The following is a 250,082-nucleotide window of genomic DNA, read 5'->3' on the forward strand; positions in this document are numbered from 1 at the left end:
ACAGGAACAAAATTTGAACTTGATCTGTAATTTGAAATGATAAAACAATATCATAAATATCAAATCAACATCTCTAGCATGAAGAGAAAAAAGGTGTGAAAAACTCATTTGCTTGGCTGACGGATGGACAGACAGACAGATCGAGTGCAAACCTGAAGTCCCCTTCAACTTCGTTGGTTGGGAACTAATAATGAATTCACAGTAATATAATGTGTAGTAGTAAAAGGCAATCAGGCAAATAAACTCTACTGTTTCTGCAAATTTATTGTTCATTTTATGAAAGAAAATATATCATTACAAGTTCAAAGTAAACATACATCATTTTCAATATTTCTTTGGTTAATATAAATAATAATCTCAGAATAATTCATAAATAAATTGAAAAAAACAGTATTTTAAGAAACAATCCAATAAATATGACTAGAAATTGATACTCTGGCAGGTTTTTTTTAAAATTCTGTTATGTAATCAATTTAATACATACTATTACAATGTATTACTTATCTGTTATGTAATCAATTTAATACATACTATTACAATGTATTACTTATCTGTTATGTAATCAATTTAATACATACTATTACAATGTATTACTTATCTGTTATGTAATCAATTTAATACATACTATTACAATGTATTACTTATCTGTTATGTAATCAATTCAATACATACTATTACAATGTATTACTTATCTGTTATGTAATCAATTTAATACATACTATTACAATGTATTACTTATCTGTTATGTAATCAATTTAATAATACTATTACAATGTATTACTTATCTGTTATGTAATCAATTTAATACGTACTATTACAATGTATTACTTATCTGTTATGTAATCAATTTAATACATACTATTACAATGTATTACTTATCTGTAAACAAAACAAAAAAACTTTGAGCCTGAAAAATCTTAACTGAATAAAAATACAATTTTTTAAACAGAATTTAGGAAGAGCTAGGTATGATCATCAATGTGGCCTCAAGACCTGCTGCCAATTATGTATTGAATTTATATACAAAATCAATTCCTTTTTAAAAAATATGGAATGTGGTTAGCTCAGAATATATATAAATTCATCACTATGAAGCAAAAATCATTGTAAGCTCTTAACAATAGAGAGTACATGTACCATTGACATGTACCGTGTCAGCATATCTGAGGGTAGTAATGCCCTTTAACATCAGGGGTCAAACAGTCATTTTCAGCTACTATTAGCCTCAAATTGATTAAAATTTTACCCTGATTCGTCAAATGTCCTTATTGGCGATTTGTCAGAGGTCTCAAAAAATTACCATCATTTTTGGAAAAAATAACATTATTCGTCAAAATCAGTCTGTTGTTACCGTCTAAAAGAAAGTGTACATTTTAGTGTCAAACACCAAAAATTACTGTTTATGTCATTTGAAAAGAAATTTTACTGTTATCGTCATGATGGTACCCTTATTACAACCCTCAAATCTAAGTGATTTTTTCTTTTTTTTTTCCTTAACTTTTAATTTGTTTTTATGCTTAATGAATATTTCTGATTTCATATGAAATAATTTACAGAATTGTTATGGATTGAAAAAGTTATATGTCCAGTTGCATTATTTAATGATTATTTTATTTTAGAACAAATTGAAATAAATAAAATAACAGTTTTTGTTCTATAAAAATAGATTTGAACCAGTTATCCACAAAATAAACAACAAATAAAACGAAACCAAGAAATAAAATCATTAAATTATATATAAAATTAAAATAAAAAGAATATGTATATTGCACTTTTTATAAACAAAAAACATTTACATTTAAGCACTTTTAAATTAAAAATATAATCAAGGGCTGTTCCAACAATACAAACAAGGCTTTGCACCAAAGAAGATTAAAGTTTCTTGTGTAGCAGTCAATTTATGATTTTTTTGTATCAAACTAGTTTTCTGTGTAGGGTTTTGTACTCTGGTATTTGTCATTTTTTACTGCTGCTAGCCTTCCCTCACGTCTAACGTTTTTTCTTTAATGAAATAACATTCACAGCATAATTACATTTTTGAGGTTGGGTTTCCCTCTTCAAAAAGGTATGAATTGTTGGAACAGCCATAAGAAAGTGTATAATATCAAAATATGGCACAAAAAACAGGTTATAAATATAAAACAAAAAGCAAAACTTTACAATACAGTTGTACTAGTGACTTAACATAGAAATGATTTTATAATGAGCAAATCAATAAGTCTTTAAATTTTTTGTGTAAATAAAAACATAATATTCACAGATCAGTACAGATTTTATAATCTTTTGAAATTGTAGTTTATATCATCCTATACTTCATTTTTTTTATAACCTCTAACTAGATATACCAGTGTTTACTACCTACAGTTAATTAGCTAGGGAACCATCGCTTTTAGATCCTGAGGTTATTTTTTACTATTTGCGTTGGTCTGCAAATAGTCAAAAATAACATAAGGACCTTAGAGCTGTGGTTCCCCAGCTATCAGCCGATATGGCCAACCACCTTGATATCATGTCTTCAGTTATAAAAATATTAGGATTTAACTGCACGCTTCTTGTGGTTGTGTGATTATTATATAACTCTTTGCATTCTTATCTTGCAAAACGAAAACAAAGCAAGAATAGCCATCTAACATTAGCTCGTAGCAATATTTTCACCATTGCAACCTAATTTACAAGCACTGAATTACTTTAATACCAAGCAAAGAAGCAAATGAAAAGCCACAACTGATTACCATGCTGACAGATGCTTTACAAATAGCAACTTTAGTAAAAATAATAACTACAAATGAATAAATTAATCAATTGAAACTATTTTTTTTATCAACTTTCCACTTTAATGACTCAATTTAACAACCTTATTTTTAAGTATTTTTTATTATCATGTCTTATGATGAATATGTAAAATGAATCAAACTTGTGATCAAATTTTTTTTTACACAAATTCATGATTCAATACAAAATATCATTTATACCATTTTCACCAATTTAAGAATCTGAGATCATATTGTCATATAGTTTGTAAATGTACAGGACAACCCTTAATACATATATACATGTAAATCACAAATTAAAGTTAAGAAACAGTTTATACTGTTATACTTTAGAAGTGTCACATTTTCTACAACAACAAACAACAATTGTATAAAAAAATCACAAATTTTATAGTGAGTACAATCCACTTAAAGCAAGGCAAAGATTCTATAACAAAGCGGTCAAACCACTGAAAAATCAACAAATCTTGTTAATGTCACTTCAAAACCATTTTTACAGAGTTATGTCCCCTTTCATACCAATTGTAAGCATGTTTAAACTTAATTTTCAAATTGCATTTTTGTACTCAAACTGGACTTCATTTCAGCAGTTAAAAATGTTAACAGTTTTACAATCTTTTCTTCAATTTAATTATTGTAACTCAGAAAATTTTGAGAAGTTTTGCTTACCCAAATAATATTTTGGGTCTTTTGAAAAATAGTTTAAAATGAATTCTTGGTTAATATTTTGAGCATACACATACTATGTAAGATTTATTATTCAGTTTATCACATTATAAAGAATGACTTTCTCTGTAAAAATGGTCTTTATAGTTCTAAACAAAAGTGACATACTCCGTGATATATTATGTAAAGATATATTTTTTATATAAATTTTCACATATATTGCCATTTTTTTTCAATATTATTCTCCTAAACATGCTGCTCTATTGTTTCAAAAGTCTCCAACCAGAATCTGTCATACAAATAGAACATTATCACAAGAGTAAATCTGAATATTAAGTTTTGAGGTAAATTGGATAACTACACGGTTCCTATCAAGTTAGCAATACCCTTTATATTTTACGACAGAGTTGAGTACTATAAATACAGAAATTATTTTATTACATGTTTTTAATAATTTCTTTTAAATACAAACATTGTTTTTAACTTGTAAAACGGTTTCTTTAAAAAAAATGTCTCACTCAGGACATCAACAGATAAATAAACTTGTGAAATATGTCCATTTGTATGACAGACCTATGAAAAATTCTAACGTTCAATTTCTTACAACATAATCAGACCAAAGTTGGAATGTCAAATGTAAAATTTGCATACAAAGTTTCAAAACATAACTTATTTAATATTCATTTATAACAGCATTGTATAACAAGTTTTAACTTCATTTAAAATAATGTACAATTGTAATTCATTAATGAGAACATAGATTTTTAAATGCAAAGTTACAAGTTTTACTACTAACTTGATCTTTTGGAATGTTTAAAAATGCCTACAGAACTATACTATAAACCGGGTACTATAGAAATCCTTCAAAACAAAGATGGTCCATCTTTAAACCAATTTTCTACTGTAGTAAAATCTAATCAGAATATAAGAAATAGCATTTACTATAAATCATAAATTATTGAAATGAGAATCACTTTGTGAAAGTTCTTGATTTCTACTAAAGTAGAGTTTTGTCTCAATAGCTCATTTCACAATTTAAACAAAAAAGGCCAATTAAAAGAGAATTGGTTTGAAGAAATGCAGTCTAAGTTTTATAAGAAAACATAAGTGAGCCTCTTTACTATAATTAAATAATATATCAAATATAACTAGATACTATAATATAAGCTGCTATATTCAAGATATGGTTTCTAAAATCTTTCAAATAAAATCACTTACTTTGACCTAAATTAAGTGACCTTGACAAGGTTATGCAATCTAGATCATCCAATTGTTTTATTATATAGGTATAAATAACTGTATCACAGTACTTCAATTAACTCTCTGTATCTCCAACTCTGTTAAAATTTGATATGAAGTGAAAAAAGAAATCAAAAGTAACAAGAAGCTTTACTTTCCAGGGGTCTAATTGACCTTTATGACCTTTCCCAAGAGCCCATGAAATGCACTTTCAGAAACTAGTGATGATAAATGTCTAATATTTTTTTATTTTGTTTTTACTACTCCAAACAAGATATGTTTACTCTTTAAACCTTATGACTGTCAAATCAAAACAAAATTTACATACATGTACCTTCACAAAAGTTCTTTCAGAAGTTGGAGATATAAAGAGTGAACTTGTGCTCTAATTGGTGTAGTTCTGGTGGTTTTCATCTTGGATATGTAATGAGATTGAGTGACATATTGGAGTATGCATAAAAACTGCAGTACAGACATACAAATCAAGCATTACATAAAACTAAGGTTCAGGCTTTCATACATAAAATAAAACATCAGTTATATATACACAGATATCTGTGAAAAACAGAATTTTAAGAAAAAAATGACATTTACAGAAGATACAATTACAAACACAAGACCTAGATCAACTAGAGAGTAAATATAAAAGAGGCAATAAGTAATACTGATAAATATACACTGAAAAAATACAAAATAAAAAACAACAAGTACTGAAGGTCATACAACTCAAGGACAAACTATCTGTAGAAACTTGGGAACAGAACTATGCATATTGCTAAATTAAATGTTATCAGGTGATTTTGTATAACGTAAAAATTTACAAACTGTTTTTTTTTTAACTGGACATGACTTCAGACTATTAATGACATAATTTCTATAGACTTGTTTTGAGAATGCACATAATGAAAAAATTCTAAACAAATATATGTTGTTTAACAAGTGCCATGATATTGTTTGATAACTACATATTATCATTATTTTGGCAGAAATGAGTTGTGATTGTTCAAGATTGTAGAAATGAAGGATAAATTTGCCATTTTTTTATGTTTAAACACCTGAGAACAATAGTATATCTATTTTTTGTTTAACAATAGAAAAAGTGATTTTAGTACGTTTGTTCCATGAATTTGAGATCTAACATTTATTACACTGTACTGAACCGACTAGATGAGTTACAAAATGTCAATACACTTTTTTTACATAATAAGCTGACATTGTAAAAATTATCTGTCCAAAATCAACTGAATCAGCTGTTTTTAAAGCACCTTCTACATTTGTTTTAGGATTAAAGGATCCTAAGGTTTATTCTTCATTATACACATGCTATGGTTTATGGACACATTCACTAAATGGAAATTGGTCTATGAACTATGGCAATAATAGCAACATGCATATATATGTAAATGTAAAGCATGGCAGATGACACTCACAATATGTACATGGCAAGTTGGCACTGTTCATATGATGTTTTACTGCTCAGGAATTAATGGGCTTATCATATCATTTTTTTAAAGACAAATTATAAGTTGTTGTGAATTTTTACCAAATTTAAAAAAAAATATATGACAGGAGAGGTTTTATCTATTTGGAATAATGGGAGTTAAAAAAGTTTCAAAAAATTACTGAACAGATTTTTTTTTTTAACTATCTGTTTTGTTTAAGTGCATGAACTGGAATGTAAAATATGTAAAAATGCATTATCATAATCAATAATTTGTACAATTATTTGCATAAAATTTTCACATAAATCAAATGATGTTTTACACAACTCCACAAGGTTAAAATCCATTATGAAATAAAAAAGGGTTCGGGAAAATTTCTCCTCTTATATCAATCCTTTCTAAAACAATTAGTCTTGCAACATATTCATGTAAGGGATATGAACATATGAGCAATTTGTAAATTATTCCACCAACAAAATATATTTGCTGGTACAAAAAAAATTACACAAATTGTCAAAAAATGGTTAAAGGACCCAAACTTTTTCAGTTCAATATGGAAAGACATATGATGTTCCGATATGTAGAAGGTTCGTGAAATGAACAAGGTTTCCGTTAACACACGACTGATATGCACATAAATAATTAGCACGACAACAAACATCTGGATGTGTTTCTATGACAACAATTAGGACACCACATACATATTTATATCTTACGATGCTGCCTTGTGAGCCATTGTTAATTATAAATAGGACTGAAGGACGGATGGAAACAAATAAAAATGCTTGCCAAGATGGTCTTGCATTGTTTAAAAGGCATATAATGTCAAATGAATTTTTAATTAAATCTTTTCTAGAAATAAATACATGAGACAATGATGAAATATTTATCTGATTTTTGTTTTTCTTAAAGCCACTTTGGATGATTTGTGGCATTCATATATAGAATAAACTTTCAATGAAAGCTGATAAACATGATCATATTTACATGTTTTTTGTGTTATTCAAATATTTCCATATTTATTTTTTAAATATGGAAGAAAACTTTATACAAATTCACCATCAGCATAATTACATATTTGTAAGAATATTTTTTTACTTATTTGCATTTTGAGTGTTTTCTTTTTTATTATCATGATTATCAAAAATATTGTTTTCTGGAATGAAAAAAGAAAAACAATTTTAATGGAAATGAAGGAGTTTTTATAAAATTTTTCATAAAATCCCAAAATAGTGATATTGTCGTTGAATGTAGTACAAATGTACAGTGCTGCCCTCATCAATATGAAAAATACACATCAAAATTATTTTTACTCTTTTGTATGTAATTTTTCTAGAGAAGATCAATTTTTTTATTTTTACCTTGTATTTGACCTTGAACCTTTCCAAACTTCAGTCCAAAACAATTCCTTAACATTCTATTTACCACTTCATTCAACTTTCTTACATGATTCAACAATCTTAACATCCCATAATGTCATATCATTACTAATTATATTTATGTGACCTAAATTGCTATAAAAAACATATTGAAACCAAAATTCATTTCAGACTGAATAGTTGATTTTGAGAACCCCTTGATTTCCTTAAAATTTTCTGATCTAAAAAAAATTGATCAGGTTTTATGGAAAGCATACAGGTAACTGTTTTTTTTTTTCTTTCTTTAAAATTACATCTTTTGTTACCCCTCCTGGTTATGCAGCCCATCTTTGTATGAAAAATGAGGAAATGAAGAGTTTAAAAACTCAGTCATTCAGTCAAAATCATGAATATTTTAGTAAAGTAAAACATTTCAGAGTACCCTTTTATGTAGTCTAAAAGATCCTAATTCTATAAGTGAGCAATTTAAAATTCACTTTCTACAAGTACATACATAAACAAAAACTATATCTACTAAAAGTTTGACACATTAGCATATATTATTATGATAAATATTGATTCAAAATCTCTGTACATGTAAAAAAAGGTCTATGTACATTCAAAATCCTTCATGGAGGTTTACAAATCACTGAAAAAATTATTCAAAACCAAACTAAATCATTTCTTCATAAATAAAATTAATGAATAAAATTTAAAAAAAAAAATATTAAAAATATGTCGGGTAATTGAATAATAAATGGGAATGAAACTCAAATCAATTTTTTATATTGAAATCTAACGCATGAAAATTAGATGCGTTCGTCATTTTATAAATTTTTAAAGGCACAGAAGTGACACAAAAACCCATTAATGTAAAAAAAAATTTTTTTTAAAAAGTGACAAAAACGCACAGATTCAATAACAAAATTTTAAAACAATTATTAATTAATTTCCTCAGTGAAATATAAACTCCAGTAAAAAGAGGTTAATTTATTTTAAATGCTTTTTTACAATTTGTAAAATATACACAAATCAGCTCGTTGATTTCACATTTGTATTATCATCATCTATTTCTGAGTCTTGTGAAGAACATCGTGAAAACAACAAGTTTGTTGACGGTGGTAAACTTGGATATAAATGTTCTACATTGTGTAATAAAGGCTGTGATGCCGCAATGTCAGGTGACCCATCAATAGGTTGCTGTCTCCGTATTGATTGGTATAAATGACACGGTGAAAGGTCCACATAATTTAATGGCTGTTCAGTATCAGGTGACGGCCATGTGCCGGGATTGTTTGGTACTGACGGTGATGCTTCTGTTTCTACATGACTGTTTGCTAGAGATGTGACCAGACTAGCTGGTGCTGTTAGATAATGATTTACATTGACTGGCTGAGCACTTATTGTCACTGTTGCTGTCACTTTGTTTTCTGAAAACAGGAAAAAATATAGATTATTACCTAAGTTATTATTATCAATTATTTTTATGTCCTTTTTCATTTTTATGACTGATATGTCAACAGATATACAGGATGTGGGTGTAAAAACCAACAAATACATTTTATATGTTTCTGTATGAAACAAGAGAAAACAATCAATCAAGAGTTTATAGTATTATGTTAGGGTGGGCAGGTAACATTCACAGGTAAACTAATCATGGAATTCTCTCAATATCAGATATTTTATTTTCTTAAAAACTTGAAATGTTTAATTATTAAAATCAATGTTATGAAGACAGTGCGAAGGTCTGATTCCTAACCCTGTTTTGGCTATACTTTTTTGGTCCTTTTTTGTTTATAGCTTTTCATTTTTTTTAATAAGCTTTGGATTTTTAAATATTTTTGCTCGAGCATCACTGAAGATTTTTGATATACCGATTTGGTGTAGAAAAATTGGTTCTATTTATGTTATCACCATTTAATGAAAATAAATAAGTATATAAAGAACCTGTGATGTGCTCCAGTGGTTTCATTATTATTTGTGGTGTACCAATTTCATGGGTAGAGGATTGCTGGAAATTTTCGTTTTCAAATTAGTACACATTATTTTCAGACTTGTAAACAAACTTTGGCAAAACAATGACATCTTATATCCACAAAAATATATTTTTTCTGAAATCCAAGAAAATTGGTACCCACAGTTAATGTCAGGATTAAGAAAACTGACCATTTCTTGCATGAGGATGGACATTAGCCACTGGTCTGTTGACGGCTGGTAAAATTACTCTTTCAGTACCATGAGTATTGTCTGAAAAGATAAATAACAACAAAGCTTGAGTCATATATAATTCTCAACCATTGACACAAGGATCCCTAGGTCCTATTTCCTAAAATTTCATTAATTTTGGAGAACATTAAAATTATTTATAATAGGCATAATTTTCAAATTTGCAGTAAAATCAAAATAGTGTGGACTGATGTAGCCAAAGCATAAAACAGGGCATCCACTTTCAACACTCTAGGCTATTTCATGATGGCAGGTTGTTATTTTATCTATTGTTTTGTACACTAAATCATGCCAGTATTTTTCTGGTTTTACATGCTTCATTTAAGGGTCTATTATAGCTTTCTTTTCTATATGAGTTGCTCAATGTTGAAGTCTGTACAGTAATTTATATGTGCTTACTTCTGCATCATTTGTTGTCTGATGAAAAGTTATCTCATGTTCAATGCCATCCAGGATCCTATCAAGTATAAGAGATAACCTCTCTCTCTAAACCAGGCCCCTATCAAGTATAAGAGATAACCACTCTCTTTTAAACCAGGCCCCTATCAAGTATAAGAGATAACCACTCTCTTTTATTCCAGGCCCTATCAAGTATAAGAGATAACCACTCTCTTTTAAACCAGGCCCAATCAAGTATAACAGATAACCACTCTCTTTTAAACTAGGCCCCTTTCAAGTATAAGAGATAACCACTCTTTTTAAACCAGGCCCCTATCAAGTTTAAGAGATAACCACTCTCTTTTAAACCGGCCCCTATCAAGTATAAGATATAACCACTCTCTTTTAAACCAGGCCCCTTTCAAGTATAAGAGATAACCACTCTTTTTAAACCAGGCCCCTATCAAGTTTAAGAGATAACCACTCTCTTTTAAACCGGCCCCTATCAAGTATAAGATATAACCACTCTCTTTTAAACCAGGCCCCTTTCAAGTATAAGAGATAACCACTCTTTTTAAACCAGGCCCCTATCAAGTATAAGAGATAACCACTCTCTTTTAAAACAGGTCCCTATCAAGTATAAGAGATTACCACTCTATTTAAACCAGATAGTAATTCAAACATTATATATATAGTCTCCAACAAAACTAGTATCTGGATAAATGTTCAAAAGTTCTGGACAAATATTGTATTATAGGCCAAAAAAAATCAAAGGATATTTTTTTTCTTTGCTATAAATTTTTAAACTATATGAAAACTTACGATTTTTCTGTCTATAAAATCTGAGATACAAAAATGCTATTAATGCAATAAATGCTGCCACTAACACTATGGATATTAAAACGCTAAAATGAAAGAAATAAACAATATTTTTAAACAATGAAATCATTATTATGTCAATGCTAAAACTCTATTCAATAGTTTTATACAAAAGCCTTTTTTGAATAGATTAGACCATAGACTTTCCTGTTTGAATGGTTTTACACTAGTCATTTTTGAGAATCTATAGTGCTGTTTGATGTGAAGTCCCTTAACAATCTTTTCATCAAAGGTACCACTTACCTCTGTCAGTAAAAAGGAGCCAATATCAATGTAATAGCCACTGTCAGTAAAACTGAGCCCATATCAATGTAATAGCCACTGTCAGTAAAACTGAGCCCATATCAATGTAATAGCCACTGTCAGTAAAACTGAGCCCATATCAATGTAATAGCCACTGTCAGTAAAAAGGAGCCCATATCAATGTAATAGCCACTGTCAGTAAAACTGAGCCAATATCAATGTAATAGCCACTGTCAGTAAAACTGAGCCCATATCAATGTAAAAGCCACTGTCAGAACAACTGAGCCCATATCAATGTAATAGCCACTGTCAGTAAAAAGGAGCCCATATCAATGTAATGACCACTGTCAGTAAAACTGAGCCCATATCAATGTAATAGCCAATGTCAGTAAAAAGGAGCCCATATCAATGGACTGAGCCCAATATATCAATGTAATAGCCACTGTCAGTAAAACTGAGCCCAATATATCAATGTAATAGCCACTGTCAGTAAAACTGAGCCCAATATATCAATGTAATAGCCAGTCAGCAAAACTGAGCCCAATATATCAATGTAATAGCCACTGTCAGTAAAACTGAGCCCATATCAATGTAATTGCCACTGTCAGTAAAACTAAGCCCATATCAATGTAAGTCACTGTCAGTAAAACTGAGCTCAATATATCAATGTAATAGCCACTGTCAGTAAATAAATGCCACCAAAATAGGACCTGTCCTATTCAGATGTAACTGATTGCTGATTTTTTGCTGTATATCATATTTGAATTTTGTTTTTCTTTTGTACATAAATCAGGCCATTACTTTTTCTTTTGTTTGAATTGTTTAACATTTGTTATTTCTGGGTATTTTATAGGCTTCTGTTCATAATGGTTTTGATTCATTGTTGAATGCTGTACAGTTACTGTGACTTATACTTGTAAGCCTCAATGTCATACAGTGTGGTATGCTATTCTCTATATAGAAAATGTTTGTGTATGTAATAACATGTAAATATTTCTGTATCTTACCAACTAGTAGTCGACAAACTACTCTTAGAATCTGTATTTTTACTTTTACTATTTTCTGAAGAAAAAAAAAGAGTTTAATTAATGTCAAAATTCAAGCTGGAACAAATATTATGCATTCTTAACCTGCATTATTTTGTTAGATACAAATGTTATGGTATGCCCTCCCTGATGCAGTGTAATGCAATCACCAGTCAGTCAAGCAATATGATTTGCCTTCCAGTTGAAATACTTTTACAGAATATTTCATCAAGTTGGAACTAATATTCTAAAGCAACTTTCCTATCGCAGTACAAACCAGATGCTCCGCAGGGCGCAGCTTTATGCGACCGCAGAGGTTGAACCCTGAACGGTTGGGGCAAGTATGGACACAACATTCAAGCTGGATTCAGCTATAAATTTGGATTGTGATTAAATAGTTGACACAGCATAGGTTTCTGACACAGAATGAATGTGGTCTAATGAACTTAAAAAATTTTTTTGCCTTTGAGCAATTCCCTATGCTGTTGAATATTAATCCTCTCAAAAAATGTTTGAAGAAATTTTCTTTTTATTTATGAAATCTGAAATAAAAAAAATGACCCCCCCCCCACCCCAATTTTTTTTTCACATCCCCCTTTCCCTTATTACAAAACTGATCTCAATTCAAATTTCTAATGAAGTTTGTAACAATAACTACTCATTTAAATACATCATTAAATATTAAAATGTAAAAAAAGTGCTTGTTATCACTGACAATGACTGAATGGTAAAGATTGTTTTAATCTATCAGTTGGTAGTAAAAGTGAATATACATTGTATATTGTATAAAACAATGATTTAAGTTGATTCAACTACTATTCTGGACAAAGAAAGATAACTCCAATTGAAATCCAATTGGAATTTCTTGCTATTGTGCAATACTGAGCAATTGAAAATATTTGCTATTGCACAATACTGTGCAATTGAAGATTTCTTGCTATTGCACAATACTGTGCAATTGAAGATTTCTTACTATTGCTGAATTTATAACTGTGCAATTGAAAGTTTCTTGCTATTGCACAATACTTAATATAATAATTTTGGATCCTGATTTGGACCAACTTGAAAACTGGGCCCATAATCAAAAATCTAAGTACATGTTTAGATTCAGCATATCAAAGATGCCCAAGAATTCAATTTTTGTTAAAATCAAACTTAGTTAATTTTGGACCCTTTGGACCTTAATGTAGACCAATTTGAAAACGGGACCAAAAGTTAAGAATCTACATACACAGTTAGATTCGGCATATCATAGAACCCCAATTATTCAATTTTGATGAAATCAAACAAAGTTTAATTTTGGACCCTGATTTTGGCCAACTTGAAAACTGGGCCAATAATAAAAAATCTAAGTACATTTTTAGATTCAGCATATCAAAGAACCACAAGGATTCAATTTTTGTTAAAATCAAACTAAGTTTAATTTTGGACCCTTTGGACCTTAATGTAGACCAATTTGAAAACGGGACAGAAATTAAGAATCTACATACACAGTTAGATTTGGCATATCAAAGAACCCCAATTATTCAATTTTTGATGAAATCAAACAAAGTTTAATTTTGGACCCTTTGGGCCCTTTATTCCTAAACTGTTGGGACCAAAACTCCCAAAATCAATACAAACCTACCTTTTATGGTCATAAACCTTATGTTTAAATTTCATAGATTTCTATTTATAAATACTAAAGTTAAGGTGCGAAAACCAAGAAAAATGCTTATTTGGGTTCCTTTTTGGCCCCTTATTCCTAAACTGTTGGGACCTAAACTCCCAAAATCAATACCAACCTTCCTTTTGTGGTCATAAACATTGTATTTAAATTTCATTGATTTCTATTTACTTAAACTGAAGTTATTGTGCGAAAACCAAGAATAATGCTTATTTGGGCCCTTCTTTGGCCCCTAATTCCTAAACTGTTGGAACCAAAACCCCCAAAAATCAATCCCAACTTTTCTTTTGTGGTCATTAACCTTGTGTCAACATTTCATAGATTTCTATTAACTTAAACTAAAGTTATAGTGCGAAAACCAAGAAAATGCTTATTTGGGCCCTTTTTGGCCCCTAATTCCTAAAACATTGGGACCAAAACTCCCAAAATCAATACCAACCTTCCTTTTGTGGTCATAAACCTTGTGTTAAAATTTCATAGATTTCTATTCACTTTTACTCAAGTTAGAGTGCGAAAACTAAAAGTATTCAGACGACGACGACGACGACAACGCCAACGTGATAGCAATACATGTATACGACGAAAATTTTTTCAAATTGTGCGATCGTATAATGATTTGATGATTATCAAAGAACTATCTTTTTTGGTATGTAGTATGAATACAAATGGTGTATGTAAATGAGTGATGTAAGAAATTAAATTGAAGAGAGATAATTGAATTATCTGAATCACTTTTCACAAAATGTCTGATAACAAAAATACTACTAAATGACTAGTCAGTTATAAACATTTCAGCATAACTTTCCATTAATTTTAGCATATTACAGGAAGTGTAATTCAAAGGTTTGTCTTACATAGCTCTCTGTCACATGTGTGTCAGGAAGTGTAATTCAAAGGTTTGTCTTACATAGCTCTCTGTCACATGTGTGTCAGGAAGTGTAATTCAAAGGTTTGTCTTACATAGATCTTTGTCACATGTGTGTCAGGAAGTGTAATTCAAAGGTTTGTCTTACATAGCTCTCTGTCACATGTGTGTCAGGAAGTGTAATTCAAAGGTTTGTCCTACATAGCTCTCTGTCACATGTCATGTGTGTCAGGAAGTGTAATTCAAAGGTTTGTCTTACATAGCTCTCTGTCACATGTGTGTCAGGAAGTGAAATTCAAAGGTTTGTCTTTCGTAGCTCTCTGTCACATGTGTGTCAGGAAGTGTAATTCAAAGGTTTGTCTTACATAGCTCTCTGTCACATGTGTGTCAGGAAGTGTAATTCAAAGGTTTGTCTTACATAGCTCTCTGTCACATGTGTGTCAGGAAGTGTAATTCAAAGGTTTGTCTTACATAGCTCTCTGTCACATGTGTGTCAGGAAGTGTAATTCAAAGGTTTGTCTTACATAGCTCTCTGTCACATGTGTGTCAGGAAGTGTAATTCAAAGGTTTGTCTTACATAGCTCTCTGTCACATGTGTGTCAGGAAGTGTAATTCAAAGGTTTGTCTTACATAGCTCTCTGTCACATGTGTGTCAGGAAGTGTTATTCAAAGGTTTGTCTTTCATAGCTCTTTGTCACATTTGTTTCTGTTTAATGCTTCATATAGATATCAGGCAATTTGGTTATGTTACATTTTTCAAGACCAGGCCCTTAAGGGGGCTCCTGGGTATAAATGATTTTGTTTCCCTAATATAGGATTTCGATATATTTTTTCATAAATGAACTTTATCATATACTTAAAAGAAAAATGAAATAAAAAAATGGGGTCACCGTTCATTTAAGCTAAAATCTGCCTCTGGAAGAAGCATACATTTTTGTTAATGTCCTTTTTTTCTGTTGAACTAATAGGAGAAAAAGAGGAAATATCGAAATAAAAAAATAACCTAATATAAGAAATTGTTTAAATTTTACAATTATTTAGTTTATGTACAGCTTATTTGAAAACAATAATAAAAAATATAGGTCACCGATGAGTTAAAAAAAAAATTTCAAATTTAAGGCAAAAAAATGGCATTTTTGCACCAAAGGGAGATAATTTGGAGCTTTTTCAATTTTTAAAGTCATCTGGGGCCAAACCAAATCAATTTAGTGGGTTGTTTTTTGTACCATATCATAAAGTAACAACTAATAGTGTCATAAATAAAATTTGTAATGAAAATATAAAGGTTTAATTTTTTGCTAAAATTTTTGTACCCACGAGCCACCTTAATAGCTAACAATATGAAATGTTTTTTTATCATTGTTGAAAGAACTATGGTGCTGTTTTGTGGCTTTCATCCTGTGGTGGATCAAGGAGGAGGGTTCCATGGGTTTCTCCTCTATATTCTATGTTGGAACTTCTTTTAAAAATGGATCTGACCAAAAATCTATTTCATTTGATCTCTGCTTATATTTATAATGACAAGTACCTGCTGCCCCTGGATTGACAAAAGATGGAGGAAATGTCACTGGATTCTTAGGTTTAGTTTTCTCTTCTATTAACTCTGCATCCCTGAAAAAAAAAGAAAAAAAAAAGAATTAAATTAAGTTACCAGTGCAATCTTTTTGACCAAATTAAAAAATCACTTTAAATTTGTTTGCTCAATTTGCATCTTAAATTAAGTTAATTAATATCACTTTCTTGCCATTTTTGAACAATCCCAATATGTATGCACAAAAAAGAATGCACAGTATCCATATACAGTCCAAAAGATGCAATTCAAGTTGATTCCTTTGACTTTTGAATAATAACATTTAAACATGTATGTTTCATTATAAAACATTATTTTGATTGGCTAACAGCAATCTCTCATCATTCTTAAATTAACCTCCATTTCTAAGTGAGGTGTAAAGTTGATGATAACATGAGCTTCCACAACGAAGCGATCATGTAAATAACAGAAAACTTGATAAAAATTGTGTTTTCACGATCCTGGCAAAAAATGCAATTATAAGTTTGAATGCTTCTTTAAATAATTTTATAGGGTTTTAGAATGAAGAGTTCACCTTCTGGGCTTGATACAAATCTAACTTCAATCAAGGATATTACACCTCAATAAATTTACCAAAAGAAGCATTAAATTCTTCAATAAATTCAATTTTATCATAAAAACGTAGTTTTATATGTCAGCCTTACCTTGGTGAAACACATTTTCCGAGAAGTGATAGAACTTGCCAAGCTGGACAAGATCCTTCATACAGTAAACAATTGCAATGGTCTCGCTGATCATTCTTTAAGTAATACATTTTAGATGTGTCACATAAACATGGCTGATGACAGCTACCCAGAGGAAAATAATTAACTTGTCTCATGTGAGCTGAAAAAAAAATACACAAATGTTTAAAATTAAAATCAGATATACCGGTACAGTTAAAACTATCTTATAAAGTGCCTGTCTTCAACGATCTCAGTAGCCTGTTTTTTCGATAGTTGTCTTTGGATGTTGTTTGTCAAATATGTTTCTCATTTGTTGTTGTATCAAAAATCAGTCCGTTTGTTATCTGTATTGAATTGTTTAATATTTTGTCTTTTCAGGGCCCTTTGCGCCTTTTATAGTTAATGATACAGACCCAATCATATCTATCATTTGGTCTCTGGTGGATAAGTTCTATAACATATATAGGACACTCTCCTGGGTTGATATTTGAGTTAGTAGCAGTCTAGCTGAATACAGTTAAAACATTAATCAAAATATTTCACTAGTTTTGATTGATAAACATTTTCCAACTGAGATATCCAATTCTGTTTTACCTGAACTTTTTTTTTTACGACTATCTGTTTTTGAGTGTATAAGAACATGTGTTTTATTGTCTAATTTATGTTTGATTCACACATGGTGATGCTCACATTTTGTATGAATTCAATACTTTAGATAACGTACATGCAATTTGTCAATTAAAAGAGCCAAATCACCCATGCTAATTTTAAAAACTAAAGAACTGAAGCTTTATATACATTTTGAAGGTATTGTGATTGGATACTCGTTTGTGTGAAATACTATCTTTTCTGTCATGTCTATGATGGACACTTTTTCAGGTGAAATATTCTCCTTTCTTTTGAGGACACTTTTTCACATCAGTGGACATTATTTCATAGGTAAATCTCGTCCTGACAATATTTCATTACATTATATCTGTGGACACAATTTACTGTGATAAAGTGTACGGTGGACACAATTTCAAGGCGGACAATATTTAATCCTACAATAGGTTCCCTTATTAGATATAAATGTGCCTTTTCCCTTTTTAAAGGAATTTTATAAAAAGAAGCAATCAGTACCCACTATGTATTTAGTAACAGTTAATAATTCTTTCTGTTTATCTGGTTGATCAGTAATTCCATCAACAGGACGGTTTGACATTTTATAAATGATGATTGTTGGAGGAGATTTTAATTTTTATCTCCACAACTATGTAAAGTTCATGATTTAACATTTCATTAATGATATTAAGAATTCTTTGTAGCTAGAAGACATCTTATTACATTTTCCTTTTGCCTTCATTCAGCCATGGCATTGTAACCCCTAGAGGGAACAATAAAAATCCCTAAAATTGTAATATCCGGAATCAAACTTGGTGTTCGGTGAATGATTTTGATCAGTTATTCCATTTACCAATGTTTACAGGACATTCTGACATTTTATTAATGATTCAAAGCCATGTAAAGTAGTAATATAACATTGTATTAATGATATACATTTTTTTTGTAGCTAGAGGATATTTAATTTCTATCTTCACAGCAATGATATAATCAATGTCATATATCGACACGGGGATCAGGTCTCTCGGAACCTCCCACTACAATTGAACTATATATACCGAGCAAACACATTCACTCTCTATTATTCAAATTATAACCAATATAGAAATTCAATAAACCAGATAAAGAAAAAATATCCTATACTTTAAACATTGAGTCATACATGTGTCTAATTAATAATAGTAACTGTCTGTATTGTATGATTAGTAAAAATGGTCAATACTATATTGAAGTGTCTTTTTTGAGTGGGTGCACAACTCTCTCCTTTACATTAGGTGTTGCGTCATAGATGTGGCCTATTTAATACAAGTAACTCTCTGTATTGAATGATTATATTTGACTGTTCTGTAAAATTATCAATACTATATTGACATGCTTCTTTTGAAGAGCGGGTGCATCACAACTCTTTCCTATACATTAGATATTGAGTCAGACATGTGTCCTTTTTAATACTAGTAACTGTCCATATTGAATGATAATATTTGACTGGTCTGTTAAAATGATCAATACTTTATATTGAAATGTCTCTTTTGAAGAGTATATGCACAACTTTTTCCTATATTACATTAGGCATTGAGTCCTACATGTGGCCTATTTAATACAAGTAACTGTCTATATTGAATGATTATATTTGACTGTTCAGTAAAATTATCAATACTATATAGAAGTGCTTCTTTTGAAGAGCGGGTGCATCACAACTCTTTCCTATACATTAGATATTGAGTCAGACATGTGTCCTTTTTAATACTAGTAACTGTCCATATTGAATGATCATACTTGACTGTTCAGTTAAAATTATCAAAACTTTATCGAAGTGTCCCTTTTGAAGTGTAGGTACACAATTCTTAATATAAAAAAGAAGATGTGTTATGACTGTCAATGAGATAACTCTCCACAAATAGACCAAAATAACACAGAAATTAACAACTATAGCACACTGTACGGCCTTCAACAATGAGCAAAGCCCATATAGCATAGTCAGCTATAAAAGGCCCTGAAATGACAAATGTAAAACAACTCAAACGAGAAAACTAATGGCCTTAACAATTCTTTCCTATACATCGTGTATTGAGTCATAAATGTGGCCTATTTTATAATAGTAACGGTCTGTAAATTATAATAATGAATGAACCATTTATGGCTGTTAATTTAAATGATCAATACTATATTGAAGTTACTCTTTTCAAGCGTGGGTGCATAACTCTTGCGTATATATGTTCCATTATCAATTAAACCACATGATTTTTTAAAATTCATCAATCAAGAGAACTGTTGCATTAACAGAGTTACGTTCATAATCATATTATGACTAATGGGAATATCAATTTCATAAACTTTGGAATAATTTTAACGCCATTAATATCTATATTTGTTAGAATTCATCTATTTTTAATGAACAAGACAATAAACTTCTCTGCATTCATCAAAATATGAAACATTATAGATGACTCAATTTGTCTTGTTTTACAATTATGTAATTATTTCAAGTGTCTAGTAAGATAAGGTCATACAATATCAAATAGTATTGTTAGGAAAGGGTCTTATACTGTTTTACAAAGTAACAATGCAGTTTACTTTGTTAAATAAAAAAAAAAAGATGTGATATAATTGCCAATGAGACAATTCTCCACAAGAAACCAAAAGACATAAAGTTTGATTGTTCCCCATTCAGTCTTCAAAAATGAGCAAAACCTAAACTGCAAAATGTCAGCTATCGTGGTACTGACAAATGTTAAACAAATTCAAACAAAAAAAACCCAGCGACCTCATTTATGTACAAAACAATGAATGAAGAACAAATATGATATACAGCAACAATTTGACAACCACTCACAATATAAAGTAAGACCAAATGTCAATGTTCCACCTTCATCTGGAAACTGTTACATAGTTCATGTAAAGTTTGACATTAAGAAGAAATGTTGTAAGATTTTGACCAGTGAAAAAAGAATTCTAGAATATTTCTTCTATTTAGTACTTACTAGATGATAAATTGAGAATGGAAATAGGGAATGTGTCAAAGAGACACCAACCCGACCATAGGAAAGACAACAGCAGAAGGTCACCACCAGGTCTTCAATGTAGTGAGAAATTCCTGCACCTGGGGCATCCTTCAGAACACACCCATTTTTTGTAAAAGCTTTTATGTCTGGAGAATTTCAGAAAAGGTATCTAAATTCATAGGTACTTGGAGACAGGACAATTTTATTAAGCCCTCTCCCTTTTTTCCAAAGTCAGTTTTTTTTTAATATGTTAAATTCCAATTTTCACGTTTCTGTATACTATGAACATATGTATATTATAAATAAAGTGTATTTGCTATTAGCTATCAATTCCAAGCATCTTCTCCAAGGCGATCACTGCTATACTATATAGAGAGTCTCAATCAACCGAAAACTATATCCTGTCCCCGAGTACTCTTGTGAAAATTATGTGCAAGTTTAAAACTGGAAGTCTTATATGACTTAAAATTTGGTCTGATGACTGAAACAATATCTGGACGCCTTTATTTTCGTTTTTCTCCCAAAATAAACCAAACTGAATAATAGAAGACAAGAGTTTCTATGCATAGTACTTATAGAGCACAGAGGCATGATGATAAATTTATTTTGGAAGGACGAGAAGCGACAAATAAAATTAGGTCTTCTCGTTTAATAGTATAGATAATGATTATTAAGGAACTTCTATTCCACAAAGATTGGTCAGCTGGGAGTCAGAATAATTTGTCAAAGTAAGGTGACATGTTTTGTTACTTTGTCTAGCATGATAAAAATTCAGCTCAGTGTGCTAGTTAATAATACTTTTATCATAAATATGCATGTAATATTTGCCAATGCATGATAAATAGTAATCAATCTATCCATCAATTGATTTAAGTTTTAGTAACATTAAAAATTTATTAAGACATTGTCATTGTAATCATCTAAACTATGTCACATGTAATATTTGCCACTGCATGATAAATAGTAATCAATCTATCCATCAATTGATTTAAGTTTTAGTAACATTAAAAATTTATTAAGACATTGTCATTGTAATCATCTAAACTATGTCATATGGCATGTCTGGTATAAGTTATAAATTGCAGACAAACATGCAATTAAAATATTCAATTACAAAAATTCTTACCATATTACTTGAAACTAGAATCATTTCATTAATTCTTCTTACTGATTTTGTTTGGCCTAATGATGATTATCAAAAAACAACCAAAATCACTGAGCTTGACATGAAGAATATCCAAGTCTTCATTAAAACATGTCCCTTGGGAGAAACATAAAACATATCTCATTCAATGTTATCAAACTCCCTGCATTTATAGTGAAATGAATACTTACGTGGGCATTCAAACTTAGGACACGGGTGTGCATTTGTAGAATTGGTTTTATCAAAGATAAATGTTTTATCAGGACATTTCTCACACCTGTCCCAGCCATAGTCCTCATCACAAGTCCTCACATAATAACCTTAAAAAAACACCAATTTACTTATATTATATATATAAATAAAGATGCTCTATTTTCATCGACTACTGAGGATTCATTATTATTCGTTGGATACCAATTTTCTTTTATTTCATGGAACCTTGAATATAAATGTTCATTGAATTACAAATTTTCTAAAGGAATGTATGCAGACTTTGTCAAAACCACGAAATCAAATATCCAGAAATATGCAAGTTTTCTTGCATGATAAAAATCCATGAATATGCAAGTTTTCCTCGAACAATGAAAATTAGTACCTACGAAAATAAATGAATTCACAGTATATCATATATATTAAAAATGCTCAATTTTCATAGACTAATTTTCTTTGAACAATTAACTCTCAGTATGATAATGGCTTTTATATTCTTTTTTGGGTCTAAGTTGTTAAGGAAAAGGCCGTACATTTTTTACCTATAATGGTTTACTTTCATAAATTGTTATTTGGATGGAGAGTTGTCTCATTGGCACTCACACCACATCTTCCTAAATCTAAGTAGTTCATTTCAGTAATCACTAGTCTTTTAACACAAATTGTGAGTTCAATCCTGGCTTACAGCAGGTGAGTTAGATCCCTATCTTAATTTTCTTGGATTGACAGTTTTTTTTTCTGAGGAAGATCTGTGGTTCTCTATGGGCAGTTTAGCTCCCTCTACCAATACAAACTTTTTGACATTAAAGTGACATTTAACAGTTATCAGCATTTTTTCTCCTAATAGCATAGTTGCATAATTGAAAAATATTGAATAACAGAAATAATAGCTAAAATATAAGGCAGTGACCCAACAATACAACATCAGGTAATTGACTGATTATAAATTCATTGTACTTCTACTGCGTCAAAATTTATAACCACACTCCAAGTTCATATTTGTTTACTTTATAGTACATGTGTTTTATTTGTAAATTGAAATGCAGATAATTGGAATATATACATGTGCAGCTTATAATATTTAAAGAAATATAAGGAAAAAAGGAGATACCTGGATTACATTCTACAAATCTACAGCACACTTCTCGAGCCTGTTTCCCTCTTATCCATAATATACGACGTTTATATCCGTCAGGACATCTATTTGTTGCTATGGCTGCTGCAGAGAACTGTGTGAACATCAATTGTAATGATAACAACTGTAGTAACCAGTTCACTGTAGCTAAAGTCTGAAATCAAATACAAAAAACAACTATAATGCTCAATTAACATACTATAGCAAATTTAAACAAAAATGTATCCTGTCATATTTCTTATGATGCCAGTCTGAGTCTTCACACTCAACAACAAGACCACCACTCCTGGCATGAATTTTTGCTACAAGCCAACAAAAATTGAACTTCCAGCATGTCAATTCAAAAGTTAATTGTGAAAACTGTGATGCACACAACACAATAGGGTATACTATTTTCACATATACTGTACATTTTGTACACTATTTTGAGACAATATTGAAATATATCTCAGAATAAGGGAGCTACCATTTGATTTTTATGGGGGGGCTAGGATGAAAAATTTTGTCCTGCCTTTTTTTTTAGCTGAAATCTCTGTCCTGCCTTTTTATTTTTCACTCTGTTCGGTCCTGCCTTTTTTTTAAAAGTTTATCCTGACTTTTTTTACCTAAATTGTCGTCCTGACTTTTTTTTTTGCAAGTGTCTCATCCCGCCTTTTTTTTTTACTCAAAACTCCTGTCCTGCCTATTTTTTTCAAATTTCATCCTAGCCCCCCCATAAAAATCAAATGGTAGCTCCCTAATGTACAAAATTTATTTTAATCATATATAATGAAAATAGGAATAGAAAGGGATATAGGCAAAACATCACCAGCAAACCAACATCACAGAAAAAACTCAAAAGACATTTCAAGGTCAAAACACAGATGAGCATGCTGCATCTACAATGTATACTGTTAACATGGTTAACGTCTATCATTTGTTTAATTGTCTCCAGCTGAGCAGATTACAATCATGATCAATCATGATTCAATTTATAAGAATGACTGACATCAAAGCATAACTGTGATTTTAGAAATAACACAAATACAGGTTTCAGCTGTGACCTTTAGCTATTTGTATCTTTGCTTCAAGTGTATGCATATCAGAATGTGACTGTACATGCTGTACACGATTATAACAGTAATATCATGGTAAACATAATGCACAGTAGGTACCACAGTCACCCAGGGTAGAAGACTATCTGGTCAGTTGTCAGGGTTGTCAATCGGATATCAAAGTGTATATAAATATAATTGTGTCCTGAATTTATATATATATAATTTAGTAAATTGTCATGATTGTAAATGTAACTTATATTACTATTAGCATGATTAGCAAGAATGTAATACCATGAATACACAAGACTCTAACACACAATGTCATAGTCTAATTAAAAGTAAAAAAATAAATAAAGAACATATGGCATTAAATTCTATTGAAATAAGGTGTTTTCATTATTTAAACAAGACATTGCAATATTTCTATTGAACAAATATTAAACATAAATTTTCTAAAATTCACAAAACATACCATGACAATAACAGATATCCTTTCATTTCATATTTTCATCAATGATTGTATTGATTTTAACACTTCTAACTCCTTTGTTTGGGTGGACATGATAGGAGTATTGATTTGCCTGTGTGTAAATTTATGAATGAAAACATCTAACTCAGCATCCCATCACTACAGTAACAAAATTATGTCTGTTATCTAATTAACTTTAATATATATCAATTAAATTAGAAATAGTATTTACCTTTATATACATTGGTTTCTAAACTTCAACTAATAAATCTAAGGCAATGAGGTGAAAAAAATCCTAAAAATTAACTCCAAAAATGAGATTGCAAATGAGTCATGGTCTGCAGCAGCCGGAAATGCACAAGGGGGAGCAACCTTTTCAGCATCCTGAAGCAGTTGCCCACCTTTGTTCACAGGCGGCAATGAAAAAGTTAACAAGAGAAAAGTAAATTCAGATAATGTTTGCATATATTTTGTCACTTTGTAAAATTATAAATTGCAACAAGAAATTGTTTAGGGTACAAAGTATCATATAGTTCCTACAAAAAACACAAAAACACATGAACATGATGGGTCATCAAACATTTGAACTTTTCTATTTCAAGTATTTGTTTACTTTGGCAGGTATTTGCACATTATATATACATTATATATAACATGTCAGATGCAGATCTAGAGCAGTTTATGATATTGTGTCATATAATAAGATAGATGAGCCATGACAATTAATCCCATTGAGATTGTAGCTGTAAGTTATCAATAACAGTGGTGGATCCAGGGAGAGGGTTCTGGGGGTTGGAACCCCCCTTTTTTTTTTAACAATCAATGCATTTGAATGGGGACATATAGTTGGAACCCCCTGTTTGTCCTGGGTTGGGACCCCCCCTTTTTTAAAATGTCTGGATCAGCCCCTGAATAGATCAACCTGGCAATTAATGCAAATGTAATGGGAGGTTTGTTACCATCTTTCCTCTGAATTCAGATGAAAAATATTTCATAGTTTCGGGATAAGGTTGTACTTTCCATTTCACTTATTATTGTAATGCTTAATTATAACACGCAAATCCAATTATTATTATTACAGTGCTAGGGCCATGGAAAAATAATTGATGGTTTCCCCTAACCCGACTGGGTCATTGTTTTACCGCCGGGTCATTTAATTTTTCTGTTAAAAAAAATATTAAAAGATAAAAAACAGAAAAACAAAAAAAAGCAGAAACAACTTAAAGTGTTGGAAATATGCAAGATAATAGTTCCCCTATAGAAACAAAACATATATATATACAAATAACGCATGGTTACAAAAAAAAACAAAAAAAACAAAAAAATTAAAGCCTGCCTGCTGGGTCTTTAAAATTATCCCAAGTTAGGGGAAACCAACAATAAATTTTCCATGGCCTAAGTATGAAAAAATGGAAGGGCTTAACTTTTGCTGTTTTGGGGTCCAAGTCAATATACAATTTTTGTATAGTGGAAAATATTGTGGAATTTCATGCACTATATTCATACTAAAGTAAATTGTACATGTTTAGTTATTTAAAATTATTGATAGTTTTAAAGTGTTAAATAAATGTGGTCATTTTAATGTTTTATCTTTACATGTATAACCTACAATGACCTATAAATTTTAGGTGCAGGGAGTCCGGCACCTCTAAAGAAGAATACTTCTTTATTTTATTATAGGGGTTGTGAATATTATTAACATTCCTTTATTTTTTTGGAAGTAGAGTTTTACTTCACGAGTCACAACTTTTTGGATGTAATGCCCATTAGAAATTGAGCAGAAAAAAAAATCAATTGGTCTTTATCATAGATTTTTTTTATATGGACTATGCTTATCTCCCTTGGTTCAAGTTAAAGTGTTAAATAATAAATTTTTATTGATCACAATCTTTGAAAAAAAAATGAAATAAAATGGTGTAGAATTAATGTAATTTTTACATAGCAGAGAATTAACAACTAAATGCCTATTCCATCAGATCCTATGGTATAATTTTCAAAGGATTGTCAATAGTAAAATACATTTAACTGATATTGTTTTACTGCTGCTGAGGAAGTGCTTTATGAATATTATATAACTTTATCATATGTATGTTATATATAAAAAGTTGAGATAAAAGACAAAACTATCATTGAAGTATTCTAAAAATAGAATTTGCTTTCATTATTTTGTGAAAACTAATGTTGATAATGCTGTGCTTGGCTTGTTGCTTAATATTAACTTCCTCCTCGTTGATTTTATCTCAGAAATATAAGTTACATTAATTTGATTGTTTAAATCCTATCTTGATGGTCCATCAAGGGATTAAAACTATAGCTGCAGGGTTAATTTTATCTTTGTCAATATGCATTGTACTATTACATCAAATAATCCTGAATATTCATGAAATATTTGCCACTGGATGTTAATTAATCATCAATCAATCACAAAATGAAAAATCAGTTTGTTTTTAGGCACTAGTACCGAGCATTCTGATAATTTATGGAAACAAAACAAAAAAACAATCTTTCCTGTCTGACATAGGATTTTTTTTTTTCTTTTAAAGCTTTGAATTTAGATTTTGTTTTTTTATTTCATATACCATTTTCCAAATTGTACAAACTCAATTTAATCACAAGATATTTGAGTCAAAAGTGGAGACTTTAGAATAAGGGTGATACAAGGTAAGCCAGCAAAAATATCTCTGTCTAACATGCTGAAAAGATTAAGAGAAGCCTATATGTAAATATATATTTACATTTTTTTTTGGATAATTTTTGTCATCTCTAAAAGAGAGACCAGATGAATTAAAACTGGTTTTCAAAGAGTGCACTGTATGAGTGTTTATTGTCTCTTTTGCTTTTTGATCACTTTTTTTTTAAATTGCCTTTTACATTTATATGTTTTAATCTTTACAGACTTTTTATGTGTGATATTATTAAGGAATTGTCTTTTTCCCAAACTTTCAATTATTTATACAGCCAGGTGAGTTAAAAATATAATCAATCCTGCAATGACAGTCTGACACGCACAGAAAATAAAGAATCACATTTAACCAGAACAAACTTGAAACAACGAAACTTTCATTTTTTGAAATAATTCAATTTTTTCCACCCACTATTTACCTTATGAGCATACTTGCATATTATGGAAATGACTTTTGTTATCTGATACTGTGCAATGAAACAGTGTTGAAAAACAAATCCTTAGGGAAACTGAATTTTATTTTGATGCACACAAGTGAATAGTTAATATGTACAATGTAAATTGAAAAGAATGTTATTTGTAAGCTCTGATGCATTGGTTTAATTAAGACATGTTTCCATAATATTCAGGTCTCAGGATAAACTGGCTCTATGTGTAATATTATTGTGGAGGCGATTGTTATATATTCCCTAAAAACAGCTTTGTAACTGTGTTTTTCAAAGCTAAGCTATTTAAAACAAAGAGATTGCTGCTCATCACAGAACATTTGCTTGTCAATATTAGAAAATCGTCTCTTGATGAACAAGCGTTAATCTTGTGGTTTTTCCAAACTTTTAACCAAAGGGATGACACAAAAAAAAAATCAATTCTTGTGTTTTGTAAATATTTTATATTAAAGTGTGGTTTGAAGTTTCTCATATATACATTTTTTTAAAAACTTTTGACAAATTTTGTATAATTTTACTTTTTTTGTCAGCCTGTACTGTTTAACTAATTATGTGTTTTTTTTACATCAAAGTGAGAAAAATGAAAGAAGTAAAAAAATTACTTGGTAATCCAACACTTTTTTGGTTAACAAAATTTATTTATAGATGGATAAAAACTGTACAATTAAAGGGGAACTAGCTACGAGATATATAAAAAACTAAAGTAAGATTTTTTTTGATTCAATCAATAATGAAAGTGTAATAGTGAAATAATAATTTGCTTTTAGCAGCCATAATGGTTAAATTTTGTCAAATTAAGCAAAAAAACATTGATAATTACTCATTCACTTGCAAGTGAATCATTCGACCTCATTAAATTCGTATTCATGTGAACTTCAATTTAACCCTGGCTAGAGATTGACAACGCATGCATTGTGCGTGTACTGGACATTTAAAGAAAAAGAATGTCAACAATGAAAGTGAAACTACGGTAAATCATTTGATCACTGATTCAAGCCATATAAAATCATTCTTAAACGGTTAAAAACGGTTAAAAACAATGAGAAACATATATTTTTAATCTATAAAATAAACTCAAACAGACCTAAAAAAAATCCAATTGCACATGTTGGTTTAATCTATTCATATCTTTATTCATGTTTACATCGCTTATACGGTCATCTGAGGTCAAATCAATAGTTACAAAATGTAATTAGATGGCGTCTGGAATAAAATACACATGAAACGAACCTACATATTATCTACCCCATGCTCTGTAAACTGTTTATTTTAGACTTTTGTTAGTTTGGATAAATGTTTTACATTAATATAAATCAAATATGAGAATTTGAGTCAAATCAGTGACCACGAATTTGACAGCTTGTGCCCCTTTAACTGTTGAAATTATATGTAAAGAGAGGTTCATAAACTTAACTTGAATCTTCAAGGTTAAAAATAATTATAAAAGTTAAAGTTTGGAAGCTAAATGGCTATAATTAAGTATTATTTTTTGTTTCACTATTTTCTTTCATATGTTTAAAATTTTCTTCTTTTTTGCATTTTGCTTTGTTTGTTTGTTTATTAATGACTCTTTGCCATCTGTTTCAATGCATTATCCTTTTTTGGATGCAAATTAGTAATTTACTATATATATCTAAATATGAAGGTATAGGTTAAAGTGTGTACTGTCCAAGCAATTTAGAATGAACATTAATGTTTCTTTGAAAAATTGCTGGAATATGCCTTATATTTTTTGCAATCAGAAACTAATGTATTCACATTCATGGATATTTAAGTAATACAAGTGCATTTGATTTTGTTGTATTCATTTTCACTACTAAGTGTTTTCTACCAATTGGTCCAAGGACACAGTTATCGTCCTTTGGTTTTCACTGTCTACAAATATTGTCCCTGGTGTGAACAGTGTATAACTTACATTTTTTATTTAGCTCACCTGGCCTAAAAGGCCATGTGAGCTTTTCTCATCACTTGGCGTCCGTCGTCGTCGTCTGTCGTCGTTAACAATTTTTCAAACATCTTCTCTTCTGAAACTACTGAATGGATTTGAATGAAACTTAGCATGATTGTTCCTTAGTATATCCTGCACAAAATTTGCTCTTCGCTTTTTGATCCGTCAAAAAACATGGCCGCCGTTACTTAAAATAGAACATAGGGGTCAAATGCAGTTTTTGGCTTATATCTCAAAAACGAAAGCATTTAGAGCAAATCTGACATGGGGTAAAAATGTTCATTAGGTCTAGATCTATCAGCCCTGAAATTTTCAGATGAATCAAACAAACCATTGTTGGGTTGCTGCCACTTAATTGGAAATTTTTAGGAAATTTTGCTGTTTTTGGTCATTATCTTGAAAATTATTATAGATAAAGATAAACTGTAAACAGCAAAAATGATCAGCAAAGTAAGATCTACAAATAAGTTAATATGACCAAAATTGTCAATTGACCCCTTAAGGGGTTATTGTCCTTTAATGACAATTTTTCACAATTTGTTCATCATATTTGCTAACTTTAAAAAATCTTCTCCTCTGAAACTACTGAATGGATTTGGTTAAAACTTAGCATGATTGTTCCTTAGATTATCCTGCACAAAGTGTGTGCTTTGATTTATGATCCGTCAAAAAACATGGCCGCCGTTACTTAAAATAGAACATAGGGGTCAAATGCAGTTTTTGGCTTATATCTCAAAAACAAAAGCATTTAGAGCAAATCTGACATGTGGTAAAAATGTTCATTAGGTCAATATCTATCAGCCCTGAAATTTTCAGATGAATCAAACAACCAATTGTTGGGTTGCTGCCACTTAATTGGTAATTTTAAGGAAATTTTGCAGTTTTTGGTCATTATCTTGAATATTATTATAGATAAAGATAAACTGTAAACAGCAAAAATGATCAGCAAAGTAAGATCTACAAATAAGTTAATATGACCAAAATTGTCAATTGACCCCTTAAGGGGTTATTGTCCTTTAATGACAATTTTTCACAATTTGTTCATCATATTTGCTAACTTTAAAAAATCTTCTCCTCTAAAACTACTCAACTAAATTCAACCAAACTTCAACTGAATGATCAGTAGGGTGTATAAAATAAAGTTTGTGCTTTATTTTCTATTTCGTCAAAAAACATGGCCGTCATGGCTAAAAATAGATCACAGGGTAAAATGCAGTTTTTGGCTTTTATCTCAAAAACTCCAGCATTTAGAGCAAATAAGACAATATGTTAAAGTATTTATTAGCTCAAGTCTACCTGTCCTGTAATTTTCAGACGAATTGGGTAACTGGTTTTTCAGGTATAATGCCCCTGAATTGATGATTTTAAAGAAATTTTGCAGTTTTTGGTTATTATCTTGAATACTATTATAGATACAGATCAACTGAACATTTAAATAAATTGAAAAGCCAAAATAATCATTGATGAGAGATTTAACCAAAAAAATTAAGGTGAGCGATTCAGGCTCTTGAGAGCCTCTTGTTTGATACACTTTCCAAATTTATTTCTTGATATTTAATGCATGAAATATTAAGAAGGGAAATGAAATTATATGTTAAAAAAAATTGGGTGCTGAATCTTTATGTTAAGTAGTGATTTGGTCCAGTTGAAAAAGGTCAAATTGTATTTCATCTGAAGCTGTCAAACTGAATTTACACCCCCTAAACACAGAATTGTCAATATTTTGAGTTAAAGCTGGTAGAAGTTTCTATAATTTTGATAGTATTTGTTCCACTAGTAGTATACTACAATGTAAAAATCTTTTTGAGATAGAGCAGGTGAATTTTTTTAAATTTGAATGTACATGTACCGGTATTGTCTAAAAGAAATGCACTAGGAAATAACTGTGTACTCAGGCCAATTAACGTTTTTTTAAGGGCACAACTTGAGAAAACTTAGTTTTTATTTGAGTTCATTGATTAAAGGGTCTAATTTAGAAACTGTAGATAAAATAAGAGACAAATGCCTATTGAGCTCTTGGTATCTTTTTATCAAATCAACTCTTATCCCTTGTGTTGCCTTTACCTTTAACTGTTAATTGAAATGACCTTGAGTTCCATTGCAAAATAATTTCTGGAAAAGGTACTTGATCTAATACTCGGATGATGTCCATTTCAAATTGATGAAGTTAATGGCAGTTATTGACAGTTTAATTAATAGAAATTTATTTCTATTGGAATTATGATATGGCATTACTAGTCGTTTGATTTTGATGGCTCTAGGACACATAGATCTCATCAATATTTATCACAGCCATGTTGACAATGTTGATAAGGTGCATTAATGTAGATTACGATCGTAACGGTCCATCAGTCAAAGGCATTGGGATTATGACACAGATTAAATGTAATTAACAGAGATCTTCTATGTTGAAATTATAGATTTTTTTTAAAAGTGATGATGACAGAATTTTTTTAACGACCTTGACTTAGCTATACAGCCCTGGCATGGCCGTTTTTTTAAGTGGCAGTAAACTTTTTTTGTGATTTTTATATGCAACTTTTAGCAGCTTGCGTGAAAAAGACATTAGTATTTTTATGATTTCTTTGTTTGAGAAGTAATGAGGCAATATTTTTCTAGCTTTTCATACTGAGAATTTGTCAGACATGAATAATTGTAATCTATCAAAAAAAATAAATTCTAAGGTGAAAAAAAACCAGGAAGCGATCAATTTTTTCATTTCAAGTTATCAGCGTTAATTCAGCATGGTATCTTATACTAATGAATAATGGATTTATAACTGTAAAATATAAACTTTATTTCATGGCATATTTTTTATTTTTATTGAAAGTTACTGGAATATCTTGAAAAGTTTCTGATAGAAAGAGATTTAAAATATCTGACTTTAAGAGAGTTACACCTGATTGAAATATAATACTCATATTCTATGTCAGTATCCTACATTTTAGGATCAAAGCTGCATCTGCATTTTGTACTTTTAAAACTTTAACTTTCAGTAACGTAACTGGTAGTTCTTTTAGTTAAGTACTTTATAGCCTTTGTCATAGTGTCCATCAGTTCAATAGTTGTTGTTTTATTTTTTTAAACTTTGTGCTAATCAAATGAGTTAAATCATTTTCAACTTATTTTTGTACACTTTGTCATGTCAGGGCCTTTACTGACTTACCTATACAGTATGTTTTCTCATTGTTGAAGGGAATACAGTTACCAAGTTTTGCTTGTAACATCTTATTCATTCTAATGGATCTATTGGATAATTACTAATTAGCAATCGCATGTCATCTCCTTATTTTTGAATGGAGAAGATGGACCTTTAATCTTCGCTAAATGGATGTTTTGACTATGAAACATGCATATAAACTGCAAATTTCTGTTAGGGATTTATTTTCAGCATATGTGCTAGATTTTTGTATCTAATGTACCGTAGCTGTTTTAGGCTGCCTGATGCAACAACAAATCAATCAAATATTTATAACCAGTGTTTAGGACCTCCCAGATTAGATCCCAATATTAAAAAAATACATAACATTTAAAATTATTACCAAAATCTTCAAAGTGAGTGAATAAGTACTTAAAGTAATTGATGTAGAATACCAGAAAAGTATAAAGTGACTCACATTTGGACTATTTCTTCAAAACACAGGTTGCTGATGACGTTTATTGATTGAATACATTACGTCCATATGTTGCATAAGAACATACATTTCCTGTGATAAGAATGGTCCATATTTAAATGCGTCGTTTATTGCATCCATTTTATATGCATCTATTTTTAGTAACTTATGTAAGTCATACTTTATTTTAGCTTTAAAAATGGTAATTTTTGAAATCTCAAGAAGAGATTTTATATGAATTTATAGGGTTAAATATACTTACCATGAAATTACATTTATATTATATAGAATATGTTTGCTTTCACAACATGTTCTCATCGCAATTACCTAGGTGATTAAAAATTACATCCATGAGATGTACTCACCTACGTCATAGTTCACCTGTGTAACATACACTAGCTTTAGTTTTAATTTGTCGTTTAATTGAATAATTTCAATTAAGTGAACAAAAAACTGAATTTATTCCAGGGGTGGTGGTGGATTGTGGTAAGTATATTTAACCCTATAAATTCATATAAAATCTCTTCTTGAGATTTCAAAAATTACCATTTTATATGAATTTGGTTAAATATACTTACCATGAAATTACATTTATATTATATAGAATATTTACTGATTAACAAGCAGTATTTCATTTGGTGGAGGATAAATTCTCTCACACACATACAATTTCAACATATAAAAAATTATGTGATTTTTTTATTTTTTTTTTTAAAGTAACTCCATTAAATTTTGTAAAATACGGATATTAGTAAAAACCGAAATTACTGAATTTATTATACAATGAAGCTATGCTGCATAACTATATGTATATCTATATGTATAAATACAAGTATGCAAAATTAATAGACTTGATGTAGAGTTGTCTCAATGGCACTCACATGTATATATATACCCCATCTTTCTATATCTGATAAATAAATAATCTGCAGGTCAGTATAGAAATAATTATATTAAAGCTCCTTCATTATGAGCTAAATGTGTTGTAATATTGATGCAACAGTAAATAAGCATTTATTTCTGAATAGGTTGTTCTTGTTGCTTGTACAAATCGACAAGAACTTAAATCCAACCTTAATTTCATTAATTCCACTCTGAAACTTAAGTTTATTTGGAAACATTATTACCTTTCCATTGTTTTCTCTATATTAATATAATAACAGATAATATATGATTGCTGTCGTCTTTTGATAACCTGATCAATATCACATCTTTCGAAATAAATTCTTTTCTACTTAATTAAAGAATTATAATCAATTAAAATATACTTTGTAAATAGGTGTCCTTAATACAATCAAAGTTTATTAAAGACTCAAACCAAAGTTGTTTCATGATTATGCTAAATCTGGATTAATCTTTAAACTTTTTTTTTAAAAGTTATAGTCCCTGAGAATTTGCTTCTCTGCTAAATATACTACTTTTAATATTTATAGATTTAGAATAAAATATTTTCATCAAGAGAAGTCTTGTACTATTGTATAATGACAATTCTCTAAACTGACTAAATTTTAAAAAACTGATAAAATTTCTATGAGTGATAGAACCTTTGAATACAATGTCTACCATTTCAACCATGAACAATATTTTTGTTTTGCATTGGACTACTCAAGTGTGAAAATACAGAAATGGACAAATCAGTGGAAAAGTTTCAGTATACATGTTTCCATTGATATACTGCTTCCACAGAATATTTGGATGTTGAGCTGAATTAAAGCCATGATTGTTGTCCTTATAAATCCAAAAAGAATGCTAACAGATGATTTTCTCCAGCTATGAAAAATCTGTCTAAAATAAAATGTTTTGATATATTTTTAATTAACATTTCACAACGGTTAACTTTCTAGAATATCTTGCCATGTACAGTTCCAAATTTAAGGAAACAAAAATTTGACATAATGAACAACTCTTGTATGTTGCTCTTGACAATTGTTTATATTTATTTGAGAAATTAATTCGCTATCAGAAATACTAAAATGCAACTTGTCAAATATAGTTCTATAGTTGTATTTAAAGAAAAACACTTGTTTGGCAATATGGAAAACACTTGTACTAACTTGCAGTATCCTTAAGTGTTCTTAGTTATTTCAGAAATGGTTTCACTATCAAAATGCTCATTTTATTTCTGTCTTGGTTCACCTCATCTGAATCCTATACATTCTGATATGATTCAATATATATCAACCAAACAGCTTTTGGTATATCATTTGGTTAACTTAGTCACTCAGAAGAATTTTGCATTTGTCCCCAGATTTGGCAAAAACAAAATTAATGTGATTTAAATAATCACATCTTTCAAAACAATATTGAATCAAAATTCAAAGTAATTGTTTAAAATAAACACATTTCAATTTTGTGTAGTATATTCTTGCATAAGATACTAACTCTATGCTATATATCTACAATGTATATTATTCTGGCTGGTAATATGGAAATTGAAAAGTGAATAATTACCATCAATTCCGAGATTAAAATCACATGCAATCGGAAAACCTTCCTGCATGTAGATAATACACAACTTGACTTTGACCAGACTAGATTTTTGTAACTTTATGCTTATAATGAGCAAAAATAAAAATAAACAGTGACATTTTAATATTTAGGTATAATATTAAGAAAATGTCTCGCATTTGATTTGATATAATCATGGAATTATCATACTATATTTTACTTCCATGTACTATTCTTAGACTATTGAAAGCTATTTGCTAACTATTAATCAGTCTTTTGAATAAATTGCTTTTCCTACATTTTGCTGTTAGATTAACTGCTTCTACACTGGTGCTAAAATTTGAGAACCAATTGAAAAGTATATATATTATATGTTTATATTGGTACATCATGTGTTACTCCAAAAAAAACTCTTCTTTTTTTTTTTTCTGCATCTCGTAAAGACTGACTAAATAAAGGTTTATATAAAGAGCTGTATAATAGATAGTTTCAAATCTTGAGAACTACTTCAATTTCCTAGACCTGATGATGTCTACCATTTTAAATAAATCAATGCTTTAAATCTTATTTATTTATTTACCAATATTTTACTAATTTTTGTACAAGATCTAAATTAATGATAATCTTGTTTCTGTAAATCAGCATATTTGAGTCCTCTATACTTCAGAATTCTGAATCAATATTTAACACTAGGAAAAACAATGTGTAGCCGTTGCATAAACTGTTGGGTTCTACCAATCTCACATTAAGAATAAAACAGACCCAATGAATGAATCCTTATAGCAGAAATTTGCCCATCTGTTGGCATTGCTTAGAAAACTTAAGATGTAAATTAAGGCATAATTTTCTATCTTTAAAAGAGCATCCAAACTCCTTTTGCTTTCATGATTGGAAGATATATGTATAATTTGACAGTGATTCCCATATAGTGAGGGTAAGATAGTCTCTTAAGTCTTACGTTATCACTTCTTTTTTGTGTACTCAAAACAAAACAGAATTAGTTCATATTATATTATATGCATTGGCAATGTACACTCTGAATTATGTAATCTATATACAAGCCATTACCTTGAATGAGTCTTTGTGAAATAACTCTTTATTCAATAGACATTCTAATGTTTACATAAAAACATATAAAAGCCTTTGTTTCCTTACTGCCGACAAAAACAAACAATTGGTTATAGCAGTTTATACTTTTAATATTCATGTTCTTCTTGTCATAAGTAAACTGACCATGAAATTTAATATTGTAAAAAGAGTTGTCACAAGCTATCAACTGTATTTAGAACAGTGCTCCATTCTTACTGTCTCCATGTCTGTTAGAGCATTGGAGAATTATTTATCAGTAAAAAAATAATTAATATTTACAGCAATTTGCTGTTCTGGAAAAATATTTCAGGCTTCTAAGAATTACTGTCCTGATTTAAACTGGACATATTTAAAAGAAGTATGTATTGGTATGCTTAAACTGCAATCACATTTGTATTGTACTAGATAACAATGTATTATTTTAGTGTCTTTAATATCTGTCTTGACTATTTCCAGACACTTGTTCAATATATTATCAATATGAACAAATATGTTAATTGACTAAACTGTTGGTTCATCACAAAAAACAATGTGCAACCAAAAAATAAGCTATGCTTGTGTTGTTTTAAAATATAATAAAAGTAGACATAATGTTCCCTGGTTGGAAGGATGTCTAGAAAAGTCAGATAGACCTGGACTTAAATTCATTAGTCTGATTCTAATTTATTTTATTTGCAACAATCATCCACGTGCAATTCTATGCTCCATAAATATCAATGTGCAATCAATAAATATAGTTATGATTTAATTTTATGTAAGATATCAAATCTGTATTTTATTTGAATGAATGCAACTTACAGATTCTAAATCATGCATGTTGTTCTAGTTCCTATGTTTCCTGTATGAAACATGTCAACATTAATCAAATAGACTTGGATAAAATCCCCATTCTATTTTTTAAAATTCTATAGTGATCCATTGAGCACGTTTTATTTTCAATAAATATGGTTCATGTTCCCTGAATGGAAAGTTAACCAAATAAACATCATCAGTTGTGGGCAAAATCCCTATTCTGATTGTGAAGTATTTATCAACTGTTAAAAACAGTATCACTGTTGGTCTACGCTCCCTGTATGGAACGTTTTCCAAATAAAACAATCAGAAATGGACAGATTTCCTTTCCTGATTGAAATTTATTGAACCAATTGAGGTTCTAGTCACAATAGTGGTATACGCTCCCATACGGACGTTTTCCACATTAAAATAATCAGATCTGGTCAAAATACCTATTCTGATTTTAATATAGTTATGTGTTTATACAGTCTCGTGTACCAGGTGTACACGTAACAGACTGCAAATTGTAAACAATCGACTGAACCAATTGAGGTTCTAGTGACAATAGTGGTATACGCTCCCATACGGACGTTTTCCACATGAAAAAACAATCAGATCTGGTCAAAATACCTATTCTAATTTTAATATATTGATGTGTTTACACAGTCTCGTGTACAGACTGCAAATTGTAAACAATCGACTTTATCCAAACTTTACACTCGACCCGTTTCGTAGCATTGCTCTAATGCAGTGAAAATCCGGTCACCTGAGCGTGAAAAAAGAAATAAACATCCGTTTAAATATATATCTTTTTAAAAAACGTAGCACTCACGTAACATGTCCGATTTTGACAGCTAAATTCTGCCTTTCCTCGGACCAGATTTAATGTTTGAAAATGGCGGCCAGTGGCGGATCCAGAGGGGGGGTTCCGGGGGTCCGCACCCCCCCTTTATTTTGGCCGATCAATGCATTTGAATCGGGATAATTTTGCACCCCCCCTTTGCCCTGGGCTAGCACCCCCCCTTTCGAAAATTCCTGCATCCGCCACTGGCGGCTAAACAAAGGTCATTTTCTATGTCGTCGTATTTCCAGACTCGTAAGCTGTAAAAATGACGAAAACGTGCATATCAGAAACTTGGCAGAAGCGCTGTATTCTGATTCACATTAAATTAATCGTATACCGATATTCCGAAAACAAATAATGTCTTTAAAGAACATAAGGATTTTCAACAGTAAACTGTTAAAAATCCTTGCCGACGAGAAACATGCGTTCTCTTGAACGCAAAAATTAAAACTAAAGCTAGTGTATGTTACACAGGTGAACTATGACGTAGGTGAGTACATCTCATGGATGTAATTTTTAATCACCTAGGTAATTGCGATGAGAACATGTTGTGAAAGCAAACATATTCTATATAATATAAATGTAATTTCATGGTAAGTATATTTAACCAAATTCATATAAAATATTGGATTTTAGATTATTTAAAACCTGCTGTTAAATTGACACAGAAAACAAAGTTATAATAAATTGCATCAAATCTTGATCTTCATACTGTAATAAGCATAAGAAAAGTTTAAGTCACCAGGCTCAGTTCTATTTTAATCGTTAGATTTCTTAAAAGGAAAGGGGGCGCATGGTCAGTGGCCAAGTGGTCTAAGTAGTTCTACAACTGTAATCATAAGCCAGTCAACATTGAGGTTGAGTTCAAATTCCTACACATACAGGTGTTTTCAACACCAAACTTCATTGTCTAGGATTGTCAGTTTTCCTATCAAAAGTCTGTGGTTATCTCAGGTTACTTTGGCTTTCTCCACCCATTATAACTGACAGCCACGAAATAGCAAAAAAATGGTGCTTAAAAGTGGCGTTAAAACACCAATAATTAATCAATTTCAAAAGGTATCCTATTTTACAAACATACATAAAGTATTTTTAACAGCCTAAATTATGACAAAATATAAATGAAAAAAAATTGATAGCTGACATCCAACTACATGTACAACCACTGAATGGCAGGCTCCTGAAACACCAATAAACTGTTGTTAGATTTAATAGAGAATAAAATATCATAAGTTAGTGATGATATTTAAGTGCATTAAAAATGATGCCCCATCATATCCATCTTCGCTAGCCAAGGGTAACAATCCAATCCCGCTCTCTTCACCCTTGGCGGACTGAGATAATATTTCGGAGACACAAGGTAAGGATTTTTATTGGTTGCAGTAGTAACTCGCTGCATCCAATCCAAAAGCACCTATAACATGATCACGTGTAAATGTAGAAAGTGTTTGTAAACAATTGCCACGTGTTTATTGCGCAACAAGTTTTTATATCACTAAACATACGACTATATTTAGTGACAACTGGAATGTTTTAAATCAACTAATAGAAATTTCTGCGTATGTTTCATGCACAAATGCATGAATGTTGACGTATATTTTCGTTTCCGGCTTTTCCAAGAGGGTAGAATCTAGACGCTACCGTGTTTTTACCTCCAAATTAAAGAGTTCAAATGCTACCATTGGTCAAGAATAGTGTATTTGGAATGGGTGTGAATTTAATCTTCCAATAGATGGCGCAACATTGATATCACAAATGTTGGCTCAATCTGCAAAGGGTGAAGAGAGGGGGATTGGAATGTAACCCTTGGCTAGCGAAGATGCATCATATCTTATTAACAAGTTTTATTATGTCTCAGACAGAAATCCATACCCCTTGAGAAATGTTGTTCAAGGAAACCTCATACTCCCTAAACCAAAAACAGAATTGTTCAAAATATCTTTTATGTATTTTGGACCATTCTTGTGGAATAATTTGCCACTACTGTTAAGAAATATTACAAATATTAATTCTTTCAAATACAAAATAACAGATCATTTATTGAAATCAACCTAGCTGTATAAATAATATTAAAAACTGATCATGTCATCATGTTTATTTTTTCATCCCATTTTACAAAGTTGTACATGTATTGAACATTTTTATCATACTTGACTTTTTATACTAATGTATGCAATGCACATGTTTGCATTTTGTTTGATTTTTATACACCCGTCAAAATTATACGCCTGTCAAAATTTTGACGGGAGGTATTATGTTATACAAATGTCCTGTGTCAATCCCTCCGTCCGTCCGTCTGTCCAGCGTAAACATGTGGCGTCGTAGCTTAAGAATGACTTATCCAAATTTCATGAAATTTATTATAGTTGTTTCTTATGATGGTCAAATGATCTGTATACTTTTTGGTGAAAATAAGATTAAAACTTTTTGAGTTACAGCACTTTGTAACTAAAACAGGGGTGTGTAATTTTTCACATGTCGCACAATATTTTTGATTATTGCTTAAAACTTTACACACTTCTTAGTTATATTAATTTTAAGATCTGTATACTTTTTGGTGTTGATTCAAAATTTCATTTTTGAGTTATTGAGTATTTTGTAAAAAAGGGGGAGGGGGTTTTTACATGTCGCGCCGTATCTCAAAAATGATTTATGATTATTGCTTAAAACTTTACACACTTCTTTGTTATATTAATCTTAAGATCTGTATACTGTTTAATGATGATTTAAAATTTCATTTTTCAGTTATCTAGTATTTTGTAAAAAAAGGGGGAGGGTATTTTTACATGTCGCGCTGTATCTCAAAAACGATTTATGATTATTGCTTAAAACTTTACACACTTCTTTGTTATATTAATCTTAAGATCTGTATACTCTTTGGTGATGATTTAAAATTTCATTTTTCAGTTATTTAGTATTTTGTATAAAAGAGGGAGGGTACTTTTACATGTCCCTCCGTATCTCAAAATCAATTTATCAGTATGGCTTAAAACTTTACACACTTCTTTTTACATTAATATTAAGATCTGTATACTTTTTGGTTTTGATTCAAAATTTTATTTTAGTGATATTTATTTTTTTGGAAAAAAAAGAGGGGGGGGGGGGTATATGTCCCTCCGTATCTCAAAAACAATATATGGTTATTGCTTAAAACTTTCTCAGAAATTATTTATGATTATTGCATTAAGTTTTCTCACAAGACGAGGGGCGTATCATGCGCTCATGGTGCAGCTGTTTATTCATGATGAGTTCTTCAGGGAAGATTAGTTATATAGCTAACTGCGTAACCCTCTTAAAATAAAGTATTGTTGTTGTTGTTGTTGTTGTTGACCTTTTGGAAAGCATATACAGAATGAGGTGTGGTTAAAAATGTTGACGAATTGGTCAACCATACTCCTCATCAGGGACAATTGTGTAACTCAACATAAGAGCAAACTGGACTCATATAGCTTCCTTGAGAAGTATTTTACTTTATCTTTCAAGCAAGGTTTTCCGGTTTGAATGTTTTTACACCAGTAATTTTTGGGGCCCTTTATAGCTTGCTGTTAGGTGTGAGCCTAGGCTATGTGCTGAAGACTGTTCCTTGACCTAATGGTTTAATTTTATAAATTGTTACTTGGATGGAGAGTTGTATCATTGGCATTCATACCACATCTTCCTATATCTTTTTAAGGGAATAGGCATTGATAAACTCCAATAGAATCAAATGGGATTATGATAAGTTAACAAATCCAATAATTTGTGTCGTGCTTATAATTTGTTGTGTATTTTTCAAAGCTTAATTTAGTTCTACTTTACTTAATGAGGATAGTGGATATAAAAAGATTGCCAATGAAAAAACTCTTCACAAGAGACCGAATGTCAGACACAGAAAATATAACTAAAGGTCACCCTACGGCTGTCAAAAATGAGCAAAGCCCATACTGCCTAGTTGGCTATAAAAGGCCAAGAAATGACAAATGTAAAAAAATTCAAACAAGAAAACTAAGGGCCAAATTAATGTACACAAAAATGTAACACAGAAACAAAAACCAAGCACTAAATTTCTGCAGGAATTTCTCGCTACATTGAAGACCTGTTAGTGACCTTCTGCTGTTGTCATTTCTATGGTCGGGTTGTTGTCTCTTTGACGCATTCCCCATTTCCATTCTGAATTTTATCTTGACTTGGGACAGGCACAATGTTGCTTTGTTTGTTCATTTGTCCTACATTCCGACCCACTTTTGTATCTGCAATTGATTATGAGCTGTCCAACTAGTTGACAATAATAGTTGGTGAAACTTAACAGTCAAAATTCCTATCTGGTGCAGCAAAATTGGTACATTAGTGTCAATCACTTACATAATCTTACTTATTAAAAACACTTTTATCTTGTCTATTTCTTCATGTGAATGATTTTTGGGGTTTACATTATTTTGGCATAACATACATGGAGTTTGTCATTCATAATATTTGCACACTATAGTACACATATGTATCTGCTTCCCCTTAATCTCTAATCTAAACTATATAAAGCCTTTGTGTAGCAACTATTTTGTATTTTTAACAAAAATCTTTTCAAAATTTTTCTTAGAAAGCCTTGGATTTCACTAGGGTGCTGAAGATATCATGCTGCGAACTTTGCTTTTAGTACCTTTAATTTCGTTTTGTTGTTTATATTTTGGTAAATTAAAAAAAAGTGGAAAAGTGAAATACCAGTTTCTTAAAGTTTTTAGCACAAATTTTAAGAAACTTTTAATATTTATATATTGAAACCTTTTATTGATAAATGAATTTACAAACTTTAGATTATTCATGGAGATAAAACGTGAAAAATTAATATATTGATTAATAAATTACATCAAATCAAAAGCATCGCAACTTATCCGTTTAAAAAAGATGTATATAAAAATTATTGCAATTATAGTCAATACCATCAAAGGAAAAACTACAAAATTTACATAATAAAGTAATTTAGAGGATTGTCCAGAAAATCTCATTCCTGTGGGGTATTCTAAATACTTCCCAAAATAATACAATTCCTACACACTATTGTCAATGATAATTAAACCAGTTCAAAAACAGATTCATTTGTATGATAATACCATTTTATATACAACTTTCTTTTCAATAAAGAATGCAGTTAAAAAAATCATGAAAGTGACAAGAATCATTCAATAATGAGAAGCCATTTTATTTAAGGTCTAAGGACTGAAAACATTTTGTTTTATGACCAGAGGTTAATGTTATAATCAAAGCAATGTTCATGGCTTACACTTTAGAGATTTTATTTTTTATGTGCTATAATTTACTTTTATCTTTTCTTTGTATGCTTACTGACATCTGTTTTGGGGCTATTGTATATATATTTTTTTAATTTATGTATTTCTCTTTTTAGTTATTTTGTATATGTCTCCCTCCATCATGTCCATGTACAGTAAATGTAAATGCATAAACATGTCTCTTATTCCTTAACATGTATGCCATCATAAATTTGTACTTCATTTTGCAATATCATACTGCTTTGTTTACACCAACTTGTATTTATATTGTATCTTACTCTGTAAACTTGTATTTATATTGTATCTTACTCTGTAAACTTGTGTTTATATTGTATCTTACTCTGTAAACTTGTATTTATATTGTATCTTACTCTGTAAACTTGTATTAAGTTTTTAGAGAGTAAAATATCTACTATACTTTACAGATAAATTCATCTATTTTTTTTTTTATCATTTTTACCAATGTTTATAATTACATTTTAAATATTTACTAAATTTGAGTAACTTTGACCTACATTTTTAGCATGGTTGTCAAACTTTCATTTGTTATAAGGTCAAGTTTAAAAAAAAATCTCTATATCAATTCAGTGCTAATAAACCCTTTCAATCATTGTAACACCATAATATGCATTATTAATATCAATTGAGGCACTGTGACCTACATACCCCAATAAAGCACAAACATTTTCTATGACCTACATTCCTTTACAGTAACTTCAGGCCAAACTGTAATTAATACATGCAATTTGAATTGTCCAGATCTTCAATACATATTTTCTCAACTTTATTCTTTAATTTAAGTTTTAGTTTTTAATTGAGTAATTGATTGATCAAAGCAAGTAAATGCATTAAATTTCCTTCAAATTTGCATATATAGGGAATCACTGAAGCATGACTGGATGAAAAGTTCTGTATCCACCACTGAAAAAGCATATATTGTTTATCTGGAATAGTTGTGTTTAATATTTTTACTATAGCAGATTTGATAAAATATTTTTCAGTATTGTTCTTGAAAGCAGTTTGTACAATATTTCGATTTTAATTAATGATTTCTTACCCAAGGGTCATGTTAACTATGCTTTACATAAATATTTTAGACAGTTTTTCTAGACATCATATTTAAACAATGAGAAAAATACAATATTTTATCCATAAAATGAATGGACTCAGCATGGACATTTTAAACCTAGTATTATATTGAATGAATTTAAAATTTATTTCTCTGTAGTAGTATTGACATATAAATCAATGGAAACATATTTCAGTGCAATGAATTCATATATCGTATCAATGAATGAAGTATTAGATGTACAATATAACTCAAATTTCAAACTAGTGACTGAAAAAAAAGTATAAATTGTTGTATGTATTTGTGAATGTATCAAGATCAATGGACCGATATTTCAAATATTTATTTTATTTAAATGCTTGCATGGTTTACTCTATTAAACATGTTAAACGATAATTATGTTGCGTAATTTCATGATAGATTTTACTGAAGTGAACCATTTGTACAGAGTGATACTGAAGTAATAAGTTTGTTTTATTAATGTACTGTTAGATCTTTGTCTGTCATTAAAAATTAATGTTTTCAAAAATAAATAAAGAATGCATTTGCAATTGCAATTTATGTTAAAGGAATATTTATACAGTACATAGCATGATGAGCATTATGTATCTTTTTTATTTTTAATTTTAATGTATCATTACTAAAGCATATTTTTATAAGTTTTGTGTTATATTTAGTTTTTAAGTATTATGTTAATTCATTTGTATATATGTCTCTATACAATTGTACTTTGGTATATACACCTATCAAGACTTCTATTAAGATGCTGTTTTATTATGGAGCATGGTGACAATTATGTAGACACCCTGATTTACATTTCATACATTATTAAGTTTTGGTATTAATGTTTTCAATCATATTCTCAAGAAGACAAATACTAATAATGTTTCATAATAGAAATTACTTCAGTGGGATAAAAAAAAAATGATCTTGATCATTATACAAATTTCATAAATGCAAGTGAGCAAATTTTTGAAGTTTTTGGTTCAGTGACTTTAAATTCTGCCACTGCCAATCTGTATATTTATTCTTCAAAAGTTGCTTCCCTTTTGTTAGGTTTTTGTGAGAGTTGTCTTTATTGCCAGCTAACCACATCATTTGGAAAAACTTAGATAATTTCTCATTTTAGGTAAACATCTAATTTCAATGGCAAAGATAATACATATCATTGTAACCATTATATTTTGTAATACTACAGGAAAAGAAAATGTCCAAAAGAAAGTACTCTAATTATAAAAAAATAACATAACTTTTAAAAGAAATCTAACATATACACTGTATTGCAATATAGGAAAATTATAATATCATTTATCTTGGATTATGGAACTGCAAAATTGTATAAAGTTTTAACTGACATTATCTCAAAATTTAAATATATTAAAAAACAACTTTTACCGCTTTACAGAAGAAAAGTTCTGAGAAATTTTCTGTGTCTAAAAATTTTAATATATATATAATAGTAGAAAATTAAAATATTTCACTTTACTTCTATATATTTTACTAAATATAAAATCAAGAAAACTTAATGATGTCTACGTCTTTGTGATGAATTTTCTAGTAAAAGATTTCTTTGCATATAATTAGCAGTTACCAATAATTTGCATAAAATAAAATTGCAACAAAATTTTGAAGTTATAATAAATTTTCCTTTGTATCAATAGGAATATAATTTTATCTGACAAATATCAAATCTTAACTCTAGTTTTCTCCAAGTACAACAAAAGAACTATAAACCTTTTTATGATGTCACTATAGGCCATTTATGTCCTGTATTTTTGTCAAGAATCATTATATAGATATACATGTATATATATATATGTGTTTACATCAAAGAGACAGCAAGCTACTACACAATTAAACCAGATAAGCCATTCTGGTACACAATAAAACCTGAACACACTTCTCATAGTCAAGATATAACAATATGTATATTAAATCATAAAATTTTATTCATCATTTTTTTAATCTTTAAATTTTTCAAACCATTTTTAAATGAAGAATTTTGGTTGCATCTAAAATTTTGGAAAATTCGGTACACAAATCTCACTTTTATCTGATTAATTTTCAGTTTAACAAAATGATAAAAAAGGTAAATTAATTTTCACTTAGTAATATGGATTTATTGTATTTGTTGTCAGTTATTGCCACTGTATTGTAATTATTAGCTTTTTCCACATGATTGTTATATGTCATTGTAACGATTAGCGGTCTTTTAACAATGTAGCAGATACTGAGGTTGATGACCTCCCTCTTTTTTGTTGCAACTTCTTTGTCAGAAAGAACAAAGATAGAAACGTTGAATCTAGCTAGTAAGGGTATGTTACACCCTTAAAAGTTTTGTATTGTCACACTTTTGTATGCTTGTGTTTAATGAAGCACTCATAGAAGATTATTTAAAAAAATTATATAGAATTATTTAAAAAAAGAATATAAAATTATTTAAATATGAATATAAGACTATTGTTTAAAAAATAGTGATACCCTACTGTTCCCATTATATATTCCTCAGGGTTGGTAGTACCATAAAAGTATAGTACAGTTAAACATAGTTATTTAGCATTACTTATAGTTAATATTATAAGACAAAACAAGAATAACGAAATATTTTAGATTTTTATAGTTTTGCCAAGAAAATTACTTCTTGATAAATTCTTGTCTGTTTTCAGTATCCATAGTTTGAGGTTTATTATTCTTCTTGTGTAGAAAATTATTCTGGAGATGTCAATGTATAGATATCATATATATAAAAAAATAATTATAATTTCAAAAAGTTAAATTGCCTTTATTTTGTGTGTGTGACAATATAACTTCTATAACATAGTTCTGTATTATTACCCAACCTCATAAAAAATTAAAACAAGTTACAGTTAATAAAAAAAACTCACAAACAAAAATTAAATAAGATGACAATTTTCCAATATATATGTACAATAAATAAACATTGTACATTTAAAAAAAAATGCCAATAAAATTATTTCTTGCAAATTATTGTTTGCTTTCAGCACCTTTATCCAAAGACTTAAATAATTTCCTTTGTTTGTTTTTTGAAAAATTCTTATAGAGAAAATCAATCTTCAACATTTAAGATACATTCAGAATTTTTTTTATTTGATATAAGTTTAAATTACCTTCATTTGTTCATGACTATATCACTCCCATAAAGTAATACTGCATTATTTCACAACTTCATGTATTAATGAATTATAATGCACCTAACATGCATAATATAAAATCATAACAAACCATTTTTTTTATTTTCAGATAAAACCACTAATGTCACAGTGCTGAAAAAAAATCTATTTAAAGTAAACTAAAGGTAAGTCTCTACTTTCATTTTTTAACCACATGTACTTTCATTTTATCCTTTTAATCATAATAATACATCTTTTTTTGCCACCTACCTTCTTTTGATGCATGGTTATACTCCTTGATTATTCAGTTTAACTTGGGAATCCCCATTCTAATGGTTTTCCCAATAGTCAATGCTATAGCTCTTTACAATTAAAACCAGAAGCTTATGTCATCGTTTGCATTGACGGAGTGATCTCCCCTAACTCAGCTGCCCCAATATTTGTACTGAGTGATTGATTTTTATAGTATCGTGTAAAAACCAGCACAATCACAATAGTAACAACAATATCATCATCGCTATTAATAGAATAATGAACTCTTGTCGTGGTTTCCAATGTTGAACCTCACTTTTTTTATTCAAATCAATTCATAAGTTGAGTCATATGTCGTGGACCAGAAATCGGTGCATTAAATATCCAATAAAAGGATAAATCCAAGTGAACTGGTAATGAGCTGCAATTATATAAAGATCATTATCTTTTTATTCAGCGACAAAATCATCTGGTAAAATTGTTTGCAAATGGATAATCATATGAATTAATTGTTGTAAAATCTGAATTTGTTTATTTGGTTTCATAAAATGCGGAAATGATTAACTTTTGGGCCATGTAGAACTAAAAAGGAGAAGAACAAAGAAGATTTTGATGAATAAATTACAAAAGATTCCGCTGATAATTTTCTGATACAGAAAGCATTCAAGCGTGAATTAAAAAAAGATGTTGTGAAAATTTCCAGATAATGTTTTTGTTATTAGTCACATAGTAAACAGTAACATAAATATAAAGGAATCAATAAAATTATCGACCTTGAACTTTTTATATCCTAATTGTAGGTCAGTAGAACTTAAGGCTGCTGCATGGTCTTTGGTACATGACCTTGGCAAACAATAGAACTTATAAAATGACTACATGAGAGTTGAGATGTTAATAATGATAATATTGGATAACCATGATAAGATCATGTTCTCCATCTATCAATAATTCTATTCAGAATAGACAATGTCATGTTCATTCTTAGAAAGAAAAAAACTGTAATAAAAAAAGCCGGAAAAAAGATTAAGAAAGACAAAAAAAGTACCAAAGGAAAATTCAAACACATAAGATGAAAATAAACCGACAACACAATGGCAAAAGAAAGAAAAAGACCAAAAGACAAACAATAGTATACCAAACACATCATAGAAAACTAAAGACTGATCAACAAACCTAGGGTGATTGGAGGTTCCTCTTGAAGGGTAAGCAGATCCTGCTTCACATGTTGCACCTGCCGTGTCGGTCAAGTAAGAACAAACCTCACGAGAAGTTGAATTCCAGGAAAAAGGACCCCTGGGATTATGGTTACATTGATTGGAACAAAATACAAATGTAGTGAATTTTATTTTTGAACACAAAATTTTACTTGATTTTGAATAGTCACAAATAAATATATGTTTAATGAACCTTTACACCATAAGACTTGTAATACAATTTACTTATCCTTTTTTATTGCAAAAGTATTTATCAAATTTTGTTTTATTTTGATTTTAGGTTCTCAACTAGCATTTTGTTTACAAAAAAAAAGTTGTTTTTTTAAAGAATTTCTATATTAATTCATGTACTTTGTGTAATAGTTGATACAAATGTATTTGGTTTATAGTAATCAATTCAAGTAGATAAATAGATTGAAAATTTTCACTGAATGTTAGCCAATCAAATCCAATGACGCAAGGAAAACACAGTGTTAGTTGATCAAATCTATCGACACAAAGAAAACACATTCAATTACCATCAACAGATTCTATGACCCAAGTTTCACCGTCCACTGGACATAGAAAATGATAGTGCGAGTGGCCATCCATTTACTATGGACACAGTTTTGTTTCAAGTTAACAGTGAATAACTGCACTCCACTCCTTTTTAAAGACAGTGTTCAGCATAGTCATTTGAGATGGTTATTTAAGGAAAAAATGAGAACTTATTAATCCAATGAATTTGTAAACTAATCATTTATTTTGAGGTCAAAAGGTCAAGGTTACTCAATACTGTAGGAATTGATATATATTGAAACATTTATGCAGTTATTAGCTTTGGTTGTTCAGCTATTGGCCATATTTTTCAGCTTCCACCAACTTGTATGAAGAATGCAATTTTGGGAAGAATAAATCAAAGGTCACAGTACCATTAAATAAGGTTTGAACAAAAAAATGTTTTGGTTTATACTTTCAGGACAATCAGTTTTTAGCCTTAAATCAAATTGCTGGCAATAATGTCAAGGTCACAGCAGCAATTTATAGACTGACATCTAGAAAAATGATTTGTTTTCCAACAATTGAATGGACTGTCCTTGAAAATAAACCTGTTTTTCTAATACAAACCCACAAAGACCATAACCATACATATGCACCCATGGTGCTTTTCTAATTTTTAAAAATTTGTGAACAACTTATGCATTTTGTACAAAGGAGCATTGCTCATTGAGAATACTATTGATTTTTTTTAACAAAGATTTTTTCTTTTGTCTTTGTGTTTCCTCCAGTAAAAAGAAAGAATTATAATTAGATCTCACTACAGTGTGCAAATGGATAACGGAAAACAGTTAATTATCTTTTACATCATATCTGTCTTAATTGAGGCCCAAGGAATATTGTATTGTTCTGGAACTAGTCAGTATGTCTGACATTTAGTCAGGAAGTCTATGAGAATAGTTGTCTCTAAGACAATCATTTTATTAAATGGGATAATTATTTGAAGTTTGTTTTGTGATAGTTCTCATAACACATTTGATCAGACATCTTTCAAACTTGGTGAAGCCCAAATTTGCCTGAAATGTGAGGCATCAGAAACATTTCAAGACCTCTGGACATATAAGATAACAACAAATGGATAGGGAATGAAGAGATACCAGATTGCATTGTTCATGAAAGCAAAGTATGTGCCTTCAAAAATCAACATTGAAATTCCAGACATTTAATGTCTTTTAAACAGATATATCATGTTAAGGAGGGCTATTTGCGAAAAATACCAGTCGAGAGAATGATAAATTAGGCGAGCCGTAAGGCGAGGGAAATTCATTCTCAAGGCTGGTCTTTTTTGCAAATACCCATCAAGAACATGCTATATCTGTTTAATTACACCGAAAGTTAATGTCCAAAAAGCATTGATGATCGTGACGTTATAAGCTAATCAGATAGAATATTTTTTGGCAAATACCACGGCAGAGCTCAGGTAAAAAATCCAGGATTCTTCCATAAGGTGTAATTATTACATTATAATTATCATTATTCATTGTGAACTTGGTAATTCTTGTATTTTAGCTATAAACATCAGAAAAAGAGTGGAATCAAACATAGAAAAAAAGTTGTTAAGAAAAAAAAATTATTCAAAGGTAATTTAAAACAAGAGGAAGTCCATAAAACTTTTTAAAAAAGGTCAAATGCCTGACTCGATGAAACAACAGAACAACAGTCTAAAAAAACAAAGGTCAAATGCCTGACTCTATGAAACAACAGAACAACAGTCTAAAACAAAGGTCAAATGCCTGACTCTATGAAACAACAGAACAACAGTCTAAAACAAAGGTCAAATGCCTGACTCTATACAACAACAGAACAACAGTCTAAAACAAAGGTCAAATGCCTGACTCTATGAAAAAACAGAACAACAGCCTAAAACAAAGGTCAAATGCCTGACTCTGAAACAACAGAACAACAGAATAAAAAACAAGGGTCAAATGCCTGACTCTATGAAACAACAGAAAAACAGTCTAAAACAAAGGTCAAATGCCTGACTCTGAAACAACAGAACAACAGTGTAAAACAAAGGTCAAATGCCTGACTCTATGAAACAACAGAACAACAGTCTAAAACAAAGGTCAAATGCCGGACTCTATGAAACAACAGAACAAAAGTCTAAAACAAAGGTCAAATGCCTGACTCTATGAAACAACAGAACAACAGTCTAAAACAAAGGTCAAATGCCTGACTCTGAAACAACAAAACAAAAGTCTAAAACAAAGGTCAAATGTCTGACTCTATGAAACAACAAAACAAAAGTCTAAAACAAAGGTCAAATGCCTGACTCTGAAACAACAAAACAAAAGTCTAAAATAAAGGTCAAATGTCTGACTCTATGAAACAACAAAACAAAAGTCTAAAACAAAGGTCAAATGCCTGACTCTGAAACAACAGAACAACAGTGTAAAACAAAGGTCAAATGCCTGACTCTATGAAACAACAGAACAACAGTCTAAAACAAAGGTCAAATGCCTGACTCTATGAAACAACAGAAAAACAGTCTAAAACAAAGGTCAAATGTCTGACTCTATGAAACAACAAAACGAAAGTCTAAAACAAAGGTCAAATGCCTGACTCTATGAAACAACAGAACAAAAGTCTAAAACAAAGGTCAAATGTCTGACTCGATGAAACAACAGAACAACAGTCTAAAACAAAGGTCAAATGCCTGACTCTATGAAACAACAAAACAAAAGTCTAAAACAAAGGTCAAATGTCTGACTCTATGAAACAACAAAACAACAGTCTATAACAAAGGTCAAATGTCTGACTCTATGAAACAACAAAACAAAAGTCTAAAACAAAGGTCAAATGTCTGACTCTATGAAACAACAAAACAACAGTCTGTCTGAATGATGTTAATATGAGAACAGATTTTAGTTTTTGTAGAGTTTTCACTACTTTTTAATTTCTCAACAGTAAATTTCAAATTTTATGGGAAAAATTAAATATTGAAATTATTTCTGTCTCCTTGGGGGTCTAGTTTAAATAAAAGTAAATGTTGTTTATACTTTTTTTGTTTTCCTATTTTATTACTGGAAACTTCAAATCGTTGCATGTCTCATTTGTCTATTTTGCATTTCTAAATTTTCCATCAAGTATGACTTTAAAAGCACCTTTATTAAATATGGTGACATTATCACATTCAATTCAATCTTAAACTAAAAATTAAACAATTGTCTGTGAATTACAAGGTTTCAAGATATGATTTAAGGTTTAATTTAAGAATATAATAGTCCTACTAAGATCAATTTAAATCAATTATTATGAAGTGATAGATAATATTTCTTGATCCATAAATGCCGATATTTTGTTGTTAAACAAAAAACAAGAGTAGATCGGATCTCCTTTGCCCATCGTTTAGATAAGGCACAATTGATCTACGATATCTAATGCTTCCGAGGACTTAGTCATATATTGATTATTGTTAAGTTTAGAAAGAACCGTAACCTCGTCTGAGTCCATCTTTGTCTGTTTAAACAGGACTTTTATGGGATTTTATAATTTGACTGAATTATTGGATATTTTTGTTGTATGGATAACTTTGATTGACTTATGTTTATCTGTTTCTGAGGTAAGTTAACACCTTTTAAGATCTATGATAGAGTAGCTAACAGTCTACCAGACATCAAGGGTTGGTATCAAAACATAAGATGTAGCAGACATATATCAAGGAATAGACATCTTTTTTTTAGTCACACATGAGAATTGCTGAGTCAGAATCTTCTTTGAAATTATTTTTTTATAACGATAATTAAGAATTGTTTTGTACTTAGATATTACGAAACTTACAATGATCATGAAAATATATCTTTTGGTTATGTTTCTTTAATTTAATCATTTTATCAGCCAGGAAGAAATTTATATCGGTGAATAAGATTATTTTTTGTTTGTTTTATTTTGGATTTAGAGGCCTAGTTTGTCTTTTTGTAACAGATGAGGGGGTAACTTAAACTGTTAAGTTTTTTGAGGGGCAGATTGGAGTATGATGAAAGAGGAAGAAAGATAAGTTTGCAATTAGATTGATTAGAGGGAAGGGAACTGTCCCTCCTTAGGCATCTACATCTATGGTTAATGCATAGACTTTGCTATAGCCTAACTTTGTATATAGAGGTTTAGGGGGGGGGGGGGCTTTTAAACAAATCTTTGATATGCATCTGTAAACATATTAATGGTGAATTCAAGTAAAAGCATGGAGGTAATAAGCCCTGACCTCCTTCTTTTTAAACAGAAAAAAATGATTTAAAACAAATTTGCTTTGCTAGATGTTTCCGTGATATTTGTACCTTTACTAACATTTATGACCACTTTAATTGAACCCTGGATCTGATCCTGTATACATACGAATATAAGGGTCAATCAATGGTTCCCTTTATAAATGTTAAGTTACAAGATGTATTTTCCAGTGGCATACTTGATAAAATACATGTGTAGTATGGAAATCAGTAATACCTTTATATTATACCCCAGATTGACATACCTTTATTTAACCCCCAGACTGATATACTTTTATATTACACCCCAGACTGAAATACCCTTATATACTGCAGCTGTGCTATTTGAGCAGTCAAAATGCATTGACTGTATATTTATATGTGATATACAGTCACTGACAGTATATTACCTTGTTTATTATCGGTGTTTCCGTAGAGTTTTATTTATGACGTCAATAAAACATACAGGTTCGCTGCAATTTTACGTTGTCCTCTCACAATTAAAAAATGACTGGTTTTAGTCTTTTTACCCTAAATACTTCATTTTGAACAGTTATAAGAGTTGCAGTATATAAAGAATAACCATACATTGTCTCGAAATATCAAACTGTTATTTGAGCTCGGCTCGAAACAGGTAGAAATGCTCTGCACAGCCTCGCTTTCTACCTGTTTCTAAGCCTTGTACAAATAATAGTGATATTTCGAGACAATGTATGGTTATTCTATATATATGAAGGTAGTAATGACCTTTACCTTCAGGCGTCAAATGACCATTTTTGGCTACCGTTAGCGTTAAATTGATTAAAATATTACTGATATTCATCAAAATATCCCTATCGTGATTCTTCAGAGCTCTCAAATCGTGATTCGTCAGAGCTCTCAAATGATTATGGTAACCATTATTTTTGGGAGAAAAAAAAATGTAATTTGTCAAAATCAATCGATTTTTTTTATTGTCTAAAAGAAAGTGCACAGTTTATTGTCATGCGCCAAAAATTACAGTTTTAAAATGTCAATTGCCAAGAATTTTTACCATTATTCGTCATGAAGGTACCCTCAATACCACCCTCTTATATTTATCCAAGTCTAATGTACCTTTATAGTACACCCTAGACAGATGTAGTAACTAGATAAACCACAGTGTCTGGTTCATTATACTCTGGAATGTAGTCAATGTTAGTATAAATTATTGAGTACTGATATAGTAAATAGCTCCCAGCCCCAAAACATAATGTAATAGATGTGCTTTGATGTGCCTGATTAATTCCCCTTAATTTGGACAGATTAATTATTTAGTATTTAAATGTTTATTTTAAGTTAAATTTGATTTAAATATAGTAGGATAAAAGTAATGAATGTTAATTTAACTGTTTTAGTATTTAACTTTTGATGTTTTTATAATGTTTTAAGAATATTCATTTATTTAACTTTTCTTCAGTACCTTTTATGTTAAAGTTCTCCTGATTAATGACAAGTTTAGGATATCTTTTGATATTCAGTCGGAGTCGGCCTTGCACAGGCCTCCAAATACTCGCCAGAACTAATATTAGTACTAATCGAGTCTAGAGTTAGCCACCACTTCGGTGCAGTTCGCCAGAGTTAGTCACCCCTTTTTGGTGCAATTTTACCACTTTAAAACACAACGCGAAGCAAATTTACTTTATTTTATTTAAAAGACTAACTCTGGGAACACTCTATTTTTCATTTTACATTTGAAATTACTTTATTTTTGAACTCCATTTTAGAAAGTTTTCTGACTCCTGTTTATTTCCGACTTTGTTTAATATTCATGCAATTACTGTACATTTGTGAATAAAATTATAGTTTCATTTGATTCATTGTCTGTTGCTCAGCCATAATCTGATATCAGGTATCCCAATGGTCGAATAGGGGCGAAGTACTGGCCACTACACGTCCCGGGAGGTGTCGTCACCGACCCCCTCCGTTACAAATGGTGCCGTGACCAGGATACCTGATCCCTCAGTTTTGGTTTGAATATTTTTATTACATTTATTTTGATTTTGTTCAATTTTTGATTTTAAAAATGATAAAGTTTGAACAGAAACCTTGTACTTTTGACGGTGTTAGTGCCGATGTACAAGATTATTTTATTCAATTTGAAGCAGTTAGTCTTTGGAATAACTGGAATTTATCTGAAATGGCTCTTCAGTTAGTAATAAACTTAAGAGAAGAAGCACGAACTATTTTACGTCTTCTTAATGCAACTCAGTTGCAAAGCTATGATTTTTTGAAAAGTTTACTTTTTCAACGCTTTAATCCTAAGGAAAGGATAACATTTTATAAATTTCAACTGAATAGTTGTTTAATTTTGTCAGATGAATCTGTGTTCGATTTTGGACATAGATTCAAACTTTTATGTCATCGTGCATATCCAGATAATTTTCAAAGTATGCAAACTTATTTTATTGATCTTTTTATTGGAAAGTTAGAGAAGGAAATTGGAAAGTTTGTCCATTTTAAGCATCCTGCAACTTTTGACGATGCTATATTTTTGGCTACAGAGTTTGAGTCTTTTAATTTGACAGTTGAACCTGTTGAATGTGAAATTGAGGAAAGTGAAGAAAGTTTAGATTTTAGTTGTTTGAAGTCTGGTTTTGATCAAATTGTCAAAGTTTTTAAGAAGCTTGTTTATAGGAAGTTTAAAGTTAAAAAATGTTTTAATTGTTTGGTAGTTGGACATATCAGAGCTAATTGTCCCAATAAAGTTTGTAAAAGTGTCAATTCTGTTCATATTGTTGAACCAGAAAAACAAGTTTCTTCTTCAGTTCATAAGAATGTGAAAAAATCATGCAAAGTTGTCAAAAGAGTTCAAAGTTTATTTCCATCTGATTTGCATAGCTGTTTATCTGATTATTTGACTTCTAGCATGGATGAGTTTTCTTGTTTGAAGGATAAGCCAGTTAAAGTTTTCATATAGTATGTTTTATTAATTTTAATTTGTATATATTTAGTATTTTACTTATTTTGTCAGTTTATATTATTGTTTATTAGGTATGGTTTCAAAGTTTTCATTGAATTTGTTGTTTTTCTTGGTCACGTTAATGAGCCGGTTTTGTTATCGAAACACCCTCAAAAACGTTGTTTGATTAGATTGGGTTTTCTTTAGATTTTGGTTTGTTTAGATTGTAGCTTAGTTTCTTGTTGGAATAGTTTTATTTATGAGTTTGCTCATTTATTTGGATTTTTAACCTCTCTGAACAAGTTTTATTGTTTTAAATTTGTTTCATTGGGTTATGGTATTCCTTTTGTGACTTTTTAAAGTCATGGCAGAAATCTATTGAGTGGCAGTTAGTTTATGTGCGAAGACAACCAGCTGATATAGTAAGCCGTTCTTGTATCGAGAACACCTTTCTTACTTTTGGTACAACGTTTGATCATCTTGAACCCGGAATAACATGTTATACGTGATTCTGTGAGATCTACAATGGTGGACTAAACCTGGTACAACGATGGACTTTAAGAACCCGAAAACACATGTTAAAAGTGTTTTTTGTGAGATCAACAATTGGTGGACTATACCTGGTACAACTTGGACGATGCAGATTATCCGTATTAACATTCCGTTTCCGTTTGAATCTAGAACTGTGTTTTATTGACTGCTGTATAACTGTGTCCGTTTACATTTATATTCTATGGACCGTACTTTATAATTTGTGTTTACCGCCTATTCCTGGACATTTATACCGTGTGGAACTTTTCCGATGGTTGGACCGTGTGTTTATATGACATTTTTGTGACATTTATTGACATTTTATGTGCATTGATTTATATTGTTAATTGTTTTCAAAACATCTATTTTAAATAGTTCTTTTCCCAAATATTAATTTCTTTAATATTTGTCCTAAGGGGGGAGGATTGTAATAGATGTGCTTTGATGTGCCTGATTAATTCCCCTTAATTTGGACAGATTAATTATTTAGTATTTAAATGTTTATTTTAAGTTAAATTTGATTTAAATATAGTAGGATAAAAGTAATGAATGTTAATTTAACTGTTTTAGTATTTAACTTTTGATGTTTTTATAATGTTTTAAGAATATTCATTTATTTAACTTTTCTTCAGTACCTTTTATGTTAAAGTTCTCCTGATTAATGACAAGTTTAGGATATCTTTTGATATTCAGTCGGAGTCGGCCTTGCACAGGCCTCCAAATACTCGCCAGAACTAATATTAGTACTAATCGAGTCTAGAGTTAGCCACCACTTCGGTGCAGTTCGCCAGAGTTAGTCACCCCTTTTTGGTGCAATTTTACCACTTTAAAACACAACGCGAAGCAAATTTACTTTATTTTATTTAAAAGACTAACTCTGGGAACACTCTATTTTTCATTTTACATTTGAAATTACTTTATTTTTGAACTCCATTTTAGAAAGTTTTCTGACTCCTGTTTATTTCCGACTTTGTTTAATATTCATGCAATTACTGTACATTTGTGAATAAAATTATAGTTTCATTTGATTCATTGTCTGTTGCTCAGCCATAATCTGATATCAGGTATCCCAATGGTCGAATAGGGGCGAAGTACTGGCCACTACACGTCCCGGGAGGTGTCGTCACCGACCCCCTCCGTTACAATAAGGTAAAAAAATGATAAATCATAAACATCCTTGTCCTTGTATGGATTATAGGTGGTTAAACTGTTTTTGGTTCCATGAGGTGTAAAGGTGACCTGAAAAAGATAAATGACATGTAGGAAAGGTGTATTGGAAAATTATAGCTCCACATGGTGTTTGATGGGATATATGTCACTGATGTAAAGAATAACAATATAATAAATCTATCACAGAATATGTGATGATAGTTTAATTATTCTATACTTGGATTTCCTACCCATGAATAAACAGTTTAACACAGTTGGAGATAAAGTAAAGATATTCTGAGATTATCAGGGTAAGAGAAATTCACAAAATGAAAAAGTGTTTACTTTTCTAATGTTTTACCAGTTTAGTTTATTAAACATTGTTAAAGCACTTGATTCATTCCACTTTATAAAACAAGGACAAGAGAAAGGGGAATATTTGGTTTAAACTTTGTGGAACAAGACTACAACACAAATTAAACATAAGACTACTACAGTCTGCATGATAACTACTTACAGCATTCAATTTTCAGATAATTTTTTATATGACGGCAAAAATTAAAAATTGGTATCACGTCGTTGTCGGGAATGTCGGCATCAGCATCATCCCCATCTGAAGACAGATGGTTTCCGGATGATTTCCAGATAAAAACTTTAGTACAAAATGTATAAGTAAATAGAAATCAATAAGATTTTAACGCAATGTTTGTAACCTCAAAAGGAAGGTTGGGATTGATTTAAGGGGTTATGGTCCCAATGGTTTAGAAATTAGGGTCTCAAAACAAGTATTTTTCTAGTTTCAGGACAATAAGCTGTGTATGAGTATTTCAATTGCTCTGATATTGTACAACAATGTTCATACCATATAGTAGCAGGTTGAGATTTATTTTAAGGGCTATGGGGCAAACAGTCTGGGAATTAAGGGCCAAAAAGGGACCAAAAACAAGCATTTTTGTAGATTCGGGACAATAACTTATGTATTACTGTATGGATCTCTCTCATTGTAATGGATGAAGCAAAATTTAGTTCCAAAAAAGACTGCTCTTCAAAGATATTTCTTAAGGCAGTATGGTGTTTTGAGTGTAGGAGTCTGTAGCAGGATTTGAAAGAAATATTATTGTACAGTAGATGAACTTTACCCATTGATTAGAACATTCTGGAGTTGGTCATGGAGGCATCCACAAAACATATAAGGGGTTAAAAAACAAAATTGCAAATGTCAGCAGAGAAATAATCACTTTTTATTCAGATGTGTGAACAGTGTATTTTGAAACAAATTGCTTTTAGACCACAAAACAAGTTGTTTGTCCTTTCACATCTACAGACTTTAATTCCTGTTGTCAAGTAGACCTTGTTGACTACCAGTCATGCTCAGATTGAGAATATAAGTGGACCATGCACTACAAGGACCACTTAACTAAATTCAGTGTATTGCGTCCTTTAAAGTCAAAAAGAGCAGCTGAAGTGGCTTTCCAAACAGAATCTGATGGACAGCATTATTGCTTATTAATTCAATGTTGTTAGACCATAATTTAACTTATTGTGTAATTCAAGATGCCATGCTTCCTTGTCTTGTGCAAAGAAATAGGTTATTTAATCTATGGCTTGACTTTTGTTTTCAATATAATATATTATGTATTCGACTTTTGTTTCCAATATATGATATTATGTTTTTGAATTTTTGTAATGATGTATGTTTGAAAATAAATGGTTGAAGGGTTTAACAACTATGTCACATTGCACCAGAAGTCTGTATTTATGTGGCGTCAAGCTGGTTAGCTAAATTGTACAAGGTGTCATGTAAACTGATGTTATTATTTTGCGTCCTTCGGTTCGTCTTTTAACTTCTAACATTTCAAAATTAATACGAATCAGTGGCGGATCCAGAAATTTTCATAAGTGGGGCCCACTGACTGACCTAAGTGGGGGCCCGCTCCAGTCACGCTTCAGTGATTCCCTATATAAGCAACCAAATTTTTTCCCAAAAAGGAGGGGGCGGGCCCCCTGCCCCCCCCCCTAAATCCGCCTCTGCGAATAAACACTTGAAAATAAGAAAAGAAAAACAAACACAATATAAATTTCAAAAACACGACAAAATGCCCAAAAAAATCCAGACACAAACCCAAAACAGAAGAATTTTTAAATCTGAACATTAAGATAATGAGTTGTACAAGTTATTATCTTTTTCTCCTAAAAAGATGTACAGGTAATTACTTGTACAATTATATTTGTGCAAGTAATAATCTGTATGATGGCATCAAACAAGTAATTACTTTTATAAAGTTTTTGTACAAGTAATAACCTGTACAAAATAATAAAATGTACACAACATCAAAGAAAATTTCATTGGAGTGGAATTTGATACTGAAAGGTTTTAAATAGGAAGTCATGTTTTAGATATTTTGAAGTGGGAAATTATCATTTCCTGATAGTAAAGGACAGCAAGTTATAATTCAGGAAGATGAACTAATTTTACACATTTTTTCTTTTTCTTTAATGAATCTAGGTAAGGAATTCTCAATATTTTTTTTACAATTTGATCCTTTTGTAGATTTAATAACCAAAAGCACATTCTGCATAAACTAAAAGGTGGAAACTTAAATAAAAAAGTATGGTGTATTCTGTTTTTGTGTTCAGAAAATCAGTTCAAACATTATTTTTTTTTATTCCAAACGAAGGGATCTGACCTAACAACAACGATCTCAAACTGTACGAAAGACGGAACCCACATGGTAAGGGTTAAGAGTTTTAAACAAATGATTAAGCTTAAACCATTTTTTGAACTTCAAGTATTATAAGAAAAACCAGTTGATTCTTTAAATAGCAAAAGAATATTTACAGTTACGTAATCTTTTCAATAAATTCTTGTCTTATCGATTGATTTTTGTGAACTGAAAGAATATCGCAGGTAGGTTTGAAGGCAGTTGATTTTCAAGGACATATCTTTGATGAAGAGAAGCCTTTTTTATTACACAAAAATCTGTATGGTTATTTCTAAATTCAATTCTATTTATGTGCCATTTTGTAGTTCAGATCTATTATAGTTTGAATGTCAGTCAATCAATATGTTATAAACAACTTGGAAGGAGTGTAGTAATTTCAAATAGAGAATGGCAGTAAATAATCATTAACATATATCAAAGCTCTAGATGTACAAAATATCACCCACTGTGGCAGATCCAGAACTTTTGATAAGGGGGGCCTGCTGACTGACTTAAGGGGGGGGATGGGCGCACCAGTAATGCTTCAATAATTCTCGATATAAACAACCAAATTTCTCCCATTATAAAGGGGCAGCCGCCCAGGCCCTCCCTGGATTCGCATATGACCCAAGTAAAATATATATATGAAAGTTGAAACAAAAATTAAATGATGTCTGTTTATCTGTTTTATTTTATGTGTATATTAATTTGCTTCTTTCCTCATGGTGTATAATTGTTTGAAGTTTTTTGTTTTTATTTAGTAATAATTTTGTTTCCCCATAGGTTTGGCTTCCTCTTGGTGTAAATACACATTAATATGATTATTTTGGATTTGTCTTGTTGAAATATACAATAAATTTCCTGTTAGAAATATCTTTATGAAGAAAAGGAGATATATATATGTGAATAACTCAACAAGTATATAATATTCAACAGCACACAGCTGTCCCTATAATTCGTTCAGTCCAAGTTTACAAAAGTTGTGAATAGAATAACAGAAACAACCAATTATCTTCTATAAGAACCAGTTTCTCTATGTAACAGTAGAACCAATTATCTTCTATAAGCACCAGTTTCTCTATGTAACAGTAGAACCAATTATCTTCTATAAGAACCAGTTTCTCTATGTAACAGTAGAACCAATTATCTTCTATAAGAACCAGTTTCTCTATGTAACAGTAGAACCAATTATCTTCTATAAGCACCAGTTTCTCTATGTTATAGTAGAATATAAGATACACATGATACTTACTTTTGTAAAATGATTTGACTCCCATAATAACCTCTGGGAATCCTGGCCACTTCTTGACCAACTGACCTAATGGAGTACTCTGTTTTCACAGCTAATGGAGGGCCTACACTTCACCTATCTCAAGGTTCATGATAACATAATGATGATATCAAAACCCTGGGGGTGGGCGTGGCATTTGTAGCTGGAGAGCATGGTTTGACTTTTTGACTTCCAGGATTACCACTGTACCAGGGGGTCTTTGAACCTAGGACTAAGCATGCCATTCTACGCCACATCTCTACCAGAGTAAAGATTATCATCCCACTGAGCACAGGGTGGGGGTTATATTTCTAACAGGTCGAGAGAAGCACCTGACTGTAATTGTGTTAACACCACAAGAAAATTATAACCAAACAATTCTGTGTATCTTCTGCATTTAGAAGTACCCTTTTAATTAAAATTGATCAGAACATTGACCCTTAGCAATTAATAATTCCATGAAAAAAAAAATTGTTTTTATTTTTGTATGAAATATGAATGTGTAAGGAAAAACCACAAGTGATAAATACTTAGTCTATAAACAGCACTTCACCGAGTTAAATTAGTAAATAACAGTTGACAAATAAAAAATAACTTGGTTATACTGCATGTAATATTGCTTTCAATCACACAGAACAAACTTGAAATGACTATCCAACTCTCTATAGTATACTATCTGTAGACATAGATGTGATGCCTCTAACTCTCTATAGTATACTATCTGTAGACATAGATGTGATGCCTCTAACTCTCTATAGTATACTATCTGTAGACATAGATGTGATGCCTCTAACTCTCTATAGTATACTATCTGTAGACATAGATGTGATGCCTCTAACTATCTATAGTATACTATCTGTAGACATAGATGTGATGCCTCTAACTCTCTATAGTATACTATCTGTAGACATAGATGTCATGCCTCTAACTCTCTATAGTATACTATCTGTAGACATAGATGTGATGCCTCTTACTCTTTATAGTATACTATCTGTAGACATAGATGTGATGCCTCTAACTATCTATAGTATACTATATGTAGACATAGATGTGATGCCCCTAACTATCTATAGTATACTATCTGTAGACATAGATGTGATGCCTCTAACTATCTATACTATACTATCTGTAGACATAGATGTGATACCTCTAACTCTCTATTGTATACTATCTGTAGACATAGATGTGATGCCCCTAACTCTTTATAGTATACTATCTGTAGACATAGATGTGATGCCTCTAACTCTCTATAGTATACTATCTGTAGACATAGATGTGATGCCTCTAACTATCTATAGTATACTATCTGTAGACATAGATGTGATGCCTCTAACTATCTATAGTATACTATTTGTAGACATAGATGTGATGTCTCCAACTATCTATAGTATACTATCTGTAGACATAGATGTGATGCCTCTAACTCTCTATAGTATACTATCTGTAGACATAGATGTGATGCCTCTAACTATCTATAGTATACTATTTGTAGACATAGATGTGATGTCTCTAACTATCTATAGTATACTATCTGTAGACATAGATGTGATGCCTCTAACTCTCTATAGTATACTATCTGTAGACATAGATGTGATGCCTCTAACTCTCTATAGTATACTATCTGTAGACATAGATGTGATGCCTCTAACTCTCTATAGTATACTATCTGTAGACATAGATGTGATGCCTCTAACTATCTATAGTATACTATCTGTAGACATAGATGTGATGCCTCTAACTCTCTATAGTATACTATCTGTAGACATAGATGTCATGCCTCTAACTCTCTATAGTATACTATCTGTAGACATAGATGTGATGCCTCTTACTCTTTATAGTATACTATCTGTAGACATAGATGTGATGCCTCTAACTATCTATAGTATACTATATGTAGACATAGATGTGATGCCCCTAACTATCTATAGTATACTATCTGTAGACATAGATGTGATGCCTCTAACTATCTATACTATACTATCTGTAGACATAGATGTGATACCTCTAACTCTCTATTGTATACTATCTGTAGACATAGATGTGATGCCCCTAACTCTTTATAGTATACTATCTGTAGACATAGATGTGATGCCTCTAACTCTCTATAGTATACTATCTGTAGACATAGATGTGATGCCTCTAACTATCTATAGTATACTATCTGTAGACATAGATGTGATGCCTCTAACTATCTATAGTATACTATCTGTAGACATAGATGTGATGCCTCTAACTCTTTATAGTATACTATCTGTAGACATAGATGTGATGCCTCTTACTCTCTATAGTATACTATCTGTAGACATAGATGTGATGCCTCTAACTATCTATAGTATACTATCTGTAGACATAGATGTGATGCCTCTAACTATCTATAGTATACTATCTGTAGACATAGATGTGATGCCTCTAACTCTTTATAGTATACTATCTGTAGACATAGATGTGATGCCTCTAACTATCTATAGTATACTATTTGTAGACATAGATGTGATGCCTCTAACTATCTATAGTATACTATCTGTAGACATAGATGTGATGCTTCTAACTCTTTATAGTATACTATCTGTAGACATAGATGTGATGCCTCTTACTCTCTATAGTATACTATCTGTAGACATAGATGTGATGCCTCTAACTATCTATAGTATACTATCTGTAGACATAGATGTGATGCCCCTAACTATCTATAGTATACTATATGTAGACATAGATGTGATGCCTCTAACTCTTTATAGTATACTATCTGTAGACATAGATGTGATGCCTCTAACTATCTATAGTATACTATCTGTAGACATAGATGTGATGCCTCTAACTCTCTATAGTATACTATCTGTAGACATAGATGTGATGCCTCTTACTCTCTATAGTATACTATCTGTAGACATAGATGTGATGCCTCTAACTATCTATAGTATACTATCTGTAGACATAGATGTGATGCCTCTAACTATCTATAGTATACTATCTGTAGACATAGATGTGATGCCTCTAACTCTTTATAGTATACTATCTGTAGACATAGATGTGATGCCTCTAACTATCTATAGTATACTATTTGTAGACATAGATGTGATGCCTCTAACTATCTATAGTATACTATCTGTAGACATAGATGTGATGCCTCTAACTCTTTATAGTATACTATCTGTAGACATAGATGTGATGCCTCTTACTCTCTATAGTATACTATCTGTAGACATAGATGTGATGCCTCTAACTATCTATAGTATACTATCTGTAGACATAGATGTGATGCCCCTAACTATCTATAGTATACTATATGTAGACATAGATGTGATGCCTCTAACTCTTTATAGTATACTATCTGTAGACATAGATGTGATGCCTCTAACTATCTATAGTATACTATTTGTAGACATAGATGTGATGCCTCTTACTCTCTATAGTATACTATCTGTAGACATAGATGTGATGCCTCTAACTATCTATAGTATACTATCTGTAGACATAGATGTGATGCCTCTAACTCTTTATAGTATACTATCTGTAGACATAGATGTGATGCCTCTTACTCTCTATAGTATACTATCTGTAGACATAGATGTGATGCCTCTAACTATCTATAGTATACTATCTGTAGACATAGATGTGATGCCCCTAACTATCTATAGTATACTATCTGTAGACATAGATGTGATGCCCCTAACTATCTATAGTATACTATCTGTAGACATAGATGTGATGCCTCTAACTCTTTATAGTATACTATCTGTAGACATAGATGTGATGCCTCTAACTATCTATAGTATACTATTTGTAGACATAGATGTGATGCCCCTAACTATCTATAGTATACTATATGTAGACATAGATGTGATGCCTCTAACTATCTATAGTATACTATTTGTAGACATAGATGTGATGCCCCTAACTATCTATAGTATACTATATGTAGACATAGATGTGATGCCTCTAACTCTTTATAGTATACTATCTGTAGACATAGATGTGATGCCTCTAACTATCTATAGTATACTATTTGTAGACATAGATGTGATGCCTCTTACTCTCTATAGTATACTATCTGTAGACATAGATGTGATGCCTCTAACTATCTATAGTATACTATCTGTAGACATAGATGTGATGCCTCTAACTCTTTATAGTATACTATCTGTAGACATAGATGTGATGCCTCTTACTCTCTATAGTATACTATCTGTAGACATAGATGTGATGCCTCTAACTATCTATAGTATACTATCTGTAGACATAGATGTGATGCCCCTAACTATCTATAGTATACTATCTGTAGACATAGATGTGATGCCTCTAACTCTTTATAGTATAATATCTGTAGACATAGATGTGATGCCTCTTACTCTTTATAGTATACTATCTGTAGACATAGATGTGATGCCCCTAACTATCTATAGTATACTATCTGTAGACATAGATGTGATGCCTCTAACTATCTATAGTATACTATCTGTAGACATAGATGTGATGCCCCTAACTATCTATAGTATACTATCTGTAGACATAGATGTGATGCCCCTAACTATTTGGAAATTAGTATGGCGTTCATTATCACTGAACTAGTATATATTTGTTTAGGGGCCAGCTGAAGGACGCCTCCGGGTGCGGGAATTTCTCACTACATTGAAGACCTGTTGGTCACCTTCTGCTGTTGTTTTTTATTTGGTTGGGTTGTTGTCTCTTTGACACATTCCCCATTTCCATTCTCAATTTTATTTATACTATCTGTAGACATAGATGTGATGCCCCTAACTATCTATAGTATACTATCTGTAGACATAGATGTGATGCCTCTAAATCTCTATTGTATACTATCTGTAGACATAGATGTGATGCCTCTAACTCTCTATTGTATACTATCTGTAGACATAGATGTGATGCCTCTAACTCTCTATTGTATACTATCTGTAGACATAGATGTGATGCCTCTAACTATCTATAGTATACTATCTGTAGACGTAGATGTGATGCCTCTAACTCTCTATAGTATACTATCTGTAGACATAGATGTGATGCCTCTAACTCTCTATTGTATACTATCTGTAGACATAGATGTGATGCCTCTAACTCTCTATTGTATACTATCTGTAGACATAGATGTGATGCCTCTAACTATCTATAGTATACTATCTGTAGACGTAGATGTGATGCCTCTAACTCTCTATAGTATACTATCTGTAGACATAGATGTGATGCCTCTAACTCTCTATAGTATACTATCTGTAGACATAGATGTGATGCCTCTAACTCTCTATAGTATACTATCTGTAGACATAGATGTGATGCCTTTAACTCTCTTTAGTATACTATCTGTAGACATAGATGTGATGCCTCTAACTCTCTATAGTAAACTCTCTGTAGACATAGATGTGATGCCTCCAACTCTATAGTATACTATCTGTAGACATAGATGTGATGCCTCTAACTCTCTATAGTATACTATCTGTAGACATAGATGTGATGCCTCTAACTCTCTATAGTATACTATCTGTAGACATAGATGTGATGCCTCTAATTCTTTATAGTATACTATCTGTAGACATAGATGTGATGCCTCTAACTCTCTATTGTATACTATCTGTAGACATAGATGTAATGCCTCTAACTATCTATAGTATACTATCTGTAGACATAGATGTTATGCCTTTAACTCTCTATAGTATACTATCTGTAGACATAGATGTGATGCCTCTAACTATCTATAGTATACTATCTGTAGACATAGATGTGATGCGTCTAATTCTTTATTGTATACTATCTGTAGACATGGATGTGATGCCTCTAACAATCTATACTATACTATCTGTAGACATAGATGTGATACCTCTAACTCTCTATTGTATACTATCTGTAGACATAGATGTGATGCCCCTAACTCTTTATAGTATACTATCTGTAGACATAGATGTGATGCCTCTAACTCTCTATAGTATACTATCTGTAGACATAGATGTGATGCCTCTAACTATCTATAGTATACTATCTGTAGACATAAATGTGATGCCTCTAACTCTCTATAGTTTACTATCTGTAGACATAGATGTGATGCCTCTAACTATCTATAGTATACTATTTGTAGACATAGATGTGATGTCTCCAACTATCTATAGTATACTATCTGTAGACATAGATGTGATGCCTCTAACTCTCTATAGTATACTATCTGTAGACATAGATGTGATGCCTCTAACTATCTATAGTATACTATTTGTAGACATAGATGTGATGTCTCTAACTATCTATAGTATACTATCTGTAGACATAGATGTGATGCCTCTAACTCTCTATAGTATACTATCTGTAGACATAGATGTGATGCCTCTAACTATCTATAGTATACTATCTGTAGACATAGATGTGATGCCTCTAACTCTTTATAGTATACTATCTGTAGACATAGATGTGATGCCTCTTACTCTCTATAGTATACTATCTGTAGACATAGATGTGATGCCTCTAACTATCTATAGTATACTATCTGTAGACATAGATGTGATGCCCCTAACTATCTATAGTATACTATCTGTAGACAAAGTTGTGATGCCTCTAACTCTCTATTGTATACTATCTGTAGACATAGATGTGATGCCTCTAACTATCTATACTATACTATCTGTAGACATAGATGTGATACCTCTAACTCTCTATTGTATACTATCTGTAGACATAGATGTGATGCCCCTAAATCTTTATAGTATACTATCTGTAGACATAGATGTGATGCCTCTAACTCTCTATAGTATACTATCTGTAGACATAGATGTGATGCCTCTAACTATCTATAGTATACTATCTGTAGACATAGATGTGATGCCTCTAACTATCTATAGTTTACTATCTGTAGACATAGATGTGATGCCTCTAACTATCTATAGTATACTATTTGTAGACATAGATGTGATGTCTCCAACTATCTATAGTATACTATCTGTAGACATAGATGTGATGCCTCTAACTCTCTATAGTATACTATCTGTAGACATAGATGTGATGCCTCTAACTATCTATAGTATACTATGTGTAGACATAGATGTGATGTCTCTAACTATCTATAGTATACTTTCTGTAGACATATATGTGATGCCTCTAACTCTCTATAGTATACTATCTGTAGACATAGATGTGATGCCTCTAACTATCTATAGTATACTATCTGTAGACATAGATGTGATGCCTCTAACTCTTTATAGTATACTATCTGTAGACATAGATGTGATGCCTCTTACTCTCTATAGTATACTATCTGTAGACATAGATGTGATGCCTCTAACTATCTATAGTATACTATCTGTAGACATAGATGTGATGCCCCTAACTATCTATAGTATACTATCTGTAGACATAGATGTGATGCCTCTAACTCTTTATAGTATACTATCTGTAGACATAGATGTGATGCCTCTAACTATCTATAGTATACTATTTGTAGACATAGATGTGATGCCTCTAACTATCTATAGTATACTATCTGTAGACATAGATGTGATGCCTCTAACTCTTTATAGTATACTATCTGTAGACATAGATGTGATGCCTCTTACTCTCTATAGTATACTATCTGTAGACATAGATGTGATGCCTCTAACTATCTATAGTATACTATCTGTAGACATAGATGTGATGCCCCTAACTATCTATAGTATACTATATGTAGACATAGATGTGATGCCTCTAACTCTTTATAGTATACTATCTGTAGACATAGATGTGATGCCTCTAACTATCTATAGTATACTATTTGTAGACATAGATGTGATGCCTCTTACTCTCTATAGTATACTATCTGTAGACATAGATGTAATGCCTCTAACTATCTATAGTATACTATCTGTAGACATAGATGTATTGCCTCTAACTCTTTATAGTATACTATCTGTAGACATAGATGTGATGCCTCTTACTCTCTATAGTATACTATCTGTAGACATAGATGTGATGCCTCTAACTATCTATAGTATACTATCTGTAGACATAGATGTGATGCCCCTAACTATCTATAGTATACTATCTGTAGACATAGATGTGATGCCTCTAACTCTTTATAGTATAATATCTGTAGACATAGATGTGATGCCTCTTACTCTTTATAGTATACTATCTGTAGACATAGATGTGATGCCCCTAACTATCTATAGTATACTATCTGTAGACATAGATGTGATGCCTCTAACTATCTATAGTATACTATCTGTAGACATAGATGTGATGCCCCTAACTATCTATAGTATACTATCTGTAGACATAGATGTGATGCCCCTAACTATTTGGAAATTAGTATGGCGTTCATTATCACTGAACTAGTATATATTTGTTTAGGGGCCAGCTGAAGGACGCCTCCGGGTGCGGGAATTTCTCACTACATTGAAGACCTGTTGGTCACCTTCTGCTGTTGTTTTTTATTTGGTTGGGTTGTTGTCTCTTTGACACATTCCCCATTTCCATTCTCAATTTTATTTATACTATCTGTAGACATAGATGTGATGCCCCTAACTATCTATAGTATACTATCTGTAGACATAGATGTGATGCCTCTAAATCTCTATTGTATACTATCTGTAGACATAGATGTGATGCCTCTAACTCTCTATTGTATACTATCTGTAGACATAGATGTGATGCCTCTAACTCTCTATTGTATACTATCTGTAGACATAGATGTGATGCCTCTAACTATCTATAGTATACTATCTGTAGACGTAGATGTGATGCCTCTAACTCTCTATAGTATACTATCTGTAGACATAGATGTGATGCCTCTAACTCTCTATTGTATACTATCTGTAGACATAGATGTGATGCCTCTAACTCTCTATTGTATACTATCTGTAGACATAGATGTGATGCCTCTAACTATCTATAGTATACTATCTGTAGACGTAGATGTGATGCCTCTAACTCTCTATAGTATACTATCTGTAGACATAGATGTGATGCCTCTAACTCTTTATAGTATACTATCTGTAGACATAGATGTAATGCCTCTAACTATCTATAGTATACTATCTGTAGACATAGATGTGATGCCTCTAACTCTCTATAGTTTACTATCTGTAGACATAATTGTGATGCCTCTAACTCTCTATAGTATACTATCTGTAGACATAGATGTGATGCCTCTAACTCTCTATTGTATATATGCATAATTATAACTGATGAAATTCTTGGATTACTTCCACTAAATTGTATACAGATATTACACATTTTGTTTACAGATATGTTTAAGAATCATATCATTCAACTGTTCTTTTGTATAACATATTCAAACTTAGCCTTTGTGTCTGCCTGTAAATGTCCACATGCACAGAACATTTTACTAATTTTAAGATAATTGTTAGTAAGAAAAACTGATGAAATTGAAAACAGTATTAAAGAATTAATAATCATAATATTTCTTTCTTTTAGTGCAAAGTAATAATTCTAAGATGATTTGATTGCATTCATGCTGAATACTGGTAAGTTAGGCTGACAACATAGAAAATGTGTATCTCTTGTTGCTTATCTGTCCAAACTTGTCTACAATATTCTGTTCTGAGATATGGTAGTTAGTTTTATCTGCCAATTTTGTAAATTTTATCACCAAGTGACCAGAATTAAGACATCCTCACTTCCAACACATGTTGAGCCAAGCAATGGGAAAAATTGAACAAAATATTTCAGGAAATTAAAATCTAATAATTTGGTTAACTTCCCTTCAGTGTTACAGGAATTCAATTGAGATTTCCTACCTATTGAAACATAAATTATTTTAATACTACCCTGCAAAATGATGATCCCAAATATTCTTGACACAGTGTAATTGATGATTTTACAATGTATAGTGAAAAATAAAATTGGGAAATAGTAAGATGCATTATGTTTTCTGGTCTGTGTGCCTTTTCTGAGTAAAGTTAATTAATAATGAAATTGTAGTTACTTGAACTTGAATCTACAGGGCAAAATATTAAAATTTCTGGAACAATAAGTTAAGGTGACATCCTTAAAAAATATTTTAAAAAGCATTACTGCTGGAAAAGTGCTGCCAATATTCATATATTTTTTCCTACTTCTGGTTTTCATTTCATGATAATTATATTTCATACAATACAATGTACATGTTCTCTTAGAGACCTGTGATGACAACTTACATGGTTTTACTCATTATTGAAGGCTGTATGGTGTTAAATTCTGTGTCACTTGGTCTCTTGTAGAGGATTGTCTCTGGAAATCATCACCACATTATTTTTATTAGATTTTTTTGTGCAGAATAAGATCTTGTATGCAAACTTAAGTCCTCAGACAGATAGAGTGCATGCCAGCCATTAAGTGAAACAGGTCTATAAGCTTGTCAATGTCCCCCAGCATTGATGAAAACAAATGCATATATTGTTTTGGCCTTATGCACAACACAAGTCTTTTACTAGAAATAACAAATTTCTACTTTGAAGTGCAGAAGTGTATCAGATTAACTATTTAACAGATCTATTAAGAGGTTAAACCTTTGAACATGACTTACATGAGGTATGGTTATTGAATCGAACTTCCTTCCTATACTAAGTGTTTATAAAAGCTGCAGGGAGCTGATGGAAAAATTAAAAGTATCACTTTAATTATACATAATGAGCAATCCAAACAAATAGTTCTGCAAGTCTGAGCAAGAGCTCAAAAGTTTTCAAAGAAAAATCATCTCAGATAATGCATTTCATTAGCTTAGTATAATCATTATTTCCCCACAAAGGGCAACACTCAAATTTTCATTGCATAATGTATTGGTTTAATAGGTAAACATGTTTCGCCAGTAAGCCTGGTATCTTCAGGACCTGAAGACAAGATGGCTGCCATGGCTAAAAATAGAACATAGGGGTAAAACGTAGATTATGGCTTATAACTCTGAAACCAAAAAATTTAGAGTAAATCAGACATTTGGGAAACAGCTGCAGGTTGTATTGTTTATCAAGTCAAGTTCTATCTGCACTGAAATTTTCAGATGAATCAGACAACTGGTTAATGGGTTGCTGCCCCTGAATTGGTAATTTTAAAGAAATTTTGCCGTTTTTGGTTATTATCTTGAATATTATTATAGATAAACTCTGAGAGGCAATAATGTTCTGCAAAGTAAGATCTACAAATAAGTTAACATGAGCAAAATGGTCAATTGACCCCTTAAGGAGTTGCTGCCCTTTATAGTCAATTTTAACAATTTTCATAAATTTTGTAAATTTTGGAAAATACTGGGCAAAGTGCATATAAATAGATATATTGTTAACAGCAAGAGTGTTCAGTAAAGTAATATCTACAAATACATCACTATAACCAAAACACAATTTTGTCATGAATCCATCTGTGCCCTTTGTTTAATATGCACATAGACCAAGGTGAGAGACACAGGCTCTTTGGAGCCTCTAGTTTATGTTAAGGATTTTCCTGTTTGAAATTCCTTCACATGGGTCAATAGTATTCTTTGCACATCTGTAAAATATACTGTAGATTTAATATTTTTTTGCATTTTAACCAAATGTTCTGTAAAATATACTGTAGATTTAATATTTTTTTTGCATTTTAACCAAATGTTACAGATATTTGAAAATATGAATATGTTATTTCTGAGGTCTTTGAAATTTGATGACATGGATCAGGTATCACAAAGTGATACTTGGGATATTAAATAATCTTGGAGAAGCTTTAACTTCTAAAGTATTTATTTCAAATTGCACAACTTAAACCAAGGACAAATCTTTTTGAATAAAAATCTGTGTCTTATACGCTTTTGCGCATGCTCAGTTTAAGTACTGTTCCTGAAATTGAAATCTGTTTGTTTCACTGCTTGCGCAATTGTACTGTGATTTCCCGGGCATCGTCTAGTTATAAATAAAAGCTGACCTTTTCCAGGTTTATTTACATTCTCAAAGTGTAACTAGGAAATAAATCCTATAATAAGATGTTTTTTTGTTTTGGTTTGTAATTAACAAATTATGATTTATGGATTTTATCATGTTTTCTATTTCCTGTGTTTTAGTGATTTTTTTTATTGGAAAGTGACAACATTGGTGATCTTGAGTATAATTTGACAGAATTATTAATAAGCCGTGAATATCTAACAGGAAGTTTGGGGTTATAACAAGTTTATTGATAGAAAACAAATGACCATTTATCTTTTGTGTAATTGATTGTAGTGTTAGGAAATGATTGTCATTTTCATTGTAACTATAATCATGTTAATACAAATGAATGTACATGTTTGGGTTAATATGTATTTTGATTGAGTTAAGCCATATATATTGATATTTCATAGTGTGTCTTTCTATGTTGTAATGTTACACTATTGTTTCAGATAAGGGTGAAGGTTGGCGCCTATTAAAACACTTAAACCGGCTGCATTTGTTGCACCTGTCCTAGTCAGGAACCTGATGTTCAGTGGTAAATATTAGTTGTTGATGTGGTTCATAAGTGTTTCTTGTTTCTCTGTTCAGCAGATTTTTGTCCTGGTTGAATGATTTTACACTAGTTATTTTTTGGGCCCTATAGCTTGTTGTTCCATGTGAGTCAAAGCTTCGTTCTTTAAGTCCTTACCTCGAGTAATAATGTTTTACTTTTACATATTGTGAATTGGATGGAGAGTTGTCTTATTGGCACTCATACCACATATTCTTATATCTATGCCTTTTTCGCAGTCATTCAGTTCTTGATTTACATTTATGGGACTGTGAGTAGCCAAGGTCATGAAACAACCCCTAGTAATAGTAATGACTATATATATATGGAATTGGTGAAATTCTAGGATATGGGTTACATGACTCTGATTTTATTTTTCAGAAAATACCGAATGACAGCCCCTCTCACTTATGTTTCCCAAAATAAAGATGAAGCCATAAGTTTGAGACAAAATCTTTTTGTTAAAATTGTTCTGAATTGAACCATTCCGTTACATCTGCATCCAACCTTTTATATTGATTTTGAATGGGTAATTCCTGTTTTCAATCCTTTGTTATGTTTGTTTTCTTTTGTGAAATGTAATAACACAAAGATTTATATTTATATCATTATTACAAAATCTATCATTTATAATTCATATTATAGATCATAAAAGTACATATATGTCAAGGTTAAAGATTTCAATATTGGATTTGGAATATGATATCTTTGACAGCTATCTTTTTCCCAGATGGGATATAATAGATATAATAATAGAATGTACACCTCCTTCATAGAACTGACAAGTGCCTTTTGAGCTTACATCTGACATTCACAGTAAAATGGTGTTATATTGACAGTAATACATATTTTTAAAATGTTTAACTACATTACTTATTTGAATTGTATCATCCAAATGTAACTTATTGACGAATGTTGGTCCCTGCTAACTCTCTGCAGGTGTCCTTTATAAATTATAAGTTGGTCTATCATTCATTATGTCCATTTTGTATATTACCCCGTAAGTTAAATGTATTTAACAAAAAATTATTTTCATAGAAATCAAATAAAGTTGAGAATGGAAATTGGGAGTGTTCTTAAGAGACAACAACCCAACCATAGAGCAGACAATAGCCAAAGGCCACCAATGGGTCTTCAATGCAGCTAGAAACTCCCACACCCAGAGGAGTCCTTTAGCTGGCCACTAAACTTATATATATACTAGTTTAGTGATAACGGACATGATCACATCATACTAAACTCCTAATTATACAAAAGCTTTTTCAAAAATGATAGATGTGGTAAACTTTTTTTCATAAAACATAATTTTGCATTGTTTGCACTGGTTTTTTATAGTCCGGGAAATGCAAAAAAAATTTATGCACCTTCATTGCTTATATAAATTATTTGACAATGTTAGTTATTTTGCTTTCAAAATTTGAAATAAGATATGAGTTTTCATTTATGCGAAAAACGAACTGTCACAATTTTCACAATAACAAAACATTGCAAAAATTTCCTAATTGGCAGTAAATATAAATAAGAAGATGTGATACCAGTAAAGCCTCCTGTGCAACTATCATCATCAGACTCAGATAATTTTTCAATAAATCATTACTATATCACACCAGGAAGTTAATTAGATTCTTGAAAATGTTCTCAACCAAAATTTTTTTCTCTCAACAAATTCATTAAATGTCCCCTCTGAATCACTGAAGCACCTGTGTGCTTATAATTATGGAAGTTTTTAACCACATTAACTGGCTATACAGCCCTGGCATGGTAGGTTATGTGCTTATTAAAGTTTAATTTGATACTCATACATAGAAATCAACCCCCAACTGTGTACAGTGACACCTCCTAAACCTGGAGCTTTATATTTAAGTTGCCAATGATACATTATAGCAGCAGCATAGAAAATTAAAGAAACCATAAGATAAGCTAATTGCATCTACAGAAATAAATTATATAGCTCTCAATGTGGTGGCTTCAGTTCATCAATAGACATAGACTGTCAATACTTACAGAAAATATTATTGCTAGGCTAATGTATTCCAGTGTGAAGCAAAATAATTTGACATTTATTGTATTGGTCAGGCTGTCAGACTGAAGTGACCAGATATGTAAATAGTCATTGGTTGTTCAGAAGTGATGGTTAGAATGAAATGACCATATATAAATAGTCATTGATTGTGGTGTCCAGAACCTGAAAAGAACAGAAAGTTATTGATCATTAAAATCCTTCTCCTTTCTCATAGATGTGAAGAAGGTGGACATCTTTATTACTGATATACATTGTGACACTTTTTTTAAAGAGATAATTAGACTCAGAGAATTTTTTATGGTTTCCTTCATTTATTTAAATGTTTGGTATGTATTCATCTTCTATTTTTCATTGGTTGTGCTGTTAATTAGCTGGAGTTTCAGAAATTTCAATAAGAAAATATTCTGTCAGAGTTTTGATATTGTTTTTCCATGGTGGTCCTTAAAGAAAAGATGCTAGTCCTGGCTATTATTTCTGTTGCAAAATATCAATTGACTTCTTTCGACAACACATAATGAATCTTGAGATAACATTTCATGCTAATATTATTGAAAAGAACACATGTAAACAGCTATTTTGAAATCGTATATTGAACTCATGCAGTTGAAAAAACTTTGTAAATATATTGCTTTTTTGAATCCAGTTTAATTTCAGCTGATTGATATAACCCAATCTATTTTGAAGATTAGTGATCGATCTTTTGAAGTAATTAAAATATAGAATTTCACTGTTTTTTTGCATCAAGAACTGGGTCACAGTGTGCAGCAACACAGCAGCATGTCAAATTGATTTTCTAAATTTGTGGCTTTAGGTCTTTTTACTGGAATATTCCAAATCGTGGGTTTTTTGTTGTTTAGTTTTAGGAAAATCCACTTTCCAGTATGAAGATCGACAATGATTTCTTAAATTTGATTATTGCTTTAAAATTTATAAATCAATAGACTGGGAGTATATAATGGCCATTTCCTCTCTGTAGAAGTGAAATATAATTATGAGGAATATGTTGAACACATTACAGTTGAAACATGATTTTTGTTAATGAGTGATGTGAATAACACATGTTGTAATATTGATTTTACTATAAAGATCAGGATGAGAGTTTGGTAGAGGTCAGATCAGGGTTGGATATAGCTCAGAAGAACCATAGAGCCTACTATTTTATCAGTTCTTAAAGACATTCAACCATGGAAGTCTTATATTAACCTAGCTGCACAGCTATAGTTCTTTTGGTCCTTTGTATATATTTTTTGTTTATGCTCTGACCCCGTTCACACTAGCATCTTATTTAATTGATCGAAATTGAATGGATCTAAATAAAACCAGTTAGCGTTCACATTATCTTTAATCATAAAGATCTCTTTTGGTCTAATCTGAACCACTGTGTTCACACTACAATTAAAAACGCAATAGATCTAACCTGTTTACCCGTAAAACTGTAAACATTGTGTATAAATAGAACTGATTTATCAAATTCATGTGTTGATACACTGATATATATACACATATAAAACAAAAATTGGAGAAAGTTTTTCTCTTGAATCACAAGTTAAAATTTTGATACAGGTGTTATGGCAGTTTTCTTATATTTTGAAAAAAATTACTGGAGCAACAAAGGTACAACACAACGCTGGAAATACTGCGGTTCCTGTAAAGAAAATAAATCAATATAAGAAAAGAAAACACAGATTTCGCAAATCTTTGCTACAACGAAGACGATCTGTTTTCACTTTATTTCAAAGGTATGTTAACAGAGAAATAAGGGTTAAACAACGAACCTCTGAGATAGTTTTGCCTCTATACATGCGCATATGTTATTTTCGATTTAATCGTACTAGTTAAACTGATCTCTGAGTTCACAACCAAAGAAATATCGGTTTACTTTAGATCGATTCAAACTAAACAAACTCTATTGGTGTTTTAGTTTAGACTGATTGAAGATCAATCCAAAGCGTTCTCATTAGCCCTTAAACCGATCTAAAGTGAACCGGTCTTGTCTAGTTTAATCGATAAAAATGTCCTAGTGTGAACAGGGTCTCTGATGTACCTTATGGAATAATTTTAAATATTTGCATACAAAAATTAATAGATTTATGATCCACAAATATTAAAAGATTATTCCAAAGATCATATGAGCTATAGTTGTGCAGCTAGGTTGAATCAAGGATTTGTATTGTAAGAACCATCCTTGCTATAAAAATTCTTGGCAGAAGTGTTCCCAATTCATCAGTTATCAATGTTTAATAAGAATTTGACAAATTTGAAAAAAAGCAAGAGAAAAAACCTAAATTGAAGGGAATCAAAAATTTATTGTTTTCTCTTTAAAATTTGACATATCTGCTATAAATACGAAGAAACCAATAATAAAATTCTATAAATTCCTTCTCTCTTCATCATTTTTATTTGAATGCAGCTGTGGGAGCTTTGAGCATGTTGAGTATGTGATTGTGAGAGTTGATTATTGACAAAGTCAATTAACACTGGATTATCTTTCCTTGAGTGGGAAATATTCTTTGTTCCAATCAGTTGTAGCAATAAACTTTAGAGTGTCAACTTTACAGCACTCAATGATTCTCTAGTATTACTGCAGAACAATGTAATTTGATTATTATGAAGAGCTGTAGGTGTTCAGAGAAAAAGCTTTCATTTTTTTCCATCAATGAAGGTTACATGTCAATGTTTTGAAATTTGAATAGGGTTCTGTTCTTTTGATGATAAAATAATAAACAAGTTATCTACAAAAATTCAAAGATTGATTGTTTGATTATTGTCGTTTTACTGCACGTTCAACACTGTTAGCTTTATCCTGCCAGCCAGATTTCATTGTCAGTAATAGAGAAAGTCCAATTGACCAAAGGGAACTCAACTGACAAATGACAGGAAAACTGGTATTTAAGATCAAAGTTGAATGCAACATCAACACTGGGTTATAACTTATTATTACATTGGTTGCAATAAATTACATTGATTTCCCAGTTAAATAAAAACCGATAATTTCACATGTGAAATAAACGTGGTTATTTCACTCTCTGACGTCATACAACAATAGGTGTTGTCAAGACGTCGCGGATAACGTCAGATCAAAACAAATTGTGAATGCGTAAGAAAAACATATAGTTCCTTACATTTTCTACATTAATTTCATAAAAAAAGCCATTAGCCAAATGTAATAAAAAGTATAACTAATCGCCGTATTTGAATATAAAAAATAAGACAGCATGTAACCGAACGCCTCTATGGATTAAACTCCTTGCGCCCTTTGGGTCATGCGTTGTCTTATTTTTTATATTCAAATACGGCGATTAGTTATACTATAACTACCTCACTGTACAATATATTAGATGCACAACACAATCACCCATTCTACTGTTCTAATTTTTTCTCAAGAAGCCCATTACAATGACAGAACAAAAAGCATCTTCTTTCAAAGTTTATTGCCAAAATTTTGATATGGCTTCAAAAGCAACTCCTCTGAGATTAAGATATTCAATCATTGTTTCTAGCTAAATATAAACATGTTATTTTAGAAATTTGAGATCTTAATAGCAGTTTGACATGAGATTTGTATGACATAAAATTTGTAAATGATGATTTCCGTTAACTCTTTTATTGATGCTAATGTTCATTGTGAAGATGAGTAAGATTAAGCAGTTATCAAAGTTAGTTCTGAAATCAATCCTTTGTACTTTAAGTTTACGGAAAATAGAACAACTTCAACACAAGTCCATGCACTGTGATTCCTGCTAATATATATGTACAATTATTACTGTTAACACTTTGCTTGAAATATAAATGGATTTTGAATCTAGAATATTTAAAGTTTTGTTCAATCTCCATGTAAAGTTTCATATAAAAGAACTAGGGGATCTTTCAGCAAAATGACCATATGTTAATAAAATAAATGATAAATGTTGGGTATTCAATTCTTGGTGTATTGGGTCATAGTATTTGAATAATAAATCTACGTTTGAATAAGAAAAGTGCTTGTTGTATAGATGAATACTTTTGTGCTCTGCTATAGCTATATATATATTTTAATTATGGAAACAACAAATCATATTTTACAAAATATTTCACTTATTCTTTGGTTGATAACTATTAATTAATGACCTGGAAAAACTTTATTGAGAATTTCATTCTCAAATACTCATAAAATTTGAAATATGAACATTTCTAAATTTTAGTAGTAAATTATAATGATGTTGGGTCATAACATCCTGCATATTTTACATTTCTGAAGTTTTTGTGACATTTAAGTCCTTTTAATTATGTCATATACATTGAGATTGATGGAATTTATAAAGAAAAAAACATCTTTCTGCATCAAGTATTGGTATGATTACAATGTTTAAGTTATTTTGAGTATTTTTGAAACATGAAAGAGCATATAATATTTATCTGTTTCTTAATACAAAGTATTTTTGTTTTTTTACAAACCACCAATTTATATAACCCTTAAACGTTAGATTTCCTATTCAAAATACTACCATTTTGGACTTTAGTTGTTTAGCAAACAAGATAAAGCCTCGACAACCAATTAAGGATACCACAATTGAAAAATATTGTCAGTTGAAACTTATTAATCATGAGATGGTATAAAAATTGAGTCATTTCATTGAAGGTCAAAGTTCAAGGTCATATAAAAGCAGGGTTAGATTATGGAATGCTGAAAGAAAAACCTAAATAAATACAGTCAGCACAAAATCATGGCAAGCCAGTTAAAAGGCAAATTGTTTTGACTGTATTACTATGATCCCATGAAAGTTAATAATATTAGAAGTCAAGGTCAAACAGTCACTATAAACAATAATCTTTCATTCCAATATATGCCCTACTTTTCCTACAATTAGTTGATATTCTACACTACTTTTGTTTATACAAGTGACTGACTTTTTACAGACCACTTGTTTTTAACTTTATAATGTGTTTAAATAAGGACACAGGGTATATAAATTAGGAAGAGTTGAATCTGATCTTGTCATCTTGGAGATAAAATAGGTAATAAAACACCTATCTTTAAATTATCCTGTCTTCATTATGTAAATTATAATCTTTTTGTCATTGTTTACTATCTTACTACAAAAAGTTGTAAGTGTCTTCAAACAAATGGTTATAAGTAAACTATACATGGACAAGGGTAAGGTAAGGTTATTGTCTGGTCATTTGAGTAAAATTATCTCATTTATGAATAGGTCTTCATGGCCAAGTTATCTTTGTCATCCGTGGACATCACCCTTTACAACCTATCTGTTTGAGACTTTCTCCTGTCATCTTCAAAAAGATAATGTAGCTAATCTAGGTCTATATGCATCTTTAACTAACAAAATTTTGTCAAAATCGTCCATAAAAAGTCCATAAAGCAATACATGTACATCCAATTAAAAATACACAAATGATGAGTGTGGCCAAATTTATTTGTCACTGATATTTCATGGAACATTTTTGTTTAAAAAGGAAGATGACTGCAAAGAAGGTGAACTTAAGTGGCAAAATGAACTGATCTAACTGTTTTTATGATAGAGTTTGAATTGAAAGTATAACAGTCCGAGTCCTTTTTCTCCACTTCTTTAATATTATAGACAGACAATAACTGAATTGAAGGTATGAACAGAACCAAGGGATGATAAAACACCATTCAAAAAGTTAGACAAATAATGGTTCTCTCAGACTCTTTGAATACTTTAACAGAGTCTTTATTTTCATGTTTTTCTTGCTGGAAAAAATAGGTCTTCTGTTCTAAAAATTCCTTACTTATTTCAGGCAGTGACCCTGGGGAATACAATAAACAGAGACATAGATCAAAATTTGGTGAGGCATTGAGCATACCAATTCATGCATATGCTATATGAAATACTCCCACAAATTAGTTCAGGGGAGTTGCTGTCTAGTAATACAGAGAAGATAACATTATGTTATACCTTAGGTGACAAGGCTGTATTAAAAAATGCCTCCCATCACCCAATAAAATTTAAGCAAAATTTAATGGTTAATATTTAACAATAAACCTGAGTTCAAGGTGACAGGACCTTTTAAGTGATATGTCAGGTCCAAGGTAACATGTCAAACCACCCAAAGTTGATGTTGGGTTTAACCTTGTTGGAGCCACTCTGATATTGCTTGATATATATACATGATATATGTGTTATTGTAGCTTAGTTTTCATGAAGGTGGAGGTGTATTTTTTTTACTAAGATCTGAGTAATTTAGCATTATTGTTAAATGCATAATTTTGTTATTCCATCACTAAAACAAGATTAAATCCCCATCTTAAGCTTTGGATTTCAGGTATCATTCGGACAAAAGGTTAAATCATAACGGGTCTTTTCAGTACAAATGTGACAAGAAAGATTGAAATGACTAAAATAAATGAGAACATTTGAGGACACTGACAATTATGATCCCTTGACCATTCTATATATACATACCTATCAGCTACTTAGTGACTATTTAGCTTGAACTTACAACTGTATATACATATGTAGATCACCTAACATCACAGACATCTACATACTATTGTTCAGGTTTTTTGCATAGTACAAGTACAAGATTGAGTGTGATGGTACAGGAGGATTCCTACACCAGATGTTTATACAGTTTCTCAAATTATTCTGTGGCCGTTGACTTCCTTTTGATTCTTTGGGTTGATGGAAAAGGCATAGTCTGTTTTCAAATGATTGCATATTTTTTGGTGTTAGACATATTTCTGATTTCTTCCCTGAAGGTAAATATAATTAATATTGATTTCAATTTGATTCAGATTGTTGTTTTTTCTATCTCACTTTTTATTAGAGATTAAGAAAAAAATATTTAATCCTGAACATGACTGAAAATATTCTATAATGTTCAAAGCAAATCATTAAAATACAGAACAAAGCAAAAACACATAATGTAGTTAATTTAAATTTATATATTTTATTTTTTTAAGAAGATACAAAAGGTGACAATAGGGTCAGAAACTATATATATGTCTTGTGACCCTATGTTTTACCCATCTTTGATTCTAACATTCTATGCATTATTGAAAATGCAACCATATTCTCTCTCTAAAGATCTGATGGAGCAATTGAATGTCTTTCCATGTTAAAAAAAAACAACAGTAATGTTGAAAACATTGGCTCTCCTTATCCTAAGCAGAAACTATGTAAATTTGAGGGTGGTTTCACAGCCTAATTGTAGAATAAGGGAGATAGGTATTATGATAGTGATTGCCTATCAGAAACCTATTCGCTAGAGATCAAATGATGTGTATGAAAACAACTAAAGGTCACCAAATGGCCATTAACAATGAGGCAAACCCATACTGTATAGTTAGCTATAACTAGATTGTCTGGAATTATTGGACAGAAATAGTAAGAATGTTGATTTGAAGTACAATTAGAATGCATTCTTGTACTTGCATGTTGCAATGCAGTTATTACCAGAGATGGGAAGGAAGCATTGTCAGGATGGATGTTTTACATGAAATATCTGTATCATTAGATGAGAATGCATTGAACATCTGTTAAAGCAGCATAGCTGTAATATATAATTATGACTGCTATGACTGCTATCTCTTTATAAATAATATAATTAGGGTACCAGAATGCAGTTAAGATTGCAGAATAAATATATATTTATAGGGTAATTTATGACATATTACCTTAGTTATTTTTGCTTATATGCAATCCTAACTTTCGTTTACAAATGCATTGGAAATCTGCAAAGTTTGAAGTCAAGCAATACTTGAATAGAAAACTTACATTAAATAGATTTGCAAAATTGTAGCATAATTAATCATTTTATATAAACTAAATAATGTCACTGTGTCACAAATCTATCATACATGGAAATACCATTTTACATCAATATGTTAGAGATTTTAAAATTGTAAAGAAAAAGCAAGATGAATTTTACTAATTTCTAATTAAAAAAAAGCAAATACATGTATTATTGAAAAGAGAATGAAAACCTGAAATGTGTCAAATAGATCAAATTTAAAGCAGAAAAAAGTGGAAGGCCACCATTGGGTCTGCAACATGAAGGACTGATTTTTGAGGCTTGTAGAAAGGAGATGGGATATGAAAAAATTAGCTCAATGTTGGAGATTTTTAATAACATGTTATAGGAAAATGTTTGTAAATTTGTTGCACATGTAAAATTATCTCCCCTTGTGGAGAGGGTTAAAGATCAGGTCACACTTTTTGGCCAATATTATATTGATAATCATGAAGTGCTACCAATATGAATAAAAGGAAGTGTGGGTGTGTATGCATGTATCATTAACTTAGTTACACCCTTAAAAAAACAGATGCTTAGGTGAATATTGAGTTGATTAGATTATTATAAGATATTTGTCTTTTATATATTTCATTGTATATATGAATTGAAAATACATTGCACATGCAGAGGATATGATAGGTTTACTTATCATATCCAAAGTGAATTTTATCTGTGTGCATTGGTTTCACCAACTAATTAACACACTGCTTTTGAATAAAAAACATAAAAAGGGCACCTGCTTTACCAGTTATCTCCCTTGAGAATAATAAGTAGCAGAGATAATTGGCCATAGATTAAAAGATTTGTGTTGATAGTTCCTGTTTATTCATTTTAATTTTTTGTTGGATACTTTTTCATAATTGACTCAGATTTCAGAAAAGTAAAGACAGAAGTCAATTCTAACTTGTGATTAACTTGTGTCTTATCCCTTTTGCACATTTAAGCAAATAAAATATGTTTAAACTAAGTCAATTCTACTTTGTCTTTTATCCTCATTCTCATGTGGAACAAGAGAGATTTAGGAATAACGTTCATAATAAAGAAAATCAAGATGACGATGGTACATTCATAATCTAAGTTAACTTACAGGCATGTTTAACAGTTCAGTAATTTTATTTTTTGGTACTCAGATATAGTTGCCTCTTCTTAGCTATGGTGGGTATAGGGGGAATATAAAATTGAATGTGAAAGCTATACATTCACTATCATATTGTCAATGTTATACTACTGAAAGACTTCAGATGGTAATGTATACAATATGACCTAAGTCAGTGAGTAATTATGATAAGACATGCAAGATCTATAAAGAAGGTGTATAATATCTCATGTTAGGATTTAGAATGACCTCCCATGGGATGATGATACTGGGATGTGTATTGCCTTCTTAATCAAATTGTGTATTGAATGACTCTTGTGAAAATGAACACCTTATAATGTAACCATCTGTTTTAGAATCATTGTATAGTTTAGATGTTGAGTTAACGTGACTAACAGCTATAAAAACCTTTTTGACACATACAATAATGATATTGAATAAGCAGACTATACTGTGTAAGCTTCTTGTGTTCTGTGGTATAGACCCAAGTTCGTTTTAATTTGGTCTTTTAATTATCTGGAGTAAGGTGGTTTAGAATTCAGGGGTTATTTTTATTTAAAAAGCTTGACCTTATGATTTGAACATATTCTTGGCGACTTATGTTGGTTGCTGTCTCATTGATGTATGCTGACATTATATTTTTTGAATGCAAAAATTGCTGGCCCGAGAACACAGTTATTCCGTAGTGCATTTCTTTTAGACAATAAATTCAAATTAAAAAAATCGCAACTGCTCTTTCTCAAAAAGATTTTTACGGTGTAGACTGTACTACCAGTGAGACAAATAATATAAAAATTATAGAAACTTCTACCAGCTCTAACTCAAAATATTGACAATTCTGTGTTAAGAGGGCGTAAAATTCAGTTTGACAGCTTCAGACGTGATAAAATTTGACCTTTTAAAACTGGACCAATTCACTACTTAACATAAAGATTCAGCACCAAATTTTTTTTGACATGTAATTACATCCCCCTACTTAATATTTCATGCATTTAATATCAAGAAATGAATTGGGAAAGTGTATCAAATAAAACATGCAAGTTATACACTGTTTACACTAGGGACTATATTCGTAGACAACGAAAACCAAAGGACGATAACTGTGTCCTTGGACCTGCTACAGTAGCAGATGGTTTTGACTCTCGGATCTTGACTTAAAAGTTTTCCTTCTGAAAGGTTGGTGGTTTTCTCTGGAACCACTGGGTTCTCCCTTCCAATAAACACTGGCAACCACTATATGTAGCTGAAAGAAGGATTAAAGTGGTGTTAAACTTTAATAATCAACATGACTGGATACAGAAAAAGATTTGGTCTATTGGTCAGCATTAGAAAATCTTTGGTCCATATGACAAGGGAAGAAGTTATTCAGACAGGCACAGTTAGTTTCATTTCACCAGAGATAATGTTTCTCTCTTTTTATGGATTAATTATTTTTTGGGGCTTATCATAGTGTTTTTCTTTTTTATAGTGTAACTTATAATTCTTACCGTATTCATTTAAACTATGAATCTTATTAACATAATTTGTATTACATGTTATTGTGACCTGTATAATATTCAAATTAATTACACACAAATAATTAATACATGCTATCAAAGTGTCAAAATCAGTGTAATTCATCTAGTGTAAGCTGCAGGCAACATACACACACTGTGGTATGTTTTGTTTTTTGTTTTAAATCATTTTCTGAGTTTTTTTGGTATTTTTTCTGATACTGCATTTTGGATTTATTATTAAGTGGGTATCAATTTTTGTGGATTGAGGGAAAAATTAGTGGATATTTAATTTCGTGGTTTCAGCAAAGTCTGCATTCAAGCCTTTAGAAAATTGTAATTTTTTTAACATTTAAATTCTTGGTTTCCTTGTTCTCACGAAATCCATGAAAATTAGTATCTAAAGAATATTAATGAATCAACCGCTCTCTCTATGATGTTAAGTAAGTATCATGTAGATATTGGGTAGCTGTCAATAAAACAGCAATCAAATATTACAAATTCATCATAAATTAATATTTTAAAGTAAGAAACAAATTTGTTTGGTAACTTTAAAGATATAACAGTACCGGTAGTCTGCCCTTGGAATCATGTTGTCAGAATATCATCATTTTGTTCCATATATAGTTGATGAAATTGGGTAAAAAACAGTATCAGGGAAGCAACTAATTTCAGGAGTATAAAATAAGCCTAATACTTTGTCAAATTGAACTTAAACGAGCTTAATGTGAAAGTGTAAAGTATGAATGTATTGACTGATTTTTTTTCTGCAACTTTAAGTTAGTTGTAAAGAATGAGGATAAAATCGTGAATTATTTTTTAAGTAAAAAACAGTTAAGGCAACCACAACCTAATTAAAATTAGTTCTTAACACTTGCTTCTCATTTTAGGTCAGTTGTTTATATGTCACACACGTTAACAGTAATAACAGCCATTTGATGTCCATTGTTTTGAGGTCTTTTTCATCAGCAATTATTATTATATGCATATTCTAAGAAGACCCATTATTGGCCTATGAAATTACTGTACATTATCCTATAATTCTAGAATATAAACTATTTTTATTCCCAACCCATTAAAGAGATTTCAAGATTTTACATAAATACCTTTTAATATGATATTTTGAAAATGTATTTTAAATAGTTTGACATAAGTCATATTACTTTAACCTTCTTTTGTTACACCTCTCTAAAAGGAAATGAATAATAACAAGATTTTGTCAGGAAAGATTAAAGATTTCACATTTGACTGACAAATGTTACACTATCTATAGGTCTGATTACTTATTAGATAACTCCATAATGATTTCTTTTGTGGAGGAAAATTTTATCAGATGCATTATAATGTAATGTTAAGTGAACCTTTGATCTTATGGAATTGCTTATTTTTAATTTTTTCATGGTCAATTTACATTGTATATTCTTTCATAATTCATAAACCTGTAAAAGGCACTGGATTTGTTTTAAAATTCAGGAACTTTTCAGTAGACTCATTATAGATGAAATTTCACTAGAAAGACTTTTTAGCTCACCCGGCCCGAAGGGCCAAGTGAGCTTATGCCATCACTTGGCGTCCGTCGTCTGTCGTCTGTCGTCGTCGTAGACTATTTCAAGAATCTTCTCCTCTGAAACTGCTGGGCCAAATACTTCCAAACTTCAACTGAATGTTCCTTAGGGTATCTAGTTTATAAATTGTATCCGAGGTTTTGATTTATCAACAAACATGGTCGCCATTGCTAAAAATAGAACATAGGGGTCAAATGCAGTTTTTGGCTAATAACTCAAAAACCAAAGCATTTAGAGCAAATCTGACATGGGGTAATATCGTTTATCAGGTCAAGATCTATCTGCCCTGAAATTTTGCTGTTTTTGGTTATTATCTTGAATATTATTATAGATTGAGATAAACTGTAAACAGCAATAATGTTCAGCAAAGTAAGATTTACAAATAAGTCAACATGACTGAAATGGTCAGTTGACCCCTTTAGGAGTTATTGCCCTTTATAGTCAATTTTTAACCATTTTTCGTAAATCTTAGTTATCTTTTACAAAAATCTTCTCCTCTGAAACTAATTAGCCAAATACTTCCAAACTTTAACTGAATGTTCCTTAGGGTATCTAGTTTATAAATTGTATCCGAAGTTTTGATCTATCAACAAACATGGTCGCCATTACTTAAAATAGAACCTAGGGGTCAAATGCAGTTTTTGGCTTATAACTCAAAAACCAAAGCATTTAGAGCAAATCTGACATGGGGTAATATTGTTAATCAGGTCAAGATCTATCTTCCCTGAAATTTTCAGATGAATCAGACAACCTGTTGTTGGGTTGCTGCCCCTGAATTGATAATTTTAAGGAAATTTTGCTGTTTTTGGATATTATCTTGAATATTATTATAGATAGAGATAAACTGTAAATAGCAATAATGTTCAGCAAAGTAAGATTTACAAATAAGTCAACATGACCGAAATGGTCAGTTGACCCCTTTAGGAGTTATTGCCCTTTATAGTCAATTTTTAACCATTTTTCGTAAATCTTAGTAATCTTTTACAAAAATCTTCTCCTCTGAAACTACTGGGCCAAATACTTCCAAACTTTAACTGAATGTTCCTTAGGGTATCTAGTTTATAAATTTTATCCGAAGCTTTGATCTATCAACAAACATGGTCGCCATTGCTAAAAATAGAACCTAGGGGTCAAATGCAGTTTTTGGCTTATAACTAAAAAACCAAAGCATTTAGAGCAAATCTGACATGGGTTATTATTGTTTATCAGGTCAAGATTTATCTGCCCTGAAATTTTCAGATGAATCGGACAACCTGTTGTTGGGTTACTGCCCCTGAATTGATAATCTTAAGGAAATTTTGCTGTTTTTGGTTATTATCTTGAATATTATTATAGATAGAGATAAACTGTAAAGTGAGCAATAATGTTCAGCAAAGTAAGATCTACAAATAAGTCTATCTGACCAAAGTTGTCAATTGACCCCTGAAGGAGTTATTGCCCTTTAAAGACTTTTTTCACAATTTGTTCATCATGTTGACTTACTTTAAAAAATCTTCTCCTTTGAAACTACTGTATCAATTTCAGCCAAACTTAGGCTAAATGAGTTTCATAGTATCTAGTATAAATTTTATATTTTATTTCCTTGTATGTCAAGAAACATAGCTTCTATGGCTAAAATAGAACATAGGAGAAAATGATTTTTTTTTTGCTTTTGAAGAAAATATGTTGATCCAAAAACATTTAAATAAATTGAAAAACCAAAATAATCATTGATGAGAGATTTAACCAAAAGAATTAAGGTGAGCGATTCAGGCTCTTGAGAGCCTCTTGTTACTAATTTTTGTCTGTGAAGAAAATGGAGTTAATAGAGAGATTCTGTAGTAGACAAAATTATCACCAGGACAAGATCACTTTTGAAAAAATCTGCATGCCCACATTATATTTATTAAAATAGATTTTTTGTCTATAGGAGTTATTGCCCTTGAATGACAAATTTTACTTATTGTTGCTTGTTTGACAGAAACTGTCAAAAAATTTTCTTTGTGCAATTAATTTTTTTTTATGAAAAGTAGCCAGGTGACAACATGCAGGCGCCTTAGAGCCTTTAAGTTCTCAAAAGTATTTTTATTTTGCCATGATCAATATTTGTGATCAACATTTTCACCTTGGGACTTTCTAGCATGTAATACAATCAGTAATTGAAAAACAAGACCAGCTTCATTACCTTAAAAGCATTAAATGAATTATAAGAACTGTACTCGTCTAGACCTATTTAGTAGGGATGTTGGTGAATTAATTACATCTTAACATGGTATTAGGATAGATCTCTAACCAATTATCAGTTAACCAAAAGAGCAGTGAACTTGATTTTTCTGTGTCAGTATTATATAGTTATGATGACCTTAGTTAAGGTCAAGTTTGTCTTTGATAAGTCAACTAGAACACACAAATAATAAGTTTTGTTACACAAAGTCAACTTTGATGAATTTGTAGAGGACTTGCTATAAATTGTCAGAATACCTACGTCCATACCAAGGTGTTTTATTGGACTCAGCTGCAGATAAAACAGTTTTTTACTATGATTTATTAAATATTATGTACTGTAACTTATTATTCCTGTCATCACAATGGTTTACAATGGTAGTAAATATTTACGTGTTGAGAGGTTCTTTTTTTAACTTCTCATTGTTCGAAATGTCTTCCCCTTCCTTATTAGGTTTGAATTGAAATTTAATTAATGAAAATGTAGCTTCCTCATTCCTCATTCATAGAAAAATTATGCTTGATATTTTACAATGAGACAAACTATTTCTTGAGTGACGATTTCCTTCTGTGACAATAATGAGGAAAGACTGATTAAGATGAATCTTTTTGAAAATAAAGTTCTTGTTGCTCAGTTGTCAGTTTATTTTCTACTTATAATTTTATAAATCTGAATCATGTTCTTTTTTGGTATCTTCATGTATTACACTACATCATCTGCATTGAGAATGGGTCCTTGGATGGATCATGATACCCTTTATTTAATGAATCAGTAAAGACATGATGAAGACATAAAAAGCTGATAGAACACTGTATACTTCTCTTCCAGATAAAACACTTAGAACTCCATATTTGGGGATTATTGAGAACTATAAGATTTAATGATAATCCTTCACAATAAGACAATTAAATATTCAAATGGCTGCTATTTTAGTATTCCTAATGTTAGTAATTTAACTGTGAAGAGATGAGAAATGTGTATCATAAGAATTTTATTGAGATAAACGATGTTTTGTGACCTCTTTATAAGGAACAGATCAGTTAATTCAGTGTTTCAGTTATCTAAATATCCATGCATTATATTTAATTTTAGATTTCATTAATTTAATTCAAAATTTTCCAATCCTTAGAGGAAATGATGATAATTGGATATTAATCCAATAAATGTCTAAAATCAGATGAATAAATATGAGAACAGATGGTCCTGTTCATTTCTAGCTTCTAATCAATATCCATACAACAAAGGAGAAAACTGGATTAATTGTGCATGGGATAAACATTGCAGTTGAAGGATGCATTTCCTTCTCAATAATCTAAACATTAACTTGTCATGTTTTATTGACTTGGAATAATCTGAGTTCAGATGCTGTTATGATTAAATAGGGACATATAATATGAGTAGGAAACTAGTTATATTTTATAGACTCAATATTTCTATGTCATTCAACTTTATATGCTTTTTCATTGACAGAATAATTAATAATGCTAGGCATCAATAGCTGATAATGCCTCAAAAAACTTTTGATATATTTGAATTTAAGAGAATAATTTGCATTTGAAATGGAGCAATTGAAGAATTTATTTGTATTTCATACAAAAATGTTTTTTTTAAATGGAAATAATGGAACCCAGGAAGATAAGAAACGACAGAATTGAAACTTCTGTGAGACAGGGATGTGGCTAGATGTACTTTTGTACGAGCCGTACACTAACCATGGAAGTAATATTCAAATATTACTTCTATACACTAACTTAAACAAAAGCTATTGAAAAACCTTGAAAACAGGTTTATTGTTTTTCAGTTTGGCTGAGACATTTGTTGTAGATATTTTGTGATTATTTGTTTTAATTTAGATTTGTATGAACTTTAAAAAAGTTAACTTAGATTAAGGCTAATCTGGTGTTCAGTAGTTGATGTGGTACTTAGTATTTTTTTTGTTTTTTATGCCCCACCTACGATAGTAGAGGGGCATTATGTTTTCTGGTCTGTGCCTCCGTTTGTCCATTCGTCCGTTTGTTTGTCCTGCTTCAGGTTAAAGTTTTTGGTCGAGGTAGTTTTTGATGAAGTTGAAGTCCAATCAATTTGAAACTTAGTACACATGTTCCCTATGATATGATCTTTCTAATTTTAATGTCAAATTAAAGTATTGACCCCAATTTCATGGTCCACTGAACAAAGAAAAAGATGGTGTGAAGCTCAGGTTAAAGTTTTTGGTCAAGGTAGTTTTTGATGAAGTTGAAGTCCAATCAACTTGAAACTTAGTACACATGTTCCCTATGATATGATCTTTCTAATTTTAATGCCAAATTAAAGTATTGACCCCAATTTCACGGTCCAGTGAACATGTAAAATGATAGTGTGAGTGGGGCATCCGTGTACTATGGACACATTCTTGTTTTTATATAGATTAGTCAGTTGGTCTTTACGTTTGAATGGTTTTTCACAAGCAATTTTTTTGGGCCCTATATAGCTTGCTGTTCCGTGTAAGCCAAGGCTCTGAAAACCATACCTTGACCTATAATGGTTTACTTTTATAAATTGTGACTTGGATGGAGAATTGTCTCATTGGCACTGACATCCCACATCATCCTATATCTAAGGAAATTTGATTTATTAAATTATAGTTTATACACAATACAATGTATCTGTTATCAATGATTTCAGCAGGCAGGTATCTAGTCTATTCTTAGGCAATTACATAACATCTATTTTTAGCTTAGTAGGAATAGTGCCCTAGAGGGGGGTTAGAGTATTGTTGATGAATTGAGAGGAAGCATCGTTGTATTTGATGCATTACAATCAGTTGTCCCACCCACCAGCCCCAACTACACCTGTGCATTAACTGGGTATTTAGCTTACGTGATAGGTATGATATGGATGTATTAAAATATGTAAAATTTTAAAGGTGTTACTCTAAGTTACAGTCAGACCAATATTGTGTAATTCTGACTGCAAGTTCTTGGTATTTCTGTTTAAGAATATTCATACAGTTGTTTAGTTTGTTATATTTTCATTCAAGCTAAACTGTTTTCATGCTATGCATTCCTGCGAAGTTTATATATATCATCTATAAAATGGAAGTTATAGAAAGAGTGATTTGAAATTGCTATATGACATGTTATATTTTCTACATATATCTTGTTTGTTAGTTTAAAAATATTAATAATTGTTCATCTCTTGTTTAGGGGCTACTCATGATCATATGGAATGGATATGTGTCTTTTCTTTTTAATTCCAGGGGAATCATACTCCCCCAATTCAATAATACATCAGATAGGTTAATTCCTGTCTAGGAACAAATTGTATTTTAAGTAGTAATTTTTCTACGCTGGGATCGCCCAGGAGCAATTAGGTTCATTGCTGTCGAGGAATGTAGGTTCATTCCTGGGGATCGCCCCAGGAAACACATAGGCTCATTCCTGGGGATCGCCCCAGGAAACACATAGGTTCATTCCTGGGGATCGCCCCAGGAAACACATAGGCTCATTTCTGGGGATTGCCCCAGGAAACACATAGGTTCATTCCTGGGGATCGCCCCAGGAACATTTTTTACTAATCGCTTATTTTTATTTTTCTCATATTTTGATAGTTTTGAATTTATTTTCTCATATTTTGAATAGTTTGAAATGTTTATTTCTTTCTCTTAAGTGAATGAGTAGCCCCCAGAAAAATGGGAAGTTATTTTGAAAGATTAAAAAAGGAAACAAATTAGTATTTAGAGCTCAATTAGAGCAGGAAGAACTAGAAATAGTAACAAATTGTAAGCCCTTCAACTGAAGCCTGTAATAACAGAATTATAGATTAATAAATAGATAAACATTTATATCTTAGACAGATTACATACAATTTTTTTTTAGTAAATTAATGAATAAATTTATCTTCATAATGCTATTATCTGTATGATGAATCTATTTTTGAAATAAGATAATTGATAAAAAAAAATTGAGGACTATTTTTTTTATGATATTATGATATTGATGATTAATCTAAAGGTTCCCTTCTTTTTACCCCCCAAACAGTATTTACATGTTAATCATCATACTCTAAATGTTTTATAAAAGATTAATGTTATTTTTGCACCCTGTAGATCAATTATTTATTCATCCCCCTTCTAGAACCTCTCCATTAGCAATTAGTGTCTTGTGAATGAATGATACATCCTGAGTCCCCTGTTGTGAGCCTCTATCTAGTTGATAAGTTGTAGAGAGTTATCAAGTTACCAAGTTTTTGGATGCTGTAGCATCATATATTGAATTTATACACAACGTTTTTATATATATTTTCAGAATTAATTGCCTGTGGAATATAAGAGAAGTTTTGTGAGATAAAGAAATTGTTTATACTGTGGATTTATGTGCTATTTATCTATATGTTGATTCTGGGAATTATTTGAATTAAGAAAGAAGGATTTATTCACTGGTGCCTTACATTTTATTTTGATATCTAAGTGAGTATCCATTATTTCTTATTATATGAAGTACTTATGTTAGTTAAGTATTTAAAATTTTGTCAAAGTAACTAATAACTATCAGTTAAACTGGAGACAGAATTTGGCATTAATAAAACACATAAACACATACATGATACATGACATAATAACTATTTAAAAATGCAAAACAATGGAAAAAGTTGACTTGTTGCAACAGCAATTCTAGCCTTATAAAAATCGAGGAAAACTGAAAAATAGCATGTAGATTGACTCACAAGTCTTGTAGTTTTTGCTAGTATCAACTTGTTTATATAAAATTCATGAAGTCTGTCTTCATATGATTTATTCAAAGAACAAAAAACAATCCATCAGAGGATTTAGTCTAATGAAACTGAAAGGAAATAAAATCTCTCACTTCGGAAAAAGAATCCCAATTTTTATGCCACCCACCACAGTAGAGGTGGAATTATAAATATTATCTTTTTCTGTCTATAGGTCCGAAGATTGGTTACCGTTCTCTTTTAGTTTGCTTCAACCAAATGTGTTGAAACTTATACACAGCGCTTTTCAGCACAAAACTCAGAAAAAGTTGGAATTTGAAGGCGTCACTTTATCGTTTTCAAGTTATGCTTCTTTATAGAGTTATATACAAGTGGATGCATCATCCATGTCTTAATTTTCTTATATGAATTATGTCATAAGTTTGTTTTCCTGGTTTATGTTTTATCAAAAACACTCAATTATTGCAATTATTTCAATCATCATCCTTTCAATGGTCTCTGGTGGATTATGTCATTGGCCATCATACCACATCTTCTTAGGAAGGTTTATTTTAAAAGACAAATATTGTTTTCTTCAAATAATGATAAGCCAGGTCTTAAAATGTCTATGCAGCTATTTAACATAAATTTTTCTTGCACTTTAAACTGACCATAAATGTCAAACAGTGTTAGTTTGGTTATTTTGGATTATAATCTATTCATCTCAGCTGCTACAGAATCAAAATAATTACCTATGTACATAAAATCTCTGACCCCTGTTGTTTCAAAATTTTATAATCATGTCCATATAATGACTAATGTTCATTACATGTCTGACCCCAGCTGATGAAGAAGTCAGTGTTATCATGTCAGAATAATGACACCAGTACATAAAACCTCTGACCCCAGCTGTGTCAGAATTTTGTAATCATATCCAAATAATGACCCATGAACATTAAACCCTTTGACCCCAGATGCTGAGTTAGGATACTTTGGTACCATGTGTTTAAATCCATAATCCTGATAATGTCCAACTAATGAAAAAATCAAATCCATTTTCTGTTAAGTAATCTATTAAACACTGGACCATATGTTCTTCATTGGAAAAGAGGCCCAAATGGGGTTAACAAGTGCATGCCCTCAAACACAAGGACATTTATTTCAGGTTTTCATGATTGAAGTTTAATTCATAAAAAAAGTAAACATAGAAGTGTCACATTCAAATGAATTCAGTGAAACTTAATATTTTGTCTGTCTTGTATCCATTTGTTACTGTAAATAAAATAAATATCTTTGGAACTTCAATGTAGTTTTATCAGTTTGGAACAGTTAGCTTTAAACTTTCTTTTTCTTAAAAATTGTTTCATATGAAATTAGATGCCATGTCTAAATATCAGCAGAGGAATGTAACAGAATTTAAACAATTAACTTGAGTATTTGTTATAATTCTTTTTTATGGTATTTTTGGTAAATGTACCATGAAGGCTTCACCACCTGAAATTAGATACCTTTAGATTAAGAACATGAATTTCCCTGTATGAAAAAATAAATAAATTTTAATAGAAAAAAAAATACTGAAAAAGACAATGACAAGTTTGATGTACATGAACAGCAGAAACAGGCTCATGTCTACCACCTCGTAACATGTTAATTATTATGTTCAGTATAGTCATAAAAAATCTGGATGCTTGTAAAGAAGAATTTTTTAACAGGCCTGCTATCAACAATGTAAGGTAATTAGTGGTTAATGATGCTAAAGATATATATTATATTTACATTAGACCAACATAATCATCACCATTCTAGTCTGAAAGATATGGCCATGTGGTTTACAATGGGGAGGAAATATACAGGGAAAACGTGTCTTGGTTTTAAGTAGAAGTTCTGCAAGTTCTTTGATTTAATATAACACAATTTTTAAATTACTTGTGAAGAAATTGACCTGTAAAATGACTTTGAATACATGTTCAGCAATTTTTCACAGAACCTATATCTGATTTTTCTACAACAAAAAGAAATATAATGTATAATGCCAACTTGAATTAGTAATTGGTTTGTTTCTAGAGAAAGGTTTTTGTTGAAGATTAGAAGAAATATATTCTTTTTCAACTATTTTGTTGAGTAAATGGCAGAATATCAGTTCCTGGTACATTGGAGCACACTTTTTTTTTAAGATTTTGGAAGTCAAATATAAAACAGTTGGGAACTTGGGAGAATTATAATGTGGTAAGTCACATGTGCATATTTATCTGCATTTTGTATGAGATCACCATAGATATTGAGAAATACTGGAAGACCGCAAGAATGTCACTGAAAAGATCAAAACATCCACAAAATAAAGGAATAAGAAATAAAACAGATGTCTGTTAAATCATAAATACAAAGACATATTTACATGTACCAAACTCCAAACGAATACAATCTTTCGAAAAACACACATTATACACATGTATCAGGCAGGTGCACTATGCATCAGTGTATACTTATCTGCATGCTGCACATGTCATAAGCTGTCATATCTGATAAACATCAACATCTTGGTTCTTGCATAAAAGTGATGTAAAACAGAACTCACTCAAGTTAATTAGTCTTGAAAAGATGCATGCAGCTATGTCTTATATTTCGTAATGATTGAAACAAGAAGAATTGTTTGAATTGTTTTACATTTATCTTATGAGGGCCTTTTTATGGTTTTGTGTGTAGTATGGGTTTTGCTCATTGTTGAAGGCATTATGGTGACATACATTTCCTAACCTTTATATGTCATTGGTCTCAGGTGGAGAGTTGTCTCACTTGCAATCATACCACATCTTCTAACTTTTATATATCATATACTGTTGATTCATTTATTTTTCATGGATTGAGGAAAACAAGTATTTTTATGGATATTTGAATTCATGATTTTGCCGCAGTCTGCACACTACCTTTTAAAAATTTATAATTTCGTTGAACTTATGAATGGTGTTTCACCAGTACCCAAGAAATCCATGAAATATGGTATCCAATAAATATTGAATTCACAGTACTATCTGTATTCATGTATTTGCTTATCTAAAGACTTTTGTTTCTCTTGAAACCTGCTATGTGCCTTCCTATAATAATTAATTGCAGTCGAAAATAGCCTGATGCATGTTTGAATAATTTGTCTGCACAACTAATCAGTGTTATTTGAATGCTGTTTTGTTACCATTCACACCCAGATAAATAAAACACTGATATGAACCAGACAAAATTGGTGTTAATGATTTATTTAGCTTTATTTAATTGTCCATAATCAGCTAGCATAATTACAGCAATTAATTGTACCTTTGATAAACTATGACAATTCCATGGAAAGCTCATTTGTAGTACAATATTGTATTGATGTCTTATCAGTTTTATGAATAACTCACAAAAACTGCTTAACTTACTTGTTTTGCTTTAAATCTGATTCAGTAAATTAATTCTGTAGTCCTGTAGTCCTGTTGAGTCCTTCATGATAGTTTTTTTGCTGTTCCAACTTGTGTCCTGTGGTGCTTTGTGGTAGTTTGCCTTGTAGGACTAACTTTTGTCCTTGATAGTCCTAGCTGTCACGAAATAGAAGTGGTAGATTACCTTTATAAGCTTACTTTTCCTATTGTTCTTCATGGTCCTTTGCCTTTCTTGCCTTGCTGGACAAACTTTTGTCCTGTTGTCCTTCATGGTAGTTTGACTTGGTGAACAAAATTTTGTCCTGTAATCCTTCGTGGTAGGTTGCTTTGCTGGACAAACTTTTGTCCTGTAGTCCTGCGTGGTAGTTTGACTTGCTGAACTAAGTTTTGTTCTGTAGTCCTTCATGGTTGCTTTGCTGGACAACTTTTGTCCTGTAGTCCTGTGTGGTAGTTTGACTTGCTGAACTAAGTTTTGTCCTGTAGTCCTTCATGGTTGCTTTGCTGGACAACTTTTGTCCTGTAGTCCTGTGTGGTAGTTTGACTTGCTGAACTAAGTTTTGTTCTGTAGTCCTTCATGGTTGCTTTGCTGGACAAACTTTTGTCCTGTAGTCCTGCGTGGTAGTTTGACTTGCTGAACTAAGTTTTGTTCTGTAGTCCTTCATGGTTGCTTTGCTGGACAACTTTTGTCCTGTAGTCCTGTGTGGTAGTTTGACTTGCTGAACTAAGTTTTGTCCTGTAGTCCTTCATGGTTGCTTTGCTGGACAACTTTTGTCCTGTAGTCCTGTGTGGTAGTTTGACTTGCTGAACTAAGTTTTGTTCTGTAGTCCTTCATGGTTGCTTTGCTGGACAAACTTTTGTCCTGTAGTCCTGCGTGGTAGTTTGACTTGCTGAACTAAGTTTTGTTCTGTAGTCCTTCATGGTTGCTTTGCCGGACTAACTTTTGTCACATAGTCCTGCGTGGTAGTTTGACTTGCTGGACTAAATTTTGTCCTGTAATCCTTCATGGTAGATTGTTTCGCTTGACTAACTTTTGTTCTGTTATAAGTCCTTCATGGTACTTTGGTTTGCTGGACTAAAGTTTATACTGTAGTCCTTCATTGTAGATTTCTCTGCTGGAATAACTTTTGTCATGTAGTTCTTCAATCTTCATTGTAGGTAACACTTTGCTGGACTAACTTTTGTCAAATAGTCCTTCATGGTATTTTACTTTGCTGGACTAACTTTTATCCTGTAGTTCTTTGTGATTCTAATTTGATTTGCTGGACTAGCTCTTGTCCTACATTGAAGATTGCTTTGCTGGGCTATTTTTGTCCAATAGTCCTTTGTTACCGGTAGTTTGCCTAGCTGGACAAACTTTTGTCCTATAGTCCTTCAGGGTAGTAAATTTTATATGATTTGTACCTTAAAAATATAGGTGGATGATACCTAGTAGACATTTGAAACTCATAGATTCAAGAAAATATCAGTATGCCATGGTAAAATTATAAAATAATAATATGAAGACAAGCAAGTCCAGAAAAAAACGCACTAGAATATCATTAACAGTTATAAAGTTTGATGTACGACCGGCCGACACATCTGCTGGTGATATTTTATTGACCTTATTTGACCAACAAGTAGCCAGGGGGTAGTTTACTGGACAGTTATAAATAATTTATTACAATTATTTTATTGACCTGTATACATGCTGTTTATATATTAATATGTAAATGTGTTTATCTTTTTGGTCATGAAAGTCCATTAGTGTGAGAAAGCATAATATATCAAATTGTCTTATTATCTGTGAACTGACTGAAGGGGAACATTCCAGGTTAGGATTTTATACAAAACTTGAGGAATATAATTTGTTTCTAGCCTGTTAGGTAAGTTACTATATTAGTTGAAAAAGTAATAATTGAACTATTGACAGTTTTCTGTTGAATTAAAAAGATTTCTTTGATGCACAGGTTATTGCTATACATTGTCCTATAATACTCACAGTAAGGGTGTCAAGGCTTAACCTGTTTTGCATGAATTCCAAAAGAAATAACAACTAAGAGTCTAAACATTTTGGGGTTGCTATTTTTTAGGGGGAAGGGGAGGGGTGTACTAACTACTTAAGGTTAAAAAGTAAAGAAAGTTAAAACATTTTCTTGTTTAGTCCCTCTTGAAAATCTTTGAGTCTTCCACTGGCTTTTTGTAAAGACCAGCCTTATATTCATAATGTTAAGTTAAAGCATCACACGTACATGACGTACATATTGCTTAGATCATGGGAACATTTTTATCATTATCTATATATAAATATCTGATTGGTTTTACAAACCAGTGGATGTCACAAAGTATGAATGCTGTACCAAGATAAGAATATATTGTATACAAACATAGATTTACATTAAAAACATCTGCCAATGCTTACTCATCACCAGAAAATACATCTTTAGGATACAATTTTTCGAAAAATGAAAGAGAAAAGAATTTCAAATGTACCATTATAGAAATGTGATACTTCATTTAATGCTCATTGTGAAATATTTCAACACCTGGATCTTAATATTTTATTAAATGTCTAATCTTCATTTAATAAAAGTACAAATGTTTTTATTTGGGTGAAAGCAATATATACAAATGCAATGAAAACATAGCTTGGTAAAACCTTGAGATAAAGTAAAGGATTTGATCACAGGTATAGATTATGCCTTAACCAAGGATTTGTATGTAAGACAAGTCCTTACGTTGTTATTTTGAAAATGGCCATTGAAAACAAAAAGCTTGTTTCAATTACCAGGTTGTTTAATTAATAAACATGATAAACAAGAATCCCAAATGGTCATGAGGCCAGGATGCAATACCCTGGTTTCTTATTTCTTTCATTAATTACAATTCCATTTTCCTGTTATCTTTTTATGTTGTTATTATTTCAAAGGGACAGTTAGATTTTAGCCATTTAGATACACAGTAGCCTTAGGTTATAAATATAGGTGTAGATTTTTGATAAGATAATCAGCAGGAAAAACAGATTGATCAATTGACCATTACATTTTCACAAAAACATCAATTAACTTAACACCTGATTAAAATAATTGTGTCTGAGTGGTTTGTTTGTTGGTAAATAGGTGATAAAAGGTAATAAATGGTGTGTGAAAGATTAGGTATGGTTACATTGTGGTAACAGTATGGGTTCTTCAAATTGGGTAAGAATACATGTAGAATTTCATTTGCCTAGGAACTTTTAAATGAATTTAAAGAGAAATGAAATAACTCAAAAACAAATTTACTGGTAATAAATAAGTATATATCATGGTTCTTCCACTCGCAGGCAGGGCAAATGCCATCCCAGGAAACTCATACAGTTTTCCATTCATAAATTTTCCCTGAGCCTATGCCTACATCTAGCTATTTTGGGGTTCATTTGTATAATGATAAGGTTCAATTCATCAATTCATCTATCATCAGGTTATCATGAAAAGTAAAACTTCACTTATTTGTCCTTAGAATTGGTTTTTGATGTGACTTGGTCCCAAAAGCATTATACTCTCTGTATCAGTTGGCTATATCCAGTATCTGCAAATGTCAAAGTTTGTGATTAGGTCAGACCGGGAAGCAGACCTGCTACAATTGAAGGTTTAGTTCATACAGGCATCAGCAGCAGCGACATTATCTCATTATTTACAGATTAAAATATATAATGTTGTCTGATTGCATTTACTTTCAATGCAAATACAAGACAGGTGAGACATTTTTGTGTTTCCACTCTTGTTTAAGCATTAACTTGTCTTGTTAGTAACTCTTTTCTTTTCCAGGATGTATATTGAATCTCAATTTAAATGTCCCAAAGGTCAAGTTTTTTCAGGATCAAAGTTGAATTTGAGCTCAAAAAGTGGTGGTCCGAAGGTCAAGTACACTCAAATTTTGGAAATTGAACACAATTTTGATTCTTTGCTATAGAAATGACAGTGAACAAGCAGATTTTCTTCAGGGACCACCAGGGCAAAAAGATTTTGAGAGCTCTGAGGTTTGACTGTAGTACGATATCGGTTAATTGATGTGATACTTAAAAGTTTAAGTAATAACATTTGAACATGTTGTAGATCATTCTTACAATTCTCTACACTTTGTTTACAGACGAGCTGCTAAGGCAACATACCTCATGATCTATTACATAAAAAGACTTTATTCAAAGTGTTTGCCAAAAAGAATTACGAAATAATGATAGCTTTTTGATGTGGTAACTTGTTCATTGCATCTCAAGTTTACACCTTACAATTCTGAAGAAATAAATCGTTTATAGGATTTAAATTGTGGTAACATTACCATGACAACCTGATGAAAAAAGAAGCAAAAAATTTTAAATGTTCAATTTTTTTTTATAGAATATTAAGTTAGTTAAAGTACAATAGTCCTTAAATGTTAATTGTTTGTGATCATGTTTTCTTTAACACGATTATATACTTTTTTCTGGTATTATTTGTGTTTTACTTAAAGGTGTTATATGCTTCATATCTGTTTCACTTGCCATGCTTATTTACACAGAGAGATACAGAAGGAAGGTTGGTGCTCACAAACCTATACATGCAGTGAAATCATGTTGATGGCATGAGAAAAACTTTTTTTTAACCAGAGCTTTTGCTGTCTATGCCTTTTCTTGTGACTGTTGGCTTAATCATCATACTTGGATGTCCTCATTATTAAAAAAAAAAACAAGCCTCATGTTCATTTAGTTTCAAAGGAAGACAACCATGGTTGTCCAATTGACCATGGTCTACCCCTTGTGATTTGAGCTTGGTATGACAATGGTCAACCATGCTCACAAAAGTGGAAAACCAAAGTTGACCATGGTTTAAAGCACATTTAACCATGGATTGACCATGGTTATCAATGGTCAATGATTGTAACCATGGTTGCATTTTGACAGGCCATTCTTTCAGCACTGTATGTAGAAAAAAGTACTGTGAATTCATTATTTTCGTGTGCACTATACTAATTTCTTGTGGAGTGAAGAAAACTTCATAGATATTAAGTATGCTTAAAAAAGAGAGGCAAAAGATATCTTAAGGATGTATTCTTCTGACTTTTCAGTCTCATTCAGTCTCGTGAAAAGTGAAAAATATCAATGAATTTTAAAAATATTATAATCAAACATAACTCTGTGAAAAAATTGTGTATTTACAATGAATGGTTTTTGAGTAATCCAGTTTTCAAATTTTATGACCAATCAAGTCAATATTTTCAGCCAAAATTTTGAGAAAATGGGTTAGAGATACAAAAAATGATTTTACAAGAATCATGTGCATCCCATATAATTTTGGTGTTTTTCAAATTTCTTAAATATGTGTTTTTTCAATCATTTATAACAAAAAAGTTGAAATAATATGCATTTTGTTCTTAAAAAATGAGAAAAATCACAAAAATACAAAATTGACAGCATAGCAAATTTTACTAAAAAAAGCGTCAAAATGTGATAAAACTTTCTTATATAAACACCTACCTATAATTTTTTTAAGTAAAATTTATTCAGATTGGTCCACTTCATCTTTATAGAAAGTATGAAAAAAAGTTTAATTGTGGAACTGTGATTTTTTTCACGATAATAGCTCAAAAATAGGTAAAAATCAATGAAAAATAGGAAAATCATCAAAATTGGGCATTTTCAAAGGGCCGTAGCAAAAAAAGAAGTGCACCACCATATGATTTTTTCTTCACCAATTATTTTTTTATAGTCTTATAAATCCGAAAATCAGGTTAAGAAAAAAAGTTTAATTCTAGAAATTTTTGGCTTCTCAGAGGTGTACATCCTTAAGACATTAAAACTCATAATTTGAAAAAAGACTGACAATGCCATGACAAAAAGAAAAAGGCAACAGCATATACACCAACACAAAATAGAAAACTAAAAACTGAGCAACACAAACAACATAAAAAAAGCAAGGTACTCTGGAAAGGTAAAGCAGATCCTGCTCCACATGTGGCAATAGTAGTCTGTATAATTTTTAGATATTCTTAAAAAAAATTGTGAACATACAAAATACATGTAAATTTATATCCAATAAATAATGAGATATATACAATATTACCACAGTTATACATAAGTGTCATAAGAATTTTGAAAATACTAAATGGATACATGATTTTGTATTTTATTTCATGTCCAATGTTTCTATGTTCATGAGGATCACATACTTGAGAGTAGGAAACCAAAGTAAAGAACTAATGTTAGTGTTAGTTATGGTTTGTCTCTTTACTCAGATAAAAAGATCTAACAAATTCTCAAAGATTTACCCCATCACACCTGTGATAGGTATGTCTTTGATATACTAACGAGATAAGTCAATAACTCAAACAATAGGATCATTCAGATCAATAGATATAAATCATATTAAATTAATATTTTGATATTTTAGATTGGATATGTAAGAATTGGTGTACATAGAAGTGATTTGAGGTGAGTCTCCATTAATTTATATAACTTTGTCATGCTATTTATACTAATTAATTTTATGCCCCTGATTGTATAATAATTAATTTATTCATTGTTTACATGTACATGCATTTAAATCCATCATTGAACTAATTGTTTTACATAAGAATGTTAGATTCAGTTGTCACTCAATGATTTAAATGAGGTTTCGGAAGAATTAGTCCTTCAGCTTTATTTAAGTGTGTCATCTTGTAGCTTCTTGTGTTAGAATTTATAAGTAATTGCTGTAGAAAAACAAATCTTTGTTCGCTGTTTTTTAGTCTAGCTGTCTTTTTCCATTATCAGAATATGCATTTTGTAGTGAATTAAGTCCCTGAATCAGAGGTGGGTCACAGGGGAAATCCTGCGTACATTAGGCACCAAACATTTTATTTTCATTGGGTAGGGTCTAGAGGATTTTTTTCATCGTGGAAGTAGTATGAAAATTCGTATTGTTTTTCTACGTATGAATAAAAAAAAGCGATTTCACAGTGGGAAAATAAATATAGATTGTACCAAAATTTGGGATTGATATCCTAAAACATACCTCTCTTATAATATAGTTGGTGCCTTTTTTATGAAGTTGTCTAATGAGTGTTTTTCTTCTAAAAATGATTAAGAAATTGAAAATGAAAAGTCCTGTTTTGTTACTTTTGAAAATTAAAAGCACAAGTCATTTAATGCAGTAATAAATAAGAAGAATAGAGAAAAATTCAAGAAAAAAGTTATTTAACCAATTTAGTTCATGGTTTGTAAACTTGATTTTGTATACTAGGTTCATTGAGTGGAGAGCCCAGACATGTTTAATTATTCTATTGATGAGTATATTAAACTATTGATGAGTATAGGGAAATCATAGAAGAACCAGACACTGTGGTATTTAAATTTGTCTGTCATTTAGCTCTTCTTTTATAGAAAATTGGAAAGTATCACTCATGGTAAACATGGTAAAATACAAATTTTTCTTCCATATATCTTTTATTGGATAAACAGGGTGAATTATCTATCAACAATATAAAAAAAACGTGGACAATTTTAAGGAGAAAATGCAACAATAAGTCCCCTGGGGGCAGAGAATGACAGATCATCTTATTGTGTTACCTGAGATTATTAATTGTTTACAGATTTGTGGTGTAAAATTTACAGGTATAACCTTTTAAAGTATCCTCAATGTCAATCTAGGGTCATTAGAAATAGAAAACTATTACTTAGGATAGTACTAGATCATCATAATAAGACCAAATGATCACAACCCATTGGAAATTGATAAGTTTTTAGTGTTTGGTTCAAAGAGGAGAACTGAAATGTGACAGTCTTGATGACCATGTATAAGGTGATCCCTGAAGTCATTGGAGGCTAAAATTAGTTAAAAGATCCAATCTGAAATTAAATCTTCGCTCTGGAGAAGACATTTTTTCCCCTTCATTTTAAATAGATTAAGCAGTCTGAGTCAATTTATTATTAATTTATTCCGATTATATGCAAATGAATTATCAAGATTTCATTTTCATGCATTCTAATTTTCAATGAAAAGAATATCGAAAAGTTTAATATTACAGGACTAAAGTAAATTTTGAAACGCTCCCCAAAGCTTCTGTCTGAGATGTTTTGTCTGGATCATGTGAATGTTTGACTACTTATCAATGTCAAAATATATGTAAATAGATGTACTAAGAAATAGCACAGTGATTATACCTGGACAGTCTTACCTGGTAAATTGGATATATTCACTTTGATCTTTATTTTTGTTGATTGTTTTATGTGTAGTTTGTTTACATTTTCTGTCCCATATAAAAGGAATGTGTTGGTAATCTATTGGGAATAATAGAATTAGTTAATTATGTGGAATAAAGTATAATGAATTGTGTAAATAGTGAATGTTGACAAGTCTTGGATTTAATTTGTTTGGGATTTACACTTTAAAGGTAAAAAAAATCTTTTATCTATTAAGTATACTTAACAGGTCTTTTCAATGTTGACCGACCCAGGTCTTTTCAATGTTGACCACTAATGTTGATATCGTTTGAAATAAAACTAATGTCTTTCTGTGGATTGGGTTTCTATATATTATAATGCATCTCTTGAATGATTTTAAGCAGGTTTCAAATGAACCTTACCACTTTCCAGTACAATTCCATTTTGTTTTTTCAACCACTGCAAAGTTCTTGCTCAGTGCATACTTTTGAGTAGCAGTTTTCTGTAAATACTGTCTCATTTGTCATATTAATGCAAAAGTTCAGTCTTTTAGTCTCACATTCAATGAAATAATTGTCCTCAGTGCGTATGCATGAAATACTTGTCACTGGAGGTAAAGCAAACAGCAATCACTTAAATGATTTTCTGTCATGATATTATTATATAGGTCAGTAATAGTCATTGAAGCTAATATATCAGTTATGATAATGGGCCATTCATGTACATGTAAATATGATGCAGTAACAAAATTTCTGTTGTATTATTTAAACTATAATTTGGAGCCAGTGGTAGCCTATATGATTTTTTTTTGGTTTTGATTCATTCTATATTAAGTCCCCCTCATCCATATAGAAATAGCTTGAGCAAAATAGCAAGCCTGGACAACCAGATCATTTGTAATACACAATATTACTAAAAGATAAATTAAACCTACAAATGAACAAAAAATAAATGGAAGACGTAAGCATAAATAATAAAGACAACTGGAAAAATTGGTCATAGATAAGGTGCAATGGTCAAGAAAGGACAGAAGTAGCACCATCAAAGAATAGGTATGGATTTCTACAAAATGATAAAAAGAGCACTCAATGAAGAATTCAAGTGAGTATTTACAAAGGAAAACCAAAATAAACCCTACAAGTACAAGTGAACATCTCATACTTGCATATCATAAAGCATATTGGATTTAAATTGTAAAGAATTGAAGCATATCTGTTAGTAGTTGCCTTTTCCTTTTAGTTATTCTTTTTAGTAGGATCAATTTAACATGAAAGCAAACCTGAAGTCCTGAGTTTTGATGCATGAAGAAATTATAACATGTTTAAAATATGATACAGTTACAGTGCAACCTGTATAAAACAAACCTCTTCAAGACTTAAGATTTTGTTCGGTTATGTTCGATGTTCAATTTTATCAGGTTCACAACGCACATAATTTGATATGACAGTGCTTATGAACATGTTTGGTTTATACAGGTTTTCAGTTCGTATAGGATTTGTATAGGATTCGGTTTAGTCAGGTTTCAATGTAAATGTATATAGAAAGAAAGGATGATGAATTTAATGGTTTGTTTGAAGATCACAAGAAATTATTTTCATTAGAAATTGAATTAAAAGAAATGATTTCAACAATTTTTAATTGTTTGGTTGTTGAATTTGTAATGCAATATATATGCAACTCAATAGCACATGTTTAGTACATCATTGTGTACCAGTTAGGTTCATCTATATCTTGGCCCTTAAAAAGTATAGCAGAAATTTATGTCTGATAGGACTATTGAAGAATGTAGAGAAGGCCAGCAATAAGATTATACAGACATCATTATCACTACTATTAAAGTGAACTCTTGTTTCTAAATCTGAGAGTTTGTTAGTTTTTATACGACCGCAAATTTTGAAAAAATTTTCGTCGTATATTGCTATCACGTTGGCGTCGTCGTCGTCGTCGTCGTCGTCGTCGTCGTCAGTCGTCGTCGTCGTCGTCGTCGTCGTCCGAATACTTTTAGTTTTCGCACTCTAACTTTAGTAAAAGTGAATAGAAATCTATGAAATTTTAACACAAGGTTTATGACCATAAAAGGAAGGCTGGTATTGATTTTGGGAGTGTTGGTCCCAACATTTTAGGAATTAGGGGCCAAAAAGGGCCCAAATAAGCATTTTCTTGGTTTTCGCACTATAACTTTAGTTTAAGTTAATAGAAATCTATGAAATTTTGACACAAGGTTTATGACCACAAAAGAAAGGTTGGGATTGATTTTGGGAGTTTTGGTTTCAACAGTTTAGGAATTAGGGGCCAAAAAAGGGCCCAAATAAGCATTATTCTTGGTTTTCGCACAATAACTTTAGTTAAAGTAAATAGAAATCAATGAAATTTAAACACAATGTTTATGACCACAAAAGGAAGGTTGGTATTGATTTTGGGAGTTTCGGTCCCAACAGTTTAGGAATTAGGGGCCAAAAAGGGACCCAAATAAGCATTTTTCTTGGTTTTCGCACCATAGCATTAGTATAAGTAAATAGAAATCTATGAAATTTAAACACAAGGTTTATGACTATAAAAGGAAGGTTGGTATTGATTTTGGGAGTTTTGGTCCCAACAGTTAAGGAAAAAGGGGCCCAAAGGGTCCAAAATTAAACTTTGTTTGATTTCATCAAAATTGAATAATTGGGGTTCTTTAATATGCCGAATCTAACTGTGTATGTAGATTCTTAATTTTTGGTCCCGTTTTCAAATTGGTCTACATTAAGGTCCAAAGGGTCCAAAATTAAACTTAGTTTGATTTTAACAAAAATTGAAACCTTGGGGTTCTTTGATATGCTGAATCTAAAAATGTACTTAGATTTTTGATTTTTGGCCCAGTTTTCAAGTTGGCCCAAATCGAGGTCCAAAATTAAACATTGTTTGATTTCATCAAAAATTGAATAATTGGGGTTCTTTGATATGCCAAATCTAACTGTGTATGTAGATTTTTAATTTTTGGTCCAGTTTTAAAATTGGTTTAAATTAAAGTGCAAAGGGTCCAAAATTAAACTAAGTTTGATCTTAACAAAAATTAAATTCTTGGGTCTCTTTGATATGCTGAATCTAAACATGTACTTAGATTTTTGATTATGGGCCCAGTTTTCAAGTTGGTCCAAATCAGGATCTAAAATTATTATATTAAGTATTGTGCAATAGCAAGTCTTTTCAATTGCACAGTATTGTGCAATGGCAAGAAATATCTAATTTCACAATATTGTGAAATAGCAAATTTTTTTTTAATTAAGAGTTATCTTTCTTTGTCCAATATAGTAAGCAAGAAATATCTGCAAGAATTTTTTTTAATTGGAGTTATCTTTCTTTGTCCAGAATCAACTTAAATCTTTGTTATATACAATATACAATGTATATTCACTTTTTCTACCAACTGATAAATCTTTACCATTCAGTGATAACAAGCAGTTTTTTTACATCTTAATATTTTATGATGTTTTTAAATGAGTAGTAATTGTTGCAAACTTCATTAGAATATTTTAATTGAAATTAGTTTTGGAATAAGGGAAAGGGGGATGTAAATAAAAAATTGGGTTCAATTTTTCTCATTTGAAATTTCATAAATAAAAAGAAAATTTCTTCAAACATTTTTTTGAGAGGATTAATATTCAACAGCATAGTGAATTGCTCTAAGAGAAAACAAAAATTTTAAGTTCATTTGAATACATTCATTCTGTGTCAGAAACCTATGCTGTGTCAACTATTTAATCACAATCCAAATTTAGAGCGGAATCCAGCTTGAATGTTGTGTCCATACTTGCCCCAACCGTTCAGGGTTCAACCTCTGCGGTCGTATAAAGCTACGCCCTGCGGAGCATCTGGTTGAATTTGAATTGTTTTACATGTCATTTTCTATGTCTTTTTATGTCTTACTTATAATGCAGTATGGTTTTGCTCATCATTGAAGGCTGTATGTTAACCTGTACTTGTTAATTTCTATTTCATTTGGTCTCTGCCCCTGTCAATTGCAGTTTCTAACCATGGTACAACCCATGGTTGTACCATGGTTAACTATGGTCAACCGAGGGTCAACCATAGTTCTGGAGCGGAGAGTTGACTCAATGGCTGACATTACCACATCATCTTATTTCTATATTAGCAAAACAAAAACTTAATTCACAATGGCTTCAATTCATGGCATAGAATTCTTAGGAATTCTTAGGAAGAACCAATTAAGTCAAGATTACCACACTGTGTATTATACTTGTGAAGTATTATAATAACTAAACTGAGGCCATGTAACTACTTACAAAGATTATATAAAACCTGATTAAATGTGTTGTTTACATGTAGACGGTCTTTGAACTATTTAAAGGTGAAAATGGTTAAGTTCAATTGCTTTTATCATGTTTACAGAAAAGTTTGCTTCAAAAGTAAAGTATTCTGTAATGAACAAGTGATGAGTAGTGTAATTGTATGTTGAATTATATCTGAAATGTACTTTAATTGGTTTATTTATGGAGTGTTTTAGTAGTGACCTTCTAATGCTTTACCAGTATTTCTCAATTCAATTACTTTTATATGTCTTTGCTTGTGGTACATGTTGTTTGCTTGCCTTCTGTTCAGGTAAAATTAGTTCATAAAGGTAAGATGCATTTACTTGGTCACATCAAAGACTTTCAAATGGAATCATCCAGGCCTCAGGTGGCACCCTTCAAATACACATACAGAATTACAGACTTTTGATGATTTACCATTCATAGATGTATATAATTAAAGACATAGTATCTGCCTAATCTAACAGGGATATTTGTTGAAAGTTTCTTAAATCAATACAAACCAACTGTTGAAAATCTTCAATATTTATGGATTTTTATATCAATTTTAATCAGTAAAATTCCTCACATTCCATCTTCTCTGTTGTAAAATATCAATACATGTACATGTAGTATAAAACACAGCTGAATGAAAGAATTAATTGAGCAAATCTGGATAGCTTTTATCGCTTCATTATTTACAGCCTTTCAAAACTTCATTGATTTATGACAAAGAGTCATTTGCATCTGCCAAATGCACATGTGCACTTGTGATATCAATGGGAAAAAAAGAACATATCCATATTTGGCTTGTCTGGAGATTAAGAAAGTGCGGCTATAAATAGCAAGCTTTGATAATTTTTTTATATACTTTGACGATTATTGAATATTTTTTTTGACTGTATACAAATTTTGGACAAATACATCATGACCTTGCTGTATAAATTGGCATATTCTATAACAGATTATGCAAACACTTTGACCATCCATGATTGCAGTCATTCCCAAGGTCCGTCTGACATGTGGCAATGTCCATGGCCAGTAATAAATGTCAAGGAAAATGTAAGCCATTACTGAACCAAATGACCAGATGAGATTTTTTTTTGATAATGTAAAAGACTGCTCAAACACTTACTGGACCAAGAGACCACTGAGGTCCAAAAATTGTCTGAACCTAAACTTTGGTTGCATACATAACACGAATTCGGTTTAATATAAAATTAGAAACTATATAGGTTACCATACATGTATTGTTAGTAAAAATATCTAAAATTCATCGTAACTTTCTTTATAAGAAATATTGAATCTCATCATGACTTGACAAACCTGTCTAGTACATGATCTGTTAGGTTGTTTATGGGAAGTGTCATTTCTTATACTTAATCATTGACTTGAATTAGTCTTATTTAAATATTTATACTTGATTTATGTACTATACATTGTTTTTTAATCAGCAGGTATATTACAAACAAATTCTTTGTAATGAGACTTGTTTGCGTTTTGCTTGCCTCCAGTGAAGTGCACTAAGTGATATCATTGTAAGGTGTATGTATGTCTTGCAGGTTTCATCTTACTTGACCTCATTTTTATGCTTCATTGATCTCATTTTTATGCTTCGTTGATCAATTTTAAATTTTCATGGTTAAGTCCATTTCTCAGATACTGTAAACAAAAGGTGAATGGAATTGTGTATATGGAATGATTGTAAGGACTGTACATGTTGTCTGGTTTCATCTGACCTTCAGGACTCCATTCTTTCCTACTGAAGGTGGATTCTTTCCTTGGCAATATCTACCAATAAAAACTGACTGCCAAGAAATAGTAAAATAGTTTGAATGTGGCATTAAACAACAATCAATCAATCATTCACTCATCTGACCTTGACCTCATTTAAATGATTTATTGGAAAACATGAGGAACTATAGGTCAACAATTAAAACAAAATCATCTATAAAATGCCCCAACATGATTAAGTTTATATGATACTTAATTTTAAAGACTTTCAATTAAAATTCAAACATGATTTATAAGCAAAGCAAGGGAATTATTTCTGATAACATGTGCACTCTTGGTTTTTTTTTTCTCCAGTAAATGTTTGAGTTTGTTTTGTTTATTAGAGTAAATGCAGCTGTGGTGTAAAATTTTAATGTAAATATAGATTTTAATCTTGTGTCTTTTTATAAATACTGACTTAATTTTATGTTTATGTTTTAAAAGTCATAGAGCATGAAACTGACACATGAAACATTACACCCTTAATAGCTGTAATGTACAAGTCAAGGCCAAGGTAATGTGCTTTCTGAGAGAAAAAAAATAATCTTAGGATGAACAAATATTGATTATTATTGGATTTAGAGCACTACACTCCCCTCCTTCAGACTTACAGGGAAATGATTTCCTGACAAATAGGATTAATTTACTTCTTAAGAGTTCAATCATATCATATTGACTTTTGCTCTTACTCTTCACAGATTTGTTAAAAGTTCAGATTATTGTGTTGTACTTAAGATTGAGAATATGTGGTATGATTGCCAATGAGAAAACTCTCCACCAGAGACCAAACAATGTAGAAGTTAGCAATTTTTAAGGTCACTATAGTCCAATTAAGTGAAAATTAATTACTGTTTTCACAAGTTCTCTTGTATTGAACATGTCTATATATTTCCCTTGGTGTTCCACAGTCGGTACATACAGACAACTGTTGATTATTTTTCTTCACTATTTCCTGAAGATAATTTGTCTTACAAAGTCAGAATCATAAAAACATATTTTTGTCTGTTTATTAGTGTAAATTGAGTGTGAAATGTATGTCTGTCAATGTGTAATCTATCAACCATGGTAAAATATCAAACATTTGGTATTCAGCTAGATCTTCAGGTTTATAACCAATTTAACCCTTTAAAAGCATATATAATCCTACATGTAATATGTTTTCTTCTCAAGGTTATGTTATGCCATAAATCTTCTGATAATTTCATATGACTTGTATGTAGGAGGTCAGTAGATCATGTTGAGGGAACCAGCAGGGAAAAACAGTAATGGGGGACCAGTTGACTAAACTGTTAACAGGACACTATCAGCTTCTTTATGTGTAATGCAACATTACATAATTCTTTCTAACATGAGTTACATGATTATTTGCATAGTCTTGAAGTTTGTTGATCATCTATGGGGGACCAATAGGGTAAACAGGTTAAGGAGAGAGTAACTTAATTTGGTCCAAATCAGCTTGTTCAGTTTTGTTAAAAAAAAAGGATTTCCATTAAAAAAAATCTTCAAAATTGAAAAAAATCTTTTAAAATTGAATATTTTACACAGGCTAGTATCAACTGCTTATTGAACGGGAAGAGAGGCATCTTATACAAGAGTTCTATTAATCAGCTTCCTGTTAGATTTGAAGTGTTCTGAGTTTTGATGTGGAAAATGATATTAGTTTTTTTGCAAGCATATCATGTATTATCTACTTTGTTCCCTTGGCCTGGTAGACTAAGTATTTAAATGACACATAAATGTCAACATTTATTTAGGAGATAAATGGTTTATGACATGAATATTACATTTAATTGGTAAATATTGTTGAGTTATCAGTTACAGTAGCCTTTAGTATGGACAAAACACCTTTAGACTTGACTCAATACTTGAGGACCAGTAACTGAGTAGCCTATATATAATAGTATTGACAACACACCTTTAGCCTTGACTCAATACTTGTGGACCAGTAACTGAGAAGCCTATATATAATAGTATTGACAGCATACCTTTAGTCTTGACTCAATACTTGAGGACCAGTAACTGAGTAGCCTATAATAGTATGGACAACACACCTTTAGTCTTGACTCAATACTTGAGGACCAGTAACTGAGTAGCCTATATATAATAGTATGGACAGCACACCTTTAGTATTGACTCAATACTTGAGGACCAGTAACTGAGTAGCCTATATATAATAGTATTGACAGCACACCTTTAGTCTTGACTCAATACTTGTGGACCAGTAACTCAGAGTAGCCTATAATAGTTTTGACAGCACACCTTTAGCCTTGACTCAATACTTGAGGACCAGTAACTGAGTAGCCTATATATAATAGTATTGACAGCACACCTTTAGTCTTGACTCAATACTTGAGGACCAGTTACTGGGTAGCCTTTATATAATAGTATTGACAGCACACCTTTAGTCTTGACTCAATACTTGTGGACCAGTAACTGAGTAGCCTACATATAATAGTATTGACAGCACACCTTTAGTTTAGGGTTGACTCAATACTTAAAGACCAGTAACTGAGTAGCCTATATATAATAGTATTGACAGCACACCTTTACTTTAGTCTTGACTCAATACTTGAGGACCAGTAACTGAGTAGCCTATATATAATAGTATTGACAGCAAACCTTTAGTCTTGACTCAACACTTGAGGACTAGTAACTGAGTAGCCTATACTAGTATTGACAGCAAACCTTTAGTCTTGGACTCAATACTTGAGGACCACATCTATGGTTTTCTTTACTGTGTTTCATAAATCTTTGATCAATAGAAACTTTTAACTGGCAACTTATAGGGGAACCAGACATGAAATTTCCTTTCTCTCTTTGTATGTCCAATGGGTTTTACTATGTCTTTGCTGACGATACTTCTTACAGTACACCGTTTGTATTTGCAGCATACATGAGTTTACCATCTATGGAAATTACTCACACTGAACATGCTTAATGAGATATGGTTATAATCTTTCTATTTTGGTAACACCTGAAATTGTGGCAAACACTTCAAATTAGGAGTCAGTTTAGTTTGCATAAAGAAGAGAGTCACAGTTATCTCTGGAAACACGTAACTGTATACCTCTTTTAGTCTTAGACAATATTTTAATGAAAGTTAATCTTCAGTCTTTTCAGGTCTACCCCAAGCTTTTTTTTCACCTGTCTAATATTTTATTTGAGTTTTAGGGAATCAAATAAAGCTGACTATATGCGGTATGGGCTTTGCTCATTGTTGAAGGCCGTACGGTGACCTATAATTGTTAATGTTTGTGTCATTTTGGTCTTTTGTGGATAGTTGTCTCATTGGCAATCATACCACATCTTCTTTTTTATATTTAAATTTGTAACAGTTCCAATTTTTATGCTCAAGATGTCAATATCTATTAATAATATGATGTTCTCAGACATACTAATGTTCTCAGACAAACTCTGTCTGAACAACAGACCTGAGATATCTTCTTTTGTTGACAAGATTGAGTGAGATTGTGTCTCAGCAGTTCTTTTTTTTTTTTTAACAAATACTATGTTTTCACCAGCTATGTAAAAAACAATATCTTCTCTATACTTATCAATTGCATAAGGTATGTAATTAAGGTTGCACATGAAAAGAAATAAAGTGCAATCAGTTCAAATGTGTTTTTTATGAATTTTAATTTGATGATTTGCATACTGTTAAATAGTTTTCTTAATGCAGAACGTTGGATTTTTGTGACAAAACAAATTAAAATAGGCATGCATCTTTAGTGCACCATTCCTTGCGGTCAACTTTCAAATTCCATAAAATGACATTTAAGTTGAATCGAACATGTTGAATTCTGTTTGAAAGTTGATCTTTTTATTGTATAGGTTGTAATGATGATCATTTTTGACTTGAGAGGATGGGAGGGTGACAAATTATAGGGTATAGTTACATTTGTCAAGTAGTTGGTGTCAGGTTTTATCAACCAATACAATAGGTTATGTACTGTATAAATGTAAAGACGATGATGACTTTGATTATAGGGCTTGAGAAGATGTAGGTGAAATATTTATATGGATGGAGAAATTGATGATATAAGCTTAGTAACCCATCCAAAGTTCTTATTCCACTTTGAAAAGCAGAGGTACCCAAGAGAACAAGTTAATAAGATATACTTCTACACTACAATTAATATACAGCCTTCATGTTATGGAAAAAAACCTTAACTGTCTAAAAACCCATTCTGAACAAGTTGTGTATGTATTTCGGACTGTTTTTCCCCCTTGGTAATGATATTACTTCTGTTTTAATATGGTTTTTGATTCCCCATAGATTACTACAGACAAAAACCATATATAGACAGAAACCATATATAGACAGAAACAACCATTGACCATATTACTGATTTATGACAGGCAATATACAAAATCTAATTTGATTACTATCCTTTGCCATATATATGTTGTAAGATATAAAGTTAGACAGTATGTCCCTTTGAAAATAATACCAAAACTGGGTTAAAATATCAATATGTGTGAAATATTTAGCTGAAATCAATTGAAGATTAGATTGGACTGAAGTTTTGATACTTATAAAAGTTAAAGTGCTTCTGAGAGAGGAAGTAGGATAACATTGTCAAGTGCCAATGATTTCGTTCACAATCGTAAAAATCACTAGGATTTACAATTCATTGATATTCAATACATGATATACATATATATTAAATATGAAATATTATAGATTAGACTGGTTTAATATCTGTAAAATCAGTAAAATAGATTGTTATCACATATGTACCTGGTAATACATTTTTCCATTGATAATTTATTTTTTGTGTTCTATATAACCTGTCTCCTTTGTTTTCACTGAAAATAAATCAACTATGAATAAAATCAATGAAAGTTGAATAAGTTTGATTGATTTAGTCATGTTTGAAAATAGTTTTTAAGGAGCGAGATATTTGCTGAATTGGAACCCCTTTGATTATTGATTTGAAAGAACATCTTCAATAAATTTCTTACCGATTTCAAGTGTGTAATGCAGTATCTGTAGGTGTTTAATGTAGGAATAAACTGAAATAAAAAGGAAAAATGGGAAATTTTCTATGAATTTCATAACCTGTAGGAGTCCAACCCTGTTTTTCAATTTTATCTACACTACTTAAGATGTTGAAATGTGTTCTATTGTAATTACACATTTACATATGGAATATGTAATCAAAATAAAAAGTTGGCATGAAAAATTAACTGAATCCTAATCTTGACAGATAGAACTCCCATCAGACTTATAAGTGAAAGTTACTACACATAGAAAAAATGTAGGAAACAAATTAAAGCAAGTAGCGAAAAAAAATCCCAGCATAAAGCAGATGGCATAAATTATCAACACATGTAGAGTAACCTCCCCTTGGGAATTTACTAAATATTAATTAGAAGAACAGAGCAAACATGTATGTATGATGATTAATGATCTTTGTTTATGTAAGAAAGAGCCAATTCCTTAATTTGATTTGTAGTAGATTATATATTAGCAATACTACATGTGAACTGATTTTTATGTCATACTTGTATTACATTGGGAGATTCAGTCAAATTTCTCTCAACTCTAAACAGTAACTTTTGAAGTTCATGATAGTTACTTTTCAAGGGAACCTGAAGTCAATGTGTTTTGCCTTCTTCATCAATTACCAAGACCAATGCTATTGTGAAGTCTGTTTTACCATGGTGGATACTATTATATAATTACATGTTAAAAAGAAGATGTGGTATGATTGCCAATGAGACAACTCTCCACAAGAGACCAAAATGACACAGAAATTAACAACTATAGGTCACTATTCAGCCTTCAACAATGAGCAAAGCCCATACTGCATTATATTCAGCTATAAAAGGCCCCAAAATGACAATGTAAAACAATTCAAACGAGGAAAAATTTATGGCCTTATTTATAGCGTGCACCTTAAGATTGTGATGTACAATTCAATAGAGTGCACCTTAACTTAAGATTGTGATGTTCAATACAATAGAGTGCACCTTAAGATTGTATTGTACAATACAATAGAGTGCACCTTAAGGTTGTGATGTTCAATACGATAGAGTGCACCTTAAGATTGTGATATACAATACAATAGAGTGCACCTTAAGATTGTGATATACAATACAATAGAGTGCACCTTAAGATTGTAATGTTCAATACAATGACTGTTCTATTAAACATTTTTTGTAGTAAGAAAGAAATATCTTTTAGCATGAATGAAGACAGATAAGAATGGATTTTTTTGGCATATTAGATCAGTTTGTGAGTTCCAAAGTTTATAATGAGAGGAAGTTGTGTGTCAAACAGTATTTGGCTAGTGGAAGTTTCCTATCAATATAAACATAAGAGATAAGAAATCTCTTTGACTATTTGTATCACCTGTTTTTATCAGAAATAGAAATACTCAACAGGTGGATTGGCAGTTTAACCTTCTGATAACATAGCATTCATTGGGGATTAACTATCTGATTAGAATCACTTTATAATAAAACATAATTGGCAAAACAAATGGGATTGTATAAGCAAGATTAGTAACCAGAACTAAAATACACTTGCCCCTTGTGATGACCTTGTTCTTGAGGGGGTAATGGAGTCATTTTAGAGAGGGGAGTAAAGTGACTTGATTGTTGTGACCTTGACCTAGTAGAGGAAGTTTTAATGACCTAAAATTCTAAAGGTTGATGGAGTCATTAGAGTGAGGAAAGTGTCATGTGACTGGATAATTGGTTGTAGTAATGACTGTCCTATTATAGATCCATATCTTGAGCAAGAGATTTAAAACAAAATCTTCAAGAAAGAATTAGTGTATGAAAATGCACATCAGCTATTTCAAGTTTCCAATTTTCCAGTGGACAAGGGTGTCAGAAACAGCCATATATTACAGACATGACCTAATCTGAAAGTCAAGGACCCAAATGTTAGATTGGATTTTAAAGTGACGAAATGCTTTTTACGGAAATAATTTCGATCATTTCATAAAGATCAGGTTTTTTTAATCACCATTTTGTCTTTTATTTTGTTATGCAATGCTTTAATGGTAATTAAATAGCCACTCCCATATAGTATGGTAATCCAAAAGGTCCCTCAGAAATTACCATATTATAGTGCTTCCAGGTGATATTGGCTAATGATTACAAATCACTCTTTCGAGTGGCGTCTTGGTTCTGGATTTGTATGAATATTATTTTCAGTTTTATAATTTTAAGAAAATGTTTGAACTTTTATATCAACTGAGAGCCAATAAACTTTATGTAATGATGACTACACACATATGTTGATTGCAGAACTTCTGTCAGAAGGATGTCGGTACTGTAATCTGTAAAAAAACACAGAATAGCTTTGTAGATAGGATCAGCAAGAAATTGAAATGTTGCCATGAAGTTTAATCTAATATTAGCATTGGGTGTAAAACTGTTTCCAAATATTTTTCTTGTCAAAATAACAATCACTTAATTCAAAGAAAAGTTATCAAAGTTTCTAAAATCTGATAGTAAAAGACCAACCCATAATTTAAGTGTTTTAGTTGGATAAGAAGGTTTGTGATGTGTTTAAACAATTCATCTTTTTCATTCAGCAGTTTACAATCCTAAGCTGACTAGGTTTTACCAAGGAATTGTATATTTAATATACAATTCCTTGGTTTTACACCATAATTGAGTTCCTGTATACATAGACCTTCTTTCTTACATAATCTGTTATCCAAAAAAACTAATAGGATTATTGATTTATTGGTGGATGCTAAGAATTCTGCAAGCAGCAAATATTCAATTCAAAAATAAATACTTTATAAGGATGATTCTCTTTTCCCCCCTGAATAATTGAAAGAGATTTTTTTTTATCAGAAAGATAAAGAAAGGAGAAAATGAGAAAAAGAAAAATACTACATTACATTACAAAAAAAATCTTCCCCTATTGATTTTAAATATTTTCCTTTTTGTTTTCTTGCTCAGGAATAAAAAAAAAGTTAACGAATTAATACTCTTTTTCAGGTCAGGTGATAGCCTATCACCATGACGACAGAAAAGAGCCTCCTTGAGTTTATGGAGGAGGCCGAGTTGGACCATTACTACCAAGCTCTGAAGGACCAACTGAAGATTAAAGCCATCCACCAATTAAAGTATGTAGAGGAAGAAGACCTTAATGACATCGGCATGACAAAGCCAGAGATGAGACGGCTCAAAAAAATGTACAAGAAAGAATTTCCTGCTGGTGCTCTGGGAAAGTTAAAAAAGGTAAGCAGAAATATGAGTGAAAAAAGATACCATAAAGGAGATTTGCATAGACTCCATTGTAAATATGACTACTGTGGATTCATTTATTTTCGTGGGAATGGAATTTGTGGATTGTGGATTGAGGAAAACATGCCCTTTTGGTGGATATTTGATTTCATGGTTTTGTAAAAGTGTGCATACAACCTTATAGAATAATAGTTATACCTTGAACATTTAAATTTGAAGTTCACCTGTACCGGGTGAAACCCAAAATATCCACATAAATTGGTATCTAACAAATAATAATGAATCCACAGTATATAATTTCTTTGTTTGAATGGGATGTCTTTTATATATATGAAAAAAAAAAAAAAACTATTAGAATAGAATTCCATGTCCAATTACCCCACATTTTACTTGTTGTTACCCCTGATAATGTGAGGTCATTCTAAATTGGTGTATATTTGGCTTAAGTTTCCTAGTACAGCACATGGGTTTCAAATCAAATTACATCTAACCTCAAGCTTAACCAAATGTTTAACTATATTCACACTACATAATAACAATAAACTGGCCAGGTGTCCTCTTTTTTATTTTATTATTACATATCTAGTGTTTTTCACATCTTGAAACATTATCATATTTATGGATGATGATGATGCATGCTGCTTTATGAATAAAAGAAGATGCTTGGTATGACAGTAATCCAGCTGTTAAAAAAATTAAACACGGTCAAGCACTAAATTGCTTAAAAGTCTTGAAAATGAATTTAACACAAAAACCAAGGTTCCTGATGTGAGACTGATAACTTTAGTGTGTGGCAGGGTTAAACTAGTTTTGTTGTATCACTCTGACAACCCTGCTCATGACAAGGTGCGTTTGACTCTGATCTGTTGATGGTTCTCTATAGATACTCTTGCTTCCTTCTTCCCGTATAGTGTCCACCTCAATAATATAATGGAAAGATGTACAATTATAGCATAGCATAGCTGTTAGTTTCCTAGAAACTTATTATGAGGGTGAGTCAGTGGGGTCCTGATCTGGAAAACCCGGGCTTAAAAATATGAAATCCCTAGGTCCAAAATCACGAAATTTGAAAAAAGAAATCCTTCATGCAGAAAGGGTCAATCCTGAAATCCCAAGCTTATAAACACCTGATCCCAAATTGTCCTAAAAAAGGTCCTGCCCCCCTCTATTATATATAAACAAAAAGCTCAAGTGCTGAAAAAAAAAGCACATCATATGATATCTTCACAATAAGTGAAACTGCATGTCAATGAATCATAATATAAACAAAATATCATATTCAAGCCATTATGTTAATTGATAATACCATTAGGGTTTAATTAGATCTGATTGCTGTTAAGTGGACATATCTATGGTTAATCATATTTCATCAGACATGTAGATATTATTTATACATTCTATGTACTTTTATGTCTTTTGTCTGAAATGCCAGACATTACAAGACCAGCATGTTTTTTTCTGCTGAAACTGGGAAAAAAATAATCTTGATCAACATCTAATATTTTGTTGAAACCTTGATCTTTTTATGGTTGTTTCTTTCATGTCTGATGGGACCTGGAATGAAATAGCCAATCTCTCATCTTTGTCCACAAGTCTTTATGGGTAATTGTCTCATTGGCAATCCTTATTTGATATTTATCATAAATGCATTCTATCAATTTTTAATTTGATACGATCTATTATGCTACTGTTGGAAATAATTAATCTTCAAAGAGTTCTTTCTACTTGCTTAGAGTTGTGTCTTGTCATTTACATTAAAAGTCTATATAAAAACTGCCATTGAATCACATGGTTAATAACAAATGCAGTCAGAAGTGAAAGAATGAAATTACCTTACAGTTTCGTTGTCACTGTTGCTATGAAATCAAAGACAAAGTCATAACATGATAAAAGTTGCATGTTTTAGTTTTCGCTTCAGAACTGCTTGCTTGCTTGAGAGATATAAGTTTATAACCTTTAATGTCTGCTGGGAACTCACAGAGCTTTTCAACCCTTGAGCAAGTTGGAACCTTTTGCATATACAAATGTATAAGATTGAGTGTTAAGATTTGACACCTTTTCAACTCTTCCAGATGACAATACTGAAGACTCAAGACTTGGCACTCTTTGACCCTTGAGCAACATAAAATATTTGGTATGACAAAATTCAGTTTGTCATACCCCCTGGATTTACTTAAAGAATGTGCACTGGAAAAGAAACTTTAAAAATAAAACTTCAACACCATTAAAATTATTTGAAAAGTTTTAACAGTTGTTTGAAAACATACAAATATTTTCTTTTAGTAGGTATTTCATCATGACGATCAAAGAGAATTCAAGTAATACTTTATTTAAAATTCTACCGTACACTTGAAACCAATCAATTATATTCACAAATAATAACATACACTTTTTCTTACCTAGTTTGGTAATTACATGTTAGATGGATTAAAAAAAATATTAAATTAACGTAATTTAAGTCAAAATTTAAAACATGATGTGTTAAAAAATTAGAAAATGACGGTCTACGACTTTAGGTCAATTAAATTTAAAGAGTAATTTTTGAGAATCAATTAGTTTTTGGGAATTCATTTCCGTTAACACTTACATTAAAGTCGTTTAAATAGATTTTGACCTTGTCTATTAGTTTTAGGGGTAATCTCAGAAGTTTTTGTACTGACAAATATGAAAGGACAACACATATATCATGTCATGTTATTCAAACATTCAAAAATAGAAAAAAGAAATTAAAAAAATCTGATATCATTTCTACTATTTATACATAGGGGGAAAAAATTGGATTGAGATGCACCTCAACTCGTCATACTAGAATTTTTGCAAGCTGATGCACAATCCATGCAGAGTATTTGATAATGCATAAAACCTGATAAAACTGATAGACTGCAGATCATAAGAAGTTACTTGTTGAACATGACTCACATCCAAATCAATACACTCATATTTCAGATCTATTTATATTATGAGAAAATTAAAGATGACCTTTCACATGTACCCACATTTAGGACAGTGTCTGACCACAAACTGACCACATACTACATGTTTACTACTATCACTATAATTCTCCACATTTTGTGGTCGTTCATTTACGTTTTTTAATACACCTTGTAAAGGGAAATGATGTCACACCTTGTATGAAGTAATGAAGTCATCGCATTATCATAAAATTAACAACAGCGTGTCAATCCTTTTGGAATAGTTATGAGTAAAAGTAGTGAGAACAAGAAAATGAAATTTTTGGTAAGGAATTATTTTATGATTTTTTAGAATATTGATATTCTTGTTAAATTATTGTAAAGGGAAAGTAGAATTTGGCTAAGTTAGAATGGCCTTCTGTTAAACAACAATTTAATTTTTAAGATAACAACCGTCCTTCAAGGAATTTATTGACTTCAAAACAAAATTTGATATATATATTCATATTTTCATTGTTGTAATAAGAGTACAAGATAAGAGAGCTTGGATTAAATGTGGGTCAAAATTTAGGTCATACATATGTTTCTCTAGATGACAGGAAAGGTCTTAACAAATTTAGAGGACAAATGATAAACAATGGAAACTAGTTAAAACCAATTATAACTACAGGGATTTGTTTATAAAGTAGTCCTCTCACCAATCTTTCTGCTGGTAGGGACTTACTAACGACTAAGCCAATCTTTCTGCTGGTAGGGACTTACTAACGACTAAGCCAATCTTTCTGCTGGTAGGGACTTACTAACGACTAAGCCAATCTTTCTGCTGGTAGGGACTTACTAACGACTAAGCCAATCTTTCTGCTGGTAGGGACTTACTAACGACTAAGCCAATCTTTCTGCTGGTAGGGACTTACTAACGACTAAGCCAATCTTTCTGCTGGTAGGGACTTACTAACGACTAAGCCAATCTTTCTGCTGGTAGGGACTTACTAACGGCTAAGCCAATCTTTCTGCTGGTAGGGACTTACTAACGACTAAGCCAATCTTTCTGCTGGTAGGGACTTACTAACGACTAAGCCAATCTTTCTGCTGGTAGGGACTTACTAACGGCTAAGCCAATCTTTCTGCTGGTAGGGACTTACTAACGACTAAGCCAATCTTTCTGCTGGTAGGGACTTACTAACTGAATAAGCCTATCAGAGTTCAAATCCTTCAATTTTACCTCAGATCCTCATTGCATCATTATTTTTGTAGCATTTGATGTGAATTCATCACAAACAGGATGACTCTTGAAGAGATTCTGTTGTCTTTTTACACATCTATGACCCCCCCCCCCCCCCCCCCCATCTTCGCTAGCCAAGGGTTACGATCCACTCCAGCTCTCTTCACCCTTGGCAGATTGAGCCAACATTTGTGATATCAATGTTGCGCCATCTATCGGAAGTTTAAAGTCACGCCCATTCCGAATAAATTATTCTTGACCAATGGTAGCACTTGAACTCTTCAATTTGGAGATAAAAACACGGTAGCGTCTAGATTCTAACCACTTGGTAAAGCCGGAAACGAAAATATATTTCAATATTCATGCATTTGTGCATGAAACATACACAGAAACGTCTATAAGTTGATTAAAAACATTCAAGTTGTCACTAAATATAGTCCTATGTTTAGTGATGTAAAGACTTGTTGCACAATAAACACGTGGCAATTGTTTACAAACACTTTCAACATTTACACGTGATCATGTTATAGGCGCTTTTTGATTGGATGCAGCGAGTATCTACTGCAACCAATAAAAATCCTTACCTTGTGTCTCCGAAATATTATCTCAATCCGCCAAGGGTGAAGAGAGCGGGAGTGGATCGTAACACTTGGCTAGCGAAGATGAGCCCCCCCCCCCCCCCCCTTTCAAAACTCTTTTGATAAAAGACTACAAATAATATTTTGGAACCTGTTGCCTTGTACACAAAGCTGTATCCCTTGTTTTTGATAATATCAAAATGGCATCTAAAAATATTTGGTAGAACTAAACTTCAAATAAACCTAAAGAAAATAATACCCTGGGACCTGTATTATTGTGTGTAGGCAGTATACTGTCTGGGATGTTTTCATGTACAACACTTGGAAATAATAGACATGCTTCCTTCTCAATCAGTGTCATAGTTTTCTGTTTTACAGAGTTGTACATATAATGTCTATCTTTCCAGACATTGTGAGTGTTTTATGCTGTCTCTCCTCTTTGTCTTTGACAGCAACTCTTATACTGAAGGGGCCTTCATGGACAAATTGTCTGAGTAGTAAGTCTGCAGTGATATCTGGTTTGACAACTCTATAAGTTGTGAGTTGGAACCCTGCTGTTGTGAATGAATGATTTATTAATAACAGATTTAGTTTCTTGATCCTTAAAAGTTCAGAGATACAGTATAAATTCAAGGTCAAGTTTAAGGTCAATCTGAGGTAATCAAAGTAAGAGTTGACTATTACTGTAAACCAACTAGCTTCTAGAGTAGAAAAATAATACAAATGTAAATCTTAATGAATATGTAAAACTTTGATCCTTCCTTAATTAACTACTGTACAACAAATAAATTTGAAAATCACATTATAAAATCAGGGCAAAGTGAAATAAAAAGGACTAGACACTTGATAAATTCAATGCAAAAATGATTTGGTTTACAGTATTAGTTATAAAGGAACTGAAATACAGGTCATCTTCTTATAACATTTTTATATAGAAGCTACTTACAACTACCATTTTGTTCAAGTGTCCTATGTTAAGGTGCATGCCATTACCTTGTCCTAAAGACACCAATTAGGAAACTTAAAATATGGCAAAAAGTCAAGGTCATTGATGTGATGTATATATAGTAAGTACTTGTTTATCTAACAAAACGTCTAATTGGATTAAGATGTTTCTTATTATATACTTGAATTAGAAGATGAGTGTGAAATTCGTTATTTACATAGTCGATCATTGGCCAGATCTATATTAAATCTTATCGCAACACAAGTAAATTATCATGTTGTGATTGGTTTAACACCGTCACGTGGTGACCCCCTATGAGACCGTAGAGGGTTTGTGACGCGGTAATGGTGACGTCATCTATCAATGTTGTTGTGTTTCATTGTTTATTTTACAACAAAACGCAGCAGAAAAAGTCTAGCGTGCGATAAATTCGTTATACGGTTAACTACTGACCCCCTACGGATCCATAGAGGGTGAATAAAATCCATAGGGGACTCGGCCTCCGGCCTCACCCCTATGGATATTACTAACCCTCTATGGATCTGTAGGGGGTCAGTAGCAAACCATATAACTTATAATGGTGGATCCAGGTGGAGGTGTTCCGACCGTATGTAGGTTATTATCCCTATTCAAAAGCATTGATTGTTAAAAAAAAAAAGGGGTAGGGTTCAGGAGCATATGATTGGTGCACCCTTGTTTTTGGCAGACTTCCTATCTCTTAAAATTTAGTTTTATGTGAACTGCTTTTTTTCTGTGTACCTTTTTGATTTGGTCTTGGAAATCTGCATTTTCTATCGTTTTCTATGTACCATTTTAATGTTTTTAACTTGCCCCAACCCTTTCGAAAGGAGAAAATAATAAAATAAGCTTGAAACTAGTTGTAAGCTCAGTGTTTACATGTTACACATACAAAGGAAACAAAGCCATCCTGAGGGACAATTTAAACAACTGAGGCTTGATAAAGAATTAGAAGTATTTTACAAATGCAGAATACAGTTAACATAATAGACATCAAACTGTTTTAATATACATTTAAATATATACCAAATAAATTTTAAATGTCTGCACAAAAATCTCCTAAATTAAATATCATGACCTTATGATTTCTCTTTAATTATACTTTTTTGATGATTCATGTGTAGATTAAATTTAAAACTTGTTGAGATATATACACATTTCCACTAGGGAATGTCTTGAAAAGATAAGATACCCCAGTAGAACAGATGTATTTTTGTGTGATTTTATGAATAACTTAAGGAATTATTATTCTTGAGGATTTTACACAATGAAGAAGCATTTCCAGTCACTTAAGAATCGTATCCCTGTATGTATATATATTTATTGTTCTACATTATGTTGTATTTGACAGGATGTTAACTTTCCTGCTTTGATAATGTATTCAACAAGGTAATTTGTTATATTTAGGAAACAATTGTAAATGTCATTTAAAAAAAAAAAAATATTACATATACAATCTTTTGTTTTCTATTTAGAATGTTTTATTTAATTGAAAAGCAGAAGTGGTAAAGGAGAAAAGCTCCATTTTGGCCTTGTTGATAAATAAAGAGACTGAGGGTTGTAAATTCTTTGTTTGTGGGTCATATTGTAAAAAATGTTAAACCATTGGGATCTTTTAAATACCCCTCACTTTAACTGTTTCAAATTCGAAATGCATTAGGTATTTCAAAGTTGAAGAAATGAAAACAAAATATTCCACTTTGTTTGTTTTCAGTTTAATAGCTTGAGGGCAAACAGTTGATCAACAATCAACAGATGTTCAGGTTTTATTTGTTTTGTGCAATGCACTACAAGTTATTCTATAGTATTTTATTTCATACCATGTGGTACAGATCTGCAGTGAATTGTAACTTAATTATTTAAATTTTCTATAACATCTAAATGGATTGTAAAGCTTGAAGCAAGTTCAGGAAAGCATATTTTTATGCCATATCTCGGAATGAAGAGGGGCATTATGTTTTCTGGTCTGTGGGTTCGTTCGCCCGTCTGTCCCCCTACAGGTTAACATTTTTGGTCAAAGTAGTTTTTGATGAAGTTGAAGTCCAATCAACATGAAACATAAGTACACATATTCCCATTGATATGATCTTTTTAATTTTAATGCCAAATTTGAGAATTTACCCCAATTTCACGGTCCACTGAACATGAACAATGATAGTGTGGGTAGGGCATCTGTGTACTATGGACACATTCTTGTTGCTTTTGATTCAGGGTTTGGAAACTTTTTTTTTTGTGATCAATGCTTTAGAATAGGGGCATATGGTTGACCTCCTCCCTTCTTTACCTTGGCTTTGATCCCCCCTCCCCTTTTGATAATGGCTTGATCCACCCCTTCAAATGCAAAAGATTTGAGTTTTGCCTGTCATAAGTTGCATCATGGAGCAGAGATAACCTTTATAAACACCTATATACACCCCCTCTCTTTCATGGTGTTTGTGTTGCTCTATCCTGTATTTTTTTGTGACCTTTGCATCACACAAAGAATATTCTTTTGATTAAATCAAGATGTACAAGTAATCAATCTTGTTAGAACAGTTAATAAGTTATGAAATCAACTATTTCCTGTTATTACAAGACAGGTGTACTGCAAGGTCATAATCTATAAAAAAAGGTGAAATGAAGATATTGTTACTTTTAATATATACTGTACACAGCTACTTTGGACTAGAACTATAATCTAATTTATTGTGCAGTTATAAAAATAGCAGTAAATTGGACCAATTATATTAGCACTTGAAAGAGATACTGTTTAAAGACTATTGATTGTTGCTATTCTTTGGTCTTCTTATACATGGGTATTAATAGTTATTTCAGTAAATAGAGGGAATGGCAGAAAAATGAACCATTATAATTATTTGATAGTGAATTTGAATGATTCTGCAACATGGCAAGACTGACTTATTTGAATGTTAATGTATTATTATGATTAACAATAAATATAGTACCTCCAGTTTGTTAAGATGTTAAAATACCCAGAATAAACCATGCATTTGTCTTTCTTCACACTAAATTTAATGAAAAGCTACAAAAAAATGTAGGTAGGATTAGTTTCATAGATTGGCATATATACTGTCTTTAAAGAATACAGCGACCAGTATTCTTTGACATTTCAAGTGACTTGGGACCCATGGCTATATAAATGTAGAAAGAAACAAAATTATCTGATTTTGCTTTGCCTAGCATATGGCTGTTGTCTGCTCTATGGTCGGGTTGTTGTCGCTTTGACACATTCCCCATTTCCTTTCTCAATTTTAAACACCATTGTGTTTTATATGTTTTATAAATATTTCATTTATTTTTCAGGCAATTTTAACTCGATCAGGTGGAGACATCGGACGATCATTGAGTCCGTCACCTCCAGAACAAAGATCTCCACGACCTTCATCCTACATCAGACCTCCTAGTAAACAAATCATACCCGCCAATTCAATCCAAATCAATAAAACTCTTGGAGAAGGGGAGTTTGGTATTGTACAGCAAGGGTTATGGACTACAGAGACAGGAGAAAAAGTAAGAAGCATTGGTAATGGGGGAGAAATTATTAAAAAGAGCAAGATTCAGAGAAGTTTGGTAGAAAATAAATTTAAACAATATAAGGCATATAGACTAATTACATTAGTAATTTTAGGGGCCCTTTATAGCATGTTGTTCGGTGTGAGCCATGGCTCCGTGTTAAAAACCATACTTTGACCTAAAATGGTTTACTTTTACAAATTATGACTTGGATGGAGAGTTGTCTAATTGGCACTCATACTAAATCTTCTTATATCAATCTATTATATCTGCAAAAAATAAGACATGCAGAATTAGTTGGAAGACCAATTTTAAGTACATGTACTAAAAAAGACAAATTATTTAAAAAAATATACAAAAAAAATCAGTCTTTATATTTATAAAATGTATCAACTGGCATTGCATCATCATGATCGCATATTATATGTGATAAGAATGTAAACTTACTCACAAAGACACCCTTTGTATAATCATGATGCTAAATTCTGAATGGTAGATAAAAACTAATTTTACAGATGAATAATAGACATGAAATAGCTATTTTCTACTTGAAAAAGAACTGTAACTAGTTTGTATTAAAAATATAAATGAAGTGTATGGATTTGTGTAGAATTAGTAAATATTTAATGCCATTGGTGCTGGGACCACACATCTACCTCAGAGAATAATGAATGATTCAATATGTTATCTCATGTTTCCTCATCTCAACTCTAAATGTCACTTGATCATTTAATTATTTTATATAAGGCATGTATAACATATTTATTGTTTATATAAATGTAGTACTTTATAATTGATTGATACTTTAAAATGAATGAAATAGATATAGGAAGATTTGATCTGAATGCCAATGAGACAACTCTCTATCCAAGTAACAATATGTAAAAGAAAAACCATTGTGGGTCATAGTACGACCTTCAACATGGAGCCTTGGCTCAAACCGAACAGTAAGCTATAAAGGGCTCCAAAAATGACTAGTGTAAAACCATTCAAATGGGAAAACCAGCGGTCTAATCTATATAAAAAACAAGAAAAGCTGTGAAGTGATTAACATTGCCACATCTCATTCATGTCCAGCCTCAGTGGTCTCCTTGAAGCATGCCCACCTTCAGATAATAAAGGCTGTTTCAAAGTAGATATTTGTATTTGCTGCTTCTTTGTTAAGTGTGTTGCATTAGAGCAAAGACTAATAACTCTGAATCATAATATTGATCCAGGTAGAATAAGGGGTCTCTCTGCGTACTGTTACTGGGTAAACTAGCAACATTTATAAACATTACCCTATGATGTGATAACACAGTTAAAACAATTAAATGAAAACACACACTAAAAAATTGAGTTGATGACATCAATTCAATACAAAAGAAAAGAAACTTAAAGTTAAATACCTCTGTAGCTTTTGAAGAAAAAAATGTTTAATATACATGAGAAGAACTTTTGAAATGCAGTCATTTTATTGAAACTTTTATATATTTCAGGTCCAAGTTGCAATAAAATGCCTTACAAAAGAAAAGATGCACACAGGAACGACAGAATTTTTAAAGGAGGCTAATATTATGCAGAATGTTGACCATGAAAATATTGTGAGAATGTATGGTGTTGTATTAGATAAAGACGATTCCTTAATGTTGGTAGGTTTAACATGTGTTACTTATCCCTTGTGTAAAACCTGATTCCTTAATGTTGGTAGGTTTAACATGTGCTACTTATCCCTTGTGTAAAACCTGATTCCTTAATGTTGGTAGGTTTAACATGTGCTACTTATCCCTTGTGTAAAACCTGATTCCTTAATGTTGGTAGGTTTAACATGTGTTACTTATCCCTTGTGTAAAACCTGATTCCTTAATGTTGGTAGGTTTAACATGTGTTACTTATCCGATTCCTTAATGTTGGTAGGTTTAACATGTGTTACTTATCCCTTGTGTAAAACCTGATTCCTTAATGTTGGTAGGTTTAACATGTGTTACTTATCCCTTGTGTAAAACCTGATTCCTTAATGTTGGTAGGTTTAACATGTGCTACTTATCCCTTGTGTAAAACCTGATTCCTTAATGTTGGTAGGTTTAACATGTGTTACTTATCCCTTGTGTAAAACCTGATTCCTTAATGTTGGTAGGTTTAACATGTGTTACTTATCCCTTGTGTAAAACCTGATCCCTTAATGTTGGTAGGTTTAACATGTGCTACTTATCCCTTGTGTAAAACCTGATTCCTTAATGTTGGTAGGTTTAACATGTGTTACCTATCCCTTGTGTAAAACCTGATTCCTTAATGTTGGTAGGTTTAACAAAGATATGTTACTTATCCCTTGTGTAAAACCTGATTCCTTAATGTTAACATGTGTTACTTATCCCTTGTGTAAAACCTGATTCCTTAATGTTGGTAGGTTTAACATGTGCTACTTATCCCTTGTGTAAAACCTGATTCCTTAATGTTGGTAGGTTTAACATGTGTTACTTATCCCTTGTGTAAAACCTGATTCCTTAATGTTGGTAGGTTTAACAAAGATATGTTACTTATCCCTTGTGTAAAACCTGATTCCTTAATGTTAACATGTGTTACTTATCCCTTGTGTAAAACCTGATTCCTTAATGTTGGTAGGTTTAACTAAGATGTGTTACTTATCCCTTGTGTAAAACCTGATTCCTTAATGTTGGTAGGTTTAACAAAGATATGTTACTTATCCCTTGTGTAAAACCTGATTCCTTAATGTTGGTAGGTTTAACAAAGATATGTTACTTATCCCTTGTGTAAAACCTGATTCCTTAATGTTGGTAGGTTTAACTAAGATGTGTTACTTATCCCTTGTGTAAAACCTGATTCCTTAATGTTGGTAGGTTTAACAAAGATATGTTACTTATCCCTTGTGTAAAACCTGATTCCTTAATGTTGGTAGGTTTAACAAAGATATGTTACTTATCCCTTGTGTAAAACCTGATTCCTTAATGTTGGTAGGTTTAACAAAGATATGTTACTTATCCCTTGTGTAAAACCTGATTCCTTAATGTTGGTAGGTTTAACAAAGATATGTTACTTATCCCTTGTGTAAAACCTGATTCCTTAATGTTGGTAGGTTTAACAAAGATATGTTACTTATCCCTTGTGTAAAACCTGATTCCTTAATGTTGGTAGGTTTAACAAAGATGTGTTACTTATCCCTTGTGTAAAACCTGATTCCTTAATGTTGGTAGGTTTAACATGTGTTACTTATCCGATTCCTTAATGTTGGTAGGTTTAACATGTGTTACTTATCCCTTGTGTAAAACCTGATTCCTTAATGTTGGTAGGTTTAACATGTGTTACTTATCCGATTCCTTAATGTTGGTAGGTTTAACATGTGTTACTTATCCCTTGTGTAAAACCTGATTCCTTTATGTTGGTAGGTTTAACATGTGTTACTTGTCCCTTGTGTAAAACCTGATTCCTTAATGTTGGTAGGTTTAACAAAGAAATGCAACTTCAATTCCTGATGTAAAACCTGACAATAGCTTGGGTATAGAAATGGGTCAACCTTGACTTCCATCAAATAGATGTATTTACACTTGTATGCAAATTACATAAATTCACACAGATTCCTGTAAACATCACAATTCAAAAAAAAATGTTGTCACAATTCAAAAGTGATTTTTGCTTGACGTCAGAACTTATTCGGAGCAGATCTGAAGTCATTCATAGACACAATTCATCTAAATACCAAAAGTGTAAATATGTTTTAAGTATAAAGGTTGTGAGGTTTACCAAAGATGTGTTGCTTTTCTAGAGTTTAAAATACTTGGGATAGCTTTGGTATAGAATTTGTCCACCTTGACTTCTGACCACTGGTTAAACCATGCTTGGGAAGTGTCTGCTTGTCTGTGCTGAGTTAAAGCTTCATAATCAGTTTATTTGAAGTGTTGAATCCATGTAATACCAGAAGATTGCCATTCTCTCTGAAGAGTTATGACAGAAATACATAAACATCAAACTCAAAATTTTACTCAAAAATTAAGTTAAAGAACGATAAAAAAAATACATACAATATAAAAAAGAAGATGTGGTATGATTGACAGTTGTCAATGTGACAACTCTCCATCAGCAATCAAATTACCCTTTATTCAAATGTTTTAAGGTCAATATTTCTATTTGTTGTCTCCATTAAAAGAAAGGAAAAACCAGAACTCAGTAGTAAACCTAACATCTGCACACCTAACTTTTAAAACAATTGCTTAAAAAAAGGACTGCTTCAAAAATATATCACCATCTTTTGCAGATCATGATGCTTTAATAATGTATGAAAGTATTATAAACAGTATTACAAAACAATTATCCCAGTTAAGCTTTGGCTAAAGTTTTTTAACAGATAAAAACAAACATAGAACTTAAACATGGACATCTGTTCATCGGATATGAAATCAAATCACTACAAATTGAATTTTTATATATTTAGATATAAGAAGATGTAGTGTGAGTGCCAATGAGACAACTCTCCATCCAAATAACAATTTAAAAAAGTAAACCATTTGTCTATCTTACAGGTAACAGAACTAGCTCCAATGAGATCATTATTAGAGTGCCTAAAAGAACAATCATTACGAACTGACTTTCCTTTACCAAGACTTTGTGATTTTGCTCAAGAAATTTGTGATGGAATGAGTTATTTAGAAAGTAAACGTTTAATTCATAGGGATTTAGCTGCAAGAAATATATTGGTGTTTAGTAAATCTAAGGTAAGATAATTCTCTTAATTCTTCAACTTTAAGATCTTGATTTTATAATCGCAAGTTTATTTCACCATTACCACAAGCAAAAGAAATGTAAAGAAGGTTATTTTAACAAATTTGGTAACAATCAATGTGTCAGATTTCACGCTTAACTTTTAAGTCTACAAGCCAGAAGCTCAACTTTTTGAAAATTTTAGTTGGATTCTGTTGGCTTGTAGAAGAATTAAGTCCGAAAGCAATTTTACAAACGAATGCTGCAAGATTTTTGGTTACGGGTGAAGACTGACATGTTTCCCTAGAAAACCATTTGTAACAGAAAAATAACTTTGTGATATGTTTGTGAACATTCAACATGTTTCCTTAGAATACAATTTGTGCCTATAAATAACTGATTTACAACAGAAATTATGTCATTACAATACAGCATACCATAACAAGTAGCTTTATATTCCAATCTGTTATATAGTATCAGCTCATTTGGATTTTTACACCAACATACCTCTGACCAGTAATGTATCATTAGATGACAATGGATGGACATGGTCAAATACTGTTGTTTTCGGTCCAACTATAAAATCTCTAGCATTTTTTTTTCCATCAGGATACTGTGCAGTATTTCAATTATCAGGCTTCAAAACTGCAAGCTTTATTTATTGTTACTGGTTTATCTCAGAGAATTAAAATACGGTAGCTCAAAAAACAATCATACAAATATTAAAATGAAGTATTTTGTAAATATTCATGTAATCACAAAAAATGTTAGTTATATTGAATGTAAAACATAAGATGTTGTAGGATTGCCAATAAGACAAATCTTTGCAAAAAATCAAATGTCACAGAAATTAACAACTATAGGTCACTGTACAGACTCCATCAATGTGAATTGCACATGCAGCATAATCAGATATTAACATCCCCCCCCCCCCCAAAAAAAAAAAAGACAAACGTAAGAAAATTTAAACTACAGAACTAATGTCCTAATTTATAATTTATGTACAAAAAATTAATGGAAAATAAAAATTTCGGTTTTCAACACTCTTAGCTACTTCACGAAGAGTACACTTAAAACAAGGTTGTTAAAATTTATATGTAGAATTATTCAATCAGATGAACTTGTCATCAATGTACTTTATGACATTTATATTTCTATTTCTTTCAGGTAAAAATAAGTGACTTTGGATTATCTCGAGCTTTAGGTATCGGTAAAGATTACTATCAGAGTAATTTTAGTCTAAACCTAAAATTGCCTATAGCTTGGTAAGTTACACATATATTTACAGTCATTTAGTCATTGGTATAAGGGAGATAATCCTAATTTTCCAGTGCAGGATAAGAATAAATATGTCACAAAATAAATATATGTAATATGATGGTCAATATGAAAATAAGAAGATACGGTATGATTGTCAATGATATGAACACTCTAGACACCAAATGCTGTAGAAGTCTAGCAAATATAGGTCATCATAGCTTTCAACAATGAGCAAATAACAATACACTAACAGCATAGTAAGCTATAAGCACCTTGAAATTACAAATGTAAAACAAATAGGTGAGAAAGCTAATGGCTTGATTTATGTACAATAGAATAAACAAAAACAAATATGACATACAGCAACAAACTTCAAAGTCTTTGGTTAGAATAGACTCTATAGGGTAAATTGAAATTCTTTGGTGTTGTCATGTTTTTAGATTCTTTTGTGGCATGTAAAAATGGCAGACAATTGAATTGAAGCAGTGATTTGATCTACCATTCATTAATCAGTTCATTGCTTTTAAAAATAAAATTTTCATATAAATGGGAATACAAAAACCTTGAAAGTTATACAAATATGTACCACATTTCTCAAAATACTTGAGCTTCTTGAAAAAAATATATTTTACTGTACCAATTTTCATAATGTATGAACAAATATTGATGACTATGAACCAACAAGTATTCACAAATACCTATTTTTTTACCTTAACTTCTTATAAATTTGCAACAATTTATATTTGTCGTATTGTCTTCTTGTCAAAGTCACAAAAAATAGTTTGTTTCTAATATATTACCAAAAACAGAAATTCAATTTTGGTAGTTGTGTAGTTGAAATGTTTAAAGAAAATTATCAAAATAAATTATTTCTTTTTTTTCAGGTGTGCACCAGAGTGTATAAATTATTTAAAATTCACCTCATCCAGTGATATTTGGGCATTTGGTGTTACGTTATGGGAAATATTTACATACGGGTTCCAGCCATGGGCAGGATTAACTGGTCAACAAGTAAGTTCTGCTATAGCTTTTAATATAATAAATATTATAATTGTTAATTAGAACTAAAGAAAACAATTTTCGACTGTACTCTATGAATAGATTTCATAGTGTTGCTCTATGGTGGCTAAATTACACTTGGATTACCTTGCCTACAAGATTGATATTTAACTAGATATTGCTCTGGCAGGTGATTTCCTCTTGAATACTTTGCCTACAAGCTTGATATCTTACTAGATATTGCTCTGGCAGGTGATTTCCTCTTGAATACTTTGCCTACAAGCTTGATATTTAACTAGATATTGCTCTGGCAGGTGATTTCCTCTTGAATACTTTGCCTACAAGCTTGATATTTAACTAGATATTGCTATGGCAGGTGATTTCCTCTTGAATACTTTGCCTACAAGCTTGATATCTAACTAGATATTGCTCTGGCAGGTGATTTCCACTTGAATACTTTGCCTACAAGCTTGATATCTAACTAGATATTGCTCTGGCAGGTAATTTCCTCTTGAATACTTTGCCTACAAGCTTGATATCTAACTAGATATTGCTCTGGCAGGTGATTTCCTCTTGAATACTTTGCCTACAAGCTTGATATTTAACTAGATATTTCTATGGCAGGTGATTTCCTCTTGAATACTTTGCCTACAAGCTTGATATTTAACTAGATACTGCTCTGGCAGGTGATTTCCTCTTGAATACTTTGCCTACAAGCTTGATATTTAACTAGATATTGCTCTGACAGGTGATTTCCACTTGAATACTTTGCCCACAAGCTTGATATCTTACTAGATATTGCTATGGCAGGTGATTTCCTCTTGAATACTTTGCCTACAAGCTTGATATCTAACTAGATATTGCTCTGGCAGGTGATTTTCTCTTGAATACTTTGCCTACAAGCTTGATATCTAACTAGATATTGCTCTGGCAGGTGATTTCCTCTTGAATACTTTGCCTACAAGCTTGATATTTAACTAGATATTGCTCTGGCAGGTGATTTCCTCTTGAATACTTTGCCTACATGCTTGATATCTTACTAGATATTGCTATGGCAGGTGATTTCCTCTTGAATACTTTGCTTACAAGCTTGATATCTAACTAGATATTGCTCTGGCAGGTGATTTCCTCTTGAATACTTTGCCTACAAGCTTGATATCTAACTAGATATTGCTCTGGCAGGTGATTTCCTCTTGAATACTTTGCCTACAAGCTTGATATTTAACTAGATATTGCTCTGGCAGGTGATTTCCTCTTGAATACTTTGCCTACAAGCTTGATATTTAACTAGATATTGCTCTGGCAGGTGATTTCCACTTGAATATTTTGCCTACAAGCTTGATATCTATCTAGATATTGCTCTGGCAGGTGATTTCCTCTTGATTACTTTGCCTACAAGCTTGATATCTAACTAGATATTGCTCTGGCAGGTGATTTCCTCTTGAATACTTTGCCTACAAGCTTGATATTTAACTAGATATTGCTCTGGCAGGTGATTTCCTCTGAATACTTTGCCTACAAGCTTGATATCTAACTAGATATTGCTCTGGCAGATGATTTCCACTTGAATACTTTGCCTACAAGCTTGATATTTAACTAGATATTGCTATGGCAGGTGATTTCCTCTTGAATACTTTGCCTACAAGCTTGATATCAAACTAGATATTGCTCTGGCAGGTGATTTCCACTTGAATACTTTGCCTACAAGCTTGATATCTAACTAGATATTGCTCTGGCAGGTGATTTCCTCTTGAATACTTTGCCTACAAGCTTGATATTTAACTAGATATTGCTCTGGCAGGTGATTTCCTCTTGAATACTTTGCCTACAAGCTTGATATTTAACTAGATATTGCTATGGCAGGTGATTTCCTCTTGAATACTTTGCCTACAAGCTTGATATTTAATAAGATATTGCTCTGGCAGGTGATTTCCTCTTGAATACTTTGCCTACACGCATGATATCTAACTAGATATTGCTCTGGCAGATGATTTCCACTTGAATACTTTGCCTACAAGCTTGATATTTAACTAGATATTGCTATGGCAGGTGATTTCCTCTTGAATACTTTGCCTACAAGCTTGATATCTAACTAGATATTGCTCTGGCAGATGATTTCCACTTGAATACTTTGCCTACAAGCTTGATATCTAACTAGATATTGCTCTGGCAGGTGATTTCCTCTTGAATACTTTGCCTACAAGCTTGATATTTAACTAGATATTGCTCTGGCAGGTGATTTCCTCTTGAATACTTTGCCTACAAGCTTGATATTTAACTAGATATAGGTCTGGCAGGTGATTTCCACTTGAATACTTTGCCTACAAGCTTGATATTTAACTAGATATTGCTATGGCAGGTGATTTCCTCTTGAATACTTTGCCTACAAGCTTGATATTTAACTAGATATTGCTCTGGCAGGTTATTTCCACTTGAATACTTTGCCTATAAGCTTGATATTTAACTAGATATTGCTCTGGCAGGTAATTTCCACTTGAATACTTTGCCTACAAGCTTGATATTTAACTAGATATTGCTCTGGCAGGTGATTTCCTCTTGAATACTTTGCCTACAAGCTTGATATTTAACTAGATATTGCTCTGGCAGGTGATTTCCACTTGAATACTTTGCCTACAAGCTTGATATTTAACTAAATATTGCTCTGGCAGGTGATTTCCTCTTGAATACTTTGCCTACAAGCTTGATATTTAACTAGATATTGCTCTGGCAGGTGATTTCCTCTTGAATACTTTGCCTACAAGCTTGATATCTAACTAGATATTGCTATGGCAGGTGATTTCCTCTTGAATACTTTGCCTACAAGCTTGATATCTAACTAGATATTGCTTTGGCAGGTGATTTCCTCTTGAATACTTTGCCTACAAGCTTGATATTTAACTAGATTTTGCTCTGGCAGGTGATTTCCTCTTGTTCTCCCCCTTAAGGCACAAATCAAAATCCAGTATTCATGACACATTTTTATGTATAAAGAATTTTAGGCCCTAGCAAGTGTGAGATACTGAATTATTAGGATACTGTGCTGTATTGTATGTAAAAGTTCCAACAGATAATATGTACAAATTTCTATGTAGTTTTATTGGTTCTTTAATAGATATTAGAATCAATAGATGCACCAAACTGCCAAAGACTAGAGAGACCAGATTTATGTCCTAAAGAATACTACCAGATAATGACCAAATGTTGGGAACATGATCCAGAGAGACGTCCATTGTTTAGTGAATTATTTGTAATGTTACCTCAGGTAATGTAATGTTAAAACAGCTGTTATTTCACGATTGTGAACATTGGAATTTATTCCTGGTTCGATTCCCGTTTGGGATGAAAATTTCAGGAACTCAATTTTCGGCTCTCCCTTGACACCATTTGCGAGTATGGTCTTGAGGAAACGATGATAGTCCGTCGGACGGGGACGATAAATGGCTGACCCGTGTTAAGAGAGAGCCATATCTCTTGCACGTTAAAGACACCCTTGTAGATTTCGAAAAAGAGTAGGCTAATGCAGCTACAAGGCAGCACTCGCACCCGCAAAGTGGAAAGGGATTAATATAAGTTGTAAAACTTGTTTCCCAATCCACTATAAATAAATATGTTTAAACTATTGGAATTTATCAGGCAATTGATTAAATTTATTGGCAACCCTTACTTCGCTTTTGACATACCGGGTAAGTTCTATTTATTTTTCACTTTACGACAGAAAAAAATGGGTTAGGGTTGTCGGGTAACCGTAAACAGACATATTTTTTTTTAACCTAATGGCCAACTAACTGATTTATGTACAAAAAAATAAATTGAATGTTATCCCAATTACAATTGTACAATATGCAAACAAAACAATCAAGCTAACCAAAGTCTTAGTCTACATGTATTAGGAAATTAGATCTAAAAGACACAAAGTACAGATCTTCCAGATATGTCAAGGGAAAAATTGTTGAGATTACGTTATTATATTTGTGGGTATCTATTTTTGTGGTTTGATGGAAACTTGCATATTCATGGATATTTGATTTCATGGTTTTGACAAAGTCTGCATACTGTTCTGAAGACAATTTGTATTTTGTACCCACGAAATCCACGAAAATTGGTATCCAACGAATATCCAACGAATATTTATGAATCCACAGTATTGGAAATTTTATGATTTGTTGATTATATTACAGATGAGACCTACCCAAGTCAAAGCTATGAAAGATTTCCCAGAAGTCGTTGTACCTAAAGATTTCCTGTATTATAAATCATATGATGTCATATATGTTTTAGATAAAAAGTAAGTTGTAGTATAAAGAATTTTTCAGGAGTTTTCACATGTTACATATAGATTATTAAAATTATGTTATTTATATAGATTTTAATCTCACTTTTGGTATATTAGAATACATGTATGCCAATGTTCTATTTTGGTTTTTACTTCCAAAATTTAATGAAAATAATTATACTTATTCAGCCGTTTTTTGGCAATGCGTGCTGATTTGAAGCTTATTTTGTTTACAAGTTTATAATAATGAATTACAGACCCCTCTAGCCTTTCATTTCTGTGACAAACATTTGCAAGGAGGCTGAGGGCAAGTGCATACACAATTATACAGTTTAGTTGTTTTGAACCGGGAAAAAAAGTATGTTACAAGAACCCAAATATCTTTGTGTGACAGGTTATATATGTTTTCATTGAATGATCCTTAATTAACCAGAACATTCCAATCATGAAAAAAGGAATTTAGAAACCTGTTAATGAGGGACATTGGTGAAGATTATCCCCACTTAATTACAGATGGCGCTGTTGTAGATCAGGTCCAACATCTGTTTGTATGATAAAAAGTCAGCATGCACTGATTGGCACATGATACACAAATATGTATATGTTGATAATTAAGCCTTAATTATAATTAATTCATTTGTATTATTGTTTATTTTAATCACTATTAATAAATTAATTACTTTAATATAACTTTATTGAAAAGCACTTTACGCCCATATGGGCCAATGACTTAAAGCATTATACATAATATACAGTTTACATAAAACAATGGAGATACTTTGAACTATAATTCTTGTCTTTTTTTAAATCAATATATAAGAGATTTAAATTATATCAAGGACTCCCTGCCCTCAGTCTTAGTGACTTTTTTTAAAAAGGAGCCTAATTTGCAAGTGTCCTGTTTTGTTTCAGGATTGAGGATATGTTTTAATTTATCTATATCATTTAAGTTATTATATTATTTTCATTTAAAAATTCGTTTCTTAATTGTTCATTTATTTTACATTTAAAAAAGAAATGAAACTCATCATCTAGTACATCACAATGTGTACATAGTCTTAAATCTCTGGGAATTTTCCTGTATCTTCCAGTTTCTATTAATAAGCAGTGGTCACTTATTCGAAATTTAGAAATTAGTTGTCTATATTCAAAGTTTTGAGAAAGAAGGTATGGTTCAAAGTTATAGATTTTCTTATTAATGATAAATGTGTCAAATTTTGGATACATTGCCCCCCAAAAAAAAGAACTATTAAAAGGAGTGTATGTGAATTATCATGCAGTGGAAGTAAAATGAGATATTTTTTTCACATAATTACAATAAAGACTATTATTTCTTTCTTTATTAATAAAAAAAATGAAATGTAAAAGAGTTGTTAGATACATAGGTACATGTATAGGAAGGTGTGGTATGAGTGCCAATTACTGAGACATCTAAGTAACAATTTATAAAAGTAAACCATTATGTACATGTATATACATGTATTTATGACTCTATTATAATAATTCAATTTTTTACACAAATATATAAATTAAGCATGTTTTTTTATTTGTTTAATTCTTCAAATAATTTGTACTAATTAAACTGAAAAAATCTTTGTATTTATATATATGACAGCTTAAAAACAAAACTCAGCTTTCAATTCCAAATTTGATGTGTTTTTTTTCATGTAGACACTTTTTAAATTTTCAAATGAGAATCAAATGACAGAAATCAGAATTTTGGAAAAGACTTTGCACATTTAACATCAATATCAAAAGAGATATAGCTGGAACCAATAGTGTTAAATACTCTTCAATACAGCTCAGCAATTTATAAAACAACAATAGATTTCTGAAATACCAGTGACTAGGAACCAAAAATCATTTAAATGACTATTTTTTGCCAAAGTAAAGTGGGATATCAAAATGAAAAGAGCTAGAAATCACCTACAAAATGTTTACATAAAGAAAGACCTCAACAATTGTTATAGAGTATCAGTGTGACTGTGTTAAAGGTTACATAATACGGGCATAACAGCTCATTGTAAACATGCAGTGGCGGATTTACCGGGGGGGCACAAGGGGCACGTGCCCCCCCAGTTCAGGTCAACAATTTTTTTTCTAACATAATTTTATCGATACTGAAACTTCTTATCTAGTGCGGAAATTGTCACAGCTTGATTAGGCTTCTTAAACTGGCCGATAATTAATACCAGCGTCCCCATGCGTGATTTATGACAACTTATCGGTGGGTGTGTAAATATTGACACCTGTGTGTAATGTGTCTCTATGCAAAAGATTTTATGTAAAATAGATCAAAATACATTTACATTATGATGGGAATAGTACAAATTTGTATTGGTTTATAATACAATACCGATTAAGATCGATTACCAGGTGAAACGTCTGATCTGTGTTTTTGAAGAATAGGTACAAACATTTCCTGTTAATGTACGTTTTTTACGAGTAGTCAGCACTCCGGTGTTGACATGAATATCAATTATATGGTCATTTTTATAAATTTTCTGGTAACAAAATTTTGAATTTTTCGAAAAACTAAGGATTTTCTTACCCCAGGAGTAGACTACCTTAGACGTATTTGGCACAACTTTTTGGAATTTTGGGTCCTCAATGCTCTTCAACTTTGTATTTGTTTGGCTTTTTAACTTTTTGATCTGAGCGTCACTGATGAGTCTTATGTAGACGAAACGCGCGTCTGGCGTATAAAATTATAATCCTGGTACTTTTGATAACTATTTTACAAACTTTTTTTTTTGAATTTATTTAGCAACAAATTAAACTATTTATTTTTTGATAACTTAGAAGATATGTTTTTTTTTTAAATAATGTCATATTTCATTCCCCTCTTATGGAAGGGAAATCAACATTTTTTTTTACTCCCCTCCCCTTTACCCTAATGCTTTCCCTCGTCCAGGAGAAATAAATTGACATTTCCTATTAAATAATCATTAATAAAATGCTATTTGATTTTCGTTAAAATTTAGTTTGTAACAGAATCTTTGACTTAAACATTTCTCTAAAAGCCGAAGCATGCAGTTATATTTGTTTTTATTGGTCTTGTTTCAATTACCATGTACATGGACGAGGCTATGCAAAAGGTCACCATTTATGAAGATATAAAGGTGTTTTGCAGATATTAGAATAATGTGCAAAAAAGTATAAGTCGGGGCCAAAAAATACAGATAAAAGAATATAGAGTTGATGAAATATAAAGAAATATTGTTTAATTGTTGCATGGTTTTAAAACGTCCAGTGGCAAATATTTGATGCATGTTTAGGTCGAATATGATAAAGATCAATTGGCAATAAAGTGAAAAAGTTAAAAAAAATTAATTAAAACATATCGAAATACAGAAATAATGATTTGACCCCCCCCCCAAAAAAAAAAACACAAAAAAACACAAAAACAAACCTAGCACCCACTCAAACTCGCATATATATATTTAACAAACAAAAAATTGGTTCATGGTGCCCCCCCAGACATCGAAGTCCTGGATCCGCCCCTGACATGTCTCTGTAGTTTACTTTGACATGACAGTTTTACTCTTTTAATAGTTGAGTCAGTCATAAAGCCAAAAAACCCATTAAATTTGGAATATTTGTGTCAAAGTCACTTCTTTTTCTTCTTTCGTCATCAGGTGGATTACAGTTTAAGCACTCAAATGTCCATATACATCCCTAAATAAACTGATCACACTAGATCTGTTGGCCTTGTCTGATGTAATTTGGGAGTTAATTAGTGTTGGGCCAACAAACATGACTATTACTTTTAAATATCTTTTCAAAAGTATTTTAAAATTCAATGCTGAAATGAATGAACTACTTTTTATAAAAAAAATATTTCAAACCGATAGTTCATAAAATATCATAAAATCAAAAATTGTTAATTTAATTATTTTTATTAATTATAAATTTGTCAAAACTTTTAACTGATGCATGATCACTCTGCAAAAAATAAAGATCACAGCAAACTAAGCTGTTTTTGCTAGCTGTCCATTCTATTAGTCCTATAATAGACGCATTTAAGCATTACAGTTGTGTTATTTATCCTTTTTCTGCTGATATTTTCATTAAAAAAATATAATGCACATTGATAATAAAAATGAAAAATTATAAATAGCAAAATAAGTTAAAAAAAAAAAAAACACAAATATAGTAGAAGAAAATATCCTCCTCATAAATTATACATATAATATAGGACTATCAATTCTGTGTGCTTTTCATATTTTTTTCTTTTTGTTGCAATTGTCCATTTTTTATTTTAAATCCCCATCCATTAAAAACATATGTCCACCTCTACAAGACACATCCAGATAAAAGACATTTATTAATAAAATCTTCTTATTATAATTTGTATACAAATATACACAATGTAATTCTCAATAGGATATAGATAAGAGATGCTGTGTGTTGGACCTGATCTACAGCACTGCCACCTGTGTTATCATTAAAGGGGAATAATTGACCAATGTTCCTCATTCACATCATGTGTTAAAAAATATACCAATTTAAATGGAGCAATTTATGATGACATGTTAAAGGGTTTCCTGTCACAGTCTAGAACATTTTCCAAAGACTGTTTTGTAGGAAGGGTTTTAGGAAATAACATTTATTTAATTAAGGAATGACTGTAATATTTTTTCTGTTTATGAAGAAATTACATAAAAAATTTGGTGCACACTGAATAACGCGCGTAGCGGGTTATTTAAAAGTGTGCACCAAATTTTTTATGTTATTTTGAATAGACAGAAAAAATATTACAGACATTTCTTATAATTTAATTCTAAATTCCATTTTAAACCGTAGAAAACCATGAAAAAACGTTGATGATGTCACGGTCACATGACTTAATTATGTCTATGGGCTCATAACAAAATAACGTCAGCTAATCAGAAGACGCGTTACATCCAAAATTAAATTATTTGATGATGTACATTTTCAGCCCAGAAGATTGTCCGAAGTCAGGGTTTTGGAAGGGTGTACTAGGGAATGGTAAATGTGGATATTTTGATCCAGCTAATGTCATGCCAATAATTGAACACAAGAATAGTCCTAGTGTGTCTAAAAGTATCAGTAGAAAAGGTGAGTTGTACAGGAGGTTACTGCATCACTATAGTAACATGGCATTGATGTTATCATCAGGGGGTAACATTTCACCTTTGATTTTCAATGTTTTCTGTAGTCATTGATACATGGAATGTTTGTTTTTTTAGGAATTTATGAATTTGGTTACATTGGAATTTAAAATTACAGCTGCTTCTACAAATTTTCAATATAAAGTAGTCCCAAAAAACCCACTAAAAAGGCTATTATGATATGTGGGGGAAAATGTATTTGTTAAAGAAAATATTATAAAGTGAAAAAGATGTTAATTTTTTGCCTTTAAAATATTTTATATCAATTGATAAAAGTATTTTTTATAAATTACATGGTTCCATCATAGTCCAGAAATAGACTTTGTTGCATGTGTGTTTGGAAATGTATTTTCATTGGTTTATTATTTTGAACTAGAGATGTTGTTATGTGTATTAGTTTATTGGATTAGATCAACTAGGTATCATATGAACCAGGACTTTTACTTTACACTGGACTCGAACGAAAAGAAACAAATTTAGGAGTAACCAAGATATAAGTCAGAATTATGAAAAAGTAGGGATAAAATGTCACTAGAAATAGGTGATTCAGCTATAACCTTTTCTTAACATCTGGTTACTTCATATGCGGCAATGCCCCAGTTGGACTATAAGATTTCGTCTTGGTCGTAGAACAGCAGCATGTAGTTTACAGAGTTTAATAGAATTATGTTGTATAATAATACAGAGTTTAATAGAATTTTGTTGTATAATAATACTGAGTTTAATAGAAATATGTTGTATAATAATACTGAGTTTTCGCTGAGATTATTTTTATATGTTGTAAATTAAACCATTAATTATTTTGTGTGGGTAGTAAGTATAATTGACATGTATAAACTTTTTGTTAGAATCAAAACGGGAAAATGGTGATGCAAAAATAAAACTATCACGTAAAGGTAAGCATCTATGTCTAACAAATCTTTACTTTCTCGCTTGTCTACGACCTTGTCATTGACCTTGTCATCGACCTTGTCAGCTTTTTATGTTACTACCAAATTTATGCAATTCAAAATCACTTAGGAAAATATTGTCAAAAAAAGTCTGTCTTTTCTTTGCTTAAATTCTGTTCTTTCTTTTATATAGATGTATACATAGTGATGATTTTAGTTGTTTAAACATTTTTTGTAATATGGAATCTAAAATATATCTAGATTTTTAATTTCTTATCTCAAATATTGTAAAAGATTAAACAATGTAATGCTTAAATGCAACAAAGGTTTTTTTTTTAGTTTGAATCAGTTTATAAAAGTAAATTATCTTCAGAATTAATGTAAAATATTTTTTAACTATTTCAAATATTGTTATTTGTTTTGAATAGGAATATGCAAGTAATTAATCAAAATTAATGTACAAGAATTTTAGAAAATTTCATTATTATGGGTTCAGTAACTTTTCATTACAATTTTGAAATCAGATGAATAAAAATATTTTATTTCCCGTTATTTCTATTAGAATCTAAAAGAGAGAGTGGAAGTTCATTCTTCTCTAATATACGACTCAGTCGTAAAGGTAAGATCGACACTCTTTCTCTCCTAACAAGCTAACGGGTAGAACAGGTCTCAGCATTAATTATATCCTCTGTCGTCTGTTTTTAATTTAATTCCTGCTTGTTAATTTGCTTGTTTTTAAAATCCTACGGGAAAGTATTAGACTGGATGCCAGAGATAATGTTTTAGAAAGATTCGTAAATAACAAAATATTCACATGTCACTGATAAAATCTGGTCAGACAGTTATTGGAGCTCAGATAGTTATTGAAGCTATTAAAAAAAACATTGTTTGTCATCAAAATCGTAATAGGAAAATTTATAAATTTACTATAGAGTAAAGTCATTGGATCGGTAAAAATTTGAATTCATTAGCTTTGGATATTTTATTGGCTCATGAAATAATCTGACCCGATTTTGATCATTGGCTGGAAACATGACCACTTTTATGGTCATTGTAATTGGAGTTTTTCAGAGTCAACATATTCTATGTCTTTTTAAAATTTTTATTGCTAACAATAAAGATAATCAGTGCAACAGACTTTTCTATATTTGAGGATTACCCTAAAATTATGGATTGGATTCCATATTATATATTGCTTTATCTAATGTATTATCAGAAGAGAAGTAAATATCAAAATCAAGAGTGTTGGAGCTTTTATTAGCAAGATTAAATATTAGTTTGTAAAGTATTGTTTCTTTTGTGTGAATTTCCACTCCTTTGTTTTCATAGACTCTAAAAGAGAAAACCAGGAATCAAACACACCTAAAATTAAACTCAGTCGAAAAGGTAAGCTCTCACACACCACTTTTCACAAAGTAATATATATTAGCCTTAACTTTCATTTCACGTTTTTCTAAGTTTAACATTTTTGAAGTGAACTTTAAATCAACAAAAATCAAAAACTATAGATTATTGTATAGAATATAACAAAGAAATAATATAGAAATAAACTTATTTTTTAATGATTAAAACTTGGTAAATTCATGTTTTTTTGTGTGAATGGTTATTAAAAATATTAGTCCAAAAGTGAAAAACAAAATATCCTTATTTCATATAGACTCTAAAAAGGAAAAAGAATTGGACACACCTAAAGTCAAACTTTCAAGAAAAGGTAAGAAAAAGCCGCTCGGAAATGTTGCAAATCATTATCTTGCTTTTATCCCGGCTTGCCATACTGAAAACACAATTCAAATGAAAATGGCAATTTCTTTTAAATGATAATTATGGTTTGAGGGGAAGAGCTCCATTAAAGAGGAGATTAAGATGCACATTAAAAACTTCCAAAAGTACAATGCACCAGTTTTTTATGACCCTTTTGATAACAGAGTTATCTTTCTTTTACTAGAAAAAATTGTTATAATTAAATTTTTTCATGTCTCACTTCAGATTATGTAATTTTAAACCCAAATATTTGTGAACAAACAAATTTGATTTCTTCTTAATATCTATCCAATAAAATGGTTTAATTTCCATTTAGACACCCAAATAAATATTAAATTTTTCATGTAGACTCGAAAAAAGAAAAAGCTGACTCAGACCAACCTATGGTCAAACTTGTAAGGAAAGGTAAGAAAGAAAAAAGAACAAAAATGCTAGAAAATGTTGCACATCATAATCATGCTTTTATCCCTAAACTGCTGTGAATTAAAAAAAATACTGATATCAAATTTGAGCTTGCTTGAGTTCAAGACAGATAGGAAAGTCATAAATATCATCAAGTTTATTTTTTAAGACAATGGAATTGTTCACACCATAAAGTCATCAGGTCTTCTTGTCATTTTATTTTACTTATTTTTGCTTTCATGCTGTGGAATTTTTTTTAAAGAGATTTATAGAAAAAAATTGGGTAATTTTTATGAACATTTTTGCCTATCATCTTTATTTACATTAATATGTTTTTACTCTTTTACATTCAATTGTTTCTTTTATAACACTTATATTGGATTTTATTATTTCTTGCCATTTTTACCAATTTGTTTTTGGTTTCTTTTGCAAGTCAATTTTTTTAAGCATTTAGGTTATTTACTAGTAGTTAGATAAAAGGAATACTACAATCTAGATATGCTTCAATTTTTATTCTGATTTTCTTATACTGTATTTCTTCTCTTCTTTTTATAAGCTGGGAATTTAGGTTCTTACAAATTATACTGTAGAATAGAATCATATCATTGCTTGATGTATATGCATTTCATAATAGTATTTATTTCAGCACAAGAGCACATTTTGCATGCTGGCAGAGAGCCACTGTCAGTCATATAATGAAACTATGCCAGCATGTCGAGTCCTAAATTTGACATTTTTATAAATACGATATTAAAGGTAGTTTAGTATTCTACATACTAAGACATTGAATATATTTTAAATAGAGGAGTTAAATTCTACAGACATTTACTACAAGTTTCCAAAATGCAAACAAAAAAACAATCATTTTAAAGAATTGCAAATTTTTAATGATAAAAAAAATGTTCGACATGCAAAAATGTGGAATAAATATCACAATTACAATTAATTCCTGAATAAAAGATTTTACTTTTTATTGTACTTAAAAAAAAATGTTTGCTAGATACTTTGTAGTGAATAATGTTATTTTAATTTAACTCCTATTTACTACAATACACCCCAATTATGCCACAATCTGTATTTTTACATCTTGATTGGTTATGCTATTTATAGAATCAGACAAGAAAGAAAAATCACCCAAAAAGGGTGGTAAGAAAGGTAAGATTGGAGAAGGGACAAATAGATGTGTAGTGTGGCTTCTATAACAAAATATTGACAACAGCTTATGGCTCATCACATAATGCCAAAAATAGGATATAATGACAAGATTCTCAATCAGGTCCTCAACAAGTTGGAGCATGATCTCTTGATTAGATACTTAGATAAAATAGACCTCAATTTTGACAACTGGGTCAGAGCTAAAGAAAAAAATTATATCACAACAAATAATAAAATTGAGAATGGAAATGGGAAATGTGTCAAAGAGAAAACAACCCAACCAAAGGCCAGAAAACAGTTGTTGGCCACCAATGTGTCTTCAACACATCTAGAAAATTTCAAACCCAGAGGCAGGCTCCAGCTGGCCCCTAAACAAAATTTGTATTAGTTGATTGGAGATTGATGTCACACTAAACTTACATATGATTTAGATTTTAATATAATCAGTCTTTTGAACTTTTTAGATTCCTTTACCAATAATATCAAAGATCATTGAATATCTTATTATATGCAACAAATGTCCGACTATTAAATTTTAAAACTTACAAGTGAAAAAGAAAAAAAGCTTCTTGTTAACTGATTATAAATAATTCAAGTGAGCTAAAATTTTAAAGCTTCATGCTGTTCTACTAATTACAATAGAATGGATAGTACTCTATGTTTGATATCCTTGACCTTTTCCAAACTAACAGATCCCTTCCAGGCTCAGGGTTTTATACAAAAGTAATCCTGTGTATTTAGAAATTTGATTATTGTAATGTCAAATATCTAACTTGACTTTTTTTTAGAGAAATATATAAACAGTGAAACCTAAGTAATCTAAAACCCTCTATAAACCAGACGTGAAAAGAACCCACATGTGTAATGAGGACACATGTCTGTGCAAAACATTCTTCAACCCTCAGAGGGATAAAGTTTATACAGATTACTGTTCAGCATTAAAGAAACACTTGTTTCATTGTAGGCAGTCTAATATAGTTCCATTTACTTAAATCTGTAATTGTAAATTTCCACCAGAGCGCTTTCATACCTAGTCATTTTGTTTTTTCAAAGGAAATTGTCATACGAATTGTTTAGGTTGTTGAAGCTGTAAACACCATATATGTATTTTATTCAAAATTTATATAAATATGAAACACATGTATAGTTAAATGTCACAGGTTTCACGGTATATATTTTACCACAGATATTGCTTCCAGTGTATGGGAATGGCCACTTGCTTAAATAATACACAGAAATATGCAATGACACAGTCAACGCTAACACATTATTTAATCAGTTTTCAAACCAATATAAGGATTATTTTTTTTCTCATTGTATGTAAAAGGAAATTTTGCTAAACATAATTTTATTAAATCAGTTTCATCTATTTCTGTTGAAAAATGTCATTGGATAATCTTGAAATAAAATTTTATTTTCTATTTTTCTCAGTTTCTGTTTTCTGTTTACGTTTTACTTTTCAGGAACTTGAAACTTCAAACATAAAATATAAAAATCTCCATATTATATTAAAATTTACGATGTATTTATTGCAGAATCAAACAGGAAGTCATTAAGGCGGTTCAACGCTGAGATGATCAGTGGTCCACAGAATGATCTTCGCCACACAGGGCATATTGGTTACGATGGTGCTATTTTCGGTGATGTTGGTTTCATTGGTGATAATTACGACAAACTGCCGGTCAAAGTTGCTAGTACAGGTTTGTATTAAGATTTGGTAATATTATTTAGAAGCTATTTATTTCATGATGATATATTGTCTTAATACGTTTTGTATTACCCAGCAAAAACTACAATAATATTATGTTAAAAAAGAAGATAACCCAATATCGCTATTTTGTGCATTTTTCCTTTGATATTTTTTTGTGATAATTTTCATATTATATGCTACTCGCTTGGGATGGAAAATAATTGCTAGAAACTAAGGAGCCACGTGGCGTTGCTTATGAAATTGACAACGTCGTCATAGGTAAAATAGCGATAAATAGATTATCATTGGTCATCTCAAATCGATTGCTTTTCTCGCTTTCGCCCTGACTGGCTCAAGCGAGAAAATTAATCTCGTTGAGAGAACCAACGATAATCTGTAATTATTGCCAATGGGACAACTGTCCATCAGAGACTAAATGAGACCAAATGACGTAAATGATAACAAATTCAGGTAATGGTATAGCCTTCAACAATGAGAAAAAAAAACTTTAATGTGAATGTGTCTGGAATATGTCTGCATAACATAATGACACTAAAATAGAAATTACATTTGCACTCTTGGTTTTTTTTACAAAACTTTTTGGTCAAAATAACTGTTGATCTGTTTACATGTAAATGTGATAACCAGAGTTGAAGATACATTATCCTTGATGTAATCAGTTTATTTGAAATAAAATGTTTTGAAAATTATTTAGAAATTTTAGGATTATGGGGAAAAAAATTTCAAGCTTTGCTTAGAAAAAAAGTCCATCTTAAAATGTATGAAAATATTTGTAACTGTTATTGGATGTCAAAACTAAAATAATCATAATTTGGATGATAGTAGTAGTAATTACAACTTATAATCTATTTTCCAGGGAAAGAGGGTGAAAGTAGGATATCAACTGTGAGTCTTAATCGAGATGAGAATGGACATAATATGAATGGATCTCTGGGTACAAATGGTCACTCCTGGATAAGTCAGGAATCTATAGATAGTCAATTTGTAACAAGGACAGACGAGGTTGACAGTGGAGATTTCCAGTATCAAGATATAGACGATGATTCTATATTTGCTGACTTCAAAATGCCTGACATTTCGGTAGGAAAATATATATATACCATTGGTCTAATAAACCTATGTGTTATAACATGCTAAAGAATTTGTTTGAACTTTTATCCAATTTTTCATGGCTCATTTTTTCACAAGATTTATTATTTTATTGATAATTTAAATGAGTCAGTAAGTAATTTATTTATCATTATATGAACAAGGTCTATTAAAAATTTTTTTTTATAGAAATTTTAAACAATGTTTTCATTAAGATAGGACAACTTACATAATTTTCAAAACTAAAACAAGAATCACAAAAAAAAATTGTTATGAAATGACATATTACAGATACTACTGACACATACTTCTCGAAAAACTTTACTACAATGAAATACACAAGATCAAGATAATCTGACTTGGTACAGACAAACCATGTGATAGGAGTTAAATCTAAGTGCAATCTTTCTTAAATTTAAATATGCATTGAAGATAAATTGTATGGCAATATGAAAAGTATTGTAATTTCAATTTTAGACAGTGCCAAAAACAAAATAAAAGATATTCATTTAATAAAAAATTTGATTCAGACCAAGTGAGGATAGACACATGGTTTGTCATTAAAGAACTTGTATTGACCATTGTATATTTTTGTTTGTAGTAATATTTTTTTGTAAGATTGCTGTCTGACTGATGTTTACCACTATCTCTTTTGATACATATTCATATGTGATAATAAAACTTGACATGTTACAGAGTTCTTTTGATTTCGGACCATCATTTATGGATGAAGTATTGAAAGCAATAAACGACAAAGAGGCAAAGTTGGCAAACTCATCATCCAATGATTCATCAGCAACCACAACACCTCAACATGAATCACCTCCTAAACTGATGACCAATGGGAGAGGATCAAAATCACCACCACCACCACTTCCTGTTCAGCCACCTAGACTAGTATGTCTGCCTCTTATTCTACTTCCTCTTTGTAGCTATAGCTGTTCAATCTTTTTTCTCTGCAAAGTTTCTTTAAATGATATGGAATGAAACATATATTTCTCTTTAATTTGCTTTTAAAAGATATATTATGATATAAAATAGAAAGAAAGAAAAAACACAAAAAATATTCAACTGAGATCTCTGCATTACTTGCATGGCATTGTTGCTGTTGCTCAATTTACAATCTCTGACATACAAGGAACAATCAATATATACAAACATTCTATGAATGGAGACAATGTTTAATCACTGAAGTATTTCCAGTAATGTGTTTTCCGAAAACACTTATTTATTTCTACAAAATTACAGTAAATAAACCGGAATACAGAAATAATTTCTATCCTCTTCTTGGACAGATTAAAAATCATAAATCTGAATTAGATATCCTTGTTTTTACATATTCTTTCACATATACATATAATATTGTATATTCTCATTAGGAGAAAAGGGATATAGGGTAATTATTATATTCTTATAGGAATTATCTTCAGCTTTTCTTCAGTATAATCAAGTCTGGGGTATATGAAAACATCTTAATTATAGACGGCATGTATCTATTTATGTATCACTATGCATGTTCAATTTTTGCCTTGCAGGAACCCAGAAATAAGGAGCCCCCCAAACCAGAACCACGAAAACAAGCTAAGGTCAAACCAATGTCAGCATCAGATGAAAAAATGATAGATGACGCTATTGCCATGGCAAATGAATTAAGTTCTCGTTCTCATATGTCATCATCACAAGAACCTTCATCACCAGATAAATATCAGTCAGATTCAGAAAGTGATTCAGGGTCACCACAGAATGGATCAAGATTCAAATTCTCATTTAAACGTAGTCCTAAACTTGATCGTCAAAGGACTTTCTCTGAAGAGATAAAAAATAAATCAGATCAAGTAGAAAGTGTTCCTCCTGGAGCAATGGAGGCTTATAACCAGTTAGTTATGAGAGGTTCTGTGAAGGAAAAATCTGGTACTTCATACTCCTCTGAAGAAAGGGAAGTTACTCCACCTAAAAGAGAGGTTACCCCTGTCAAAAGGGAGTTAACTCCAGTAAGAAGAGATATAACTCCTGCAAAAAGAGAAATAATTCCTGCAAAAAGAGAAATTACTCCTGCAAAAAGAGAAATTACTCCTGCAAAAAGAGAAATTACTCCTGCAAAAAGGGAAATAACTCCAATTGAAAGAGAGGTTACACCAGAAAGAAGGGATGCTACTCCTGTGCATCAAGATAGTTCATATGGAGTGCCTCTTGCAATGATAGATGACTTTGATTTAGAAACACCTGAAATGAATTTTAATCAATTTACAGAGATGAGTTATCATCAGAAACCAGTTCCAAAACCACGGCCTGACAGCAAACGATCTGATATACCAATTCCTGCTCCAAAACCTAGACCAGAAATTATACAGAGAGTTGAGCCTGTGCCTCGTCCACAAAAACCACCACCAGAAATTCCTCAGGAATATGATCTTAAAGTGAAACTACCGGAAGATGAATATAGACCTAAAATATTAGACACTTCTAGTGAACAAACATCAGAGTGTGACTCTGAAGACATTAAAAACAATGTAGAAGTGTTAAGGATTGATGAACCTGATTCAGACAATGTTCATACTGATTCTGGTACTGAGTCAGTCAATAGTGCTACAGAAGTGAATCGTCAAGATGATTCACGTCGGGATTCTTATAATAAATCTTCTAGTCTTTTTGTAGGGGAGGACTTTTCTGAACCATCCCCTCGTGAAATCATGAACAAACTTGCAAGAGAGAGTAGAATACGACGCTCCCTTGATCATCAAAGAGGAGTAATCAGCGGTAGTGAGGAAGGACCTTCTCGTAATATTCGTGAACCACAAGGTATTCCTGGTAAAGGAGCTATGTCCTCATCCACTGGTGGGGATGAAGACGTGGAAACAAACCCTTTAAGAATGTTAAGAGGTGGTGCTATCCCCATACGTGGAGGTCGTGTTGGTCAAGGTATGAATCATAAAACTTATAATTCTAAATTACATGTTAAGATACCAACTTTGCATCACTCAATGAGCGTTGATTCAGGGACCATTCAGCATGTTAAAGAAAGAGATGCTACTAACCTACCAAGTCCCACAAGAGCCCCTGCTATACCACCCCGGTCTAACAGCGTTAGTGGAGATGGCAATAGCTTGCCATTACCACCCAGGATGCCATTAAGACATTCAACTCCCATTGGTGCCAAGAGGGAACGAAAGTTTCCACTTCAGATTGACGACAGCGGCATCGATGGGCATTCAACACCTCAGTCATTGGTTAGAAATTATGCATGGTCGGAGAGCTCCAAATTGACGCAGCATGAGCGAACTCTTCCTCCTGCTCCACCCCCACCCCTTAAAAAACACCAAATTGATGACAAACCATTTGATAGTGGTTTAGATGAAGATGATGATGTTTTTGAAGGACATGATATAACGCCACCATCTACTTTAAAAATAGACACATCATCTAAATCTTCAACATTTCCAAGAGTCAAATTTCAGTTTCAAAAAGTCAAGTGCAATTTAGAACAGCTTGGATTTTACAACCGAAAAGATCCTTTCTGGGTCAAAACACTAACACTTGCTGGTAGAAATATTTCAGATAGGGGTAGCTCGGAGGAGGTGTCACCACTCATGCTAGCTAACTACAAAACTTCGGAGGGTGTCAGCTATGAAGACTTGCTTGATTTTGCATTTGATAGGTATGGCATCTTTGCTGTGTGACGCTTTCATCTGTCTTGATGCCTTCTTCACTATAATATACTGTAACTGTGGGTCAGGAGTCTCTCTCTCTGCTGGAGCCTTCTCATGTAATAATCTGACTGATTGCTTGCTTGGTTCTCTCATTACATTAATTCATCTGCTTTATTGGCAAGGATTATAATGATAATATCGTCATATTTATAAATTAATAACTTTACAAAACATAGATATTCTTTGAAATACTAAGGATTTTCACCCCAGCTGTATTTTACTCTATAATTTTTTTTAACATTTCTGGAAAGACTTTTGTAGATGTAGGCCATGTCTGGCATACCTTGGTATTTGAAGTTTTTTTGAAGACCATGTAAGCAAGGTTTATAATGATGATATTTTACAATAAAAAGATTTTCGATTCTAAATTTTTTATTGATAATTCTCAAAGATTGTTATAATTTTTATGATTTATTTTTGTGTGACTTTGTTGGCAAGAAGTATACAGATAACTTCAAGAATTTATCAAATATATCACAAAAATTTCATTCACAATTTGTTTGAATTTGTTTTTTCATGGAAGATGATGATCAATGAAACCACTTTTTTTGAACTGTTACATCCGATCTCTAAAATTGATTTGAACAAAATCAACATAACAATGGATATTCCCCCTTTTAATTTAATATTTCTGTAAAATCAAGATCAGTGCCCAGGATCATTTTAACTCATTACCAAATGTTACAAGATGTGTGCGCTAAACACCAAATCCAGTATTTTGATTGGTTGATTTCTGAGACTTGAGTAGATATTCATGCTCGAAAGTTTTGACTGCAAGACAGTTATTCTTGTAATATTGCAAAAATTACCAATTTAAAATGATAAAATGATCACAGTTCTATAAAATTGTATCATTGCATATTTTAAAGAACACTTGTACCCTTTTCATGGTCACTTAAACAAATAGATTCTCAGGCAGATCAGTCAGATACTATCTTTGTAACCAGTTTGACAAATGACCTGCTGTCAACAGTACACACTCCTCATCGTTTGCTTTTTAATCACTGACACTTGATTGTTGTGTATTCTATTTCAGCATTCTATCTGGAGTTATAAGCTGCTTCATAGGTATTAGATTTGGGTCAAAGGTCAATGTCATTCTTACTCATCCCAAGTAGATTTTTATATGAGAATTATTTATGTAGACTTAGAAAAACTAGATGTATGATAATTTTGTTATATTTTTATCATAGATGGGTCTGACGCTAGTCAAAATCAGTAAGTTTAAAACAAAGTTTAGGAAGTAGTTGGGCAAAATGAATCTGTGCCAAGGAATAGGCTTCTGGTGTAAAGAAAAGATGCATGGCAGGGTTGCTGGAAAGAACATTTGGATCGATCAACAAAATAGTTCCCCTAGATAAAATGTTGATCATTTGATCATTCCCCTAGATAAAACCTGCAAAGTGGAAAGGGATTAATATATGTTGTTAAACAAATTTATTTTGTTATATCATTTAATCTGATTTATGATTAAAAAAATAGCCAATCGAAAAAAGTAAGTGTAAAATTTAACATGGCTTACTGATGCTAGCATTAACATTTGCCATACTAAAAAAAGGAATCAGGATTTTATTTTATTTTTTATCTGGAGAAAAGAGGACTATAATCATTTTATAGTTTCTCTAAGTAAATAGTAAGATAATTTTTCAGAAGTTTGTTTATGAATCAGGAGAACTCTTCAATTATCAGAATTAGTATCTCTGAACTGACCCCTAACATGATTGTAGAACCAGATGGAATCTTATATCCCCTCATCTTAAAAATATAAATTTACTGCTGATATTCTTCAATGAAACATTGACAGAAATGTCTTCATATAATACAAAATGTAAATAGTTTGATTCAGAGTTATTTCCCTTTACTGCTATGGAGGAGGGGAAGTGGCTATTTTTTTTTATTTGACTAACCAAATTTAAATTGGGTATAATCAAGATTTATAAATTAAGAATCTATACTAGATAATAGGAATTGTTTATACGAGGCTTAAACAAATAATGTTCAGAAAACAAATACTATAAAATTAAGAATGGAAATGGTAATTTGCCAAAGAGACAACAACCAGGCTAAAGAGCAAAAAATAGCCCAAGGCCACCAAGGGGTCTTCAACACTGAGAAATCCCCTCACCCAGAACAAGTCTAGTAGCAGTCTAGTATAACTAGTTGAATTAGGAAGATTTATAAAGGAATTTGTGCATGTTGCCCTCTAACTTGGTGCTAAAGGGAAATAACTATTACAAATTAAACTACCTCTTCAGATATATTTGGGTGATGCACCTCTTCAAATCAATAATAAAAAAGGTGGTGATTGGGAATGTTTCCAGACTTATCATACTTTCCCAAGAATGACATTGATTGGGTAGTTGGACCAATAGTTAAAATGTAAATCTTTATTACTAACTCAGCACTTTTTGTTTTCATAACTAGCAAGGCAGCTTTATAATTTATTAACTTCTATTTATTAATTTTTATTCAGTTTATTTTTAAATAGCTTTTTCTCTTTTTTCCTCTCTACTCTTTAATTCTATGATGCCATACATAAAATTTCCAAACTGTTAATTTTTTTTTATGTACAAAACTTTGAAATATGCAAAATCAAAGACATGTAACTAATGACATATTTTGCTTTTTCTAATGATTTTTATAGTGTTAAAATCTTTTTTGTATGAGTATGTATATTCATCATATCCTACCAAACAAATGTTCCAGAATGTTTATACATTAAACTTACTTCTGGACTTTATGTAAGAGTTGAGTTGTTTTACAAGAAGGCATGCTCCAGTAATTTTTTCTACAATTACTAAATTTCACTAAGTATAGGTACAAGATTAATTGTAAGAGTGATAGAATGATTGACAGCAATCATAAGATATAAGTATAGTTAGTAGTTAGTACAAATTGAAAGTTGTTTCTGTATGTTCCAATAGGATTTAAATTCACTGTTTTAAACACACTAACTAACAGCATGGGTGTATAGATGTTGAAAGGTTGTAGACATCAATTGTTATTATGTGTAATATCGTAATAATGGTCTCAGATATATATTTATGACTTTAGAAATTCCTTTATAAATAATATAATACAATAAATAACCAGAGTTGTAAGTGCACATTTGTCATGATGTTTCCCTGTACCACAGATATTGCAGTTTCCACCCAATAAATTATTCATCCCACAGATAGGGTTCAATAACAGCTTACTCTACACTTAAAGCAGTATATGATAACTAACTGGATCCCTGCTTAATAATTCTATGAATGCAGTCCCTTGAAACCAGTCAACTGAATTATCTGTTTTACAGGGGAACATCTTTAGTGAATTACATCTGTGACATTAATGAAATGATAATTTTTAGATAGATTTGTCTAAATTTCTGTTATCCTTTTTTTATTGATTGTAACTTTCCTACTGTCCAGTGGCAAATATTTCATTCATATTCAGGACAAGATATTTTGAAGAGCGAAATATGGTAAAAGCTGTACACTTTTAAAGTTTTTTATATAACATGTAAAAGATATATTAATATAATGTTATACTTTTATGTTATATATGCTTTTTGTTGTTGAATTAACATTTAATACTATTATTAATGTAAAATAATGATGAGTGAATTTAATAACAGTAATTATATATTGATATTGTGGTTAAACTAATACTAATATACATATTATTGGTCTAAGTCTTTTAAAATGCTTATTTAAACCAATTGTAAAACATTGCCTTGACAAACCAATATGGAACTTTTTTTATAAGACATTTTTTTTAACAATCTATAGGCCAATGTCCCCATTAGTTATTTCACACCAAAACCAATTTCACAATCTTTTAAACCTTTATATTAAATACTTAGATTTACAGTATTCTTCAACATTTTATCACCTTTCTGATTTTTTCCTTCTGAATAAAAACAAATACTTGAGAAATTGACCAGGCCTCTATGATTAAATGAGTTCTATATTCCTTTATCCACGATTGGTGGCATAATATAATATAATTCTATCTCTAAGACTAAGAGACTATAAATTCAGAAATTATTGTGATTTTTGAAGAATGAATAAATTGCAAGATCAATTTTTGCAATTATCAAAAAGACATCAGAATGTCAGCGAAATCTTATGGTTGTCATACTGAAGGAGTTGCATTATACATATTAATAAACACCTCGCAATAGTTTCTGAATTTTCAGCATAAAAATATAGTGACTTCAGCCATCTTGCAGTACATGTATAACCCTTTCTTAATTTTGGTATTCCTTGGGCTGTGTAAAATGCAACTTCAGGTTGTAATGAGGGCATTAAATGTGATGCCCATTGTTGGAATAAATTTGGCCCAACTCTATGGGGTTCAACCTCTGGCATCGTATCAGGCTGTGCTCAGCGAAGCATTTTATTGACTTTGAAATGTGAATACTCATTATTCCGTTAACATTCCTTACATAACCTACTGATTTCTATGATAGTTATGTTTGTACTGGTTCTGAAAATGTGTGATATATTTGTGACTGGACATTAAGCAAGGTACAGTGAGGAATAATTTTTCAAAAGGAGTTTAAACAGATTTTACTGTACTTCCAAAAAGTAGTAAAAATGTAGAAATATTCCTCCAAAAGGTACCAAAGAGGTAATTAGCATGCGAAAAAATGAATCAAGCTGTAGGCTAAAGTATCATCATCATCAATGCTTGACATTTATGAACATATATCTTTATATAAGTATATTTATATATACGAAAAAACATATGTGCCAAGTTTCACTGTACATTTTCTAAAGAGTAAAGTATTTATGAAAATTTTGTAAAACTAACTCTTTCATTGTTGTGTCATACAGGTAAAGATTTAATTTACAGACTTGTAAATTTTTCCGTTTTATTAAAAATCTGTTTTATTAAAAATCCGATTTGTGTTTATGGAATTAGATTAATATTGACATTGGACTTGTACAGTTCATTTGTTATACCAGTGGTAAGGGAGATAATTCCTGTGAACTTGTGCATGTATGTATTTGGTGAAGGCAGCTTTTATAACCAGACTATTTCTACATTACACAGGGAGAAGAACTGCGAGGAAGTAGAGATGATGAGATCTGTGTTTAAAAATGAGGTAATTACATAAATATTTCTGATGTACATGTATTGATTGACTGATTGGTGTTTTTAAAATGACACTTTTAATCTTTGCTGTCAATTTCAATTTGTTGAAAATGCAAAAGCGCGGTAGAAAACAACAGACCTTCAAAAGGAAAACTAAAAATCGTAGTCAATATAGATTTAGATTGGAGTCCAGCACAACAATGCACAACTTTCATGTGCAGGATTTGAACTCGTTATTTCAGTATTTACAGATGTGTGCTACAGTAGTACATGTGCTACAGTAGTACTACTTCTGAGACCAATTGTTCATGAAGGACCCCCTGAAAAAGTATTGTAGTTTTCATTTAGTAAAACTTATTTATCAATTTGATATTTGTTATTTTGATGAAGAAAACTTCCTCAAAATACTGTTTTTTGTATGTCTCTTTTATCACAATAGCAATGCAGCACATCATAACAAAAATAAGTAGATGTGGTATGATTGCCAATAATACAACTATCCACCAAAATTTAAATGAGTGGATGTAGCTGGGTTAAACTTTTTTGTGAGTGCTAAACCATCCCCTAACTTAGGACAGTGGTGCAATAATACAACATAAAAACAAACTATGAAAATCAGTTGAAAAAGGCTGAATTCATTAGATGGATACAACTAGAAATACATCTAAATTAAACACAGAGTGTATGTGGGACTTAAACATTGTCACAACAAAAAGACACTACACAAGAAGATTTAAGAGTACCACAGTTAATGACAGCTAGTTCAAAGTCAATAACAACTAATGAAAATTTGTGCATCTAAGACTAAAATATCAATCAGTACACATTCAACATGCAATTGATTTAGTGTAAAGGTGTCATTTACAATCAGAGAAAAATTGTGACCTTGTGCAAGGCCAAACTATAGTTATCAACAGATCCTAGTACTGGTAAAGTACAAATCTGTAATATTTGTTACTGATAATGAAATCAATATTAACTAATACCATCATGTTTTGATACTTTTATGAAAATATTATATTACAGATTAGTGTTGAAGATTGCCAGCAGGCCCTAACAGAGACTAAATGGATTGTTCCCATGGCAATAAAATATGTCAAACTCAAACAATTATTAAGTGCTCAACTAGGGGACATAACCCTGTGTAAGGAAGCCTTAATGGCATGTGACTGGGATGTCCAGAGAGCAGCCAATCATGTTCTCTCAAATTTATCTAGTCCAGAAATAATTGATGTGTAGCCATAGTGATGTAGTCTATTTATAGACTGAATTGGAATGAATGAGAAGACTATTTTTAGATGACTTGAATATGTGTGAAGATGGTCAAGAAAGATTGTGATGAAGTATTTGCAATTTTTGATACTGACAAATTGGTGCTTTAAAGGAATCAACTATTAGAATGTCTGTTGAAAGTAGAAATATTGATGCATTTAGTATTATTTATATGTCATAAATATTGAACGTTGATTTTTTGTATTAATCAAAATGAATAAAATTAGTTTATGTACATTTATTAATTATGCACCAATTACAAGGATATGTTAAATAAGTTTATTCTCGGTCAATGTGCATACCTGCAATAAATAAACAAAATTGATGTGTCCATTTGATGTCCACAAGATTTGACTCCACAATGTTTAGTATTATAATTACATTATAACTGCTTCGTTTTTAACAGTCATAGAATTTTCGGCTTCTGTAGCATATTAAGGTGGAGATAAATACTATTACAACAACCTGTTTGTCATGTGATGTTAATGATATTTAATACTGTCCTGTAAAACAGGTTCGTTCAAATAATTGGAAATAAAAGCATTTAATCAATCATCATTTGGTCCAACTTTTACAGAACAAGTGATCTCAGATTCATTTAAAATTTTCTCTCCTTCTTCCAGAATCTGTGTTTTGACCATTGAAATGTTCTCTCAATCAAAATCAGTGTTTTGACCATTGAAATTTTCTCTTCATCATGTTCAATGTTTTGACCATTGATATTTTGATCTGATAAATGCAAAACTGACATAATCTGTAGTGAAGTTTTTGTATTTTTTAATGGTTCATCAGAGTGTAACTTTAGTGTGGTACAATGTATTTTACAGTGAAAAGAGATGCATTGGTTTTTTTTATGAAAAACATATTTAAGTTTAGTTGCATTAAGTTTTTTGATTATTTTTTGTTCATGCAATATATTTAGTTAAATTAAATTGCTCAGTATTTTTTATTGTTCTATGTTAATAATTATTTTGTGCCTAAAATAGGTTTGCATTGACATTAAAGAAGATTCAATTCTTCCATAGAAAACTTGTTTTTAGGAAATGAAGGAAAATATTGTCAATTTTCTTCAATTTTATAGAAAAAAAATAATTTCTCAATGCATTTCGCCTCAATTAATAATAAAACATCACTATGCAAACTTAGATGCAACCTGTAAAGAGCTCACAATTTAATTTGTATTCCAGGCATGCAATTTTTCTAAAATTATATTCAAGTTGATAATTTCTAAATATGACCTATGTGACTGTTAAAGGTTAAGAATAGTTGGAGGAAAAAAATGTTGTTTTCTTGAAATTCAGAAGAAGAATTATAGTTTTCACTGATAACAGGCTACTATTTGAACTTGGAATTATTTTTAATTATGAAATTTGTTTGATTTCTTGTTAATGATTTTTTTAATAAATTCCAGGTTTATTCTGTACTGAAATGTTCTGTGCTGTGCACAACACTTTCTATTACTAAGAATATAGTATATTTTCAATAGAATGAAACAACACTATCTAACCAAAATACATTGTATGGAAAGTGTTATTAACTGCTCAAAAGATTTTAATACCATGGAATTTATTAAAAATTTCAGGCACTAGAAATTATGCAAATTTCATAATTAAAAATAATTCCAAGTTCAAATAATAGCCTGTTAAATGAGAAAAAGACATGAGTTTGTTTATTGAGCAGATGTGCTTGCAGATTTATTGCTTTGATGTGAGTTTTTAGCATAATAAATACAGAGCATAATTAACTATGTACAACTTTTTTTAAATGAATTGAGGGCATTTTATCAAAAAAATCAGCTATACTTATAGGTTGTGAATAACATTGTCGATTACATTACTTTAATACTTTCTTTTCTTTTTGGTTTATAGTTTTTTTCAATCTTTTGAAAAAAGAATTAAAAAATAAATACTGACATTAAGTGGCACTCAAAAATACAAGTATAGCTTTCTTTTTTATGGGATTTGCATAAAAGGCAATGAAATCTATTTTACGAATGTATCTTTTTCAAGATCATACTTGTATATATCATTGAGGAGATAGTTGTAATGCTTTTGTACATCACTTCATTTTGCCGATAATTTTAATGTGCAATAAAAATTAATATGTAATTATTATGATATCTAAGTCAGTAAACTGCTTTCAAATTTGATGCTGAAATATCAACGTTGGTGCATAGATCTAACCTCTGTCACAGAGACAAGCCACAAATCTAGCCAACCTGACAGACTGGTGCATAGATTTAGCCTCTGTGACGGAGGTCAGCTATAGATCTAGCCTTGGTGATAGAGACATGTTATAGATCTAGATTCTGTGACAATGACCAGCTTTAATTTGTTGTAGAAATTCTCTTGCACAATTGCAAATTAATGGTTTGTATGACACATTGTCCTATAAGGGTTTAATTGATATGGAAGTCAATAAATGGAAATTGTAAAAGTTTAAAATCTGTTAATATTAAATATTTTTTGACAACTCTGTCTCTTTTACACTTTGCCATTTTGGCAAATAAAAGTTCTCACAGGCACTGTTAAAACAACCCAAGGCAAACAGGATATACTACCTGCTTTTGCTTCAATTAGTACTGTAGTAGTAGTATCCCTACAGACAACAAATTTTTGCTGGTCTTTGTACATTATATATGCAAGCCTTTGTGCCATATACCTGTATATTGGTCAACTTTTAGTTTAACACAGGGCACAGGTAGAGCCCATATTATTTTGTAAAGTTAATATTGTTAGATAGAATTATAATGAATTCATTCAATATTTGAACCTTTAAAATTGATAAAAAAAATTCTACATAAAATGTGTTTTGTCAATAATTAAGTGGCTTCTAAAACGTGTCAAGCAGGAATAGTAAGTATCATTGTAGTATGGCTAATCAGTAGATGTGGTATGATTGCCAATGATACAACTCTCCAACAGAGAAGAAATAATGAATGTTGTACATGATTAGAAACAGTGAATATTGCAAAAAAAAGTAATTACAATCAACAAATGTTACATTTTTAAAAAGGTTAAAACCAAAAATCACCCCAATATCTGAAGGCGTTTTGAAAAAAGTCTGTATAACTGATTTTCAACAATTTCTCGAAGTCCAAAGCCCGTACTTTCGTCATATATAAGTGGAGCGGAACAAAACTTCAACTTGATCTGTAACTCATCATGGTTAACTCACATATAAAAAATCACCCAATATCTGAAGGTGTTTAGAAAAAGTCTGTATAACTGTGATTTTCAATGATTTTCAACAAATTTTCAAAGTTCATAGCCCTAATTTTGGAAAAAATTAGTGGAGCTGATGAAACTAAACTTGATCTGTAACTCATCATGGTTAACTACCATATCAAAAATCAGCCCAACATCTGAAGGCATTTAGATAAAAAAATCTGTATAATGGTTTGTTACGGAATTACAGAATTTCGGACAAGGGTAGTACTATATGGCACCAACAACTTCTTTGCAGGGCCATAAAAAAGATGTAGTATGATTTCAAATGAGACAAAATATACCGATAGTTTATAGAGCACAGCCTTCAACAATGATCAAAACGGTTTGCAGATGATAATACAAGCTTGATTTATTTGATTGCATTGAAACTTGCACAGATGAAAGGAAGGTCAAAGATCAAGGTCACAGTTACTTAAAAAGAAGAAATAGGGAAATAGATTCCAGATATGATTCAAGTAAAATGTAGTTTTCTACATCATGTCAAAGAGACAAAAAACCATCCAAAGAGCAGACAACATGCAAAGGCCACCAATGGTTCTTCAATGCAGAGAGAAAATCCCACACCCATAGGTGGTCCTCAGCTGGCATCTAAGTAAAATTATGTACTAGTTCAGTGAAAATGGTTGTCACACTTGACTCTAAAACATATAAATGAACTAAATTTAAAAAAACCATATAACACTAACAAAGGCCAGAGGCTCCCAACATATTTACAAAAACTACCTCTACTAAAAACTTTAACCAGAAGCAGGACAAACAGACAGACGAACGAATGGACGCACTGACCAGAAAACATAATGCCCATAAATATAACTGATTGAAAAAAATTGGCAACCAGAGGCTAATTCTGATCCGACTAGTTTTAAAACATTTCTCTGAAAGTAGTCAAATCTTACCCAACTTTATAGGAATGATGATTAAAATTAACAGATACAATGGTTCCTTATTTTCTAATGATTCCAATTTGATCTGGAGAAAAACATGGCAAGCAGTGGCAATTCTTGATTCTAACTGGTCAATATTTACAGAATAAATATTAAGATGGCTTTACAGATAGACAAGCAAACTTTATAATGATTTATTGTTACATAATAATATAATGTTAATGATTAAATACAAACTAAATGCTGTCAACTTTTAAATATATATAATAACAAAGTCATACACTCGATATACAAACATTGCATACAATGAAATCTATCAAAACAAAATCTGTTTTTTTTCATCTAATCATTTAATTGGGCCTTTTGCTTTCTTTGTAAGAAAATACTTTCCAGAAAAGAATTTGAAAGGGGTCTGGCCAAGAGATTTGAATAAAAAATCTGATTCAAACCTTTTTTTTTAATTTTTTTTTTGTCCAGTTAAGAGAGAAAGAGAAAGAATTCAGCATGTTCCAATTAAAATATCATGTTGCTTACAATGCATTTTCACAAAACTTCTTTTCCAACTAGCCATAATAAAAAATACCCAAGCAAAGTCTTACTTATATGATATCTAGACTTAATAGGTCTTTTGTGGATAGTTGTCTCATTGGCAATAATACCACATCTTCTTTTTTATATATTAATAGATTTCATTGTAAATAATAGCACTATACAAATAGTTTCATTTTTTTCTAGGACGGATTTTTTTTTCAAAATGGAATGTTACGACAAATTTGATATTCAAATAAAGCACTATGCTATAGTTTAATCTGGGTATTATCACGACAATTTCATGACTTCTATTCTTTTAAGTTTAATTTACTCAGTCATAAATAACATGGAAATCAAACAATCTCAAATTTTAATCATTAATTAATCATTTTTCATTATCTATCCTTTCATGACAGTTCTTTTCCGCTTAAAAATATCCCCCCAAAATGCAAGATTGTCAGAAATTTTTACACAAATTTCTATGATTGTTTAGGTCAAATTATGTCTCTCTTTTATTTTTCTAAACCCTCATTTAAGTTTGCTGTTATTTTTCACTTTGTATCCATATATCAAAGAGGAATTCTCATACCTAACAAAAATCCAAATCTACCAAACAAAAAGTCTGCAATATTATAAAAAACTTATTTTTCAATACAACAGACACAAACTGCAAGTTTGATATTACTTCTTTCTTAATGTTACATTTATAAATTATAACTTCTAAACCCAATCCATCATCTATACACAATGTATCTCTATCATCTGATGCCTGTCTCTATTGTATGATATCATCCCCATGTTCTATGCTGCTGTCTCTGTCGTGTTGTCAGTAAGATAACATACACACATCTGATCCTTACTCATCAGTAGAATGGTATTACCTTCTGTATGCCATAATAAACCCTGAACATTGAACGAACCTAAAAGTATAAAACATATCTTTTGTTATTTTTTGTTAATATATATATCAGCTGGTAAGTGTAAGAGCTTTTCCAGAATCATTCTGATTTATTTGTATGGGGAGGGGTGAGGAAGGCACTTTAATTAAAATTTGATGGGTGGTGGTTATCTAAAAAAGATTGCTTGAACTTTAGATTGAAAAATCTAATTTAAAATGTTAACATGGTGGGGTAAAATGAAAAGTACCTCCCCCAACTCATAATTCATTTTTGGAACGGCCCCTACTAAAAAAATTGCCACAAATATAACAGAACTATTTGAGTATGTAGTGTACATATTTGTTGGTAAACCATACATTTTCTGTTGGTTGTGAAATCTTTTTTCCTAGTTTCATATATTGTAAAGACATTTGTAAAGTCTTCTAAAAAGTTAACTTCTATATATTTTTTTCTATGTAATAGGGTTCATATCACATTGACATATACCTTACATTTATTTTGTTTTCCATCCGTTTTATTAACCTCTGCTTACTAGTGTGAACATAAGAGTTATCTACCTTAGAACAGTTCTTGTATGAGAACATCCATTTATTCCAATTATCATTTGATTAGAGACTTTCCATTTTGATTTTTTCTCAGAGTTTGGCTATATTTTGTAAATTTTTTAGCATTTCTGACAGTGAATAAGAATAGAATAAAAAATCAGTTCTTTTTTCAGTGAATATACTAAGTAGATTCATTTGAAATCTTTGGTTCTATAAACTTGAAACAATTTTATACCTTCAACTGGTACCTCCACTGACAAACTTCCTGCAGGAGACCACATATATAACTTGCTTGTTCCAGTAGCTACCGCAAGACGTGCTTGATGAGGGTCCCATTTAATAGCTGAAACAATAGGAAACAAATCATTTATCATAATTCTAAACATCTCAGAAAGTAATAACTTAATCAAAACGAACAAGTTTGACATATAAAACTTAACGTAGTGACAATCATGTGCTGTATAAATAGTTAGTTATATGTGATGCATTTGTCAATGTATGGAATATTTTATGATGAGCAAGAGACCAAAGATAATGTTTAAAGCCGTGATGTCACCGCCATTGGAAACATACCCAATTCTTGCTTTTTTTTGTCAATAAGAATAAATTCTGCACAAAAAGATTATCTTTTGTTATATAAATCCCTAATGCTCCTGATACATTAACAAAAGATAAATCATAGGCAGTACAATCTTACAAACTTACATTTGATTGGTGAATTAAGAATCATTACTGTACAAAGGGCTAATCTTCTGATATCCCATATCCATAAAGTGCCTGGCATATTATCTGAAATTCAAATGTGTAACATCTTTTAATAAACAGCTGCGCCTTGAGCGCATGATATGCCTGTCGTCTTGTGTGAAAGTTTTATGCAACAATCATAAATAGTTTCTGAGAAAGTTTTAAGCAATAACCATATATTGTTTTTGAGATACGGCGGGATATATGAACCCTCCCCCCTCTAAAAAACTAAATATCACTAAAATAAAATTTTGAATCAAAACCAAAAAGCATACAGATCTGAAGATTAACATAACTAAGAAGTGTGTAAAGTTTTAAGGAATAATCAACAATCACTTTTAATATACGGTGCGACATGTGAAAAAAACACAATCCTGTTTTAGTTACAAAGTGCCATAACTCAAAAATTTTTAATCTTATTTTCACCAAAAAGTATACAGATCATTTGACCATCATAAAAAACAACTATAATAAGTTTCATGAAATTTGGATAAGTCATTCTCAAGATACAGTGCGACATGTTTACGCTGGACAGACAGGTGTGTAAAGTGTTAATATCTGTCTACATGTTCAGGATGAGTTGTGCTTACAACACACATGGCTAGGCAATATTCCTGCACACCTCCGCAGAACTAGGCAGGGGCTATAATTAATGGCTGAATTTAATTTAACCCTTATATTTAGTCACAGAAAAAAAAACACAATTTCTATTTTATCCATAAAATATTTTATACTAACCATTCCTAGTGTACATGTATTTACAATCACAACTAAAGGCCACCATCCCAACTCCTATTTTTGGATTAGCCTTGTTTATATCTGGTTTGGTAATGGGTAGTTTTATGTCACCTTGCTGTACTTCAACTATAAAAGAAAAACAAATATCTTAGATATATATAAACAGCATAACAAGTATGCAAACTCTTGAAAAAATTATGGCAAAATTAAATTGTATTGAAATCACAAAAAGAATATTGAAGTTAGAAATTTGATTATCTCCCCTTAAACATGTTGACAGGCATTATAACTTTTTTTCACATTCTCAGGGAATGTTCATCAACTGTGTATTTTTTTTTATCAACATATCTGTAGCTGTGATGAAAGAAAAGCTCTCACAAGGCACACAGATGTACAGTCAGATAGTGAACTCCTATACAATTCCCTTCTTAAAAAAAAAAAGAACCTAAAAACATGTACTACAGAAACTACTTACATTTGCTCTGTGGAGTGAAGAGTGTTGCTGTAGGGGCATCAATATTATCTCCTGGGGGCAGGGGAGCACGGGTTTCTACTTCTTTATATACAACCTGAAATATGTTTAACAATTATGTGATAAACAATGTTTCCTCAATAGTATATATGCTAGGATCTACTGTGGTTTCTCAATAGTATAGTGCTAGATCTACTGTGGATTCATTATTGTTTGTGGGATACTGATTTGTGATATAGGATCTACTGTGGATTCATTATTGTTTGTGGGATACTGATTTGTGATATAAGATCTACTGTGGATTCATTGTTTGTGGAATACTGATTTGTGATATCAAATTCCTTTGATAGGAGCCAATGATAAAACAGCAAAACTAAATCTAATACCATTGAAACTGGAATTTTGCTTGCAAATTATAGTTTATAATAAAGAATGGAACTGTCCTAAATTCTAATTTGCTAAATGTTAAAACTTCTCTTTTCTTGAATAATGATTAATTTGGTCATGCACTGGACATTAAGTACTCAATAATCAATCTGCAATATTCCTACTGTCTTGTTATTATCAACCTTTCCTTTGTGTGTTGGTAGGGTTCAAGTGGCTCAGATTTATGGTATACTAAGTAACTTTGTAGACTGCTATTTGTCTTTTTGTTATTTTTATTTGTTGTTGGTTTTATTGGTCTTTCTTTTACTTGCAAGTTTACATTGTCTGTTTGGTAACTTCATCTCCCTTTTTTTTGGCTACAATTGACATTGCCAACTAGTATAAATACTATAAATGTATAGATACATAAACAGTTACAAACATTTACTGATCACCAAATTACTCAAATATAGTGCTGCTGGATGTCTGTTATAATTTTAACTGTACCCTAGTAGCATAATCTTTATACCATATTACTATACATATATATTATCTTAGTGTTGCTAGAATCAGATAGTTTCTACTTAAACATTACATGATTATCATGTATGGTGAAACAAAAATCTCCTTTAAGGAGCACCCCAGTTTTGGTAAGGTTCATGTTGCTCAGTCTTTAGTTTTTACATATTATGTTTTGTATAATGTTGTTTGTATTTTGGTGGTTTTTCATTTTTTCAATGGCATTGTTTGTTTGTTTTTAACTTATGAGTTTGAATATCCCTTTGGTATCTTTTGCCTCTCTTCTTCTATGCAGTAGCCTTGCTTAAGTTGACCATTCTGTTTCTAGTCTAGGAACAGTTCTATTTAAATGTATTGCCTAGGAAAAGTTCTATTTAAATGCATTACCTAGGAGAAGTTCTATTCAAATGTACTGCCTAGAAAGCTATCAAAATGTATTGCCAAGAAAAAGTTCTATTCAAATGTATTGCCTAGGAAAAGTTCTATTTAAATGCATTGCCTAGGAAAAGTTCTATTTAAATGTTTTGCCTAGAAAAGTTCTATTCAAATGTATTGCCTATGAAAAGTTCTGTTTAAATGCATTGCCTAGGAAAAGTTCTATAGAAATGTATTGGTTTGTTATAAAACATATCTACATACCACATTACTACAGTCCAGTATTGCTGGGTGACTATGTTCTGCTACTGTCTTCCATGTGATGTGGTTCAAAATTCTCACCTGAAACAGAAAAATAAATTGTTGAAGTCATTGTATTACTGATGTTCACATCCAATGTGTTTACCTAAACATCATTTCACTGAAATCACAATTGACTGTGAATAAGTTGAAAACAACCGATTGACTAAAAGTCGCAAAAAAAAAGTTTATATTGAAACAGAAAAATAAATTTTCAGAAATTACAAGAAAAATGTTTGAAAAGCAATTTTACATTTCAAATGAATACATAAATTAACATAACATCAATTAAAAATTTCATGTCTCAGATTTCTATCAAGAGAAAATTGTTCTCACATAAAAGAAACAATAATTATCACATGGCTTCTGAGGTCTGTAAGTACCCAAGCATAGAGAATATAAAGCCACAATTTTGTATTCATTACCATACTGGTATTGTGAAATATTTATCTACATGCATATTTACTCAATATAAAAATAAGAAGATGTGGTATGATTGTCAATGAGACAACTATCCACCACCAGATTGCAAATGACGCAGAAGTTAACAATTATAGGTCACACTACAGCCTTCAACAATTATCTAATGTTGCTTTATTTAAATATTTGTTTCCCTTTTGAAAGATGTCTGTTTTTGAGTGTTTGCTCTATCAAAGGACACTGTAATATATTTGTATATCAAAACTAATATTTGTTATTTTGTATTACATAATATCTATGTTTACCAGTTTATTTCATTTCATCTTTTTTTCAAAATAAATTGAGGACTTTTAAATAGGTGTTTTTCACAAATTGATTACTCACAGTATATTAAGAAATTATTGCGTGCATTTAATGCGATTCTTAATTTTGCAATATTGAGAAAAATTAAGTTTTATTCCGACAAAAAATTTCCAATGCAAGTTTAAATTATTGCGATCATAACCTGGTCACATTTTTCGCAATAATAAAAACATCACAATTTATTTCTGAATTTACAGTACATTTTCTAAAGAGAAGACACACTTGTGACTGAATCAATTTGTAATAGAATGTGTCAGTGTAGGGTGACATGTCTTCATGTGGACTGTTATCATAAAAACTAGCATGTTGAAAATCACGGTGCATTACATTTGCACGCAAAAATCATTACGATCAATCAATCAATGTATTTGAATGGGGACATGTAGTTAGAACCCCCCTTTTATCCTGGGTTATGACCCCCATTTAAAATGGCTTGATCTGCCTCTATTACAAGGCAGGGTTCATATTCATGTCACATTTACATGATTTGCATGTTATATCTTCCACTGTAAACATCAACCCATGATTCATTATCTATCTGTTAGATCTGAACAGTGAGTATAACATATACATCTACCTTAACTCAGGGATTGACAGAGGAATGAAAGGATGAAAAGGCAATGGCAGATCTAGAACTTTTCAAAGGGGGGACCTCTCCCTTAGGCAGATCCAGAAGGGGCCCTGGGGGGCCCCGGGCCCCCCCTTTTTGTTAAATAAATTTGATTGATTATATAGGGAATCATTGAAGCATGACTGGAGCAGGCCCCCTCTTAAGTCAGTCAGCGAGCCCCCCCTTAGGGAAAGTTCTGGATCCGCCACTGTCTCCCATCATGCTTCAGTGATTTCCTATATAATCAACCAAATTGAATGAATGGTATATATTTGTAAACTCTTTTTTGCAAGATTGATGTTTGATGCCACTTTGAAAACTATTGTGATGTTTCGTGCCGTGGTGCATGGTCAATTTATTTTTTTTGGTGGAAGAAGCTGAACCCACATCCTTCGGTAGGAAAACTGACAATCCTAGTCGATTAAAGTTAGAGTTGAATGCACATGTCCTGTGTGGGATTCCAACTCACAACCTCAGTGTTGACTGGTTAGTGATATAGAAGTTAGACTGACTCAGACCTACACTCATTGAGGCCACTTTTTTTGGCAACAAGACCATAGACATCAGCAGTACATTAGGAAACTTATTACTACTTTTCATTTCTTTGATCTTGCAGCAATTTAACAAAAAAGATGAAAAAACATGCAATATTATATAATAATGTATTTATATGATGTTCCAATTGAGTGAAAATTACTGCACGTCTAATTTCTCAACTTAGGGGGTATCATCAATCATATATTTAATCATTGGAACCCCTATATATAGGTAGACTAAAAATGAACTTAAAATACCAAAAAAGCATACTTATTTTATTACCTTAGAATGATTATCATATAATATAATCTTTATTGCAAAAAACATGAAACCCTGACGGGTTAAAATGCAAACATAGTACATTGTATACACAAGTGACAAGAACATAACTATACATGATAAATGTTTTTAAAAAGTGAAGTTGATATTAATAACATATATCTATATATAGATGTATATAATAATTGACCAATGTGGACCTTATTTTCGCAATTCCATAGATTGCTTTATGTAGTCTACAACACTAGACAAAATATCTTTATTGGGATCTAGAATAGTTTTAAGTTTAGAGTTTGAGTCAAGCTGGTTAAAATTAGGATAATGGGTTTTAATTGCATTTATTAGGGAATGTCTTACATTACTGTTAATTTGGCAATGAAGGAAAAAGTGTTCCTCATCATCTAAAATTTTACAAACTTTGCAGTCTGTGTTCTCTTTGAATTTTTTTATAACGTCCTAATTCAATTTCCAAATTATGATCACTTACACGTAATTTTGTTAAAAGCTGACAACTATTAAAATTGTAAGAATAAGAAACTGAAAAAATTTAACACACTAGACATGCTATCTTATCAAATGCATTAAACTGCGTAATAAAAATAAAATCAAAACATCTATCCAAACGAGATAAATATTTATACCATGCTTATCCAGAGACATGTATACGTCTCTGGCTATCAAAGCAACTTTGCCCTTCTGTGGTATCAATAAGCCATAACACTTTAAAGTTGTAGTTCTGATCAAATTGTAAAATATCAAAGATAAGAGGTACAATTGCTTTCTACTTTTTTAAATGCTTTTTTTTTTTTTTTAAATCAAAGTAGGTTCATCTAAAGTCAAATATTATAATACCATTCGCAGAAAAACCAATTGAAAACTATGTAGGTGGTATCCTGTTTCTAAAACTTAAGTTCCGACCCCTTGGACTCTTTTTCCAGGAAAAACCTTTTCAACATCTACTAAGATTTGTTTGCTCATGAAAAACAGATAAGTCAGGACATAATTTGTAAGAAATAATGAATAATGGCAACTACAAAAAGATCTTAAAAACAATTTTGAAATACAATGAAAATTTGAAATCCAACTCAGTGAAAAGACAAGAGGCTCCAAGATGACTTTTTAAAAATATTTCAATTATTTTAGCAGCATTGTTGATTTGATTGATCATGGCACTCTGACTTTTAAAGTCAAACATTAATCTAAATGATAAAGTCTTTAACACTTATTTTTTCTAATTTTCAGATTTAACCAAATATCTTTACTCTGCAGGACAATCTTAAATGTTACTGAATAAAACTAATCAGGAATGAAGTCAACTAAAGATATGACTGTCGTTAGGAGACAAGTTTTGAAAACTTAGGTGTATAATTGTCCTGTAGTCTTTTGTTTTGATATTATAATATATAATTATTAATAATTATTACATTGGTTGCAATGAATTACATTGATTTCCCAGTTAGATAAAAAAACGATAATTTCACATGTGAAATAAACGTGGTTATTTCACTCTCTGACGTCATACAACAATAGGCGTTGTCAAGATGTCGATAATGTCGAAACAAAACATGCGTAGGAAAAACATATAGTTCCTTACATTTTGTACATTAATTTCATAAAAAAAAAAGCAATTTGACAATGTAACAAAAAGTATAACTAATCGCCGTATTTGAATATCAAAAATAAGACAACTTGTGACCGAACGCCGCTTTGGATTAAAAACTAATACCCTATAGAGGGATATTTTCCCGGGGTGTAAAATTTCCCTTATTTTCGCAGATAGAACAAAATCACCAAAATAAATAGCCAATTTAAAAGTGCACATGCAAAGGAGTTGATTAAAGTTTTGAATACGGCTAAATAATAATCGCCAAAAGATTTGGTACACCTTATTCAATGAAAATCTCTAAATTTTTCACCTGCGAAAAATAATTCCCTATACAGTATTTGGCCATCATGTGAAAGAATATACAACTTTTTTTTCGGCTAACAGAAAGTTGATTTATTGATTGGTGATTGCTTTACATCAGCACAAAAAGGCTACAGCAAAGGTCACAGCAAGAAACAGGAAATTAATGAGCATTGATTAGGTATTTTAAGGTGTGAAAATGTATAGCATGCTAACATGTTGTTTGACACCAAATTTTACTACGTTCAGATTTGTAGTCCAATGAAATAATGCAACAAAACTTGGATGGACAAAAACACACAGATGGATTGCTGAAGAGAAATAAATCCTAATACCTCTCCTTTGGAGCAAGATCATGTTTATTAATTGTAAGAATGTTGGAGATGGTGTTTCAGAGTATTTGTGGGTTTTGTTTGCATTCTTTTTAGATTATTCTTCACTGTTGTATGCCCTTCTTACTTTGACCTTGTATATCTGTATCTATTTGTCCAAATTTTTTAATCTTAATTTGACCTTGTACCAGTGTTTGTATTTGTCCACACCCTACATAAATTCCCTCGTCTTAGACCTTGACAGACATCTACAGCTATATTTTACAGATGTTTTATACAGCTTGAGCTGCATCTATTTAACTTCTGTTTAAGTATACAGATTATGTTAATTTACAAGTCAGCTTTAACAAATATTGACAGTAATGTCTATGCTGACGGGGACTTTTTATTCACATTCTTCAGTTACCTAGAAAAATCTATGAATAATTTTAATTTTCACCATTATTTAAAATCATTCCTTTTTAAATTGATTACTGGGTTGGAATTTACATTTCACAAAAATCTGTTAAATCTTTTATTCAATGACAAACCATAAATATCTACAGGACAGCGATGACACTTCAAAACAAATATAAACAAAAGTTGGTAACTAGGGAAACACTTAATACGAGTGTATGTTTCATTTGCGTCAATGAATTTGAAAGAATTCTACTGATTTTACATATACAGGACATTTTATATACCCATTGTAAATTGTGAAAACTGATGCACTGGAGTGTAATAGAAACCTCATGGCTTGTGTATCAGCTGTTACTTGATATGACCAACAAGAAGATTATAACAGTAGAAAACCTTGTCCTAAATGGAATATTAAATGGTCCAATAATGACAGATCATGATGCAACAAGCTTTACATTTTTTCCCCAAAACATTGTTTTTTTCTTTATTTCAATCAGTTAATTCCTGGTCCAGATTTCAACAATTTCAAATAATAAGTGGTATATATACCTATATAAATGCACCAGATGCACATATCAACATTAAGTGTCTCTTCAGCAATGCAAAATATTTGAAAATCTGACTTATCCAAAAAGGACTTAAAGTAAAATCTGTTAAGCTGTCAATTAAGAATTTCTTCCCTTTTGTAGTAATCTTTCTTTTATTTATTGATCTCTTATTTTGAGTGGAGGATCGAGGGATTTGTTTAAAATAAAATAATGCAATTGAGTATGAAAAATAATTTTGAATGCAGATTACTTGAATTGATTTAAAAAGTCTCTCTTGAGCATGCCATGCTCTAAAGTTACCACTAAAGAGGGGGGATCGGAGGGATCCTAAACCCGAAATTCCGGGCTTAAAAACATGAATAACCAAATTTTTAAATTTTTAAATCCTGACATCCTGAAATTCGAAAACAGAGTTCCTGGATCCCAAAAGGGTCAATCCCGAAATTCCGAGCTTAAAAACACCCGATCCTGACGTCACAAAAAAGGTCCTGCTCCTACTAACTGAAATCAGCTTTTCAGGAGAACTATTTTTCTTAATGCTTTTACTATATATCACCCTTTAAAGTCGTTTGAAAATGAAAATAAATGCATTCTAAAAATATATACTTCAACCTTTTAGTCCTCAAGGACTTATTTGTACTAATTGGACTGACAGATTTGTACTTCTGTTCAAATTATCATTTCTAATGCATAAGCATGTATAGAAAGATGATCTGTTCACATATTTGTACCATATAAAATCAAACTCCATATCAAAGAATTTCGATATATAAAAGACTACTCCCCTGAAATCGATATATTTTTTTCTTCCTCAAACATAAATTATACAAATTAAGCCACCTGTTCAAATCAAAAATTCAAAAAATCGGTCAAAAAATAGTGTATACCCTTTCAATGGAAGATTTAATCGGATCTATCATAAATACAAATTAACTGATTAACCAAAATCGAATTTCCACACTTTAAGAATATAAATAAATTTGCTATGCTTTATGAAATGGGCAGTGAACTCTGTCATTACTCATTCTGTGTGGTCCATCAAACATTGAATAATAACAGAAAGAAATTTTTGAGTCCTTTTTTCTCTAATATAAATCAATGATAGTTTTAAAAGTCAGTGTATCATGTTCCAAATAATTAGAATATATACCAACATTTTATTCTTTTTTGATAACTTTATGTAACATTGGCAGATATACAAGAACTTCCTGTTACATCGGCAGTAACACAAGGATACACCAGATATATCTTTTAAACAAGAGTGCACATGCTGAAATTTTTCACCTATTTTACTTACCATGAAATATAAAGGGAATATAAATCTTCGTGAATTTGTTAAACTTTTATCTTCCTTTATATAAATATTTCAAAAATAAATTTAAGAATTGCAAAAAATAAATTGACGCAAAGTGGACTCCAAAGGGAAGTATCTGCGAAAATAAGTTGGTCTTTACAGTAGCCCTAAATATAAATCTTTACTATACAACTATCACAAAAACTTGACATGAAAATAATGGGCAAGGTCAGATAAACTAAACTGGAAATACATGTACACCTTCCAATTATTCCATACTAAATATTCTTTAAATACAGTTGACCTATTGCAGATCTAAGAAACAAAATTTAACAGGAAAAGTACAAATTGATCAACCATAAAAATGAGGTCAAGGTCAGATGAACATTACCACACAGACACCTTACAATCATTACAGGCTTTAAATATAGTTAACCTATTGCATATAGTTACTAAGAAATAAACTTAACCAAGAAAACCTAAGATTGACCAATGAACCATAAAAATGAGGTTATAGTCAGATGATAATTGCCAGGCAGACATATACACCTTACAATCATTCCACACACCAAATATAGTTCAGATTAAGTTGACCAGTCTGTGCCAAAAACTTTTTCATCTACTAGTCTGGAAACTAAATATCAAAATTTGTCCCTATTAGACTATTGAAAATTTTGAAAATTTTTACTAGTCCGATTCAATATTAACTAGTCTGGGGCATCTGACAAGTGGCTAACTGTGCAGACTGAGTTGAGCTATTACTTAGAAAAACAGACCATAAAACAAAAACTTAACATTGATTAATGAACAGTAAAAATGAGGCCAAGGTCAAACAAAACAAGCCAGACTGACATGCACATGGTAAAATATTTTGAGACACCAAATAAAGTTGACCTATAGCAAACAGTATTAGACCAAAACAGTGGCATTTAGTCTCTGAACCATGAAAATAAGGTCAAGGGCAATGAACATAACATAATGTATCTTTACACAAAATATGACAGATCCAAGTAAACTACCATATCAAATATTAAGCTTGTTAAGAAGTTGTCTGCTGGATTACCATCTCGAGAAAAAAAATACCTTAGTTATTGCAACACATGTTTTAGGTAGATACTGTTGTTAGACCCCTAAGAAAACAATTAACTCTTCTATAAAATTTCTGTCAGTCTACAGAACTGAATAATATCTTGTGCTGTTACTCTGACCTTGAAATTGAAGTTACTTTTGCTATGCATTGTACCAGGATTTCAAGTCTATTTTGTCAACTCAAGATCTCGAACTAGTATCTCTACCATGACAGTAGTTCCTTTATTCTCTCAAGACTATAAACTTTTCTTTTTTTTACAGTTGTTATTTACAAAATCATGTGACAAAATCCTTGTTTGTAAATTGTTAAAAAAGCGTGTATTACATGGGAATATCATGCGAGTTGGCAACTATGATTGTAAATGACCTTGACCTTGTATTTATGTCCTTGGCATAAGAGACCTTTATCCTAACCAAGGTTTGTAACATGTTAGCTGAACTTGTGTGCTATAATGTATCAGGACCTTAACCTTGTATTTATGTCCTTGGCATAAGAGACCTTTATCCTAACCAAGGTTTGTACCATGTTAGCTAAACTTGTGTGCTATTGTATCAGCTCCATAACCTTGACCTCACAAGTATGTCACTAATGTATTATTCCATCATCTTACAAACAAACCAATTACTGCACCTTTTTTATGGTCCTTGTGAGTGTACTGTTCTGACAAATGACTTTAATACTCTCACTGAAACTTCAAGCATGCCACATCTTAAAAAGACATTTATATTCAAATACTTACAATTTAACAATTCAATAAATGCATTCTGTCACATTTGAAGACGTCAATCAAGACCTTTTATGAAGCAAATGTGTTAGTTTACAAACACTTATCACAATGCCTAATGAATTTTAATGTGCATAGAAGGCATTATTGTACCATGTTAATCCTGGCCAATTTGATTAAGAATTTAATACCATGTTGTAAGCTTATTTTACAGCATTCCTTCATAAATTATTGTCAAATGTTTATTCTGAATTGAACTTTAAACGCCTTTAAATGTTACCCTTTATTATTCATTATCATATCATTTTATATTCGAATTAATATATGATGACAAAAGATACAGTTGCAGTTGTTTTTTTTGGCTGAGCATCTGATCACGTTCACCATTGGATCAAAATTAATTCTTCACATTAGATTGTTCATTTGTTATTCATATCAGTATCATAAATAATATACAACAGAAATTATAATACTTTTTATGTTAATTAATTAAAATTTATTCATATTTTCTTTATTTGACGAAAATTTTGGCAAAAAAGAAACAATCAACTTAAACCTCCCAGAGAGAAATTTGATTTTGATAATTTCTATAAATCACAGATTTTGATCCTATTTAATTAGCCATACATGTGTGATGCACCATAATCTCTTTTGATTACTTATCTTTTATTAGTTCTTTTGCCTCATTTACATCATTTGTATTAATGTATGACACCTGTTTAGTTCCCTTTTAGTCTTTGAAATCATATACCATGCATAAAATAAATGGAATAATGAAATGGATTCAAGTGCACTTAAACTCTGTGATAGGTAAAATATGGTCATTTAGGCATGATGGCAAACAATTCTACCAAGTTTAAGAGCTTTCTGTTAAACAGTTTTAAGAGGAGTTAGGTACGTTCTCAAGGTAACAAGTATTGTCAAAATACAGAGCAGATGTATTCTGAAAAGACAGTACGCTTTTCCGGTATTTCGAAAGACTACAACACCAACCAATATATATCTGAGGATTCAAGCAATAAAATAAGTGTATGTCCCATTAATCCTGTTAAATTGGGACAAATCAAAATGGCATTGTCAACTACACATGATAGCTAACAGTCCTATCAAGTATGAGAATTTTCTGTAAAATGGAACCAGAGGGGTCACATTCACAAGAAGTCATACTAAAACAAAATAGTCAAGTCCCATAACTCCAGTTAAAATTATTTAAACCTTTGATACAGCATTGTCAAGAGAATATGACAACCCATATTAATCTTACCAAAAATGAAAGCTTTATGTTATACAGTCTTTGAGTATTTAATTACCATATATACCTCATTGATATATGTGGGTTACAAAAATATAGTGTATGATGTCTTTTGAAGTACTATTTTAACAAAATATAACGCATAAAATTGATGACATGTATTCCACTTTTGTAATGTTAAACATTTTCTAAATATACTGGATTGATTTTCACTAAGACGGAACAGTACTTTTGTAAATTCTTTTATTTTTCTTGCATTCAGACACAAAACTAAGCTAAGACACCTGTAATTATCTTTTTACTTTGCAAAATTGTTCCAAGTTATATATAGTATTAAAACTTTATGACTTCTCACTTCCATTATGTTGGGAACTATAAATATTTTGTGACAACGACAAGTTCTGTAACATATTCAAAGTTTTATATTACAAAAAGTAAGCAAATTTCAAAAATATTTTTCCATCCTTTGGCTAATATTTAAAGAATAAAAGTCATTGCTTTGAGGGAGAACATTTAGGAAGTGAAATATAAACCAAAGAAAAACACAACTCCATGTTATCATATAGACAATCTAAAAAAACTTTATAAAAATTTTGTTCAAATGCTACATGTTTACCCATAAATTTTCCAAAATTATTATTACATAACACCTCTGCCTCATAATTCATTTACATTTATTTTGCTGATCTCAAATTCAATCTGATTATAGATTCAAGTAATTTAATAATCTAATACAACAGGTAACAAAAGTAACTGTTACAAACACCTTTCGTGCAAATTATTTATTCAACTTTTTTTTTAAATCCTATTTCACTGCATCAGATGTAGATCCTGGGTGGACTGCAATATAAAACTTTACTCATACATGATCAGTCAAGATTTAGGTGAAAATTTGCTCAATAATAGTACACTTGACCTTATATCTAAAACCTGTCATTTTCTTCTGTACAAAAATAGGTCCAGTAATAATAATAATAATAATAATAATAATAATAAATTCTTTATTTAAAGAGGGTAAACACAGTTAGTTACAATCACTAATCTTCCCTGAGGCCCTCAAAATAATGCTAATGTATAAAATTGAGATACTTTTGTTGATTCAAAACAAATATAGACCAAGTTTTTACTTTGTACTAAAATATTTGTCATAGAATAATTCAAGAGAAAAAACTTTTTTATTTTATAAAGAGTTAAATTTCAATAGACTAAATGACAATTACTGATTTGTTTCTGTTACAGTGGAACTTGGTTAAACCAAAAAACTGTTTAAACCAAACATGATCTTAAGCATTGTCATATCAAATTGTATGCATTGTGAACCTGATAAAACTGAATATTGTCCAAAACGGAACAAAATTATAAGTCCTGAAGAGGTTCAGTTTAGCCAGGTTTCACTGTATTGCACTCTTTAAACACAAGTTGTTTCCCTTTACCAATTGTAGACTGGTTATAAAACCAGACTACAAGTTCTGCAGCCCATGGAAAGCAAGATAATTGAAAAGTGTTACAATGCATCTAGATTTATCCTAATGATTAATATTTATTAATATCCTAGACTGTTATTAATGAATCAAAGTACAAATGCTTGGCAAAAACCTAGTATTTGTTGTTTCTCAAACATACAAATGCTAATGTATAAAATTGAGATACTTTTGTTGATTCAAAACAAATATAGACCAAGTTTTTACTTTGTACTAAAATATTTGTCATAGAATAATTCAAGAGAAAAAACTTTTTATTTTATAAAGAGTTAAATTTCACTGAATCAAAACATTATTAAAACCACCAAAAACCATTAACCAAATTCTTTCAAGGTAGTGTTTGAATTTTCATGGCGTATTTGTTCTTTACAAAATTTCTTTTTTTTCCTTTATCAAAGGTATTTTTTTCAACATTTCTTATGTTTTTATGATTATTCAAACTGATAAGAAGATATTTCACAATAAAACAATTCAACAGACATGACAATTAAGAGTCAAAGTTTTTTTATGTGTTACACAACAACACAAAAATGGCTCCCTGTTATACCGACATCAATTTATGTTGATTAAGGTATGTTTATTATCACCTGTATAAATAAGTATACCTGTACTTGAACCTACCTATAAATTTATCTACGGAGAATAATCTACCCATCATTCTATTCTAATGTACTATCTATTGAAGGGTACAAGCCTTTAAACTAGGAAATCTTCAGTCTATCTTTTAGCAATTATTCATGACCATTTCATCAACTTAAGTCTTGAGCAATTATTTGAAACCATTTCATGAACTTAAGCAACTAAAGCTTTTCCTATTTGGAATGTCTAAAGTTCAAGAAATTTTTATGCAACAATATCTGCAGATCAAGGAAGAGTCTATAAGTCTACAATTTTCAACAATCAGTTACTTTCTCAAGACAAGAGTGCACACCGCATTGCTTGCCTGCTTTACTGACTATTGATTTTATTCTGAAAGTCTTAAATATAAAGGTTTCACTACAAGTATCACATCAAGGTCAGATAACTAATGTCAGACAGACATGTACACCTTTTCTATACACCACGTAAAGTTGACCTTTTGCTTATGGTAACTGATTTTTTTAAATTTTGAACAGTTAGTAACCAGCAGGTATAGTAAGGGTATACCAGTTTTTGGCACCAGCAAAGATGTTTAACTCTGCCACATTCTGTTTGTGCCTATCCCAAGTTAGAAGCTTGTAATTGAGAAGTTATTATTTGTAGCTGTATATCATGTTTATTTCTCATTCATTGTTTGGTACTTATATCAGGCCCTTACTTTTTTCGTTTGAAACTATTATCATTTGTCATTTGGAAGCTTTTTACAGCTTACTATTTTGTATGGGTTTTGCTCATTGTTGAAAGGGGCATGGTGACCTTCTACAGAGAGTTGTCTGACGGCAATCATACCACATCTTATTTTTATATATAGATGTATATGTAGATTGTGAGGACTTCACAGAGATAAAGTTTGGACCATTTTAACATAAACAATATTTTTCCCACAGTTCTTTTATCTATCAAAACAGTAAGAGTTATCTATTTATATGTTAAAATCAGTTGTTGTACTTTATACTTGTTTGTTTGTATGATTCTAAGAATGAGATGCAAAAATAATTGTTTAATATTTAAAAGCACTTAAAATAAAACCGCAGATTTCATTCCACCCTAATTTTTGTGTTTACTATATGTCATACATGTATTAAAATCGGACATTTACCGCTATTTAAACTTAAAATTAGAATAAGTATCACATCGTATCAGTCTCTTCCTAATTTAAGGATTTAAAATTTGATCACGAATTTGCGGTTTCTGAAATTTTACCCAATCAATTCATCAGTGTTGTTTATGCTCACACATTTGTTTAATCTTCCATTTGTGTTAAACTGCAACTGTCCGCATTTTTTTTAGCAATTGTGGTTAGCTTTTATTTCAGTTTCAATTGAAAGTAAGACAGCATTGAGACATCTGCCTCTTTTTGGAATGCATAATTATTAAATCATAATAAAGGTCTATATAAGTGCAGTATATGCACAGTCATTGAATGTATTATGTATATATAAAATAGATGTGTTATGATTGCCAATGAGATAACTCTCCACAAGAGACCAAAATGACACAGAAATTAACACTTATAGGTCACAGTACGTCCTTCAACAATGAGCAAAGTCCATACCGTATAGTCAGCTATAAAAGGCCCAAAAATGACAAATGTTAAACAATTCAAACGAGAAAAATAATGGCCTAATTTGTGTTAAAAAAATTAACAAAAAACAAATAGGTAACACATCAAAATTGGTAACCACTGAATTACATAGCTATCTCAATTTTAACAATATCAACCATTCTACTACTCGTGTTTACTTCCAACTGTTTTTCTTAATAAATGTTGTACTAGTGCACTTACAAAATATGAATTACAAATTATTCGATTTGAAGCATCTTAATTTATCTATTCCTACTGTTCACAGTCCACAGTCATCAAAGATAAAATCTACTTGACCAAAATTACAAATATACCGGTAACAATTATCAGTATCAACAAAGTTTAAGGTAGGCCTGTCAATTTCTGCTGATTTCTTTGCCACTTATGTATGAAGATGTGATAAAAGTTATACAGTGGATGTGATGTCGTTACTTTGCACCTGTAAAAATAAAGTGATTTTCTACCTTTGCATGGTAAGTTTATTTATTATTCATTTTTTCTTAAATGTTATGTTAAAATGTTTTTAAGAATGAGACAAAGAGACTTTGTCTGATCATTGAGCCGATCACCAAACTACAAGAAGAATAGAAAATGAACCGTTAGAGGTCAGCACAAGGTCTCCAAAGATTGGTGTATACCCCTTTTTAATAGGTCACCACATGGTTCACTCAATAAAGCAGGGAATAACAAAAAATGAAATCAGCATTAGGAAGTAAACATGATGGGTTTTTCAAAATTAAGGATCACTAATAAATTTGTATTGATCTGATTAACAGATTTTTATTGTTTAAAAGACACAAAGTGGACTTTTTTATTTTTCATATACTTAAATCTAACTTATAAATGTCTTTGACCAGAATTTCTAAGAAATCAAATCTAAACTGTGGTGAGACATATATTTGTTAGTGCAGAATAAATAAATAAGGGAGATAACTCAAAATTGTGTAAAGAAAAGGGGAACAACTCGAACTTGTGTATAGAAAAGGGAGATAATTCAAACTTGTGTAAAGAAAAGGGAGATGACTCAATTTATGTAACAAAGAGTAAAATTGAGAATGGAAATGGGGAAACATTAAGAAAACAACAAGACCAAAGAGCAGAAAAAGTTCCTACAACTTTTATTTTATAAATACTGCTGCAATAAATTTTCTATATTTCTAATTAAGGTTTAATTCATAAAATACTACTTTTGTCATCTATTAGGAAGTGTAGTGTATTTTGCAACCTCTACAGTCAGACAAAGGTCAAGGCCTATTTCATTAAAGCCAGACAAGTTTCTCATTATTAAGATGTCAATTGTAAATAAAAAGGCCATTTAAGAAAGAATTCAAGTGTCACTTCAGAACTCATATAATCATATACCAGTATTTATAGAAATTTGCATCCTCCAATTCAGATTTCAACCCCCTGTAAAGACTTAACTATGTCTAGGGGAATGTTATATATCTAATCTTATTGTCTTTGGTGACAGTTACATGTACGATTTAATGATAGACATTATCATTTTTCTCAAGAAATATCATTTTTATTACAATACTGTACCAATAAACAGAATCAAATTACTAACCAAGCCACCAATAATAACTATTGACAGGGTCAAATTGACTCCTCAATACATGACAAAAAGGCTTAGTGTATCAAACATATTCATGATATTAGGACAAACACAGATTCAATGTCTCTCTGAAAAAAATTAATATAAATTTAATGATGGCAAAACAGTAAAATCTTATCCCTATATTAATTCAGTCGGGTCATTAACACCGAACCTGATCCTTAAGTTACTTATTATTCATACCATCCTGGAGACAGCTTGTCAAAATATCAACATGATGCTTCTTTCTACCGTTATCTGAACCATGTCATATCAAAATCTTTTTGTAATCTACCAAACAATACATATATAAAATCAAATGTCCACTGCTATTCTATCTAGGTGTCAAACAAAATACGCCCATCAAATTTTTAAATTTGTATTCAAAATATTTAAGCAGGTGAATATAGGAATCTGTCAGATTCAATCTTAATGCCTAGGTGGCAAATTGTGTTATTTCAAACGTTTTAAAGACTATGAAAGAGACCATAAGATATGTGAATAGATTTTGATCAGATTACTTTACATCTTTCTAAATTACTGGTATCACCTCTGGTTGGTCACACTGCAATAATAATCACAAAACAAACAAAACTATCTCAAACAAATATAACACAAATAAACAGGGATTTGAGGAAATCTTTTTAACTTGGTCACCTTATTTCTTGACCACTATTAATCTTAAGTTTTATCACCTATATCTTTCATCTTTACTGATTTAATCATTTCTAACATTAAATTTTTATCATTTATTCGTGAGAATTGAAGTGAGACATTTTATTTGTAAGCAGCCTGACTTTACTAACGATTAGACACTATAATTGTATGACCATATTTGACCAATCAATTGTTACAATGAATCTTCTTACCTACTTAAGGGCATTTCAATAAGCCATGGTAATACTCAACAAATTTAACAGTTATTGAACATTTAATTTCAATTAATTTAATTGCTCTTTCAAAGTACTTCCTTTTAAAGTACATCCAAATATACAGGCTATTTACCCATCAGATATGAAATATATAACAAAGATCTGGGATGTTTATAAATACACACTTAAGATACTATTGGGGTTAGGGGGTCAAATGCATACTTTTCTATTATCTTTGGGGAGGGGAGTGCCAAAAATGTAGTTTCCAGCTTTACATCAAAATAAAGAAGTTTTATACAAGTTATACATACAAAATGCAAATTACTTCCATTATCACTGAACTTGTATACATATTCGTTTAAGGGCCAGCTGAAGGACGCCTGAGGGTGTGGGAGTTTCTTGCTGCATTGAAGACCCATAGGTGGCCTTCGGATATTTTCAGCTCTATGGTCAGGTTTTTGTCTCTTTAACACATCCCCATTTCCATTCTCAATTTTATAATCTTAGCTCATTTAGCTATCTGATCGACTAGAACTTTCTCACTCTCGCTTAAAATTGGCTAGTAAGACAGAGGCTTATGAACCTTTACATCAGAGCTCCCTATGGCTAAGAATTGACTAGTTCAATAACTATATTATTTTCCTATTCATCATAGCTCCCTATGGCTAAGAATTGCTTAGTAGGACAGAGGCTTACAAACTTTTTAATCATAGCTGCCTATGGCTGAAAAGAAACTAGTACCAATACATTTTTTTGTACCTTTTCATCATAGCTTCATAGCTAAGAATTAGCTAGTATTATGGCTAAGAATTGGCTAGTGCAAGTACGAGGCTATTTACCTTTTCATCATAGCTCCCTATGGCTAAGAATTGGCTAGTAGGAGACCAGGCTATACTTTTCACACCAAGAGCATTCTCATAGGCACTGTACTTTGATACACATCTTCCATCTACTGAATACACCAATATCTTGTACTGTAAATATAAATTAAAAAAACAAAAATATAAAAGTACAAGTACAGTATCAAATATCAGTTCTCATCAGTTTGTAGTTTCAGCAGTTTAAATATATCTTTGCTTGAAGTTAATGAAATAAGCAAACCAACTGATGAGGCAAATACTAAAAAACACAATATATTAAGAATATTTTGAAAATGTATATTTTTAGCACTTGTAGCTATATCCTTGAATATTCACCTTAAGATAAAGTGCACAGCCCGTTATAGGTAAAGCAGATCTTCAATTTAATGAGGCATACCTTCCCAGAGCACCTGAGATCACCCCCAGTTATTTGAGGGGTTTGTGCAGCTTAGTCTTTAGCTTTCCATGTTTTGTTTTGTGTTCTATTGTTTGTCTGTTTGTCTTTTTCCTTTTTAAGTCATGGCGTTGTCAGTTTGTTTTTGGATTTTATAAGTTTGAATGTCCCTCTGGTATCTTTTGTCTCTCTTTTAAGAAATCAAGGTTTTTATGGTTTATTTTATTGCTTAGAATATACATAGTCATACTTATGTATCACAAAGAACTTTTAAGATAAAGAATTAGTATGTTTAAAAACATTTCTTTAGAAGTTTCTCTAGTACAAGTAGTTCTCTGATTAATATAGACTAACATCATATCATGTGTGTGTTACATTCAGATACAGCACAAGACAATTTTCAGAAAATGCAAATCAAACCTGAATAATTGACTTTACGAAATTTAAAAGTTTACAGAAAATCAAGTTGAACTATTTCACACACACAGGCCTAATATAAAATATTGTTTGTTTCCCCAATCCCGACTGACCCTGCAAAAATGGCCCTACTCATAAAATTTTATTGTCAAAACTAAGCCAAATATTATTTTATTCATTTCTGATTTTCTGGCTTGCCGGATCATTCGATAATATTCAGGCTTTTGGGAAAAATAAAATTATTTACCTACCTACCTACCCACACCTGGCTTGTCAGAATAGGGATTAGGGAAACAAACAATATATTAATTTAGGCCCCATAACTTTGATATACATAAATCTTCATGAAAAAGGAAGAAAATTTAATGTCAACTGCACACATCCTTGTATCAAAGACTTTGGTCTATTGTTTAGGGGTCCAAATATTTTAGAATCAGTACGGTAGTTACTGTAATTCTAAAATATTTGTACAAAATTAGCATTTTTAACAGTAAACTTAATTTGAATTAACATGCATTCCCATGTCCTATAGTCTAAAATGAACTTTAACACTATATACTTTCCCATCAGTTTTTAAAATAGACCACCCTTTTAAACAGCATAAGTAAATTGGTATATCTGATTTCCAAAGGATCAAAGGATCACTTATTCTAAATTATTTGTTTATAATCAGACCAATCATCACAACACTTTTTGACCCTACATGGGACTATATTTATTTCCGTATTGTACACTGGGCTGATATCATAATATTGACCTACGCCTTAGGACGCATTACATCATGTAATTTTAAATTCAATTGAATTTGATTTATATCTGGTCAAGCTTAAATATTTTAATTAGCATGTTTACTATCAAATTATCAGAATGTATATCTCAGAGGCTTTAATTGTTTATTGTGGTGGGTTTGATTGAACTCAATGTTTACCTTGAAACAAGATTTTTAAAAATTTGAAAAATTAAAAAAATGAGTATTTACTTATTAATAAGTCCTTGTTTTCAAAATTCCAATAGGGAACATACTTTAAATAATTTAATAAGTGTTAAATTCAGCTACTTACAACTTTGCTGAATTTTTATTTGAAGACTTCTCCAAGACTTGCCCTTTAAAAATATCATATTCAAAACTTTTCATGTACTTTTAAAACTTTTTACTTTTTACAAAACTTGGGTTTTGGTGATTGTTTCTCGCCAAATACTCGGCCAAAAAAGATAGTTGCAAATCCTGAAAATTAGACAATGCCTTGTTAGAACTGCACACAAGACCGAAAAAATGTACCATTCAAGTTACAAAAGAATTTAAACTGTTGAAAATTCAAATACAAACTTAACCCACTTACTAACAAAATGTTTGGTTTATGCAGTAAACTTTTCATACTGTGACATTTACAAAACCTTTCCACAAGATAGCATGCCTTTATCAATTACAAATTTGACACATTTGTTTAATTTCTAAATTCAATGTACTTTCATTGCATTATCTGGTGCAACCCAATATATAATCTTATCATAATTAAAATACATAGTGTCATTTTAAATCAACATATCAATTTAACACCTTGTTTGTCCATAAGTATGTACAGCAATATAAAAAATGATTTTCTTTAGTTCATATAATGTATTTTGATTCTGGGATAATTTGTCTTTTTTTTAGGACATTTCTTAAAAAAAATTAACACTACATACTAAAAGATGCATGAAATATGAGAGATAAATTTGTAGCCCCCTCTGTTGCTGAAATGCCCCCAAGTGCAGCTATTCAACCTTAAAAAGTAATCATAAGAATGCATAAATATCACATGATAAATATACTAACAGTTGTAACTAATTGGTTTATAGATATACATATCTTCACTACGTTTAATAGCTTATAAAAGTTCATTTGTATGGTAGGCTTGACTTTTAAACTTTCGTAATTGTGAAAAATTTAATATCCATGAAAAGTAGTTAATTTTCATTACCCAATAATGTTTTATACAGTTTATATCTTGGAAAACAGGATGTGTTACTTTTATTTTCATCTTCTGTCCGTTTCTATGAAATCACGATCAAAAAGGTTTTAAATAGCTGTAGACAGCAACAAAAGTTTCAAAGACTTTTCAAGACGACTCAAGGTAGGTATATTTTCATATGGCAATTTACCAGAAATTTATTAATGATTGACAATGAACTTGACTTAAAATAATTATATGCATTAAATTTTTGAAACAAAATCTTGATTGAATTACATCTACTTATTTGGGTGGATAATTATCTCACTGGTTATCATACCACATCTTTTTATTTTGATCATGATCAGAAACATTGGTGTTTTAAAACAGCTTTGTTTAAGATGCCATATGTGGAGCAGCCTTGCCATTGTTTTTTTAGGATTCCAAGGTTTTTTTCCCTCAGTTTTAGGTTTTATATCTGGTGTTTTAAGGCTGCTGTTTGTTTTTTCCATGTATGGTCTGGTTTGTGCTATGGCCAATGATATTTAATTGTTGCTATAGGTTGCACTTTGTACATACAGCTGTTTCTCAAAACACGCCTCTTTTGGGGAGATCTTTGATATTCATAGAAAATTAATTTTGTGTACATACTGTTTCCCAGTTATGTTCTATGTGTTCAATCTCACAGAGACATAACTTGGAAATGTTACCAGTAAATATACATATGCATATTGTTTACATTGAAATCTGTGGTAACCTTTCATTCGAGGTAGGAGTAGTTAAGAAAATTAGTGTTAGTTTAAACTCTGAGAAGTTCAGGGCATATAAACGTTGAAAATATGCTGCACAGCCCTATATTTTGACCTTTGAAACAAATTGTGGTGCATATGATCTTTCAATTCTAGATTTTTTTCAAAACTTCACAGTAAAAGTGGTAGGGTTTAAGCTATGGGAAATTGCATTGTCAATATTAACAGAAATACAACCTTTAGTATCTTCTTTAGAGTAAATATCATGTTATCATTTGTATACTACAGATGCCATGTAAGAAAGACATTTTCTCTTTTGAACAACATATGAAAATCCTTAAAATAGAGCTGTTTATAATATAAAAATAAGAAGATGTGGTATCATTGGCAAAGACAACTCTCCATGTTTATTCTAAATTTTCTCAAAAAATTGGTTTACAAGATGCATTTTCGAGTTAAAATTACTGTGAGCTATTTAGATTGCGGAAAATATATCTAATGAAAATTGTCTTTCAATTCATATTAAGACCACTAAAGATACAATCAGAGGATCTGAAGATGTGGTATGATTGCCAATGAGACAACTCTCCACAAGAGACCTATATGTAAAAAAAGTAACAACTATAGGTCATCCTACAGCCTTCAACAATGAGCAAAGTCCATTCCATCAAAGTAAGCAGGATGAATCAGCTGAAAAGTGATAGTGTCCATGGTAAACATAACTATCCATGTCATAGTATAAAACCAAAACACCTGTTTCATACGAGAACAGTAAAAATGATAAAAAAACAAATTTTCTCATCAAGTGTTTTCTTTAAAACTCAGACAAAGTTTTCTACCCAAATAAAAGTAAATAACCTTTTGTTAAAATTCTTTTGTTCAATTAAATCTACCCAATAATGCATTATCATCATGGAAACAGAACTACAACAACAAAGTAATACTATATCTTCCTCCTTTAAAAAAGACAAAATCTCCATCACTTTAAACAACAAAACTGCCTTTTATTGTTCTCTTTTGTAAAAATAAAAACATTCTCACAAAAAAATATAATGAATAATATACATTGACGAAAACAATATCCTATCTAAACAATGAATACACAAATCTTTTTAAAATGTATTAAAAATTGTTGAAGCGATGCTTCTAATCTCCCGTTTCATTTGCCATAGGGGAAAAATTACACCCGTCAAAATTTAAAAAGATGTTGCGATTAGAAAAGAATCACTCATCCGAGACAATATCATACTGATCTGTATTAACCAGAGTACCTATTCTCTTTTTTCACAGTTAACTAAATGAAGTGAGAATAAGATAGACCGCAATATTTTGGTGGATTTATCACCCTCTTCCGTCCAAGTAGGAAGTATCATCCGTCCATAAACTCTATGATGCCGTCTCAAATGAATGGGGATTTACACAATACACCTCAAGTGCCAATATGGAACTCCCGTCCAGATCCGAGACTGAATTATCTGCGTTCTCAAGGATACAATAATTACAACATGCCGTCACATAATTATAATCCAGGATGCAGGTTTGTTTACATCTTACTTTCACTATCTACTTTCAGTTTTCTTTTTCAGCTGGCTTTCATTTTTTTATTTTCCAGTGTCTTTAATTTCAAAAACAGAGTTAGCCAAAATCTGCATCGATCTGTTGCAAATAAAATTACTTTAACTTTTGAATGGCATTACAAACTAAATTCAAATTGGTGCCATCGTTTGCATCATCTGTGAGTGAAAAAATCTTTTATATTTCAAGTGTTCCTTCTATTTCATTTAATTCTTCCATTGGTTTGACCATCTTTTTAAAGTGACATTTTGTTAAAGTAAATTTAATTATAAAAGAAAGCAATGCAAAAATTAGTGAAAAGATGAGAGAAAGAGCCGCCAGTATATTCCTGGCTGATGTTTCAAATTTGCATTTTTAATAAAGATTTGATTTCCAATGTAGACTTTGGAGAGACAGTACCATCGACTTTAAATACCAAAGTCATGAATAATATATGAGATAATACCAGACTTCCTCTACATAATCATACTAAGTCACTTTGTCATGTAAAGAAGAGTACTAGAAGTTTGCCTTTGAATTTAAAGCTATAATTCTCTAATACCATTCAAGTCTTGAGTCATCTATGTAGGTTGAATGGGATTTAGAAATCTGTTAAGATTCCAAGGCCAGAACAAAGGTGCTTGGACATCAGTCTTTATAAATTGACTAGTCAATACAACAAAGACATTTTGGTATGTCACGATCTGCTTGGTGACTTTGTTCCCTCAGTATTAATATGTCTGACACACATGTCAGTCACTTGGAAATTTTTCTTGAGGTCAATAAAATTTTTGAAATAAATAGTGGGCCAGAATCTTTAGGGTCCATATTGAGGTAATCTTAACCTATTGTCCACTTAAAAATATGATTTTTTTGCTGCAGACTTTCTTAAATGAATTTGTGTAGACATGATTGTGACCAAATTATAGTTAGAGTTTGCCTTATAATATAGAAACTTGTCCAAGTAAAGAAAACTGCAGAACCATGGTCTACTAATACTTCAATATTACAGCTTTTAAGCATAACTTTTTTGGCATGTCTACTTTCATGAAATTTCAAATGTGTAGGTTGAAATCATTGAAATGATAAATTGAAGTACATTTTCACTGTTGTCAAAATTTCCTTGAAAAAAATCATTATTCCATGGACTTAACACCAACACCTCCTTTTATTGCTTTCCACATTACAAACACCTGTTTTATTGCTATCAAGGAACTCTGGGCTACTTTTACTAATAGAGTGAATATTTACATCTTTTAAGCATAAACATCTTAATTTTATTGCTAGTCTTAAAAAATTTAAATGCCATGGAAGTTAGAGATTTTATAAAACTTTGAAAGTGTAAACTGAGGTCAAAGAAATGATACATAAAAGTACATCTTCACTGTGGACAAAACTTTCTTGAAAAAATTGTAGCCCAATAGTTACATTTTAATGAATACACCTTTACCCCTAAAGTAAGCTAAAGAACAGTAACTGGTTCTACACAGCCAGCTAAGATAGAAATCAGGAATCAAAAAGAGACGTTTTTATTTACAATCTACATATTAGTGTGATACTTTAAAAATAGTTTGAAAAGTTTCAGTCATTAGTGGGAAAATGTCATTGCTGAAAAGTTATGCCATCATGATCAAATACCCATAATACAGTTCAGGATCATTTTGTGACCTATTTAATTCTGTATCTGCTATGCGACTTCACATCACTTTTTTTCAGTAATCTTGCATGAAATCTTATTTTATGTCAACATAAATCTTCCAGACATTAAAGAATGTAAATTTATTTGATACAGTTTATAAATGTATTAATATCCTTTTACTTTTTATGTCAAAATAAGTATATACATTTTTACTATAAGCTCTTACTACAAATATTTTATGACAACTAAATTTAAGGTTATGGTCAAGGTCAGTTCTGCTACAAAACTAGTTACAAAGGTCATATGAGCACTACATATACCAAAAATTAAAGAGTAGGTGCAAAAATGGTCAGTCACTTTAGTCTCCTGTCCTTCATTAAAAACTTAAATTTTTATCCATTTGAAGCCAAAGAGTGAAATAAGACATTTTTGCCAAGCTATAAAAACTGTTGACCTTCACCTGAAAAAGACCCAATTAGAGATTTTGGTGAAATCTACCAAATATACCTGATTCAACCACATTCAGGCCAAAGAAAAAATAGAGCATAAGGCTTAACAAACTTAATATTCAAAACACTATATAACATTATTTTTTGCGTTCTTTGATAGCAGTGAATGATGAAAACACAACAAGAAATGCCTTCGAAGCTGAAGCTTTTCCTCCCAAAAAGAAAACTGATAACCAATGAAAATAAAATGTATCAACTGTAAAGTTTACTGTTTTAAATGCAATGATATGATAGCTGGGTTTTTTTACATTGGAGGGTCATTGGAATTCATGCGTGCTGATGGTGATTTTATTTAATATTAAACTAAAGTGGTTATACTTTTTTTGAAATGATTAATTTTACAAAGAATAATATTCAAAATCATTGTACTTCTATTGAAATTTGTATAAAATTGTAAGGGTATAAATGAGGCAGTTGAGATGGTTAAGGTTACAAGGTTATTAGAAAATACTAATTATGAAAGTTAAATGTGTAACTTTAGTAGCAAAAAATCATATGTTTTAATGTGCAAATTATAAAAAGTAGTTATAATTTCTGCTTGATTTGTCTAAATAAGGATCAGTTACACCTTATTTTTTATGTGCACGAAAAAGACTAGATATATAAACTCTAAAAAGATTTAAAGTTTCTATTTGATGCTATAACTGGAAAAAAACTTATTTCATGAAAATTTCTTGCTCATGGAAACAAACTGACAAAAATCTATTTAACAAATTACATTTAAAAATACAAGATACGTGTATCATTCAAACTTCCCTATGGGACTCGTCAACTCCATACTTTGTTTGGTCCTGATAATTATTTCCTATCCTAACGTCACTGATGAGTCTTTTGTAGACAAAATGCAAGACTGACATCCAAATTTTTAAAGCTTGGTAACTAAGATGAGTTTACCTGCTATCAGTATCAATGCTGGCTGATAAGAAAAATAATGCTCTAGATTATGCTATTGCATATATGAAATATTCAATATCATTATTTCAACTTTAAAATGATTAAAATCAAATTGTTCTCACACACATTAACTTTTATTCTGTAATTGAAACTGCTATCTCACTAATAGAATGGTCCAAAAACCCAAATGGTTTTATCATATTCACGATCAACAGAGAACCTGTAGGCAGTCTGATTTCTAAACTTGGTGAAATTCACATTTTATAAATATATGAATGTATGAACATTAGACAGAAATTAAGAGTTACCTCTTGATTAGCCATCTATGTATATCTAGATTCAAACTCACATAAAAAGGTCAAAAGGTGACAAGGATGTCAGGTTGCACAATTAACTTCTGTATAATGTTATTTTCTAATACCTTTAATGAATTTAATGCCTTTATTAATCACAGGTGTTCTTTTGATCGTATGTTCTCATTGAATTACAAAATATATATGTATATATTTAAAGTTAAAAACAAAATAACAGGAAAAACACATGGTAAATGCAAATGTGAGTACTTTTAGTACTTTTAAAATACTGTAAATTCAGAAATTATTTTGAATAATGCGACTTGGTGAGAATCACAATAATAAGAACTTGCATTTTAATATTTGGTACAAATGTCTTTATGCACATCTCCTTAATCTCTCATTTTTTTATCATTCTTCAAAAACTCGTAATAATAATTGCAAGCAATAATTTCTGAATTTACAGTAGTTAATGCCTATATTGTGATAAAGTTCATTTCAACAAAGAAAATTGTCTGAAAAAGCTGAAAGATCAGTACTGTAATAGAAGAGCATAGTTAAAGATACAAAATCATGTTTGTCTCTACTGGGACACAAACCCAGGACCTATGTGTTACAAGACAGGGTGTTCACTGACTGAGCTAAAGAAGTATTTCCCAAGCTCAACCACTTATGGCTGACTAAGTATCTACCACATTTACTAAGGGAATCAATCCTGCAACAGGCAATTGTTTCAAAATAAGTCTGTATAATTGTTTGTTGCAGATGCCAGGTTGATTGACGAATAATGGATTTTTTGCATGCAAATTTTATGATGGGCAATGGGCAAGTTTTTTTCCCTCATACACTTGTGTGGCAAGCTGGATGGAAGTTCATACTTCTGCAAAGTTGTTTTTTTTAACTAAATAAGATCATGTCAAATATAATCAGAAAAGTAAATTGAACCCTAAGAGATGCTAAGGGACAATTTCTTCAACTGTTCTGATTGGTCAATTGATCTTGTGAGTTGTACTTTTAAACACATTTTACTACATAAACAAACTGCATGATGTTATCAAGTGCAAAATAGCAATCCCCACCTCTTCATATATAACAGTATCATCATGAAAACTAGTTTTTTTATTTGTCAAAGTCATGGTAGTTAAGTTATTAAGTATAGAAACTAATTATCAGAATCCTGACAAGCAAGCATGCATATGAAATTAACAGCATTTGTCATGCTTCAGTTCAATAATACATATTTACGACAAAATCATTATCATTTATGAATTCATAAAATGTTACTTCATTGAAAATTTAGCACAGATCAAAGAGAGAATTATCGAATTAATGTCAAATATAGAGGATAAAATCTGTGATTCACTTAAGATATAAGATAGCATGACCCAAAACCCGCTTTACCGATTTTAATAATTGTTCAAAAAAAGGTCAATAAAAATAATGTCTATATCCAAATTCAAAAAAAGACTTGATTTACGTCAATTGTACAAACTTTTATATTGGTAAAATACAAATCAAATAGAATAAAATTATTATAAATTCCTATATAAAAATTATCTGAGTTATCTCCCCTTGTAAGGATTATGTATAATAATACATCAATTCTTACAATTGAAATGCATCCTGCTTTGAAATTGCTTCTTTTATTACAGTAAATAGGCTGATTTTGCAATCCAAGATAGCAGAAGACCCTCATACTTCTTAACTTCAGTTTTATCCCTTTAATGTATCATAATTATCAAATCTAAAATGGCATTTCAAAAGGCAAATCTTTACCTAACATTTGTAGCAATTAAAACAATATTCAAAGAATGTTCAGTGTTTGAACTATAAAACTGTATCCAATTTTATACGGTTTATATGTAAACAAAACAAAAACAAAAGGCTTACAAAGGACTAGCTCTGAATTAAATTACAAATAACGATTTAAAATTCCACAAAAGTGAGTATATAATGTTGGTAACATATTGCAAGATAAAAGAAAACAGCGTGTAAAACTATGACAACAAACTTGACGATTTGACACCTAACTGGATTCTTAGGGAGTCAGATGATTATCTATATCAAACAAAACAACCTAACAATGAATGTAATATTTGTAAACAGTAGCCTATCTTGTAGATCTACCTTGTTCACTAATTACAGGTGAAAATTTTAACACCTGAACAAGTACACCTTACAGTCATATACTATTGTGTATCTTTTGAAAAAGATTGGGTCGTTTTAAAGGCAATTACATGCTTATTACTGATAATTATTATGTTTTGAATTAATTTATTATAATTTGAATTAATTTTGAACAAATACTTAGACAGTCAGATTGTACTGTTTGATGTTTTTTTGTCTAAATTTGAAAGTCTAATTATATTTTTTTTGTCAGGTATTTGGTTTTAGGGTCTAATTTTTGGGGGTAATTCCTAAATTCTTTCTTTGTAAAAGTCAATGAAATTTTGAATTTGAAAATCTTCAAGACGGTTTCTTATTGAAATGTTATTTTACAGATCAAATGGTTGCCATTACAAAGTTGGATTGTTACATTGATCCTAGAATATTCAAATGTTCAATACTGTGCAGGCAGAGTTTGCTTGTTTTGTGCCTTAGTTCTCCATAGGCATTTTCCCTGTCCAAAATAAACTGCAAATCATTTCAATTCTGAAAGTATAAAGCTCAATATGAGTAAGCAGCTTGGAGTCTAGTACTGTTGCTATTTCCCCTTTCATATAAGCAATTTTATAGCGGCTTTATACCTAATAAAATCAAACAATTCATTTTTTTTCATATACACTTGGTTTTTCTGCTTAAATGTCTGAGCAGTTTACAATAGCAGCCATTGGTTGGGTTAACCTGTATTTGCTGTTTGTTAAACCCTATTTGCTCACTACATACACTGATACAGCAATATAACTATAACACAAAAAAGTATGGCAGTAATTTTACCCCCAAAAAATAAAGATGAGACTAACTTATTTGGCATGTACTATCTAATTCAATTATAGCTAATTTAGTCAAAAGATTGTATCAATTAAAGTGTTCCTATTCAATTTCTTGGTGGACATGAACGCCTCCAGTTCCCATTTACTTTTTTCCCTGATTTCTGTCTTACCCAACTTTATAAATATTACAAATCTCTAGATTAAATTACATATCTTAAAATAAAATTATGATGTCAATACTCTTAGCTAAATGATATATTACAATTATAACAAACTACTTATAACTTTACAACTGAATGGCAATGATGATATTTAAACTTTTATCATACTAGTTCATTCATAAAGATCAAATAAATGTAATCATTCATAACATTATTGATTGATCAAGGTCAAAGGTCATATATGTTTGAATTATACCCGATCGGGTATCAATATATTGTGTGTTTACCTCTTTACATGAGGAACATGATAAGGGTCAAGATTTTTGTAATTATCAAACAACAAAAAGGTCATTTTATCTAACTGTCGAAGACAACTCAAAAGTTTTCAGCAAGTGTTTGATTTTTTCATTCTCGTCTTTTTGAATGACGCAGCATTACGAGGTAAGTGTGTATACTTAATATTTTTCACTTTTAAAATTTAAATTTAAACTTTAAATAAGTTTCACTATGCATTTGTTAAAGGGTCCTAGTTTACAAATAAAATAATGCAGAAAAAGATATTAAGATTAAGTCTTCTATACTGACATTAATGGCAGTATTTCAAAAAACAACCGGTATAAATTTAAATTAAAAGGATCGATATTGAGGTCAGCCAAAAATTTAGGAGTAAATAAAAATTATAGAAAATATTGTTGTGTAATGTTTTTCTACAGTATTTTCTAATGTTTTTACAGGTATTTTGTGGGTAAAATTTGTAAGAAAAGTAGAATTTACTTAAATTGTTATTTATCTGATGAAAAGCTCCAAACTAAAACCCTTTTGAAATGACCTATTTTCAAAGTCACACATAACCAGAGAAAATTCAAAATTTTGTTAGTACTTATCTTAAATGTAAACATACATTATGTGGGTGAAAACAGTATAAACAAATACTCTTACAACATTAGATCAGGTTGATAGACCATGTTGACAAAGCCACTAAATAAATATACCCGGCTACAATTTATGGAACATTGCCATGGGTAGTAAAATCATCGAGTGATAGTGAAGTTCTACCTGTGTCAACACCATTCAAATAATTATTTCAATAGGCACAAAACCTCTTCCTTAATCATTGAAGTTGGAAAAGTTGTTGTTCGACAAATTGATAAACATCTTATACCTGTTTTAATTCATTGCCAGAGAAAAGTGGTTACTTACAAATGTTTTATCTCAGAGGTTCTTATTTAAACCCCAAAAATAAACTGCATTTTTAAATACTGATCAATTTTGAAGGGTACAGCCTATGCCAGTGATAGGTGTACACAATTTCTAGATGGATGCCATTAATTTACTCAAGAGAGAAGTTAAACAGGGCCAATCCTTACTGATTTTCTAGAATTTATCATTTGAATTAAAAAAAAAAAAAAAAAAGTTGTAATGGATGCTTCTTTTCCACTTTCCTTGAGATTGTTTTGAAATAAACTCAATAGGGGCATCATGTTTACCCCCTCATAGCCTCTAACTTTACACAAACTAAGTTGAAAATCAGTGATCTGAATAAATACCACAAAGGACTGACTAACGTCAACAGAAACAAAAGTACACAGTAAAATTTAGCTGATACAATCTATGAATGAAAGAAAAAACAAAAGATAGGAAACTGAAATAACCCTGACATTGGTTTTCGTAAGACGGGTTTATAAGTGCAGTGTAATGTTAAACAATGAAGTTTTTCTAGTATTAGTTTCAGCACTTTAGTCCATCTAATTTTATGTCTTGGGTGTACAATGGAAGTTAGAAACATTAAAAAAAGCTTAATCATGACTGTGACACACAATCAGAGTGACCAAAGTGTTTATTGCTATGTAAAAAACTCATATAAACCTAAACACTTCACTGATTTCAAAGATTGATTTCATATTTGTTATTAAAATATACTTTTCACCTTAAAATTATGATGTGAAATGATGCAAGTAAAGTCATAACGGTTAATTTGATACTGATTTCTGTGTACACAAAATGATTTTCACTGATGGTTGCACCATACAACCCAACCTTTGGTGAACAAAAAATTGTGTACAAAGAGTGTTTCATATTATATGTAAATATTGAAAAAGAAGCACACATCATCTTCCTTCATAAATAAGGTAAAGTAGCATAAATCTGTTAATTTTTTATGAGCTCACATTCCTTCGTTTAATTGAATGTTGCTTTTGGATTTTTTTGAAATAAAGACTAATAAAATGACGTATCAATAATCTGTTATGTTTATTTTAAACTTCTTGGGTACAGAACATGAAATAAAGAAGACTGAAACAAACAAACAAAGATAAATTTCAAATAATTCAAAGTTAAACAATTTGAATTTAACAGTATTCAAGGACATTTTACCCCTGCAATCAGTAAAAAGAATTTGTTACAAGTTATGCATTAGCATATATTTAAACGGCGTTTTATTTGTATTTCATAAACAATTTACATATTTGATAAAAAAAATCTTTTCTAATACCATCTGCATCCATGGATATCACTTTGGGTTCTCTGGAAGAACGTATTATCATGTATTTTCATCTTTTAACACTTCACTTTTAAAACTAGTCAAATATGTTTTATAAATTGTTCAAAAAAAATAAATCATGTTTAAATTTCATTCAAACCTAAGCAATCCTCAATTCACATTATAAATGTTGTATCATAGTCTTATGATTGTGTTACAAGTAGCTCCATCAAATGCTTTTATGTCAAATATCAAATTTTCATATCAATTTTAACAGTTAATTTCTCATATCTTATAAATAGCTATCTACCGTTAGTTGATATTCTAAACTGAAAACTTAATTTGATATATATGATATACTTTTTCAGCGTCTTATTCTGAAATTTGAATTTAAAATTTGGACAGAGGATCCTAAGACAGTATTACGTGACGTAATATAAATGAATTGCTGAATATATTGACATTGTTTAAAATAGTTTATGTTGCCGGGGTCATCTGTTGGTTTCATCAATGAATAACGAGATATACCTTATTACCATACGTGGTAAAAATGAGTTGGTCTGTAGAACCATACCTAGAACATTATCTGTTAAGTTATAAAAGACTAACATGTACTAATGCTGCTTTGACTTCAATAGAATGTAAATAAGGACATGTCTTTTGATACCTATCAATCTAATGATTACAATATTTAAATGTGTAGTTGATATTACAGTATGCTAACATTTGTTATGGGCTCGTTTCAATGATCATTTTCCAGAGTGTAGAGTCATAGATGAACTAGGTACACCAATGTTCCATAACTGTCAACTAAAGAAACACCCAAAGAAACATTCCAAGAGGTCCTTTTTTCTATAAAACTATAACAGAGATCTATATGTACTTTAATGGTGCATCTAGCTGGGTGGGAATTACTTTACAACAGTGCAAATACATAATAAAATGTTTAACATTTGATGTGTTTTATAAATGATAAAGACATTAAATTTAATAATATTAAGAGTACATCAAAATAGAAAAGTTAGCTTTTTTCAGCTAAGAAATTTTAAAATCTTTAAATTTAGTATTAAAGATTAACAGAAATAACAGTATAATTTATAATTTGTTGCAAATATTTAAATCATATTCAAAAAGAAAAAAGTTTAAAGATGTAACAACTAGATTTCTGATAATATTAATCATAACTATCCTTAAACAATATTTGTGAGGCATTTTTTAATGATTCCAATAAAATCTAGATATGTTAAAATTTCAAAACTTACAATTATTTAATATATATAATAGCATTCAAAACTTACATTAATCTAATATATATAAAAGCAACAAATGCAAATTTAGTAATTATGTTCCAGTTATGAAAATAAGGCATAGAATATCAAAAGAGTTCAAACAATCTTATATCCTGAAATTTTATGACTGTAGAATATAAAACAGTAGATGGCAAAGATTAATGTGAAAAATATATTTCCTAAAATAACTAACTTCAACCTGGAAATCCAAATGTTGGGCAAAACTTTTCACTAAAGTTATTAAACTCTATATGAGAGTCAATTTTCTTGGAATTAAAGCATTTCAATTTGTTTATCTATAATTTAAAGAAAAGATCAAAAGTTTAGATATCATTAATCAAATATCAGGCGAGGCCTAAATATGCTAATATTTCATTTATTTTGGTGTTCGGGCGAATGACATGAATAACCTATGTATTAAGCTGCATGTAACAGTAGAATAAGTACTTGTAACATGCCACAGTATTATCTATTCATTTTTAAGGATTAAAAAAGCAATATTGTGAAAACTTGTAAGTGATTTTTTTTGGTAAAATTAAAGTTTTAAATTTTAATGAAATAATTAGCCCCGTTAAAATATATAATTATTAACATCCTGAAATAAGATAACAGTAAGATTGCATGTTGTATATTTTTATACAGGGAAGATGACAACACTTTAGAGATAGATTTCTGTAAATTATATTGAATTGTTCGTATGTCATACCCCCTGGGTGGAGGCAGTATTACAGGATACCAATACATCACAATAAAATCTATTTAAGAATAAATTTCATTTTAAATAGTGCATTTGCAAACTCAGTCAGTCAGTTAAAAGGTGAACGATTAAACAGTCTTTTGGTTTAGAGAAGAAAAAAACTCATTGCCAGAGGCATGCAAATTTTTATTCAGGAATATTTGAACTTAAAAGCAACCCTTTAAAGATTTGAGCCTATCTTACTTTGAACTGAAAAATTTTGAAGGGCCCAAATCAAAATTACACTATCTACTTGTCAGCTGTCCAGAACATAAGTAAAGTCTGATGGAACTTTGTGAATCCATCTTTTGAAATTTTTCAGTTCACAAGAACAATTAAACATTGCTCTGTAATGCCTGTAAGATGCTGAAATATATTCTTAAACTACCAACTACTTACACACAAGGGTGACTCCCAGACTCCAAGTACTCTTCCATCAGGTGACCATTCAATTCCTGCTAAATCATCTGTGTCTGTTTGAAAATGCTATAAAATATAAATCAAGCCAAACTCCATTATTAGTTGATTAGTTTGAACTTTCAAATTGTTTGTCGCCTTTTTTGGGATTATATATTATTTCAATATATTTGATGGCCATATTGACTCATTTCTGTTCTTGATAAACAACAGTTTTACAGTTGTCATCTGACAATGGAACCAAAATCTACTTCTCTTCCTAATAAACATAATGTAGTATTCACTCTTATAGTAAACAAAACAAAATCCACAAAAATGTTGTGACTGTGGTTTTTTTTCGGTGCTGTCTTCTTCTTTTTTCATTTAGTTGTGGCATAAATCAGGCATTTAGTTTTTCATTTAGAATTGTATCACCATTTTGTCAAGCTGGCTCTTATAAGGTTGCTATATAATCATGATTTTTGCAAATTGTTGAAAGCAATCAAGTGCCCTCATAGTTTATATATCCTAGACCTGTGGCAATCATACCACCATTCCTTATTATTACATGAGTTCTTTACTGCTTGTAACAGTTATTTGTTGTACATCAAAATAGACTTACTTTGACAAGCTCCCAGTTACTACAGGCAAAAATGCTGACAAAATCTTTGCAATCCCGTCTCTCGGCCAATGCCATGTACTTTCCTTCACTGCTAAAATCAATCGCTGAAAGTAAATGTATTTGTGACAATACATCATAATGAACAAATATTATGTTTTGGTTTTTTATCTTGAAGCTTGTTTCAATGTTTGTAGCTTGTCCAATATCTCTCTGACATATAGGGGATGGATTTTGTAACCTCACATTTTCTGTGATTCCATTTATGTGGTTTTCAAATCCAAAGTGAAGTTTCACAAGATAGAAACAGCATGACCTCAATCAAAACTAACTCTTTTTGTTCCAATAAAATGTGGTTTTCCTGGAACAGTGACATATTGTTGTTAATTTCTGTGTCATTTGGTCTCTTGTGTAGAGTTGTCTTATTGTCAGTCATATCATAACTTCTTTTTATCTTGCCAAAGGGGGATAAATACATAAGAAAATATTATAAGAAAATAGTCTGAAAGTACTGTTAGATAAAAAGTTAAACTTGCTGAAAGGAATTGCAACCTTAAACTATAAGTAGTTGTGTTCCTTTACAATATTATGGTCAATTTCATTTGTATATTTAATGTGATGTTGTCTAACTTTAATGCACACTCAACCTATCGTACTATAGCCTACCTTTTTGACACTGTTTCGGGTACCTTATGTAGGATACTGACTTGGTTATCAAGGACCATACTGTCACTCTTAACTGTAAAATAAACATTTTTATCAATGTATGCAATGTTTGCACCTGTCCTAAGTCAGGAATCGGATGTACAGTAGTTGTCGTTTTTTAATGTAATTTATATGTGTTTCTCGTTTTTCGCTTTTTTATATAGATTAGAACCGTTGGTTTTCCCATCTGAATGGTTTTACACTAGAAATTTTGGGGCCCTTTATAGCTTGTTGTTCAGTGTGAGCCAAGGCTCTGTGTTGAAGGTTGTACATTGACCTATAATGGTTTACTTTTTTTTAATTGTTATTTGGAAGGAGAGGTGTCTCATTGGCACTCACACCACATCTTCCAATATCTATATATTACTTCAAATTGTCACTGATTTCAGTTTTATGTGTGTTTTCATGTCATAAATTATGAAGAGTCAATACCACTCCAATGACTTACAAGATAACACTGCATACATTACAAAAAGCTGCATCAAGAAAAAAAAATTTCAGTGAAGTTAAAAGAAAAAAAATCATATATATATATCAACGCAACATCCTGCTAAACAAATTAAGAGTAAATTGTACAGAAATAAGAAGACCTCTTAAATTGGATGACCAAACAATATATAAGTTCTTGTGTTCCCATAAATGCTCAACATAAGGTTTATTAGTCTAATTACAGTTACTTCTAGTCAATTTATTTTTTATTTATTTTTTTACTTTGGTGTCAACTTCTTTCACTTGATTTACAGATATATGTCCTTAAAATGGAAAGATGTTGAATAATATCTATATGCTTGGGTTGAGACCAATTTAAATATTAAAAGTGTTCCAACTTTACATATGTCTACTCTAGTTCATACAAACTCTGGCAGTCTAATAAGGTATTATTAAGTAAAATGAGAAAAGTTATTCTAATCACAAGGAAGTAATCTAAAAATATTTCACTTTCTTTTTTTAAAAGAAGGAAAAATATATCCCTAATTTTCAAATGTTTAGGACAGAGCCTTCTTGAATGAAGGTAAATCCAGAAAGAACTTTGGATGCACAAAATTAATCAAGTGCTACTTCTATTTGTGAACCCATTATTTTTTAAGAGAAGATACAAAGATCATTGCAGACTTGCTACAAATAAGAAAGACCTTTCATTTCATTTTCCTTAGTACTTTGTGTACAACATTAATATTCATTATCGAAAACAATGTTTTCAAGCTGAATCACAACTCCAAAAGTAAAATAAAAAAATAAACATTGATGGGGAATTTGCTACAACTAAGTCGACAAATGATATATAAAACAAGTTAAATACTCCAAAAATCCTCCTTTAAACAACTCTGAAGCCAAATTAAATCTTTTTAACCTCACATGAATTTAAATGATTCTTTTATCAGAAGTAACGAAGAAAGATCAATTTGGTCAGTGTTCTTTGACCCATTAAACTAAAAAAAAATCATATATTGTCACTTTTTTTAAATAACCTACCAATCATTTACATTATGGTTTAAAAATATATTTTATTTCATTTTTCCGATCAAGGTGACATGTCATCGTAATCAATATGGGCTACTAACATTGACTAATGGACTAAATCACTGACAACAAAAACTCCAATACCAATTTTCTAGGTGTGACTGTAATTTTCTATGGGTGTTAAAATCAACCATCAATATCAGTATTGTTCACCCCGTCATAAAATTACATGATGTTCCGATGATAAAAGTGAAATAATTGTCCCATATTGTCAACATACAAACATAATTTGTGGGTTCAGCTTTCTATAATACGACCCTTCAGGTTATATACCACAGAGTTATAAAATTATTTAAAAGTCAGTGTGTTCAAATCTATCAATTGATTGCATTGGAATCTATAGCTTTCAGATTGAATGTTAAATCAGTTTCTGCGGAAAAATGCTTAGCGTGATAAAAGAGGATGTCAGGTAAGAGATTTTTATTTTCCTTCGAGAGCCTCTTGACTATGGATCACTTATTTTACAGTTTTTTTGTAAAACTATCAAGTTGAATAACTACCGTAAGAAATCACAAATTCAGTTTTAAAAGGAATTTTTCAATTAAAATTAAAATAAACAGGTCTTTGTTGCATGTGATTATCAATATTTTTTTTAGTTTAAAAGGGAAACATTGATATAATTTAATAATATGAAACTGCATGTGTGCAGAATAGAAATAAAGATTAGCTTACCATATAGCATGTGTATGACTGTTTCTTATTCATAAATCTTGTGCATTCATCTTAAATTTACCCTAGTCTAATAGAAATATGCTAGAAAAGAAAACCCTTTTTACATGTTCTTTTTTTTTGTTAAATCATGTATTTATGGTCACTCTTCTTTCTTTCTAATATAACATTTTTGACTGTAAATCTACGCATAAATATACCTCTGTTAACGGTTTTGAACATTGTCAAAGGGTTAGGCTGAACAGTGACCACTAGATAACTTCTACCTCATTTGACCTCTGGTGGAAAGCAGTCTCATTGAGTAATCAATCAAACCACAACTTCTTACTTAAATATACTTACATTAAAATCAGCTGTAGTCAGAATGTGTCTGCCATCAGGACTCCAATGGACACCACATAGCCCTGCAGAACCTTCATCTATTTTACAGTTCCAATCAGGCTGTTCTATTGACCATACCTACAATAAATTATATACAAATTATATGAAAGCATTTATGACTGTATATAACATATATCAGAAAGCCTTTTCTTACCATAATACATGTACTTTCCAATGAAGGCTGCAAAGAGGACTTTTTACGGACTAATAACAGCAGCTTGAAACTTGGAAGGACTTTAATTTCCACAAAAGTCAATATATTGTCTGTTCTATACTTTTAAATTCTGTAGTTTGCTAGAGCCTACAGGAATGATAGACTTGCATGTATATAGACTTATCTACCCTGAAGTAGATTTAGAGTTCTTTCATAGTAGTGTGGTAGCTTTAAGTTTTATTGAACATGTTGAAAGAAAGTTTATATATATGAAAATGAGAACAAAAAATATATAAGTGTGTTGCATATCAATGATATAACAACAACCTATTTTACTTATCAAGAATTATGACAGCTAGAGATTAAAATAAAATATCATAAATATAGAAGTATGGGAACCTTATTACATTGCTAATTGTACTATAGCATTTGATAAAACTTTGAAATTATTTAAATTGTTTTACTAATAAAGAATTTAAAAGGGTGCAAATCATAATCAACATTAGACTTTTAAAAAGTATTTGCAACTCTTATTATAAACCTAAAACCTACAAAAAGATATTGGACATTTCATTAAAAAACAATGAAACCCCTGTATTTCCACGATGTCTAAATGACAAGGAGCCTACTTGGAAATTTGTAATATAAAATCTTATCTAATTCAAAGAAACTTTCCATTTATATGAAATAAGACATTTACTGAATAATGTAAAGATGCCTGTGAAGCAATGTGATGAGTGATTAATGTCAGAGATGTCCTGGATATATTCTGGGCTTGGTGTGTTCATAATAAATCATTCTTATAATACTGTCACTATGTTTGGGGCTTTTAATCTTAAAATCACATTCAACATAATAACTTAGTTACATTTTAGAACCCATGATCATATATTTAACCAATCTTTTACTGCAAATTACATCTTATAAATATCCTTTATGAAAACTTAAAACTATACTTTTGATCTTTTTTAAAAGTTAAATTGTTGTACCCTGCTGTTTTTCAAATAAGATATTAAAATTAAAATTAGGCTGTGAAGATATTAAACAATAGTACAAATCCAATGAGGGTCCTTATCTCTTTCATCTCTTATTTAGTGTATAAAATTAAGTGAATAGTTTTCTCATTTGTTTACATATGATAAAACTAGCACCTGTTGTGAGAGAGAGAGTGAAAATACACACACCATGCTGATCACACAACAGGGGGGACAGTTATACACCTATTCCTCAGGTGTGTAATTAAAATATAGTATACTTCAAAGGAGGGAGATCAGGTGAACTGGTGTTAAGGTGTTTATCAAAATTTACCACCTCCCTGTTGATAAGTTAAGAGATTTTGTAAAATTACTTACAAATCTGATTCTAATCTGATTAGCAATACATGTTGCTAATTAAAATTACAATACATCAAAGGGGTTGTTTCTATTTACATGAAAAAGATATTGTATTTTTTAGGTGGAAAATATATCATATTGATCCTTATTTATTTTTTGCATATATATTCTTTTATCTTTTAATCTAGATTAACAATTATATGGATTATCAGGAATTTTACTTAAAAATCAAAATTAATCAGCTGGTAAAATAAAAAGAAATAACTTATTTATTTTCTTTTGAAGTTGCCAAATATTTTTAAATAAAAAAACATTTATCCATAGTAAATGATTACAATAGGTGTCAAAAATTGAAAATATTAGAAAAATAAACAAATACTGCACTTTTGTTTTTATTGCAAATATATAATCCATGTTTTTACATTGAACTTGAGATTAAATATACAAGATGTCAATAAGTTCTTATGCTGTCATTTAAATAAAAAACTTAAGTAGCTATAAGTACTAAATATTAACAATGATTCTGGTCTTAAACAAACTAATTGACAAACATTCATTTCATATTTTCTTAACATATTCTGAATATGAAAGATTAGATAAGTGCAAGTTTACAAATGTATACAATTTTGTTTTTAAACCTATGCTTACTCCTAATTCAATTCAAATTCAAAGGAAAGCTACATAAGAAACAAAATTCCATTGAATTATCAGCTTTAAAAGTACTTTTTTACTATTAAAATCCTTAATTTAGTGTAAGACAGTGTAAATATGTCCCATAAACTGAATATAAAACTACCATATCCCTTTATTTTTAAGATATATTTTAGACTCCATCAAAACTAACAAAAAAGCAATGTTCATATAAGAGGAGATAACTCTAATTGACAATCTAAAGAAGAAAAAGTCATGACTTTTCAATTATATTTATTTTCATTCATCTTCAAATAAAGCCATATTATTATTATAAAGTACAATAAGTCCTACTTTTAAACAAATACCATAAAAGTGTCTATTTAAATCGATTTGGTTTTACACAAAAGAATGTCAGTTTATAAGAATTCATAACTGAAAACAATTTAATAATGTCAAACTTCTGAACAATAATCTTTTTAATATGTTAAGATTTAAGGGCTTTCAGTGCATATGTCACTGATACCAAGTGTTGAGATTAAAATTTAGATGAATACATTACAATTATGGATTGTATACTAAATATATTTTCTATCACTTTTCATTATAGATTGTATAAGATAATGATGCAATGCTATTAAAATCCCATAAGATAAGGCATTTTAATATCTTATTCATAGAGATAGGCTGTGACCATTTGATGAGGTCCAACACTAACCTGAACTACACCTCTCTTGTATAAACCACACAGAACAAACTGAGAATCTGAGGACCACTGAAAATAGAAAATATCATTATTCTATTCTATATATACCAAAACTTTACTTAATATCTTCATATGTATAATCGCTTATATTACTTTAAAAATTCATTCTTGAATATGGCAATGTTTGACAATTTCCCCTTCATTTGCAAGTATTAACTTCAAGTACAGCTTGAATATGAACAGAAGCTGGAAATAGTTGTTCATGGCTAAGCTTTGCATCAAACAAGTACTACAAATGTAGCTATTTAAAATGCTCTTTTTAAGGAATTTGCTAGAGTTAAATGCAGGATTCAGTAAGATAAAAATCCTATAAATTTGTGGATAAGATGTACAATGTCATCTTGAAACTTTAAAACCATAATAGCAAAGTTCACATCAACCTTTTTTGGTCCCATTTTTTGTTCTGTATTTCTTGTAAATCCATCACATACTGTGTACATTTTTCAAAGAATTGTTTAATTATACATTTTTTTTATTTAATATCAAATCTTTTTCAATTCAAATATTAAACAAAATCTTGAATTCATAATGCTTATGCGTTTCATCTCCTTTTAAAAGTCTCAAAGATAATCTTGAAGAAATATCTGCTGTAGAAACACATGGTACAGGGTTTGTTTATATTATTTTCTTGGGTTTTCTTGATCTATTTTTAAAAGTCTATTTTTAGTATGCTGCAATCCTGCCCTGTTTCTTAACAAACCTCTATGCATTGTATGGTATCAAGGCAACTGTATAGATTCTGTATTTGGAATGTATCTACATCTCTGACAATTAGACGAAATTCTACAACTGCAGCCTGAAAAACAAGGCAACCATTATTATTTAAGCAGGACATAAGCCATTCAGATTGGTTTTCTTGTTTTCATTTGTTTGGCTTTTTTTATGTTGGATCTTTCTATAGATTAATATATGTTATGCTCATTGTTGAAGGCAGTATGTTTACATCCATGTCATATAGTCATAATAGTTCTGTGCATTACAGGTTTTACTTATATGCATATAAGGTTCAAATTATACAATGTGTAGAAGAACAACACATAAAGTGTTCAGATTCTGAGAGAGTAAACATCTTGAAGCTTGCAGTGAGGCAAGGTTTTTTTGGGGCTTAGAGTTGAAGGCCTCACTGACTTTGCGATGAAGATCAGCAATAAAAGTGCTATTCCATTGCCTTGCTTTGCTCTGCATGTACTGGTTTTGTGTCATGGATACATGTAGATACCTACATCTTTTCCTTCTGTAGTATAATATTCATAAATCATACATGTGTTATCACCTTAATTCCGACAATTCTGCATTTAACAATGTTAACGGAAAATATGTCATATGTTTTTGTCTGACACCCCAACTGACATATTTTTTAAACATCAAATTTTAATGCCTAAATTGCACCCAGTTAACACAAAGCAGCTAGCAGAATCATAATTAATAATTTAGAAATAATAATGCCATAATTATTATTTTATTTAACAAAAACCGTGTCAGACAAAATATTTGTTATCCAGTTGTGTAGACATTTTAAATAATATGTGTCAACAATATGAACTTTTAAGACCTTTTTGTTTAATTTCTTTAAAACCATAATTATGTATTAAGTTGTGTTTTCTTAGGACTAATCCCAATAAAATTACTTTGTTTTCCTTGCATTAATTTTTTTTAATAAATGACTGACATTTGTAACCCTTTATTATATAAATTCTTAATATAAACAGTAAACACACATTGTTTTCATAATTATGCTAGTTGTGTAGCAAAGTTTTATCAAAAATGAAAGTTTAAAAAAATCTTTAACAAAATTATGTACAATATGAAAGTAAATACAATCTTCACTATAATTTCAACTGCTTTTTTATTGGCTTACAAAATCTTTATTTATTGCTAAGATCACACAAGCCTACTACATTAATTAGAAACACAAGCCAATTACTTAAAAGGAAAACAAACTAATTACAATGATTGGAAAATAAAAGACACAATTTAATTAGCTTGATGAAGTGAGTTCCAGTTCTGAGCTTTGCAGGATGCAAACAATATTCTTTCTTTGAAGTATATTGGAATACACAACTGAAAGGGAAATTAAAAAAAAATTTTGAAAAAAAACCAATAATCACAATAATTTTGTTATTCTCAGTTCATGCATCAATGTATTGTCTATTGAATAGTTGTCTCTGGCATTAACAAACCCTTAGACTTTGAATAAAAATAGTGTTGTAAACTATATCCCATTGTCATTTCCTTATATACTCATTCAAAAATAGGAATATATATATATATAAACATAATTATTTTCTGTGACTGTATCTTGTATTTTAAAATCTGTAGGTTCATTTACTATAGATAATTTAGCTGATCTATAACAATAACATCTCCATGCCTTATATATCATGTACTGGAGTACGAAGCTAGATTAAAACTGATGAGGAAAGGTAACACAAGGCCACCAAAAGCTTTATTTTTGTGAAGCCCAGGTGGTCGTGTGGTCTAGCGGGACGGCTACAGTGCAGGCGATTTGGTGTCACAATATCACGTACAGTAGATTGGGTTCAAATCCCAGAGAGGGAAGAACAAAAAATTTGCGAAAGCAAATTTACTGATCTAGCCTTGTTGGGTTGATGTTTAGAGGAGTTGTATATATATATTGTAAATATGTGATTCAGATAAAACTGCAGCTGTAAAATCATTTGTTTTTTGAACTCAAACTGAACTTATTGTTAAAAAAAAAACCATCAACAACTTTAAATTATTGAAAATAGCCGTTTCCATAAGAAAATTTTACCATACATATAAAATATTGCAATAAAAAAGCTGATTTCTTACTAGTGTTGCTATAATAAGGAAGGTAACTTATTGAAAATATAAACTCCATCATTTGTTTTAACGTCCTAGATTCTGACACATTCATTTGTAAACAACTTTGTGAATCTTACCAAATATTTTCCATCAGGAGAGAATTTGCAGAGCTGACTTGTTTGACGGAACAGTTCAGAAAAGTTCATACTTGAAAAAGTTTATTTTATTAAATATTATTGAAGATTTAAAGATGTTGAAGTTAATCGAATACACAAACAAGTGTCAACATGTGATTTCCGCCATTTTGAATACACCGCCAAAAATATTCATCCGACCAAAACAGCATCAATGCACACATGCAAAAAAGTTTTCCTGTGCTGAATAGCTTTTTCAAACAATCGAATTCTCAATGTTATTGTTTTCACACTTCCATAACCCACGTGGAGCGAACACAATAGGTCATCAATTTGTTTTTACAAGGAACTTCTACTCACAAAACGGTAATCTTAGGTAATCTTTTTCATCGCACCGGCGGAATTTTGATTGGTCAGCCAATTAACCCGTTAATCCCTTCAGGTGAATAAAAAATGAACGGTCACCGAGAAAAAGTATCATTTGTCATTCTCATCTCACCACATTAATTAGAACAGGTAAGATAGATCCTACCTAGGATAGTTTAATCAATGGATTTTATTTTGTGTATTGAAGTGTGCAATATGTTGTGACGTGTTTTCCCGCGGTTGCAACCCGGCCATTATTTTATTTACATACCACGTGGTTACATGGAGGCTTCCTTCATTCGAAGTGTTTGTTTATATCTAGTATGGTTTGAGTGTTTTATCATTATCTTTTCATGTTCATAATCGTAAGTAAAGAATTGTTGTCGATACATTAATAATTTTCTATTTTTAAAAACAATTAGTTGAAAAATACCACTATTTATTCAAGAAGTTTTTGTCAAATTATATTTTTTATAGTTCACAAAAATGCCTGTCATCAAATTTTTACGTTTGTGGATATGGGATATTAGAATTTGACTTACTAGATTGGTCTCCTAAATCTGTAAAGTATTATCTTGTTGCCATTTTAATAAGGAAACAAAGATGACAAAACGCTTGAAGCAACATTAATTGGATATTGTACATTTTTGTGAAGGCCTTTTGGACATTTTGGGGTTTATAATTTACTTAAAATTCTGTAAACTAAGTTTGTTGTTTTATATTTGTCAGTTTAAAATTTGTAAAGTGGATTGTTTAATTTATGCGAAGCTTGATTCTCGAAGGAGTCATCCAGTAAAAGATGAATATAGACATTCTAACGGTACCTGTATGACATTGTTGTCACACTTGAGTGGTTATACAGATCAGTACCACCGGTCTTTCATACTTTTAGCCATTTACTATCAAGTGTGTAGTCATTGAAAAATATTCTTTGAAAGTTTTACCTGAGATGATCCATAATGAATTGAATAGTTTAAGGTAATAGGGTAAGCACAGCAAATGTAGATTACAATAAGGTTGAAAATTATATTTTTCGACAACTTGCATATTTAATCTTGAGACATGTTAGAAATTCAACAGTTGATTTGGAATGACAATTTATGATAATATATAATTTGTTTACAGATTTGGAAAATTCACTCATCATCACCCCATAATGTCACAAGCTTCAGTTTCAACTACATGCACACCATCAGGCCCACCAATGAGCCAAGAAACATTTGAATACTTATGGAATACTCTGGGAGAAGTCACACAAGAAGGGTAAGTACATGTTCCACAGTTAGAGTTCAAAAATGTCTTACAGAAATAAAGAAAAAAAATAATGATATTAGAATCAGTAAGGTTCAGAATCAACTGTTATTATGTAGATTTTCGGAAATAAATCAAAGTTAATGTACTTATAATTTGAAATTGGTAAAAATATATCTTTGAAAATTATTATTAATAAAGATTTTTATTTTTAAAGGGGATACACAAACATCACATCTAAAGAATCAATCGACTATGCATTTAGTGAAGCTGAGGATGAAACCAGTATATCTGTTGAGAAATACAGAATTACATCCAATGACTCCATTTCAGACTTGGTAAGATATTTTTATTTTATTAATTCTAAAAAGTATTCTACTTGAAGTTTAATTTTAATAAGTTAAATATTAGGTCCATTCTTTTAATTGTAATAAAGGCATAATTCAATATAAGTATAAACAAAGAATTATAAATTTTGGTATTATCAACTATCTGTTGTGATAGAGATCAATTACCCATGTTGTCAATTTTGCATTAGGAACTTTTTTTATAAAAGAAATTAATTTCACGATTGTTAAAAGATTACATGCACATGAGATGTCACACTTAAGAACTAAATTGGTTAAAAGCAAAAGTTTATTTTTAACATGTCATTTAATGTCTCATAATAAAAAATGACAGATTTAAAAACAACAGTGATTAACATTGTACAAACATCTTTAAGTTTTTCATTTGTTAGATTTAAAAAATGACATTGTCAGCTTGTATGAAGATATACACAACAGAACTGTGTAACTGTTTGTTTACAGTTATGTAGTTGTGTTTCTCACTTATTAAATTTGTTTGCATTTGATGAACAGTTTATCATTGTCATAATATCTCACTTTGTCCCTATCACAGAATATTGATAAAAGTTTTAATTATTTTTTAAAATAAAATCAGCCTTTCATAATAAAAATTTGGATTAGATTATGTAAAAGGTAGGATCGAAATATATAAATCAATCTTCATATATATAAATAAAGTTGTCAACATTGCCATGCTGTTTTGCTATAAATAGCCACAAGCATTTTTACCTGGTAACCATGACAATGTCAAGCCATTGGTTTTATCAATGTATTGAGAATGCCTCTTCAACATTTATAGATTATTGGTTTTCTCATTTACCCTTATTAATATTAATTTGTAAATTATAATAATGATTTTTTTTCTTCACCTGAATAAATTTTTACAGGTGAGCTCAGGTAAACCTTTAATGTATTCACATATATATAACAACTGATTAACGTGTATGACAGGTTCGAACAAGTTGCTAATGACAATTGTGAAAAACAAGACTTGACTTGTCTATATTTACTTCATTTACTAAAGTATAAGTCAGTTTATATCAGAGAAATGAATCAGTAGTGACAGAAACTTTTGTGTGGTTTTTATTTTAACGTCTGTGATATATTTATTATTCTATTCCGTCCAAATATGATCAAATTTGAGAGAACTGGATTTACAACCTATAGGGTAAGAGATCTTCTGTACATGTTTAATTTCAAAAGTAAATTGCGTATGAGCCTGAAAGATTTTTTTTTCATTTTTTTTTTCAATTATATGTTATCTGTACTTTAACTGTTACGTTTAAGTGAATTTTCATTTTTGTAAATGAATATGTCTTAATATTTTTAATGGAATTGTTTCTAAAAACACATGGCTCTCTGGGTAGGTCAGCTAGTATGCTGATCACATCAAATATCTCAGTAATATAACTTATTTTTAATACAAATTAATCTAAAGGGAAATTTTATATATTTTTTTAATGATCCTGAATTTATATTTAACTTTAAAGTTCACTGTTTTAATTGAAGGAATTCCCCGTTAAAATTTTCTTCATCATTCCTAAAAATAACCTAGATCTGGGACACTCTATTATATACCCTGATCTATAAGATAGGTACAAAGGTAAAAAGATTTCTCATTATCACCTAATCATTAAACGATAAAATATTGAAATTTTATGCATCTCTGTCCAGGTGTGCTATTAAATGATTGGTCAACATAAATAATTCAGGGAAACTAATGTCAGCTTCAGTATCAGCAACACATCTAATAATAGATTAATCAATAGAATCAATTCATCATTTGCATATTAAGTGAATTTCCTAAATGGAAACAAGAAAATGGTCAATTATTTATAGATCAGAAATGCTTTCGGCTGATCAGGTTGATGAAGCTGTTAATAAATAAGCATGAAGTGTGATTAATAGATTTACATTTTCATGATGACTATCAGACATTAAAGAATCAATTAAACTAACTTTATGACCAATCTTCAGAATTAATCTTGTACTTAATTAATGAATGTGAATCATGATAGGCGAGGTCCACCCTTGGTACCTAGTCATGTTGTATGATACAGAATGTCCATTTGAGGTAAAGCACTAAAAATAGTTTGTGTGTAATAAAACAATATGTATTTACAAAAACAATATTATTCATGATGTTTTCTTTTTTTTTCCAGTTGAATCCTATCATAGGTCAAACGACCTCAGCGAGCTCTATGAGCCCTGACAGTCAGACCAACATCATCGGTAGCTCTGCATCAAGTCCTTACAATGATGTAAGTATTGTCATACCTTGAAAATATATCTAAATACCTACTCTCTTGATGAAAGTATAGTGAATAAGATTATTAAATGAACTAAACCGAAGATATCAGAAAATGGAAATCAAACAAAAAATGTCTTAAGATCATTATAGTATGATAAAACTATTAAGAAAACTGGAAGCAAAAAAAGTAAAAAAAAAATATATAGTTTGACTTTGACAGCTGTTGAAAAACTTTTGTTTATCTCCACTATTACCTATAAAGTATATAATGTATATTTTTTATTTTTCAGACAATCACATCACCTCCACCTTATTCGCCTCATACTAGTATGCAGTCGCCTATACCCTCGGTGCCATCAAAGTAAGTCATTTAGTCAACAAATTAAAATATTGAAATTCTTTAATGCTAGATTTGTGTATGATATTCTTGTACATAAAACCGTTATTCATCTGGTCGCATTGATGCGAAACCAACAAAATAAAATAGGCATTCATGTGTTTGTATTTATATTTATTGGTGTAGAAGAATAAGCCGTAGAAACAAGCTTTAACCTGAAACACTTTAAATCTTATATAGGTAAATACAGGTGATCAGTGGTTTGTGACAAAGATATTGAAAGGGTCAGTAAAGGGGACTTTGAAAATTAATAATTTTTCAAAGAAAATGATCCTTTTTTGTTCAAGAACAAGAAATTAACTTTGTTTCGATCATCAGTTAAGATAACGAAATGAATTCATAAATTTATATTAAAGCCTAAGAGAAATTTTAATAAATTGCCCTCAAAGTACCTCATTGATAATATAAATATTTAAAGTATTGAATTTTTATGGTTGTTTGCCAAACTATTCAATAGAATTGTTATATTTAGGATTTGGAAGTTCATACAATGGACAGTCATTTTTTTGTGAACGTAACGAAAGCCCTTCCTAAAGATCAAATGAAAGTAAACAATGCCGAGAATATCTTTTACCAATTTTATAGGTCATTACACTATCATAATATTTGAAAATCAATTATCTATGTTGTTACACAATCTGTTAATCCAAAAGTAAACTATCCAGAAAAAGAGAATTGAAACTTATCTGAAATAACCTTTCCTATTTAAAAAGAGAAAATAAGATGGGTCTGTCACAGTACTTTGATCACTTGTTCTTACAATTTTAAAAGAAATATCTTTTTGCCTCATTTCTTCTGGTAACATTCCCATTCAGTCAGTTTTGTGTTTTCTTTATTAAAGAAAAGTAAAGATTTACAATATAAGTTTTATTTTACAGCACTGACTATCCAGGAGATTATGGCTTCACCATTTCATTTTCTCAGCCATCAAAAGAGACAAAGTCTACCACATGGACAGTAAGTGTTTTCCTCAATCTTTAAGGCTAATTGTAATTTTATTTCATTCAGTTAATTCAAATTTGATAGTTTATTTCATACAAATCTTAATATAAATGTTTTTGTAAGAAAAATACCTAACAAGATTTTGAACAGTATATTTTAACGTTAATAACTTCATTCAGATAATATTTTTAATAAGACTACTAGGAAAACCAGTGTAATTGCTAGTGTATGGTAACAATATTATATTCTATTTATTTTCAGTACTCAGAGTCACTTAAGAAATTATACGTCAGAATGGCAACAACTTGCCCAATCCGATTTAAATGTTTGAGACAGCCCCCACAGGGATGTGTAATTCGTGCAATGCCAATATTCATGAAACCTGAACATGTCCAAGAACCTGTAAAAAGATGCCCAAATCATGCCACATCTAAAGAGCACAATGAAAGTAAGTAGTTTATCAGTAAATTGTGGGAAAATATCTTTAAAATTAACTCTTTGATGTTTTGTTTAATTTATTTGTTGTTGAAAATATGTAATATTGACAAAAAGAAGACAGTTGATAAAATGCCTCTAACTGAATAACAGATAGATTGATTTGTAAAAAAAAAATGTGTCAAAAGATCTGTTCTTAGATAATACAACATAATTTTAATCTGTAAACAATTTGAAAAAAATTAAATCTTTTTAATCAATATTGATATTTGTTGTTACAAGTGATTAATTAGATAATAAGTAAGCCCCAGGTAATTAGGTAATGTTTACCTGTACAGGTAGATCACTTCTGACTTATCATATTGTACAAGGATTACTTACCTTAATCCTGTAACTGGATTTATAGGAAACCAGATTATAACTGGTTGCCTGGGGAGAGAGCATTAGGTTCAGGAGACAGATCCCTGTTTTCATCACCTTGCAGTCTGCAAGAAGTTAATTACATTATTGCTTTAAGAGGATTAGAAGTATTCATTGAGATAATTGATCTTGTGTCTAGGTTATCTCTGAAGATAATGGTAGATTTGTCTAGGGCTCAGGTGATAAATTGATATAATTATACCTGTATTATGACGCAACTCCTGCACAGCTGATTTTATACTGAGAAGCATAATATGAAGATGCAAATATTTACAAACAATTGTTATCTCAAGATTAATTTTATATTTTATTAAGTAGTTTTACCAATATTTTAATTTTCCATCTATTCTTTTAGATCATCCAGCCCCAACACATTTATGTCGATGTGAGCACAAACTTGCTAAATTTGTTGAAGACCCATACACAAGCCGCCAGAGTGTTCTAATTCCACATGAGATACCTCAAGCTGGCTCAGAATGGGTCACCAATTTGTTCCAGTTCATGTGCCTGGGGTCATGTGTAGGAGGACCAAACAGAAGACCTATTCAGATTGTTCTGACTTTAGAAAAAGAGTAAGTTCAATGTCATACATTTATTTGTTCATTTATTTTTGCACAAAATATTTGCCACATTAAGCAACCAACAATCAATCATTTGTTCATCACTCTGTCAAATTTGATCATTTGAAAATCTACTAAATAGATCGAACATAATAAAAAAAATACTTTTCATCTTTATCTAACATGTTCTTCAAGAAAGATTTTTTTGGTGTATTTTGTCTTTATATTAGTTATCATTTTAAAATACTTTAAATTATTACGATCAAATTTATTTTTTCAGTAATCAAGTGCTAGGTAGACGTGCCGTAGAAGTGAGAATTTGTGCCTGTCCTGGAAGAGATCGTAAGGCTGATGAGAAGGCAGCTCTCCCACCATGTAAACAGTCCCCAAAGAAAGGTAAAAAAAAAAAATACTTGTGATATGTAGTCTTTAAAAATCAAGTTTAATTATCTGAAGAATGAAAACATTCAGTTTATTGATAACAGAAATTCTAATTGAAAACTTCTTGTATTGATCAAATTAATGAAACCATTCAAGAATTTATAAACTAATTTATCCAACATTGATTACTAGTTGTTTTATTTGGAATACTTGAAATCAGAGGGGGCAATAAGTGTTTTTTAGGGGGTAGATTCTTGAATAAATTGTGATGTGTATGAGAAACACATTCTTAAATTCCCTTTTTTTTCTCATTTAAGGCCAGAAAGTTAATATTATCAATGAAATCACTACAGTAACACCAGGAGGCAAAAAGAGGAAAGCAGAAGATGAACCCTTCACATTGTCTGTACGAGGACGAGAAAACTACGAAATTCTGTGTAGACTGAGGGATTCATTGGAATTGTCATCCATGGTTCCCCAGAATCAAATAGATGTATACAAACAGAAACAACTGGATACAAATAGACAGTAAGTTATCACACCCTCATCTGTATATCTTAGCCAATCAAAAGCACCATTACATAAGTCATTGAAAAGAGCAGTTATTAGGAGTTTACTTTAGAAACTTGAACCTTTGTAATTTTCCTCAACAATTGAAATTCAGACATTTCAGTCATAAGAAGAAACCAATGACCGAGATTTTGGAGAAAAAAAACCAACAAATGAACAGTTTAATTGTAGAATTCAGCTCCAAAACATGTGATAAGAAATTGTACAAAATTGACCAATTACATGTATTCTTTTAACAAAGAGGGTAATAGTTCAGAAAGAAAACTGCTCTTTTCAGTGGCTAACCATTTACCTCAGTGTAGTATAGTATACCCTTAAAACAATATATATATTCTCTATTACTTTCAATGCTTACTTAATTTCTATGCAGGGAAAAAACTTCCATATATTAACATTGTAAATTTTGTATTAAAGCATAAAGGTCTTGAAAAAAAATATTAACAGTTGACTTTTGAGAAATAAGACAGATAATTATTAGAAATAAATTCAAATGGAAGATTTTTCCCATCTGTGTACTGTTTGCTTTATCTAACTCTTATGATGTATGTGTGGCAGGGTGAATTGAGGGAATCATGGGCTAGGGGAGACAACCTGGAAAATCTGAAGGGATTGTCTCCCTTTTAAACCATGCACATGTAAGGGAGAAAACTGAAGATTGAGTGGAAATACACAAATTTAGATCTTTTGCATCTATGATTCTCAATAAATTTGACAGAATTTTCTTTTGAATATGTCGTAAGGTGTAATTGAACTTTTTTCAGGCTTTCATTTACGTCAACACCCAAGAAAGCAAAAATTTGCGAAGAACAGAAATATGAGTATGACATGAAAGATTTTTATCCGAGCATGGATCTTGGCAAGAATTTTCCCTCACTTTTCACCGACAGCCACCTGAACTTTAAGGCCGAGTTTCAGTACTCGACAAACGATTACTATATGGCTGAAGTATGAATTGATTTATAATTCTTCTTCACCTAATGGAAGTCGTCATATCGCTAAGCCATTCTACCTGACTAATTGCAGGTGGCTGTCGATGATACTGGCCAGGGAGAACAAAAACAAACTGATGAAGAAGGTGAAACGACCTCAGCATCGACCAGGAATCAAATCAAGAACTTGAAGAGAGAAGTTTCCAATTGGTCTAGGAACATTGAGGATATATAAGGACCTTGCTTTAATGTGGTGCATTCATTTGGACTATAATAGATATTTATCAAAATCTTTTGGTATACAGTAAGATCCAGATGCGTCCTGAAAGCAAGGATAATTGATATTTTAACGAACTTATCACGTCACCTCCTGCCATTTCACTGATGACCAAGGCAGCAACTAATGTGTTCAAATCATTATCGTTTCATTGTTTGTTGTTGTTAGGTCTCATATTGTTTTGTTTGTTAGTTATAAGAGTTTTGAGGACATAGATATTTATTTTATAGGGCATGGTTTTAGAAATCAAGAATTTTTAGAGGATAAATATACATATTTGTTTCTTGTTTTTGAATGACATTGATTGTCTTTTAGTGAAAAGCATTTGATCTGTTTCTATATGAAAGAAATTTAGGGCAAGAGTTCTGAATCTCAAGTTTGTTTTTTTTTTTTTTTTTATCTAAACATAAGCAAAGTCTATCAGCTTTTTATCTTTTGCCTAACAATTTGATATTTATTGAAAATTTATGGTGTTATAGACTTACATCACAAAATTTGATATGAAACAAGGTGGTTTTACCCTACAAAAAAAACTTTTTAAGAAATTTTTGATATTTTTGAAGTATCTCTTTTCTTCATAGTTATTGCATAGTGCTTACATTTGTAAATAATTTTCTATATAATATTAATTTTTTTTATTTCTTTCATGTGATATGTCTTTGAAATGTGCTATTTGTGTAATACATAATAATTATTTGATATATTTATTTAACTGATGTAAATATTTTAAGCATTTTTAACTTATAGTTGTCAGCATTTGTATAATGCCATTCAAGAAAATAATAAAGTGATGAAATTAAATATTGTTCTAGTTATTTTGACCAGTTCACCAAGTTGAAGGAATTTGATAAGATTTGGTTTTATAAGTTTGGGATAGTCTGTGATCATGGTGATATCAATGTTGTCTAGATACTTGGTCCGGTTTCATAGTTAATGGTAAAGTAAGAAAATGGCATGGTCATCATTGTCAATGAGACATTTCTCACCATTGACCAAATTATGTAAAAGTTAACCACTATAGGTTGCTGTACAGCCTTTTACAATGAAAAAATCTATACCACAATCTATTAAAGGGCACAGTAATGGCTCATTTAAAACAATTTGAAAGATAAATTGTTAGCAATGAAGACTGCTCTTGACAGGCAATATAATAGAACATGACATTAGAGGTTTGAGACAGTAACATGCATTAAACATCAATGAGACAACAACCCAATTACAAAATATAACAAAAAAATCTCAAGGTCATTTAAAAAACACTTGAAGCTGGACTTAAAGATAATTTGTCTTGCCTTTCAATAATGTTTTGACATCAAGTTGACATGTATTAAGAGGTTTGGGGTATTCACAAATGAGACAGCAACATGAGTTGAACAAGATTTTATAGGGTATAGGTCAAAGAGACAGCAACCCAAAGACATCTGGAAAGCAAAGTAGGTTCTTCAACAATACAAATATTATGATCTAGGTCATTCACACCAGCATAGTAAGTCTACACTCTATTTATGATTCAACATTGTTTTGGTTAAGTTGTAGAGAAGTAGCCCTGTTGTCTCCTATTTGGCTGGTTTAGATCAATCTCATTTTGTGTTGTTCATTTTGCTGAGTTTATAGTTTTTGATTTAGTACTTTATGGATTTGTGCATCTCGCCTAAATTTTTACTAGGTGATTTTTTTGTCATTGTTTAAAAGGATCAGCCTGTTTATATAAGAAAAAGTAAATGTGCTTTGATTGCCAATGAGTCAATTGTCTAATTGATATGGATGTAAGCAGCTATAGATGACAGGCGGCCTTCAACCATGAAAAAAAACCATACAATACCGTATAGCGGGTTATTTTCGCGGGTGTAAAATTTCGCGATTTTCATTGAACAAGGTATACAAAATATTTTGGCGGATTAAAAACTTTTTTGAATACCTTTGTATGTACACTTTTGATTTGGCGGAATTTATTTTGGCGATTAAGTTTCTGTCCGCGATAATAACAGTCTGCACGGTTAGCCACTAGTCCGATGCCCCAGACTAGTAAAATTTGATTCTGACTAGTGAGTTTTTGCAAAATTTTGTTTGGACCAATAAGAAAAATGTCAGAATATTTGTCTTCGGACTAGTAGTTGAAAAAGTTTTTGGTGCAGACTGTAATAAGCGAAAATAACCCGCTATACGGTATATTGAGCTATGGAAATTTACAATAAAACTTCTTGCACAAAAATATCTCAAAAACCCTTAAAATAACATGGAAAAGAAAGTATTCAAACACAAAGAAAATTGCTTAATTTGAATATCCGTATGAAAAATGTGCAGAATGAAGGTTGGAGGGGGGGGGAGTCCCACATTGAAGGATATTCAGGTTAAATATGACTTGTGAGTGAATCATAGAAAGGGTTCATGACACACTCATCTATGACTTGTTTGATCTAATAGTAATAGAGATTTCAGAGGAGTTAACCACAATGGCCGTCATTCAATGTGAATTACTAACAAGTTTCAGAGGAAATTGAACACAATTGGCATCATTCAATTAGATCAACCAAAATCAGTAGCATTCACTGAACTACTACCACAGTTTGCAGTGAATCTACCATTAACAATTATCGGCAATATTCATTAAATACTACTGCATGTTAGAGGAAATTAACCATAATCAGCAATATTCACAGAATAACTACCATGTTTGACTTTCAGAGGGAACCAACCAAAACTGACGGCTTTCTTTGAAAAATAACAACATTTCAGAGGGAATCTACCACAACTAACAGCTTTATCTGAAAAACTACCACGATTCAGAGGGAATCAACCAAAACTGACAGCTTTCACTGAAAAACTACCACATTTCAGAGGGAATTGCCACAACTGGGGGCTTTCACTGAAAAACTACCACATTTCAGAGGGAATCAACCAGAACTGGGGGCTTTTACTGAAAAACTACCACATTTCAGAGGGAATTGCCACAACTGGGGGCTTTCACTGAAAAACTACCACATTTCAGAGGGAATCAACCAGAACTGGGGGCTTTTACTGAAAAATGACCACATTTCAGAGGGAATCCTCCATGTTCTAGCTATGCATGTATTCATACAGTATGCATAGCCAACAGAACAGATTCTTTATAAAGATCACACGAGATTTTCAGACTATTTACTATGCTTCAAACACCCTTCATGCTCAACTTGTAGATGGAATCTTTGGCAAGGGCTTGCAACTGTTCTCTCTCTCTATTAAAGAAGATCAAAGAGAACATTATTTTAAAATTTAGTTAATTGTACAGATATCCAACAAATCATTCCTTTATATTGTTAACCTTCAAGTAAAACCCAAACATGTACAAATTTTAGTCAATGAAATAATTGTACACGATAAATCTTATGTGTGAATTACTTTCAGATCAGTGGCATCATTACTTTAATTTGGTCAAAGCACCTGCCACTGATAAGATATAAAGAATTTTAACCATTTTTTCACACGGAATTGATCATGTATGCTTAGGATCATTAATTACTTGTTGTAATAAGATTATTTTGTTTCTTTTACATTCAATTAATTTCCAAGAAATCTATATATTTAATTATTTATGAATCTTAATGGGGATTGAGCTATAAATGGGACAGTATTAAATATTTTATATCCTCTTTCTCGCTTCCTTGTTCTCTTGTTTTCGATAATACTTCTATGTTCTGAGACCAGGAAGAGGGTGATTTGTTTATAAATATTTACACCATTGATAAGTGAGCAGTTTGTCTGCCTTAATATTTCATTGTTCCTGTTATAAATTATACAGAACATGATGGCCACAAATCCAGCTTTATCAGATTGCTTCCTAGAATAAGAGTAATTGATGAATTTTTAATGGTGTTCATTATTGTTCATTTAATTTTATTCATAGAAAATATCAATATGGTTTCAATTGAGATTTAGTCTATTGAGAACTCCTGCACCTGGCTTGTGTTTCACAAAAGGTTATACAATTTCCGATAACAGTAGTGATAATTTTTTAATTTGCAAATGGCCAAAGGTTTGACTAGATACTTGTCTATTGATGACAGCTTTTGGTTATGTGTGTAGTTTGGTTGCTGTTTCATTGACAAACTCCACATTTCATAATATTGGTATGATTGACCTTTGTAAGTCCCTCTGTGTGACATTTTTATATAGCAGCTAAGCATCTGATGACATTTACAATATTTTAACTTCTCTTGCAGATCATCGCCAACAACAGCAAGGGTTGTTACTCTTCCTACTCACGACAACACACCAATAACTATACAGGGTGAAGGTCGGCAGACGACACTACCGTTCACTGCAGACTTAAATGGTCAGGTGACAAGTTCACAAAATGGTGTGGTGGAAAATCATGGAAATATTAAAGAAGAACTGATGGCCAATGGGGACCATTCAATTTCAAAGTATGTTAAAACAAATATATATATTGTTCATTCAAAATTTTGCATGTTTTTATTATTGTTCAGATTGCAATGAGATAGGTTTCGCAAAATTAAAAGATTCACGTTTGATTATTTATACCATTACTTGCACATCTACATTTTCTGACTTAGCAATAATTTTAATCTTTCTTTCAATGCATCAATTGCAATGATAAATACATGCAAACAAGAAATGTTTTTGTCGAGCCTTCGACTTTAGTCGAAAAAGCGAGACTAAGCGATCCTACTTTCCGTCGGCGGCGGCGGCGGCGTCCACAAATATTCACTCTGTGGTTAAAGTTTTTGAAATTTTAATAACTTTCTTAAACTGTACTGGATTTCTACCAAACTTGGACAGAAGCTGTTTATGATTATAAGATAGTATCCAGAAGTAAATTTTGTGAAAATAAAATTCCATTTTTTCCGTAATTTACTTATAAATGGACTTAGTTTTTTCTGCGGGGAAACATTATATTCAGTCTGTGGTTTAAGTTTTTAAAATTTTAATAACTTTCTCAAACTATCCTGGGTTTGTACCAAACTTAGGCAGAAGCTTATTTATGATCATAAGATAGTATCCAGAAGTAAATTTTGTAAAAAAATAAATCCATTTTTTCCGTATTTTATTTTTAAATGGACTTAGTTTTTCTGCGGGGAAACATTACATTCACTCTGTGGTTAAAATTTTTAAAATTTTAATAACTTTCTTTAACTATCCTGGGTTTGTACCAAACTTGGACAGAAGCTTATTGATGATCATAAGATAGTATCCAGAAGTAAATTTTGTAAAAAAATTAATCCATTTTTTCCGTATTTTACTTTTAAATGGACTTAGTTTTTCTTCCAGTTAACATTACATACAGTCTGCAGTTAAAGTTTCCAAAACATTTATTAGATTCATTAACTATCCTAGATTTTTACCAAACATGGACAGAAGCTTCTTACAATCAAAAGATAGTATCAAGAGGAATATTTTTATTGATTTTTTTCCTCAAATTTTGTTGAGCCTGCGATTTACAGCAAAAGTAGGCGAGACACTGGGTTCCGCGGAACCCTTACAAATTTTTGTTCAAAGAAAAAAGAAAACCCTGAAAGGAAAATCATCCTGCATTCTAATATTTATTTCCATTGGTCAATTAATTTTTAATTCAAAACTGTAATTAATAATATAAGTATTCCTGACTTTGTCCTTGATTTATCCAATATTCATATTGATTCATGTTTTTATGTTTTATATTTTTAGTTGGTTGACTACTCTTGGTTTATCAGCATACATAGATAACTTTCATCAACAGAATCTATTTACAATGGAGCAGCTTGATGATTTTACTGTTGAGGTAAGTGATTCTACTATTTATTGTAACTTTATTGAATTATTCTTGATCTAGTGGCATTATATGTCATGGGTATACAGGACAAGTCCGTCAGTTGACCCCTTTACAATGAGGCCATTCTCATAACTTTGCCTCAAGCATATGTGATTATATGAATCTTATTTACATTTATATTTACCACAAAACACAGATAAAGTTTGAATTTGGATGGCATCACTTTTACCATTTAAGAGATTTAAAATTGCTAAATTATTTGTTTCTGTTCTCTACTTTAATTTTGCCTTAACCAGATGTTATGAAACTCAAACACAATGCTTATTACCACAAAACTTAGATCAAATATGAATTTAGGTATCTTCACTGTCCTTTAGTTATGTTCCTTTATAAAGTTATATGCATGTGGGCGCATCATCTATGTCCCATGAACACTAATCAGATTTATTTTTGAAAGAGAGACTGATTGATGGTCTCTTACCACAATTAATTTTATTTGCATGATTATTTTATTTTTCATGGTTAAATAACTTTTCCTTATTTCTGTTCACAGGACTTGCAAAAGATGAGAATAGGAACAAGCCACAGAAACAAAATCTGGAAAGCTCTAGTAGAATTCCATAGCGAGTCTATCACCATTAGTGATTCACAAAGTCTGCAGAGGGACGTCAGCACTGCATCCACCATTAGTATGACATCACAGGCCAGTATCTCCCAGAATTCTCAAAATTCAACGTATTGTCCAGGATACTATGAAGTTACCAGATATACATTCAAACATACAGTTTCTTATACGAAAGTCGATGAAAGAAGTCCAAAACGGGCTAAAGTAGACTGATATGCAATATGAAGACTTATGCCACCATCAAACTAGGCCTAAGATGATTGGTCAGTCCTTTACTGTGTATTGGACTGACATATAGAGGAAATGCAATATGGTGCACAAATCAATGTCTAAATGTAGACATTTTAATCTGATATTTTGTTAGATTGCCTGTTTTTAATGCAAATATTAGATTCTGTCATGTGACCTGTATGGACAAAAATGTTTTTAGACAAAATCTTAATTTTTAGTCATGGGACCCCTGTGGACTAATAATTGATTTGAAATGACTTTTTATTAAACTGATGATGATAGGTAAAAATGTTGGTTTATTTGTAAGTTCTCTTTATCTTTAAATACAGTATTTTTTTATTGCAGTTTCAGATTAGATTGCATACTAAATTTCAATCAAAACCACTTATCTTCAAAATAATGCAGATTTTCTTCACTGCAAAACAGTTACAAATATGTTTAAAATGTTTGCTGAAAGCCTTTGATTTAAAAAAAAACTAGACCATTTATCAAAATCTATTTATAACACCAATTATGCTTCTAATAATTTTAACAATAGGTGCTTAGACATAATACTTAAGATTATTATCAAAATGGCCTTTACATTTGTGTCCATTCTGGGTGTTATTGTTGATAGAGAAAACAATTGGAATGCCTGTTTTCTGAATGTTGTTGATTATATATATATATTTATATGCATTTTGTCTGTTGTTCTGCTGAGATCAAGTTCAGGGTAGAATTTCTGCAATTGTATTCATTTCAAGACTTCCACTAAAATTCCCATAGTAGGAATTTTATAATGAGGCTCAAAATTCCATAGTGAGGCTCAGTATGTCATTTTCAAAATATTGTTGTCATTAGTAACTGCCATGTAGCATTTTGCAGAAGAACTACTCTGAGCTAGTGTGAGTTATAACAATAATAGTGTTCAAATTTTATGATAAAACTATGTGTTCAGAATAATCATGTAAACATCGAACTTTAAAAAGTGTTCAACATTAAATTCATTTACATTCATGTATATCGTTTTGTTTATTTACTGCTGATTTTGCAACAGTGCTGCTATCAATTGAATCAAATATTTTGCAAAATGGGGATATATTATTTTCTCATAACTTCATTGATTAGTATTGTACACCTTTTGTTCGCTAAAGATACTTATTTATTGGTTCAAAGTTTATTTTTTTCTTTCATCTGTTAACAAAATTGAACAAAAAACTTATTATGTAAGAAAAAGTGAAAAACTCGTCCTTTTTGAATATAATGATCAATAAATACAACATAAACAGAAGGATTTGTTTTTATCATTCATTTCTTATATTTAAATAAAAATTCCAGGGATGATTTTTTTTCCTCAAAGGAAATTGACTTCATAATCATTCCATTGCCACCATTGTAATTCATTCTGTTTCCGTCCAAATACATTGTGTGTGTTCTTTTGTTCATGCAACTACAAATTAGTGGCTATTTATCTTTTTCTAGACTATTTATTAACCCGTCTCAGTATTTTTTCAATAAGTTGAAAGGTTCAATTTAATCTTGAAATTTGTCAAAAATGACTATAATTTCTTGAATATTTTTTTCTTTTTTTGTAAAAATATGAACATTAATTTCAAAGAGTTCATCTGCAAGTTGGGATTTTTTTTATGTAAAACAATACAGATGTTTCCTAGTGTATAAAAACAGACAAATAGCTTACTACTAAGGAAGAAAACAGTAAATATTACTACAAAGGGAGATAATTAGAAATTATATCTACAAAGGGAGATAAGAAGGAAAAAGCAAAATATTGTAGTTCATATTTAAGTTTGCAATTGTATTTATTGAAAGCTTTGTTCTTTTTTATGTTATTGATAATATTTTACTTGTTTTTTTGTTTGTCAAATAAGTATCATGCATTTTTTAATACCTTGTACAGTTTTATATCTGTTTTTGAAGAGTGTTGATGTATAAGACTATGTAAATTTTATGTGTGTTAACCAATATTTAAGAAACATTTTAATAAGTTGTAATATAAGATTGACTATAATACATTGGTCAGATATATGGAATAATGATTGTAGGGGCTGCAAGATTGACCATAATACATTGGTCAGATAAATGGAATACTGATTTATGGACTGCAACAACAGATTAGGGATTTGTCTGTGGTTTTATTCCAGTGTTCATTTCTTTTTAATATTTTTTCAAATGATTTATGGAAAACTTTTCATAAGACATGAATTTGTGTCAAAGTGTTTTAACAATCCAGATATCTTAATGATAAACGAGAATATGGGTTGGGTGTTTTTTCATTTTTTTTTGTGAATTAGGAATTCTGCATGCAAATTATAAAAAAAAAGGTTGTATCAAGGTGTGTGCTAATTTCTTTTTAACCTTATAGGTCAAATGTTAACTGACTAAAACTTTTTTTTTGTGAGCATGAGTTTTATTCTATTAATTACTTTATAAAATTCAGATAATGGCTATCTTTTTAACCAAAATAAGTGATGGCATGTACTGAACATTAGTCAAACTTTAAACTATTGTTCTGTTCAAAATTTGAAAAGAGAGAGATAAAATGTGTTTTTTTTCAATTTGGAGAGCTAAGAGATGAAAATATTCTCCTTATTTTGTTTATTTTTTGTTTATTTCTTACATGTTATAAGTCAACAGTTATGAATATGAATTCACTATGAGCCCTCACATTGATATTATGAAAAACAACATTCACATTTATAATTTACTGGAATAGTTTTATTGGCTGTTGAACAGCATCAGACATAAAAATTAACATGCATGTAACTGTTTTATGTGTTTTGTTAAACAGTATCCTTGAGATAAAATTTATGGGACCTCATAGAACTGATCATGTTTAAAACATTGGAAAACAAATCACTAGACCTCAATCACACTGGTCATTCATATTTGTCATTTTAGAAACTTCAGACAATTACTTTTAACTCAACTATATAGCTATCCAGGGCCACACTTAAAAAATTGGTTTGCCCAAACCCTACCCAAAGGTTGAGACAGTGGGTAGGAGGTAGGCATTTTCTTTTTTTTTTTCAAAAAAAGAAATTGAAGTATCAGATGTTTATTAGTCTTCATGCCTATTTGATTAAAAAAACTTCTTCAAATCAGGACAATAAAAGAATTTTGAGTAGGCAGCTTTTTTCTGGGTAGGTAGCATTTGGGCAAACAAACCTATTATTTATTAAGGCCCAGTTAACATATGTTTACCCTCACATTGTTTATTCAAGGCCTCTTAACATCTTTGTTTAGGGATATATTTTTTTATTCAATATAAAAAAACTTGTATAAATTACAAGACTATGGGATTCTGGTGTATGGTAATTACGTCCAACTTCCAGAAGATTCTCACTAAATATTTTTAAAATTTATTTAGAAATCTATTTGAACCTCTCAATCTTTATTGGCATATATTTGTAATAGTAATCAACATAAGTTTTCAACTTTTCAGTTTGCTTTTTTAACAAAATTCCAAATACAATGCTTAAGAAGTCAATTATTTGGTGAAACCTTTGTTAGGAACTAAAATTAATGTGCAGTGACCAGTATGAATGACCAGTGTTAATTTGTTGATATAAAGGGTGAGTGCAAGATATCATTGTGTCAAAGAAATCCATGTTCATATAAATCAGTTTGTTATTTGTGCTATGAAAAAGCATTATACAAATAAAGTATCTTTTATACAATACATTTCTATTTTATTTATGCAGTTAATTTTATACAGATGCCTGCAGACAATTTTAAAGTTCTTTTCAAATTATTTTAGTTTCTTGAAATTCAAGTACCAGTATGTTTCAGAGAATGTTCCTTTGAGAACCAAGTCTAAACTATCTTTTGGTATTATGGCAACCATAGCATCAAAAAGTTGTAACAATATGTAATACATAAAACATTGCTTTTCTGGCTTGTTGATCCAGTCTAGATTTATTAACATGAAAAGTAATTTTCTAGAAAATACAATACCTAAATATTGAAATTCATCAATAACAGATAAACGGTCATTATTATACATGTATATAAAATGAACATTATCAGCCTGTCGACTTTTAGAAAATATAACAACATTGTTTTTTTCAGTATTAACTTTGAGATTCTATTTCACAATATAAGTACATTGCATTCAATGCTGATTGTAACTCATCTGCAGATTCTGCAAAAATGACTGTGTCATCTGCATATGGTCCGAGAACACAATTAATTCGTAGTGCATTTCTTTTAGAACATAAATGAAAATTAAAAAAATCCCACCTGCGCTTTCTCAATGAAATTTTTACAGTGTGTTGTACTACTTTTGGGACAAATTATATCAAAAATATAGAAAACTTCATCGCCTCTAACTCAAAATATGGACAATTTTGTGTTTAGGGTGTCTTGAAATCTTTTGACAGCTTCCGAAGTGCTAATTTTTAACCTTTTTCAGCTGGACCAAATCACTACTTTCCTGTAAAATTCTGGACCCAAATTTTTTTACAGTGTAGTTTCACCCCCCTACTTACAATTTGAGGCATTAAACATGGAGAAATAAATTTGGAAGGGGTATAAAAATTATTGGCAAGTAACCCACTGTTAACACTAGGGACTATATTCGTGAACAACGAAAATCAAGGGACGACAATTGTGGTCTCGGACCTAATAGGATAGAAAGAGTTGACAAATCTTAAAAAAACTTGGTATGACCAAAGCTTAATAAATTATAACACTGCTTGAAAAGTTTCATAACAATAGGATATATATTATAGACAATATGCTAAATTCTATACTCATCTTTGCGTGTTAAATTTTGACGTTAAAATTGAATAATTTCAACTATCAACATTTTGGGCTTTGAAAATTAAAATATTGCAAAAAAATACTTTTTAAATGCCCTCATATATCATTTATGATGTACTTAAAGCAATAGAGTACTCATTTGATTTATCAGACTTAGCATAATTATTCAAAAGTCAAATTTATATCAGCCTGGGCCTAAAAATTGAGGTTTTTCAATGAAAGGGGGCCTTACATGAAGATGTAATATTTTCCAGCAATTTTAAATTTGTGAAGCTTTTTGGTTATAAATAATCCTTACATATGTATTGAATGTACTTTAAATGGAAAGAAAAGTCACAAATTACATATCATATTATTTTAAAAGGGTCTTAAGCCAAGTAAGACTGGAAAGAAATAAGGGTCAATTTAGGCTGTGCCACATATTTACATTAAAAAATGCATATTGAGGCTATAAGAAATAAAAAATTGTGTCTTTTTTATCATTTCTATACTCATGTGACATGATACAACAAATCTGAGCACAAAAAGGCTCTTGCAATTAACTTTTCTTACAGACAGTATGGTCTGATACAAAGATTTTTGCCTTTTTAATGAAAAACTTGAATGCAATTTTAGTCTCAACAGGCTTATATCTAAACCACTTGCTATCCTACAGAAGAAAAGAAAGACATTATGTGAGATGGAACAGGTACAATAGACATTGTAAAGTGCTTTTGATACAAATTTAGTGAGGTCTTTATTGTGGACTTCAAATTTTATGTACCAAGAACCCCACTTTTGACTTCATCTAAACAGGGCGTTAGACAAGGGTCATTTATACAACACATTTTGTACATATTGTCTGAGATAATGTTCTTTTCTGTAGATTCTGAGTTCATAAACAAGTTAAAGAACTAGATAAAGGCATAGAAACACAAGTATTGACACATGAAAACCTATCAGATAAAAAGTCAGGATGCCATGTATGCATCATTATTGAAAAAGCCTTAAAATGCCTATTTTGACCATAAAATGCCAAAATTGGTCATTTTTGCAGAAATTCTATAAAATAAAAGTTTAAATCCTTTAGTTTCATGCTATTTGACAAATTGAAACCACCAAATCTTTTAGGGAAGTTGCCAAAGTACAGATTCTATATTTACAGACTTCACCTCTTAGGTCCGAGAACACAATTAATTCGTAGTGCATTTCTTTTAGAACATAAATGAAAATTAAAAAAATCCCACCTGCGCTTTCTCAATGAAATTTTTACAGTGTGTTGTACTACTTTTGGGACAAATTATATCAAAAATATAGAAAACTTCATCGCCTCTAACTCAAAATATGGACAATTTTGTGTTTAGGGTGTCTTGAAATCTTTTGACAGCTTCCGAAGTGCTAATTTTTAACCTTTTTCAGCTGGACCAAATCACTACTTTCCTGTAAAATTCTGGACCCAAATTTTTTTACAGTGTAGTTTCACCCCCCTACTTACAATTTGAGGCATTAAACATGGAGAAATAAATTTGGAAGGGGTATAAAAATTATTGGCAAGTAACCCACTGTTAACACTAGGGACTATATTCGTGAACAACGAAAATCAAGGGACGACAATTGTGGTCTCGGACCTAATAAACAACAGATACAATTTAAAATACACTTCAATATCATCATTGTCAAACAGTAAATGAGACATATTACAAACATCATTCAGACCACTATAAGCATGTGACATAAACTCAGTCAAATCATTAAGAAAAATAGAAAATAATAGTGGCGACAGGTTTTCACCCTGCCTCGCACCAATATTAGATGCAAAAAAATCTGAACAATTAGATCCATCTCTTACACAAGATTTTGCATTTTTATACAAGTTTTGTAATACAATCAGCAATTTTACCATCTATACCCTTGCGTAACAATTTTTGCCATAATAATATTCTGTTAACAGAGTCAACAGTCTTATATTACAAAAATTAACAAAAGCACAATATAATTTTTTTCTTCTAAATAAATACATATCAATGAGATGGCAATATAGGAAAGGTGTACTGACATAAGTAGTCTCTAAACACAATAACTCCAAATGGAGCTTTTGTGAGTAGAAGCCATATTAACTATGTGTATCAGTGAGAATAGTGTAAAAGCATAAACATATAGTTTATATACCAATACACATAATTAACAGCGCCTGGTGATGTTTCATAGCCTTACCGGTTTCGGTCCAAAAAGGACCTTCATCAGAGGCAGAATAGTGGATTAATGTTTGCACCCTATTTATATAGATATGGTTACCGGCGGATCAAAGAGTTATCAAGTGGATGAATATATATCAATGAGACATTTCAAATTAAAGAACCTTAGTGAGCACGCTCACATACCCCACGTCCCCACATTGTCATTGGAGAAATTAAATAAGTGTAAGGAAAAAAATTGTATAAGAAAAAGTATTGAATAATAATTTCCTGTCAATATCCACATCTACATGCATAGTATGTCCTTATTATCTACAAAATTTCATGAAATTCTGTTGTGTGCTTTCAGAGGAGTTGAGATGACAAACTGTTGCAGAGGTACATTGAAGCAAATAAGTTCAAAGGGGCGTAACTCCTAGAAAAAAAATTGAATCGCAATTTCCTGTCATCATGCACAACTACATAGTATGTCCTTATTATCTGAAAAGGTTTCATGAAATTCTGTTGTGTGGTTTGAGAGATGTTGCGATGACAAACTGTTGCAGTAGTACATTAAAGTAAATAAGTTCAAAGGGGCGTAACTCCTAGAAAAAAAATTGAATCGCAATTTCCTGTCGATATGCACAACTACATAGTATGTCCTTATTAACTGAAAAGGTTTCGTGAAATTCTGTTGAGTAGTTTCAGAGGAGTTGCGATGACAAACTGTTGCAGTAGTACATTAAAGTAAATAGGTCAAAGGGGTGTAACTCCTAGAAAAAAAATTGAATCACAATTTCCCGTCGATATGCACAGCTACATAGTATGTCCTTATTATCTGAAAAGGTTTCGTGAAATTCTGTTGTGTGGTTTGAGAGGAGTTGCGATGACAAACTGTTGCAGTAGTACATTAAAGTAAATAAGTTCAAAGGGGCATAACTCCTAGAATGAAAATTGAATCGCAATTTCACGTCGATATGCACAACTACATAGTATGTCCTTATTAACTGAAAAGGTTTCATGAAATTCTGTTGTGTGGTTTGAGAGGAGTTGCGATGACAAACTGTTGCAGAAGTACGTTAAAGTAAAGAAGTTCAAAGGGGCATAACTCCTAGAAAAAAAAATTGAATCGTAATTTCCCGTCGATATGCACAACTACATAGTATGTCCTTATTATCTGAAAAGGTTTCGTGAAATTCTGTTGAGTGGTTTGAGAGGAGTTGCGATGACAAGAAACAGGACTGACGGACGGACGGACGGACAGACCGACGGACGGACTGACAGACGGACCGACGGACGGGTCAAAAACATTATACCCTCCACAACTCGTTGTGTGGGATCTAATTTAAGATATGATCAACAGTGCTATACCCCTTTCTGAAGCTTGCCTGTTCTTCGCATAATAATCCTAAACTTTCCAAATAATTGAACAATCTATTATTCAAAATACAAGTAAACAATTTTCCATAACAACTCAATATTGTAATACCTCTATAGTTGTCAGAGTTTGCAGGATCACCTTTCTTTTTAAAAATAGGGAAAATAAAACCCTTTAACCATGAGTCTGGTATAATACCACTTTCAAATACAATATTAAATATTTTCAAAAATACAGGCATAAGTTTACAAGCTGCATGTTTCAAAAATTCATTAATAGTCCAGTCAAACTAAGATTTAACCTCAAACTAATTGCAACAGAAAATGTTTTAGTACTAATCTATAGCATTATGCCCTTTATACACAGAAAAAAGTCCCATAAAATCGAACTTAAGGAAAACTGAAAATCAGCATTTTTAATTTCCTATGACATTGGAAGGGGAGATAACTCTTGCGAAAATGAGTCTTTTGGTCAGTTTTTGCTTGATTTTCTTTAAATCTATGTAAAGTATGATACTTTGATGGGGTTATAAGTTTGTATTTGACTAAATTTTATAATCTTCTTCTCATGAAATGTTCAAAACTGAAGTCTTATGGGCAGTTTTATTTTTTTTGTGCATTTTTCATTAGATAAATTGCAAATGATATATGGTAGGACAACTATCCTTAAAATAAATGCCAATGATCAAAGATAATGAATACATTATAGTGTATCATGGATTCGATACGTAAGAGAGATTACTATATAAACATATTTTATATAAGATATCTTATATACTTTATAAGATATCTTATATACTTTATAAGATATCTTATATACTTTATAAGATATCTTATATACTTTATAAGATATCTTATAAAGTATATATGATATCTTATACAATTTATGAGATATCTTATAAATTATATATTATATCTTCTATATTATAAAAGATATCTTATATAATTTATTAGATATCTTATAAAGAAAAGCATATGAGATCTCTTATAAATATAGAAGATATCTCATTAACTTTATAAGATATCTCATTAATTTTATAAGATATCTCATTAATTTTATAAGATATCTCATTAATTTTATAAGATATCTCATTAATTTTATAAGATATTTTATATAGCTTATAAGATATTTTATATAGTTTATAAGATATCTCAAATAGTTTAAAAGATATCTTATATAATTCATTAGATATCTTATATAGTTGATGAGATATCTTATATAAAATATGTTTATAAGATATCTAATAAACTGCAGGAGATAAAGTATATACTATATCTTATATGTACTATTGTTGTCTGTTTGTCTTTTTCATTTTAGCCATGGCGTTGTCTGTTTGTCTTTTTCATTTTTAGCCATGGCGTTGTCAGTTTATTTTAGATTTATGACTGACTGTCCCTTTGGTATCTTTCGTCCCTCTTTTATATATTATATAGGATATCTTATAAACTAAATAAGATATCTCATATCTTCTATATTATATAAGATATCTTAGAAAAACAGATTATATAAGATATCTTATTTGCTATATGAGATATTTTATTTATTATATGAGATATCTTATATAATATATAATACATCTTATTAATTATTAAGATATCTCAGAAAAACATATTATATAAGATATCTTATTTGCTATATGAGATATCTTATCTAATATTATATGAAATATCTTTTATAATATCTTGAAATATCTTGAAATTCAAATAAATAGTAAAACAGCTTGCCATATAACAAACTAATAACAATTCATTGTTAAATAGATATAAGAATATGTGGTATGAGTGTCAATGAGGCAATTCACCATCCAAGTCATAATTTGTAAACATAAAAGACTGTATTTTGAAACTTTCATATCTTTCTGGTTTTACCCTATAGTTGAGTTGCTGTCACACTGTACACTGTGTTTACCGGAATGCAACATCTTATTCAATCCTTATGAAAACCGTCAAGGATATCAAAACAAGACATGAAAAACATGACAACGTTATGTATCAGTTAACATTGGATACTTGTGTACATGTATGGGAAACGTGCCCTATCATACACATGAAGTATCTATTTTTACTGATACAAACAGAGTGAATATTTGTGGACGCTGCCGACGACGACACCGACACCGACGGAATGTAGGATCGCTATATGTTTCGCTTTTTCGACTAAAGTTAGTAAAAGCTATGTTTCGCTATGTTTCGCTTTTTCGACAAAATTAGTAAAAGGTTCAGTAAGTTCAAAAGTAAATAGCCATAACTTAAAGATGGGTTTTTGACCTATCATACGGACTCAGTTTGTACAAGTAGTAGAAGATACTTGATACGTATGGTAGGGGACGTTTCTATACCTAAATTAAATAAATTGATACGCCTAGCGCAGCTAAATACGACCACAGAGATCCAACTCTGAACAGTTGGGGCAAAAATTGAACACAAAATTCTCTCTTGATACATGTCTGAATTTGGATTGTAATTATAAATATTGACACATAATAGGTTTCTGACAGAATAACTGTAGTCAAAGAACTTAGAATTGGTTATATGATTTGAAATCATATTCATTTTTTTGCTGATGTGCAATACAATATGCTGTTGCAAATGACAAAAATTTTCTTTTTAATTTCTGAGCAAAGATCCCCCAAAAATGTTTTATCTCTGAATATGGTCATAATCTCAATTCAAATTTCCATGTAGTTTGCAACCATAATTACCAATTTAAATACATCATAAAATTCTTAAAATAGAAGTCGTAGCTTAAAGTCATATACCTTAATCATCAGTTTGAATGATTAAGTTCTATGTTGACTGCTGTATTTTTGACATTTTTACCTGTTATGTCTGTTTGTTTTGTTCACCAATCCTTGTCAATATAATGGAATTTGATGTGACTATCATACAAATGAGAGGTTTAGCTAGCTATAAAACAAGGTTCAATCCACCATTGCCATTTGTTTAAGGACTTTCCGTTTTGAATTTCCCTCTGAGCTCAGTAAATTTGTACTTTTTTTCTAAAAATAAATTGACAGCTTATCCCTCAAGACAACACAACATTTCTTTATACATGATTTCAAAGCAGTTTGAGGGAGGTAATTCAAACATAACAAATATGAACTTTAATAAGTTATTGACCATTGACCAGGAAATCACTGTTTTCCTGCTAATTCCTAAATAGTTTGAGCAACAAAAAACCTAAAGCCAATCCTAACCGTGGTATGGAAACTAGTGGTATAATTTCACAGACCCATACAACATTCCACAAGTTATTGTCTGGAAACAATAAAAATGCTTTTTTGAGCCTCTTTTTGGGCCCTAATTCCTTAACTGTTGGGACCATAACCCCATAAATCAATCTAAACAACCTACCAACAGTTTAGCATACATTATATAAATATGCCACATGTATTTATTTAGAAAGCATATTAAAACAGACTCAGTAGTTGAACACCAGTTATATAGCTATCATAGGCTTTTAGCTGTTATCAAATTTGTGCAAAATCATGTTTGGTCAGCCTGTAAATGATTAAAATAGAAACTTATCAGCTTATTGGAAGAAAAGAACATTTCTCCATAATGAAAGAAAACACTATGGAGTCTCACAACCTGGTCAATCCGAAATAGACAGGATACACTTAGCTGCTGCTAAAATTGATAAAAAGCTACAACTCTATCTAGTAACTGAGAAGTGCTACAATAGTTATAAATAAGCAGCACATAAACAGTAACAAGAAAGGCTGTTAACCTGTTTAATCTTAGACGAAAGCAATTTCGATATTTAAAGTTATCGAATTGATGAAGAAAACAGAAACTACATGAGACAAAACAGAAAACTGAACTTCCAAACCAGCACATCCTGTCCTTACTATGAAATCACATTCACTCACACATTCCCTCTCTCTCTCTATAGCTTCCACTCACAATCATATACCCTCACTCTCTCAGTCATTTTATTTTTCTCCCTCTCTTTCTCGCCTTTTCATCTATTCGTAACACCCTTAACCACCTACCACCTATACCCCATCTGATTCGTGTTAAGTCCCTATGAGAAAATTGGGTTAGCAGATGAATGCAATATTATAAGATGTACTAGATGTACTAGATATGGAAGAACTTAAATTTTAGAAATAAGAAGGAAACTTAGAACTGATTGATATCAAACATAAAAATATGATCCTGAGCCACTTTTAGAAATGTAGTCTTATTTTCTACACATACTAGTAATGGTTAGCATAGCATTCCTACAAAAGGTTAACAGCCAAAGTTAAAGAAAGCCAAATTGGGTAATGTTAATTTGAAAACAATAAAATTGAGAATGGAAATGGGGAATGTGTCAAAGAGACAACAACCCGACCAAATAAAAAAACAACAGCAGAAGGTCACCAACAGGTCTTCAATGTAGCGAGAAATTCCCGCACCCGGAGGCGTCCTTCAGCTGGCCCCTAAACAAATATATACTAGTTCAGTGATAATGAACGCCATACTAATTTTCAAATTGTACACAAGAAACTAAAATTAAAATAATACAAGACTAACAAATGCCAGAGGCTCCTGACTTGGGACAGGCGCTAAAATGCGGCGGGGTTAAACATGTTTGTGAGATGTCAACCCTCCCCCTATACCTCTAACCAATGTAGACAGAATGCTATTTTGATTGATAAACATTATGAAGGCCAAAAGTATAAAATAAACTCTGAATTTTGAAGTGTTTGATGATAAAATATGTTAAAAAACAACAACAGAGGCACTGGGTTCCGCGGAACCCTTACAATTTTTTTGTTTTTTTTTGTTTTGTTTTTATGCCCACCTACGATCCTACGTTAGAAGAGGGTCATTATGTATTTCGGTCTGAGCGCTCGTACGTCCGTTCGTTTGTTCGTCCGTCTGTCCCGCTTCAGGTTAAATATTTTGGTCAAGGTAATTTTTGATGAAGTTGAAATCCAATCAACTTGAATATATAATAGAAGATGTGATATGATTGCCAATGAGACAACTCTCCTCAAAAGAGACAAAATGACACAGAATATAACAAATATATGTCACCACACGGCCTTCAGCAATGAACAAAGCCCATACCGCTTAGTCAGCTATAAAAAAAAAAAAGCCCCGGTATGACAAACGAATTCAAACCAAACAAGAAAATTAACAGCCTAATTTATGTACGAAAAAAATATCCAACTGCCACTGAATACAAGATCAAACTGGTAGTGAAAATAGAAACTGCTACTTTTCATAGAAGAGCCCCAACTGCTATCATACATAGAAGAGATACAACTGTTATCATACATAGAAGAGATACAACTGCTGGCATACATAGAAAACATCTAAGGTATATGTTACTGTACATAAGAAGATGAACATAACATTTACCCGTAACTACATAACAAGAATGTGTCAATACTACACGGATGCCCCACTCGCACTATCATTTTCTATGATCAGTGAACCGTAAAATTGAGGTAGAAACTCTCATTTGACATTAATATTAATAAAAAAGCAGAACCGAATAGAGTGAATAGTAAAAAGGCATGACCGAGATTTCAACTAAGAAATGCAGCTAGATCAAAATTTTTCATCCTAGTCCCCCTAAAATCAAATGGTAGTTTCTTAAATGGTGATTGTCCAGAGTTATACTTTGAAGACAATATATCTCATATTGCACTTACAGCTATGAAATTAAAAGGACTTTACAGATGACCAGTAAATAAGATTTTTTTGGTGAATATTGCATGAAATACTATTAAACTCTATGGTAATGACTTGATATCCAAATCTTTAATGGTTTATCACTGCCATATACGAAATTGATCACTATATTCTTAACATAATCCTACATCCTATCCATGAAAATTTCCAGAAATTTATCAAAGAAATATATTCTCAGATATTCAAATCAAAAAAGTATGTTATCCTTGTCAATTTCCTGTTCTGAAATCTAAAATGTCAGTTAAAGTCATCTTAAAAAAATTGAGTTATCTTCCTTTGTCCTGGATGGAACGTAACTTCTTGCAGAAAATTATTAATTCAAGAGTTCCAAATGATGAAGTTTAAGTAATTTCATCAAATATGTCACAGACGCAATCAGGATTTTGTTTGACCGGTTAGTCTCAAACTCTTTTACCCTAAAAACGATGCTACAATTTCAAACTTTATAGAACCACTACCAGTAAACGGTGTAGATAATAGTCACCATTGTTCTATTTAAAATGTGTTTGGTTTTTTAGGAGCAGTGTAGCAGTACTTAACAGGGGTGGATGCCCTTAATCCATTTCTCTTGCTACTAGGCAAAGCGTTGAGAATATTATTTCTGCCTACGTGCAATGAAAAACACATTCTACGGCTGAGGTGTTTTGGCAGGTTTAGCTTGTGATTACAGTTACAACCACAGAATACAGCACCCGGGTTTAGTATACATAATGTATCAATTGTTGTATAATTATTCTTGGTGGAGCACTTAGTACACACAGACATTTCAAGAAAGTTATGACACCCAAGCAAGAAAGACATGCGTTTGGGTTACAAGGCATTGCATCCTGTAAGAAAGTGCTCTAGAGTTTCTGACTCTTCGTTGCAGAGTTGGCATGTAGGATCTACTTGATTCTGGTTGAAAGCTGTTCTTGTTCTCTGTATTTGGTAGGCCCTAGTCATTAGTTTTAGCTTCAATGGTAGTCTTGCGACAACTCTAGTTGATGTTGTAACACTAGTTAATGTCGGATGGGGAGCACCAATGGCGCATTGGCTAATGCCAACATACTGTACCATATCCTATAGAGTTGCAAGGTATTTTATATATCGTATTCAGAAGGAGTCTATGGCCTTAGACACGATTTTTTCCCAGACATTTTTGCTAGAGGATATTGTCAAATATCTTGGTGCCAGATGGTAATTCGTAAATTGCTAGTAGTTGTCTTAATTTTTAGAACCAGCAGCTGCGGTCGTTACTACCTTTGATACATAGTTGCCTTTCTGCTATCTCTTTTTCTATTGAATTCTCTGATCTGTATATAGAGGCATACATCCCTAAGGCTTTCTTGCGAATGGTGCTTTCTAGAGGACTTGTTCCGTCTATGATGTATGTTGTTGGATCTGGCGTTGTACTTGGTATATATAGTTACTGTACTTATTTCAGGGTTTTTTTGTATAATGTTTTTATTGCCTGCAATTGTTTCTAGATAGAAGAAGGATTCTTAATTCATATAACAGGAATGGGAGTACATAATCTTGTAGTTGGTGAAGACAAGCAATTGGGTTTAAGCCATTTTTTTCATAGAGCCCCTGTCCCTATCAGACTACAGAGTGTACGCCTATCCTTTTCTATGTTAAACTGTATGTGAATGGCGACAGTGTTTTTCATTTAATTTCCTACTGATAAATCTCTATCTCTCAATGCTTACGAGCACTTTGATTTTGTTTTTGGAACACTTTTGACCCTACTAGAAACATACGAATCATTGAAATAACAGTCTGCTGCATGCCTTGTTTGTCACTTTTCGAAAAATTGTATTGATCGTTAATAGTCTTGTCAAGTCCAAATATAGAATCTTACTCATATCAGATCCGAAACTCTACTCTATTAGATATATTTGACGATATATGTAAAACAAATTAGACAGAGGAAACAGGTTTCTAATAATTCTATTTAAAAAGGAAAGACACATATTTTATGAACTGATGAAGTCTCCTCTTGTATCATTTGTATACGATATGATAATAATATTACATTTAATTGAGCATACACTTACATGTACATAAGTTACACATTTGTATATGATATGATAATAATATTACATTTAATTGAGCATACACATACATGTACATTAATTATACATTTGTATACGATATGATAATAATATTACATTTAATTGAGCATACACATACATGTACATTAATTACACATTTGTATACGATATGATAATAATATTACATTTAATTGAGCATACACATACATGTACATTAATTATACATTTGTATTCGTTCTTATGTTGTACTGTTATACTATACCACTGTCCCAGGTTAGGGGGAGGGTTTGGATCCCGCTTACATGTTTAACCCCGCCACATTATTTATGTATGTCGCTGTCCCAAGTCAGGAGCCTGTAATTCAGTGGTTGTCGTTTGTTTATGTGTTACATATTTGTTTTTCGTTCATTTTTTTACATAAATTAGGCCGTCAGTTTTCTCGTTTGAATTGTTTTACATTGTCTTATCGGGGCCTTTTATAGCTGACTATATGCGGTATGGGCTTTGCTCATTGTTGAAGGCCGTACGGTGACCTATAATTGTTAATGTTTGTGTCATTTTGGTCTTTTGTGAATAGTTGTCTCATTGACAATCATACCACATCTTCTTTTTTATATGATAATAATATTACATTTAATTGAGCATACACATATACGATATGATAATAATATTACATTTAATTGAGCATACACATACATGTACATACATTATACATTTTTTCTAGAGGTTATTGATGTGTAAACCGGGGCGGTTAACTCACAAACTGAATAAAAGTGCTTATTGTCCAGTTGCAAGTATTTCATATTCATTTAGAGCGAACATACACATGGAGTTGAATTAATCGTTAACTTTGTTAATTATTTTGTACTTACATGAACTCCGATGATGCCTTTTATATTTATCCGAATATTGCATGGCGGGCTTTTAACAGTATTTTTTTCTCACTTCTGTCAATAGTCTTTGTGTATTTCAAAAGCCCATCAAATTATAAACTTGTTATCCGGTTTTTTAATAAATTTTAGGTTTCCACCATCACTAAAGACACACCAGATAAGAAACATAACGTCCACTGCCAAATATTTCATGCATAGATTTTATAGATTCTTTTTTTATGAATATCACTGTTATGTGATCAACGCCGGTTTTAATTGCAACTTTATTTTGTAGTGTATAAATAAACTTTAGACTGTTGATACAGATGGTTGCGCATTGTCCAGTTGAAAGTATTTCATGCAAATTAGAGAAAACATGCAAGTTTTAATGTTTTTTTCAGTTCTACTGAATAAATAACTTTAGACTGTTGCGAATTGTCCAGTTGTCAATATTTCATGCATAATTAGAGAGAATATTAAAGTTTTAACACGCAGGGAAAGGGACACTTTGACCCGTTAACTGTACAGTTTAATTCAACATGTTTGATTACAATTTACATACGATAAAGCCGAAATGACGCCCCCACTTTAACCCAATTTAATTCTTCCGTTTTGAAAAAGTACTA

At 30.9% G+C, this 250,082-nt stretch overlaps 4 protein-coding genes across 45 annotated transcripts; 2 read left to right on the forward strand and 2 right to left on the reverse strand.

The window, feature by feature from the left end:
* Positions 1-8,241: 8,241 nt before the first annotated feature.
* LOC134693646 (uncharacterized) lies at positions 8,242-48,412 on the reverse strand. Of its 4 annotated transcripts, none has more exons than XM_063554517.1 (9): positions 48,192-48,412; positions 23,085-23,262; positions 21,955-22,083; positions 16,994-17,174; positions 16,287-16,369; positions 12,210-12,264; positions 10,903-10,985; positions 9,643-9,723; positions 8,242-8,906 (listed from the first exon to the last, which is right to left on the reverse strand). In XM_063554517.1, the coding sequence occupies exons 1-9, from the start codon at positions 48,204-48,206 to the stop codon at positions 8,509-8,511; spliced, it is 1,203 nt and encodes a 400-aa protein (XP_063410587.1). In that variant the 5' UTR covers positions 48,207-48,412; the 3' UTR covers positions 8,242-8,508. The 4 variants fall into 4 exon arrangements, with proteins under 4 accessions (XP_063410587.1, XP_063410590.1, XP_063410588.1 ...); XM_063554520.1 differs by lacking the exon at positions 48,192-48,412 and adding an exon at positions 33,309-33,436; XM_063554518.1 differs by lacking the exon at positions 48,192-48,412 and adding an exon at positions 24,847-25,225.
* LOC134693643 (activated Cdc42 kinase-like) lies at positions 24,991-165,936 on the forward strand. Of its 31 annotated transcripts, none has more exons than XM_063554484.1 (26): positions 24,991-25,056; positions 48,052-48,106; positions 50,239-50,309; positions 95,534-95,694; positions 105,727-105,767; positions 121,508-121,750; positions 130,736-130,942; positions 132,424-132,576; positions 135,460-135,651; positions 136,805-136,902; positions 137,782-137,908; positions 141,009-141,158; positions 142,075-142,181; positions 147,112-147,251; positions 148,153-148,200; positions 148,757-148,813; positions 149,524-149,580; positions 149,852-149,905; positions 150,304-150,360; positions 151,468-151,512; positions 153,048-153,212; positions 154,080-154,303; positions 155,009-155,209; positions 155,848-157,231; positions 163,063-163,114; positions 164,131-165,936. In XM_063554484.1, the coding sequence occupies exons 6-25, from the start codon at positions 121,529-121,531 to the stop codon at positions 163,083-163,085; spliced, it is 3,711 nt and encodes a 1,236-aa protein (XP_063410554.1). In that variant the 5' UTR covers positions 24,991-25,056; positions 48,052-48,106; positions 50,239-50,309; positions 95,534-95,694; positions 105,727-105,767; positions 121,508-121,528; the 3' UTR covers positions 163,086-163,114; positions 164,131-165,936. The 31 variants fall into 31 exon arrangements, with proteins under 31 accessions (XP_063410554.1, XP_063410556.1, XP_063410557.1 ...); XM_063554487.1 differs by lacking the exon at positions 50,239-50,309 and adding an exon at positions 72,107-72,156 and having other exon boundaries at positions 25,006-25,056; XM_063554486.1 differs by lacking the exon at positions 50,239-50,309 and having other exon boundaries at positions 24,998-25,056.
* Positions 165,937-168,670: 2,734 nt separating this feature from the next.
* Positions 168,671-217,109, reverse strand: LOC134693648 (WD repeat-containing protein WRAP73-like). The gene is made up of 14 exons (XM_063554531.1): positions 216,842-217,109; positions 214,618-214,713; positions 213,870-213,926; positions 210,995-211,111; positions 208,424-208,496; positions 207,761-207,864; positions 207,142-207,228; positions 190,744-190,878; positions 173,944-174,021; positions 172,423-172,516; positions 171,948-172,073; positions 171,171-171,254; positions 170,701-170,808; positions 168,671-169,941 (listed from the first exon to the last, which is right to left on the reverse strand). The coding sequence occupies exons 1-14, from the start codon at positions 216,908-216,910 to the stop codon at positions 169,823-169,825; spliced, it is 1,347 nt and encodes a 448-aa protein (XP_063410601.1). The 5' UTR covers positions 216,911-217,109; the 3' UTR covers positions 168,671-169,822.
* Positions 195,563-235,585, forward strand: LOC134693647 (cellular tumor antigen p53-like). 9 transcript variants are annotated; one of them, XM_063554522.1, is made up of 14 exons: positions 202,530-202,679; positions 210,327-210,392; positions 218,330-218,467; positions 218,673-218,793; positions 220,965-221,063; positions 221,344-221,414; positions 222,329-222,407; positions 222,654-222,840; positions 223,603-223,819; positions 224,088-224,203; positions 224,506-224,716; positions 230,164-230,367; positions 231,629-231,722; positions 232,267-235,585. In XM_063554522.1, the coding sequence occupies exons 2-14, from the start codon at positions 210,364-210,366 to the stop codon at positions 232,549-232,551; spliced, it is 1,851 nt and encodes a 616-aa protein (XP_063410592.1). In that variant the 5' UTR covers positions 202,530-202,679; positions 210,327-210,363; the 3' UTR covers positions 232,552-235,585. The 9 variants fall into 9 exon arrangements, with proteins under 9 accessions (XP_063410591.1, XP_063410600.1, XP_063410597.1 ...); XM_063554521.1 differs by lacking the exons at positions 202,530-202,679; positions 210,327-210,392 and adding an exon at positions 195,563-195,792; XM_063554527.1 differs by lacking the exon at positions 210,327-210,392 and having other exon boundaries at positions 202,505-202,679.
* Positions 235,586-250,082: the final 14,497 nt, after the last annotated feature.

The sequence above is a fragment of the Mytilus trossulus genome, chromosome 12 (assembly GCF_036588685.1).
Source record: "Mytilus trossulus isolate FHL-02 chromosome 12, PNRI_Mtr1.1.1.hap1, whole genome shotgun sequence".
Taxonomy (NCBI): domain Eukaryota; kingdom Metazoa; phylum Mollusca; class Bivalvia; order Mytilida; family Mytilidae; genus Mytilus; species Mytilus trossulus.

Coding starts and splice junctions, on each gene's coding strand:
- LOC134693646 (XM_063554517.1), bottom strand. Junction 12,265..16,286: donor TGTCAATCCAGGGGCAGCAG/GTACTTGTCATT, acceptor TTTTTTCTTCAG/AAAATAGTAAAAGTAAAAAT. Junction 9,724..10,902: donor ATTTTATAGACAGAAAAATC/GTAAGTTTTCAT, acceptor TTATCTTTTCAG/ACAATACTCATGGTACTGAA.
- LOC134693647 (XM_063554521.1), top strand. CDS start 195,644: ATGATGCCGTCTCAAATGAATGGGGATTTACACAATACACCTCAAGTG. Junction 218,468..218,672: donor GGAGAAGTCACACAAGAAGG/GTAAGTACATGT, acceptor TTATTTTTAAAG/GGGATACACAAACATCACAT. Junction 231,723..232,266: donor TTGATGATTTTACTGTTGAG/GTAAGTGATTCT, acceptor TTCTGTTCACAG/GACTTGCAAAAGATGAGAAT.
- LOC134693648 (XM_063554531.1), bottom strand. CDS start 216,910: ATGAACTTTTCTGAACTGTTCCGTCAAACAAGTCAGCTCTGCAAATTC. Junction 207,229..207,760: donor GTAACTGGGAGCTTGTCAAA/GTAAGTCTATTT, acceptor TATATTTTATAG/CATTTTCAAACAGACACAGA. Junction 174,022..190,743: donor TAGGGAGCTATGATGAAAAG/GTAAATAGCCTC, acceptor TTTCTGTTTCAG/GTGAGAATTTTGAACCACAT.
- LOC134693643 (XM_063554484.1), top strand. CDS start 121,529: ATGACGACAGAAAAGAGCCTCCTTGAGTTTATGGAGGAGGCCGAGTTG. Junction 149,906..150,303: donor AGTCAAACTTTCAAGAAAAG/GTAAGAAAAAGC, acceptor TTTTTCATGTAG/ACTCGAAAAAAGAAAAAGCT. Junction 154,304..155,008: donor TCAAAATGCCTGACATTTCG/GTAGGAAAATAT, acceptor GACATGTTACAG/AGTTCTTTTGATTTCGGACC.